Source organism: Rousettus aegyptiacus, unplaced genomic scaffold (assembly GCF_014176215.1).
Source record: "Rousettus aegyptiacus isolate mRouAeg1 unplaced genomic scaffold, mRouAeg1.p scaffold_m13_p_1, whole genome shotgun sequence".
NCBI classification, from domain to species: Eukaryota; Metazoa; Chordata; class Mammalia; order Chiroptera; family Pteropodidae; genus Rousettus; species Rousettus aegyptiacus.
Window position 1 is genome coordinate 101818672 of NW_023416284.1, and position 288358 is coordinate 102107029.

At 40.3% G+C, this 288358-nt stretch overlaps 3 protein-coding genes, 1 non-coding gene and 1 pseudogene across 9 annotated transcripts; 2 read left to right on the forward strand and 3 right to left on the reverse strand.

Annotated features, from left to right (window-relative positions):
- Positions 1-64660: 64660 nt before the first annotated feature.
- On the reverse strand, positions 64661-213833 carry CLIC5 (chloride intracellular channel 5). Of its 2 annotated transcripts, none has more exons than XM_016133054.2 (6): positions 213247-213833; positions 111305-111414; positions 107267-107392; positions 99809-99915; positions 75275-75459; positions 64661-69360 (listed from the first exon to the last, which is right to left on the reverse strand). In XM_016133054.2, the coding sequence occupies exons 1-6, from the start codon at positions 213766-213768 to the stop codon at positions 69193-69195; spliced, it is 1218 nt and encodes a 405-aa protein (XP_015988540.2). In that variant the 5' UTR covers positions 213769-213833; the 3' UTR covers positions 64661-69192. The 2 variants fall into 2 exon arrangements, with proteins under 2 accessions (XP_015988540.2, XP_015988542.1); XM_016133056.2 differs by lacking the exon at positions 213247-213833 and adding an exon at positions 158808-159219.
- Positions 162079-162181, forward strand: LOC118606448. The gene has a single exon (XR_004952401.1). It is a non-coding gene; the product is annotated as a U6 spliceosomal RNA (small nuclear RNA).
- Positions 207040-207155, reverse strand: LOC118605476 (annotated as a pseudogene).
- Positions 213834-247652: 33819 nt separating the features above from the next.
- Positions 247653-262591, forward strand: ENPP4 (ectonucleotide pyrophosphatase/phosphodiesterase 4). Of its 3 annotated transcripts, none has more exons than XM_016133059.2 (4): positions 247653-248087; positions 256016-256874; positions 257480-257650; positions 259679-262591. In XM_016133059.2, the coding sequence occupies exons 2-4, from the start codon at positions 256049-256051 to the stop codon at positions 260041-260043; spliced, it is 1362 nt and encodes a 453-aa protein (XP_015988545.2). In that variant the 5' UTR covers positions 247653-248087; positions 256016-256048; the 3' UTR covers positions 260044-262591. The 3 variants fall into 3 exon arrangements, with proteins under 3 accessions (XP_015988545.2, XP_015988543.2, XP_015988544.2); XM_016133057.2 differs by having other exon boundaries at positions 247653-247865; XM_016133058.2 differs by lacking the exon at positions 247653-248087 and having other exon boundaries at positions 252447-256874.
- Positions 262592-271541: 8950 nt separating this feature from the next.
- On the reverse strand, positions 271542-281387 carry ENPP5 (ectonucleotide pyrophosphatase/phosphodiesterase family member 5). Of its 3 annotated transcripts, XM_016133061.2 has the most exons (5): positions 281199-281387; positions 280789-280867; positions 278361-279224; positions 276191-276367; positions 271542-272930 (listed from the first exon to the last, which is right to left on the reverse strand). In XM_016133061.2, the coding sequence occupies exons 3-5, from the start codon at positions 279187-279189 to the stop codon at positions 272503-272505; spliced, it is 1434 nt and encodes a 477-aa protein (XP_015988547.1). In that variant the 5' UTR covers positions 279190-279224; positions 280789-280867; positions 281199-281387; the 3' UTR covers positions 271542-272502. The 3 variants fall into 3 exon arrangements, with proteins under 3 accessions (XP_015988547.1, XP_015988548.1, XP_015988549.1); XM_016133062.2 differs by lacking the exon at positions 280789-280867; XM_016133063.2 differs by lacking the exon at positions 280789-280867 and having other exon boundaries at positions 281339-281377.
- Positions 281388-288358: the final 6971 nt, after the last annotated feature.

A 288358-nucleotide genomic window follows, 5' to 3' on the forward strand; every position in this document is an offset into this window, starting at 1 on the left:
CACCTGGGATCCTACCACAGCCCCTTCCACAAACAATTCACACCTTAGTAGACATCTTTCCTGGACAGTCTCCTGCCTTTGTGATCTGTCACCAGAGGGGAGGGTCTAGAGGTGGAACATTCCAATTAAGGAGGTAAAGTCACAGGGAGAAAGGCTTTTTAATCCAGCTTTGTAGGGAACCCCACACTCTGTGTTAGGGCTAAGCCTATAGAGAGTAAAACAAAGAAATGACAATAAATAAATGAGTCTTAAAGGAGTGCCAAATACTATAACAGTCCTGAATAGTGGAACTTATTATCCTGAATAAGTTAGATTTAGAGAGCCTAAGCAACTTGTAGTGCATCATATGGTTGGTAAGTGGTAGTAATGAGCAACACTTTCCTCCTGTGCTTCACAATCTCTTTTTGGAAGGGAGATTGGACTTTCCGGCATCATTGAAGGCTTACAGATCACAATAGAGAATTGTGCTCAAAGAAGTTGGTGAGAGAACGCTGGTCCCAGTGGTGGAGCTCTGAGCCCTGCTCTCTCTTTCTGAACTGCCAGTGCTTTGAAAGGCACTTGAACTTGGCCCAGTGTCACTCCCCACCATATCTTATTTAATAAGTCCCTGCAGGACCAATAAGATTCAAGGGGAGAGGCAATGAATTCCACCTCTCAATGGGGAATATGACAATAAATGTGTGGTCATATTTAATCCACCACATCAGATCTCAGAACGACTTGGTCTCTGAGGGGTCTGGAGGGCTGAGTTTTTACTGTATTTCATTTTCACGTTGTACTTTGCGCTTTTTGAAACACCTTGGGAAATAATTCATTTGATTCTCTTTTCTGAACACAACAGCTAGAGATTCCTCACAAACTCAAGTTGGATTATATCACTCTTCTGCTGTAACCCTCTAAAGATTCACATTTCACTCAGAGTCAAAGTCCAAGGCCTTACAAGGTCCAACCCTGTCTATTCCTGCTTCCTTGAGACCTTCTCCCAGTTGCTCTGCTCTAGCCTCTCTGGACTCGCTGGTCTGCGAACATGCAGACTCACCATTGCTCAGAGCTTTTGCCCTTGCCCTTCCCACCAGCTGGAATGCTCTTTCCTCAAATGTTCTCTGGACTCCAGTCTTTACTTCTTTTGGATTTAAGTCCCAGCAGCACCCTCTTAGAGATATCCTCCTTGATCATCTCCTAGCACTCCCCATTTCTCTTTCCATTTTACTTTTACCAAAGCACTTAGTACCACTAGAAATTCTACATGATTGGCTTATTCTCCTATTTATCTGATTCTCCTAGGGAAGATCTAGGGGGAGAGAGATTTCTGCTTGTTCTGTTGAAGACTGACCTTTTCTCCATTCACCAATCCCCCACAAAGGAATACAATAATGTCTGACCCTTAGTGATGATCCATAAATATTTAGAATGACATTGTTAAATAAAAACATGAATACTCAAAGCAATACTATTTGTAAGTCAAGGTATGTATTGTGTTCTCAGCTTTATGGGTGAAGAAATCGGCTCAGGAGTTTCCATGACTGCTCAGAGGTCGTGCAGCTTATAGTGGTAAAGCCAGCTTTAGAACCCAGGCGCCATAACCCGAAGCTTTAGGTCTCTTGGGTGACAACTCGTGGAGTTTCCAGGGATGTGAATGGCTCTGATATGAGTTAGTTCAGGACAGGCCCAATACACAGACATGCAGGCTTTCACCGCAGTGAGAAGAGGGTACTACACTACTGTCATTTCCTGGGCAGAGAAATATGCATTTCTGCCCTCTGGGTTCAGAGCAGTAGTAATTATGAGAGTCTGGAGGGAAGTGAGAAAAAGCATCAGAGACATTTAACAACCTTCACTGACCTGCAAATTATTATTTACAGTAACACAGAGCATTTCCTCTGCGGAGGCAAAGACTAGAACATATCACACTTTCTTTTTCTTTTTCTTTTTTTTTTTTTTAAAGGCCTGAATCTTCATAGTGCTCTCCGGAAGCAGACAGAGAACAGAAAGAGTGATTGGTCAGGTTAGATGGATTCACCTTTAGGAGATGAAAGGAATGAACCCTCACCGTTCTTTATTAAATTCTTCCTAGAAACTCTATGAAGATGATATTAGAAAATCAGGGAATCACATTGTAAACTCTTGAGAGGCTGGGTGGGGTCTTAGTCTCATGCACCTCCTGCCAGTTCAGTATCCTGTTTTGCAAGGCAGATCTTGAGAAGTGTGTTTGAATTGACGGCCAGGCCTGGGAGGGGCTTTGATTCTCAACTCTTCCAACCTTGTCCCTAGGGCCTAGACCATCCAGATCTGAAATTGCCTGAGCTGTAACACCTGCACTGTCAAGGAGCTCATCACCCTTCAGAGCAGTTATTTTTTCTTATTATACTGCTTAGGTTGAGCTGCTGTCTGCCTCCTATAAGTCCCACCCTTCAACTCAAGTTCTGTGGTCTGGAGTGTCAGAGAATAAATCTACTATGTTAATATCAGATAAGTGGTCTTACACAACATACAAGTTCTCATTGTTTCACTGGCTCTAAAAGGCTGATCATGGCAACCATAAGTGTGTGTATACGCGTGTGTGTGTGTGTGTGTGTGTGTGTGCGCGCGCACGTGCGTGCGCATGTGTGTGTTACAGGGTTGGGACTGTGTTTCTAGTGTGATAGCGCGCAGTGTGCCATTGGAGTCAAGCTGCCTAGGCTCTTGGTTCTGTCACAGTTTCTTGTGTATTTTGGGTATGATATGACACTTAGGCTCTCTTGCCTCAGTTTCTTCATCTATGAAATGGAAATAGTAATAGTAACACCTTCATGGGGTTGTTGTGAGAATTAAATGAGCTGATACCTGTGAAACATTAACATGGTGCCTACCTGGCACATAGCTGGACCTCGATCCGGTGGCTCTTATATGCTATTTACCCAGCATCCTTCAGGAGGAAGCGTGGCTTCTCACTGGTTATAATAGGCAGAAACCTGGAGGGCTTGTGGATTGTCTTCAGTGTCTTTCCCTTCAATGCTTCTGCTTCCCTCTCTCTTTCTCCTTCATCTGTTCCCAGGTGCCTCCCCAGGGGTCTAGTCCCAAGAGATTGTACTTTCAACTGAACAGCCACTCCTTCAAGGTGGTTGTGGCCAGGGGAAACTTGCATTTTCTCAGGGGACCAGAGAAACCTCAAATTCTTCAAGGTCCAAAGGAGTGACTCTGAGAGTAACATCTCAGTGCGGTTAGTGAGAAAGAGGTATCTGTGGGGATAAGGGTAAAAGCGTTCCCAGTAACCTCCCCCACCACGTGTCCACAAACTCACCTACTTGGAGCACTGATTGGATTTGTACATGGAATTACATCTTCTTGCCACATGTTTTGAACTTGACATTCTTAATATCCCTAAGTGATAAGCCCTTTGGTATAGCCAAGCTCACACGTTAGAATGAATTGCTAGATTCATTTTGGTAGAATTAGCGATAAATCACATAAAATGATAAAAAGAAGAAAACATGATGGGCAAATGGTATTAATGTTCCAAATTTTGGATAAGTTAAAAAAGAAATGGAAAGGCATTTTTGTGCCAGGCTATGCCAGGTGATTACTATGTACCCTCACTACAGCCTATGGGGTGGTAGTCATATTCTGCCTATTTTTAAAAAATGAACAATCAGTTGCCCAGAGTTCCCTGCAATGAATCAAGGATTCCAGCCCTAGACAGTCTGCATCTGAAAGGAGAAGGCTTAGGGAAGCAGAGGAATTTGGAGATACTCGTTACTGGTTCTCTCTAGTTTCTAATCACGAGCATGTGATTAAAGGCTGACTTCTGTGTCTTCAAGTATAAAATGGGAATGAGAATATCTACCTTATATTTCTCCCAGAGTTTGTGAAGTTGTTTTATTATTTATTTAATTTATTATATTTATTATATATTTATTTATATGCCCATAAGCAAAAATATTCGTCCCTCCCTTGGTAAGTATTGAGGGCCATTGATGAGTCTCTGTCTGCAGTCCCGGGTCCATGTCCTGGATGTAACTCCTTAGCAATGTCAGTTTACAGTTCAGGTAATTCCCACCACAAACTGAGATAATTCCCTTTACATCTGTTTCTTGGATTTGTCCGATTTAAACTTCATCTATCCTTCCCCTGCTATGACAGGGATTTTAGCACCTTTATACTATCTCTCTCTTCAATAATAATATTATCTTCAATAATCTTGTGACTACTTTTGCAGTTTTAAATAATATATTTAAACTCTCTTTTAGTGACTCATCAAATTCTAAAGTAGAGGCACCATAGAGGTAAGAATGTCTGTCCCTTTGAGTCCTGGAGTTTCTAGGGCCCAGAACAGTGCTGACACAGGGCGCACACTTACATCTGACTCATTGCCGGGTGACTAGATGACTACAACGCACTTCCCCGCTCTCCACCTGCCCCACTTGCCTTCCCCGAGGTGTGGTAGTCACTTTGTTTTTCCAGGTTTATAAGATTCATATTCTATTCATACTCATATTCCAAGTCCTGCCTATAGTTTAATCTGAAAAACTGAAAAGTAATATGCAGAATGTAAAATATGGTGATTATGAAAATCTTACATGCTGCAGAACCAAGTATGAGCAAATCTGCATCACTTAACAGGGGACCAGTGGAGTGTGTTCCAGAGGCCGAGGCCAAAAAGATTCTTATTTTTTAACATGGGAAAATACCATTGCAATTAGTTGCTATCTGTGGAGGAGAGTTGGGCTTGTAAGATTCAGAAAGGCCTTTAAAGGTTCCAGAGCCAAGCCCTGTTCCTTGTAGCCTAGGCCCTGATTTGGGACACTTCTCCAGGGCTTCACCGGAAAGGGCGCCTCCCCCTCCAGGCCGGCTCTCTTCCTGTATGTGTTTTTGAGGTGTAGATTTTTTCATTCAGCTTTATCTATCAATATGATCCCATCTTCTTTGTGTTCTAGGTGTTCGTGAAATGTTCTGGATTGCTGCTGGGACCCTTTCATGTTTGCATTTATGTACTGTTATTTCTATGGGATTTGGGAGGGAAGAGAGATAAAGTGGGCTCAATATACCATTTTGAGATAAAGGATCTATTTTTAAAAATTTGAAATAAATATTTCTTTAATGGACAAATATAAAACCTTATATTTCAGATGAGGAGCATTGTTATTGGGGGGGGAGGGATGTTAGTAGGGTCAAAAAACCTGCGTTTACATCCTAGCAACAGAAGGAAATTTGAAACCTAGTTTCGTCTTTTGTATGTTCTGCAAAGTGGGTACAGTAATATCTGCCTGGTAGGTTGTGGCAAGGACTGAGCAAAGTAATATGTGGAAAGCACAGGGCACAGTGTGGGTCCTTGGGGACTGCTAATCCCCATCCCTTGAAGGCCAGGGAGTGGATCAGCACAGAAGATGAAAGCTCTTTATATCAGCTCTGCTTAATTTACTGCAGTCAGTTTCACATCTTTATTCTGTCTTTGTGTCTGTTTTGGTCTATTTATCTCCCTGTCTCTTCTCTTCTCCTATCCCAATCCCCAAAGCTAGTAAAATCTTGAAGCACACTTTGAAAGAAAATTACACGGTATCAGCCACAGGAATGTGCTACCCTTTCACGGTGGCCATCACAGCTCTCTCTCAGGACCCCAGATGGAGAATCCCAGCTGGGCCAAAGAGCCTGGCGGGGATTGTTTCCTGATGTTCTTTCTGTCCCCTCAGCCACTTCCCTTTAGACGAAATGATCCCAAAGCTATGGGACAAATTAAGCCCCGAGTCTAAGATTGACACCGTGGGATGCAGGGGCTGTGGGAGTATTGTGCAGAGCGCCTCGGCGCTAAGCTTCCGTAAGTGCAGGCTGGAAAGTTACTGTGTCAGGCCAGGCCCCCGTGGAACAATCAGGACTCAGCAGGGGAGGATTTTAAAAGCACTTTGTTTTTCCTACAGCACCACCTTCAGACACACTCGTTGGTATTTTTCTTCATCGTATTGGGGCCTGTGGCAGTTCACAGGCCGACCCTCTCTCCTGGAAATGTGGCAAGTCCTTAGCCCACCAAAATCCCTAGTCCTGTCTCCAGACATTTTTGCAGGAGTAAGGCAGATGTCTCCCCAAGCAGCCCAGACTCCCCGAGGTCAAGCCCTTTCTCCCACCGACGGATTGGAATCGCCATCCTTAGGGACCGTGTGACTTTGTGCAGGTGACCTAACCTCTCTGTACTTCATTTCCCCCAGCTCCAAAGTGGAGTTACCAATACCACCCACCTCAGAGGGTGGGTGTGGGAATTCAGTAAGTTTGTTTATAAACAAAAAGCCCTCAGGAGATTGGTTCTCACTTCGGTGCACTCAGAACCACTAGGAGGGCCTGTTTCCGTATCCGGGAGCCCCACCTGCCAGCCCTCTGCTGCTGAATTTATGGGTAAAATATGAGACAAGAGCTTAATAGCCAGATAAGGCCTGCCTTGCCTCACTCCCCAAGCACTTTGGGATCAGCAATGCACCAGATGCTATGGGAAGTAGTGACACAAATGATTGAGCCCCTGCCTTAGGTGATCTCAGTTAAGGAGCAATGTCCAGCACATACCAAACAATAAGAAAACATCATAGGCATTTAGAGCTGGACCTGGAGCAACTACAAACACTGTAGGAGGTGACCTGTGGGTCATGACGCTGGAGAGTGTGCATCACACTGCCCAGAGTCTGGAGCCTGCTCCCTGCTTGCCAGTAATATGGCCTTTCAGAAGATGCCATAGCTGGCTGAGCCTCAGCTAACTCATCCAGAATGGACAGGACAGCCTCCTCCCAGGGTCCTTGTGACAACAAGAAGCACTGTAGAGGGCAGAGGGGACTGTTCTATGAGGGGAGACCAATGGAACATGGTCCTCCAGACCTGTAGGGATGGAAGGGATGGAGGCAGACAAAGAAGGAGGGTATCTTGGATGTGGCTGAGGGCATAAGGCAAGGTGGGTAAGCAAGAAGGAGCATGGTCTGGGGAAGTGAGGAAACAGGAGGACTGAGGAGTAAGATTGGCTCATGGGGGAGGGGAGCTCAGGGTCTGTGCTTCCAACAAAAGGTATTCATCTTCCCACCACCCCTTTCTCATGTCCTTCTGACACTTGTGGCTGCATAAAAAACCAGAAGCAAAGAGCCCAGGTCATAGTTTCTTTATGTTTTCCATTAAAGAGACAAATCACTTTGGTAAAGAGAATCAACCTGAGCATAAAGAAACACTTCTTAATATTCTCAGATCATTTCTTAGTGTCTTAGATCATTTCGGGCATAAAAAAGAAAATATCTAACTTACTCTGACATCCAAAATATTAGAAAAATGGCCTCAAAAGAAACCGTTTTTCTATCTTATACAGTTCGAATGTTCCTTTATTCTCTAAAGCATAGATAGATGTTTTAGGAGTGGTCTTGTTCTGGTTGCCGATCTGGTGCCTTATATGTTCTTAGGATGAAGAATCAGAGGAACCAAAAGCTCTTTGCAGGATGCTAACTCTGTAAAGCTATTAGCATGCCCCGGCCATGGAGAAAGAAAGGAGAATAGAAAACCTGCAGAGAGAAGAAGGTACATCCTCACACGCCAACTGGGCAGCCTTCGGTACCTGAATGAAATTAACTTGGACATTTTCTGGTTATTGCTGGCATCCCATCCCCCACCTACACAATCTACTTTCCGCACTGCCATAAAAATGCATACTTGATTATTCTATCTGCTTTTTTCTTCTGGCTTATAAATTCCCCAAACTGCAAGATTAATATAGTTTGGCACAGGAGGTTTGGCAATTTAGCTCTGACTTAACTTTTTGACTTCATTTCCTTTCACTTCTTTCCTCTTCTCATAAAGAAATGTGGTGATTCGCAAAATTGGTGTCTTACCTGGAAAACTTCTATTCATCCTTTGGGACCCCTCCTCTCTACCTAGGCCTAATGAGGGGAGGGTACTTTTGCTGTAGCTCACAGTTCCCCAGCCTCCAGCAAGGAGGGAGAAACGTAATTCCGCAAAGCTTAGTTCAAAGCTTAGTTCTCTAGTTCTTGCCCTGCGATGATGGGAACCTCAGCCTGCCTTCAAACGCCCCATCCTCCAATTTTCCTGAGAGTCTCCAGAAGGTGTCATCTATGTGCAGCTCTCTCCTCCCTCATGGCACTTGTCAGTTCCCTTGACTGCTGTGGAAGAACAGGCTGCCAGGTCCCCACAGCTGCTGTCGGCATGCTCCGGTGTTACCGAGGTCACAGTGCTGTCTCCTGTTGCTGCCCACGGAAGGCTGTGCTTTCTTTTCTACAGTCGTGTGCATGCTGGTCTGGCTCACAGCTCTGTGTTTCAGTACAACTACCAAATGGGGACAATGGGAGAATAATAATAGGAATAAGCTATGAATAGCTCACACTCACCATGCCTTCCCTGTGCACCAGGAATAGTGCTAATCACTCTGTAGGATTCTGCATATTAATCCTCACACCCTGGAGGCAAGTATTCGTATTTGCATTTACAAGTGGGGACTGTAATACCAGGGCCTCAAAGAGATTAAGTAGCTTGTGTAAGTTCTCACAGCTGGTCAAGGGTGGCCCTGTGTCTAAACCCTGGTCAGTTTGGCTTCAGAGTCCAGAACCTTGAATTTTAGGTAGTGCTGCTTCCCCGCCTTGGTGTGCGCACTAGCTCCCACGAGATGGAGCAATTCCTTTCTCAGTATCGCCCGTTCCCTTGGCAGCTAAATTCTCTATTTGACCTCACAGCTGTGCCTGGCACACAGTAGAAACTCAATAAACATTTAATGAATGAAAGAATAAATGAATAAGTAGAATCTTATTCTAATCTGACCGGCTCATCCTTAACTGGATTTGAGGTGGGTCTCCATATGCCTCCTCAACCTTCAAAATCAGTTCAAGAACCTTGGTTAGATGAGGTTTTTATAAACCAGGCTGAGATGCTAATGTCCATGAAATGGAACTCGAATCTTCCCAGGCCTTGATGGCAACAGTGCAGTCCTCACCGACCTTTGCTCCCATCTGCTCACACAAGCCTCAGTCCTCTGCAGAGTCATTCTGGGAATCCTCGGAGGATGTGATACGTGTGTCAGCAGTGGTCACCATGTCACATCTTCTGCTGCCTTCCTCTCCCGCTCGAGGCCCATCCAGTGATATCTTCCCCCCTGCCACTGCTGCCCGTACCCCTGCGGGAATGCCATTGTCTGCATTCAGGTCCATCTCCTCTGCGAATGGTCAGCCTTCAAGGTGGCACATCATTCTGTGTTCTGTGTTCAGCTGTGGAAGGGTTGCTACCCTACTCTGTGTCATACACTTCAGTTGCTTGTGGCTTGACATGAGTGCCCTACCGTGTTCTTTAGAAATCTTCTCTAGCCTCACACTGCAGCTCCTATCTCCACAGTGCCCAGACACACATTTGGAACTGGCTGGGGTGTGGCGCATGTGTGTGTGTGTGTGTGTGTGTGTGTGTGTGTGTGCGCGCGCGTGCGCGTGTATATGCGTGAAAGAGAGTGAGAGAGAGAGAGAGAGAGACTCTGTGCTGTCCACCTCCCTCTCTCCTTGCTTCCCACACTACACACAGGCTGCTTTTTCCGCTCCTTCCCCCATTGTGCTAATCAACCCATGAATATAGATGTTTGCTGGTCTTGGTTCCTCACACTCCTCCCCACTCATCAGACAAATTCAGCCACATATGGATTCATTTTAAGGATTATCTGGGACATCCCCATATCCCCTGGCCACAGACCTCAGAAAATCAGCTCTTCAGCCCAGACGCCAGGTGAGCCGGCCGACTAGGGGGAGTGGATGTACTGAGCTTTATCAACAGGTCTGGCATTTCCAGATTTAAGGTCCGGATTTACTATGAAGCCGATGAGGCTTAAGTTGCAGGCCCTCCTGCCCCCGCTTCTACCCCACTTGTGTGGAAGAGGCCCTGGTGCTCATATGCTTTCATAAAATTTGCAAAAGTAAGCTATTTTAGTGCAGTCAGTTACAATACATGTCTTTTGTCCCCCACCTTTCCTCTGATACCTCTTTTCCTGTCAAGTGACATTGATGTGGCCAGGGGCATTTTAGGGATCTGGATAAAAGGCAATTGCATTGGGATACATAAGCTCAGGTTACTCGGGATGTATTAGTGTGGTTTGTCATCGTTTCCATGTATGGTTAGGTTATTGTAAACCCTCCTGGTATAGGAATGGCAGGCATATTTCAACTACCCACTGGGTGGACTTGCCCCACCTCATGGCAAAAGGGTACAGCATCAATATCATCTCTCATTTTGACTGTGTCTTAAGGTACCTGGCACTGATAGTATGAGAGTAATGGAGGAGAAGAAAGATATACACGTGTGGAGCCAGAAGCTATGCTGTGCAAGTTCTTCCCATCTTCAGGTATTTAAAATTGTAAGCAGAAGATGTAGGCAACTCATCAATGCCTAATTAGAACTATTACTCAAAATACCAAAAAAAAAAAAAACTGCAAAAAACAAATTTTTATCAACCCTGCCAGAAGAAAGACTGAACTGTATTTTTCCTCTCTACATAGAAAATAATGCTTAAAAATCTTTACTTAAAGAAACTATGAATCAAAAAGAATATGTGAACAAAAACATAGGAAAACCACATTTAGAAAGTTATTTGCTAAAAATACTAAAGGTATTTTTTTTTAATTTCGTGATGTTTGTAGTATTTGATAGCTCTTAAAAAACCATTTGTAATATCTTTTAACTTCTTGTTCTAAATACAAATTCACATTTGTAACATAATTTGCAATGAAATTCGTTATGTGTAACAACATAACTGTATTTTTTTTCTTAAAAGTTAATTGTTTTAGCCAGAGGTGCCATATAACCTGGGTCTGCCCTGGGCATGGAGTTAAGAGTATTTGGACCTTTTCCCACTTCTTATCTGTAATGTCTAAAGTACTGGGACGAAGCAGGGATGAGGCCATAGCCTGACTTTCCTTCCCCTCCTCCACTTCCTGTCTTATTCGGCCATGGCAGCTGTTAGAAGGCTCCCACTTCCAGTACCCCATGATCTCTGGGTACATTCTTAGGCTTTTTCTCTTCAGATCTTCTTGCTCTTCACTAACTTTCTTAGATGTGATGCCTCAGATCTTACAGCCCAGCCCAGCTCCAACCGATTCTCTGAAACCAATTTTCACTTGCCTTATACTGTGCAGTCTCCTCTCCTGTACCCAGGCTAACTCCTGCAGTCCCTATCTGCAGAGCAATGCTGGATCTTTCCCTCCTTTGCCTTCCGTTCTCTCTATAGAGGGTCTCAAGATATGCTCAGGATTGACAAGGCTCCATTATTAAGCAAACATCTTGTTCAACATCCTTATTTAACTCAATTCTGGAAAGAGAGGACAAGGTGATATTTGTATTTGAGGTCTAAACACACAGAAGGCATGAGGACATCTCTATGTCCTTCTCCCCCATCAATGTGACAGCTTTCTTGATCATTTGTTAACTTCACTATCACTAAGTGAAAAAGATTATCCCATTTGTAGTTAGAAGATATGGTTTATGTATTGGCTCTGCTACTAATGGATTAAACATCCTTAAGTAAGTCACTTCTCTCTTGGCCTTCATTTCCTTATTTATAAAATGAGATGGATGGGTTATATGATTACCACAATCCCCCAAGCTATAAATTATCATGCTCTATAAATCACTGTGTTTGCAAAATTCTAATTAAACATAGCTATGGTACTCATAATCTTTGCAGAACAAGAATTTTTCTTGCCTCAGCTCAGTTTTAAGGAGAAATCATAAGAAAACAGGTTTACTTTAGGAAAAAGAAAGAGGAAAAAGAGATCCAAGTTTTGTTACATACTTTCATATCAACTATAGCTATATCTATAATGTTCTATGATCATCATACATTTGATAATCTAAAAAAGGTTCAATTATATTTGTTAGACTTTGGTGATTAAAGTAGGAAATCAATTAAAGTATTTAAAAAATTAGCACCTAAAAAGTTAATTTTAGTTGTTGTTGTTATTTTTGTTGTTTAACTGAAGGGGGAAAAAAGGCACTTCTCAGGCTGTTCTGTCATTTCCACCATTGTAGTTAGTTCATGAACTGTTAGCTCCGAGTGTGCACAGATCTCCCTCACTCCTCTTTCTTCTTCCCTTCTCTGCCAGGGTTAGCAATAGCCCTACCTTTCACTTCCTAAAAATAAATGACTGAAGGAAGACAGAGAATTCAAAATATTAGAAGATATCAAAAACATTTGGAAGTGGCTGAGTATATGGGCTTTAGAAAGATATGATTATGGCTTCAAATACCAGCTCTACCATTTACAGGTTCCAGGAGCTTCAGGGGAAAAAATGAAAGCATAGGGGAAGCAGGCAGCTTGGAATTGCAGACAGACAGAAATGTGCAGGGGTCATCCGGTTCTGTTCAGGAAAGAGGGACATTTTGGCTGGGTGGAAAGTCCTTTAAGACCATCTTCCTGCCAGTGTTGAGTCAATGCTCTCTGGCTAGTTGTCTTCAGGTTCTTAAGATATTTTCCCAGGTGTTTGGGGAAAATAGGAAGGAAGAGAATATGCCAGCTTCAGAAGAAGGTCAGCCCCATTATTACTTAATAGACTAGTCTCTGGTTTATACATCAGGCCCATATGCGTTTGGTTATCAAATACCAACCTGTCATAAATTGATCTTTCATCTCTGGGTATGTGAAGGCTCAACCTAACTGCTGGACCTGACAGACTGAGGACAAGTGTGTGGACTGTGGAAACTTCGTCAAGCTACTGCTTCCCTGGGAGGTGGCCAGCCTGTCCTAATGACACTTCCCCTCTCACCAAGCTTCCCCTTGACTAGAGCAGGTCAGTTCATTTTGCAAATAAGAACATCACTGCACTTTGGAATATACTGCTTAGCCAGTACAAACAGTTTTGTTTTTTTTTTGTTTTGTTTTGTTTTTTTGTTGGTGTTGTTTTTTACCAAATTTGGTAGTCTGGTTTATTGCTCCCTCCTGTTTCTGGCAATTGCAACATATGATAGTGGTTTGTTGTGGAGCACTGGTTCTCCGGGGTTGATGATTTGTCGCTTGGGTCTATGTGGCAAAAGAGATGGATTCCAAGAAACACATGTTTAAGAAATTCAGGAAGGAGCAAGGAAGTGGATACGATCATTGGCTAATTGGTTTGTTAGGCCAAAAATGCCTTTTGGTGCTCACCGCAGCACCGTCGCCAGTTCTTAAGTAGCAGTGACCTCCCTTGAGGTCGTTGTGTGAATGACTATGACAAATGGCTGGTTTTGGAAAGTTAGAGATTTTTCTCTCTTTGCTTCCCCACCAACCCCCGCCTTTGGTTGTTTGGGATCTTATTGAAAATCAGAACCCAGAAAGAAAACGGTTGTCAAGATCAGTGGCGAACATTTCAAGAATCAGGTTACTGTGGCCTGCGGCTCTCGGCTCAACTTGAAGAAAATTCAGGTTGCTTTGGTGATCTCTCTCAGTATACTTTCCTTAAAATACCCACTTACCCTTGGTTCACTAATGAGCAGGAGGTGGATATGGGCAGAAGGGTCAGTCTAAATAATGTGGCAGGATACACATCCCCTACTTCTCCTCCCCCACACAATAAATGTGTTTATACAGAGCTAACACTGAGTCAGATGCCTTGGAACAAAAGCAGATCCTAGAGGCTAAGTACATGGTTTTGAGGGAAATTGAACAATTTTGTGGGCGGGCTCCCAGTGTACCTTACACAAGTGATTCTGTGGCTATTTGACATTGAGACGCTGGGTCAGCATAAGAGCATTTATGGAAGAGCAAGGTGGACCTGGAGGTCAGTGCCTTTAATAGAGTAAAAACCAAGGGAGTGAAATAGCTTGAAATGAGAGTCAAGAGCCATGTCTTGTAACCCTTGCTCCACTTCTTGTTAAACTGAGGAATCTCAGACAAATCGTTGTATCTCTCTGGGTCTTACTTGCCTCATAATCAGATGATTGGATCAATTCTTTGATGGCAGGCTTTCCTTTTGTATTTGCCCAAACTCGCCTCAAATATTCTTTCCACTACAAATGCTTTCATCATTACCCTGGGACAAGTCATATAAAGCAAATTTCACGCGGATAAAATACATCACATTTTCCAATGTGATATATTATATAGCAGCAATATTTTTAATTTTTATTAAGTCTTGGCACCAGTACACTCAAAAGGGGAAAAGCTAGAACTGTAGTGTTTAAAAAATAATTTAAAATCATAAATGGATCACAAAGAATGGCTAAAAACATATTGTGCAAAGAGGGCCTACTGTGTCAGCTTTGAAGGTTAACTTAAGATGGTTTGTGGTTAGTAACTTTTTTAATGCAAAAGATCTTTTTAAAGTGTATTTAAAACAATGTCTTTCTAAGAGTATTAGAAATCCCTTAAATGTCATGTACAATACTGATTTGGTTAGATTTTCCTATGTAAGCTCATGATGAATACATTATAAATTAGTGAGGTTTGAATTAATGAGACATTATCATATCTACTCTTGGAATGTGTTGAATCATTTGATACCTCTTGAATCACCCTAAACCAGAGAAATAAATCTGATATGATCTATGAAACTACATTTTCAGCAGGGATTCCTTATCTAACAAATGCTAGGACACACAGAGTTAAATTTAAACCAAAATGAGATTTCCTGAGGTCTTGAATGCTAATATGTACTGCATTAGCCTTGAGATGGGTAGGGTCCTTTATAACAAAATAGAAAACTTGCCAGATCCGGTATCTTAAAACAGTAATGTAGACTCCAGACTTCTGATTAAATTCTTTAGATATTAAAATTTGGTTTGACCTAGATTCAAAGTGACTAGATATTTTTTTTCCCTGTAAGTTTCAGGGAACTCCATACTGAAGCAATGGGACTGCATCTAAACCTCTCTTTTAAAGAGACTCATAAAAATGAGCTCAGCACTAAAAGTTTCCACCTGAAGAAATTATCAAAACAATTTGGATTTAAATGGTAACAACAGCACAAAAAATAAATAAATAAGAAAATTCCGTAATTACACCTCGACATGGAAATATGTTCTAAATAATTTAAAGAATTGTGGTCAAATGAAGAAAAGAAATGGCAAACCTTTTCCATTTTCACAAGAGGTGGTTTTCAGCTTCTTTCTCTGTACTCATCAGCATCATGAAATGTTAGTGCTGGAAGAGTCATCAGTGACCATCTAGTGCAGCCCTCCTTTGTAGAAAATGAGGCCTAGAGAGGCAATGGAGTTGGCCAGTGTTAGGGAGTTAATTAGTGGTGGAACGGAGACTAGAACTCAGCTCTTTCTGAACTACCATACCGTATAGCAGCGTGTCTAATAGGCACATACTAGATGTTTGTGGGATCAAATGAAATTATCTCTTGAGTTTTTACAGGGAACAAAATCAATAAAAAAATCATCCCTTCTTCCTCCTATGTGTCTTTTCTCCAGACACCTTTTCCTGATCTGATTTCCTGGATTCAAGAAAAGATTTATGAAGAAAGAAGTTGAGTTGGGACTACTAAGAGAAGAAGTTCTCTTCCACACTGAAGTTTGGGCTGGGGTAGGTGGAGGGGAAGATAAAGAGAAAATCCACTCAAATGAAATGATTATTAAACACTGATTTTCTGAAACAAGTTCTTGTTTTAATAGGATTGGTAGCTGAGCCTACGTTCTCCTATTTTTAAGGGATCTACAAAGTGATCCCTGTGTAGAACAGAGTATTATTGAATGAATGAAGAAACATGTGAAGGAAAGAGTGCTGTGTGTTTCATACACAGTATCTCGTTGAAACCTCCCCAGCTCTCTGAAAGTAGTAATCGTGGCTAGCTCACCATGTTAAAGAACTTCTTTGCATGCTTCATACTTCCCCCACCACTTCCTAATGAAAGAGTTCCAATCTTCCCATCAACTTCTTAGTTCGTTCATAATTTTTTTAAATGGAGAAAAAAAGAAAAAAGATAGATTTCTGATGCACAGCTGAAGCCACAGTCAAATAGGAAAAATCAAAATGGCTTTGGGTTGGCAGATGCCGAATATAGAACAAAGAAAGCTGCGTGCTCATCTCAAAGTAGAGGAGAGTGAAAGTAAATGACAGCTCAGATGCCTTGTGATTTGCAACTGCCTTACTTAATCCTGCTTCCAATTGAATAATAGGCTCTGGGTCAACAGAGACCTACATTCGAGAGGTCTTCACGGTATCTATACAACTAGGTTGGTATTGAGTTTCCGGGTTCCCTTTTCTGAAGAACCCAGCATAACTCCATTGGCATGGTCTCTTCCAATGGGAGAATAGCAACTTTGTTTATCTCTGTATGTCTAGCCTATGTCTCAGGGAATGACATCACCTCTCATTGAGTACTTCAGCTAATGGAAGCAATCAGGAAGAATGGTCAGCATTGCTCTTTTTTGAATTCCACTCCAGCTCCAAAACAAGCTTTCTATGAGGTAAATGATTCGCTTATTAGGTAAAGTAAACAGAGAAACAATGTCAAGTTAAAATGGAACAAGTTTAAATTCAGAGTGACACTAAGCAAATAGCTAGGCCAGACCTATCAGGTCCTCGTGGGACATGGGTATGCTTAGATGAGAATGATTCCAATTAACTTCAGTGAAGAAGGGCTTGCAGTGTGTCAAGTTAGCTCTGCTGAAGCCTAAACCTGGAGAGCAAAAAGGCTGAGATGGGGTGATGGGGAAGGCATCTGATTGCAGCATGACTTCATTTTATGAAACTCTGAAAAGCATAGACTCTGATGAACAGCTGAGACTGTCCAAGTGAATTCTGGTTTTCTAACCATGAAGAAACTGAGGCTCAGGAGATTTAGAGGCTTGGCAAAGGCCCTGGAATAATTAACATCTGAGTCAAGTCTTATACCCAGGTTTCCTTGTTATCATGTGTGTGCCGTGGTGGTGAAGGTTTCTTTCTTCAGGCATTCCAAGCAAAAATCATCCATAATTGCAGGAAACATGCCTGTCTTGTTCACCAAAGTGCTGAGCACATAGCAGATGCTCAAGAAATATTTGAAGAATGAAAGAAATCCACATCTGAATATCAGGTCCAAAGACAGAACCAAACAAGAATTCCAGATTTTACCCAGCTAGAGCCCTGGGCTGATTCCCAGAATGTAGGCAGAAATTCTTCTCTGGGCCTGGACTATGCAAACACCCTCTTCAATCTAGAACCAAACTGTTGTGTTGATCAAGAGGAAAGGTCAGCCACTTTTCTCTAGCTGATAGTATTATAAGGATTAAATGAGCCTACAGCAAGCACCCAGTACAAAGTTAGTGCTCAATAGTTGCTGGAGATGCTGCTGCTGATGACAATGATGATGATGAACTTTGGGGGTGGCATTAGTTAATACAATTATATAGGTTTCAAGTGTACGATTCAATAACACATCATCTGTATATTGCATTGTGTGTTCATCACCCAAACTCAAATCTCCTGTCACCATAGGGCTATTTCTTATCTATTTTTTTAAATTCTCTTTAGTGTTTTTCAATGGTAGGTGGTGGAACAAATGGTGAATTAAACAAGAAGCTCCAGCTTCGCACAGATTGAGAAGACTACCAGTATACTGTTTTAACCACAAGGGCTTCGGCCACAGTTCCCTCGCTTGATTCCAGGAGATGACTGTCACTTTGCTAGGGTCTATGTAAATTTGATGTTTTTTTTCCTGTATTTGATGCGCTAAGGAAGGTGGACAGGTCTATGTCTCCAGGTGTACCGGTGAGAAAAGGAAGGCCATGCAAGGTATTCAAAGCCCTGTGTCTGCTTAGCTTGGCACTCCTAGAGGCCCTGCCTCAGCCCCTGGAGTCTACTAAGTATTTTCCTCAGCTGAAGTCTCAGTTTACCTGCTTTAAAGGCTGAAAAGTCCATCTCAGCTCAGCCATGGGTGTCTATATATGTGTTCGTGTGAGGAAGATTACAAGCTGTGAGATTTTAACTGGAACCTGGCTATATGTCGAGGACTGGAGAATGGCATGAACATGAACATATAGTATTGGATTTGAACATGAAGGCAGGATTGTGCAACAGACATATTTAGGTTCAGGGAATAACCTGGTTTGACTGGAACTTCAAATGGAAGAAAAGTGGAAATTTGAAGTAAAAGAGTGGGGTCACGTTAGAGATGACTTAGGAGCCATTGGACTGAGATCCGAGGCTGCAAGTTTCAGGGAAAAAAGGCAGGGCATGATGCAGAAGGGATGGCAAACAGGTTTCAACTCTTGTTCCAGAACTTAACCTCTCCGTGTGATGGTTAATATACACAGTAAGGAAATGGTACTTTCTTTATAAAATCATCGTGAAAATTATATTACATAGTGTATATGCAAAATTACTCTTTGTGAAATGAATGGTAAATGGATTTGGCAAATTGTTGGTCCTGTTTTCAAAAGGGTAAGAAGATAGATTCTACTAACTGTGGAGCAATCAATGCGATGGTTTTTGGGTAAAATTCTAGATCAACTTATTAAGAACTTGGTTGGTGAGCATGAAATAAAGAAGCTGTAATCTGTAGGAGCAAGCACAGGTTCCCTGAGAACTCTTCATGTGAGCACAATATGATTTGCTTTGTAGTGAGGGTTGCCTGACTCTTCCAGAAAATGTGAGGGAAGTAGCGTGTCTGGATTTCAGTGAGGCACCTTGCAACATTCTTCTTCATAACAGGCTGATGAAGAAGATAGAAGAGTGCAAGCTGGGCAATGCATCTGAATGGTTTTAAAACATGACCCAAAGTGGGTGGAATGGATCAAAGTGATGTCAATCTGGAGATGATTTCTAAGTGGGGCACGACCAACCTAGTTCAACATTTTAAGAAGAGAACTTAGAAAAATGCTTATCAAATATTGAAGTGGTGAAGAACTTGGAAGGAAAATAAATGTTAAGGCATAGGACCAGAACTTTTAGAACTCTATTATTTAGAGATTGCTACAGTATTTAGGTTTTGACAATAAACACTGTTGATCTCATGATGAGTTTTCAGAACACTATTATCCATGAGCCCAAATCACAAACATACTCTCCTCTCTCTCTTGGCTTCCTAAACTTCTATGAATATTCTGTTCCCTTGGCACTGAACCAGCCCCATAGGAATGGAACAAGGACAGAGCCCTCCTTCTAAAAGACCAAACTGTAAAATTAGCAAAGGAATAAAAAACAGCTGGCGAAATATGATAGCTGTTATTCCGAGCCCATGAACCTGAAAAGATAGTTTATTTCACAAGACAAACAAAGTCTGCCTTCTGTTTGATCTGGGACATCATCCGCCGTCAGAAGCCGTCCGTTCGCATTTAGTTACTCTGGAGGTCTGGGACAAGCAGTACAGGCGCTGTAAACAAAGAACAGAAAGGATCGGTTTCCATCTTAAATTTGACAGTAAACAGTACTAATTTGACTCTGCAGCTGTGTATCGATACCCAGAAAAGAAAAGTTGCAATTCAATAGAGAGAACAGTAGCCAGTGTGTTGGGGCAGAATTGTTCATAAGATAGCAGGAGCCAGGCTGTCTTGAATCTCTTGAAGTTAAAAGAACACTATGTAAATTGCCACATGATGTGGTTTTCATCTGGCAGCAGGGGCAGCAATGGGAGCCTATAGTTTTCAGCCTTCATAGAGGGCTCTCTGTAGTGGCTTCATCTTGACTCGTCTTAGTAACTACCAATGGATTTCTTGCCAATCATTTAATATTTTACAGAAAACAGGTCTGGCCCAAGGCAAATTCTTTATTCATTCACTCACTCACTCATTTTACAAATGTGTGTTTAGTGATTCCTATACAGCAAATGCTGAGCTATATATTGGAGACAAAAAGATGAATATTATTATGTTCCCTTGACCTTTACTTTCTAACAAGAGATAAATTCGCAAATAAATAATGATGATACACTAAGGTAAGCACTATCATAGTAACATACCCTGGTAAATCAAAGAATCTGGATAGTTCCTGAATACATCATCCAGGAATTGGTTATATAGAACTAAGCTATAGTATTGGATTTGAAAGCTATTTCTTACATAACTTATTCATTCGCTCACTTATTATGTTTTGGGTTATTCTGACAGGACTAGTATGCCAGACACCTTGGCAAGTATGTTTCATGCATCATCTCAGTCAGTCCTCACAACTACGTTATAAGGTAGGCCCAACTGTTGTCCATTTAGCCAATAAAGAAGCTAGAGTATACAGGTTGAATTTCTTGCCTGTGGCCATGCAACTCCTAAGTGGAAAAGCCAGGGACAGAATCCCAGTTTGGCAGACTCCCAATTCCATGCTCTTTATAATAATGCTTCCATTTAAGATGCTAAGAGTTTGTGAATCCCAGTGCGGTGGCTCATCATGAACATTGATTATCAATGTCATGCATCTTCGAAAAAGTATAAGGTTTCCAATGAATGCACATTTATTCTAGTAATTTATCATAATGTACATCTCACAACTGTTCATATAATATTAAATGGCCACCTTTAGATGATGTTCATGGTCTTCTAAACAGAATATTGTGCTTTAATTTTTAAAAACATGTTTGTTGAGCACTTACTATGTGCCAGGAATAAATGTGGGCTTTATCATTACTCAGCATCACAAGTCTAATCAAGACATTGTCCCTATGACATTATCTTGATTCTTTTTTTTAAATTCCCTGCCAACCCAGCCACTTTCATCTCTGACCTACAGATGTTGTCATCTCCCCTTAAGAACTGGATCTCTGAAGGCCGGCCATGGGGCGAGGCATCTCCCTCCAGGCGCTCGGGGTGCACACTCATGGCCTGGCTCACCTAGGGCCTGGCGTGCCCAGGGAGCCTGGTGCACCCAGGGTATGGTCCGTGACTCAGCTGGGGCTCGAACCCAGGACCTTCTGTATGTAAAGCAGATGTGCAAACCACTACTCTACGGAACCACTCCATCTTGATTCTTTACCAAGAACAGTTGCCTGCCTTCCCATTACAACATTTAAAACAAACACAATCTCACAGCATTTTAAATAATTTTGAAGACATTTACCATTTGCTCTCAAACCAGAAAGAATAATAAGAGTGAACAGCTATTAGAAGAAAAATAATCCTGTCATATGTGCAGTTTAGTAAGAATGAAATTTTATTACTTATATTTTAATTTATCTTCCTCTCAGATGCAATTGAATCTCTATCATTAGGTCATATGTGGACTGGCCAAATAAAGCATTCTATTCGGAAAATGGAACACTTGGTGCAGCCAACATTTCTCCATTTCACTTATAAAAAATAGAAGCAATGGACTTGTGACTGCCAGATTATTTCACATAGTTGGTTTGCCTATGTTCCTGATATGCAATGATGTGAGCTTTGAAAATCTGGATGGCAAAGGAAAGGTCACATGGATTTGGTCAAGTGGAATAATTTGCTCCTTTATTGTATGTTATTTCTTTAGGATGCTTATCATTTGTTGAATAAAAAAAAATAGTGTAGGCAGAGTTTTGAACAACATTAAAGGGAAGTAAATGGTAAAGCTCAGTGAGGCTCAGTTTGGCACCAAGATTCTATTAAGCAGCACTGATTTATGCCTATCACCCATGTGCTACAATCCACCAGGGATTTTCTGGGTAATTGGTTATCAATCTCCCACCTACACAGAGAGTTGGAAGCATTCAATACAAATAATAGTTCCATACAGACATAAAACAGTACTTTACAGTGACATGTTACCTGGGATAGTTTAGGGTGCTCTCAGTGGCAAGTAGCACAGTACCCTGACTCCACTATTGTAAACGAATAATACATTTATTATTTCACATGGCAATTTCAGAGATAGGATATCTTAAGATTAGTTAATTAAGTGGCTGAATGACATTATTAAAGAGCCAGGTGCTTTCTATCCTTCTGTTCTGCCATCCTCAGAGAGTGGGCTCTATGCTCAAATGTGTCCTCTTACGGTAGGAAGACATTTGCAGCAGTAAGACCAGTATCATCCAGATATGCCCATGTCCAGAGGAAGAAGATACCATTTTTTTCCTTCTATCTCTTTTTAAAATCAAGGAAACCTTCCCCACAAGACTCCAGAGGACCTCAGCTTACATCTCAGTGGTCAGAATTGTGTTACATGCCCTGACTTACATCAGTCACTGGTAGGGGGAATGGGCCACATAGACTAAGCAGAGCATATCCGCAAAGTGCATGGCTGTGTGGAAGAGGTAGATATACCTGGAAAAAGTTGAGGTTCATTATCAAGAAGCTGGGAGTCAGAAAAACATGGCAGAGTGAGAGACGTTCCCAGATCTCCCCTCTTGAAACAACAATAGGCTGAACATCTAAAACTCAAAAACAAAACAAAACAAAACAAAAACACCCAAACTGCACACCAGCATGTCTGAGCGTGGGATCTGCACATAGGAGCTACTACAGGTCAGAACCATAGGTGTAGGGTGGTGGACTGGAAGAAATAAAAAAGCTGCCTCTCGCAGCCCCCGGATCACCCTGCAGGAGGTGGGAGAGAGGAGAAGGCGCGATGAGTTCCTTGAAAGGCTTGCCTGGGAGTACTGTGAACTCCATGCTGCCTGGGCAGGGCCCAGTCACCGGGGCAGAAAGCAGAGAAGTGGGACAGCAGAGAAGCAACAGTTGATTTTTACCAGCCGCTGTTGCAAAACCAGGATTAGCCACAGACTCCAACCTCCAACCCAGAAGCCCCTCCCTCCATACCCTCTGAGACTGAACACCACAGAGCCTCAGGGGAAACTGAGCACACGCTACCAAAACTGTCTCTAACACTAACAGAAACTGAGACTGAGCATAGCAAGTGTGATTAAATATCTATCAGAAAATAAAAAGGCATTTTTAAGGCTTTATATAAAGCAGAGATCCAAGAAGCTTAGCCGCCACCTACTGGAAACCAAAAGAAAAGCACTTTCTTTGCTGCAGGCTAAAACAGAATAGACTTCCATTAATGCCAAGGCAGAGAAATAGTCCATTAAACACCATGAACAACCAAGATGAAAAGGCATCTCAGAAAGAAAAAGAAAAATCTCCAGAAAATAAGCTTACAGACATAGAAATATGCGACTTAAATGACAGAGAATTCAGGGTGGTACTTTTGAAAAAACTCAGTGAGTTCTGAAATGAGTCATATCAACAATTTCAGGAATTAAAAAAACCCAATAAGATGAGCAGAGCAAGGATATTGAAACCCTCAAAAACAACTGAATAGACCTTCTGGAGATAAACAAACAAACAAACAAACAAACAAAAAACACTGCAAGAGTTGAAAAATGAAATAGCAAGCTTGGGAAATAGAGTCAACCGAATGGAGGAAAGGATCAGTGAATTCGAAGACAGAAATCTAGAAATAAATCAGAAGGAAGAACAGAGAAACTGAAGAATGAAAAATAGTGAAAGAGAAATACAAGGACTAGCTGATACCATCAGGAGAGGAAACGTAAGAATAATGGGCATTATTGAAGGTGAGAAAAAGGAACAGAGACTAGAAAACATTTTCAGACAAATAGTGGACGAGAATTTCCCAAATGTAAGGAATGAGCTGGAGCTTGGAATTCAAGAAATCAATAGAACACCCAATTCTCTCAACCCAAAAAGGCCTTCACCAAGACACATTGTATTAGTTATTAAAAATCAGCGACAAAGACAAAATTCTCAGGGCAGCCAAGGACAAGAAAACAGTAACTTATAAAGGAAAACCCATTAGATTATCATCAGACTTCTCAGTGCAGACTTTACAAGCCAGAAAGGAATGGAATCAAATATTTAAACTATTAGGTGAAAGGAATTACCAGCCAAGAATAATGTATCCAGCTAAGCTCTCCTTTAGATATGAAAGAGAAATTAAGACCTTTCCAAACATACAAAAATTGAAGGAATTCTCCACTATGAGGCCTGCATTACAGGACGTACTGAAAGGGGTCGACTCACCTAAAACGAAATGATCACCAAAAAAAAAAAAAATAATAACATAATTAGGAGTAAAGTGACTATTGGGCAAATAGAAGCAGAGGAGTGCAATCTTTACTGAGAACAGAGCATTATAAGCTTAAATAATAATAAGAGAATTGCTATAGCAAGATAGTAATGAACGTTCAACATACATAGGGACAAATTGAGATAACGATGCCTGAAAAGGGGAGGATTCAAAGATCTAAATTTGCAAAGGGGAATGGAGATAAGGCATGTGCAGAAGAAAATGGACAACTGTGTATGTGTATATATGTGTGTGTGTGTGTGTATACATACATACATACATATATACATACATACATACATGCATACATACATACATATATATAACTATCCTTTTCATATTCGTAATGGTAACCACACACCAAAGACTCAGAACTGAAGTATATAACATAAAACAAGAAGAACTAGAGGCAAATCCCACAAAAGCCAACCAAAATAAAGAAAACAGAAACACAAGGACAAGGAAGCAATGGAAACACCGAGCTACCAGGAAGCAAAAAATAAAATGTCTATTAGAAGACCTCAAACTTCAATAATCACTCTAAATGTAAATGAACTGAACTCGCCAATAAAAAGGCACAGAGTTGCAGAATGGATCAAAAAACAAAACCCAAGCATATGCTGCTTTCAGGAGACACATCTCAGCTCCAAAGACAAATATAGACTCAAAGTGAAAGGGTGGAAAAAGATATTTCAAGTAAATGGCTTTCAGAGAAAAGTAGGAGTAGTGGTACTAATATCAGACAAAATAGACTTCGAAATCAAAAAAGGTAAAGAAAGATACTGAGGGACACTTCATAATGATAAAGGGAATCATGCACCAAGAAGACATAACACTTACTAATACCTATGCTCCCAATCAAGGAGGCCCGAAATATGTAAAGCAATTACTAATAGAACTAAAGGGAGATACAGACCAAAACACTATTGTAGTAGGGAATCTAAATATCCCACTGTTGAATATGGACAGATCATCCAAATAGAAAATTAATAAGGAAATAACATCCTTAAATGACACATTAGACCAACTGGACATAATTGACATATACAGAGCCTTCCATCCCAAAACAGCTGCTTATAAATTCTTCTCTAGTGCACATGGAACATTCTCAAGATGTGACCACATACTGGAACACGGAGATAGCCTCAACAAATAAATATAAGAGGGTTGAAATCATACCAACCATATTCTCTGATTATAATGCTTTGAAACTAGAGATCGACTGCAAAAATAATCAGGAAGAACCACAAACATATGGAGGTTAAACATGCTACTGAAGAATAACTGGGTCACAGAAGAAATACGGAGAGATCAAGAGATATATAGAAATGAATGGTAATGATAGTACAACACATCAAAACTTTTGGGACACAGCAAAAGCAGTCATAAGAGGAAAATTCATATCATTATAGGTGTATCTCAAGAAACAAGAACAAGCCCAAATAAACAACTTAACACTTCATCTTAAAAAACTAGAAAAGGAAGAACAAATGATGCCTAAAGTCAGCAGAGAGAAAGAGAAAATAAAAATTAGAGCAGCAATAAATAAAATTGAAACAAAAAAAAAAAATGCAACAAAGAGCTGGTTCTTTGAGAAGGTTAATAAAATGGACAAATCCCTAACTAGACTCACTAAAGAAAAAGAGAAGGGACACAAATAAACAAAATCAGGTATTAAAGAAGGGAAACTATGACTGATATCCCAGAAATACAAAGGATCAGAGAAAAATACTATGAAAAAGTATATAACACCAAATTTAATAACCTAGAAGAAATGGACCAGTACTTAGAAAAATTCAATCTTCCTAGGCTGGATCAAGAAGATCTTGAAAATCTAAATAGACTGATCAGCAGGATGGAAATTAAAACAATCATCAAAAACCTAAAAATTAATTAAAGTCCAAGACCAAATGGCTTCACCAATGAATTCTACCAAACATTCAAAGAAGATGTAATACCTATTCTCCTCAAACTCTTCCAAAATATCAAAGAGGAGGGAATACTTCCCAACTCATTGTATGAGGCCAGTATTACTTTGATACCAAAACCTGGTAAAAATAGCACAGAAAATGAAAACTACAGACCAATATCTTCCATGAACACAGATACAAAAATCCTAAATAAGATACTAGTGAATTGAATACAATAACATATTAAAAAGATTATACACCGCGATCAAGTGTGCTTCAGCCTGGGGCACAGGGATAGTTCATCATATGCCAATTGATTAATGTGATTCACCACATAAACAAATTAAAAAATAAGGATCATATGATCATATCAATAGATGCAGAAAAAGCCTTTGACAAGATACAGCATCCATTTATGATCAAAACGCTTAACAAAATCAATATAGAAGGAAAGTACCTTAACATAATAGAGGCCATATATGACAAACCCTCAGTCAACATTATATTTAATGGCAAAAAACTAAGAACCTTCCCTCTAAGATCAGGAACAATGCAAGGCTGTTCACTACTACCACTGTTATTCAATATAATATTGGAGATTCTAGCAGTGTCATCAGATAAGAGAAAGATATAAAAGGCATCCAAAAAGGAAACTAAAAAGTCAAACTGTCACTATTTGCAGATAACATGATTCTCTATATAGAAAACCCTAAAGACTTCATAATAACACTACTAGAAATAATAAGCAAATACAGGAAAGTCTCTGGATACAAAATCAATGTTCAAAAATCAATAACATTCCTATACTCTAATGAAGCATCAGAGAAAGAAGAGTAAAAAATAATTCCTTTTGCAATTGCATCAAAAAGAATAAAATACCTAGTAATAAATTCAACAAAACATGCGAAGGACCTATATAATGAAAACTACAAGAACCTATTAAAAGAAATCAAAGAAGATACAAAGAAATAGAAAGATAGTCTGTGTTCTTGGATTAGAAGAATCAACATAGTTAAAACGACCATATTACCTAAAGCATTATACAGATTTAATGCAATCCCCATCAAAATCCCATCAGTATTTTTTAAAGAACTAGAACGAAAAATCATCAGATTTGTATGGAAGCACAAAAGACCTCAAATTTCCAAAGCCATTCTGAGAAAAAAGAATGAGACTGGAGGCATCATTCTACCCAACTTCAAATTATACTAAAAAGTGACAGTAATCAAAACGGCATGGTATTGGAGCAAAACAGACACATGGACCAGCAGAACAGAATTGAGGGTCCAGAAGTAAACCTATATTTATATGGGCAAATAACTTTAAATAAAAAATCCAAAAACATATAGTGGAGAAAAGAAAGCCTCTTTAATGAATGGTGCTGAGAAAATTGGAAGGCCACCTGCAAAAGAATGAACTAGACCGTTGTCTATCACCACACACCAAAATTAACTCAAAATGGATTTAGGACCTGAATATAAGACCTGAAGCAATACAATGCATAGAAGAAAACATAGGAACTAAACTCAAGGACCTTGGACTTAAAGAGGATTTTATGAATTTGACCTCAAAGGCAAGGGAAGTAAAAACAAACAAACAAAAATGAATGGGACTACATCAAACTAAAAAGCTTCTGCTCAGCAAAACAAATCATCAACAAGGTAAAGAGACAACCATCCAAATGGGAAAATATATTTGCAAGCAATGCCTCCCATAATGGCCTAATATACAAAATATAGAAAGAACTCATACAACTCAGTAGCAACAACAACAACAAAAAAAACAAATGATCTAATTAAAAAAAAAAAAGGGCCTGAACAGACGCTTCTCCCTAGAGGACATACAAATGGCTTACAAATATATGAAAAGATGCTCAACATCGCTAGCTATTAGGAAAATGCAAATCAAAACCACAATGAGATACTGTCTCATACCTGTTAGAATGGCTATAATCAACAGGACAAGTATTAACAAATGTTGGAGAAGATGTGGAGAAAAAGGAACCCTCATCCACTGCTGGTAGGACTGCAAATTGGTACAGCCACTATGGAAAACAATATGGAGGTTCCTCAAAAAACTAAGTGATCTACCATATGATCCAACAATCCCTTCACTGAGTATTTATCCTAAAGACTTGAAAACTCGTATCCATAAAGATATTTGCACACTGATGTTGATAGCATCATTATTCACAGTGGCCAGGACATGGAAGCATCTATCTATGATAGATGATTGGCTAAAAAAAGCTATGGTACATATATACAAAAGAATATTACTCAGCCAAAAGAAGAGATGAAATACTGCCATTTGCAACAACATGGATGGACCTTGAAATAATCATACCAAGCAAAATAAGCCAGACCGAAAAAGTTGAAAATCATGATATCACTTATATGTGGGATTTAAACCTAAAAGCACCAAATGAACAGGACAAACAAACAGAGACTCATGGGCATGGACTATAGACTAGTGGTTACCAGAGGGTAGGGAGTGGAGAAGGAGAGTGGAGGTAGATGGGGTAAAGGGAGTCAAATATAGGGAGGTAACGGGAGGGAGAAGTAGGTAAAGGGGATCAAATATATGGTAATTGAAGGAAACTGGTCTTTGGGTGGTAAACACACAATAGATTATACAGATGTGAAATTTAAATTTAAATCTGAGAATTATACAATTGTATCAACCAATGTTACTCCAATAAACTTAATTTAAAAAAAGAAGAAGTTGGGGTGAGGGGCTTATGAGATAAGCAACCAGTCGTGTCTAGTACATGGAAGTGGTCATGCCTGGCCTGTTAAACCTTCAGACAGTCTTGTGTAGACAGAAGGTCAAGCATTCCAGCCCCCAGCAAGCAGAAGAGAAAAATGAACACTGTAATTCTTTCTAAGGCCACCGGGAATTAAATGGCAAAGAGGACATTCCAACCAAAGTCTTCAAGTCCTGAGTCCATTGTTTTTCACATTACTTGTCTCCTTGGTCTTGACATGGTCAGTGACTTTTCATCCTTCTAATGGTTACTATTATCTTTTCTGGTGCCTGAACTCAGCTAAGATTTGTCTTCTCACAATGATGGATGTGCAGCCAACACTCAGAGAAACCTTATTATGCCAACCACTACGCTAAAAACTTTATACAATTAGACCCACAAAAACCCAAATCACGCAAGTATGAGGAGCTGGGGTTCAATTCTTGAGCAATCAATTCTAGAACCATGTTCTTAATCATTAAAATATTAGGGAGGGTGCCGTCTGTTGTTAAGGATGCAGTGAGCCTTTGTGATGAGAATTCAACAAGGCACACACCAAGGAGGGTTTTGAAATAGAAATTGATTTAGAAGAGTAGGTTATGTGTCTTTGGATACCACTGTCACCTGCCATGGTAGAAGACCCTGAGCATCTAATCCAGTTACTCCCAGTTATAAGCTATTAGAAAAAATATACCCAACTGAACCGCAGTTTTCTTATCCACAAAATGGGGATGAAAGTGATTCCTACTTCACAATTTGTGCTGTCGAGATTAAGGAAGAATCTATGCAGAAATACTCTGTAAATTGCAGACATTCTAGTAATTATCACCTACTTTCAGAGATCCTGTGTTCTTGCTATTGTCTGTAGGAGTTTCACTCTCTACCCACCTCCACCATGTCTCCCTCATCTCTCCTGCTGTTCCCCACATGCCTTACCTCTTGCTCTCAAAGTTGTTCAATGCTCCTCTCCATCTTGTGGTTTTTCTCTAAGTGGCAGAGAAGGGTAAGACTAAAAACGACATAACACTAAAAACACGATACTAAAAACAACAACAACAAAACTGAGACTATACATAAACCATAATGTAGGTAAACTTTGGTATAGGGTGCAGGCCTGGGGTGAGCTGAGAGTTTGCTCATTGGAGCTGACTTGCTGCAGCCAACATGGGCTAGAACAGAGAGAGCCAGCCTTCCTGGAATTGGACCTGCAGGATATTACAGTTGGAAGAGACCCTAGTGATCACCTAAATCCTCAAGTTCCAGATGTTAATGGACATGACTAAGAAAGAAGATCCGTGCTCAAATGTGTTTCCCAAACACACAGTTGAACACAGTTAAATAGGCTTCTGTATTCATGGTTGGATTATTGAGTACTTAAAAGGATTTCTAAGAAGGGCTTTCCCAGAATGATTTGGCTATAAAATAATTTTTTTTCATGAAGCATCTGATGAAATCAGTTTTCCATAGGACACTGATTAAATTCCATTATATTACTTTATATTTGGGGAAACTGAGGTTTACAGAAATTAACTGAGTTGTCCAAGTTTCGAGCTAGCTGGAGGAAGAGGGAGCCTACACGCTCCACGTACGTGCTTCTCAACCTTGAGATGCATCGGCATTCCCTGGAAGGCTTGTTGACACTGAGGTTTCTAGGTCCCTCCCTCTGAGTTTCTGACTTAGTAGGTCTAGGGAGAATTTTCACCCAAGAAGTTGCATTTCTAATGAGCTCCCAGGCAATGGCCATGCTTCTGGTGTGGGGCTCACACTTTGAGAACCACTGCCTTATACGACCTGACTCTCCTGATAGGTGTTATGTGTCAGGTGTCTGATCCAAACAAAGGTAAGACTTCCTGGACACTGAAGTAGCTCTAGCCTGAGATAGAGTAAGCACTTGCCCTCACGATGTGACTTAAGGAGCACTGAGAAACCAGCTTGGTTTTCCATGAAGGCTCTCACCCTTCTTTGAAATTCTTTCCACCCCATTTCTGCCTTATCTGGAACCCTACCAATGAGAGATTTATAGTAGTTGCGTGCGTGCGTGTGTGTGTGTGTGTGTGTGTGTGTATTGCCATAGTTGGTCTTTTACGATGTAAATGCTCCTGGAAGGGTTAAGAAAGATTGTTAGTTACTCATATGTAAGTAAGATTTAGTTAAATCAGATTCCTCTTTGTACTTAACTGAGAATACTCTCATGAGAGAAGGGGATTTTTGACAGGGTTGGGGAAATTGGAGGAGAAAGACCTATTTGGAAGGACAGAGGGGAATTTTGAAATGGGTTGCTGGGTGCCTGGTGAGTGAGGTGCCCAGGAAGTGGCATGCCTCCTTGGGCTGAGCTGCTCCTTTTTGCTGTGAGTAGCATCGTCCTAAATATCACTAGCTACTGAACTAGGGTAGGCTGAAGGATGGGGGGGGTAATGCTGATTTTGCTTTTGGATCACAAAGATTTGTCCTCATTCAAACACTGGAATCTAAGATGGTGGAACAGACACAAACGAATGACTTCCAAAGCTCTAGCTGACTGAGAAAGCTCCTTTGGGTGACAAAACACCAGAATCTGGTGAAGGAGTCTGAGTGTTGGGTGGTTTGTACATTATGTTTGTGGGAACATCAGCAGGCTTTGCTGAATTCTATTTCCTGGAGAGCCTTAGGTTTATTTCCTGATACTGTAACAAAGACCACTCGGTCTCTGTCTTCAGCTTGCTCACTCTGTCTCCGTCTAGATCTCTTTTGCTCTTTTTCCTCTTGTCAGCCTCTCCATTTCTCTCTGTTTCTAGTCTCAGTCTCTCTCACCATGAGATGTGAAGAAACTTCTCTGAAAGCAGATTTAAATGGCCAGTAACTGGACTACAACTTTACCCATTTCTAAGAGGTTCCATTTGCATAGATATGTGGGTGGGTAGGCTAATGCCTTCCACAGTCTCTACACCTCTTAACTAGTTAGGAAGGGTGAGGATGGGATGAAAGTAGAGGTGGAATAAGGGAAAGTAGAGACCCCCTCCAAAAGGCCCAATACCAGAGAAAATTGCAATTTCCTTTCACCTTATCCTCTGCTGCCCTAAGGAGCAGAGGGATGGGATGTCAGGCCCCTGGAAACACTCTAGGTCAGAGATTTGGGGCTGCCCCTAGTTTTCAGAGTACCTATATCACACTGTATCTAGGACAGTGATCTCGGGGGGGGGGGGGGCAATTAATACCCGCTACTCCAATCACCAAACCTTCTAGACCCTTTAAAGGAATCTTAAAGCCATCTTCACCCTGCATTTTTGTCTTTTGTTCCTGAGACACAGGGCCATGCACAGCAAGGACCAACAGCCATGGAGAAGTGTGGAAATCATTTACTACAAGTCTCCCAGAGGAATGCAGAATTTTGGATCAAAGTTAGAATGGACCCGTCAGATGGTATTTACCCTCCCCCTTCTGAGTTCTGATGACTGACATTGTTCTGTTTTTATTACTGGCCCTTGGAAGCAATTGTTTTAGAAAAATATTGTCTAGACCTGAAATTGAGTGAGTATGACATTAATTACAGAGGCTTTCCTCTGAGTGCCTTTGCCAGCTGTGTTCTCTGCGCGAGAGCCACTGGGGGCTCCCAGAGCGATGTGGATGGTGAAGTGAAGGAACCGCCAGAGCTGAAGCCCTGCTGGGCTGAATTCTGAAATATGCCTTTACCACAGCTTTCTTCATTTCACCCTCACGATAACCCTGTGAAACTGGCATCACTTCCCCTGTTGGACGGATAAAGAAACCGAGGCTCAGAAAAGTTAAATATTCTATTTAGGAACACACAGGGCCGAAAAGGTAAGATCTGGATTCAGATCCAGGTCAGTTGAGCTCTGAAATTTATGCTCTTTCCATCCCATTCAGACAACTGTAGCAAGGTAGCTTGGAATGAGACATGCTTCATTTAGTAATGGATTCACTTGAATAATCATTTATTTGTATAGATTTCTTTAAGGAAGTATTTTTCAACTGTGAATGCTACTTTATTACCAGCCACAACATCAACATAGTAGGTTATGATGCCCAGCATTAAAAAAGAAGAGAAAATTTATGTTTTAATAATATATGAGTATGTGCAAGTATGTAAGGAGGCTAGATTTTGTGTACCTAAAGCTTTCATGATTTGGATAAACTTATTTATGAAAAAAGGTAAGTAATTTTTTTAGAATGAAAATAAAATCACAAGAAATTACTATTTTTCAAAAGTTGACCACAATCATCACAAAATTCAGAAAACAACATGATATTTTTATTAATTAGCAATTTGGCACACTCTATAATATTAGTTTTCCCACATTTGATGGTTGCATGTTCCTTGATCATCTCTTTATATAATTATAAATGTTGTAATATTTCTGCAGAAAGAAATAGAAAGATAATTTGACCTTTTCTTTAGGGTGGTTGATAGAAAAATTAACATTAACAGTTGTTGTCAAATTTGGGGAAATCATTAAGTTTCTTTTATATGTAAACTGTAAGGCTGTGTAGAATTTTCCATGGGCTCGCTTCTGGCTTAACACACTTCAAAACTTTTTCTCCCTTACAACCACACACTTTCAATGGGTACCATAAGAAATGTTCACATAGTGCTCAGACAGTTATGCCTGCACCTTTGTGTCACAGTACAGGGAGCAGTAGAGTATTCCTGCAAATCATTCCTACCTTGGAAGGACCGGCAATAACTTAACCATAAAGAAAATTGGCTATAAGATAGCTTTCCTTTGTCTATCTCGATGCCTCGTTAAACCCAAACTATATGTATCCCCAACTCCTCAACTCAACTTCTGTTTAATCGGATCTACAAAATTCCCACATCCCTCTAGCACCACCCAACACATGAAGGTTGGTGGAGAGAAAATAGGAGAAGAAAGAGACAATGGTCTCTATAACTTATTTTTTTAAATGTTGCAAAAAAATATAACCATGTGAACACATCACTAGATTCCCTCCCAAGGCCTTGTGTGAGTGAATGATCCTGAAGCTCAACTTCACTAGCTTCATAAAAGTCCTTTTCTCACATATGCGTGTACATCTTATCACTACAGGAGATAAGATGGTATTACTGATAGCAATATGTTTTTCCCCTCTGGGTGTGCTGGTGTTACAGAAGGGTTTGGGAACCAGAGCTTTGCAGTTTAGAAAATATCCATCTTGGCGCTCCATAGCTGGTGCCTTTCTAGAAAGGGTTAGCATATTTTTTTCTGTAAAGAACCAGAAAGTAATTATTTTACCTTTTGTGAGTCAGCTACTCAATTTTGTCTTCGTAAGGCAAAAGTAGCTGTGGACAGTATGCAAACAAATGGCATGGCTATGTCTCAATATAACTTTATTTAGAAAAACAGGTGTAGTTTGCTGACCCCTTTTCTAGTATAGCTCCCTTGAGCTGGAAGTTCCCTGTATTGAGGAAAAAGTGTGGCTTCCATAGCTACTATGTGAGGCAGAGTCATTACTGGCTGTCACCATCTTTTGGCCACTTTTGGGCAGGAGGGATTTGAAGGAAGGAGAGATAGTTTTTATGATGGACAAGATTAAGAACTTTTTAGGTGCACAGATTTTATTTCCTGTTTCCTCCTCCTATTTTTAAGTCAAACATAGTCTGACATATAGAAGTAGACACTTGGCTCTCTTGGTCTAACTTGGATGTAACTGAAATACTTGATATGTCAAATTTGTTCTGGTTCTGTCTGTAAGTTTTTGAGAATGCCAACAAAACTTCTGGCTCTGACCCTTGTCATTTAGATCTACTCCCATTGGTCCATGTGTATTTCTACAGCATAAGTGTTAATATTACCAACACCTTAATTTTCCTGGGTTGAAATATTAGAATGAATAAGGTAAAGTTTCTGTATTTATCTTCTTGAAAGCAATCTTATAGGAAAAACACAAAATTATTCTTTTTTTTTTTTGCTGTAGAAACTGTAAACTATTTCACCAAATCACTATGATTATTGTATATTTCAGAGTTAAAATTAGGAATAAATTTTAGTATTACTTTCCCTCTCTTCTTTTCCCTCTCATTTTAACTGAGTTATAAGAAAGGACTTGATTAAATAAAGTGGAAAGCATCATGTTGTAATTTAAAGCATTTTTGAGTTCAGTTTTCCTCATATATACATTCTCTTTATTATATTATATTTCCACTCCCCCAATTAGATGTTAAACATCAGTAACAGATGCATATGTTACATCTAATGTACACTGATGGAATAATGTCCAATATTAGTCCAAGGAACTAGCTAATGTTCAACATAAATAGCATAAAAATATTTTATTTAACCCTTCAGTTTTGAGTAAGTCCATTTACCAGCACTTATATTTTAGTTATGGCAAAAAGAGCAGGTCTCGTCTAATGCTAAGTTAGTTCATTATAGAAAGTTGGTGATTATAATTTTTACAACTTCAAAGTATTTTGTTTTTGTTTTTTGTAATTGCTTCCTTAAAAATTGTTTGAGAAGATATCATATTTCTCCTTTGAGCTGTACAGGCTCTATTAGAAGGGATAGGTAGGTGCAATGTTGCACTTTTGATAAGCGGTAAAGTTGGGTGAGTCTGAACCTTGGTATCCTACCTAAAGAATTTCTCTCATTTTCAAGTGAGTTAGGATTCAGTGTTAGCTCTCTGATAGCATGGGGTAGTGAAGGGTAAGGACCAGAGCTTTTGAACTACGTTAGCATTCTGACCTTGCCACTCTGACAGTGTAAATTTGGGCAGTAATTTAATATCTAGAACCTCTGTTTTTCATGTGTGATTAAAAACAGTAATGCTCAATTTTTTTAGAGTTAAATGAGATTATTATATAAGATGATATCTAGTTAGATTAGGTATCTTTTCTCTACCTCATTTCTGTAAACGGTAGTTATTGGCCTTGGATACACATTTGAATCACCTGGGTAACTCTTGATGTCCTGAAAGATGCCAGATCAATCAAATCCAAAAAATAATTTAAAAGCTGACTGCTTTTCTCTGAGATCATTTAACTGTCCCTACACCCAAAGTGAGCACAGTGAGCCAGAAATCTTAGCTATCCACCCAACTATGTTTCATTTGTATGTGGAAATGTGGTGAGAGGGAAGGAGAGGTCTTGTAATAATAGATTATATTTTCACAGCTCTTTTATATTATATTTTATAGAGCTCTTTATATAAGTTACTGATTTTGTTCTCTTGGCAACTTTAAAAGTTTTTTTTCAACTTCAAAAAGATTACATCACTTGCAAGAGTTCAAACAGTTTTTAAATGGCAGAACCAAGACTCACTCCCAGGTCTTCAAACTCCAACTTATTCTGAGTTTCAAACTCTGTTTTAAACCATTGCAGAAGAGGCTTTGTTACCTGGTTTGTCGGGAGTTGCTTCTCTCTAAGCAGATTGGTGATTATAGGAAGAGAAGAGCTCCCCCATGTTTGACAGAAAGTTACTGCTCTCACACTACTAGTTCAGGAGTCAAGAGCTGTTTTCCTAGCTAGCTGGTAGATTCCATTACTCAGGGATGTCTCATATGCAGTCCGATACCAATATTAACTCAATGACAACATTTAACACCACTTTCAGAAAGGCAAAATATACATTCAGTAAAGGGACAGCTCTTTCATAAAATAAATCTAGCCCTATGAACAATATCATTCTCTCCCTGTCTTTCTTCCTTCCTTCCTTCCTTCCTTCCTTCCTTCCTTCCTTCCTTCCTTCCTTCCTTCCTTCCTTCCTTCCTTCCTTTTCTCCCACCCTCCTTCCCTTCCTCTCTCTCATTTACTCTTTCTCTTTTTCCTTCTCATCTCCGTGCAGTCCAGTCCATGAATAGGGCTTTAAGAGCCAGAACCGAAGCTCTCCATTCTCCCTGGGAACACATGCCTCTTCATTTTGGTAGAGGCCTCTAGGTAGGAATGAATTAAACTATTGTGTATTTCTTGGAGTCTCTGAAATCTGTGTGCTTCCAAAAAATGTGAAGGATTAAAAATACTAGTGCACCATGACACAAGAAAGCATGTGGTGCAGCAGAGCCAGGCTACCCAAGTATTGAAATGTGCCCACTGAAAACAAAAGAGAACCACCTCTCTTCTTCCTAAAGGAGGTTCAAACAGCTCAACTGCCATGGAAAACAGGAAGTTTGAGAACTGCCCATGCACTTGACAGCCCTGGAGAGCCCCTTGGGGAAGAGTCTGGGTGGGTCCCATCAGGGGAGGGTGGAACTGTGTTACTTGGAGAACAGTGCTCTGGGTTGGACATTTCCCTTTGCAATGGGGAGATTGGATTTCCTTCTGATCGTATTAAATGCTCACGCAATCGAAGTTCAGCATGAATCACTTCATTTCCTTTATGTTGCTGCACCCTCCTGCACACACCCTCTACATACATTAAAACCTCCCCCAAAAGTTCCCAGAAACTCCCCACCAAACACAGTTATTTGGTAGTCAAGACTATCTCTTGGATTGGTTCTGCTGTGCCTACAGGGGAGCAAGGAACAAAGAGAGGACACAGATTCATTCAGTCTTATGTGAAGACTGTTTACATTTGCAAACTCACTAAAGAGCTATCCTTGGACCAGTAGAGTTGGCATTACGTTCTTGGAAGCTTGTGCACAGTGCCCCTCTCCAGAATTTGCATTTTAATAAGATCCCAGATGATCCGTGTGTACCCTGGAGTTGGAGAAGTGCTAGTCTGTAGCACTCTGGGTCTTAAATGCCTCTGACACTGGCCTTTGCCCATAGCTGACATGTAGCTAATAGTTTTCAAAAAATTAAAATTATAATTCCCATATAACTGTAGAGTGAGAGCTAGCCAAAAAGGTATTGAACTCATTAACTGAGGAACTTAGAAGGTGCCAAAATTTGTTTGAAAGAGAATAAAAGAGATTTCAGTGTGTGCGTGTGTGTGTGTGTGTGTGTGTGTGTGTATTCAATGAAAGAAAGATTACTGAAGTAAGATAGAAAGTTTAAATACAAAATTAGTTAATGTCTTATAGGACAATAACACTGTAACTGTTGAAGTTATCTTTTTGATTAGACAGACATTGCTTGCATCTCTACCAGATAAAAATTATATGCAGTATGTCAATCTCCTATAAATTAACATCTAATTTTACAAACTCTGGGCTCTTAATAATAGATGATAAGTCAAAAAGGCTATATCCTCAGGACAAAATCAGATGTCCCTTGGGAAGGCTTATGATACGAAGCTCTGGAATGACTCTGAAAGGAAACTCAATAACCTTTTGTGTTATTTCCAAATTTTGGATAATCTTTCTTAACATAGAGTATGAGCAGAGGGGTGCTACCAGCTTCCCCCTGCCATACAGCATCTTCTCTTTTGACCTTCCTGGGACACAGATCCCATTCTATTAGACTTCCATTCCCCTCATTGGAGATACTTTGTGCTTAGAAAATAAGATTGAGGTGCTGCCTCAAGAAGGTAACCATAAAGAGGCCTGGGACTTACCTGGGACAAAAGTAGAGGGATGAGAGTCTTGTCTGTTTCTCTTTCTTTAGCATGTTGACATGGATTTCTTACACTTGTTGGCTGCCATCTTAGACCATGTTAGAGCTCCAAGATGTTACAGCCCATCCCTCAGGAGATAAAATGCAAGATGAGAAAATAACAATGAGAAGATGGAGTTGAGAAAAGAATAAGTGTTCAGATACCAGGTTAGAAGCAGAACTCACAGCGAGCAGTTCTTGTGAGAGGCTTCCACACGGGAAATGGGATCAGCAGGTAACTTGAGTCTGTGGCCTAAGGAGGGCAGACTGAAGGAAATCTGTGGGGATCAACAAGTGAGGAAAACACAGAATTCATTCTTATTCATTCAGTCCTAATTGACCATCTACTATGTTCTGGTCATCAAGCTGTCAAGATAAATAAATATCAGTCTCTGTCTCAGGGGTAGTTTAGTTAAGGTATTTTTAACCTGGGCTTCTAGAAGGGGTTTTCGGGGTACACCTCAAATTACAAGCATAATTTTGTATTTATGTTAATTTTTCTAAGGAGAGAGTCCATAATTTTTGCCAGAATCCCAAAGTATTTGTGTCTCCAAAGTTAGAATCTAAAGACTAAGTTGAAACTAAGTTTTCAGAAGAGAGCTCAAACTCACAAAATTTGTGTCATTAGCACCAGAGGCCAATGAAGTAGGTAAATTAGTCAATACAGAATATAAGTAATGTCTATGTAGACAGTCTTCTTATGGAAAGTCCAACAAACCTCCCAGTGTTGCACTGACCCACAGAACCGTGGTGACTTGCCTGAGCTGTCTTTATAGTTTACTGCTCTTATCTAAAAAGTTCTCCTCACTTCTCTCTGTTTTTCTGGAGCCACATCTATGGAATCTTCCTGGAATTCTCCAACTCTCAGAGGGCCCTTATTCCTTTGAACTCCTGTGGCCCTTGACCTATCTGGGCTTGTTAATGGTTAATGTTTTTCTTTTCTGTACATTTAAAACATTTTTAGAACAAGGAATGGAATGGAGAAGAATGTTACTCCTTTGTATCCCAACAGCCTTTGGCTCAGTGCCATGTAATATCGCCACTGAATGGTATTATGATTTTATTATTTTATTTTATGACTTTGGGCCCCCTATGTAGGAAAGGGATCCTCTTCCTGAAATCCTACTACAAACAGGAATGGAAAAATAGAGGAAGACACAGATACAAACCAAAGGGAATGGAATTGGTGACGACTAGAAATCTTTCATTATGATCATGGCCTCTATTTTACTCCATCTCTAGCTTGAAACATTTCCCTTGCAAATTGTTTGGCACGGAAACATTTTAATGCTGCTTGAGGGAGGTGGAAAAGAAGGTAAGTTAAAAAAGAACTGGAGTTTGAAGAGGCAGAAACTGTAGAAAGGAATACAAACTATAGATTCCAGAGAAAGACAAGAGGCTGTGCAAATAAAGAGAATTAGAAAGTTCTCCAGACAACGTGGGTTCATCATTGTGCATGCATTGCCCACAACTATGTTTGCACAAATATATCAGGGGTATCAAGAATGTTATAATGATACTTCATCACCCATGGTTCTTGTTTTAACCACTGTAATAAGCAAAACATACAGAGCACATCGCTGGCTTGAAACACTATAATTTTCTCTGAGGAGAAATATTGCAAAAAGAGAAAAAAGAGAGAGAGAGAGAAGAAAACATGATATTTTGTTCTGTTCCTAAAAAAAGCATTTTTCCCCTTTCTTTGCTACTCTTTCCTTTCATTAAACTGTCCTTAAGTGCTTTTAGAGAAAACTAAGTAGGCCACAATTCTGGGCTGCTGACTGAATAATTATAAGTCTGGGAGGCTGTTGGGATGGCCAGAGAGAGGCCTGGGTCTCTTTCCTGAAATCCAGAGACCCATGGGGATTGTGCCAGCTGTGGCTGGACTCCTCACGTTGAAATGATTTCTCATTTTAAAGGAAAATCAGGGACATTCTTATCCTTATTAGTCCTCTGAGAACTTGGGCCACTGCCAGATTTTATTGGAAAATTGCAACAAAAGAAATTAGAGATAGTGAGTTCTGCAAGGGTCTTATATTCAAAGAGTTACACGAGAGGCATATCGAAACCAGATTATTTCCAGATCAGCTCTGCTCTATGAAAACATACTCTTTGCTTTTAAAATATTCACATTTCCTTCGATCGAGATTCTTATTGTTAACTGTTGTTAGTTTCTGTATATACAAGAAGTTGTTATAAGATTCCATAGGGAAAGTTACAAAAGAGTGATGTCTGGGTACTCTGCCATCGAGGGGTATAATTCAACTGCACAAGCATCTTCTTGTCTCCTGAGACCCAGGAGATGGCAGGGCATATGGGGCAGAGGTTACAAGAGAAGAGACACGACAGGAATCAAGACATGCTATGCACTGAGGGTAAGACAGAGGTTTACATACTCGGGTAGAAAGTGGCCTGAGAAGGAATGTATATGATGCTCGAATCCTGCGGCGTCAGTGTCTGAGCGTCTCAGGGGTGGCCCAGCTTGGAGAAAGAACACAGGCTCGGAAACCAGACACACCTCGCATTATATCCTAGCTTTGCTCCTTGTTTGTTGTGACCTGGGCACATTCCTTACCCTTTCCTGGTTTCTGAGATGAATGGATTGTAGCAGAGGATCTCCAAGTTATTTCTTATTCTAAAATTCAGAGATTCCTCATTTTCTAGCAACTTTTCTGCAAATTGTGAAAGTTTGCTCCAGGTCATAACTATAGCTTCAAGGTAATAGGGGGGACTTGAAGTAGGTGTGTATCCTTTCTTCATTCTAGCCCTCTCCTTTCCCTCCCAGTACTCATGTGTCATAGCATGCCACCCTGACAATTCTTAATGTGGGGTCCTCTTGTTTCAGGAGAAAAACTATTGGCAAAGTAAATGTTAGAACTGTAAATTAAAACAATTCATAATATTATTTAAACTCAACGTAATAAACTGTGACATGTTATGTATGTCTTTGTCTTCTGATAGTGCAAAGATCAAAAGATATTAAAATCAGGAGAGAAACTAAAAAGTAAAGGAAAACCGTGGGCACCATCTTAGGAAAAGACCCACAACCAAATTAGATTATGTCCCTTCCCCTCCCCAGCCTCCACACATTTTTGATACTCAATGTCTCTGTAGATGGTAGTATTCATCCCAAGAGACATCTTGCTCTGCCACTAATAGAGAAACACCTTCTCACCTTATTTGGCCCTTGATTTTGCATTAGGATTAGAGTTTCAAGGTTTCTAAACTCTGCTGAAGTTTCAAATTCTTCCCTCTGGTGTTCTTTGGGTTAGATGTCCATTCTAGATGCAATCTCATGAAGCTCTGAATGCCAGAGGTACAGCTATCCATCTTTAATCATTTCAAACATGATGGCTGAATTTTGTAAGTCCTCTAACAGCAAGGAGAACAATCCTGAGCTTGAGAGGTGGTCTAGGTCAAAGACACTGGTTTGAGTATTCTTTATTTGCATAAGGAATTTCCATGAACTGCCGTGAATTTGAGGAGCCACTATAGGCCAAGTTAAAAAATGATCAGGTGTGGATACTTTGTAGTATTAAAGAAATTTAGGTGCTTAAAATAGAACAAGAATTAGGTAGCCTGAGGCAAGCATTCTCTTCTCTCTTCCTCCAGCTGTGATTTTTGGAGATGATAAAGCAGTTGGCTCTGCTGAGGTGCCTCAGTTGGAGGTCTGTCCTACCCACTTCCCTGACCCAGTGTGACTCTAATGTCCAATCAGTGGCCTGGAACTAGGAGGCAAGCACCATGCCTCATGGTTTGCTCATCTCTGTGTCCCAGTTTCTCCCACACCAATGAGAACTCGGAACATATTAAAATCCCAAAAGAGCAGTCCCTTCAGCACCATTATTAAATGCTTCTTCCAAATCTCTCTGCCCCTCTTCCTGCTCTTTCCAAGAAGTGCTTTTCACTCGAGACTTTATAAATGTCAGGCTGGCTTCTCTCACTGTTCTCTCATGAAGAGCTCCGTGAAAGGAGGATTGGGGCCATATTTTATGCTGCTTGGCAGGGTTCCCATATGAACTGTAGAATGATTCTCTCCATGTATTACAAGGTGGGTGGGGCGAGGAGTTCTCTTGCTTGTGGTCCCACTGCAAGTTGCACAGGAGCAAAGACAGAACCTGCAGGCTTTGTACAGAGAAAGCATTCAATAAATACTTTTTGGATGCATAAAATCAATTAATGACCCTCCTTTTATATTTCCTTTCACATTAATAATGTTTGTATGTAGGAGATGGTGTCTAAAGGAGTCCATATTTACCAAGCACCTTTCTTTTCTAACGTTTTGTTGGCCGAAACTTGAGTCCACCCCTGGCAGAATCATTGGTGATAAATGTCCCTTTGGTACCCGCCTATGGCCTTCCAGCACTTTCTGCCACAGACCCCTCCCCAGTCATGGAGAGGCAAGATAGCCCTCCAAAAGCTAGACATGCCTGCCATCCTGTTTGAGTTTGTGTTTCTATTTACATCTATTTTGTGACTGTCAGTCCCATCTTGCTGAAATATAATGTGTTGGGTTGCTCTTCCTGGGATAATATATTTGCATTTAATAGCAGCTTTTAGGAGATTCTGTGCTCTTGCTCCCAGAAGTGGCTTTGGAATGAGGATTTTGCCAATAAGAGTTTAACAGCAGATATAATAATTTATCTCTCTGGTTAGACTAAAGTTCATTGCTTTATACATCTAGTATAGTGTAGTGTAGTGTAGTATACCTCAAGTATACCTCTAGTCAGTCATCAATTATATTTGATGGACAAATATGAGGTTACTAGCTAATGTAATAAGCTAGTTTGAGAAATAATAGATATATATGGATTAATATAATCCTGCCCATGTAACATATTTGCATCTTCCACAGTTCTCTTCAATGGTTTCAAATATTTTGGTCGAGAGAAAATTTTCAATATGGAGATTCCCAAAGATCCCAGTTCCTGATTCTCACGGTCATGTGTAATTCCCCTCCCATTGAGCAACTTGCTTCTAGCCAACAGAATACTATAATGCTGATTAGGTTATATGTTCAGGTACACTTCTATGTCTAGGTTGTAAAAGATTGTGACTTCCTTCTGACTTTGATGAAATGAGCTGCCATGTCGAAGAGACCCGAATGGCCAGGAATTGAGAGCCGCCTTCAGCTAATAGCCAACAAGGAATGAGGGTCCTCAGTCTGACAACTTGTGAGGAACTGAATGCTGCCAACAATCATGTAAGCGTGGAAGTCGATTCTTCCCCAGTTGAAGCTGGAGGTTAGACCTCAGCCTCAAACGACACCATGATTACAGCCTTGGGAGAGATGCTGAAGCAGAGGACCCAGCTGGACTGTGCCCAGACTCCTGCCCCACCAGAGCTGTCAGATAATAAATGTGTGTCGTTTTAAGCTGCTAAATTGTGGTAAATTGTTATGCAGCAATAGAAAACTAATATAGGGATCTTTTATCCCATTCATCCTCCAAGCTGTTGGTCTTACCCAATGATATTTTAAATGGATTTGGCCCTAAAAAAAAAATACCCAAGATTGATAGCTGAGTGATAGGCCACGTCTTGGGGAATTGCTCCTTTTCCTCCAGTCTTCTTTCTCAGCATGACTCTTTCAAGAAAATTTGTAGCATTTGCCAAATTTCTCAGTCTCTAAAATTCTGTGATTCTGAGTAATTGAACTGGAGCCAAGAGATCCTTACCCTGTGCCTCCCTACGTCTACATGTCCTCATGGAGGTCCACCCAGGTTCTTAGAGACGTCCCTCTCCCTGCCCAAGGCCTTGTCTACGTGAGCCTCATGCCTGAAGGAAATTCCAAGCCCTCTGGCAGTAAGTATCAGTCTTTGGTTCATAAATAATCTGGGAAATCAAGTAACAGATTTGAGCCTTAGCCATAGAGAGCCTGACTCAGGGAATATGAAGCAGAGTCCAGGAATCATAATGTTTAACACATTCCCAGGGATTCTGATGGTGGTAGCAAAGTCCCAGGCTTTGAGAAATCCTAATCCAGAGTCTCAGAAACATATCACAGTTTCCCAAAGAGCACCCTTGGCATAAAAATGTCCATATTTCAATGACCTGCCAACAGTATGTAATAGCCTTTGTGACCCTGAAAATGTCAGTTTCAAACTCTCTAGACCTCAATTTTCATAACTGTCATATGAACTGACTTGATCTAGAATTCTCCTTTTGTTTTATCTTTTAGGATTTGAATCATGAAAAGAGTAGTTCAATGATAAAATGAGACTAAACAAATGTCACTTATTGTGTGGCAGATACTTATTCCAAAATCATTCTACATTAACCCCTCTAGCCTTTAGGAGAACCCCATGAGGCAGGTACCATTATTAATCTCATTTTACAGATGGGTAAACTGAGGCCCAGAAACACCATGACTTGCCCAAGTTCACACACCTAGCAAATATTGTAGCCGGGGATCAAATACATTCTGAGTGGCTCTAGAGTCCATGCTTTTAACCACCATGTTAGATTACTTCTCTTTCAAATTGTAAGTTTTCCCAAAATTATAAAAAGGCAGTATTGGTGTAGACTGAAGTTACTGGGGGTGCATGTGAACTGTGATATTGTCCTTTATTGTGGAATAGAATTGTCATTGGCAAAACGTATGAAATAAAGATATTGCAAATAGAGAGAAGACCAAGAGAGGACACACCAAGGCCTGAATGTGGCATATGGGTCAGGTAATGAAGACACTGGCTGGCCAGAGTGGGGTCCAACAGGAGAGCAATGAAGCGGGGCTTTGGAAAGGAGTGGGCCAGGAGATGGGGCCAGGAGAGGGGCTTCAATACTACGCAGAGGAATTGTTGACTACCCTATATAGCCTTTCCCTCTTTCCTCTTGCTAAGCAGAACTCCAATATTCTTCTTATAGTCCCAGGGGATAAATACGATTTATCTTCTAGTTCAATTATAGCTATTCTCTTTCCCATCACCAGTAATTCAATTCAGACAATAAGATATAAGTAAAACTCTGCTAGTGGCCTCTGGAAAAGATTTTTATGCATAATAATAAAAAAGGATATATAAGAAAGAAAATCTTTTGACTCCTCTCTGCCTTCTTCACTGGGATGCTGTCATGTGAAGACACGATGTTTAGGTCTTTGGCAGCCATCCTGCAGCCAGGAGGAGAAGACCAGAGAATCGTGGATATTTCGATCCAACTCCTTGGTGTTCTGACTGCACAGAGCTACCGAATCTAGAACTACTTTCTTCCTTCTTGTGTTTGTGTAAGATAACGTAATTATCACCTGGACCACTGATAGCTGGGCATCCTGCTGCATGAGGCCAAATGCATCCTAACTGAGAGAGCTTATACCAGGAGGCCGGGGCCTTTAGTGAAATAATACTAATATTCATTATTGACAGTATTGTGCTTCTGCATACGTTATTTCATTCAGTTAAAAATGAAAGAACACACCAGCTTTGGGATTAGAGAACCTGGGTTTAAGTTCCAGCCCTGATCAGAGGACCTGGGAGAAACCATCCTCCTGAGCCTGTTTCCTCACCTGTAAAGTGTGGGGATTAAATGAAATAATATTTTATAGCATCTAACTCAGTATCCAGCACTAACTACAGCTAGAAGATAGATAAATTGACAACGATAATAACAGCAAATATTACTGAGCTCTTAGTATATGCCCATGTCTGTGTCAATAAAGTTTAAGGATTTTATTTTATTTAATCACCTTGGAGATAGGTATCATTAAAAGCTCCATTTTCACTTATTCTTCTGAGCCACCAGAGTCTTCTGTGGAGTAGGCAGGGCAGGTGTGCCATCACTCTTCCCATTCTGGACTGAGGAGGTGGTGTGTTAAGTGGAAGTGGCTTGCCGAGGGTTACATGATAGCAGAACTGGGTGTGTAGCCCAGGTTTCCTCAGTCTAAACCCCAAGTCTGAGCCATGATGTGTCAGTGACCTGGCCCAGGATCTCAGTGTTTTGTGTCCAACGGTGACGATTTACCTTTTGCTAGCCTTTTCTGCATCTGTGATTATGGTTAACAATGTCCACACCACACACTATAAAGGAGAAGAAACTGTAATACCTTGTATGTCTCAGGAGAGGCCTGTGGCTTCCACCTGATGTGTCCAGAGCATCCACCCGAAGGCCTGGCTGGACCAGATTTAATGAGGTTCTTAGCTGGCTCCCCATGGTGATAACAAGGGGCCTTGTTAGGAGAAGTTTCCCATTCCTGAGGAGTTTTCTGCAGAGTGATGGACCAAATTGTTGGCAGTGGGAGGTCTGGAGAAAGATCTGGGGCTCTTCTTGTGTGGAAAAAATTCTCAGAGCAGGTACACAATCTTTTCCACTTTCCTGCAGGGACCACCCACATGCTGTGTGGACTGGTACGGGGAAGGGAAATGGCCATGTGTTTTTACTTAGGTGTGGGTCGCTCAACTGTGTAAGTGTCACTGCCTACATTGTTTCAGCCTCATATGGCCCCTGGATTCTGAACAGTGGCTCCGACTCCCTTGCTCTGTTTTTGATCACGCAAGTTAAAAAAGAATCATAGAAGTTAGAGAAGGACTGAGTCATTAGTGCACCTTCCTTACTGGCCAGAGGGTAGAGTGCCTCTTCCAAGTTCACACAGATGGTTCATGGCACAGCCAGGCCCGGATCCTGGAGCTGTGGCAAATCAGAGCAGAAAAAGCTAGTAGTGCTGAGGAGCACCCAGGCTTGGATTCTACTTTCTTTAAAAAACAAGTCAGAGTCGCCCACCATGTACAGGAATATAGTCAGTGTTGCTGTTTGTATTATCTTGCCTGGTCCTCATATCAGCCTACAAGGCACTTGCTGCTGTTACACCGATTACACAGATTGGCATGGCTATAGGCCACAGATATAGTATGGGTCAGTTTTTTCCACACTGCTCAAGGTTAGCCTCCAACTGAACAGATCCAAGGTGTCCCAGGCTGTCCTGGGGCTCACTTCTCTTGCAGTTGTGGGGCTGGCCGTGCTGGGAACACAGCTTTCCCAGTTTTATTTTTCAAAGACCTAAAGGAGCCTGGAACTACGTTGCAGGTGTTCCCATTATCACTCATTTTTGCTTGTGCCCTTCTCCACACACCCCATTCCATTATTTAGAGGCAATTTCATGCATATGTGAAGAGTGGGCTGCGTGCGGTGGTGTGATTTGAGGGCTGCTGGAAAAGCACATGCCTGAATTCCCTCCCTGGTGTCCTGGTGCTGATAGCTAAAATTTGAAGCCTGGCTCTTGATTCTAGTACCCTTTGAATGCAGACCTTCCTTGCAGAGACAGCGTACGCCATAATTCTTGACGGTTTAACTTCTCTAATTTGTATCTGGAGTTTTCCCAGCTCCCAGCCTGGAAGACTAACAACATGAGAACATTTGACTCTCAGGGGTGAGGAAGAAACTGAACTGGAAGGAAAGAGGGATAAACAGGGAAGCTGAAAGGCTGAACTTGGACTTCAACCACAGCCTCATCGGGCTACATCTGCTCCACCGGAATCAGAACTCAGAACTTCTCAGCATCCAGACTGGCCAGAGGCCAAGATAGGACTCTCAGCCATCAATACTCAGGGACAAGTGACACAACAGAACAAAGGGAACTGCCGTACAGTGGATGTTTGCAGAGGGCACTGGGGAGGGTGCCCGTGGGTGGCACCAGAGCCCAGTTCTGGTATTTCTATCCCTGCCTGATGAGGCCGAGGGAGCCCGGTCTTCCCAGGGCAGTTCCAGCACAGCTCATTTGTGCATGTTTTACAATGGTGTTGATAAAATCCCCATGGAGCCCTGGAGCATGTGTGAGGAGTTCCCACCAGAAATCTAAACAACGCCCTGGCGTTGCTGACAGCTTAATAATGTGACAAAGTTCAGCTCGTTCAATGACAGGGACAGGAATGCAGCTGGGCTGGTCTGACCTAGAGCCTTAAAAATACGCGCCCCCCACCCCCCACCAGCTCGAACCCAGCATTTGACAAATAACCTTTTCTTAGCCTCCTTGAAGGCACCAGACAGAACCAAGTGCCACGCAGGGGCCACATGCCACCGTTAAAATGTTAAATGGAGTGGCAAGGGCCACCAGAGTCATTTGGGGCTGACATTTATCTTTATTATTATTATTAATAATAATGCATATATTGCTTTTTGGTGCATTCCAGGCTTTTTTGCACTCCTAAATCATGAGGCTGTACATCAGCAGGCCCGATAAATCACCCAATGAACCCAAATTCAATGCAGCTGTCAGGCCAGATCCGAGAGAGGCAGAGTTAGCTTAATTGAGCTGCAGCAGGGAACCGACGGGCGTTGCCCAGAAAATCAGAATAATAGCAGTGTTGCTGGTGACATTTCAAGAGCTAGATGTGAACTGCTAGCTTCAGCTTTAATTTTACAAGAGGGAATGGGGGAGACGGGTGCAGGGAGAAATTCAGACTTCAATAAATATTTAAACTCTTAGTTTTTTTTTTTTTTTCCTGCCTCAAAGCCAGGACAGACAATGAGTTCCACATTTAGAAATTTCAGTAGAAGGAATTCCATTTTTTCTTCTTTCTCTAGCTTCTTCTTATTTCTTCTGCCTGCTCGCTCCTCCGCTTCATGCCCCTGCCCAACAGAAAGAACGCTGAGAGTAAAGGAACAACAGGGTTTGAGTTGGAGCCAATTTAATGGGCCAAGAGGTTACATATGGAGCCAACAAATCATGGGACCATGAAGGATATTACTGATTTAAAGTTATGTATGTTAAAGCCCAAATCTTAACAGCATTCATAAAGGTAAAGGTAACTAATGGAAAGGCTTAACCGACAGAAAATGGGCTTTTTCCCCGGCTGCACTCCCTCCCTCTTCAAAATTGCAGTGCATCTCAGTTGGAGAAGGCCTTCCAGCCACAGTCTCCCATTAGCTGATGAGATGGAAGGCCTCAGCCTCACTCGCCGAAGAAGGACAGGCTCGGCTGGATCCTGCATTTATAGAAGGCCTCAGACACCATCGCTTGGTTTATTTTTGTGTGCACAAGTGTGTGTGTGTATGTTTCTTCTTCAGATGTTTTAGGGTTACCAAAAAAACCATTCCCTTTCCCCCCTTAATTTTTAAAACTGTGTAATTTCAGGGAAATTCGATCCATGTGTTTTAGATTCATTTGCACTTAATCATGAAAATCTCTCTGGAAAGAGCTATTTTCTCTCCCAGAAGACTTTGGTGCCCTTTTTAATAAGCCCTGTAAGTGCCCTTCCACCTCAAGCCACCCTCTCCAAGTGCAGAAGGTTGTGTTTGGCCAAAGGAAAACCAACCTCACCACCAAGGCCATGGGTCTGGTTTGAAATGTCAAACTCATGAATTTGGACTGTGTTCTGGCAATGGGGAAATGACTTCCCCTGCCCCCAGTGTTTACATGGTGATAGAAAAAAAAAATCCTTCTTTAAAAGAAGAAAAGGAAAAGAAAAAGTGAAGATGCACAAATCAACTCTAGAGCATTACCCCATGACCTTTGACATGTGAGCATTAGCTTCCCGTTCACAGGTTCGGAATGCACAATCGCTACTTCTCTTTGAGGTTCTTTGAGAAAAGGCTTTTACCCAGAGGCTCTCAACTACCAAAACCAGTCCGGAACCCTCTTGGATCGCTTCCAAGGGCCATGGCACGACTAAGTCCAGGACACACATTTCCCCACCCTCCATCCACGACTCAACACTGCTCTGAAGCCACGATGGCATTTCTTCAATCCAAAACAAACATGTCATTACCAATCTCAGATTAATCGATGCCATTTGTGTGCCCTGCCCGTTGGGTTTCAGCTGGAGCCTGCCCGACAGCGATGGTCACCGCCCTCAAAAACCTCAAGGCACTCACGACTTTGGCCCTTGGCAGATGCTCTTAGCTGTTCTTTACCCCTGTGACTCCAAGCCTTCCCAGACCCTTTCACTCTGAGGCTTTGGGCAATTTTGCAATGAGTTCCCAGTGGAATGAGGTTGTCTGTGCAACTGAGTTTTGCTCTGAGTAAATGTCTTTGCTGTATTTCATTAATTTTAATATACACATTTGTTTTTGTTTTAACACCTCTGAAATTAGGTTATTCTTCACGATTGACGATGAGAAAGTATTGTGGTGAGTCAGGGAAAGCCTCTCCCTTTTTAGCGGTACGTAAAACACTGGCGCATATATTTTAGTCCCTAAAGATATTTTTGATCACTTTTCAAAACACTGTGATAAACTTTTACCTCTCTCGCTCATTCCTTCACCATTCGTTCTTCAGTAGGAACATATTGACCGCATGCCTGGCTCCGTGCACAATGAGGAGATTAGGAGAGTGTTGAAATGCTCCCCCCTTTCAGAAAGTTATAATTTAGTTCTAGACATAAGTGCATACATGACCAACCATACAAAGTGCTAAATTAGTGGTGTGACCAGAAAGTGGCAGAGAAGATTAAGATGGAGCCTCTGAAGAGGATGGAGAGACTTTGAGCCGGGAGGCAGGCGGCCTCACTGCCGGCTTGGCTCTGTAATCCACAACGGTGAAGTCTTACCTGAAAGATGAATGGGTCTAGTAGATCAGGGTGTCCCACGGTGTGTTTCATAGGGTTGAGTCCAAGGGAATGCTTTGAGAGAAGAGAGACCCACAGTGGGAGTGGGGGTGGCGTTGGGGCGTTGAGAAATGTTACTGCATTTCTTTCTCAGAGAGTCTCAACAAGTACTAGCATACTATAGGCTCTGAGAATTTCTACACTGAAGAACTTGTTAAATTTTGTTTAACTCAGTGTTAACAAAACAAAAATATATTTGTTCCTGGAATCCTTTATTTTACTTAATAGCTATTGCTGTAATAAACCTTAGCAAAACTCTTTCAACTCTAACATTCGAGGAATTCATGAAATGACATGGAGATAGAACATGTGGGAAGAAGGAAGTCTAAGATAATTGGTGTGAGCTGTAGTCAAAGCGTGATTGGCTCCTGGCAAGAAGGTGGGGTGTTGTTGCTGAAAGGAAAGCCTTTAACAATTGATCAAGAAATGTTTATTAAGTATCTATAGTATACTTAATAAATAGAGTTTAATACATATAATGTAACTTAATAATAATAGCATATATTATAATAAATACAGTGTACTGGGCTGGGTTCCAAACCTCAGAAATACCTAAAACACTGCTCCTGACCTCAAGTGACCCCTAATTATGAAGAAGACTGTATATTCACAAATAGTCACAGCAAAAAGTGTACCTGGCTTGTCACTCAGGTGGAAACAGGTGCTAAGCATGCCTAGAAGAAAGCAAAGAATGCTTCTCATGGACAGAATCATCAGAAATGGATCTAGAAGGAGGGTTATGAATATCTGGGTACCTGGCAAAGAAGCAGAAGAAGAGTGTTTTAGACAGGAAAGGAGCATCAATGAAGAGACAAGGACATGAGAATGTTTAAGTAGCTTATAGTGGCTGGAAAGCAAGATACATTGTGATGAAGGGAGAAAACTGAGCCCGACTACTTAGGCTGGGACCAGACTATGAAGGGTCTATCTCAGTGAGTAACAACAACAACAAAAAAAGAAGAGACACAATTATCTCCCATAATAAGGAGTCTGGATCCATAATGAGAGGGTCTAGGACTGGCTCAGTAGCTCAGCGATGCTTCCAGGGGCCTAGGCTCCTTCCATCCCTCTACGTGGCTATTCCTCAGCATGTCGGCTTTTTCATCCTCATGCTCATTGCTTCATGTCAACAGATGGCTGCCACAGAACCAGGCATATTTTTCATGGATGATATGTTGTATCCTTACATGTAGGCTTTTGGAAGTATCCTACAGGCAAGGAAAGTGAAGTTTTTTTTACAGCTTGAAGTGACATGGTCAGACCAGAGTTTTTATAAGATGACTGACCACAATGGAAAGATATGAATGTAAGAAGAGAGATTGGAGGCAGAAATTGAAGGTATCTAGGCAGAAAGTTACTGCATACTGATACCAGATCCCCAATAGGATTTGGGAGAAGGAGGTAGCAGAAAAGTGCTTTCCTTTTATCGTGGAAGACAATGCTAGGTGGCCCCAAATACTGATCTTTCTCATTGGCTAGAACTTGGTCACATGGCCATCCTAGCAATTGAGTCTCTGGTGAAGGAGAAAGCAATAGCTATGAGACCACTCAGGATTCGGTTACTGTAGCTGGGATGTGACCTTAATGATAAATTAATCTTTTATTTTATTGAGCCCTTCGATATGGCAGTTACTGGTTACGGCAGGAGACTGACTACCTTTTCTCATACATGTGGATCTCAATGCCCAATAACTAAGGAAAACTAATGGTCTCATGTATGAAGAATCCGACTTAAGTTTAAACTATGACAACCACAATTTTTGGGAGAGAAGGCATATGGGGGATCATACACCTTTCATTCTTTCATCTCTCTCCAGAGGTTAATAATAATTTGTAACTGCCCCGATGGCGATAAGCTGTCAAATATCCCATCCCTGCCTACCACTTAACTCAAGGATACTTTCCCCTAAATATTTTAGTCATGCTATGCCCATGATGTCAATGAAAGAGCATTTCTTCTCATCCATCCCACCCCCACAAACAAACAGTTCTGATTGTAAGAGTGGGAGTGAGAAAGTGTCGGTCATCCAAAGTGGAAGCATGTAGAGGGTGCTTCCCCTCCGTGGATACAAATCTAACAAGGAAAAGATGAAAAGATGGGGAACTGCAGCTCTGCACATCCTCTGAATTTAATTTCAAACAAAAGAAAGGTTGATAAAATAGAAGTCACAGAAACCCAAGGAGAATTCGTCCCTCTCATTCCAGAGCTCCTAAAAGCTAAGAGAACACTATACTTCTAAGGCTGTCTGCAGTAGACTTCAGGAAGATATAGGTAAGAGGTTCAGAGAAAAATAAAATATGATGCCATGTCAAGAAGCTTCAAATGTGGAAATGGCCCAAGAGGAATGAGAGACCCTCAGAATTCTGAAAACAGTAAAAATGTGAGCTTTGTGAGGAAGCATAAATCCCTATCTAAAGAAACCGATATGGCACAGAAATTCTTTCAGCAAATTTCCATGAGAGGAAAGTAGAACATAACTAAAGATGGATGCTAAAGAGTGGGACCAATTGGCTAGGATAGTATTTGACAGATTAAATGCCAAATGAATTGGACTTTTTAACATTCTAAGACTACATTAAGGGCTCTTTTGGGTCTCTTTAGAATAAGTTCTGAAACGGGTTGTTCTGTGCTCATCGTTGGTACCATGTGGCATGAGGAAGCAGAATCGTCAACACCCATCCAGGTGCAGCCCTCAGTCCTGACACTGCCCAGGCTTTTGCCTCAGCATCTGGGTCAGTAACAAAAGGTGAATCACAGAAAAGACACTTGCCTAACCTGCTACCAGTTGGGTGTACTCTGAGCAGCCCCACCCTGAACAAGTGTGTCCTGTCCTTGTCTGCTTAAGTCACACCTGCACAGACCCCTTTCATCAGCCCAGCTTCAAGTGGCAATTTAAACCTTTTAAGGCCACCTGTTGAGCACCCACTTGGTAGATTTCCTTTTATCACCGGCTCAAGGGGAGTAACTGGATAACATAATTATGGGGCAGGAGAATGGGGTGTTTTGATTTGTGTTCTTTGAGGATTAGCCAAGTGCCCCACTGCCAAATCCGTGATCACCTGAAAGGAAATCTGAAGGAAGAACCTGCCAAATAAGTCCTCCAGGTGCTCTTCAGGCAAACAGCTTTGAAAATGGGCCTTTTCTCCCCTTTTCTTGTCCCTGCAGAGCTCTAAGGCATTCGGGGTGGACAAAGCTGGTGAATGCCTCCTTGCATGATGAGGTGGAGGAAAGCAAAAGAAGACATGTTTTCCAAATGCCTGGAGCCAGGGCAAGACAGATGGGAAGCCCTTTGGATGTGAGATTACGTGCAAAGTGATGATATGGAGCCAGACCTCTGATCTCCTGAACATTCCTGGGACATCACCTGTGCCCCAGTCAGTGCAGTAGTTCTCGAATGCTTATAGGGGATGCTGGGGAACTGGCATGAGCAGGACACTTGGTCTCAGACTTTAGAGCATAGAATGCTGAAATCCCACCTTTGTTGCAAACGATGGCTTCTCTGAAGATGCTCACATGACCTTCCGTTTTGGCTGGGAATATGTGGAAACAGAAGAGGGAAGGGGCACACACAGGACGCATTCGGCAATAAACAAATATGTGATATATTAGTTTCTTAGGGCTTCCACAACAAAGTACCATAATCTGGGTGGCTTTAAACAACAGAAACATAAGCTCTCACATTTCTGGAGGCCAGAAGTTCAAAATCAAAGTGTTGGCAGAGCTACCCTTTTCCAAAGCCTCTAGGGCAACCCCTTGTCTCTTCTAGCTTCTGATTGCTCCAGGTGCCCCTTGGCTTGTGGTAGCATGACTCTGGTCCCTGCTTCTATCTTCACATGGTTGTATATTCTCTGTGTCTGTCTGTGTTCAAATTTCCATCTTCATGTAAGAATGCCAATCCTATTGGATTAAGGCCCACCCTAACCCAGGGTGGCTTCTTTTAACCTGATTACATCTGTGAAGACCTGCAGGGCTCCACCTACAGGTACCAGGGGTTAAGACGCCAATGTATCTTTTGGGGGGATGTAATTCGACCCGTTATGCATGGACAAGTGAAAAAGCAAAGTTACTATTCATATGATTTATCTCATTAATACCTGGAATGCTGTGGAGTCTTGGATCTATCATTTCAGCTTTGAGTTCACCCTCTGAAAAAGTCAATGGCTTTTTTATTTGCTGTTCTAATTCTAAAAAGATATAACCTGGTATAACATAATATAATGTAATATAGTGTATAATAAACTCACTTGCAATTAAACTATAATACAAAGATAGTAGACATCTGAGAGGCAGAGAAGCCACTGGGGCCCTAACTGTCACAGAGAGGACTCTCAGGAGAAAGAGAAGGGGCAAAAAGAATTGAGAAGGGCAAGAGAAATGATCGATGAAGCTTTCCAGGTTGAATTCCCCAATACCTCCTTCTGGTCATAACCTGAATTGTTGAAGAGGGAGCACAGTTAGAGAAAAATTAACAAGGCAGCACCGGAATACAGTGTGTGGTCCTAAACTTCCCGGAAGGTCCAAGCGGTGGGAGACTACCGTGTGCTCACAGAAGTAGCGGTTCGGAGAAGAGGACTGAAGTGAGAGCAGCTTCAGAGGGTTCACCCCTGAGGGACCCCGGGGGCTTAAAGCACAAATCAGTGTGTGATTCTATTTCACATGTGGACCTTTGAATGAGCTTTGCAAACTGAGGCTGTCCAAGGATTCTCCACGGCCATATGTCTCTTTGCTTGGTATTGAATCTATGTATAAGATGTGGTATTTTCTATTGATGACATACATTCTTTAATTTAATTCTGTAAGAAGGGGTTGTTAACTGGTATTTCCAATGTTCCCAGAATTTCAGGAAAAGGGGAAGATAGTAGTAATATTAAAAAAATTACTTTTTTATATTAATTTTTCCTGAGGAAAAATTACAAGCTAGGTAGAGAACTAAGGGGTGAATTTGAAAGAGAAACATTGTGGTCATTTATAACTTTGCTTTAAGAGCTTAAAGATGCCCTGAATGGCTTATTTAAAAAAATAACCTCTATGAGTTTATCTCAACCTGTCATGAACAGATTTTGACAAATATTACATAATTTTCAACTAAGTATGTAGCCCTGCAGCATATTCACATAATTCAAATAATAAAACATAAAAAAGTGTATAGAGGAAAATCTCCTTCCAACCTTGTTCCCTTCTATTTAGTTTCATCCTTCCCAGCAAGAAAAATTATTAACTTTTTATTTGTTCTTCCCAGGAATTATTAAAAATTTGCCAGCCAGCACAGATACATAATCCTGTTTTCCTTTAACTCTTTACTTAAATGGTAGCATGCTATATGCATTTTTCATATTTATTCATGAGTGTAAAATGAGGTATGTACACATTTATTCATTACAGCATTTTTTGCAGTAGTAAATATTTAGAAATAACTTTAGTGTCTATCAAAAGGAACTAATTACAATATGGAATATCTATACCATGGAGTATTATGCAGCTATAAACAATGGAGATGTGCCCTATATACTTATATGGAAAGATTTATAGAATACAGTAAGTAAAATATGTAAGATACAGAACAATGTATGTAGTATGTACTCTTGGGGTAAGAACATAGGGAATAAAAATACATGTTTGCAAAGAAATCCACTTCTATATGGTCATTTAATCTATAACAAAGGAGACAAGAATATACAACAAGGTAAAGACAGTCTATTCAATAAATGGTGTTAAGAAAACTGAACAGATACATGCAAAAAAAAATGAAACTGGATCACCTTCTTACACCACATATAAAAATAAACTCAAAGTGGATTAAAAACTTAAATGTAAGACCCAAAACCATAACACTCTTAGAAGAAAACATAGGTAGTAAACTTTCTTACATTGCTCTTAGTAATACTTTCCTGATATGTCTTCTTGGGCAAGGGAAACAAAAGTAAAAATGAACAAATGGAGCTACATCAAACTGAAAAGTTTTTGCACAGCAAAGGAAACCATCAGCAAAACAAAAAGACAACATGCCGAATGGGAGAAGATATTTGCTTATGGTACATCTGATAAGGGTTAATATTCAAAATTTATAAGGAACACATACAACTCAACACCCACCAAAAAGCACAATCTAATTAAAAAAATGAGCAGAAGACCTGAATAGGCAATTCTCCAAAGAGGACATACAGGTGGCCAAGAGACATATGAAAAGATGCTCGAAGTGTCACTAATCATCAGAGAACTGCAGATTAAAGCCACATGAGATATCATCTCACACCTGTCAGAATGGCTATCATCAATAAATCAACAAACAACAAGTGTTTGCAAAAAGGGAACCCTCATGCAAGGTTGTTGGGATTGCGAATTTGTATAGCCACTATTGAAAACGTTATGGAGTTTCCTCAAAAAATTAAAAATAGAACTACCTTATGACCCAGTAATTCCACTTCTGGGTATTTATCTGAAAAAAAAAATGGAAACACTAATTCGAAAAGATATATGTACCCCTTCATTCACTTCAGTGTTATTTATAATAGCCAAGATATGAATGCAACCTAAGTGCCTATAAATAGATGATTGAATAAAGAAGTAATATATCTATATCTATCTATCTATCTATCTATCTATCTATCTATCTATTCCAATATGTATATTGGAACATTACTCAGCCATAAAAAAAATGAAATCTTACCATTTTCAATGACATTGATAAAATAAGTCAGACAGAGAAAGACAAATACCATATGATTTCACTTTAAGTGGAATATAAGAACAAAATAAACTAACAAACAAAACAGAAACAGATTCATAGATACAGAGAACAAGTTGCTTATTGGCAGATGGGAGGGGGATTGAAGAGCTAAGTGAAGAGGGTGAAGGAATTAAGAAGTACAAATTGAGTTACAAAATAGTCATGGGATGCGAAGTACAGCATAGAGAATATAGTGAATAATATTGTAATGGCTATACATAGTGCTAGGTGGGTACTAGACTAATCGGGGATCACTTCAAAAATTATGTAAATGTCTAACCTCTATGCTATACAACTGAAACTAATAAAAATTAATATTGAATGTCAACTTTAACTGAAAAATAAAAATAAATAAATATATTGGAAGCAAATTTTATACATGCACACACATATGCATTTCTTGCAACTGAATAAAGAACAGTCTAGGATTCATAAGAAACTAACAAGATCTTTACTTACAGATGATGAAGTATACCAGTCAGGGATAGAGAGTGGAATGAGACTTTCCAGTGTTTATTTTGTTATAATTTTAATTGAAAACCATGCAAATGAATTTTATATTTAAAATCAAATGGAAATGAAAATTGATTAAATGCACATCTTTGGGAGCCGAGAATGACACTACCATGAACTTACACTACAAATATTTTCCTACACACATTCAAAAATACCTGCAAGGATGTTCACTGTAGTATTATTTCAATAGCAAAAGACTAGAAATGACCTAAAAATGTCTATTAAATGCAGACTGATTGAGTGAATTAAATTACATTCATATAGTAAAATATTATGTAGGTGTTACAAAGAATGTGAAACATATATTCATATGTGAAGCTCTCCAAGATATATTCAGTAAAAAATGCAAGATAAAAAACATTGCTCTCCCATTTGTGATAACATATAACAATACATGCATAATACCCACTTATATTTTTATTAAAAAAGAACGTATACGTGCACTGTGTGTTTAAGTGTACATGTGGAAAATTTCTGTAAGTAAATGCAAGAAATCGTTAACAGTGCTGGCCTTCGGGAAGTAGGTGATAGTATTTACACTAGGAAGGTCACTAGTTTTTATTGTAATATCTCTTGAACTGCATACATTTTTTCTTGTGTTCATTTTTTAATTTAAAAATATTTATAAATAAATTAACACATAATAGTACATCCAGATAATGAAAACTGTACCACTATAAAACAAACAACTTAAGAAGTTCTTTATGTCCTTACATAGAACACTCTCCAAGATACCTTGTTAAGCAATTTGTATTTTTAATTTTAGCTGTTTCAAGGTTTCCCATATAATGTGCTACCTGGATTACACATCCGCTGGATGATCGATGCATAACACTATTCATGATTTTGGGTTTGATCATATTACGGCGCCACCTTTAAGATTGAAGAAGACTATTTTTTTTTTTACTTCCATCTGTCTTCCTCACATTTAAGACTTGATATCAATCTTTTGGGTTGAAATCCTAGCTCCTGCTGGCTTGTGAACATGAGCAATTTGCTTAACTGCTGTGGGCCTCAGATTCCCATTGTGTAAATGAAAAATAGTGTACATTATGAGAATGTTGTAAGAATTTGAGATAATGACAAGTTGTACTTTTTAATCCCTTCACATTTAATATTGAATGTCAACTTTAACTGAAAAATAAAATTAAATGATAAAAAAAGAATTTGAGATAATGCGAATACATAGAATTTAGCACATGAGGACCCAAGAATGGACATTCAACATGGTGACTGTCATCATCACTAATATTCTTTGGCATATGACAATCAGAACTGGAGACAGGAGTGATCACACCTTGGTTTTGACCAGGAAAAACAAGGCTTTGCAAGTCATGCCATGGCCTTTCCGGAGGAAGCCCAGCATTTTGCTGATCTTTTTGGCCACAGTGGACTTGGGCCAGTATCTCAGAGAATCAATATTCTGTGGGTGCAACTGGGGCTGTATTCTTGCCTGTATGGAGCATTTTACAGCTCTCCCAGAGGAGCTTATGCCATTTTTTTGCTATAAATTTTTATCCAGTGATTTTTCTCTCAGGATGCCTCCCGTTGGCATCTGTTGCCCTCAGCCTATCAGGCCTATTTGTGCTTGAGTCCATATTTATGACAATGTTTCTCAAAAGAGGAAGCGAAGACGTCCATCTTAACTTTCTTCATTTTTACAGAGTTGAAAAGAAAAAGAATCGACTCTCCACATTCTGTTCATTTCATTATCCTGTGTAGTTCTGGGTCAAGTGGTCTCACTGATTATCTGCTTGGCTTTCTGCCTTGATGTATTTATAGGGTCTTTTATTATTGACTTTGGAGCTCCTTGCAAGGTACTCCAAAACAGCATTTTAAAATAGTCTCTCGTGGGCAATTTACATTTTAACTGCTCCTTTCATTATCCACCTCAACACCTTCATATCGGTCCCTTTTCTAGAGTTAAGTAACCACATGATCACTTTTGGGCTCCATGTCACTTTTGGGTGTTGAACTTGGCCCTGTTGTGGTCTTTACTATGTAGCGATTCAGTTAGACTCTCATGCTTTTTCATGTTCATCACCTTTCTCTTAGCTTTTGTTATCAGGTTACATAGCACTTTGATAAATTAAGGGCCAGATAGCTAGTACCATCTTGGTTTGATTTTTGAGACTCTCTCTAAGAATGACTGACCTGTTGATAAGAAATGGTATTCAAAGAGAAATGTGATGTATGAGAATGTGGAAGGAGCAAAAGGAAAGATTGAAGACCATCATTTCCCAAAAGTCCTTTGGTTCCAGGTGAATGTAAAGTCTTTTGCCCCCATTAATTAAAATAGGATTTAAGACTGAAGGTTTGCCTGTCTCCTGGGTCTTATTTTAGAGGCCACAGTACTTTGGAGATCATTACCCTAGAAATACAGTTATACTGTTTTAGGTTTTCTTGCTTCACTTTCTTACACATTTCCATAAATCTCAGTGCAAGGCCTGCCAACTTGCCATTTTTCTCTCCTTCACTTTACGTACAATCATCTTCCCTAAGGACAGGGCTGACCTTACTCTGAAGGCCAAATGTTCAATGAATTGTGAGAGTTTCTGGTGGAAATTTCTAGTATAAAATAGCTCTTCATAAGTCCAATACTAATGTTTCGAAAACTATACATCAGAAAGTACCCGTACCCCCCACCACATACGCACATACACACCTTCCCATGACATGTTCCCTTGAAACTCTGCTAGCAGGATACATACTGGGTTTGATCTAGGATGGCAATTGTTACATGGTCTAAGGTAAAGATTTTTGTCTTTTTAAATTTTCTCATGTTTTATTTAAAGAAGACATACTTCATTTTTTCTTCTTCTTAAAAATATACCAAGAAGTCCCAAAGGGGAACAGCAACTGCCACAAGAACCAGTTTACAGTCAACTCATTCCGTGATGTGGCAGCCTCATGTAGAAGCTGTATGTAGCAGCCAAATTGCAGAGGAGAAAGCTGGCACACTTTCCCTTAAGAGAGAGAAAGCGGAATTGTGTACTTAAAAGAGATACTCGACAAGTAAATAAACAGCCATCAGGGAAATTTCACCTATCAAATTAAAAATAACTGAAATATGACAAAATCCAATATTGGCAATAATGTAAAAAAAAAAAAAGCATACATAGTCTTCTGGTAAAAGAGTAAGTTGTAACAATTTGGAGGCAAATGTAGCAATATATATATCAGGACCCTTAAGAAACGCAATGAAGAATCTAGCTTATTGGAACTTTATTATAGACTTTAAGAGTGAAAAATTAGAAATACCCTAAAGACCAAATAATAGGGAACTGGTTAAATGGATTATGATACTAAGAATGATGTTATAAATGAAAAGGGGCAGGGAAAAATATTTATGATATATGAGCAAAAAAAAAAAAAACCACTAAAAAACCAGTATGTGGAATGTTAGCTTATAATTACAAAAAAAAAAAAAAAAAAATCACACACTAGAGAAATTTACTGATCAAGAAAAGCTAAGTTTATTAGATTTATTTTAATAAATAAGAACATCTTGATAGTCTTGGTCATATTTCAGAGGGGGTAATTAGAGGAGGGTATTTATAGGGTTTTAGGACCAGAGCTGAGTGATTATAAGGTGAGTCTTACCAGGTAGGGAACTGGGTGGGACGGGGCAGTTTAGGACATAGTAGCTTTAAATTGGTGGGCACAGTAAGGTAAGGTCTTAAAACAAATATTATTGAGCAAGCTGTTGATCTTGATAAGTAAGAAAGCATTTTCTGGAGTAAGTAGCAAGTTATTTTTGTCTGGTCCCTGTATTGTTTTGCATAGAAACAGGAAAATATGCTTTACTCATAATTACTGTCTTTATCATAAAGACAGTAGTGTACATTGGTTTTCATTCTCAATAATAGCTTTTTGTTAAACCGTATTTATATTTACGTTTATATCTCACTAGGAAAAAAGCATAGGAAGATAATTATTTACAAATTGATAGTGGTTATCTCTGGGTGTAAGGATTATAGGAGGTCTTTAGTTTATTCTTTTTTGTTCCTGTGTATTTTCTAAATTCTCTTTAATGAACATATATTCAGGAATAAAAACGATTAGCTTGTTTAACCCTTACTTAGACAGATAATTCTAGAAATACAGAGTCACCCTCATCTCAAAGCTTCTAATCCATTTCAAAATATAATACTCAATCTAGGCAGAATTTTGTGGCCAACTTGGGAAACTGGCTAAATCATTACCTAATTACAACCATGTGATCCACTAAGCACTCAGCAGCTTTTTATCTGTTCAGAGAGACAGATAAAAGCTGTATGGACTGTTTTAGAAGGTCCAGTCTTCAGAATTATATTGAAAACATATTTAGCTAACACAAATGCCCTTTTTTCTCCTTGACTCTCTGTTATCACTCCATTTTTAGCATTATGGTATAGAAAGTGTCAGGGACTTCAGGGAAATAAAAAAAGTAAGATCCAAGATGAAACCAGAAATCTAGAATACTGTCTCATGAATTCTCCATCCAACCACTAATAAATATTTTTGAGTATCTGATATTTGCTGAGTGCTAGACAAGGTAAGACAGCATAAAAATTGGATAATCGACATTCCATCCCTTAAAGGAGCTTAGATTTTAATTAGGGAGAGGGTAGTGAGGAGTGAGTAACACACAGGAATAATTCCAAATAGATACAAAAAGTGCATGCAACTGAGCACTGTTCCACAGGAGACTTAGGACTTGATTCTACACTAGTCTCTATTACGGTATTTGTGTTATGCATCTTCGTGTGGTGTAGACTCCAAGTCCTACATAAATTCAGAGATAGGAAGTTTTGGGGCATTGAGATATTCTAGTTAAAGAAGGATTAAACTCAAATTTTAAAAATTTCTGTACTTTTTATTGAAAATTTTCCCCAAATTTGAGTCTGCTTTATTCTCTACATAAATAATTGCAGTTTAATGAACCTAACCTCAGGGTGCCAGGGTCATTTTCATTTCATATAGACACAGATTTCATTAGCTATAGACTAGAAAGATAAGGGACTGACATGGGTGATAATCGACCCCAAGACATCCTGAAATTTACTTTAAAAGACAAAAAAAATATATGCAAATTCTTAATATCCATGTATTTTCTGTCTATCGCCTTCTTTCCATTTAAGAAGACCAGAGTGAGACCTTCCATTAGATTGAAATTCCTTTTGGCTGAAATGCCATTCTACTCAAAATAACCCTTTATTACCAATAAGTACTCTTCTTCAGGGATCTCATCATCTCATAGGCAAGGGACCTTAATATCCACTTTGGGAAAACAGAGGCCTAGAAAGGGGCCTTGCTCAAGGTTACATAGTAACTTAGTAATGAACCTACAATTAAAATTCCGATCTCTTTATTTCCAATCCTGAGCTTCCTACCTCTCCAGTCTCGTACCCTATGCCTTCTCCAAGGTAATTCTGGGGATTTCAGCTACTAGACATAAAAATAAAAGAGACATAGCTCACGATACTTTTGAGTATAATGAGATATTCTCATTTCCAACTTTATTTTTTGGATCCTTCTCTGGAACAGGACTCAGTTCTCTTCAACGCAAGGCATAATTATTGCCACTCATAGGCCCTTAGGTTTCATCATAGCACAGATGCAGAGAGGTGAAGTCCCCCATGCTCCGGGCCCAAGTCAGCTTGCAGAGCAGATCCTCTTTATTCAATCAGTGGAAACATGGACCTCCTGGGAGAGCAATTTGATGATCTAGTGGGCTATAAACAACAACAACGACAACAACAACAACAACAACAACAAACTTGGCTAATGTGCCATTCAGGATGCCTTTGGCCATTCATAATAATAAACAAACAGATGTACCCTTGAACCATCTGATATTAGAGAACTGGAAATATAGAGTTAGACCCAGTTTCAGAGTTTGCTCATTCAGTAGCTCAGTGGTCCCATCAATGATGCAGGTGCTCTCCATTCTTGCTGCACTTTGCAGTGTCTTGCTTTTGCTCTTGCTCATTATGGTCTCCAGAGGGTGGCATAGGTCCAGGTCTCATGCCTGCATCCAGAGGCAGCATCAGAGGCAGTGACTTGAGGAGTCACTTTCTTAAGAACAACGGGATCTTTCTCAGAAATTCCTGAAGAAATATCCCATCACAATGCTGGGTGGAACTTGGTCAAGAGCCCACTGTAAAACCAACCACAGCCAGGAGGACAGGCTCGGACCATTCATTATTCACCCTGGGGTTGGAACCACTCTCACCTGAGTCACACAAGAGTTAGGAGGGAGTGTTTGGTGGGAAGTGGGGAGGAGAGGGAGGTGGACTCCTGACTTAATCAGGGCTCTGCCAGAGGAAGACAGGGGTGATTGGATGGAGAGATGACCATCAATAGCATCTGCTGCGCCTGCTCCAAGGCTGTTTCCCACCAGGACTCATTCCCTAAGTCAGGTGTTTCATCCTTTCCAAGGTAATGAAAAGTGAGGTTCTGACAGAGCATGAAGGAAGGACATGGGGAACTGCCAAGACCTTCACACCTTTTGGCAATGTAAATGTTCACAGAGGTCCTTATCAGGTATCATGTACTACAACATAGATAGGAAAACAAAATGAGAAACATGAAGAAACATCAGTATATATATATTTTTTACCTAACCCACGTACTGTAATAAAATTTCAGTCTTGCTAAAATAAAAATCAGTTTTTGGATGACTGGGTCCCAAGCTTTTTGCTTTTCTTTCTCTTCTTCCACCTTATCTTTTTATTTGTTTTTAATTTTTAAGAACGAACATATTTTATTTTTTTAAAAATATATTTTATAATTGGAAGTGATGTTTTCTTTTATAATAGGAAATAAGTAGTCTTTATTTGGTGGGGGGAAAGAGAGATTTCATGTTGTCATTTAAAACAGTATAGGAAATTTCCACCTTAAAAAAGAAGTCTGATGATCACTTTTGTAATATTTGAAAATAAACCAGCTTTATTTGAATCAGTCAATACCAATAAAGACTGGGAAAAAATTTATAACACTCAGCGATATCTTCATTAAAAGGCATTTTACATTTATTAAGGCTTGGAAGCAAGTTATTTTATCACCACAGTTAAAGGTCTTGAGAAAATCAAGTCACCATCACTTGGAGTGTCTGTATAAAATGAAATGTTTGTTCTTTCATAAAGGCCAGGCATCTTTTGCTAAATTAGTAACTCCCTGCTTGTAAAATGGGACAACCGGGTGGTCAGGAAAGTAAGACAAATTCAAACATCAGCTGGATAGTTTGTATTTTAAATACATGTATAGTTAATATTGTGAAATCTGTAGCTATACATAAAATACCTTAGATAATTGGATCCTTAAAACTATGTTTTGCCATAAAACTGATTGCTTTTATAGAAACACAGATTAGCCCAAACCCAATAATGAGGCAATCATTTATTTTATGTTTGATTGGGGAGGGGAACACTGGATCAATTTCCTTAAGTGACATTAAATAAAATTACGCACACTTTAGATCATACCTAATTATGAAATAAAAGTATCCTGAAACTAAGCTGGGAGAAGAATATTGACAAAGGGAGAGAAACACGCATTCATGAGGAGGGCACGTGTTGATGTTTGGTTTGAATGCTAAGAAGCAATGAATAGGAGACATTAGGCCTGTGTGCAAAAGGGCCCAAAGCTAGTGATGTGATCTAGTCAGTTCTCCTGACATCAGAACCAGGATGCTTTATGTGCACCTTTCTTTCTCTAATGCTTAAGGTTCTTTTTAATGGCATATACAAAAATAAGGAAGTGATTTCTTGGTAATCATTGACTTAATTTTAACCATAAGTTAATGTTTCATCTTTCCAAGGAGAGGGATATCATCATTTGATTTACTCTGCTATTGAAATGGCTCCAGGCCAATAGGGATAGGGTGGAGACATACAAATATCTACTAGATACCTGCTGCCTCTAAACCAATTTAATTTTTGATGCAGACTCTCACTGGTTTTTTTATGAAAAAAATTCATGCCAGAAGACCTTCACCTTCCTGACTCTGCCTCCCTTTTAATTCTATTTGTTCAGACCTTGCTAATTCCTGGGACTCAGATCTTCAAGGTCTATTCTAGGTATTCTCCATTTTGTGACAATTCTGAGATGCTTCGTATTATCTGTCTGCAAAGTAGCCAGTGGGCACAGGTGCTATGAAGAGCTTCTGTTGCTTCATTTGACAAATACTAGAAAACGTGACCTTTCTCTAATAAAAAGTTCAAGATCCTCACTGGCCCCTCCAGCACAAGAGGTGAGCACTAAGGACTGTGCCATTTCCTTGGAAACTGAAACATATCTGAGATCTCGTGTACAAAGAAGCTGAGTGTGTTTTTCACTTTCTGGCTCATTAGTTTTTTGCCAGGTACCTATAACACTTGTTTAAAACTAGATTTTCATACTCATGCCTATGATTCTGAATTGTCAGGCATTGGACTCCCCTTGTCAGGAGATGAAGGCACGTCATAGAAGGAACTATGCTCTAGATCAGTCAAGATTTTACTTACCCAGCTCATCTTTTATAGTTATTAGTCTTATCCAACATCTCTCTGGGCCAACCTGAGAGGTAGACAGTACTGAGTAGATGGGTAAATTCAACAGCTGTTCTGAGTTTGATTCTTATTTCTGTCTCTGCCTCCCACTATGCTACCTAACAACCACCACAACAACAAAAAATAGTCAAAGGAGAAAAATAAATCTAAACTAAAATAGGATCTCAACTCAAATTAATCCCCTCTCTGAGCCACTGAAATGCTTTCTGAGGGATCAGTATTCATTCAAGACCAGTGACAACTGTTACCTCCCATCTTAAAACTCCAGAGCGTGGAGTCAAACCGCAAACCTTAAATATTCCCTGAGTTGGTTCTGGGGACACCTAAGAACCTTACCACACTGTTGCTGGGAGAGGATTTGCTGTGTGTATGACAAGGTTATGGCCACAGCCCCAGGAGATTGAAGGATCTGGAGAAAAAAAACTTTTTTTGAAAAAAAAAATAATCAGAAAAGAATATTATTATTATATAAAAATACTGTGATTAATCTGGTTATAAGACAATAAAGCTCTAAGTCAATAGCTGCATTATAATAATCTCCTATTGAAATAAAAAGATATTCCTGAATGAAGTATCCAGAAGCGCCTTCCATCTTTAACTCCTCTTCTTCTTAAATGGTTATAATTGGTCATATAACTGCCCCACCAGTGTTCATTAATATTATTATTTATGTAAAACTAAGTAAACCACAGAAGGAACACAGAGTAATAATATTGATTTGGTTTGGCTCGTTTGTTTTTAAAAGCTGCTTTTAAGGACTCGCGAGTTGTTGAATTCTGAGTATCAGATCAGGCAGGGTTGCTCCCACCTGCCAGCTGCTCAGGAGGAGCGAGTCCACCTGTGTGTCCTGTCTTTTCTGCTACACTGGCTGTGGTACGTGGATTTGTTTCAGGAACGTGCCATTGTGGGTTTCAGGAAAGTGAACTGCCTCTGAGGTCATCCTGCCTGTGCTGTGAAGGTTAGGGTCGGATTTCCCAGGGTAACAGGATTTCACACTAATTAGAAGGCCTTTGGGATCATTCAAGCTTTCATCTCCCAGGAGGCCAGTTTGAGGCTTTTCCTTACACTAAAAAGGACTATTTTCTCTCCAGGTCTCCTTTTTAAACACCTCCAGGGACAAAGTTTCCAGGGAGTCCTGGAAAGGCTCTTTTAGAGGTGGAAATAAATCAATTCATTCTGCCTTTTCAAAGCTCTCAGGCTTATAAAATGTCCTACAGAGAAATTTCCTCTCCTCAGTGGGATAAAAGAGACCCCCTACTTCCTCCCCTCTGCTCTGATCAATGGGTCACTTTTTTCTTCAGAGATCCCTGGAGGCAGATAGGTCAGGGATTGCTTGGGTTAGAATTTGTTAATGTTTCCATGGAAAGGACCCATGCTATCCTGCCCTCCCTGAGCAATGAGCCAAGTTCTGGGGATTTCCAGCACTTGGAACCTCGCTCTCCACCGGCAGGCCACATAGAAGGGAGGATTGTTGAAGGAGAGTATCTATGGCCAGTGGCTTTTCTCACAGGGCGTTCACTGGGAGAGGGAGCTGATGATGAGTTCATTTCTCTTAATTTCCTCTGCACAGGTCCTGATGCTCAAGCAGGGTAAGCTTTTGAGGAGGTGAAACTCAAAGAGAATGACTAAGGAGCACAAAATTAGCTAAAAAAAAAAAAAAAAGTTCCCTTTTTTTCATCTGGTAGTTGAGTCAGATGGTAAGAACATTAACGCAGATGGGCATATATTTTTCCTTTAGCTCAAACCCCATGGTTTCCCACTCAGAAAGCCTCCTGGACTTTCTTCCTAAGGTGTTCCACGATCATGCCACCTCCTACGTGTACCGCTCACCCATCAGAGGCTGCAGCTGAAATCAGCCTGGAGCGGCTGCCTGAGAACACCCAGCTAGCAGACCTGTATCCAGGAACAACTTGAAGAGACTGGAAAGTCATTTTTGGCCAATTTTGCTATAAGGTTGGTAGTCACATAACATCACCAGTTCAAGACTAGATCAGGAGAGAGAAGACCTGTCTAAAAAATTCCTAGGGAACATCCAGCATCATAAAGAATTGAAACCCAGGTATATAATATGCAAAAAAAAAAAACAACTACCCCTATGCAAGCAAACCCCGTGGCTGGTAGACCCCTGTGGGCCTTTTGGCATCTACACTGCTCCCTGATCCTCTCCTTCCTAGTTATCCCGGTTTGAAATTGCATGCCAATTTCCTTTCCCTGGCAAGGCCTGACAGCATAAGAATGGAGATCAGTGTCGGCCAGGTGCATGATAGCATCATAACATTCACAACACTGTAGCAAACTGAGAATGAGTCTGAAGTGGTTTTTCAATATGGCCTTCAGTGACATTGTGACAGGAGTGTCAGAAAGTAGTGCGTGACTCAAGGTGTGTCTGCCAGATGCCAAAATCCACAGCTTGCTCCGTCCTTCTCCATTCACTCTCTCTGTCTCCCCTAAGAAGAGTGTATCTCTTTCAAATAAGATCTAAGATGGCATTTGTCCTTGGTCTTAGAGTCAATGACAAAGAGGAGGGTGGAAAAGGACACAGTGTTGCATGTTCTAATGCATGTGAGGAGATATTTTGATATTGGCATAAGGGGCCAGTGACAATCCCATATACTTGGGTTCTCCAACACTGACCCCAAATACACTGAACCCAGACCAGGCCCAAAGGCAGAGAGCTTGACATTTCTAGCATTTCTGTTTGCAGATTCTTGTGTGATCAGACGAGATTGGCGCTGACCTTCACAAAAGAGAGCAGGCTGAAGTTCTGATAATACCAGCAAGATGAAGCCTGGTTAAAAAAAAAAAAAAAAAGACGATTCTCGAGACAATGCAGAAGAGGAGTCTGTGAAGCTGGAGTCCTTTGGGAGAAGCAAAGTTCTGCAGCAGGGATGGAGCAAGGTGGCCGTGCTCAGGACCGGCTGAGGCGCTTGGCGACATCTGCGTAGGCCAGCTCGATCTCCGAGTCAGCTGCACAGGTGTTGGTGAATTCGTCCCGGGCATAGGCGTTCTTGAGATACCGCCACAGGCCTGTCATCTCAGCTGGGAAATTGTAGTTGCGGTATTTCCTGGACACAATCTACAACAGAGATGGTAGGACAGAGATGGAGTGAAGGCATGAAACAAATCACTGAGAAGGTATGAGTGGCGTGACCGAGTGTGCACACACAGCAGGATAACCCTCCATGCTGCGCAACAGGTATGCAACGCAGGGGACAGTGCTGCCTTCTTTTTATTTTATTTCGTTTTGTATTATTTTATTTTATATTTCTTAAGTAAATAAAATTTGCCCTTTCGCTTAGTGATCCTGCTTCTAGGGATTTTTCCTCAGGACATAATCATGGATGTACATGAAGATTTAGCTATACATATGTGATCACAGGACTATCTAGAACAGCAAAAAATGGTACACGACACCAATGTCCAGCAACACACGAATGGATAAATACAATACATTATCCTACATAAGCGCAATAGTATCCTGGGGAGCCATTAAAAATGATACTGCAAAGGAAATTCCAGTGATCTGGAAAACTCTTCCAGGTAGATCATTGAGTTGCAAGTGTCGTATAACACAGTTGGAGAAATATGTATGATGACTAGAAGTATATATACCAATGTATTATCAGTGGTTACATCTAACCGAAAGAATTATAAACATTTTTTTCTATTTCTCCTCATCCATTTTCTTTTACCTCAGCATCCTGATTTATAGAAGGTAATACAAACATTAAAAAGTAAGCAAGATGTTGGAACGAATATGTAGGTACAGAGTATGATGAGGAGTGAACAAAGAACGATTTCTGTTCTCTCCATAGTTAGCTACACTTGAGGGCTGTGGACTTGGGTGTTCTGGGGGAAGTGATGTTTGCGTTGAGAGAAGGGGTAGCATACCAGTTAAAAGCATAGGCTCTGGATCCCTGCTGACTAGATCTGCAGTCCTGACTCTACTACTTAACAGCTGTGTGACCTTGGACTAGTTACTTAACTCCTCTGAGCCCCAATTTCTTTATCTCTAAAATATTAGGAGCTATCTTGGAGTAATAAATTAGTTAACACACATAAATGTTTAGAGGGGTGGCTGGCTCATATTCAGTGCTCAAGAAATATTCTCTATTATTATGATTCATTGAGATCTACCCTTTGCCCATTTGCATGCATTCTTTCATGGGTAGGGGCAAGCTGGTCTCTTTCATAAGGTCTCAGTAGCCTGGGAGGGATTCACCAGAGCAGACATGTGACCTGTGCAGTCACATGGGCCTCACACTCAAAAGTTAATGTTCTGCTGTCAATATCTGGAAATTCTGAATGCTTTTTTTTTTTTTTTTTTTTGTAACAGAAGCCCCTTTATTTTCACTGTGCACTGGGACCTGCACATTAGCTGGTCTTTCTTCCAGCCCACAGGTTGGGGATGGCCACGGGTAGCCTCTCTATTAAAGTGCTGACTCCTGACTCCTTCCCTCGCTTTCCCCTGGCCCTGGAATCCTTCCACTCAGAGAACCCCTAGATTAGTCACTTTGGGCTTTCATCCTCATTTCGGTGCAGTGGTGCGCAGGGTTCCCTGGAAAGTTTCCTGAGTGAAGGACAATGATGACCTATTCCATGAAGAGCTCAGGCTCATAGCTATGATCACATTTCCAAGAAGGATACATTTCCCCGCTCCATTCTCCTACATCACTTTGAACTCCTATTACAACACTAAGGCCTATTCGATTCTGAATCACGGTTACTGTTTTAGTGTCCTCTCTCTCGCTTCCCTAATCGCCAGCAGTATAAGAACAGGAACCACAGCTTCCTCATTTCTGTACCCTCGATAATCTCCATAATGCTCTCACTGAGAGGAACCACAATAGCAAACATTTACATTTACTTACTATGTGCTCTGCTCCAGGCCCTGCTTTAAGCACTTTGTGAACTCCTTAAATTTCTAACTCTATAAGGAAGAGTGTGTTGTAGTCCCATTTTGCCGATGAGTAAAGTAAGGTTACATAAGTAGGGATTCGATAAACAGTTTTATTTAATCCTTACCATTCTCAGTTATCCTAATAGCTGACAAAGTGCATTTAGCGTCAAATGTAATGAAATTACTTAATTTTAAGAACTGAATATTCTTAGTAATGAACAAACTGAAGCCACAAAAGATTTAGTGGCTTACACAACATTATCCAGGAAAATAATTAATTCAACTAATATTTTTTGAGTAATCACGAATATTTATTATAGTCTCTGCTTTTTAATCCCAGTTCTCTCCACTTTGCCGCTCAGTCCTATGTAAATGATCAAGAAATAGTGCTGCTCAGAATGTCTCCTGTGCCAGCTTTTCAGCTAATGATGCTTATCTTCAAACCTACCCTCGTATTTGCTTCTTTGTGACCCTTGGGTTCAGACTGCACAAATCACACCTCTGCTTGGCCAGCTACTCCCTGTCAGGCTCTACCACGAGGGGCCACTGTAGAGAGCCTGCAGACTGGAGGAGGTAGCAGGGTCGTGATGCTTCTTGTTGGCTTTCTGTCTCCATCAGAGTCTTTTTCACTCCAGTGTAAGCAGCTGAATCCCATTTGCCGTTTTGTCAAAACTTGCAGAACCGATGTCATCACACCAGTTCAGGAAGGCCAGGACGCAACAGTGACCTTGCTGCAGAGGTTGGGTCCCAATTCCATGGGACATCCTCTGAACTCAGACCCCAGCATCAGCTAAGTAAAGCCCCACCTCAGAGGTCCAAGGTTTAACTCATCTGAGTTCTGATGTTTTAATAACTCCAACTTCTCCCTTTTGCCAACCCCCCACCATACACATTGAGAGTAGTAGCTGCCTCTTGAAGGCGGAACCTCATGGCAAATTTTGTCTTCCTAGCTCCTCAGTACTTAGTACTTCTTTATATTAGGTTTGGTGTGGTCGCCAAAGAAGGCAGTCTCTCAACGTTCTGTCCAGTTGAGGTGCAGCTAACAGGCAAAGGTGACAGAATCAGAGTCTTTGAACTGAGCACTCTGCAAAAGCAAATGCTGAGGTCGGCACCCCCTGCCAGTTCTTGGTTTCCACCTGTTCACTGCAAGACGAGGGCCGCTTGAGTTTGCCCAAGAACCTTTAGAAGAGGCTGTCTTGGCTAAGAAGCAAATCCATGCAGGAGTTGTGGGTTACCAACTGAATAATAGAACAGCCTCCAGTCTCTCCATGCTGGAATTTATTTTTAAGTTTTTAAAGGCTATATATGAGCTTGAAAACAGCAGAAATACCATTTATAAATATGTATTTGTGTTTATATTTATATCTCCCTTCCTGTTTGCCACAGGGGCTAAACAGATCACCATGCCAGGCAAGATCCCAGTGGAGGCTATGCAAGGCCTGCCATGTCCTCCCTGGCTGGATTTGCATGCCTGCCTTAGTCTCAAAACTGTTTGTTTCCTCATATGTTGGCTAGATTTGGGGAGATGAGAACTAAAAGGGAGCCAGGCAATGAAAGTTCAAACCAGGTACTCAGCGAGCCAAACCAGGCACTCCTGGGCCAAAGCAACACAGCTTCCATGGATAAAGATGAAACTGAAAGAGAGCCAGGGGAAATGAAGTAGGAAGAGAGGAGGAGTGGGGAAGGGAGAGAGAGAGAGAGAGAGGGAGAGAGAGAGAGAGAGAGAGAGGGAGAGAGAGAGATTGAGAGAGAGAGAGAGAGAGAGGAGAGAGAGAGAGAGAGACTGAGAGAGAGAGACTGAGAGAGAGAGAGAGAGAGAGAGAAAGAGAGAGGAGGGAATGCACACAGGAATGAGAGGGTGAGGATTCACACAGGAAGCTCTGACGTTTGCAGGCACTTCCATGCTCATGTTCTGAATTTGTACTTTCATATGAAAACAGTTAGCTCCCACAGCCCAGATTAAGTTTTGGCATTGGAAACCAAACTGGAGGCCTGACTTGGCTCCTCCTTCACTCTTTCTGCACTGAAGAGGTTTGCCAGGTCTCTGGGACCTGATAAGCTGCATCAGCAGAAATCCAAGGAAACTGGAGGCAGGGCCCAGCCTTTGTCCCCTCACAGGCCATCCTCCCTTCGATCCCCAGCTTCTCGCAATGAACAACTCACTGAACTTCATCCCAGGACAGGGGCTAGGAGGAACTGGAGAAATTGTAGGATGAGGCATAGGGCCTGGGAGATTCATTTGTTTACCTTATTCAACTAGCGATTCTCAAGACATATTTGAGTAAGAGAGAAGAAATGAGGGAAGGAAGAGAAGGAAAAGAAACAATGAGGAATGTAATCCACATCTCTTCTTTTAGGCAGGAGAGAAATGAATTCCAAGGAGAATAAATGACCTGCGCCAGCTCACGCTGCTAGTTGGTAGCAGACATAGGACTAGAATTGGGTCTCCTGACTTCTAGAATGGTGGGCTTTCCATTACATCACTTTGACACGGTGTGATTGAACTGGAATCATGCTGTCCCTAATGGTGCCACTAGCGCCTCAGAAAAAGAGAATAAAGATGTTTCGGAAGTGGAGTGAGATATGCACTAATTAATAACTTCAACAAGATGTAGCTTAGATGCACCTACAGTTGACCATTGGCTTGGCCCCAAACCCAAAGTGTATCCATGTTAACAAGTTGTATTTGCCCAGCCCATCAGCACCGGCATACATGATTCCCTCCCAGTCTCCAGCTCAGATCGAGCCCACAGGAACACCAGTGCACACCCAGATGTGTGATTTCAACTCAAGCTTGTGTGTGCTGTGATTAGAAGGAAGGCGGCATGTCTAGCCTGGATTTCAGCAAAACAAACAGACAAACGAACAAGTAAACAAAAAACAACCACAAAAAGAAAACAATAGACAGATAACCAGCTGATAAATGATTGAATATGATTCTTCTCAGTGAAGGATAGAAAGAAACTGGATATCATAAAGACATAACCAGTTGATAAAATGACTAACCGATGACTATTAAAAGGCCACTGTATATTCACCATTATGCTTAGAGGAGGCCCTGTCGTCACAGAGCTTATTCTCTGACTGAGACAGTAAAACATAAAAACGTGTACAATTTGCAAACTGTCTCGCTCTACAATCCCTTTGTATTTTTCTCCAGGCTGATGTGGGTCGGGGGAAAGGATGTGAGAAGTGTTAGTTTAGACAACTTAGGGGGACACAACTGGTGTCTTCAAATGAAATGAAAGGGAGCAGCCCTGTCTGGCAATGTTCCAAAGAACATGCAGCAGCGAGGCAGTTTGGAAGGCTGTTTTAATAATCAGAGCTGTCAGTATGGTAGGGCTGGGGCGTGAGGAAGAAGGCTCTTCATCGTCAGAAACAGGCCGTCGCAGCTGCATAGAACCCTGTCGCAAACAGAAAGCGGCCCAGTTTGGGCTGGGAGGTTGTTTTGGATGACCCCTGACTTCCCTTTTTTCCAACTTGCAGATCTCAACATTCACACAAGAGAGGATCACACTGCCTGTCAAAGATGGTCAGAAAGTACAACGACAGTTAACAAAATGATGTCACTTCTTGCAGCCTCCTTCTCTTCAACTGATAGATGAGGAAGAAGATGCCTGCCTGCCTAGGGAGTTGCTCAAGAGAATGAGAAGGTGGGTCAGTGCACAAAGAAAACATGCATATGAGGTCACATTTTATAGAGATGTGGGGATATGGCCAGTGAAAACCTATGAAGAAGAAACGAGAAAGAGGCCTTTGGAGTAATAGGTCTATATATAACTACATATGATATGACAATAGCATCTACTATATAATGAGCACTTACAATATGCCAGGCACTTACATGCCACATTACTCTTCCAACAACATTAGAAAAAAGCAATACATGCCCATTTTACAGGTGAAAACTGAACCTCAGAGACACTAGAGCCAGTATGCAGTGGAGGCTGATTTCAGTTACCTATGCAGGTGACTTCAGAGCCCAGACTCTCAACCAGCCAGTGGCACTGCCCTCGACTTAATCCTATAGGTGACCCCTACCTAATATGGAGCTGGATCTGAGGAGCACTTGCAGGTAGAATTCTCTTACCTGGACCACATGGAGCTTGGGCAATAGATTGCAGTCGGCCAAGGTCAGCTCGTCCCCATCCAGGAACTTGCGTCGGGACCGCTTGTCATCATCCCCGTGAGTGTTGGCATCGATCTCCTCTGGCAGAGGGGTGTTCAGGTAGTCATCCAGCTCCTTCAGAGCCTTGGTCAGGCCTCTCTCAAGGGCTGGCAAGAAACAGCAAAAGAAACATCTTTAGTCAAGCCTGCCACTAGATACAGCCACAGTCTTCAGAGTAGAATAGCTTATACTGAACCCCTCCTCTCACTGCCAGCTCCCCACACACTACGGAGTACATGGCAGCCATGAACACAGTATAGTAGAAGAGTATGAAACGGCCTGAAAGATCAAGCCTTAACCCAACAATAGGCACTAGCTAATCTTTTTGGGGGGGCATAGGAGGCAGGAATATAGAGATGCAACCATGAGGATATATATCAAAACTTAGTGCTTATCTCCAGAAGATTCAATAACAATAGGTAACTTTCATTTTCCTTTTTTGTTTACATCTATTTTTCCAATAATCTACAGTTAACCCACATAATCATTTTGTATAAAGAAAAAGCTATTAAATAAGTAAATGACAATTATATAGCAGTCCTAGGGCAGAGATCTGTATCAGATTTAGCAGGATTAACTGTGGCTAACCCAACCAGAGAAGGGTGGGAATAGGCTTCCAGTAGGGCAAGACATAGGAAAGTGAGAGGCCCAGGAAAGTGTGCTGCCCCCAGAGAACCAGTGGGCATCGGGGAGGCCTACTTGAGTTTAATCTAGAGAAGGTTGTTCTAAAAATGGAAGGGCCAGGGCACCAGGGCACCAGGCAGTGGGCTCCACCAACAATTTGCAATCACAAGTTGCATGGAAACCTGTCATGGATACAGCTAAAAACAAAACAAACAAACAAACAAAAGAACATTCAGAGGAAGATAATGTGGCCGAATTCATTTAGACACAAGAGCAGATTGAAACAAACACTGAAAAGAAGGACTCGAGGATGTCGTTATCGCTGAGCCATTCCCCCAGCACTTCATAGACCAACCCCACCACAGAACACCGCCAGAGGAACTGTCCACCTGAGCTCGAGGATGGCGGGGGAGGAGATGGCTGGCTGCGTCGTTCATTAGCCACTGCACCTGTGTCATCAGTCCCATCCCTTGGCTTATAGTGTGGCACTGGGATCATAGGAATCATTAATATCAGCCTGGATATTAATTCCAGCAGGAAAAAAAAGAGAGAGAGAGATGCTGCCTCCGGAAGAAGAGCCCCGTGGACTGTGTGCTCTTGTTCAGATTTTCCCAAATGTGCTTTCTGTTAGCCACTCCTCACACAATCCACATTTGTCTTTTCATAGAAGGCCTTTTGTTTGAAACAATGAAATGACACCAGCCCAAGATAAATCAATTGAATGCTTACTGGAATGTTTGAAAACAGACTAGAGGTTGGACACAGTTTCTCAATACTTCCCTCTCCCTGGTGTGGCATTTGAACTTGTACTTCGTCATCTGCTTTGTGTTTCCAGTTTGAGAGAATAGAATGAGCAGGGTTGGGAAAAATGCTTGTACTGCTCCTAGTAATTGTCTAGACTGGGATGGGATTGCAAGCCTATTCAAGAGCAACGGCAGAGGGTGGGCATTTAACAATACTTATTATACACCCCTCCCCCCCACCACCACACCCAGGCACTTGTGATTTGTATTAGGTTTGTTTGCTTCTTCAAATCCGTCTGCCACTTCAGTTATGAAGATTATGCTGAAATCTTGATTATAATGGAGAAAGGAAAACTCGGAGCGCCTGTTGAAACTTGGCCAGCTGACACCAAGGAAAAGACATATGCTGGGAATGAGACATTGCAGATTCTGATTCCAAACAGCCCTTGGAGACATGAGCAGGCCACTAGTCGAGTCTGTGCCCAAGTCATCTGGTCTAGGAATTACCGTGACATTTGGTAAAACAGGTCTAGGACAGCAACTGGAGCTCCTTGGGAAGACAGTTCTGGATAAATTTAAAATCTCTCTCTAGTGATCTCTTGAGAGGGAAGGATAAAACCTGGCAATGGGCGTGGTTGTTGCCTTCCGTCACAACCGCGGCATACCACGTAATAGACCAAGCAGCCACGTTCTGAGAACGTCCTCCGTGTGTCGGTTTCGTCACTGGCATTTGTGTATTTGGATCATGAATGTGAAGGTGCAGCTGGCGATAATCATGGTAGAGAGAGGAGGAGATGGGGCAACAGAAATGGGACCCTATGGCCTGGAGCTAACTCTGTACTTAAATTTTGACCCTGCCCAGGCTGGGTCGAATGAGACGCTGCTGAAGCTTCCGCTTCAGGCTCGCTTATTGTGTGGGCCCCTTCCAAGGCCCTGAAGTTGACTTTTAAAATTCCTCATTAGTACTTACTGTATTGGCTTCAGACCCCGCAAATCCTGGAAACATTCCTCAACTTGGCACTTACTAAGTGTGACCTTGGGCGAGTGCCTGAACTCCACTGAGCTTTTGGTTTTCTCATCTCGACTGTGGAACTAAAAATCCCTAACCCTCATAAAGTCGTCATGAGAAATCACTCAGATTATGCAGGGAAAGTGCCTCATAGAGTGCCTGGCCCATAGGATGATACCAATTAATGACAACCGTTGCTATTGCATCACCATATGGGCCCGTCATCCTGCTCTTGATCCCTCATACTCTTGGTCAGTATATTCCTGAAAAACCTAAGGCATGGTGGCTAATGAGACGCTAAGAAACCTCAGAGGGAGAAATCAACAGCCCAGAGCTTTGCTTCTCTTACTGACTTAATGTACCACCACAGCCCTGTCCCTTCTGCTCCCTCGGATGCCTTCTTGGTGACGAGCCATGTTGAGAGGCATGGCCAGAGGGAAATCGACGCCGTGGGCCTGTGTGCTAACGTACTGCCGTATTATCGAATAACAACTGCCAGCACCAATATGTTCTCTGCCAGTTATTTTCCTTCCTACCTGCCAACTCATTCTTCTGACCCTGGCTCAGTCTGGCATCCATAGGATTTAATTATCCCTCTCAGCTGACGGCACCCAGGTTACGAAAATGAGAGTTTTTTGCTCTGGCGAGAGTGAAGGGGATATAAAAGAAACCTGAGTGACAAGAAGATGTTAAACCCTTCAGTTTTCAAATCTGAAACCCTCCTTCCAAAGACTGCCCCTGAGAAGCAGGACGGGTCACCCACAGACCGTAGCAAGCCTGAGGCCAGGGGACCCCGAGACCCAGGACCACTAACGTCCCAGTCCTCTAGCTGCTTTCTTCTCCTCTCCACCTCACCCTTCCCTTAAGATTTATTCTGTACCACACACAAACGCACTGGGTAAAATATGTGATGAGGAAACAAGGGGGAATAGTTCATAAATATTCTCAGCCATATGCAAACAATCTCAAATTTATTTTTCTCTTTTTTAAGGAGGAAAAAAAAAAGCCACCCATTCCATGATCACTTCCAGATTCATTGAGGTTGATATTACATAAGACCCAATATTGTTTTCTCGTCATAGAGAAATAATGACTTGGAAACGGCAATTTGAGCTAAGAAAATAATATACTCTTACCAGGGCATGGAGGCTGAATGGGGACCAGAGAGCCAAGACTCTAGCTCGGTCTCCAACAAGCTCTTGCAGGCACAGCTCAGCCCTCATTAGCTGGCATGCTTTGTGCACCAGGGGTATTGATCTGCAAACAGCCATGCAGACCCCGTGGGGCTCAAAGTTCACTTGGAGCTGAGCAGATGTCAAAGGTGGCCTTTGAAAGATGGGCACAGCTCTGTGGGCCCAGGTTGCTGTACTTTCAGTTTCTCGTGCGTGGTGTTTTCTCCGGCCTAAGAATATGTAGAAAGATAAAAACCAGGGGTCCACTTCTGACTGACGTCTGCAATAAGGGTCCGTTCAGCTCTCCATGGAGAAGGAGATGGTGGCTATAGGAGGCTGGTCCCAGGCCGAGCACCTACTGCCCAGCTGGGTTCCTCTCATTGGTCTACTCCTGTTCCCCAGCACCAGCAAGAAATACGCTTACTGAATTTCTGCATTGGACCAGGATGTTTATGCCACAATGAAGGTCTTGAGATGGGAATAAGTATTCATCCCCATTTAACAGATGAATTGAGTCTTGGACTTAGCTAAGGCACATACATATGTGCAAGCAAACTATTCAAACTACTCTTGGATGTGCAAAGAAAACACACCTACTTTTTCTTTTAACTACTTTGGTTTCCTTATGGGCTCCTAATACCCAGGCAATGGGAAAACAACTTTGATTTAGTCCATTCTGGATTATAACTTACTTTTATGTTATAATATAAATAGTCCCTCTAGATAATTCCAGTCACTTTTGCATTAAAAAAAAAAAATCATTGGTTTCTCAGAGAGCTTCCTTTCCCTCTGCTCTTCTTCCTGAGTAAACAGGGGTGGATGGGGGAAGAGGCTCTTGTCACTTCCTGGTACCTTGGAGACAGGAGTCTTGGGTTTATGGGGTAGACGTTTGGGGAAGCTAACACAAGTTCTGCATCTCTCCTCACTTACACTAAACCAAAATGAAGAAAAGGTCACTGTAAAATGACTGGAAAAGGATCTGTAGACTTCATGACTAGCCATGGGGATGTTGACCCTAGGGTGGTGGTCAGGGGCAGACTGCGGGTCTCCCTCCAATACTCCGAGTAGAGGATGCCTGAGTAAAGTGCCACCCACATAGGGCTTCCGAGACATGTCTCTAGTTCCCTGACCTCTGTGCCTCCCTCTTCTCCCCTGGGCAGGGAGGGGTGGGCTTTCCTTTACATTTTCCTATGTCAAGTAGTCCATCAACCACAGAGCAGCAAGTTTTCCTTCAAGCTGAGTCTTTTAGGCTTGGTTCTCAATGTGGTAAAGTTGAGAAATAAAGAAATTTAGAATATCTTTAGACAGTAGTTTGGCCTGCAAGGCTACTGTCTTGTTGAAAATGCTATTTTGAATATCAGAAAGCTAAATACTGAATTCCTTTTTCTTCCTTGGAATTCCTCTACAGAAATTCTCATCTCTCATGGGGCCTGTGGATGCCTAGAACATTAGAATCATGTACTCAGAAAGGCAAAGAGAAAATCATTTTCAAAATAGTAGCCTTATTACACGAGTTAGAAGAAAAACCAAGATTTAAAAACAGAGCTAATGGATTCCAAAACTTACACTTCCTACACTCTGCCAGGTGTTTCTGGGTGCCAAGAGCTGCCCCACGGCTCCGTGGGGTCCGCCCAGCCTGCCCTCTTCCTTCCCTGCTTCAGACCTTTCTCACACACCCTTATTCCCCTGACTACAGTGTGGGTACCAGAATATCCCTCTTCATACCTCAACGTCCAGCTCATTTGAGAACATATTTATGTTCTCCTATTAATGGCTTGATTTTAGCTGGACTTCTTGGTGCTCTGAGTGACCACGATTGGGTCTAGAAGGTGCCGTCTCTGAGGAGAGAGCCTACCAGGCCCCCTCACGTCATTTCTCAGCAACAAAGACCAACTCTGCCTGTACTCGGACCAGTGCAGTCACGTTGTCTGTGATAGCAAGACATCGGGGTGAAAAATGAGACATCCCTTTGGGTTTTACCTATGATGAACGAAATTGCTAGATATTGGGAAGAAGCTAGAGGACTGAATGAAGTCTTTACTTTTCATCTCCTTTCTGAGCATGTTGCCACCATAACCAAAGGATGCAAAAAAAAAAAAAAAGGTGGGTAGGGGGGAAGGGGGAGACCACAGCAAAGATTTCTCTGGCCATCATGTGTTCTTGGGAAGAAAATATAAAGCTGGCCACCCCCTGCCGACATCTAATCATTTTAAATATGAATGATACTGTCATGGAAACAAAAAAAAAAACTCAAATAATAAAAATTTACTATCACCTCTCCCTCACCCTTGGGGGGAAGAAGCCTTTCTTGAGAAACTGAGAGAGATCAAATTGCTCTACACCAGGTGACTGGGACCAAAGATGCAGGAGAGAGGAGGGAGCTGGAGCAGAGTTACGAGGGATGAGAGAAGAGGAGGCGCGGGCCAGGGGACAGAAACATAGATGCTGCTGTAAAGACTACAATTTTTAGGTGAGACAGACATTCCTATGAAATTTTTAGGACATTTGGCTTCATGATGGGTAGTGTAATTCCCTCCCCCCGGGATGTACCTTCACCTTTCTGGTTTGGCGGATTAAAGTCATGTAGCTTTTCTTCCTGGAAAGTCCTTAAAGAGAGGGTAAAGTGGCCCAGTTACAACCAGGTTACATGAGTGTGAATGACCACACAGAAGCAAAACTATCAAGCAGGTGGAGACTGGGGGCCACACCTTCTGATCCACAGTGACTCTTCTAGAGCACATAGTAGGTAAGGGGTGGCTGATCCTCACGGTCGTTTTGTCTCTTACAACAGAATCTGCTGGGTTCTTAGAACACACTGAGGCAGAAATAACAGCAGGGCTGTAGAAGATGGGAACTGGGCTTTCTTTCAGGTTCGGTGGGCTCTCCTTTGCTGCTCCCAGGCCCTCTCGCTATGTTAGCATGTTACTGGTATGTTACCTCCCCTGAGAGGTCTCATGATAATAGACAAGGCAGCAGAGTGGCACGGCTACTCTGATTTCCAAGAGAACTGGGTTTGAATCCTGATGCTGGTTGTGGTTGTTCACAAGTTGCTAATACAGTATCTTATATAGTCCAGTGCATAATGGAACTTAACAATAGACAGCTATTATTATGGCTGTAGAACTTAAGTTTATGAGAGAATGGGAGGAAAGAAGAGAGACCGAGTGAAAGACTGAGAGCAAGAGATCAACTCAAGTAGAAGTTGTCTGAAAAGAAGCTTGTCTGAGCATCCTAGAGCTTCTCAGTGCACGGAGAATCCTGGATTGCTCAGAGGATGAAGCTCGCTCCTGTCTTTCCCAACGCATTCAGAACCCCAAGTTGTCTAGTACCATCTCTTTGGGTTTGGAATTGTTCTCTCCAAGCTATGTGGGTGTGTCAGATTTTCTTGGTCTGAAAATTTGGAGAATTCATGTGGACCTTTGGCGTCAGACCAAGAACAGGGAACTTGTCCTCACAGCCAGAGAGAAGTATGTCACACTGGCTCTTACTGTGAAAGACCCAGGGACTCATATGTGGGAAGCAATTCCTAGGTCTTCGTTTCTAGGCACTGGTGAAAACAGGGAAGTTGGAAAGACAAATAGCAGTTTATGAGAAAGCAAAATGCAATTGTAACTCCAACAGGTTCCCTACTGTTCCCTTATGCTGTGTCAGCGAGGCTTGAGAAGAGTCTGCAGCTCACGCTGCCGTAGTTACTATTTTGTTTGTTCTAGAAAGGATTTTGGCGTTGAATGAGAGGGTGAATTAAATGACAAACTCCTATAGTTCTTTCCAGTAAAAGGCCAGTAAATGATTCTTTACTGCCAAGGCAGGATTCAAGTCTTAGACTATTATGGCCGATTGGAGTATGGGACACAGCTGGATGCCACCACCCTCCTCCACATTTGGTGGAGAGGATCAACTGAGCCAATGGAGCACTCTGATGTATTTCTAAGGAATCTGTCTCTTCTGGAGGAAGAGACAAATCCTCCTTACAGCTTCCTCCCCTAGCACTATAGGGAATCATTGTGAAGAATAATCTTTTTTGTATAGCTCCACAAATCAACCTGATATTTGCTCTATGTTCAGAAGTATTATTCCCAACAACAACAACAAAACATTTTTTTTTTTCAAGGCAAGTCTTTGGCTGTGTTTAAAACACCAGCAAGGTAAAGAATTTATGACCATTTCAGCATGTCTTTCATAAAAAAAAAAAAATCAGTTATAAAGGAAACTAGGGATACTGTAGACAATTCCAGATTTGAACAATTTTCTGAATCTCCGAAAAGCCACAATAAATTTGAAGACAAAGATTATCACTTAGGTCTTCACATCTAGGTTTCTTCCTGTGTGCACAGCCTGTACCATGTAAGCACCCCAAATATTTATTTATCAACAGGTGAAGAAAGAGAGGCAGAGAGAGATTGACCGAATGGAGCGAGCCAGAAGACGAAAATCAGAAATTCACCAGACACGGAGTGCTAGCTGGAGCTACCGGCAGAGAACGGATTCCCCATTAGAGTCCCAGTCGGGCTTTAGCCATGGGGTGGTGGCGACCCCTTCTGGCCTGTCCTTAAGTGAAGAAAACTTCTGCATCTTACACAGAGAACATGTATGTGTGTTTTCTATTAGGCTTTCCAGAAACTCATAAATGGTTGTAAAACCCATTGTGCTAATAGAAAGAACGACATAAATGCTGACTGAAGCTATTAATGCTGGTTGTAGTTTATGTAGCAGACTGAATCAGGCTGAAAATGGTGAGTTTTTTATGGTTACTTTATAACAGGTTATTTTTAAGTATCGGGTCATAGATCAGGGTTAGTGCTGATGCTCAAATGTTTGGAATGAGCTGGTCAAGGCAGATTCTAACTTTCTCAGGGGTCATCTGTCCCGGCATTTAGACCTAGAGATTTTCTTTCGCAACTCTCCCTTCATCCAAGCACTCAGGCCGAAATGATTGAGCCACATTTCGCCTCGCTTCATCCTCGAAAACCTTTACTAAAAGAGCCATTAACAAATTTCAGAACGGCTACGCTGCCACCACATCTCTAAGTTTAAATAATTACCAGGTTAGCCATTCTGTGACTATCCTACATTCTCTTCCGGCTGCCTGTTCTCGCATTGGTGAAGCAGGTACCTATGGTGGGCCCACTGTGGGCCAGGTTTGGCCTGCATGCTCCCCATGGATTGCTGAGGCAGGACTCCAATGTGAAGCTGGGTTGCTGGTGTATTTAGGGAAATACACACGGTGGTCGTTCGTTGGTTTGTGAACAGATTTGATCATAGTTTCCTAAATGACTTACTAAGTCTAGTTTAAAAACTCATCACCACAAACGTTTTAAATAATGGATTACATTAAATGTATAATGTGCACAGGTCAAGAGCACAGACCATGGGACCAGTAGCCTGGGTTGGGATCCTGGCTCTGCCACATACTCGCCTGGGCAGGCTGCTGCATCTCTTGTGCCTCAGTTTCCTCATCAGCAAAATAAAAATCATAACATGGCACGCCATGTAGGGTTACAGTTGATAATGCCCGCGGAGGGCTTAGAAAGGGGCCCGCATGCAAGGAGTCTTCTTATGTGCACTCTGTGACGACGCCGATGGATAAGAATCAAAGCATACGAAACAGCTAATAAGTTCTTAGAGCTGCAAGAAAATAGTTTCCTTGATAAATATTGCCCTTGACTTGTCCTCTGACCTAGGGAAGTCATCCCAGATGAATTATCCAGTCTTTTCTTATGTACTCAGCTGGTCCTCTTTTCTGACTCTACCGCTGTCAACACAGTCCCACCAGAATGAGCCTCCTAATAGTCATGCAGTGGGACGTTAGAGGGGAAGTTCGGCAGGGATTGGGATTGGCTAATACTTTTTTGTAGAATTTCCCAGATATGCCGTAATTATTACCACTGTTTCCCTTACTGAGAGCGGTTCCCTGGGTGCCCTCACTTTCCTCCACATAGATCGTGGTCTGGAGGGAGAAGCTATTCACTGGCCAGGTCAGTTGCCCAGCTTTTACTACATGAGTCTTGAATCATCCAAAGTTTGAAGTAAGCGTGTAGCAGATTAAGTGTACAAATTTATACTTCTGTTTCCTAAAATCTAGGTAAGGTAATGATCCCAATTTGGTCAATCCCAAAGGAGACTTTGAAATAGTGTGTCTTTTTCTGGAGGGCTAGATCAAGTATTTCCATCATAGTTTTTTGGGATTTTCTGTTTTTTTTTTTTTTTGGTTTGTTTTTAAACAAACAAACAAACAAACAAAAACGTCTTAAGTTAAAAGTGAATTATATGCAAAAATTCACTCTTACTTTCTTTGTTACTAACAGAATCCCCATTTTTCAGAGTACCCAGTCGATAATACTTAGCTTCCCAGATTCCCAGACTTTCAGCTAGAGGAGGCCAAGTGGCCAACTTTTGGCCAATGAGATATAAGTGGAAATTTATGAATAGACTTCTAGGAAAAAAAAGAGACAAGATGCAGCTAGCACTGCCTGGAACTCAGATGTAATGTCTGGAAGTAAAGCAGCCATCTTGTGACATGAAGATGAAAGTCACACACTAAAGATGGAGGATCAGGTGCTCTAAGGAGCAGGAACCCCTTTAAGTAACTAAAACTGCCTGAAACTCTACTCTCTGTACTTCTTGTTATGTGAGAAAAGCAAACTCCTATTAAGAAGCAAACATTTACAAAGAGTGCTTAGAGCAGGGCATGGCACATAGTAAAACGCTACATAGGTTTTTGCTAAGTAAAATAAATATTTGCTTTAGCCTCTGTAATCAGGTTTCTATTATATACAGCCAAACCCAACCTTTGCCAATACACACAGATATTGCCAATATTTTACCATTACGTTATTATTTTAGAACCTTATGCAATGCCTGGTGCTAAAAGAGGAGTCTGAGGAAAGGTGAGGGACCCTGAAATGTGACTCCGCGTGTCTCTACATGCTCATGCGACTGGTTTTGTCATGCCAGAGAACCTACAATGGCTCCCTTTCTTTGTGTTCTGATAGCGCTTGGTCTCTTGGGGATGAACGAGGGGATCCCATTTGTTCGGCCTGACGTGTTCTCCCTGCAAGGTCATTGGGGCCAAATGAGAAGCACAGACCACCACCAACCTGCACCTCCCTGCCAAGTGACACAGGTAGAACTGAGATGAGGGCCAGGCAAGGGCAAAGTGTTGAGTAAAACGTGTCTTTGTGGTTCTCCCAGTGGAAACAACACGTGGGTGACTGTCCATGCGCATGTCAATGGGCATGTGTCCATCAGAGTTAGTTTTGGGCGTGGAAGGCCTGCGAAATCACATGGTTTGACCTCTTTATCCAGAAATTCAGGATGGAGAGAGACCTGGACGTGGGCACTGAGGAGCATACTTCTTACTATGATCCAGATCACTAACTGCTTCTTTGACCGGAGGTTCCTAGGAAATTACTCTGACCTCTGGTTTCTGGCTGGAAGAACACTAGAATTTAGCCTCCGTGTTTACTCTTCTAATCATGGTTAAATTTCACCTTTGACACTGAATACAATGTTCCTTGAATGTAGTTATAAAGATAAGGGTGACAAGAAAAATACCACTTAAGCAAACACTACTACTACCCTAAATGAGGTTATTTATTATTATTGTTGTTTTCCCACCATGAAGTCGAGTTCGTATAACAGAAATTGTTAAAGCATTATATGTTCTCAGCTAAGAGATAGTTCTAGTCATAGAACATCATAAACTTTAAAGGAATATTGGTAAGTTTCAAAGATAATCAAGAGAATAGGAGTGCCTGAAGTGTGGCCACAGACTTAAAGGTGGGGCTGGACAGGCTGGAACAGGAAGTGGCTTGGAAGAAATGCCCCTGACACTGATGAGTGAGATCAGGCTCTTGAAATATGGTTCAGGTAAATGAGCAGACAGGTTAGGAGCATCTTGAAGTGTTTGGGATGTCGTTTGCTCATTCATTTAACAAATGTTTATTGAGCACCTGCTCTGGGCCGGATGCTGAGCTGGGCTCTCGGGATAATAATGATGAACGAGACACACACAGCGTATCCCCTCACGGTGACTGCTGGTGAGAACCCTCCTTCCCAAAGCATTCTCCTGGACCTACAGAATCACTTGGGAGCTCTCAGGCTCACCCCAGACCCACTACATCGATACCTGCATTTTAACAAGACCCCCAGGGGACTCAAATGTACATTCAAGTTGGAAAATGGTTTGGATAACAAGGCAAGCAAAATGAAGTGTTACTTGACACGTAAGTTCTAAACAGATGCATTTTCTCCAGCTAATGAGGCTCCTCAGGCTACGCTCCCGAGTGGGCTTGAGGTGGGTTGAGGTGCCTTCCTGAAGACAGCAGATTTTTAAAGAAGGCTAGGGGTTTTAAAGTCAAAGTTCTACATAGCACCTTTTTTTTTCTTCAATAAATTATCATTTCAAAGGGTTGATGAATTCAGAATATCAGATTGGATTTAACCCCTGGTTTCAATTGTTATGTTTTAGTATTATTTAATTTGTAGCAAAAGAGTTTAAAAGCTGAGAAGTGCCTGGGTCCATCACTGGCTCCATCATATCTTCTGAACGATTTCCCATGCCTCAGCTTTTCTTCTGTGAAATGGAGAGAACGATGCCCATCCTGCCTGGATACGATAGTGATGAATTTGACAGGGAGAGTTTATAACTGGGAGCATCTGAAGTATTTGTTGGGAATTTCGGCATACCACCTGGATTTTACATCTTGTCATTGTCAACCCCAGCTCTACCCCAAATGGGAAACCCATTCTACATGCTGATTTTCCCAGAGCCACTTTGTACTAAGAGTCAACAGAGAGGAAGAAGTTTTTCTCAAAGCCATGTTCTAATCACAGATGAGGAGTGTTAAGTGCAGTCCTCATATAAACCAACTATAGCGATGAAATGTAGACATGCCCACTCTTGTACATCATTGTGCTTAAAGATGAAGCCATGAGATCCATACTGTGTCCTGTCGCAAATATAGCTTTACATGAAAGCACATATTTTTTCTGATTAATTGATATATAACCCTGTTTATTTAAGGAGATGTGTAATGACCTCTGCAAGTACATAGAAATTGCAGAACACAGATAAGGTGTCTATAGATATATTACATATATGTTATAATATATGTTTTACATATGTGTACATATATGTTTTTATATGTGTATATATAATATATATGCTTACACATATGTTTTTATATATGTACATATATAATATATATGTTTTATATATAAATACATATATGTGTGTGTATATATATATAAAAGAGAGAGAGACAAGGGAACATATTTAGCTATTTAGCTCCCACGTGAAAACTGCACAAAGACAAGAGGTGTCGGCTGCACAGGATGAGGTAAAGGTAGCTAGAGGTGAAAGAGCATTTAGCTTGTGTTCAAATTAGTCATTTAAAGTTCCTTTATTCCCCAGGCCTTGCTATGAGTCCAGGCCAGGCCAGGAGAACGCGTTCTGGTCAGACGGCGGGAAATTCCACCACATGGAATGGTGTTGGTGGTCTCTGCTCTACGGCAGCCGGGGGGCCCACACAGCTAACACCCTCTACTTCCACTAATGAATGTGCCCACCCACGCAGGACCCTCCTTCCCTCCCCGTTCCTTTTCCTCCCCTCCCTCCACACGCTGCCCCCTTCAACAAGCCACGTGGCCACCAACCGACTTCCTTATGACTGCCCAAGGATTCATTTTGGGAGCAAAATTTGTTAAATTATAAATTGCCAGCATCTGCCTCAATAATGAACTAAATCAAAGACCCTCTGGAAGAATCCCCTGGGCAATTCTTGGGAGGCGCCAGAAGGAAATATTCACCCTTTCCCCTCCCTCTTGCGCTTAGCCTCAAGGACCCTCCATGTGTGAGGGTAGGCATCTATGCAGGATGCGCCAAACCTCAGAGGTGGGTCCCTGCAAGCTTAGGTTATTTGTTTTTCCTTGTAAGAACAGTTAATCAAAGCAAAACTTCAACCCAACAAACAAACAAACAAAATACCCCGAGTTGGCTATTTGCACACAGGGGTGGCCAAGGAAGGCAGCCTGAAGGGTTCCTTTGTGGCCAGAGGCGTTTTTGAAAGGAGACAGCAATGGCTGCTTTATGAGGAAGTGGCAAGACAGTCACCTCATTATCCTCACCACTGTGGTGGTCTGAGGACCACCCAGGAGCCTCCATCATGATAACGGCCGGGCTGAGGTCTTCTTCCAGCACACCAGTGGTCCTGAGTTGAGACACAGCTGTCGTCTTCCAAAAGAATGGGTCTGTGCTCCCAACAGGATAGACACAGAGTCCCACCGTCACCTCAGCGAGTTCTATTTCTGAGCAGAGTAACTATAACTCGCATTCCTACCACCTTTCACATATTGCCTTAGCTTTAACCTCAGAGCACGAGGGCTGAATGAGAGGTGGGGGTCATGCCCATCCCCTTGGAAAGGCCAGGTGTCCAGACTGGGGCCACCGTGTGACATGGGGGCTGAGGGCTGGGCAGGAGGAAGAGGAGAAGGAAATAAGCGCCTTGTGATTGAAGTGGCTTGAAATAATAAATACACACACTCTCTTTTAAACATAGCTCGCCACATCCTGGAGAATCTGGAAAAATGCTCCCCTTCGCCTCCCCAACACCCTCCTGCCGTCCTCACCCCCAACAGCAGTTGGCTTTCATGACGCTTTGAGGAAAAAGCACAGGGCCTTTGATAGTAAGGGCTTGTTAGTTCTGGGCTAACAGCCCTCCCAGGCCGCTTTGAATCCTTTCAAACACTTTTCTATTTTAGGTCAAGGAAGTTCATAAAAGTGAAGATTGAAGGTGGTGGAAGGGGGAGAGGAAAGAGAGGAAAAAGCAGCTGGGGACAGCTTGTCATCAGGCAGCCAGCGACCTCTGGAGGATGCTTCCGGCCTGGAGGATGGACCCTGCCTCGAGTGTGGAGGACAGATGTTGGAAGGTGGCTTTGAGCCCATGAAGGAGACCTGGCCTCTTCTGGAACCCCCAGACAAAGCGTAAGCATAACTGTGTCCCTGTAAGCAGAAGATGGTTGAAAATCCTCAGGTCTCCTTATGCTAAACAAGATTAGCATCTCTAGCGCTGATTCCCCCACCTGCCACAAGAGGGCAGCACATGCTGCTACATCGCACTAGAAACTGGACGGCCCTGTCCAAAGGGCTGGAATTTGAAATCAATAGCAGCAGCAGCAGCAGCAGCAATAGCTATATCGTATTTGTGCCTACTGTGTGCTAGGGGCTATTCTAGGTGCTTAAATGTATTAATTCGTTAATTAACATGACGATCCTATAAGAGCCCTATTCTAATCTCTGTATTAGAGGTGAGGAGATATAGAAATTAAGAGAGCTCGTTACGATAGCCTGGGACTACCTAAAACAGAGCTCAGCAAATTATAGTCCAAGGGTCAAATCAGCTCACTGCCTATTTTTGCACTGTCCTCAAGCTAACGATGGTTTTTACGGTTTTGAATGGTTGGGGAAAAGTCAAAAGAAGAATAATATTTCCTGATACCTGAAAATGATGTGATATTCCAAATTCAGTGTCCATAAATGAAGTGTCCTTGGGACACAACCACATTCACTTGTTTACGTATCGTCAGTGGCCTCTGTGTTGTTCCAGCAGCAGAGCTGAGCAGTTGTGACAACCTATATAGCCTGCAAATATTTACTATCTGACCCTTCACTGAAGAAGTTTGCCAACCCTTGACCAGGGACATAAGCGCTACCTGTTTCCAGGCAGAAGAGACGGAGGGCAGAACTGACACTTCACTGGACATGGAGTTAGAACAGCTGTCCCAGAGGGATCTGGAAGCAACGCTGACCTCGATTCATTTTCTTTCCAACAGGGTGGCTCAAGGTCAAGCAGAAGGGAGGGTTTGACAATTCACTGCATAGCCTCTAGGAAGTAATACAACGTTCAATTTAGAACATTCTATTACTTCCTAGAGGCTATGGAATCACCTACCACATTTCATCGAGACTAAGATGCACATTTTTTCGCATTTGACATCTTTGTAATCAGACTGTATCCTCCAATCAAAATATTAGAGTTTAAGTGAAAGAATTTTTGTTTACTTGAAGGTAGTTTTTGTTTCTTAGTGGCACTTAAAATAATAGTGTCTTACAATAGATGACACCTTAGATGAGGCAGTTCTTACTGCCAAAAGTCTAGGCTCTTTTTTATACCCTTCCATTGATGAGACGTTCACTTCTTTAGTTAGTGGCCCATTCTACAGATTTCATTTTAAACTTCTGTGAGCCTCAATTTCCTATACTTCAAATGGGAATGGTCTTGTTTAATATATTTAACTTAAAATGTCTTATAGATTTTATTATGAAAAGTGAGGGGTATACATGGAGAGGAAGGTGCTTTCACCACTGGGGCAGGGAGGAACAGAGCAGGCTGCAGTGGCGTCGGTCTGCTGGTGTGGGTCAGCCCCAGACTGGCTGCAAGGCGAAAGGACAGGAATCAGCTTGTGCGGACACAAACCACTGAAAACATGGCAGAGAAAGAAAGATTGCCAGTCTATAGACAGATTCGTTTTCAATCGGCATCAGCGAGGAGCATGGCACTCTACAGGGGGTATTTTTTAGAAAAAAAATAGGAGCAATTTTAAGATTCGGGCATGGATGGAGGAAGAAGACCAGGAAGGCGGAAAGAATGCAACGGTAGCTGGTTCACACCTGCTGCTTTACACGCCGGGCCTGAGAGAGAATGGAGGGAACAGAGAGAGGCAGGATGAGAGTCACCGCTATTGTAATAATAAACACGTCGTAATCCTCCAGTCACGCTTCCATCAGGCAGGGATGATCATCCCAATGATGAGATGAGCTTACTGAGGTTTCTAGACTATCCTGAGAGTCTTCTTCAGATTTATGGCAGTGACTATCAATAATCTCAGAAGAAACCTGAGGAGCACACCGCTTGCTTCCAGGTCCCAAGAAATGATGGTGCAGACATGAGCCTTGGGGAAGAGGAAACCTCGGCCTTCCTCTGGAACTATGGCTGCTCAGAGAACTTGGTGGCTAATGGCAGCTCATTTATTCCAGCAAAGGACCTGGGCCCAGAGGCGGAAGGAACTGTGATACATGCCCCGCCCTCCACAGTGGCGGCCAGGTTTGGACTGGGTCCTGGAGGGGAGGGGCAACAGAGAGGGCTAAGCCCCAACCAGGTGCTTTTCATTTGGGGACATGTGTCCTGGATTTTCTGGGACCATACCAATTTCTTATAATTTGATTATTTTCAATGAGGGCAATTTGTTAGACATCTGATTTTCAGCTTGGAATATGTGGCTACTGCATTTATAACTAATGGAGGGCAAAGCTGGAGAGACAACCCAATGTGAGTATGAGACTTGTCCTCTAATCACACAGGACCGCATCCGGCCTACCATAGGTAGCTAATTTAGGAAATGAGAAGTATTCGATTAGGACAAATATTTTAGGAGGAATATGTTAGGACATCACAGTGTCAGTGTCTTCTGTAAGTGGGAAGAGGTACATCTCTGCAAACATAGCATGGGGACCTGTCAGTCATGATAAAAAGAGGCGGGCCCAGGCTGGCTGCTCTGTCTTGGAAATGATGAAGAGGAACAGGAAAGTTGGGGACACAAGCCTGAGGCTGCAGGGAGGTCTCATGGGTTTTCAAGAGACGACAGGGAGAAAAAAGATGAAAATGGATTTTAGGTGTAGCGAGGGCACGAGTGAAGACCAGAAGGTGAGGAGGGGTGTCGGGTTAAGACGGTGCCTACAGGGGAAAGACGAGAGAAGTCCTATCAGCAGGAAGTCAGCAGGGCTGGAGACCGCGGCAAACAGGAAAAGAAGTCACAGAAGGGAAAGGTCTAAGAAAATGAAAATAACACCTCTTCTGTGCCTAAGACTGAAGCCCCCAAATCAGGAATATTTGTTATTCTTCTGGGAGATTGGTTTGTTTTTATCTTCTGGGAGAACCAAACTGCAGCTGACCAGGGGTCCCTTTCGGCTATGTCTGCTAGGTTTAGAGCCAAGTTCGTGGTCTGCCATTTGTGTCAAGCACTGAGGCCCCGGGAGCAGCTTTTACTGCTTGGGCTCTCCCTGAGCTGTTTTACGGTTCCCCCCTCGTTTTTCTTTCTCACCTCCTCCTCGCGAACGTTGCTTTGCTGTGCTTTATGTTTCCCTGTGAACCACTCACTATAAAGTCTTTCTGGAACAAGTGGGGTATATAAATTTTAAAATAGAAAGAAGGCTCGTAAGACAGAAGACTAGGAGACGAAAATGCGAGAGGAAGCTAGACTGGAAGGACGAAGAGACAGGGAAATCCGAGGAAATCTTAAAACACCCAAATCACCCAAATTGGGAAAAATGCCACTTAGCACTGAAGTGTGTGGCACCAGCAGCCTGAGATGTATGTGGGTTAGATGCGTTACAAAAGGAATATGCAAATGCGGTGAGAAAAAAGCGGCAAGTCTGATTAAGATGGTAAAGAGCGTGGGTTTGGGACTTTGTTGACCTCTTAGTAGGGGAAAGAGAGCCCCACGGAAGTGGGTGTGTGCATAAAAGGGATGGAAGGAAAATGTGGATGTGAAGGGAGGAGGAGCAATGTCGGATCCTTGTCTTCGTCTACATGCACGTACGTGCCCCCTTTCCCTCCCACCACAAAGATGGTGGGGAAAAGCCCAAATTGATACAGGGACACTGGGCAGGAATTTTAACTGTATCTGCAGGAAATGTCATAGGGCTGGAAGAAATTTAAAAGGGACTTTAAAAAGAGCGAATAAGAAAAGAGGACTAAAGATGCACGTTTGACCCATTTCTTAATTGTCTGGAATTAGCAGCACGTACAAAAAGTGAAATAAACCAGTAGAATTGATAGGATTGAAGTATAAGGAAAAGAGAGATTGTGAAAAAGAATGTAAAATATAGTACTTTATGCCCGGTGTAGGGTAAGTAAGTAACTAAAATGAACTTCTCAAAAGCCAAAGGGTTTGGCAGAGATTTTTCAGAGTCTGTTCAAATCCTAGTTTGAGGATAAGAAATACACAATGTAAGATTGCTATTCGGAGAGAGAAACCCAGATCTTCTTACAATATGACAGAGAGTGGGGGTGACATGTTTAAGTAGAATGTAAAAGAAACCCCTCACGGGAAGGGATAAACCCGAGGAGCCCAAATGATGGGCCATGGCAGAGCGACAAAGCGGGTGTGTGGGATGGAGCGAGCAGGCGCGGAGCTGCGGAGTCTGGGGGAGGCTGCCCCGTCTGTCTCGGGTTGCCGGGGTCTGTGTGCCACGGTGGCGTCTTCGAGGAATGTGAAAGGCGCGGTGCCAGGAGGCGAGCGAGGGTTGTTAGCAGCGATGGTGGCGGAGACAGCGGGGAGTTTAGCCGAGATGGAGGCCGCCAGTGCTGCTGAAGGCGAAGGCCAGACGCCGCCGCAGGGCTCTGCCGCGTGGCCGAGCAGCGCGGAGGGAGGCGGGAGGCAGGGTGAGGACGGAGCTGACTGCAGCTTATCCAGGCACGGTACCAGATGTGCCAAAGGTGGATGGACGAAGCTCGCACCCTCCCGCCATCCTTCTGCGTCAGAACGCTATGGTCCTTCGATATTGAACAAAGGACGTAACGTCTCCCCGCTAGCATGAGAAAGGGATGTGCCGGGCCAGAGCAGAGTGTCCTGCAGCCGAATCTAAATACAGCGCTGCTCTCCCCTGTCTCAAGGCCATGCCTTGTCAGGACCAGGGTCACACCCTCCAGGTGGGTTCCTGATCCCGTTCCCTGCACCTCCCCTTCCCAGGGAGAAGGGCCTGCGCTTCCCCGCTCAGCCCAGGCTCTCTCTTGTGGTCAGCGATGGGCTGAGGCAGGCAAGAAGAGTCAGAGGACACCAGAGGACGCAATAGGTAGTGTCTCCCATGGCCTTCTGTGCCGTGTTTTATACCACAGATCGCTTTTTAAAATCTTTTTTCTTTTCTTTTCTTTCTTTTTTTTTTTTTTAAAGCTTTCCTTCCTCATCATCAGGTCCCACCTCACTTCCCAGGCCCCCCTGCCTTCTGCCTTCCTCCTCACCGGCCAGGCCCTCTTGATCTTCCTCCTGACTCCTCCCCTCTGCCGTCCTGTAAGGTGGGTGATCCTTGCCGGTCGCCTCTGGTGCTAGCCTCTTCTCACCTCTACGTATATATATATACACGCACACACATATATATATAATCTCCTCAAAGTACACTTTTATCCCAGAACTTGCTGCTGAGGTATAAACTGTTTGACCCTAGACAACAGCTCAGAGCAACAGCTGAGATTCAGACACAGGAGCGGGAACTGTTCCAAGCATACTTATGAGGTATGTACAGTTATTAACCCATTTTATAAATAGGGAAACTGAGGCACCGAGACTTACTGTAACTTGGCCAATGTCAGAAGGCCAACAAGAGGCCAATCTGGTCAGAACCGAGGCAGTCGGCTTCGGTCTGCCCATTAAACCACCACGCAGTTGCCTGACTGAGCCACAGGATACTCAGCATGTCCAAAACAAATCCTGTTTTTCTGTCACACTGGGGGTGGTGTTGGGGGGCCCCAGGTGACATGCAAGTGAGCTCATGTAGCATACTACTAAATGTGTGGCCTCGAAACTTTGCCATGAGAAAATCCTGGCTATGTTTAAGTAAAGTGAGAAGCCAGTTTGAAAAGAGGGTGTGGAGGGCGTAGAGGTGAATCCAGTCACAGCAGACGGAGGGGATCCGGCTCGGGCAGTGACAGGAGGAGCCAGTGCAGAGACAGACAGTAGAACAGCCAGGACCTCAGGGTCAAGCACAGCAGTGCTGAGTCGTAACAGCCAGAACCAGGCCCTCGATCCAGGAAAAAGCAGCAAGAAAATGGGAAACAAAGTTGAACAAGTAGGAAAAAGACTAAACGGGTGGGATGTTTGGAAGTGCTGGTTGGGGAGAGGGGGATGTAAAAGCAGTTCCTGATGACAATACCTGTGTTCGTCTCATTTTAACAATAGTCGCAATAATCAAAATTAGCACTTAATGAACGCTTACTACGTGTCAGGCACGGTGCTAAAGGACTTAAAAGCATCGGCTTAGAAGATGAATGAATCTGCATTACAAACCTTGAATGAGCTATTAATTGACTTATGTAGCAGATGAAGAAATTGGAGGTCTTATTAAGTATATCTTACAGATGCTAAAGTAGAGGCTCAGAGAGAATAAGTCTCTTGGGCAAAGCCGTACAACTAGGAGTTGGCAGATCTGGAATTCAAGCCGAGCCAGTAACTGCCTGTGTACATGTTTCACTGTCCCCAGTTAGTTCATCATGGACAATGACTTCGTCTCATTTGTCTTGACATCTCTAGAACCTAGCACAGTCCTTGGCACACAAGAAATGCCCTAATTCAAACATCAGCTCAGATTTGTAGCCACTCTGTGTTTGTTGAGTGAGTGAAGGGATGACTGAATGGACACAGTAACGGACAACTTTCCTGTGTGATCGCAATAGACGGCCCCCCAGGATGGGGTCTGGTTCTGGTAGCTGGGGACTTTTGTGGAACAGCAGGGGATGGCGATTCGTGTGCCTACCACGGGAGTGGAGAGATGAGGCACCACGCGGAACCACATCTCAGTGCTGGGTTTTGTCGTGCTCTGACTTGGAGAGGGCAGGAAAAAATCACAGCCACAGCCAGCGTATGCATGGGGGCTGGGGACGTTAGGTGGAGAAGGAAGGAGGGCTCCACTCAAAAGAAAAAAAATTAAAAGCACAAAAGAGACAATCTGCAGAAAGGACATTGCAGAAATAGAAGCAGAGCTGAAGATTCAGAGGGACAAATAGGGGGAAAGTACTGGAAGGCATGCCAAAGGAAGTGGGGAGGGGGCGCGTAATGCCCATCCCTTTGCAGAGAACTGTGAGAGGCCTCCCTCCACTCCCAGTACAGAGCTAAAGCGGGACAGAGATGAGGTGCAGACAGTCTCTCTGGAAAGTGGGGAAGCGGCTGTGTGGGGTGGGGCCGTGGCCCTGCTCTCTGCAGGAGAACTTTTGAACCCAGTTGACTATAAATGGGGATTATGGGTTCAGGGGAAGGAAAAGCAAAGGGGAAGGGAGGGGAGTGGGCAAGCTATAGTTACAATGGTTACAATGAAGGAAGAATTTGGGGTGTCTTGTTAGAAGGCAGGACAGGAGAAACCCCAAGGACTATGATCTGGGGGGTTGGCTCTGGGAAAGCAGAAATGGGGGAGCTTCAAAATGTGCAAATGAGTTAGGGGGAGAAGGAGTCAAAAGGGTAAAACCCAGCACAGAGAAAAACAGGGTGAAACAGAAGAAGCAGAAACAATGAAAGTTGGAGAGTGCAGTTGAGTTTATGAGAAACTGATACGTGATGTTCAGTGGAAACTGTAGCTTTGGCTTTGGGGATAGAATGTAAGTATGGGTAATATGTAAATACAGTTTATAACTTGAAAAGTCTAGAAGGCTCAGATGAGATAAACTTTCTGAGGGGGCTCTGACAAGTATGAAGGAAGATATTTGTGGCTGAGAGGAAAAGACGCTGGATATGGAATCTGAAAACTAGGAGTGAGAGCCAGCTCTGCGGGAACTGGGGGGAGGTGAGGACAAGCCCTGGTCCTCTCATTTGCCTCTGAGTCCTGAGCCAGGATGGTGGCAATGACCGTCCTTCCAACTGCTGCCTGTGAGGGGCTGCATTTGTTTCCCAGGGCTGCCGCAGCAAAGTACCACGAACTAAAACCACAGAAATCTATTCTCTCATAGTTTTGGAAACCAGAAGTCCAAAGTCAAGGTGTGAGCAGGGCCACGCTCCCTCCGCAGGCTCTGGAGGGGAAGGCTTTCTTGCCTCTTTCAGCTGCTGCTAGCCCCAAGGGGTCCTTGACTGCAGCACCCCAGCCTCAGTTCTGTCTTCTCATGGCCTCCTCTCTTACGTCTCTGCGTCCTCGCCTTTTCTTATAAGGAACTAGTCATTGGATTTAGGGATCACACTAAATCCAGGGTGACCTCATTGCAAGACCCTTAACTAATTACATCTGTATAGACCCTATTTCTAATAAAGCCACATTCTGAGGTGCTGGGTGGGTGTGGATTTGTGGGGACACTACCAGAGTCCAAACGCAAGAAAGCAGGGGCACCGTACATTTAAAAAATATTTTCCTCGCCCTCCTTCTGGTCCCTAAAAGGCCACTCTCTCTCTCTCTCTTTTCTTTTTCTTTTTTTTCTTTTTGCCAAAAGAATAATTTATTCTGATATCATTATGTTATTTTTATAGGTAAAGAACCTGAGGCTTAGATCGGTTAATGACTTGCCAGAGTGTATACGGTAAGTTAATGGCAGAACTAAACCTAACACCCAAGCCTTTCATCCATTTGCTCATTCTTTCAACAAAGTTTTATTTTAGTTTTCAATGCATTGCCAGAACTCAAACTAGGAAAGGCCACTCCCCTTATAGTGCGTCCTCACACACCTTGAGTGGCTGCCATTGCCCCCGGGATAAAATCCAGCTTCCCAGGCTGGCACTGCAGGCTCTGGTCCCTTCCCCCAGGCTCTGTTGCTGGTTTTTCCCCACCCTCCCCACATCCGCATGGCGTTTCCAGCCAGCTGACTCCCCTTTAACCTTTATGACCCAGCTGAAACTCCTTCGAGCAGCTTTCTCAAAGGCAATGAAGGTAAATTCTTGCTGCTCTGCACACCTTCAGCACATGCTGTTTTACCCTTTCACATAGCAGTCAATCAGTCTTCAGACTGTCTTTGATTAACCATCATTCATCTCTTATTATTTGATTTTTTTGTGAATTTAAGCCTTTTCTTCTGCATCAGCCAGGCCTCGAAAAATGGGAGTGTCTTTCCAGTTCTTTTTCTAGAACCTAGTTCTGTGTCTGGCACAATCCATGTCCTCAGTAACTGCTACTAAATTAGTTACTTCCCATTGCACCAGCTCTGTGCCTCAAAGTTTCTTCTCTTTCATCTCATGCATGGCTACTTTTCCTGGCCACCTTGGTCTAAAGAGCTGCCTTTCTCCTCTGACCTGGAGCATCCAGCACATACCACCTTGTTCTGGTCCATTGTGTGTTTATCTGATTGTCCAAATTCATTCATTCATTCAATCGTTCATTCGTAAAGATTCATGAAGAGCTTACTTTGTTTGGCTCTGTGCTGGCCTCTAGGCTCCAGCCTGTAAGGCTGTCTCATTCAGAGGGTAAGCAGACTTTCTCATCATTCTTTCTTTTCTTCACTAGGGCCTAACAGTTCTCCAAGTATTCCTGAAGCCCCGCTGCTCAGTTTGACGGTTCTATTCAAATTGCTTTAGCTAATTCTTAAAGGACAATGCCAAATGAGAGGGTAAAGATGCTGTGAGCTTAAATGAGGTGCTCAAAGCCCTCTGAGAAGGCACCGCAAGAGAACCAAGTCCTGAGCTCTGTAGCCAAAGTCAGATGGAGAAAGAGCGGGGCTTTGAGAAATCGCTTCCCTAGCACCCTCTGCACTTGAAGCAGGGAGAACGCAGAGGGCCAGGCCCCTCATCAGCATTCACCACTGTGGTGACTGCACTGTCCCACCATGACTGCTGGATAACCCCGAGACGTCTTTGGGGGACCGAAAGGAAGCTGGGATGTGTTGTTCCAACCAGGACTTCCTGAGAAGACAGGCAGGGTCATGAATTTGGGACACGAGGACTGTAGTGCGTGGACGTGGAAGCCTTCTGTGCAGGGCATCATGCCGCGCGTGCGCTAAGGTGGGCTCAGAACACACACTGCATTGCATCCTTCCCTCCCACCGGCCTTTCCTCCTGCACTAGCCCAAAAGAGCAGGCTCTAGAACCCCCTCCCCTGTGTCAAGAGGGATGCGAGGTAGGCGAATAACAAGCAGCATTGCTCTCAGGTGCTTCTCTGACCCCAGTGTCCGAGATGCCCTCAGCTGGGGACAGGACTTCCAGGGGCTCTGGGTGGCAGGGAGTCACTCACCAGCATTGTTTTGCTGTTTCGTGTTTTTGATGTAGGCAGAGAACTTGGAGAAGATGTCGATGCCTGCTGTGTTGGATCCCCGGTGTTTCGCAGCCAGTTTGGGGTACCTGGGATGGAAGACATGGTGTAAGATCAGTGAGAACTTGGAGTTCCTTTAAGGAACATCTGTTCCCATCGAGACAAGCAACACTTCTATTTCTAGCTGGATCTACAAATCTTTTGGGGTTTTTACACTCATCCTATAGAGAAGGTGGCCTCTCAGCCCTAGTTCACCAATAGAGAAAAAGAGGCAGGTGAGGTAAGGGGGGCTGCCTCGGGGACACAGTCTGTGGGCAAGGAACCAGAATGCCATTCAGAGGGCCTAGGCTGTGTCCACTTTCTGAAACTACCAACGATGATGCTCCAAAGAAAAGGCCCTAATCGAAATCCTGAACAAGCTTGTTTCTGTATCAGGTGAGGTCTCTGACATTTCCCCAACCCACATTCAAATAACTATCCACTGCCAGGCCTGTGGTTATATTCTAGCCGCATGGAGCTATTCTTGGAGCAAGGAGATGCTAGGCACCTTGGCACTGAGGCCTCGAAATCATTTCTTGAAAGGGAGGATACTGTGGTCCTCTTCTGAAAGATCCTTTGCACACTCCTTATTTGTGTGCAGTAATAAGATACAGAAACCACCAGGCTTCATCAACAGGACAAGTATTTTCAACTGCTTTGTTTCCAGGCATAGATACAGATTTGCAATGATCCAGCCCCTCTCCCTTGCACATTCTTTCATTCTGAAACCAGAAGACTACAAGAGGCAAACTGGGGTTCGGACTGTTTACCACTGAAACAATAGAACTAGAGAACGAATGACGTAAACTTGCACCGTGGGTATCCATGGCTTTGACCCCACTTGCACCAGCAAAAGGAGCATTTCTAATTTTTTAAAAAGTATCATTTCACAAACATTTTATGTATATGGTCAGGCAGGGGTAGGAGGAGATGAAAGACAATTGCTTACTTATCATTATTATCAATTATGTGCACCGCACCTTTGTGATCTCTGGGTAAGTAGCTATCAACTTGTAAGCCGTTTGTTGCTTTAAAAGGCAAAAAAAAAAAAAAAAAAAAAAAATTCTTATTTAATGTTTTAAATAATTTGAACTAAAAGGCTTTAAAAATTATTTGTCATTTTTTAAATTTTTTTGCTTCTCAACTGGCCCATTATCTAGGACTGTCCACTCTCAGGTGACTTTAGGTGGCTGTTTAATTTCAGATGAGAACTCAGAAAATCACTGGGTCCAGCGCTCCGCCATCCAGCAGGTACAGAAGACATTATGGTCTTCATTTCATAGGGAAAGCAATTGGAGGCCAGAAAGGTTAAATGCCTATTTAAGGGCCCACGGGTAGCAAACAGCGGAGGGACCATGAGAACCCGGTTTCCCGTCAGCGTTCTCCCCACGCCATCACACCGCTTCTCTGATTTCAGCAAAGGCTAACTTGTATCCAATGCCTACTATGTTCCAGGCACTCTCCTAACCCCTTTACATGTATCCATCACGTACTCCTCACAATTCTATTGGTACTGGTATTAGCCTCGTTTCCCACATGAAAAGAAAAGGAGGCATAGAGAAGTTAAGCGATTTGTCTAAGGCCACGGGACTAGATAGCAGAGCCAGGCTTCCGACCCAGGCAGTTTCACTTTGGAAGCCCAGCTCTTAGGTTCCATGTCCTGTGGCCTCTCATCGATTCTGCTGTTTTACCCACAAAGCCCCAAAACCCTTGCTGGAGCTTGGCTGAGCACCATGGATGAACTCTCTCTATCCACCAGGAGGGGGCGCTCCGCAAAGGTTCATCACAAGTCTTCCTGCGTATACTGAGAATTACCAAATTCATCTGCTCTGACTGGAGCACTAAGCAAGGTTGCCTGCAAATGCTAGGTAATCTTCCAAGACCTGAGAATTTAGGATTATCCTTCTCTATTTTGGCCTTCTCATATGGAATCTGGCATGCTCTTAGAATTGATCGCCTTAATTATTATTAATTATTATTATTATTTGTAAAGGTAATAATGTAAAGAGAGAAGGGCTGGGAAAATGCATTTTTACTTTTTTTTCTTCTTTATACCATCATTAGACCAGACTTCCAATAATCTGACCATTTCTTCATGATCAGTGTGAGCCAAACATGATTGATGGTACCAGATCCAAGACGGATAACAAACGGCTGTGTGTTGATGGAGACCCTGGCAGTTCTATCCTGTTTTCTAAGCATTGACTCACTTTTTATTGTATGGCTTAATGTCCCATTTGCAGTTTATCCTTGTGAGAAGCACATCTTCAAATATTTATCTCACAGATTCTGGTAACTAGATTTGGGAAGGTTGCTGTACAGGATGTTAAGTGCACTTATTTTAGCTCCATGTTTATGCTATAGTTTCAATATGCAATAAGCAGGCTACAGAGTACATTCTCTTTCTCCGAAAGGCTAGCAGAGAGTGTTGCATTCCCAGAAACATCGTTGAAATGACATTGTGATGCAGTCTAGGAATATCTCTAAGTTGGATGTTAGCGATCTATGGCCCATGGGCCAAATACAGCCCAACATCTATTTATGTACCTCTCAGGAGCTAAGAATAGTTTTTAGACTTTTAAAAGATTGAAACAAAATTGAAAGAAGGATATTATCTTGTGATATGTGAAAGCAATATGAAATTCAAATTTCAATATTCATAAATAAAATTTTATTGGAACACAGCCATGCCCATTCTCTTACGAATCATCTATGGCTGATTTCGCTCTACATAAGTGGAGCTGGGACAGAGACTATATTGCCCACAAAGCCAAACATACTTATTATATGGCTCTTTACAGAAAAGTTTACCGATTTCAGCTCTAACTAATGAAAATTTCTCCCCACTCTGATTTTAAGATCTCTTATTTCAAATGCATTCATCTTAGACACGCACTTAAGCTTCATTCTGAGAAGTAAAACAGTTTGCCCCTCATCGAAAACAATATTTTTTTGTAAATAGTCACAATGTGTGTGTGTGTGTGTGTGTGTGTGTGTGTGTGTGTGTGATTGCAAAGGAAAGTGGTCTAACTGGCTCAGAGTCCCAACTGACTTCTCATTGACTAGTCACAGACCACCGTGTCACTGAACAAAAGGACTCCATGAAATTAAATCAACATGAGGTAAGGACCTACCGGAGGCCAGGCATGTCCCTGGAGTTGGGGATATATTGGAGAAAAAGAGAATCAGTCCTCCTGTCCTCATGGAGTGACCTTTGCTAATACCTGGCAGCTTGAGTGTTGACCCTCCTTTTTCTAATGAGCTGAATAGGGCAAGGACTGTCCCTTCTTATTCCTGCTTCCTCACTTCAAATTCTCACTTGAGAAGCAGGTTAATGCTTCTGTCTCTTCTGATCCTTGACTGCGTGCTTTCTTTGTCCCGCCTGCTACTTAAGCAAATGATCCTTGCAAGTGGACCAGGTCTGGCTTATTCATTAAAAGGAATTCATTGGGATCTGTGGTTGTAAGACCTAAGCTCACCAATTGTCATTATCATTGCATCTGCGGGACAGGCACAAAAGAGGCACTGATCTCTTTTCCTAACTTGTCAAGCTGCCATTTAAGGAGTTCTTACTCTATGTCAGGTACTAAACTAAGCAGTATTATCTTCTATGTAGCTCCTCAAGAGCAATATTATGGTCATCATTTTATAGATGTGGGAATTAAAGTTTAGAGAAGTTGTAAGTAATTTACTTGCAGCAGAGACCACTTATGCTCATCAAATATCCATGTGATTCTCTGCATGTCCCAACTTCTCCCTCAGTTAGGTTGGGGTCACGTGACTAGATTATGGCCAATATGATGGGAGTGGAAGTGATACAATCATTCATAGCCCTGGCCCTTAAAACCATTTTGCATGATCCTTCTTGCTCTCTCTTTGACGAAGGAGCCTTGGAGGAAATGTGTTCCAAGAGCTACAAGTTGGAAGAGGGTCACACTATCCACTCAGAAGTTGCATGAGTGAAAAATAAACACATTCGCTGTTAAACTTCTGAGATTTTGTGGCTATTTATTACTGCAGTATATATAGCACAACCTAGTGGCATAGATTAAACCTGTCACTCTTACTCCAAAGTCCATACTCTCAGCTACCACGCCATCCTGTCGTTAGTGCTGAGGCTGCTTCTCCACCTCTCAGAGGGTTAGAAGAATAGTCTTGGTTTTTACTGTCTTGAGATATCTGTAAACATTTTTTCAAATAATGAATTCAAAGTGTCTTCTGAATCTGGCAGTGTTCTGAACTCTGTTAATACTCAATACTTGCTTGACTGATTCAATAACATGCCATGTAACCAGACTTTACCGGTTTACCCACTCCTCACTGAATTTGTATCATAGCATCTATACACTAGGATTATTTTAAGTAACAACTAGCTTTGAAAAAGTCCTGTGAAAAACTCATGGGATTATAGAACTACTGCTGAAAAGCATCTTAGAGATGATAGTTTCGCCCCTACATTTTAGGTATGAGGAAATGAGGCGGAACTGAGTGGGAGAGAGGCTTGCCCAATGATATATGACAAACACTGTAGAAATGTGGCCAGTTAGGTCTTCTGACTTTCAGTTCTGAATCCTATTAACTCTGACCATTCCATGGAGATGCAAGGTAAAGGGCCAGCAAGTCTCAACACTAATACCAACACTTCCCTGTTGAGCATTAACTGGGTCCATCTAAGCAGAGGGGTAGATCGAAGTTAGTCTTATGTAGAAACTACTTGAGACTCCCTGGATTCCTCATTTTGACATCAACATTTTGTGGGACCAAATGTGATTTAAAAAAAAAAAAAAGATGTTGGAGTGTGCGTATGTGGTTTTTTCCTTTAAAAAATAAAGCCAAGGGGAAAAAGGCTCCCACAATTTCTTGGCTCTCTGGCAGCTTTTACAAACAGCAGTGTGATGAGAAACACATGGCTGACCAGAGCTCACTGAACAGTTATGGGGCTTTTTGCTGCCCCCTAGAGAACCAGAAGCTCGGGCTATACTCCTCCAGGGACCTCAGGGCTCAAGCCACCCAACCTCCCATCATGCATCAGATGGAAGCCAGCTCCTCAGATGGAAGCCAGCAGGAGCTGGCAGCTTGTTGCAGGCAGAACAGTGGGATTCCCTTTGTGGGACTGAGACGCTGGCTGGGTGACATTTACCAGGAGGTAATTATGGTACCTGCCCCAGTCTGACCCATGTGTGGGTATCTAAGGGACACTCCTGCATGCTCTGGAATTGTGGGTGGCCTCCTCACTTGGGCCTCAGCCTTGGCAGCCTCCCAAAGTTGTGCATTGCAACAGGTCCAAGGTTCTGCTACCTGGGTGTGGTGGACTGTTGGGTCACTGACATGGCAGGACTGCACTTAGTAAAACCTCATACACAAAACTTCAGTCCAGAAAAGGACCCAGACCAGAGGAAGCAGAGCTCAGGACAGGTAATGTGGGTAGATGAAGAGGAGAGAAGAAAGCATCTGCATCCAACACTGCTTAGCTTTATTTGGAAACTTCCCAGAATCTGATGAAATTATAATGAATATGATGATGACCCTCTTCTGGAAGAATGTACCTGCACCTGTGGGGCATACAATTCTGGGGGTCTCATGGACCCCCTTGGTCCTATTGCGGATGTAGACTGGAGACTTCTGAGTCAGAGAAACAGCCGGGAAAGGCACAGCTGGGTCGAAGGTGGAAGGAGCCTGGCTAAAGTGGTCATGAAGAATCTGAGAGCAAAAAGGGCTCTGGGGTGACCCTTTCACAGAGGAGGGAAATGATGCTGTGAGCAGAGAAGAAACTGGTTCAAGGGATCATAGCCCATCACTAGAAGTACTAAGAGTGGACCCCAGGCCACTGGGCTCAGCCTGGCCCCTGCATGTCCCTATCCACTGGCTAGCCAAAGGACCACAAGGGACATCGTGTTCCTCACTGCTTCAATTTTACATTATTTCTGAAAAACAAAAACAAAAACAAAACAAACAAACAAACAAAAATAGTGCCAACAATGAGGTCAAGTCCCAAGGGAGAAAGATAGAGCCTCCTGAGTCACCTCGGGCCATTCAGCAAAGTGGCTAGTGTCCAGTTCAGAGATGTGTATGGCTGAGCTGGGTGTTTATTTAATGTACATATTTGTAATCTACACTCAGCTGCTTCCATTGAGCTTGAGGCAGCTTCTTACAATTAGTGGAAAAATTAATTGTCCTCATGCGAGTGACAAAGATTATTTGTTCAAGTCCTATCAGAGCAGGACTAGAAGTTTTAACTTAACAATGATGTTCCACATGTGTAATCTTGGGTAAGTTACTCATTCTCTCCATGCCTCAATTTCTCCAACTATAGAATGAGTCTCTCCTATTTCCTGGGGTACACAAAGTGAACGTGATATAAAAGCATTGATAAATAAATAAAACTTTAAAGCAAACGCACAATGATAGTTTTCAGTAAAGTCCCACTTATCTTACCTGCGGAGTACATCCTGAATCCTTCCTACCCTTTCTCCCAATTTCACTGTCACGCCTTTGCTCAACACTCCCGTCTTGCCTGGACTGCCACCGACTGGCCCCTCCTAACTGAATTCTCCACCTCCAGCTCTCCCATCCACATCCTCCCCATCCTCCTCCTCCCTGCAAAGTAAGCCTGAACACTGACTCTCTAGCACCTTTGCTTAGAACTTTTCTGCAGCGACCGTATAGGATAAAGTCCATTCATGCCTTATTCTATATGTGATATTGTTTTTTTAAAAACTTTTGTAATTGTTTTAATCCACGATTATAATACAGTATAATGAACAAGTTTAGCTTCCAGTTGCTTTCAGAATTCATCTGCCTTCTCTTTATTCCTATTTTCCACCAGGAGCAGCATTTACTCAACAGAAACCGACAGCCCTCTGGTTTCTCCCTCCCCTGTGCTCATTTTCAGAAGAGGAGCTGTTTTCAATCAGATTCTTCATGCTTAATTATGAGCTCAGATTAGACGTGGTCAGATTTACGACTCTTATTCATACCTTGGTGTGGTTTTAAGTCATGGGGTTACCTCTCTCCTGGCTTATTTTCCTTTCATCAGCCTTACCACTCTTGTTCTAAAATGAGGAGCCTTTGCCCTCACTTGGGGGTCTTCCAGACCCTCCCTTGGGGGTCCTCCAGGCCAAATGAACTAGAGAGACAACTTCTTCCAGGGGGTGGAGGAGTGGTAACCTTCCCAAAGCTTCTAAAGTTGCTCTGTTTAGGAGGGAGCCATCTTCCCCACGTCACAAGGGACAGAAAGGCAGCCAGGGGCATCTGAGACTCTCTCTTTGGAAAGAGGAATCCTATGCTCATAATCAGTGAGGCTCCTTTGGAAATCTGCCACCTCAAACCTAACGCTGTGCCGTTTTGGTTCCAGCATGGACCCCTCCCTGTCGTTAGCTCCGGAAATAAGCAGCTCATTACTTTTCAGGGGTCAAAGTCTCCTCCAGGAACTCCTCGATCTTGTTGACATCTGTCTTCACATCCCCGTTGAAAGTCAGGAAGGGCGGATGGGTGCCAGGGGCTAGGTTGTGCAGGTCAGCTGGCTTTCTGTAGAGAGAGCAAGATTCAGGTGGTGGCTTACACCAGGACACTTCACATTTAGGGACACTTGGGACTTACTGTAAATTAGACACCCTGAGCTGTCCAATATGCCTGTCAGCAAAACCAGACTTATAGTGTGGGGCAGGGCGTAGGGTAGGGGGCGTTGGACAAGGTTCTGAAGGGATGTGGTATGACACAGGAAGTCTGTCTCATGGAAGTCAGCGAGAGAGCAGTAAGTCAAGAGTAGCAGCCTAGAACTATTTAAAAAAATGGAGAGTAATGACAGGTGACTATCTAAATTAGTGCCAAGTTTTCAATACCCAGGGCAGAGGTTGGGCTTTGCTTTGAAATGTTCCTTCACTAATTGGCTTAACAAAAATGCACTATACAGAATTCCAAATTTTAAATATTAATGGATTCAACCATCATGCTTTTATACTAAGGAATATCTTCTGCATCGTTAAGGGTATGTGCAACAGGAAGGAAAGGGACCTCGTATGTGACATGGGGCCCTGTTCATGCCCACTTGTGTGCCTCTGCGCTTCCACCAGTGGGTCAGAATGCAAGAGCAAGGATGGAGCAAAGTGAGAGGAAGAGGCGTTGGCAGACTGGGGGAGATGTGAAGGGAGAGGGTCAGGCTGAGAAAAGAGAAAGAGAAGGAATAAACGATGGAGACTTCTGCGAAACGAGCTGGAACACCAGATTCACCCCGAATGCTTTCTCTGAGAATACGGCACTTCTTGTGGGAGTCGGGAGTGGAAAACATTAGATGCAGGAATGGAAAAAAAAGTAAACAAAGTGAGAAGGGGAGTCTATAATGAAACAAATTCCTGCAGTAATCAGTTTGGGAGGGGAAGAGAAGAATTTCAATTACAGTGCTACTCCCATATCATTCCCCAAACATACATACTATCCAGCTACATTGTGTGGCACTTGGAACTCCTTAGACAATTGAGACTGAAAGTACTTTTAAAATCTAATTTACTTAGTCCCTTTGTTTACTTTGTGGGTGTCCCTCATTTTAGACAATGAAAGGACATTCTTTACCTTCTCCTGGGTTTTAGAGCTGACACAAGACAGCAGTGCTTGGGTTCTCAGCTGGGAGGAGAAATCTACACGGATTTTATCTTTCAGCAATTACCTCTCTGTGGCTTAACTATATAGAAATTATTATTTTTTTCTCGGACTTGAGAGAACAACGGCCTCTGGAGTCTGGCACCCTTGGGAAGTACTGCCCACAGCTGATGAAGCTCTGCTGGACGTGGTTGTGGGGTGCTGGTCAGTTGCAGCCTCCCCTCTTCATTATCCCTCTTCAGCATTTATAGTTGAAATTATACACTTAGTATTCAACTACGTGTTGCCAAGTCAAATTTCTGAATTATTTAACGTGTATCAGTCCTCTTTACCTGACTGACTGCCAGCTCCATGAGGGCAGGAATGCTGCTAAGAACAGCCAATATGTGTGGAGCTCTTGCTGTGAGGCAGGCCCAGCACTGCATGCAAATGCTTTACGTGCCCTGCCCACCAACTCCTCACAATGACCTTATACATTGAACAGACGAGACTGAGACTCAGAAAGGTGAAGTAACTGTTCAAGGCCATGCAGCCAATAAATGGTGGTGCCAGGATGAGAAATCAATTTTCTTAGAAATTGTTAAATTTCATTATAAAAAAATTCCTTAACTCTTTAATATATACACACATATATATATACACACACACATATATTCATTCTTTCTCTTTCTCTTCTTTTCTCTTTCTTTCTTTCTTTTTTTTTTTAATAGTAAGAAAGTTTCCTTATCTAGAAACTGAAGTTGTACTTGGCTGTCCTACCATGAAGGGTGTTGGCAGGATCAGATGTGATAACGCATATGAAGGAGCTGCATAAGCATCTGAGGAATGCTGGGGTGGCTCCCTCTACCCTTCTGAGCTCTGGGAAACTTGTGAGTTCACTTTCATTGATGATAATCCAAAGACCTGCTCTCTTTAGCTGCCACAGATAATAATTTCACAGCAGATGTGTTTTCATTTCATTGACAGATAATAGCTGGAGACCTGAATGAATCGGCTGCTGTGACGGATAGAAGGAAACTTAAAACATGATCCCAACCCCTCCATGAGGAACTTAAAGGTCTCATTCAGAAGACTTCATAACTGATGTGTTCTGAAGAGCATGGTATTCAAGCCAAACAACTGGGCTTTGAGAAGCAGCTCCTCCAATTCTAGATGGCATCTTGGGCAAGTCATTTAAATATGTCTGTCTTAGTTTCCTTAAATAAAATGAAGAAGTCCTATGTTCTGTGATTTTTTTTTTTTTTTATGAGAAAGCCCTCAGCAGTTACAAAGTGTCGGAATCATAGATACTCTAACTTGGTGAAATACTAAATGATGTTGCCAGGCAACAGGCACAATAGGTGCCGGGTGAGTCCGGAGGGGGTTTGGAGTGATGAATGGATCTGAGAGTGGAGGGGTGGGAGCGGGCAGCTTCCAGGGGAGGAGGCTGAAGCCGCACGGCACAATCTGTCCAATCGGGAAGGTGGGGACAGCCCCCGTGAAACCAAAGGCTGGAGGCTAAAGGAACGAGGGTGGCGGAAGGTAGGCCAACCTGACAGAGAGAGGCCAATTAGTCATGGAGAAGTGTTGGGAGAGAATGTTGGGAAGAACCAAGGAAAAGACGGACAAAGGAAGACTGTGGATAAAATTATTCCACAGGCAGCGGGAAGTATCAGGAAGTGTTCTGAGCAAGGGGAAGCCCATGATGAAAGGATCGTTTTAGGAAGAATAACCTCATGACAATATAAAGGATAAGAGAGAGAGAGAGGGAGGGAGGGAAAGAGAGAGAGAGAGAGAGAGAGAGAGAGAGAGACAGAGAGACAGAGAGAGAGCGCAAGCGCTAGAAGGACTGGGAGGGATAAAGACTGACCATTTGAAGAACAAAGAAACAATGAAGCTGGCAGGAGTGAGGACTGAACCAAGTGTGGGCTGTGAGATTGGACAAGAGAGCTTGGAGGTAAGAGAGAGCACAGCGGGAGAATGCCCTGCTCTGGTGACTGAATGACAACGTAGGTAGAAAGAGAAAGGAGCTGGAAACGTTTCAGTGCCTAGACATGGAAGAACAAAGGAACTCAGGAGGGGAGGCAGACTAAAAGGAAAAATAACAGATACAATTTTCGACATATATTTTTAAATGACAATAGAATATTCAAGTGGAAATATCTAGCAGATAGAAGGATTCTTGGTATAGGATAATTTACATAAAGATTAACCGGGAGAACATGCTAAGCTTACCAGATAAGAAGGTAAAAGCAGACAATGAACACTCAGGGAGTGAGCCCTGAGCTGTTCCGCATGTAAAGCACAGGCGGTAGAGAAGAAACAGAAGAAAAGACTGAAAAGAGTGTGGTTCCTGATAGTGAATGATGCCTGACATTTGTGATAGGCATTAAAACTGCACTTAAAAAAGAGAACACGACTAACTCCCCTGCCTGGAATCCAGAGCTTTCACACTAAAGAACTCTAAAGATGGGAATGGAACAGGGGAAATGGCCTGGATCCCACTCCCTGAAAACTCAGACTCTTGTCCTGAGGTCCTGCTGGAGCCCCTGAGGATGGCAGCACCAGAACTACTAAAAGGGCTAACTTCTGAATTTTAGATGTCCATGTGCATCTCTGTGCCAGACACTCTCGACCACATACCCAGTGTCCATTCCCTCCTCTTTTCCATGCTAATCGAAGCAGTGAAGCATTCGGCCCCAAATGAGATGCTGGCTTCTGAGGTCTCTCTTGTAAGTAGGTGTCTGGTCAACAAGGTGTGAGCAGGAGGCCCCTTGGAGCCCTGGGAAGGATCTCGCCCTCCCTCATGGAAGATTCTCTGTTCCTGCAACTAAACGTATTTCTCACTAATACAGCATCTTTTACCTTTTCAGATCCACAGTGGTGACATTGAACACGACTCCTTTCAGCCAGAGTATCATGAAGAGACGCTGAGAGAAGGGACAGTTGCCAATGCTTTCCCCATCAATTCCAGCCTAGAACGAAGAGAATCAGAGTCCTGAGTCAGTGTGTGCATGTCAGCAGGGAAGAATACATCCTTGTTGTCCTAACGTCTATGCAGGACGATGCCTGGCACAGGCATAGGTGCTGAACTTAACATGAGTTTCCAGCATGGCGATCATGTAGAGTCATAACTTCCTGAAACCATAGAACCCTAGCATCTCTGGGTAAAAAGCAGCCTTCAGTATCACACAGTGTAACACCAATGGTACTGGACCGCCAACTGCTATACCCCCAAGTAATCGTCTGGTCTATGCATGAATATCTCCACTAACTAGTAATTTATATCTCTCAAAGCAGTTCTAACAATTAGAAATGCTTTTCTTTGGTTATACATAACCGCAACATGTTCCTCTGTAGTTTACCCTCTTCTACCCTTTGGTCCTTACTCCATGAGTACAAATACTTCAGACTTTGATCCCATCTCCCTATATCTCACTGGTCAGCTGACTCAAGATTTTAATCAATACCCAACTTAATTCTGACTACTACTTGACCTTCGGTGTCAATAAACCATTCATTTCAAATTATCCTTTTACCGAATAAAGACATATCGCCTATCGATTATGTGCAAAACACTAGAGAAAACAGGAGATTCAAAAATGGATTTACTCAGGGAGCTGATGATCTTCTAGGTAGAGGGGGAATAGACAGGAACACATGAATAATGAAAACAGGGCTTGGGTAGCTTCGGCTCATTACATTTCTCCTTCTCAGTACCCTCCTCAAAATAACGTGTATTATGTTTTTATTTTTTTAATATCTGCAAGGCAAGTCTATCTTTACTTCTAAGTGGATTGCAGAGACTCAAATTTTATAAGAATTCATTTTCAGCAAACACACGAACAAACAGAAAGGTCGAGTAACTGATCTTTTATTTCCACTGAGTACTTTATTGTCCCTCAACAGGGTACTTACAAGGAGAAATCACCCACTTGCTCTAGTCTACTATTGGCTCCCCTGGAAACTTTGGCCTCATCTGGTGGCCCTGACACCCATCTCCACTGACAGGGAGGCTGGGGGAGGGGAGGCCCCCAGGCTTACTCGTAAAGCTAACCAGCATACTGGAATGGGGACTTGCTAAGTTTTTTTTCTTTTGTTTTCTTTCTTTCTTCTTTCTTTCTTTCTTTCTTTCTTTCTTTCTTTCTTTCTTTCTTCTTTCTTTCTTTCTTTCTTTCTTTCTTCTTTCTCTTTCTTTCTCTCTCTCTCTCTCTCTCTCTCTCTCTTTCTTTCTCTCTTTCTCCCTCTCTCTCCCTTCCTTCCCTTCCTTCCTTCCTTCCTTCCTTCCTTCCTTCCTTCCTTCCTTCCTTCCTTCCCTCCTTCCCTCCTTCCTTCCCTCCCTCCCTCCTTCTTTCTTTCTTTGTTGAAAGAAAAGAAAAAAATGCATCCTCAAAGCTCAACACATTACTTCCCCCTTGAGGTTTGTTTTGCTCTGGCCTCCGAATAGAGAGGAGTGATGCCTTCTTTCATACATGGGAGCCTAATTGGGTGCTTATTTCTGTCTTGCAAATCACTCCCAGCAGAGGCTCAGGTTTACAATGGAAAACTGGCGCCTGCAACGGTGTTGGGAGTAGGTAATTGCTATGAAATTACAGTTATTTTACCTCTCTCTTAACGACACCACGAGCCCCATCCCTATTCAGTTCTCACTTTTCCTCCGTGCTAGAAACAGACGTACCTCTGAGTAGTTGAGACACCATGGGCTCCATTATACAAAATCTGAAAGGCGGGAGGGCACGAAGTGGCCACCACTCCTGCCGACAGAGCTAAAGTTACCGATAAAGCTGCACTCAGACAGGCAGCTATTAATGTAATAATAACTAGGAGCTAACGTGAGTTTATGATGTGAGTTCTCTAGGAAGTGCTCTCTCAACAGGTACCTGGTTCTTGGTCCTTTAAGACATCATGACAAAGGAGCTTTTCCCCAGGGTTGGTTGTAATGTCAGTGACAAGAAGAGAATTAAAAAATAATAATAATAATAAAAGCCACATTCATATTCTAACATGTGTTTTACATCTGGTAGACGTGGTGGTGATGGTGGAGGGAGGTGATAAAAGAATTGAAGGAGGAGCTAGTAAAATATTGGAATTATTATTAGCTGGACAAAAAAAATCACATAATAATACTGTTAATAATACCAACTAATGTCTATATTGTTATTAACTCATTCCTATGAGCAGTGAAATATCATCACCTTATTACCGAAGTGAAAACCGAGGCACAGAGAGGGGAAATAACTGGACCAAAGGTCCCAGGATTGAACCCAGGTGATGTGGCTTTCGACCCAGAGCCTCTAACTGCCATGCCCAGAGTTTAACCTGAAGCCCAGACAGGAAACATGTCCACTCATGGTCACAAAACTGAGAGACGATGATGCTATAAATGTGTGAATACATCCTACTTTTAGTCCATGTGCATTCAGCCATGTCAGAGATGGAGAGGGTGGTGGCTTTCATAGTTCCCCATACTTCCTTTATTGTTGTAAATTATGATTCTAGGCCTAGTAAATAAAAATTGCCAAAGTAACAATAGAGATAATATGTGAGGATGCTATCATTTACCTTTACTGTCTTTGCATCCTTTCAGCTTCTTTTCTGTTCTGTTCTATTCTATTCTATTCTATTCTATTCTATTGTGAAAAGATCACTTAACATGACATCTACTCTCTGAACAAACATTTAGGTGTATAATACATTATTGTTGACTGTAGGTACAACGTGGTACAGCAGATCGCCAGAGCTTATTCATCTTGCCTAAATGAAACTGTATGTCCATTGCTTAGCAAACTCATGGGTTTAACAGAAAGAGTTTGTGGCAATCACTTGAAATATCAACCAAGAAGTATTAGGTGGGGCTCGATTTGACCTCCGGCCCTGAAAAGTGTGAGGGAAAATCCAGATGGACTTTGGCCCAAAGAGGCTCCGAGCAATGGGGGCTGAAGACAGGCACAAACGTGGTATACTAGGTTGAATTGTGTCCCCCTCAAATTCATGTCCACCTAGAACCTGTGAGAGTAACCTCACTTGGACATAAGGTCTTTGCAAATGAAATCAAGTTAACAGGAAGTCATATTGAGTTAGAGTGGGCCCTAAATATGACTGGTGTCCTTATAAGGTGCAAATTTGGACACAGACAACAAAGGGCATGTTCAAATGAAGACAGAGACAGAGATTGGAGTGATGTATCTACAGAGAAACACTAAGGATTGCCAGCAAATACCAGAACCTAGAGGACAAGAAAAGGATTTTTCCCCAGAGATTTTGGAGAGAGCATGGACCTGCTGAAATGTTGATTTCAAACTTCCAGACTCCAGAACTTTGAGAGAATAAATTTCTGTTGTTATAAGCCATCCAGTTTATGGTAATATGCTATGGCACTCCTAGGAAACTAAGCAAGCAGGAAAGGGCCAAAAGGAGAATGATGTACAGCTAATAACAAAGTCCTCAAGTTCACAATTCTGCTTTGCCATAGGCCTAATGGACTCACAAATGCCAGCCAACTACAACCTCAAAGTACTTCCTATTCCCTAGATACAGTAAATGTATTTATTATAAGTTACGCTGTTATACTCTATTATGTATTATATTATATTATATACTATAAGTCACAATAAAACAAACTATTGAATAGCATACAATATTACATGTGGTGATAATAAAAGCATGATGTAACTATATAGGTTGTATGATTATACATTATATATTATATGCTTGGTAAGTTATACTGTATTGTATGAGACATTGCCTTTCATGTGATTTCTCCATCTATACAGTGAACTTGTCTACCCTCAAAACACAGGCCATGTTTTATTGACTTTGCCTTCAGCAGCGACAACCACGAGTGCCTGAAACTTAGTTGATGCTCAATGTCTCGTAGAGCAGATGCATGTTGAGGGGAAAGGTGATATTACTCTCTTTTTATGGCTCGAGTATCTCAAAATTCTGTTGGCATTCTGAAGAGTGTCCTGAGGAAAAAGCAGATCATGGTTTTAGGTCTGTCTCTGCCTCTAATTTGTAGTATGACTTTCAGTAAGTCAGTCACCTCTCTCTTGACCTCAGTCATTGCGTTTAAAACTTCCTGCAATTTTGTGAATTCAAGTAGCTAATGGAGATTTATTTAGATAGCCTCAGAATCCTTGTATGACTTTAAAGATTGTCAAGGATCGCAAAGGGTTTTTTTTATGTGGGTTATAGTTATCAATATTTGCTATGTTATAAATTAAAGCTGCAAATATTTTAAATCTTTATTCATTTAAATATTATTATAATAATACACACATTACATGTTAACATAAATATTTTAATAATATAAAGGGACTGTATATTATTAAAAGAAATTTAGTAAGTAAATTGGTTGGAGAACATGAAGAAATTCTGGCCTTACATGGAGATACAGTTGGAAAAGGGAGGAGTAATTTAATATCCTTTCAGATAACTGTGGGTATTTTTCTTTAACACCATACCAAAACTCACAAGTGGTAGTATCTTAAAAGTCAACTGATAGGAGGAATTTGAAACTCTATCAATGACATTCTTATGCTCCATGAAAACCCATTCATCTAACTTGCACTTTGAATGGATCTTTTACCCCTGAATGATTTTGTGGCATCATAAATTCGTCATTTGGAAAATAATGTTTCACTGTGTTGTGGAGATCTAAATGCTAATACATTTCATTATGCAATATCAACGTATCTCATTCAGCAATAGCACCACTAAGCTCAGTAGAAAAGTGGAAGTAAAAAGAGAAGCTGTCATGCTCACGGTGGCAGATATGTGTTTTCCAATATTCTAATTTCTCTTGAAAGCTTGTATTTTATCACTAGCAATAAATCAGTTTTTATCCTTGAAATGACAAGTTTATTTCACTGATCTTGCAGGAAATATCCGTCAAATACCAAGTCTGAAAACCCATAGTTTGTCTGCTCGTTTCTCTTTCAAGTAAAACCTGTGATCTGTGGAAGAAGCATCTGGTTCAGCTCACAACTCAATCATACATATGCTTTTCCTCAGACAACTATTGTACTTTGATGCAGCCAAAGAGCTTTCTGTGTATTTCCCATTTCATCAGGCAGAATGATTAAAGGACACATACCCAAGGGTTGAGATTTAATTACATTCTATACTCTTCGCTGCTCCATCAAGGACATTCGCAAATGAGATCAGCTCTTCTTTTTCTGCATGTGCATGACTCCTAGTACCCTTTATAACACTCCATTGATTTGTGCGAAAACACCAGTAGCTTTACTCACAAAATGTCAACCCCAGAGAGAAATTATACTAGTTTGAAAATAGCCCTTGAGAGGGTCTTGGAGACCCCAGGAGTCCATGAAGAACATTTGGTAATTGTTGGTTGAAGACATTCCATGAAGAGACAAGCACATGGAGCTTCATCCCCAGACAATGAGGGGAAGCTGATAATTGTCCAAAAGTCATTTGAAGGCACCAAAGTCCAGAAGAGGGAAGAACTATTCAGGAAAAATTCCAGAAGGAATAGCAGGAAACAAAAGGATAACATTTAAGTTTGACAGAAATTGTGTCACTTATCATTTTTTTGTCTCTCAACTCCATATGCACCCTTCAATAAATGCTCTGTGAGAATAAGAGAGAATTTGTTTCAGCATTTCTAAGTGAGCGTGAAGGTGGATTCCCCAGGATAGAGCACTTGAGGGCTGCTACAGAAGGAACAGGTGCTCCTTCTGTTTCTGACATGGGCTAGGGGTCGGCAGTGTGTGAGGACATCCACAGTAGAGCCTGTCCAGCGACAGGCCCAGAAGGCAAGGCTCCTCCCACCTAGCACCCTGCAACCTTGGCCTGGCAAAACTTCTCCACAGCCCTCTTGACACAAAGCCCAAAGCCTGCATGCAGCCTGCCTATAGCCAGGGTGTACATGCAGATCTGCCATTTACTCCACGAGTGCCATGTAGCCTGTAAGGCTCCTGTTCCCGCTGATCCCTGGATCCCACTGCACGCCTACACCACCGCTGCTGATCACTTGCTCCCAGAAACCCTGGACCAGCTCTAGCCTTGCCAAACCAGTGCACTTCTATGTTTTCTGCTGGGCTGACTATACTTTCCCCAGTGAAATTTTACCTTCTTCCAAGTCTGTCCTTAGGTGGCTATTCTTCGGTTCTAGGATATATCCATACAGAATTTCCTTATATGTCTTGGTTACTCTTTTCTCACAGTTAACACTTCTTTGTGTTAAACTTCTCCTGCTTAAATTACTATGAAGTTTCTCTCTCTTGATTGGACCCAGACTATTTCAAAATGCAAGATTTTTAGGCTCTTTGTTTGATTCCTTTAAAAATCTGGCAAGTTTAAGTTCCGAATGAAGTACTACAAAAAATAAACCTCAATTTTCTCCAGAAAGTTAATTAAGTCACCATTACTGTCATATTTCAACTTTTTGCAACTTTCTTCCATGATTCCTGTCTACAGAGGCTCAAGTGATTAAACGATGTATTCAAGTTTACAGATAAAAATTCTATAACAGTGGGGCTGGAATCGACCTGATACAATCTAGCTTTTTATTTTTACCATAAGAACGTAGGCCCAGAAAGGTTAGACGATTTGCCCATGGTTGCACAGCTAGGTCTCATGGTGAAATCTGGATTATAATTCCTGACTCCTGATTCTTAGTTTTCTGCTATGCTAGGTTAATTGTTATCATACAGAAAAGGGTGTCAAAGTGACAAAGGCCACAGGAAGAGGACTTCCTTTGGTTATAAAATGGCTTATCTATATAGCACTAATCAACTCATAGTGTATAGAAGAGAAAGAATTTTTCTTTATAATGACAATATTTGGAGCTGCCAACTTTTTCTTATTAGTGTAACTCAAATAGTATTCTTTAATATGATTTTTTAAAATACCAAATGGTCCGTGCTTCCAATAATTTGATTGGAAAGCCTTCCGTTAGCAGTGATGCGACTTGGTGGTTGCAGTCTGCTTGAAGATAGGGAGTTCTATCCTTGAAGAACAACATTCTTTATCTCAGCAGCCAAAAAAGGCTTAATTAATTCACTGGGGTCACTCAGGATTTTTTGTTCCATAAACAGGTAACACATACACATTGGAGGCTTCAGAGATTCTCAGCATTTACGTAAAGTTGACTATAAAGGCTAAATCAGCTCCGTGCAGGCAGCTGCCTACGCAATGTAATATGAAGAATTCCAGGTGTACTCGTCAGGGTTTTCCAGAGAAACAGAATCAACAAGGAGTGTGTGTGTGTGTGTGTGTGTGTGTGTGTGTGTGTGTGTGTGTGTCTATTCCTTCCTTCCTTCCTTCCTTCCTTCCTTCCTTCCTTCCTTCCTTCCTTCCTTCCTTCCCCTCTCCTTTCCTCCCTCCCTCCCACTTTTCATCTATTTATCTAATCTTTCATCTATCATCTATCTATCATCTATCAAGTGATTTATTTTACGGGATTGGCTTACATGATTGCAGAGGCTTGGTGAGTCCAAAACCTGATGGGATGGATCGTCAGGTCAGACACTCAGAAAAATGTTGTAGTGTGAGTCCAAGGCAGTCTGTGGCAGAATTCCCTCTCCCTCAATTTGTTCTATCAAAGCCTTTAACTGAATGAATTGAACCTACACATATTATGGAAGGTAATATGCTTTCCTCAATATCCACTAATTTAAATGTTAATCTCATCCAAAAAACATCTGCATAGAAACATCTAGAATAATGTTTTACCAAATATCTGGACACTGAGGCCCAGCCAAATTGATACACAAAATTAAACATCACATCAGCTGAATTTAAAAATATGATCTAAGACAGGTAACCCATCAACCCAGTATCTGTCATCAACACCTTAGTTTGCTAGATGGTTTTATAAACACTTAAATATAGTTATGTAAATATCCCCTCCCAAAGGAATCATAGGCTCCATTCTCAGAAGGCTACTCAGTGTAAGTGTCTGACTAAGAAAGCAAGGTCTAGAGGTGGCTTTGACCCTGAGTAATGTCTGGTCCCTTGTTTGATAGTGGCTTTGGGCCTAAGGCCTTCTATAACTTTATATATTGTGAAACATTGCTATGCTTGAGGCCTCTTGGGAGTGTCCTTCAGACTACCTTGAGCTTTATGGCAATGTGCATTGAGTCTGTATTCACTCTCCCATTCTTCCCCATGCTCTCTGAGAAAGAGCTGCCCTTTCCATACCAACACCAATGCCCCTTCTCTATTCCCCTTCTTTTCACTTCTACATGGTTTTCTCCCCCCATTCTTTTATGCCTGAACTACCCAAATAAGTGAATTTGTCTCTTTTAAACCTCTTGCCAGTCCTGCCTCTACCTAACACCCTCTTCTAAAATGAATCTTTTCCAATCACTCTATAGGCCTAAGCCTTCCTTCCTTCCTTCCTTCCTTCCTTCCTTCCTTCCTTCCTTCCTTCCTTCCTTCCTTCCTTCCCTCTGTGACTTACTTGTAGTTAGAACTTTTGATTATCCCTTCTTCTTAAAATGCCTCACTTGTCACCTGGTGTCTCTTGTCCAGCAACACTGGCTTCAGGGACATGCAAGTTGTGCGGTCGCATGAGGCTCTGCTGTTGCTGTATCTCAGAATTCTTGATCATGTTTTGACAAAGGGTCCCTCATTTTCATTCTGCAGTGGGACCCACAAATTAGGCAGTTGATCCTGAATGTGAATGTGCTCTTTTGCTGACATACTCCTCTTCCTGACCTTTGTTCTCTTGGCCACCTGCTTTCCCCCTCCATGCTTGGTGGCCTTCAGAGAATTTATCTACTCCTGATAATATGATTATCCTCATCAAGTCAGCAATAACTATGGTGTTTAGACCTAGAAACATGCCATTTACACCCTGAGCTTATAAAAAACAAAAGGAAAGAAAGAAAAAGAAAGAAAGAAAGAAAGAAAGAAAGAAAGAAAGAAAGAAAGAAAGAAAGGAAGGAAGGAAGAAAAGGAGAGAAAAGGACAACAGAGAGTGAAAGAAGAAAAGGGAAAATACTGAAAATATTGAAATACTGCAGGGCTTGTTTGGTTCAAGTCATTCTTACCTGTTCCATCTTCTATCCTACCCCACTCCAATGTTATATGTTATTCTAAAATTTGCCTCATTTAAATTTTAATTAAATAGTTTCCAGTTATTAGGTTTTATTAGTAAATGTCAAAAAAAAACCTTATTATTATTTCTTAACACTAAGTGATCTGTCCTTCCAATAATCCACTTAGTAAGCCTTCCACTAGCATAAACATGATTTGATGATGATTTTATTTCTTTTATTTTGCTTTATTCATTTTAATAAAAACCTGGAAACCAGCAGATACCCAAGAAATATAAGTTTGATATCTTCCAAGTGATTCCATCATGCTTCAGGAGGCAGAATGGGTCCCACATCATAAACCTGCACCAAGTCTTGGGAGGCCTGAAGTCCAAACCCTCTGCCTGTACATTTGACTCTTTCTGTTGCACCAGCTCTAGGTTTAATACCTAACAACTAAATTCCATTGCATTAGAGGCAGGCTTGAGTCCTTGACTTCAAAGAGTTTGGTGGTACCGTGTAAAGGGCGTGAAGTAGAGCCATGCGGACGTAGGTTCAAATCTCAGCCCTGATATCAATAAGCTGTATGTGGCAGATTTTATTTTCTCAAAGTAGCTAAAACTCCATTTCCAGTACTATATGCTCTCCAAAAGTAGAGTCTATATTTCCCTTATTCTTAAAATTGCGTGGGCTTTTGTGCCTGCTTAGACAAACAGAAGAATGTAATACTGTGTGGCTTCTGAAACCAGGTTGTAAAAAGTGATACAGATTCTGCCTGGGTGTCTCTGTCTCTGTCTCTTTCCCTCCCTCGCCCTCCTTTTGGATGCTTATCCTTGGTCTCCAGCCACCATGTTGTGAGGATGCCCAGAGCACAGGAAGAGGAATTGTGCAGCTGATAGTCCCAGCTAAGTCTCAGCTGACCCATGGCATCAATCACAAGGACAAGCAAATGAGTAATTCTAGTGCCCCTAGCCTTTAAGCTGTCCCAAATGACACCTAGTGAAGTAAAATGAGTCATTCCCACCAAGCCTTGGTCAAACTTCAGGTTCGTGAGCAAATTAAATATTGTAATTGTTTAAAGCCACTAAGTTTTTTTTTTTTGGGGGGGGGGCAGTGGAGATGATTTGTTACCCAGCAGATAATCCACACACACACTTAACCTCAGGTTCCTTATCTGCAAATTGAGAATGGGAATATCTATTTTGCAGGGTTATTTTATAATTGGATGATAATATGTTTAAAATGTATGGTGTTTGCTTTATCAGTTTAGAGCTATTGTCGTTATGACCACAAATGCCAAACATTTAGGAAGAGCTACCTAAACATCCTTGTTCATGAAATCCTATGCCTCAGTAAAGAGTCAGTAGAGCTCTCTTCAAAGGCACAAAGATTTGACAATACCTTGGTATTCAAGGTTTTATGTATGGAGCAATATTTCACTAGAGAAAACAAACACAGGAAGAACTATAGCCACCTTCCATTGGCCAGAAAAATGTTCCTAAACTGGGGCAGTCATGTTGACCACAAAGGGAGGCAGGTATGTGCACGTCTGTTTTCTACACGGCCACTGAGTTTCTGGGCAGAGCAACATTCTCCAACCAAATATTGTTTTCAAGTGGTTCAGGAGCCAAAGATAAGAAAGGCTTGGGTTCAAGGAGGATTGATAGCTAAAGGTCAGGTTTTGTGACAGATTCCTGGTGATTTTTCTGTTAAAGCCCAATGGAAGTTTTTGTGTTCTCTCAATACCTGGGAACTTCTGCCAGAGATATTTACAGGATCCTCGTGCTATTGTTTAGGTCCGATTATGACTCTCAATGCTTGGAGCAGGAAAGCTGAAAGCTGGAATTCTTCCACCTCAGATATGCACCAAAGCACAGGAAACCAGAAGACGATACAAATCTATAGCCGCAAATAAACAGAACTTCCCATGTGAGTTTAATTTGAAGAAGATGTCTTCTTGCTTAAGCCTCCCAGGGAAATACCAGTCCTCATGGAGGAAACATGCCTTCCACTTAATTAGGCCACTGTCAAAAGTTTTGCTTTTCTCCCTCAACATATTTTTATTTGTTATTTAAGATGCTACAGAAGTCTGTTCCGGCTTTTGATCATGAATCCTTCTACCTTACATCCATGGAATGAGCCTGCAGTTCCCGTAATCTTCATACCAAACGAGGGTATCTTAACTTTGAACTCTGCTCCTCCCACAAAGGTTGGTGTTTGAGATCCTGCAATAGTGGAGATTCTTCAATTCTTACTCATCCTGCCCTTTGCTCTGGTCATCTGAATGTTGACTCTTGAATAGAGCATCTTACTATCATAAGCTGGTCTGGAACGACTTTAGAGAAATCACAAAATCTGTCATCTTGCCTCTCAGTTGGGCTCAGTAAGCTCTCATCTATCTAAACCTCCCAATTATGACAGATTAAAAGATTATGCCCTAAAATCAAACTGCAGTCATGAGATTTATTATATAATGTCACTTAAATCCAAGACTTTCTGGAAAATTTTTTGCAAAATTAGTACTTTGCAATATGTCAACCAAGTGTGTTTATAGAGCTCGAAAAGTCTCTTCTAACACTCATTTAAAAATGCCATGCTCAGGCCTCACTCTCAGATATTCTGATTTAATTTAGCTGGGGTAGCCTTCAGGCAAGTTTTTCTTTTCTTTTCTGTTACCTCAAAACTCTCAAGGGGATTTTAATGTCAAACCAGGCCTGCCCACCTCTGACCCGGTGGTGCTCACAGTCCAGTGGTACATCACAGGATGTACAATAATCAAATCACCCAAGGAGCGTGTTAAAAAAGAAAACTAACAAAAGTGCTCCCTGAGCCCACTCCAGACACACAGAGTCAGAGTCTCAGGGAGACGTCCGAAGTGCCCTCCTTGCTCTTTTTGTTCCTTATTTTCTTAGCTATACTAGCAACACCTTCGGACCATGGCCCCATCCTATCGCCCACTGCTTCTGCTGCTGTTCCTCTCCACAGTCGGTCCTGGCATAGAAGAAGTGCTCTGTTTTAAGTCATTCAGGGAATAGAGAGCAAGTTTCAGGTAAAGGCACGTGGAGAACCTCAAGTCAGCACAGCCACGGATGATACCGGAGCTTCACTTGCCAACCCGATCTCTTCATGGTCTCACCTCCGCAGAAAGTTCTTGAACTCTGCAGGTGGGTCCTCCTTGAGAGTGACTGAGAGCAGGGTGACCAGGTCCAGAAATCCCACCCACTCACCTCAAGCTCTCGTTGGGTCATACGTGCTCAGCCACATTTCCTCTCCCTGGGCCCTACCTTCTACCCAGCAATAGCTAGAAACTTCACTTCTTTTTTTAACGCGGGACCCCATTGAGTCCTATGTTTGGCTTTCATAGCTGAATGGAGCACTGGGAGGATTTACCTCCACCCTCAACCATATGCAGTCACTTGACCACTTGGGCAGGGTGGATCTTTGCAGTAGGACAAGCATCTTCATTGAGGGCCTGCTCAGTGCCAGGGCATGGGTGTGCAGTGATGAATGAGACTGGTCTGTCTTCTTGAGAAGCTGGCCCGCATGGAGGCAGCAAAAGGTAAAGAGATGGTTTGCAGGTCAAAAGTAAAGTGCAATAATGATAGAGCATGGGTGGGAGCATGAAGGAGCCCATCCAAGCATTGATTGGTCTAGAGGCTTGATTACACAGTGTGGGGTGTGTATAAGCAGTTGATCTTGTCTGTTGTGCTGTATCAGGGAAACTCACACAGGAATTCTCCAGTTCTCTTTCTTCCTCCAGTATGAAGATGCCAGCCCAATCCTCTAGGGACCCTTGTGTCCCTTTTGTCTGCTATTCCTATCATCACCGGTCTCTAATCCCGTGGCCAACGCTGGCCAACATGGCATTTTCCCCACTTCTATTTCTGAAAGCCAGGTCCGAAAGCATTCACATTTAAGTGTGAATTCTAGATGACTGTGTAACGTTGATTGTGGGCCAGATGTAAGCAGAGGTTATGAAGCTCCAGCGGTGGGGTTTCAGGCAGCTGCCAGAAGGTGAGTGAAGAACTGGGAAAGCAGGAGGAAAGGCAACGGTAGCTTGCTGTGGTCTTGAAGTCAGACAGTGGCCTTTACCTATTACATCTTATGTGAAGGTCAGTCAATTCTTACCACGGCTACTCACAAGGATGAGGCTTCTATAATGGGTTTACAGGCCACAGGGCAGCACTTCTTATCACAAGGTTGCTTTAATTTCCACTTAACATTCTCTATTTAAAATTACTTCTCTACTTAAAATTATTGGTTGGAAGCAAGACTTAAAAAACAAAAACAACATATTTCTTTTTAATTAATTAGTAGCTGGAAGATTATAGGAATGTTTAACTTTGCCTTTGATATGAGCACTGTGAATTTAGGATGCTTATGTTTCCCTACATGCATGCAGTAAGACCTTAGCCAAAATGTTTGGAGGAGCAGGATGTTTGGTTGAATTAAGTCCCCTGGGTAACCTTTTAAGCAAAAGAGGTCAGTGAAACAAAAAGCAAAGGCTTAGGAGTCCTGCATTCCAAAACTGGTTTTGGCACAAAGAACTACATGGTCTCAGGCAAGTGACTTCCCTCTTCTTGGGCCTTAGTTTTGTTATTTATTAAAGTGAGATGGTCCTACAATGTGACTGGGAGAGAGTGAATATCACTGCATCTTTTATTTGCAGCTGAGATTTCCAGTGGCTGAATAGAGACTGTGCGAGCTAGGCAGCCCTCAGCTCCCATCACAACATCTGGCTCATGGCACGGGCTCCATAAATGTTTGTGGAGAGGATGACAAAGCTTACAGAGTGGCACTCTACCCCCAAAGGCAGGCAGGTGGACCTGTGGGTCAGAGGCTAGCTGCAGGTTGAAGGGGCAATGAAGACATAAAGCAAGCGTCCCCTGTAACCACCTCTGCAGGCTCCTTCAGTACTTTCCTTTAACCCATTTCCATAGTATTCCCAGCACATTACTTGAAAAAGCAGTTGAAGAAGCATCTCTTTTGGAAAGCTGCCCCACTCAACCGCCATCCAGATCCCTCAAGCCTCACCCAACCCCCTCATTCTTCAATGTGGCCCGCTGAGGTACAACGAGTTTAGATGACTTGTCCAAGACACAGACAAGTGGTGGGTGTGGAGTTCGCAGTCAAATGAAGATGGTTGACACTTCAGTCAAAATCATCAGTGTAAGTTATTTAGATATAACCACAGAATCTTTGAGAACTGAATCCTTTTACAAGTCATCTTTATAGAAGTTCCTATTAAGCCTTGCTTACCTGTCATGTTACTTGCTAAAAGAGTAAAATGCTAAAGACATAGAAAGAAAATTCCTGATTATTGTAGGGCATAAATTCTAACCAAGGTTTATTCTGCTTTGATGTGGAGGATTCACTCAAAGTAAAGACAAGAAGCCAGGCTCACACTGAACCTCCTGAGCCCCCAGGGGAAAGATGGAAGAAAAGATGTATAGCTAAAGCCTTCCTCTCCACGCTCCTCCTTCTTCTCCCCATCTGGAGACTGGGAAGGTTAAGGGAAGCGACACAAATTAAGACAGGAGCACAGTACCTGGTGGACAGTAAGCACTCAACACATCAGCTGTCTTCATTGTCACTCTGCCCTCTGGGTCCAGCCTTCCTTTCCTTCTCACACCCTCAACCAGTATACTAAAGGTCACAGGCCTGGAGAAAGTCTCTGCCACCATGCAATAGGGAAATGTTCCACCAACCAAGTGCCTTCTGTCACGTGAGCCCACCCAACTAATTTCTTTCGAGCTCCTTTAGAACTTACTGTAGTCCTGGACAATTACATCTTCTGCTTTACAGGGGATTTTTAAAAAACAGCCTCACAGCTACAGACACAGAAATTGAGCCAGGTTTTGTGTCAAGGAGACCCGATTTCATTTTTTTTCTACCTTGAAAAAACTTAATCTGAGCTCGCTCCCCACTGAGTTATATGTTTAAGCTCAGACCAAGCTATAATTGAAAAGGAGTCTGTCTTTTGTAATCCCTTAGGCCTAAAGGGGAAATGGAAAGCTTATCCAAATGGCACAGTAAGGCAGGAAGTGTTCTATTTATTGTACTTCCATAAAAAAATAAACTTACACCAGTAATTATATCACACACACAATAGTCCCGGCCATCACCCAGGAAGCCACAACCTGAGATGGAGTCAGTGTTTCTCTGCAGAAGGGAAACACTTACCATATTTTCTTTTTCACAAGATCTAGAGTTACCAGAGACAGATTGCCCACCCTTCTCTCTGCCTGACCAGTGGGGGTCAGAAGATCTTCATTCTGGTCCCAGATGTTCTGCAAGGTGACTGCTGCAGTGTGACTTTCTGCATCCTTGCCTGTAAAATGAAGGGACGACTGCACAATGTCTAACTCTGAATTCTCTGCTTCTCTCCACGCTCACTTGTTCAGCATTATTAATTGGACACGAAGAAGTTAGAAATGATCCTTGTTTTTGAACAGCAATAAGGTAAATTCTCCACTTAATGCCTCAGAGAAAAACCGAAAGTGGTGATTATAAAGATATACTCCAAAATAAGGGAACTCCAAAACAAGCGAGGTGCAAGAATTGTTCTCTACTGGATCTTTTCTGTAAGTCTTGGAATTTGGTTAGATTCTTCTGAGATACGCAAATTTATAAGCATCGAAGTAGGTGTTGGTTTCTGCATCCTAGTCCTGGGGACCCCTAATACAGATAGGGTCTCTCAAATCAGCCATTTGGTATATCAAAGGATAGGACGATGTGTTTCTAACTCAGGAGATTGCTCCAACCCTAGCTTTGAGGTAGAAGTTTATGTCACTGTATATGGTTAGCGGAAGCACATCACTTGTATCTCTTTTTAGTTTGAAGGTACCAAATAAAAAATTGCGTTTGTTTGTTAAAATTTGTACTAGGATTGTGTCCTTCAAACCCCAAGCCCCAGTGAGCTGTTTCTACCATTTTCAGCCAAGACAAGCCAGTCACAATAGCTTCCCTTACTTGCAAGACCTGTCTAAGGAAGGAAGCCTGCTATTGTTGGGCTATGTTTAGAATAGATGATTCTAAGTAATGGCCTTCAAGCATTAATAGCAGACAGACTTCTAGATGCTATCTAAAGTTTAGGATCATCCCCTCCAAATGACCTTTTGATGGAGCCTCAGGAATGACAAAGCCGTTTCAATTGGTGCTTCATCTCCCAACTATTGGGAGCATATGTAGAAAATTCTGAAGTCTCAACCAGGATCAGTGAGAAAGAATGTCACTGTCATTTGGTGATATTTTATTTATCATGCTAACCTTAGATGGAATTCTGCAGACACTTCCACAGAGAGCAGAGGACTGATGAAGAGGTCAAAGAACTGGGGCAAAGCTAACATGAGAAGCATAATTTTACCCTATGTTCTCCCAATTTTCTCTTTTCACACCTTTATTTAATGGAATTTCTTTCTACTAAGTGATAAAAAAGACCCTGTTTTAGTTTTCTCTTCTCAGTCCTATAATATGGTTCAAGGCCAGATACTTCATTCTAGTTGTTCAAAATGTAGCCTGCGAGCATAGGCTACAGCCTCGGAGACATACCGCAGAGCTAAAGGAAAACAAAGTCTCAGAAACAAATTTATATCAGTAGAGTAGGTGATTATCGACTAGTTTTGAGCATGGCATTTCTTCTCCCAATCTTTTCACTCACAAGGGAAATAAAAAGATGACCGGAACTGGCCTCCAAGGTTTCTCCTTCATCTAACTAGGAATCATAACAGCTGCCACTTGCATCACAAGTTCTCTGTGAGGCTCAAATGAGAAAATGCACAGGCAAGTGCCCTGAAATAAGGGGGCACAATAACAACACTACCACCCCCACATCCAGTCCCTCTTTATGAGTGTATTGAAATTACAGCTAGAATACCGTGTCCTACAGCTTTACAGTCCTCTTAGTAAAATACTCATGAGCCCAACTCTCAACCCAGTCACATTAAGAGTTTTTTTATCTCTCCTCCAGAATTTCCAGCAATAGCCCTACAAAGAACAATTTTCTCGATAGAAGGAAATTCTAGGTTGTCTATAGCCTTGCTACTCAAAGTAGGTCAACAAGCCAACAAAGTCAGGATCTCTTTGGAGCTTGGTAGAAGTGCAGATCCTCACACTCTGCCCCAGACTTAACTGAATCACAAGCTGCATTTTAACAAAATCTCCAGGTAATTCATGCCTATTAGTGTTTGAGAAGGCTGGTCTTCAGAACCTTAAAAGACAAAGGTCCTGTATAGCAGCAATGCAGACCTTTATCATCTACATACTATATCAGTGATGTCCGGTTTTTCTTTTTCAGTTTAAAAAGTACATCTTTGCACAGCCAGATTTCACATTATTTCTATTTAGAGAAAAATCTCTACCCTTGAACATAGTAATCTGGCCCTGTTGCATTCTAAAAATGTCAGTGAATCTCAGCCAAATTTCCATACCTTGCGCAGAGGAGGAGCCAGCTTGCAAATAAGAATGGCAGCCTGGTACTGAAAGTGAACACTGCAGCTGAAACCGGAGCCGGGGTTAAATTATTTATTGAAATTCCACGATATGGCTTGTCCATTAGGAGCCAGCAGAGCCAAGAGTCATCGAACATAGCAATCCTGTGCAGGTCCTACCCTCTGTCCCCTGAAGCCACCTGACTCTTTGCTCATGGGACCAGTTGGATGTTGAACCCTTGCCTGAGAAGTTAAGTTGTGGAAACCTGATGTGCTGTGGTTAGTGAACAGGGCTCTCTGGAGGTGCCACACTGGAAGTTCCCAATGCCCATCACTGAGCAGTGTGGTGGCTTGGCAGGATACCTACCTGCAACCCCCAGTTCATAGAAAGCCTGCAGTGAAAGTTACAGTAAAACAAGAAAAAGAATATGTTGTAGCTAACTCTTTGGGGCAGGGGGGATGGGGGAACATTCTCTGCCTTAGGGTTTCTACCTGTATAAAGAAGAGAAAAAGTTTCTTTGCTGACCAACATGCCAATGTATACAGAATGAATTAAACTCTGCTGATAAACTGTTCTTTTATAATCACTAATATTTGGTCCTTAAAAGTAAAATACTATAAACAGCATGTCCATTAATAGCAGAATGGTTGATTACAGTAATGATATGACCATATTATGGAATAGTGTATAGCTATTAAAAAGAGGGGTTTGGATCTTATATTTTGTTCTGGAAAGAGTGTCATCGTAAGAAAGAAAGAAAGGTAAGTCACAAAGTAACATGAATAGTATAATACTTTTTTAAATTTAAAAACATTATAATTTTATCTTTCATTGGATTAAACCTAGCAATTCTCAGTTTTAATGCTCACTCCAGACTCTGTTGAAATGGGCAACAGACATTGTAATAGCTCAGACCTGAGTTTTCCTAAAATGACTAGGACAGATAATAGGCAGCTAGTCAGAAAAACAGTAACAATAACAAAGTGGTATTGTTGATTATCTCTAGGAGTGGGTCTTAGTGCATGCTGTGTGTATGCAAGGTGCATATTGTGTTGCCATATTAGTTTGACTTTTCACTGCTGCAAAGGCAGTGTCCGTCAAATAGATCTACCTGCATAGCAAGAGAGGAAATTACTTCCTTTAGAGTTCTGTCTTTTTCGAAGAAGCCATGTTCAAGCTATACGATGATTTATAATAAATACATAAATAAGTAATATATAAATATTTTTATGTATTTGTTTGTTTGTTTGTTTATATTACGGCAACATTGGCTAATGAAATCCAGTAAGCTTTAAGGGCACAATGCAACAGTAAGGCATATACACACACACACAAATATCATTGTGTTCTCTGCCCATAGCTAGATTTCTTTCTTTAAATATTTATTTTAAATAAATATTGGTGTCTACAGCCATGCCACCCTGAACAAGTCCAATCCCATCTGATCTCGGAAGGTGCTGTAGGTATAAAAAAAAATAAAAGACAAGGGACCATAAGCTGACAAGGTCCTTGCAATCTGTGAAGTCAACCAAGGGTTGCCTCGCCATAAATAAATAAGTAAGTAAGTAAGTAGGTAGGTAGGTAGGTAGATAGATAGATAGATAGATAGATAGATAGATAGATAGATAGATGATAGATAGATATTGGGTAATTGCTCCCATTCTATCCTTTAATAACAGGAATCATAGCAACTTCTCCATTCTTCATTTTCGGCCCTGTGGTCTTTCAAATTTGCATCCCTCTTCTCTATGACAGCACTTCAGGCTTCTTACAGTGAACTAGAAACCTCGTTTTTATCAAATGTGACAGGCATATTGTAATTATTATGACTGCATGTTGAATGAATCAAAATGGTTCTGTGACTCTTTAGGGAAGACTATGTTCTCATGGCCATCTCAGCAAACTTTCCCAGATCTGCAGTCCAAACGACTTTCCTCTGTCATTTGTAAAATTGTAAATAGTGGACGGATATGCTGGAACATCCTAAATTTCTTTGGTCCTTTCGGGCCCATGCTCAGAACCCTCCAATGATCTTTCACTGATAATAGGTTAAAATGCAACCCCCTTGGGCCGCCTGCCAGGGCTCCCACTCTCTCTTCCTGGGTTTTATCAATATTCCCCTTTCACCACCTCTCCCTTGGCCTCTCCACGCCTCCAAGCAAACGGCTTGCCCACCACCTCTGTCAGAGCTCCATTTGCTATATTTGTATTTTTATCTGTACTCCTTTTCTCTTCTGGATTGCGTTTCCCTTACATGTCTGTTCTCAAATACCAACTCCCCGGCAGGGCTTTTTCACCAACTCTCATTAGAATTATTTTGTGGGTAGTTAATTTCATTCATTCACTAGAGAAATATCAGGCATCAAGAATGTGCAAGGTACTGTTCTAGGTGCAAGGGAAGTCCAACGAATCTCCAGTCAACATCTTTCCGTGTGCCTCGCTATGGCACTGATGTTCTCTGGAAGATGCAGAGCATGAGAGGGCAAAATACAACATCAAAAGCCCCTGTGCTTTACAATCTTATTGGACTTTGCCACTTACTAGCTTTGTAATCTTGGGAAAGCTTCCTGGTCTTGGTTTGCTCAACTGTAAAGTGGGAATGCGCTGTGGTACTCCTAAAGATGTGGCAACGATTAAATGAAATAGTTCGTGTAAAGCATTTTTAGATAGTTTATGGTACAAAATAAGAGCTCAATAAATATTACCTATGTTATGATCCTGTATCTGGCCTGACGTGCCTGTCAGCATTGTCTGTCCTGGTGGTGCCTTCTTTTCTCTCCACGCTGTCTACGTGTAGGTACACAGTGTTGCCCTCCTCGTTACTGTGTGACAAAGAAGTCCTCTCTCTGACTGGGATTAGTTAATAAAGAGTGGTTCTTGAGAAGTTCTTAAATATTTTAAATATGCTAATGAAAGTCTACAGAAATTCTAGAAAGTATTCATTCAACAATATTTATTGAGAACTTCTAGAAGAGTGGTTCTCAAATGTTAACATGCCTCAGAACCATCTGAAAGGCCTGTTTAAACATAGTAGGTCTGGGGTGGAACCCAAGTTTTCAGGTTAAGCTTTTGGTATGGGAGCCACACTTTCAAAAGCTCTGCGCTGGGTGCCAGGGCTAGAAGATCACATGATAGGGCTATGGGTCAGGCTCCAAAAGAGCCAACAGCCAGGGTCTGAGGGAAACACATACCCGAGTGGTACAAACCCTCAACGAGGTTAGACAACCCATATCCTAGCCCTGGGTTTAGCCTTCGTCGGGATATGACCTCGAATGAGTCACTTACCTCCTTTGTGCCTTGGTGTTCTTAATCATAAAGGTAGTTGAGGAACATTCCCTTCATACTTCACAGTGCTGTGAGGACCCAGGACAAATGTAAAGTGTTATATGCACTCACTGGGGATTGAACTTAAGAGTCAGGGGAGAGCACATATCTTTTCCTTTGCCACTCCAAAGTGACTCCTTAAATGAAAGAGAGACCCTCTAAGCAAGTCACATTCTTTCCCAGTTCACTGAAGTATTACTTAGCATCTTAAAGACCCAGCCACTTGAATAGTAAAACCATTTTGAATTGTAAAACCGTTTTGAATCAAGAGCCTCTCTCTGAAAAGTGATGTTCAGGGAAGATTCATAAGGGCTATGTGCATTCCATTTACCGTTCTAGACTTCTGTCTTGTTTTGAATAACTTCAGGCCGCCAATAGTTAAATACTCCTACCGCATAAGATTAGCACATGTGAAAATCACCCTCACTAAATTACAGTTTAGTGTCCTGCCCTCAGTTTTAATCAACTTTCAATAGATGAAGTCATCATACAAGTTTTCTACTGCACTTGCTATTTTAAAAAAAGGTTAACATTGCTCCTTTTATTCCTGTGTTCCCCACATGCCCCATATAAAACACCTTGTGAGAAGTGGCCTCAGAATTCAGTGTCCCATGTAAAAGGAGACTTAATGTGAAGGGAAAATGCTAGTGATAAAGTGTGAACAAAACACACTGCAAAATGTATGGGCTAGCTATAAGACTCCAATATTAAAAAAAAAAGAAGAAGAAGAAAGAAAAGAAAAGGAAAAGAAAAGAAAAGGAAAAGAAAAGAAAAGGAAAAGAATAGAAAAGAAAAGAAAAGAAAAGAAAAGAAAAGAAAAGAAAGAAAAGAAAGAAAGTAAAGGAAATGCAAAAAAGAACCAACGATCTCAACAGCCACTCCCCCTCACAACCACTAAAAAAAATCACTGGACGATAAACTTTCCCTACACACGAACCACCCAATACACCCATCACGCAACCTCACAAATACACCTCCCCTCCCGACCCACCCACGCCCCAAAAACAGACCCACCCCCGACCCAAAAAACTGAACCAGAAGAAAACCAAATGCTATTATTATCTTCGGGAGGTAGATTATGGGAGATATTCTTTATACTTATCTGTTACAAATTTTCTACTGAGAGCACGAACTACTTTCATAAATGGAAAACAAATAACATTATTTTTTCAAAGTAATTCAGTGGTAGAGAATTTTATTTCCTCCAAGAAATTAGATGACTTCTTTCAGTCTCAGATTTTCTGTAACTATGATTGTGTTTTACTTTTGTTTCCCCCCACCTTTCAAGAAACTCAAGATCATATTTGAAGTACACTCTCAATAGCTATGTTGACCATTATCACAAGTTCTCAAAGTCCTTATTTCCAGTTTCTATTTTATTGCAATTTCTTATTATACGTGTTTCCTTCTTAGACAAGTAGATCTTCCTTGTCCTACATAATTTCTAAAATTCTTAGACACTATAAACTTTTCAGAAACTCAATGGGGGAAACAAGTAAGGTAAATTTTTAATTTAAAAAATTAAAAAATGTAACTTTTAAGCACTTGAAAAAAATATCATTTTGCAAAGGCTTATGATTTATAACAGAAAAAGCTTAATCAGTGGGCAAATCTGATTCAATGTTTGGCCAAAACCACAATGTGTATATCATTCCTTTTGCGTAAGCAATCGATACTCAGATGAGATACAATGAGGACTCCACTGATGTGGACCGTGGTGTCAGGAAAACTGTATTTCCTCATCACTGTTTAGCTCTGGTGGGCATCAGCTGAGGTGGCCAGGCTGAATGAAGACTCAGTATCTGATGGACTATAGAAAGTAGTCAAGGACAACTGAGGCTTTGATCTTAGGACACTGGAAGATGGCAAAGCTAATGTGAGAAATGGGAAATGTAAGGGAGACTGGCTTTCGGGGAAAGTTTTGATATGAGATGAGGTACAACCAGCAGTTTGGAACAGTGAAGGAGTGTAGGATCACAAACCTCACAGGGCTCTTGTTCTGGTCCCAGTCCCACTCTATCAGTTTGGGTGACTTGGGATAAGTCCCTCCCTGGGACTCGGTTTCCTTATGAGTTAACCTAATTCATCTCTAAGTCTTTTCCAGTTCTTTCATGAGTCTTTGAATGAATCTATGACTGTATATATGTATGTATGTACGTACATATGTATGTATGTATGTATGTACACACACACACACACACACACACACACACACACACACACACACACACTCCACAACTGAGGAATGATTTCACACAGGGAGATAGACTTGGGTCAACTCTGTCTCAGGTTGCATGGCTGAATAGATGAGTGGTTTTAATAAGGGACATTTAAGAAGTCAATGATTATCTTTTAGTACTGACTGACACTTTTATCTGTTGTCTGAGAGTTAGTCTAAATGACAAGTAATTAGAATCTGTAAGAACTGAAAAGAATAGCCATAAATCCAGAAATAGAATAAAACTCGGTAAAGGGGAGAAATGATTCAATCGTAAGGTGAATTACTGAGGCTGGTTGCCTAGTTTTATGGGCTGCACTGGGAAATGGAGGAAAAAGAAATATCAATAAAATAGAAGAGCTGAGCTTCCATGTGGCATATATTCACTGAGAGCCCATAATTCTCAATAAATATGTTAAGTCCTCACACCTCTATCCAGAGACTTTTTCACAGCCTGATCTCACCCAATCTGAAGTCCATGTAGCCACGCAAGAAGGGAGGAGTGTGGGGGGATCTGCTGAGTAGGGTTTTGTTAGTATTCTTACTAGGAAGCCATAAAAATCCATACCTTTTGGGAAGAGGTGTGTGCAGTCATGCACAGAGCCACATAAGTGCCATTGAAAGAGTAATGTCCTTATAATTCTGAGTGGGGGTAGGGGTTGAGTAAATGATATCAAGACAGAGTTCTTGCACATCACATGCCATCGTGGGTAGGATCCACCACAGCCTGCTGGAAGAGTGAGTGTGGCATTCCACGGAAACGCAGGGTTGTCAGATTCTGTAGTGTCATTAGACAAGGCCACCTAGAAGGTGAAGAACACTGACCGGAAGACGGAAAACCCAGGGTACAGTTGCATCTTGGCCCATAATTAGCTGTGTGACCTCAGGTAAACAAAAATCCTTCTATACATTACTTTAAATAAAAGGCCTTTATTGATTAAAAATAGAGGGCAGTGGTAGGCATGATGTAGGGTTCAGGGCCATGGTCCCCAGAGCTCTAGTGTTCTGTGTCAGTGCCTCAGGGCCACCTTGGGGTGGGGGCAGACAAAGCCAGAGTAGCCCTTCTTTTATCTCTTTTTATAAAGTGAGCTTCCATATATGATTTAGTTTGACCAAAAAAAGATTTCTTGCCGCCAGGAAGTACTTGAAAACTACTGGAACTGATGAAGCTGTGAGGCTTTTTCCGATTTTTAGAGCTGAGATTTCCTCTCTGCTCATTCATTGAATAGAGAACCCGGTAAGTATGCAGTCCCCACTAAAATCCACCAGTATGGCAGCCATTTGCTCAAGCACTCATTGGCATCACTTAATTGCTGAGATTACAAAGATACAGTCATTGTGACCTTACCCAACATGAGGCTTGTGCAGGGACAGACAACCTGGAGCCTATTGCTTGTGCACAATTCCAGAACAGCTTTAACCTGAGTCATTTTCCATGAACTACACATATGTATCAGTGGCAGTTGTGTCTCACTTGAAAGTCAGTGTGGCTCCTGCGTTGCCCATAAAACTGGAGACCTGATATTCTTCCAATGGTAGCCAGTGGAAGATGCTGAGAATAGCAACATGAGTGGTATTGTGGATTTAACCCAAGCATTTGACCCCATTAACTTAGCTGATATGTGGGGAGCTCTGCAAAAAGTTTGCTTCCTAGAGACTTCTCACTCCACAAAACCTTTCTTAGTACCTTTCTGCCAAAAGTCATGGCTCCTCCTTCCAACCTCAACATTTAGCACTATCTTCGGCTGCCCTTTGAAGTTAGATACCTGTTGTTGTGCATACCTAAGATTTATCTCTTCTGCTAAACTGGAGTCGCCACTGGAGAAGGAGACAAGTGCTCACATGTTTATTTTCTGCAGGGTCTTATACACAGATTAATCTAAGATAACGTTCATTGATTTACTGATGACGGTAAAAGATGACCTAAGAGGATGTGTGTGCGTGCGCGCACGCGTGTGTGTTTTCACAAAACTAAGATCTTAAAGAGGTATCTCAGTCTGCTGGGGCTGCCATACAACATATCATAGAATGGGTGGCTTAAACAACAATAATTTATTTCTCAGAGTTCTAGAGGCTAGAGGGTCCAAAATCAAGGTACCAGCTGATTTGGTTCCTGACAAGGACTTCCCTCCTGACTTGTAGACAACTTTATCCTCACTAGGTCCTCACATGATAGAGAAAGAAAAAGATCTCCATTTCTCCTTTTATAAGGCCACCAATACTATTGGATTGGGCCCTCATTTAATCTGAATTACCTCCTAACAGCCCTATCTCCAAATACAGTCACATTGGGAATTAGGAATCAATATATGGATTTTAGGGTGACACATTCAGTTCAGAGCATTACACCTCTGACCCCCTAAAATTTATGTCATTCTCACATGTAAAATCTATTCCACACCAACAGCTCCATGTCTTAACTTATTCCAGCATCAACTCTAAAGTCCAAGATCTCATCTAAATATCATCTAAATCATGTGAGACTCCAGGTACCATTTATCCTGAAACAAAATTGATCTCCAGCTGTGAATTCATGAAACCAGACAAGTTATGTGTTTCCAAAATATAATAGTGAGACAGGCATAGGATAGAACTCTTTCCAAAAGGGAGAAATAAGAAATAAGAAAGGGTGACAGGTCCCAAGCAAGTTCACAATCTAACAAGGCAAATTCCCTTATATGTTAAGGCTCAAGAATCATTTTCTTTAACTAAATATCCTGTCTTCCAAACTGACTAGGGCAGCAGTCCCACCCACATGGCTCTGTTGGAATGGGGGTCCCTCCCCCAAGGCTCTGGAAAGTTGTGCTCCCAAAGCTCTGGGGGGTGACCCGAACTGTACTGCTCTGGTTGAAGGCCATTTGGCTCACTGAAACAGAGGCAATGACCTCACTCTTTGAAACTGAGAAGGCAGCTCTGATGATCTCTGAATTGCCCTCAGGGTCATTCTCTTGTCTTGAAGAATAGTGCATGCTGGCTCCATGGTCTAGTCCTGTAGGATCTATGAAGTCCAACAGGCTTCCTTCATTTTGTCTCATTTTTTTCCTGTCCTTTTTAGTTCAAGCCAGCAGTATTTCTGTTGATATAATCCCATCACTATTTTTGGCTTCTGCTGAGATAGCTGATTAGGTCTATGAATTGCACCCATGATCTCTTTACGAAATGGTTGTTGAGGCACGTCCTCAGTGTTCTTCTTAGAGCAAACTTTCCCATTTTTTGCAATATGGGTCGACTGAGAATTTTCCAAATTGCAATTCTGGTTTCTTTGTGCCTAGCAATTCCTTCTTTAATTCATCTCTCTCCTCTCATATTTTATCATAAGCAGTAAGAAGGACTCGAGGTACACATTCAATACTTGGTCTAGAATTCTTCTCTACTTATGATTCAATTTCATCATTCGTAAGTTATTCCACAAAACACTAGCACAAAATTCAGGCATGTTGTTTGACATTTTGTAATAAGAATCATCTTTTCTCCAGTTTCCAATAAACCATTCCTCATTTCCTTCTGAGACCTCACCATAGTTGCCTTTAACATCCACATTTCTAGAATGTGCCTCAAAACTCTGCCTGCCTCTACCCATTACCCATCACTCATGACTTTCCCAAAGCCATTTTCACAATTTTAGGTATTCATAACAACAGCAGCACATACTCAATACCAAAATCTGTATTCATTAGGGTTCTCCAGAGAAACAAAACCCATAGAAAATTCTGGTTACCTAGAGAATACTTCTAATAGATGTATTATAAGGAATTGGCACATATGATTGTAGTAGCTAAGAATTCCCATGATACACAGTTGCCATTAAGCCAGAGATGCAGGAGAGTCCTGTCAGAGTCAGAAAGCCTGAGAACTAGAAGAGTCCACAGTGTAAGTCTCAGTCTGATAGCTGGCATGCTCCAAGAAGAGCTGTTGTTTCAGTTCAAGTCCAAAGACAGGGAAAGACCAACACCCCAGTTCAAGGCTGTCAGGCAGGAGGAGTTCCCTTTGTTCTAGTCAGGCCTTCAATTGATTGGATGAGGCCCACCCACATTAGGGAGGGCAATCTGCTTTACTTAGATGGTTATCTTATCCAGAAACACTCTCACATAATCAAACATCCAACATAATGTTGGACCAAATGCCTGGGCTCCCCATAGCTCAGTCAAGTAGACATTTAAAAAATTAACCATTACGAGGGGCCTCAGAAGTCATCTTGCACGGCCCCCTCTCCAAAGCATGAATCCTTGTGACTATTCATCAACGATAAACCCAAGGACATTCATATATTCTTATGTAGTATTCTTATTTTTATCAGGTTTCTACTAAATTGGCTTTGAAGGCAAAGTGTAGATTAAAATCAGAAAAAATGTGAGCTTGAGGTATCGGATTTTGAGAAGTAAGGTTGCCACTGACCTTTCCAATTCTTCCTCTCACACACTATAGTGCTCGCCCAGCACAGTGGTGCCCACCCATGGGTGAGCAGAGCCTTTCCAGGGCAAGAAAGATTCGGTCCCCGTCCACTTTCTGACCTCTGGTAGGTTCGCTGCAACTGCAGTCATTGGCAGTGGGACAATCACTTGGGAAGAAAGCTAAAGGTTGGTCTCAGTCTACAAGGCCCTCGTGGTGAGTACAGAGGGTCAGTACTGAAGCCGAGGCCCTTCTCTCCCCGCCTCCTCCCACCCCCAGCAAAGAACAGCATGAATCAACTGCCCACATGGAGGTGTTAAAGTGTGAGACTTGGTCTACTCTTCTAGGCTGCACTTGACATCCCCTTGAACCTTGTTTCACTTTCGTCAGAATGTTGAGGAGCGAGAACACAGCGTGATTAGCTCTGACTGGAAATTCTCCCTGTCCCCGCTGATGCTTTCCAGGTGTCATTTCACACGAACGTGTCCTCTTTCTCGACTGTCATCACTAAGACCTCAGAGTCCCCCTTCCAGCTTTTCCTACAAGTAGTCCCAGTATCCTGCTGAAGCCGTGTTGTTCTATAAGTATCCTAATTCCTGATACTACCTTTGAAAAGAAAAAAAAAAATCATCTTGACTGGCATAACTCAGCATTGCTTTGAAATTTCGGGAAAAGCATTAAGAAGAATCCTCAGGTTATGATATAGATCAACAGAAGCAGTTTTCTAGATTCACTACTTTTCTTTGCCCGATATTACTGTTTGACCAGTATCTTGGGTGCTGCCTTCACAATGACATCTCATTCACAATGTCAATAAACACAAAACCAGGTAGTACAGTTAAACTTGAATAAGGAAATAGGAAAGGCCCATCTCATTCTCTGCAGGGATTCTCTGCCTGGCTCTGTTTGTAAGTGAGGGATATTAAACTGCACAAAAAATTAGATTGAGCAAGCTAGGCATCCCATTAAAGGTACCAAGATTACGCAAGGGGCAGAGTGCAGGGCAAGTCACATCACCCTCCAGGATGGGAAACAATAGTCCTAGGCTTGAGGAGTTTCACCGATAGGATGTTGCTGGCTGAACTCTGGGGTCAACCCTGGGTGTTCCTGTGGGTCCGTGATGGGATTCACCTCACATCCGGTCACTCTCCGCCCGGATATCCATCCTTGCTCATGAGAGGGGAGCATAAAGGGAGCGCTTGGCAGTGAGTGCCTGGGCAGCGGACCCAGCTCTTCCTCCTATGGGCTGTGCCACCTTGGGCAAGACAGGGAGCCTCTCCCTGAAACTTTCTCTCATCTGTAAAGCAGGGGCACGAAAACAAAGTTGTTAGAACAATTCAATTATATAGTTACGCAAATAGTCTTTATAGACTGCAGTCTGTTTTACAAACGAAAGGAATTACTAAGATCTAGCCGAATAAGGTTGCTCTCTGCGCTCCCATGAAAACCTCACCCTCTTGTTTAACTGGAGGCAGCACCGGGTGCCTTGCTATTATTTTTTAAAGTGGTTTCCATTCATGTTTAAGTTACTAGTTTCCATTCCAGGAACAGGTCAGCGAGGTAAAGAAGCTGCTAAAAATACATCTGCCTAAAGCAAACAAAAAGAAACCTCCATCTTGTCTTTTATTTGTTTCCTTTTTGAGTTGGCCCATAAGTTCACGTTGGAACAAAGAGTGCTAGAAAGATCAGGAGTTTAACATCTGACTCTCAAAAGAGTGTAAGAAATGTAGTGTCACATACTCTCCCTGAGTCTATAGGTGAGTTTCCTTGTAGCAAAAATTTGGATAATAACATTCACACTGAAGGATGGTTATAAGGGAATATATGCAAAAACCCCTGTTACATGGTAAGAGTATCCTTCCTCCCTCAGAAAACATACTGCTGCCAAGTCCAAGGTCATAGACGTGCCCTTAATCTAAGCTTGGGCAAAAAATATAAATAAAGTTGGTGAGCATCCAGGAAGGACAAAGTAACGCTTTAGTTTCCAATACAATAGTGTCCTCTGAATGCTTAAGACTCTCAGTTTCTTTAAGTGGCACATAGAGTTTTGGTTGATTAGTTCGATTAGATAGACCAGGTTCTGCCCCTACCGGATGTGCGACTCTGTGAAAGGGACCAGATCTCTAAACCTCAGTTTCCTTTCCTGTGAGATGGGCCCATAACAATTTTTTCCTCATGCAGTTGTGACGGTATGAGATGATGGTATATATGAGGTGCTTGACTAATGTTAATATGTGTAGAGGAAAGTTAGCTAAACCTACCTGGAACAGATAGATGCTAAGGTGACCCCATCCCCCGTAGCCCCATCTTTTGGCATTTATGCTCCTGTATAATCCCCTCCCTTGAGTGTGGATGGAATCTATGACTTGTTTCTAGACAACAAAATATAGTAAAGGTGAAGGAATTTTGAAGATGTAATCAAGGCCCCAAATCAGTTCATTTTAAGTTCATCAAAAGGAGACTATTCCTGAGTGAGCCTGACTTAATCAAGAGAAAGCTTCTAAAAGAGAGACTCTTCTACTGGCCTTGAGGAAGCAAGCTGTTATGTATAAATTGCCCATGTAGAGAGCCTTGCAGCAGGGAATGTGAGAAGCCTGGGCGAGCTGAAGGACTTAGTCCTACACCTGCCAACAACGACTTGGAAAAGGGCTCTGAGCTCCAGGTAAGAAGCTGAGAAGAGGACCCAGCTAAGCCATTGTCAGACTTCTGACTCATAGAAACTCAGAGATAATAAATATATTGGTTTTAAATCACTAAAGTTGTGATAAATTGTTACACAGCAACAGGAAACTAAAACCCCCACCACTTCTGGAAATCGTTTCCTAAAGACAAGCTTGGATTAAAGAAAGACAGGGTTCCCTTTATCCTATCTTATAAACTGTTGAATGCAGGGATGAGGGAAAGAAAAGGAAACTTCCCTTGGTGCATCTTGGCCCTTTTTGGAGGCCATGGTGAAGCAGCTGGGAAGACTTCTTTCTTGTGTAGCACTCCAGACCCTCACCCGACCCTCGCCACCCCGGTTATGCCCAGGTCTCCATGAGGCAGAACAGTGGCCATCTAGCTCTGGTTTGCTGACCTACACTGTAAAGTTGGGCTAATCTCTTATTCTCAGCTGTGTGGGAGGAGTCTTAGCTTCCACATCTGAAAAATGGGTATTATTATGAGGTTTACTCACTCAGAAGGATGTTATGAGGATAACATAAAGTAATCACTGTGGAAATAGTCAGTTTTCTTTTCTTTTCCTTTTTTTTTTTTTTTGTTTTTAAATTAAAACTAAAAAGAATGGTGGTGACTCTTACATGAAGAAGGGGGAGGGATAATCTCTGGCCCCTTAAAGGGAAGGCTTCTAATGTAATCTGGAAACAGCCACTACTCACACACGGGGGAGAATCAGACTCAATAACTAGTAGGTCTCAGTAATTGAAGCTAAATACAGATAGGAGCTGTAACTCTTCTAGGGCGTTAAAAAAATTAGTCTTTAATTTCATGTTGTTGGTCTTACATATTCCACCATCTCCCAAAAAAGGTTTTAAGGGCACTCAAAATCAAAACAACCTAGGAGCATAACAAAAAATAATCACCAATGTTAATAACTTGACACCTAAAGTTGATAAAACTGCCTCTCAATGCCCGTACAACAAACTCCAAACTCTTCTACCTTATGTTCAAGAACTGTCATGATTTGGTCACAGAGCGGATATGCGGGCAGTACCAGATTTTAGGTATCGAAATATCTGCATGGATTGGTCAGTAGCTGTCCTAGAGCACCTGACCTCCTGGGCCATCCCCCTCAAAACCCTTCAGATTTCCCCAATGTCCAGCATTCATGGATTAATGGCAGCTGTGGCACGGGGCCTCCAGATCTCGTCCCAGCACTATAACTAGTGCCAAACATTAGATCATTTGATTATTATCTAGACAACCAATTTTTTCTAAGTGTAGCTATTACTTCTTCCAGCACATAACCAAAATGGGTTTCTTTCTGGACACCTTCACCCATACCCCATGCCTTGTATTTTTATGTTCTGTCTCAGTTTTCACTGTTGCTTCTGCCTGAAATGTCTTTTCTGCTCCTCACACTGTCACCATATTCCTACCAGCTCTGATATATCGAATGTTGGTGACTTTAACTCGTTAAGATTCAATTTCCCCATTCATAAAGTGGGGACTCTAGGAGGACTAAAAGACAGTGCAGATGATACTTGAGCACAGTTCTAGGTACAAAGTGATAAAGTGTCCTGCTGTTTTCAAAACATCTCCTCCAATACCAGGCACGAATGAAGCCTTCCTCCACCTCACCCCCAGGTTGAAGTTGCTGCTCCCCCTGTGAATCCCTGGCCTCTCTACTGGCCTTCCTCCTGTCCCAGCTCCTCTCTGTCCCTAGTAGGCATGTGTGGAAGTGGAGTCTCCCTCTCCAGTGATCAAGTAGAGTCTCCCTCTCCAGTCTGATTCATTTTTGGCATTTCTGAGCTCAGCCTGGCAAGAACCTGAGACACTAAAAGCACTCAGTGAACCTTTGTTGACATAAGACGAGACAAGTATTTACTGAAGGTATAAAAACCAGAAGCTTTATATAAGAAATGCCATAGAGCTTTGTAGACAATAGAGCAGCACAGGGCTATGCAGAAAGCCAAATAATAATAATAAATGACATCTATTGAACACATACTACTACCTGCCCGGCACTGTTTTAAGCACTTTGCACACATTAATTCATGTCTTTTTCCCAACAACCCTGTGACGGAGGTACTGAATTGTGGATTGTCCACGTGTACACCTCGCAGGGCGGAAGCTCGCTACTGGCAGGGACTGTGTTCTTCATCTCCTGTTCTGTGCCCTGCACGTGGGAACTGCTCACCAAATGTGGAGGGCTCACAGGCATGTTCAGTTTTCCCATTCTGCTTCTCACCCCCACCTTCGTGAGTCCTGTTCCCCTCATCCCCACCTCACATCTGATTTCAGGTTCTTCGCTCACACTGAAGTATAATAACCATTTAAGTCTCTAAAGGGTAGCTATGCCATTTGGAAAAACTTGTAGTTTTTCCTTGTGTGCTTGAAATCACGCCTATTTTAATCATATGTAAAGCAAGTATTGCAAATCCGTATTCTGTTAACTGAGACAGAGGGTATAAAAACCAATGAGATGCAGGAGAGTTCTTTAAAATGACCAAATCCTGAGCTGATTCCTAGGAAAGTAAAGGGGAGAGGACGAGCAGAAGAGTATTTCGGGCAAAGAAAATGGCTCATCCAGAGGCCTGAGGCTGTGATGCAAAAGTATGGCATTAAGGCAATCGTAAATACGGGCTTCCATTCCCACACCCAAGTTCCTGGGTGGAGCCTAAGAGCTTGTATTTTTTTGAAGCTTCCTGGAAGATTCCAATGTGCTGTCACTTGGGGACATAATTGATTAATCCAGTTTTCTGACTTGAAAGAACTGTCCCTTCACCCCCATTCACCACAAAGACTGCTTTGGGCCCTTATGTCACTCATTCAGGGAACTGATAGGTTAGGAACACTTACAAGCTATGTGACCCTGGACAAGCCATTTGTTGGTGCCTCAGTTTCCTCATCTATACAATGAGGATACTAACAATAGTATTTAATATGCCAAGTTGTGGGGATTAGATGATGAGTACATGTAAAGAGGTTAGAAAACATACAGTAAGCACATAATAAATGTTCGTTATTATTACTATTACCCTTTTCTCTTGAAGGAGGATCTCGGGAGCTATTGTGACTTGCTTTCACTCAGTGAGTGGGCTGCACTTACTGAAAGGGCTTCACTTTGGTGGCACTAAAGTTGGTGAGGAGGGAGGAGAAAAGAACTTAGTGCGATCTTGCTTTACCCCAGCTTCCCCCATGCTGGCCCAGTGAGTCAGATAATTTGTATTCAAAACAAGTCCTACATGTAATCCTGGATCTACATTTTGTCAATCTCTATTAAAATCACCCCCAAAAACTTACATAGGTTATGAAATAAATATTTCATGTTAAATATCTTAATAGGACATTCTAAGGACTCAAACTAGGTATTATAATTAATGTCATAGGAACTCCAAGACTTCAAAGGAGATTCTGTTGTACAAATTTTTTAAAGGAAATATTGATAAGAGCTCTTTTACAAACCACAGAACTCATTCTAGCTATTTTAAGTAGAAATGGAATTGGTCTAGAAAGTCATTTCCTGACTTCTGCCTTGAAGAAACTGGGCCCAAAAGAAGTGTGTTTGAATGGTGCTAGGCAGCAACAAAACTGGACAAAAGTCCACCATACCTGTCAATATTAAAATCAGTTGAAAATACTCTCCAAAATATAAACATATGAATAATAAGCAACATGCCCTTTATTATTACTTGTTGGCATAGGAAAGAACCAATTTCCTGTGAGATCATGGTATCTGAGACTACTGAAAAAGAACTTAAAAATGAGTGAACAATGTGCGCACGCACACACATACGTACTCAGAATGAAACTGACTAATGTGAAAGTTAACCATAATAAGTAAACAACAGCCAGAAAACATAAGTGGATTCCACGAATTTACACAATTTGAATTGAGGCCAGGATCCAGCAGGCCCAGGAATGTAGTTCCATCTAGTTCATAGTTGAAAAATTCCCCAGAGAGGCCAAGTGTCTTGTTCAGGGGCACAGAAGAGTCAAGGGCATAAACCAACCCAAGTGCTTGCCAGTAGGAATGTTTGCTTCCTAAGACAAAGTTCTCCTTTCTCAGGAAATGTGCCTTCTGAAACAGCTGTCTGTGGTCTCACAGATTGGCTTGCCTGTTTGAATTGCTCACCTCTCTCACTTGGTGTGCAAAATTGGTTTGAAAATGAGGTCATTGTTGTGTTTTCACTCAGTGACATCCCCTGTTGCATCTCTCCACTGCCGGATGGCCATGTCCCAGCACGCTAATGTCAGGGCATTGCCCGGAGAAGCAGCTTGTGTCAGCAGTGCATAACTTGGTGGGTGCCAAGCCAAGCAATAAACATTAAGGAGATTGTTTGACAGGATAACACCCCAAGTGCTGGAGGGTGAAAAGAGAGAAAGGGTAGAAGCTGGGAATGAGTTCTGTCCATGTGTGACTCTCCACACGACCGTGGACATCTTTGCATGGGTCTCACAACAAAGTCTAGAGCCTCAATCTGTGAATATTTCATCACACGCAGAATGGGAATGTTAATAATTTTGATTCACATAGGAACATTCTCCAAGAAATTCAGAATGCTTCGTCTTACAACTCAACCCTGGGGTAAACAGGACTCAATGCTTATTGGCATGGGCAGCGACAGGTAAGTATAGCCACTTCCACCGAAGAATGCCTTCCACGGTGAAGGCCAAGTCCACAGCTCTGGGCACCAAACCACATTCAGTTCAATTCCTTGTCAGTTGGGCACCTAGGTCAAGGGTCAGCCCACTGCCTATTTCTATACAAAGAGTTTAATTAGAATACAGGCATACCCATCGTTTACACACCGTCCGTGGTGGTTTCATACTGTAGTGTCAGAGTTGGGTAGCTGCGACAGAGGCTGTATAGACTGTTAGGTTGAAAATATTCACTATGTGACTCTTTACAGAAAAGTTTGCTGACTCCAGCCTAGATTACAGGAGGTCTGAGACCCTGGCCAAGTATATGGTAAACTGCCTGAGAAAGTCCCTTTGGAATCTCCCACAGGGCCCAACACAGGGCTCAGTATACGTCAGAATCAAAGCATCAACGACCTCAGACATTTCATCCAATCCTCTCATTTTAAAGACGAAGAAACTCAAATGACTAGTCTAAAATAATAGAATGACAGGAAGCAGAAGCAAGATGCAAGTTTCCTGAGGTCCACTGCATTGCTCTGTTAACACAACAAATAGTTGTTGGATATGGATTTATCTATACAGCAATTTGATAAGTTAGTGTATGCAAACACTATTTGAACATAGGCATTTCAATCTTGGATATCAAATCTCAGGAGAGAAGGATAGATAGGTTCTAATTTGTATGTAGAATATCTATTTATCTATGAATAACAAAATGATGGTGCACGTGCAGTCTTGTAAAGAACAGCTAGTCATGACGAGAGAATCCATCTGATCGGTGACTTTAAGGTCATCATTTACAGTTGATTATTTTCCTATCTGTTTGAAACCCACAGAAGGAAATCAACACCGGGCCTAGGGAGCAGAGGCATGGCAAGAGTGACCTTTATCTTCCATCCCTGGCCTCTTTTTTCAGCTCCTAGTAGACCATCCTTCCCTCACGTCAAACACTCCATCAACTAGGTACATCTGATAACCACTCCTTCCCCCTCCTCAACCTATGTCTGATTATACATTGGGAGGTACCCCTTCACTCCAGAGTGGTAAATAGCCAGGCGTTCCCACTGAGGGCCATTTATTCCCATTCTGGAATGAGAGATGCGTCACCTGTGATAGTGTGATTCTTGGCACACAGGTAGAAAAACGTTTTCTGAAGAGTGTTAGGTTTAGATAAGCTTCAAATAGCTTTTTAAGGTGATCTAAAGCAAGAGAGAGGCCGGCAGAGATAATTCGTGGTTTTTCTCCAGTGGTGCCTTTGTTCTTCTAGTCAAGAGATGCTCCTGGGGTCCTGATGGGGGTGGCGAACCTGAGATCCCTTCATCATCTGCTCTGTTCAGAATCTGCCCTGGCAATAGGTCTGTTATAGGGAGGGATAGGTGGCTTCCTCCTCCTTCTCTCCCTCAGCTTAGATAGAACTCTTTCTTCATGTCCTACCCCTGAATTGAACCCCAAGTCCTTCCCCACCTATGCTGCAAGGTAACACATATTTTGAAAAAGACCTCTAGGGAATGTGACTTAAAACAAAGGGGTCAATCAAAGGATGGAAATTGATGTTACTGTGGCAGAGAAGTAGGAAGTAAACTTGAGAACAGGCAAGTCTTCAGATGGCTCTAACTCCCCTATCTGGTAAACATAAAGATCAGCCTCGACCTTGTACTATTTATTGTGACCTATGGAGAATCAAGGAAAGACAAGCCTTGGACATCCTGCTCTAACTAGCCATTAGAAAAAAAAAAAAAATGTCTCTTGTTTTAGCACAGGCATTTTTTCTCCACACGGCTGGGAGGTCTGGGTGAAATGAGGCCGTAGAGAGCGTAGATCCTGATGCCCCAGGGTGGGGTTTGGATCCACTGAATTCCATGTCCTAATATGTCCTAGCTCCATGGCCTTGATCAGGGGATTTAGTATCTCTGAGCTTCAGTTTCTCACCTGTAACTTGGGTGTTACAACAGGACCTACACACAGAATTCAAGGAGTTAATGCAAGCAAGGTTCAGAACATCACATAGTCACAGCTATTATTCAGTTTCCAAACTCACTCTCTGACTTCAAAAAATATAGAGACTCATGGGACCAAAAAGAACTAAAGAACAAGGACCAATTCTTCTGCTTCATAAGTTAAGTCAGTTCGCTTCTGTCTCTTCTTACCCTTTATCCCCTGCCATCCCTCCAGCCTTTTTCCCAGCATTTTCCACTTCAAACACCTGTACTCTGGGGATAGGAATGAGCAGCTGTGCAAAAAAAAAAAAAAAAAAAAAAGAAAGAAAAAAAAAGTCCATGACTGTTTTTATAATTCCATGGAGTAAATTCCAAAGTTAAGGGCCAATATTTAAGAAGACTGCAATACTATGTCATTAGGGTGACCTGGGAGCAGCTGTCCCTTAAATTTTTCTCCCATGTTTGCATATCACAGCGCTTTAAATTTCCACCATTAGACTCACTTCTCTGGGTTCAGGATATTCATACGGGCCCGTGTTAGGTTATGGGAAGTGTTCCCATAATGGACTATGCCTCAGAATCATTGAGGCACTAATTAATTACAGGTGTCTGGGACCCCTGATTCATAAGTTTGTGCTGTAATTCGGAAATTGCCGCAGGTGGTTCATATAATCATGTGAGGCTGTGGAAGCTGGCTCTGGGAGCGATTGCTCAGGCCTGCAGTCAGCATCTTCAGGTTTCTCCCTCGACTGATACAGAGCAACATAGCATACAAGCCTGGACAAGTCATCTTGTCTGTGATGAGGATTAAATCTCTTTCTTCCTCAAAGGGACTGTGTAAAGATAAAATGAAGAAGAGTCTCAACAATTCCTCAAAAACTATATGAACCCATAAGAAACCATTTTAAGAGAGTATAGGAAATAAGATGGGGAGAGGGAACACAGGCCTGGTTGGGGCATATTCAATAAGAGGTCGAAGCAGTTGAGCTTAATCTAGCAGGATGCAATAAAGAGAGTATTCTAGGAAGATTAAGCTAATAGTATCGAGCATGGTGGACAGGAGGTGAGAGAGACTATAGAATGCTGTCTTAGGGGGTGAGGAGGCGAAGAAGTGGTAGAAAACAAAGAAACAAACCATTTCTATGATAGCAACAGCTTCGTTGTTTGCCAAACCTACTTCCCCCTTTGGTCTGGAAACATGGCTAGATGACACTTGAGTTCTAGACTACGGAAAGTGGGTGAAGGGATTTAACCGCTTCCAGGCAGAGATCATGCAAACCTCCCAGGTGATCCTTCATTCTGGGTCTCCCACCAGTGCTAGGAACGCAGGGTCCAGCAGAGGAATTGGCAGCCCTTAGGTGTGGCAGGTTTCAGAGTGGAGGGAGCCTTAAAGACTATTCATCAAACACAGTGTTGAGCTATTATGAGAACAAGTTCACGGGCTGTTGTTTCAGTGGTGGGGTGTATACAAACCAACACAATGCCTTACATTTGAGCAGTGAAAACTCTAGTTTACAAAAGGGGTTTGTGTTTCTTATCTTATTTGACACTTATAATAATCCTGCCAGACAGATCAGATCTCTATTATACTCATGAAGTACCCAAACGAGGAGAGGTCACATAACTTTCTCCACATGGCTCGCCTCTCCTGGAGTCCTGTGGTCAAGCCCTGCCCCAAACCTTTCATTCCTACAAGAAAAATCTGAGGCATTTTTGATAAACAACAGTAGACGTAAAGTTCCTTACCTTTCCAAGGCAACTTCTAAAGACACTGTGGATCCTAGATTTTAAAATATGACTATAAAATGTCACAGTACCCAAATGAGAAAATGAATAAAAAGCAGGTGAGACTGCTCCATCCCCCCGCCTACTGGGTTTACTGGGTGTTGGCCCAGTGATAGCATTAGGAAACAGAGGTGTCATCGAGGGGAGAGGAGTCTTGGGCTAAATCAAGAAACCTATACTTGTTGCCATGGCAACCTCCCAAATTGGATTTTTAAGAGACAGTAACTGGCACATGGTTTTCACTTCCCCTTTATTCCAGGCAATGGGTCCCCAGCTGGACTCCATTCATTACACATGCTCCTCTCTTTCACTTTTTGTGTTTTTCTTCTAGTCCGATACTTGTTTCTTTCCTCCTTACCACAGAATAATGATAAAAGTAGAACATATTATCTAACGTTCATAAAGGTTGATGTAGAGTAACCAGCATCAAACATCTACACCCCACAGCCTGTGGGTGACCCAAGACACACTTCAAAGACCTCCCAGTTCAGAATACATCTTCTTGAATGCAACAGCACCAAGCACACCATTTTAGATAATTAAGCACTTCCCTCTCTTTTAAAGTATAATTGTCCCACAAGCAGGAGGTAGCACATGCAATCTTATACATCATAAACAAAAGTCTGAAATCACTCAGTCTGTTGTCAGAGGTACCCATGATTCAACCCTACCTTTTATTGCTGTCCACCTTCCCAAAATCCCTTCATACTCTCTTTGCGGATGCTTAGTTCTTCAGCGACACATCCTGCTTGCTTATGCATGAGCCATTGTTTACATAGTTCCCTTCATCTAGGATGTTATGTTAATTTCCCACCTCTTTGATGGCTTCATCACCTTGACTAACTCCGCTTGTGCATCATTCCTCCCTATCAAATGGGCATTTTCTAAAACACAGTCCTTATTTCTTTACTCGTTCTCCATGCTCCCCCTCCTCCAGGGAACTTATTGCTTCGACTTATTTTGCTCTAAGCAGAAATTCAAACCCACATTCTTAGCTCTGACCTTCCTCTCATTCTTAGTTCTGAGTTTCCGGCACTCTAATGGAGATCTGCACTTTCCTGTCCTGCTATCACCTCAAACAGAAGACTTCTAAAATCATATTATCCTCATTAATGAAAATTCCCTTCCTCACAGCTCTATTTCTATCATAAAGCCAAGAGAGTTTCAGGGTTAAAAGGAACCTGAAAGCTCAAGCTCAATTAGTTTATCTGTACCTGAAAGCTCAAGCTCAATTAGTTTATCTGTACTCAGTCCATTTACATCTTTGACCACAACGTCAAACCCATCAATGGTATCACCATTCCAATATGGAAACCAGTCTCTCTAGAGGCAAATTTACCAGGAAATTTATTTGCACACATATCTTCGAAGGCCCATGCTCAATTTCGTATTCACATCAGTCTTCCTTTCAGCCCTAGTGTGGGCCTATTATCGCCTCTGGACAGAAAAACTGAAGAATCGTCCTTATCAGCCTCTGTCTCAAGGCTCTCCTTATTCTAACATGCTCACAGGGAAAACAGTCACGGGAGCAATGGCAAAAACAGCAGCAGCTCGCATTTCATCTCCTTTCTCTTCAAGACTTAAATCCACATAGCTCGTATCCCAAAATGTTAAGATTGTCAATTTTTCTGAAAAGAAGGGGTCAGACTAGATAATTTCAGAGAGGTTTTCCCAAATCAGAAATTCTATGATTTTATGATTGTTGATCCCATTTTACAGAAGAGGAAACTTGGCCTTAAAAAATGTCACACAGCCAATGTGTGGCAAAGCCAGACCTTGAGTTCATTAATTTTCCCACTGTACCGTGCAACACAGAATATGAAACTTTCTAAACAGGGAACAAATCAAGCTCCCACCCCATTAATTACAAAGGGCAAAAACCACTTACCCGTCCCAGTTTCTTTTTTTCTGTGTTATTTCCAACTGCACCCCTCCACATACCAATCTCTTCAACTAACCTCGTATACCCACTGGGTTCTGAACATCTTCACCTCCACGCTGTTGCGGGACCTGACATAGTTACCCACTCCTAGCCACTCTGTGCATCCTAATCATTTTTCAAAGCACAACTTGGGTCCCACCTCCCTCTAAACTAGGCCTGGAGACCTCGTTCAAGCCACACTGGTGTCTTTATATGCACCCTTCATTTCATGTCCTACCACTCATGTGACCCTGATGTTGTCTCACATTTTTGCTCACAGCTGCAAGCACATGGACTACTGGAACCCCATCTTCTTTGATATCCCCTCCCCCTTTCAGCTTTCACAGAGGCTGGCTCCGAGTATATGGCCCCACATGTGTGTTTGTTAGTTGGTTGACTGTTTATTTTCGATCCCTTAACTCCCTAAATTCTTTATCTTACTAATATTTCCTTCATGCCTAGCTTTTAAAATTATTTGTCACTCTTATATTATAAAACAGTTATAAACGAAGAGAAGCAAGGTCAAAAGAAAGGTCAAAAGCATTCCTTCCCACCCTTTTCTAGTTTATTGGTGGTCAGTCTAGGGTAATTCATGCTAACAAGCATATTTGCCTCAGCCTCCTCCACCCTATGAAATGCAAGCTTACAGTGGGGACTGGACTTCCTCTTGCTTTTTGGGTCCCCACTGAGTAGTTCTGCCCTATCTACCCATGGTCCAGGCCAATGGTTTTCAGTCTTTGAGGAATCCCAGAATCACCCGCCCAGGGGTAGTTTTTTAAGGATACAGATGCCTGAGCCTGACTCCGACCTCCTGAATCTGAATCTCTGGGGACGGGAGACCTGGGCAAGTCCATGTGAAGAAGCTTGGCAGTGACTTTTTCACACTCCAATGGCCGTTACACACCAATGGCCTGGCCATTGTTCACCATGTATGCTACAATAAATATAATTCAAAGACTTTACCCATGTTTGCAGAGCTAGAGGGTTTCTAGAGGTTAATGACTCCAGGTCTTTTTCTCAGAAAAGATTCATTTCAGTTCTGATAGAGTTTCATTGTCTTTAAGGAATTTCACGTTTCAGAACGAAGATACTCAACGGAATCTATGAGTTTCCAAAGTAGATTCTCACTCAGAAGACTGGCAAAGAAATACTCCCGGTCATTGGAGCTGACCCTTCAGAACACCAGTATGGGCAATTCTCAGACACCCCCGGGTGGGGGGAATCCTTTCACTACTGACTCACATCTTTAGGAAACCCATATTTAACTACTTTGTTTCTTCGCTATTTCTAGTCCTCCGGTCTTGATGACAAAGACAACTGAGGATATCTCCTGGGTAGTAGTTTTAAAAGATAGCAGATAGTGAGGCTCTGTTATATTTTTTGTATAGTCCAGATAGATAATGCATGTGAACATGTGTGTGTATATATTTTCTATGAGAGCAACTATGGCTATGCTGGGCTGGTGAGCTACTGGAGAGAGAGAGAGTGTGGGAAAATCTGCACAGAGAGCCCAGGGGCCCTTTTGAAACTAAGGGTCAAAGTTATAAGCACTTTTCAGGTAAACCTAGGGAGGCCATACCCAGAGCCCATTAACGAGACAGGCAATGAAGCCCACAAAATAATGTTCCCTTACAGGCAAAAGAGGAGAGGCCAGTGCAGCACCCCCGGTGGTCTGATGCATTCTGGCCCAGCCCCTAGAGCTACGTGGAAGCTCCCTCAGATATTAACTTCTCTTGAGCTTGAGAACCTAACAACTGGTCAGGGATCTGCACTTACCTTGTGGTCAGGCCAACCACATGGCTTTGAACAGGGGTTTCTGGGGTCCCCGGCTCTCTGAGTAGCAACCTCATTAGAGGCAATCAGTTCCAGCGAAGGTTTCACTATGCTCCAGCTTTTCAGTGGTCTGTGTCTTGGCTCCAACAATGAGGCAGGGGCAGACAGGACTGAGTCTCTGACTTCTTGGACACATCGAGGGAGAAAAACTCAAGGCTTCTCACCATTTGAGCTATACTTGGCCTACAGAAGAGGCTTTACTTACACGCCAGATTCACACACAACTCTTTCAATGCTCAGATTATCAGCACTGCACTGGTAAGAAAACGGTGGCTCAGAGAGGCCAAGCAGCCTGTCCCAGACCACAAAGCAGGTAACTCACAGCCTAGCACCCAAAGCTGCACTCTTCTACTGCACCTCATACAGTCACTAACATGGGCCCAGCACCTGGCAACTCAAAAAAAAACAAGAATGAAAAGCTTTTGACCTGAGTGTCTAAATCGATATACTCTTTGCCCTGGGTGGAGAAAGTCAACAAACACCCAGAGAAACAACACAAGTCAGCAGAGAAGCAGGAGCTGAGATCAGTGACAGCAGACTTCAATGTCCGCATCCCCAGTCCTCACTCCCACTACCTGCCGAACGGCACCTGAAATGTGCACCATGCGACCTCTGACAGTAGCACTCTCATGGATGTGTCACCAGGAAAAGACGCACTCACTGACATAACAGGAAGGATGAATTTGTATATTGGATTACTGACCACAGATCAAAATCTGAAGGTGGTGGGAAAGAAAAACAATTGCTTAATGTGATGAAGCAAATGTCAAAACCTAATGAGCTTCTGCTTATGCAAGCCGGCCCAGGTGACCAGTCAGCCAGTGGGCAGCAGGGATCTGAGATTTGATCCTGTCTGTTCTGGAAGTCAGATGACCACAGCACGGGTCACCATGACTTGACTTGACCCTGCACCACTGTTAGAGCATTTCAGATCATTCAGTAAGTGAAACAACTAGTCATTTCCACCAGACAATCAGCAGGACTCTGTTTAGTTTCCCCTATGCTGAACTGATGATTATTTGACTAGGCGGACCCCATGCATGATTATTCTAGAGTCCTGTGGATAGGGCATTATAGTCTGTCAGCAACCGTTAACCAACACCGATTGGGTGAAAGCTCTCTATCAACAACACTCCTGATCACAATGCCCCAAGGGCGTTAGAAGTTCTAGACATTAACCCGCCCTAGCTAGGTCACCTATTTCAGCTGTGGCAGAAGCTGCCTGTCATCAGACCAGCCTCTAATTATGACTCAGTGGCTCTCTACTAGAGCTGCACACTGGAGTCACTTGGAGTGGGGTAAAAATATTGTTTCTGAGTCCTACCCACAGAAAGTTTGATGTAATTGGCCTGGACACCAGCCTGGCATCGGGAGTTTTAAAATCTCCCCAAAAGATTTGACTATGTAGCCAAGGTAGAAAACCACTAGTTTCTGTTGAAACCCACACCTGTGGCCCCAAGAGACATTTGCAGCAAATTGGCTCACCATCATCACTTCACTTTGGTGGCTTTCTACATTGGGTCTAGGGGTGGTATAGGGGGCAGACGAGTCAATACAGGTGGGAGGGATGTCTTGATCTAACTGCTCAGCATATCCTGTGTTTGTCTTGCCAGATCACTTTCTGTTTTGCTTTTACTTCCTTGCTCTTTTTTTCTTTTGACTATCAATTCTCTAACCTGTTGTCCTCCCTTTATTATCAAAGTCTAAGCCACATATGATCTCATTTATTCTCAAAATAGCCCTACGAGTAAGGAAAGAGTCAGTTTTTTGTCCCCTAAGGTAAATCGGGGAACCGCAGATTAAGAAAAATTCTATCTGCCACAGAATTTGTATCATTATTTCACATCAAGGTGTTTATAGCAATTTTCCATTTACAAAGCACTTTCACCTATTTGCCTCTGTGGAACCCTCACAGCAAGACTGTGGTGACAGTATTTTCATCATTGGGGAGGCCACACATCCTAACTGGCCCTGAACAATTCAAGAGTACATCTGTTGTCCCAGCCTAATTATTGGTAGCATCCCCTTTCAATCTCAGAAGTGTCTTGGTTTGGACAAAAGTTATATGGTCACCTTATTTTATAACCACCATCTTGTTTTAAGAGGGGTCTATTGAGACTCATAGAAGTTAAGTAAGTTGTTCAAAATCACTCAACTAACTAGAGGGAGAGACAACACTTGAACTCAGGTTCTTTGTCTCCAAACCTCTGGCCCAACCACAGATATTAACCACAGATATTATGAAACATTAGAATCAGAGTGGATCTACTCAAATCTTTCTTCTTATAGATGAAGAAACTAAAAACATCAGGGAAGGAATCTCTTAAAAGTCACCATAAGACTGTTCCCTGGAAGAGAAAGACTTGGAGTGCAAAGCAGGGATGACCAGGCTTCTTGACAGCGGTCCACGACCACATTAGAATGGGTTAGTAAGTTATCGATACTTGTCATCTTGGGTAGCACTGGAGAGCCTAATTGGGCAAAAGAAGATACAAGCCCTGACGTATGGGTGTTTGAAACAGAGTAAGGAATTTAGAATCTAAACTGCTAGATTTGAGCACTGGATCTGAATGTTATTTACCATTGACATCTGGGCATTTCACATACCCTCTTCTGAGCACCTGTGTCATTCAACCATAAAACGGGACGAACCATCATTCTTATTTCCCTGGGTTGTTACAAGGAGAGCAAACTGCTGCCCACGGAGCGCTCTGACAGCAGTAAGTCTCACAAGGCTCTTGTGAGTCGCAATTATTTGTTTTCTTCATTTTTCACATGAGTGAACCAAGGCTCATGAATAAGGACACTGGAGATCCAATAAGATAAAAGTATTTGAATGTGCTTCATAAGTCCGAAAATGCTGCCTATTATTATTATTATTATTATCATTATTATGAGCAGTAGCAACAAATAATGATTATTAATTGATGTGGCACAAAATCATATGTCCTTGAAACTCCCCGGGTGACAGAGGTTTTGTATGGCACACCCGGTGGACAGTCCGGGTTGAAGGGTCATTTCATGGGAATGTTGAAGATGATCGATATCACAGCTCTTACTGGGTGGGGCCAGCCTGCCAGGGAGGCATCCTAGAAAGTGGGTTGGTGGGTACCTTGCCCTTCAGAAAGCACCTCAGGTACCCGACACCTTCAACAAGAAGGGCTTTTTTTCTATAGAAATCACAGGGCTAAGAGAAATGTCAAACTCGGAAATGCTTAATTTTGTATAACAGGATATTGCCTCCCGAAGATGAAACCATTCAAAGACTGGCCATTGTCTTATTTCACAATTATTTTCAGCCTTTACTTATCTCTGTAAGTGATAACTACTAACTAGAGGCTCAAAAAGGTGGGGTGGGGTGGGGGGCGGGGATCGAAAGAGCTTTCCTATCTGATTTTTTGTTCCCTGCATTGGTCTGGTGTTTGAGCTAACCATTAAGGCCTGCTTTCCTTTTCTTGGATTGCTTTCCTTTAGAGAAAAAACAAATGACAACACAGGCATTTTAGAATTCTTTGGGGGCACTGGGAGCTGTGCAATGAGCTTTTTATATAAATGGAGAAAACCTCCAAAGCTGCCAACATGAAATTCCAAAGGTGCAGGTAGAATTGGTCTCCATGCCTAGTAGTGGGGCAAAGGGCTCCTTTGGCTCTAAAGAGTCAATTTGTGTTTCAAATATCTTTCAGGAACTTGACACTATGAAACTACCTCCTCCCAGGGAATCTGAGAAAGTCCTAGAATAGCTTTCTTCAAGGAGAGCAGCAAGACTCATTACTTTGTTAAAGTCTTCTCTATTCACTCCCTGACTGCAGGCCTGGACCCTGAGGTTCAGGACCTCACTGTGCTGCCCACACTGCCGGGCCTCCAAAGGACATGACCCCTTTCATTACCTGGGTCACCCAGAAGGCTTGGAAATACTACCCAGATGGGGGTCCCAGAAACCAAATGAGGGTGACAGAAACCATATTTGAGGGGAAAGAAACAGGCTGAGGAAAGGAAATGTCATTAAATGACACTTTAATTCTACAGATAATTTTTTTTTTTAAAAGAATGTAAAACCTGGCCAAAGAAATTTAACAAACTTTTCTGGTAGGCTGGGCCAACTGGAACAGATCACTTCCCCTATTCCAGGGAATATATGTGCCTTTTAAATTCCATCAGGAGGCCCTTGGATAGGCACTAAGAACTCTTCTCTTCTCAGTGATCTGCATATTTCTAGGGACACTTTGCATTTTAAGGTTTTTTCCCCCCTTTGTGAAAGGTCTCAGCTCTCAGGCAGCCTGCCAGCGGCCCCTCCCCCAAGTCCTGGAGACTCTTTCTGCGCCGCCCTGGAGGCAGCTCGCTTGCCGCCTCAGGTTTCCAGGCTTCTGCCGTGTCGGCACAGAGGACTGATCAAATGTTTCTTATTACACCAGCCGACCGGGAAACACTGCCTCGGCCTCCATCCTTCCTCCTACAGGTTGCAAAGGAAGCCAGTGGCTTTGACGCTAGATTGTGTCTGTCCAGGGAGCAAGGCGACTTAATTTAATTTTTTTCACTCTATGCTTTCATCCCAGTCTGCCCAGGTTGACCGGGACGTTTTCCGAATTGCCAAACCCTTAGGCATTTCCTAATATTACCCTGCAGCATCATGATTACAACAATAACAACAATGTTGGCAAATGGAGTGTTTGTTTTCTGCTTTGCAGGTTAGAAAGCAAGAAAACATCTTTGTTTCCTTTTGCTTTTCTTTCAGTAGCTCTAAGAGAGAAAAGGGAGATTTTAAGACGTGATTTTTTCCTTTCTTAAGGCAATTCTATCAATAATGCGTCCTCTTACCCTCCTCCCCACCCCCGTTTTAGAGGAAAGGTTTACAGGTCCAGCCAGGTTCCTGCCTTCTCCCTACACCTGGAGATGCCCTTTAGGAAAAGCCAACATCGCGCGGGGCAGGGCTCTGGAACTGCAGCGGTGACTGCCTGTCCTGCGGCGGCTTTGACAAACCGCCGGCCAACTCTCCAAGAAGACAGCCACTTGCCAGATTGCACCTGACTCCATTTCGCCCGAGAGCCCTGAAGCCAGGCTCTGCCTTGCAGAAGGCCACCCAGGGGACGACAAGGACTGGGCTGCCCTCCCTGGGGATGGTCCAGCGTCCCAGCGCGGCCCGCGCCCAGGCACGTGAGCCAGCGCCGCCGGGAGCCTTGCTGGAGGAGAGGCAGGTGCGGCGGGAGCCGAGACACCGACCTACCTTCACGAAGAGTTCGATCTCAGGGTCCCTGTCGTTCCCGTTAGCTGTCGCTGCGTCCGTCATGCCGTCGGTGCCCGGAGTCACCGTCCCGGGCCGGGGAGGCGCCGCCTCTGCGGCGCTGGGGCCAGCGCTCTGCGTTCCTGCTCCTGACCAGGGGCCTCTGTTCAGAGCGGCGTCTTTTTTCTTTTCTTTTCCCCGCTCCCTAATCTATTGCTGAAGCCGGGGACAGCGATGTCCGAGAGATCGGTGTCCCGGGTGATCACAAGAAAAGGAGAGAAGCCAGGAAGGGACAGGGGGCAAAGGGGAAAGGTGTCGTCAGGGATGGTAGCAGGTCCTGGGAGCAACAAGTGCGGGGCCGCAGGGAGGTGTCACAGGATCCGCGCCTGTCAGCGATCCCGCTGTCGCCGTCGCAGCCAACTCGCCCAAAATAGCTGGCGGCCGCGGGGCGGGGTCAACCGGGCAGGGCGGGAGGGGCACCCGCGAGCCGGCGGGGCCGCAGCCCGGGCCCTGCCGCTGCCAAGCCACCCCACGGGGCGCGAGGCGCGCGGACCCAGCTGGTCCCACGCCGCCACCAAGGACCAGAGGCTGTCTTGGGAAAAGAAAGAGGAGAGGGAGAAGGAGCCTGAGAGAAGAGGAAGAGGAAGTGGAAGAGCGAGAGGTAGAGGTGGAGGTAGAGATGGAGGTAGAGGTAGAAGAAAAGAGGAGATGCCTTTAAATCTTAAGCTTCAATAATGAAGCCTTACCTACTCCAGGTTTACTACCAGCGTTAGCCAGTTGGAAAGCCCCTTACTGCCTAAGCAATGTTCCAAGTGGAGAAGAGCAGTGAAGGAGTGGGAGAGGGAAGGAAAGGACCCCCCAGAACAGGCCTTCGCCATCCTCTGGGACGGGACGGGGCGGGAGCCGGGGGGCCGACAAGACCCGCAGTGGTGGGTTCTAAGTTAGAGAGGTGAGCCAGCCAAGTCAGGTGCAGCTGGAGCCAAGAGTCCCTGTCTTTAACCTTCTTTCCGGGCTTGTTCTTTCTTTCCTTTCTTTTTCTTTTTGTATGCTTTCTCTTCTCTTCTTTTCTTTCTTTTCTGTTCTTGTTTTTTTGTTTGTTTTTTTCTTTGTTTTGATTTTTAATAAAGTATGATACACATATGGGAAAAAACACACATACCATAAGTGTACAGTTCAATGAATTTTCATGATCTTAACCTACCCATACAAAACCAACACCAGATAAAATAAAATAAAATAATAAATAAATAATAAATAAATAAATAAATAAATAAATAAATAAAATGTTAGCTATACCCCAGAAGCTCCTCCCGGTTGCTCCTCTCTACTTCTCCTCCCCTCCCCTCTGTTCCTGACCAGGGTAACCATTAGCCTGATTTGTAACAGCACAGATTACCTTTGCCGGGAACCTTGCATTACATTCGCGAGATTCATTCGTTCTGGTGTAGTTGTAACTCATCTATATTTATTGCCGCAATGTATTCTTGTCATTCTTCTGTTCATGGATATTTGACTACTATGGATGCTGCTGCCAGCGACATTTTATCAAACGTCTTTTGGTAAAAACATAGATGATTTTTCTGTTGAGCATATACTTATGAGTGAAATTGCTAAATTGAAGAGGGTAAGAATGTTCTTCTTGAGTAAATGCTGCTACATAGTTTTCCAAAGTGGTTGTACTAATTTATATTTCCACCCTTCATTACTTTTAAAAATAGGCAGTAGATCTTTTGCATCTGGAATCTGGCCACACTCTTTTTTCTTTGCCTTTTCTTTAGCTAATCCTGCTTATGCTGTCTTGCCTTACTTACAAATCTACGATTTATTTCACAACTTTATATAAAATAATAATTTAATAATAAAAATAAATAGTAGTATTTCTTATGTACCAAGCAAAAAATGCTAAGTACTCTACATATCATAATTTGTTTAATCTTGATAATTAGTGTTATTATTTCAATTTTACTAGTAGAGAAACTGAAGTGTAAAGTATTTGAGTAACTTCCCCTGTCATCCAGCTAGGAAATGGTGTGAAGTCGGAATTTGTACCCAGGAAGATTGAGCCTGTGCTCTTAACTGCTCTATTAACTGCCTCTCTCAAACTAGCGCACATGAGGTAAGTCACTTTGGGGAAGCAAAGACACTGCCCTCGTCTTAATGGAGATTAAAATTCATTTCAGGGTAATAGTCTCATGAAAAGAAAACTAAGGCTGCCACATGAATTAGGCAAACAGAAGGGCTACATAAGTCAGCATGTAGAGAGATTATCGACCACTATCGAAATGGGTAGAGGAAAAGTCCTCATAGAGCAGAAGGCACTTCAGCTAAACCTTCCTGAATTGTCAGGCATCTGATAGGCAGAGAAGATGGCAAGGTATCCTAGCCACCCTTAATGGTAGCTGTTTGCCCATAAACTCCAAGTGTAAATATCTCCTTCTCACTGAAGAAACAGTCACCAAACCCAATATGCAACCCTTACAGTACACTGTAGCTTAATCAAGGTGAGGTTTAATTTCTCTCCTCTTCCTTGGTGTCGGGCTTTCATCACCAAAGCCCTGAGCGAAACTGTCACCTTCATGGCTGTACATTCTGAGCCAGTGACTGCATCCTCTGGGAAGGACAAGGTTACAGAGGGAGACTGGTACCTTCATTGCATGCTGTGCAGACTTATCATTTCCATGCTCTGGAATGTGGACAATATTTGCAATAGTAGTGTGGCAGAAATAAATAAAATTATACTTATAAAATGTCTTTAAGGTTTGTTGTGGTTGTTATTGTTGTTGTTTTTAATGAAAGATGTCTTACACATAGGATCACTTTCTTGGCTATGATCTAAACAACATATGGCATGACCTCTATGCTCCTTAATCTCAAACCTAGCAGAGTTGGCTTGCATTTCATCTTCACCAAATATCTCCTGCTTGTTGGAAAATGGAACAGTTCCCTTTTAATTTGTAGATAATATCTCCCATTTGGGCATCCCTACAGATTACTGATAGTTTTGATGTTATAAACTTTCATGTTGCAAAAAAAAGTCAATTTTCATCATAAAATATTTCTAGTTTTTAATTCCACATTCTGCTTTAGTTCGAGATAAAAATATTTCATTTCCACCCTTAATATCAAAGCATACTAGATTATGATCAATCCTAGTTTTGTTCAGAGAAAAATATTTCCTTGATCATAGATGATATTTCCAATAATCATAGTTTCACAAACTTGATACAAGTTTTAAATAAATATTTACTGGAAAAGCACTTCAAAAATATATCCAGTGCTCACTTTGGCAGCATACGTACTAAAATTGGAACAATAGAAGATTAGCATGGCCTCAGTAAAAGGATGTCAGGCAAATCTACGTAACATCTATACTTTTGTATGATGTTGAAAGCGAAAATTATAACATACCTTATGGTGTTTCAATATAGTCAGATTCGTGTTTTGACATAATGGGTGAAGGTAAAGGGATTTATATAGTCATTTGGTTTCTATACTTCACTGAAAGTGATAAACTATGAACTCTAAGCATATTGAGAAAATTTAGGTGTGTATAATGTAACAACTCCTAAAGGAAGAACTATAAAAGTTATACAAACAGATGTAGCAAACAAACAAACAAACAAACAAACAAACAAAAAACAATAAATTAAATGTAATGGCAAGAAATATTCGAATAATCTAAAAGCCCTAAAAGACATGAAAAAGAGAGCAAACAAAAAACTCCTAATAAAATGACGTGCCTAAACCCAACCATATCAGTATTTACACTAAATATAAATGGTCTAAACACATCAATTAAAAACTGAGAATTGTTGGACTGTATGGAAAAAAAAACCCCAAAGCCAACCATATACTATCACAGAATCTCATTTCAAAAATAATGATGCAGATAAACTTAAAAGATTGGAAAAGAAATACCATGCCAACACTAATCAAAAAAATTAGTGGCTATATGAATATCAGATAAACAGACTTCAAAACAAGAAAGTTATCAGAGATAAAGAGGGATGTTACATAATGATAAGTCAACTCATCAAGAAGATACGACAACACTATATGTGTATGAACCTAATAACAGAGCTTTAAAATACATAAAACAAAAGCTGATTGTGAAAGGAAAAAGAGACAAATAGACAATTACAATTGGAAACAACAATATTTCTCTCTTAGCAATCAATAGCACAAGTAGACAAAAAAAAAAAAATCAGCAAGAATGTAGAAGACCTAAACAACTCTATCAACCAATTTGACCTAATGAACCCTTATAGAATATCCCACCCAGGTGACAACAGAACACACACTATTTTCAAGTACACTTGGAACATTCACCAAAATAGTTATATTCTGGGTCATAAAATAAACATTATATTTAAAAGAATGAAATCATATGAAGTATGCTCTCTAATCATAATAGAATCAATTTGACCAATTAAAAAAGAATTCTGGAAAACATCTAAATATTTGGGAATTAAGTAATACACTTTAAGAAATTTCTTGGCCAGAAAAGGAGTCTTTAGAAAATATTTTTAGAAAATTTAGTATATTAGAAAATATTTTTAACTAAATGAAATGAACATACAACATATCAAAATTTGTGACATGCAGCTAAAACAGTGCCTAGAAAGAAATTTATCCTTGAAACACAAAAATAAGAAAATGGCACAATTAAAAAAATTAGGCATAAGATCTGAACACTCCACCAAAGAAGATATACCCATGGCAAATAAACAAATTGAAAGATGATAAACATCATCATTCAATAAGGAAATACAAATTAAATGTAAGCTACCAGAAATACCTATTAGGATGGTCAAAATATACACACGTGACAATGTCATGTGGTAGCAAGAATAAAAAGAACAACTGGAGCTTCCATCATTTTTGGTAGGAATGCAAAATTATACAAATCTAGAAAACAGTTGAGTAACTTCATATAATGTCAAACATGACCCACTTCCTATCTTCTGGGGATTATCTTAGAAAAATGAAAATTTAGTTTTTTACAAAAATCTGTGCATAAAAATTGTTAGCGGCATAATTCATAATTGACCCAAATTGGAAAGAATGCAAAAGTCTCTCAATGGGTGAATGAATAAACTAACAGTGGTGCATCCATACAACAATATACAACGTAGCAATGAAATGAATAGGTGCAAAACATAGGTAAATCTCAAAGGCACTATACTAAGTGAAAGAAGTCAGTTCCAAAAGGTTATATACCATGTGATTCCATCTATGCGACATTACAGGAATGGAGAGAAAATCAGGGGCTTCCAGATGTCGGGTAAGAGAGGGTTTGACTACAAAGAGGAAGCACAATGCAGTTTTTTCAGATAACAAAACTAAACTATTCTGTATCCTGTTTGTAGTGATGGTTATAAACATTTTTTAAAATGTGTTAAAACATATAGAACTGTATACCAGAAGAGTAAATTTTTTTGTATGTAATGTTTTTTAATGATCAAGATGCTTAAATATTTCCGAAAATGTGAAGTCACTAGGTTTTATTTCCATATTCTCTTTCCATACATTCTTTCCTTCAAATCCTTAACATCGGATCTCATCTCATTGACTTCAGAAATATAAAACAGATCTCTATTTCATGAGGCCTCATGTTCCTAACCACAGAAAATCAATAAATTAGGACAAACCTTCATTGAAATAAAAAATAAAACAAAACAAAATAAATATATTAGGCTGAGAGAGAGCCTGTGTATGTGATAAAAAGACATTTGTTGTGAAATAATGATGATGCTTATAGAGAGATTTTCCAGAAATGTTTATCTTACCCAGTACCAGAGAATAACCACCTCATTAGTTACAAGCTCCAACTTCTATGTATTTAATGAAACTTAGTTAAACCCACCATTCTGCCCAGGGTAGCAGCTATTTCTATGGATATTAGGTTATTCCACCCTTACATTCTCTACGAGGGATCTCTTGGACAATCTCAAGGGCTTGAGGTTCAAGCTGAGAGGACCGGTAAATTTTACTGACAGCTGCAGAAGCACCGGTTACATTGTGTCTCTGTGGGAGGATGAAGTGGATGTGTAAAAAGGGAGGTGAGTCCTGGAGAGATCACGCCTGCCTGAGGTCACAAATTGGACTGTAAGGAGGATTGGGGTGGGTTGTTAGTTCCATCCATTCCCTTATAAACTAACATGCCCTTGGGTGTGCCCAATATTATCAGTGATCTTTGACCCCACAGGATTCCATCTACTTGTGCTTAGCAAAGGGAAAGTTCTGGGAGCAGGATGGACTGAAGCCAAGAGTCCTTGTCAACAAGTGTCACTCATCCCACTGATTTACTCACTGCTCATTTCTCCAACCAGTGTACTAAGAGTGCCTACTGTTTGCCGGGCACTGCTCAGTTCTTTCTAGAACCCTCTGAGAGCATGCAGTATACATATCATCCCCTGGTGATGAGCAGTCTTTGCTCTTGCATTATTCCTTAATGAGTTGGGTCATGTCTTTCCCACAATGATAAAAGCTCCGTGAGTACAAGAATCCACTTTTGCGTCTCTTTTGCATGGTCCACAGAACAAAAAAAAATAAACTTGTTAACTGATAATATTCCCAGAACAGTGTACCTGCTCAATAAATAATTGTTGATAAACTCAACTAATGAAAACTGGCACCTCTTTTGTTCACAGCCTCTTCTTACTCCACTACGGATCCTGCCCTTACATTACTCAAAGGCCGACATCAGTAAAATGGTCATTACAGTGAGGGACTTTTATAACGATTCTAGTTTTGAACTAAAACATAGGAAGGAATTACATAATAACAATGTTAACATTGTTATTATGAGAGCCCACCATGTGTCAGGAGCTATTAGCTCACTTCATCTTAATAAACCAATGAGGTAGGTGTCAATAGTCCCATTTCACAAATGAGGAAGCAAAGAGTTAAAGAGATTAAGTAACTTGTCCAAGGTCACATGGCTAATTATAAATAACACAGCTGGAGCTGACTGACCCTGGTCTTTCCATCGTAAAATCTCATCTTATTAACCACCATGTTTACTGTGTATGTGAAGTAGGATGTGGTTGGAGAGGTTGGGATGCTGATAAAAATTTAGAAATTGCTTATTGAATTGGTGGAACCAGTAAATGGACCGTCTTGGATAAGGAATGGCTGGATTTGGGGATTCTGGAACCTTTCTTTACACTACTTAACCTAAAAGACATTCAGAGATAAGCTGGAAAAAAAAGAAATAGGAACCGAGAGGTGGCACATGCATGTTCACACACACACACTATACCAAACCCTAGAGAAAGGGAAACCATGGGAGACAAAAGCCAGGAGAAGGAGAATCTGAGATCATATTCTGTTGCATCATTATGCATTTTTGGCAGGATTTACCACTCTGGTAATTGTCCTCACTCAATGTCAAAGTTCATATTTTAGTCACAGCAAGATCACATCGAAATACAACTATTACACAAATACATTTTTAAAAACTTGGACAAGGCCCCAAATAAATACCTGTAACAATTTTTTTTTAATTGTTGATCCATATTACTTTTATCCACATAACAATTTTCTTTTGGCCAACAGACCCATCTTGCCAATTGACCAGAGGTAGCCTTGAATAACTCAAAAAGAGCAAGGTGATAAAGAGAACCAGGGTTGGAGGAGAAACAAGGTGAGGCACATTCAAGAGAGGAAGTCAGCATTTATATGGGTGGGAGCAGAATGCAGAATGGGAAAAGTGGGCAGACGTCCATGATCAAAGAGATTAGCATTTTGAAAGGAAAAGTGAAGCATTGTTACAATGATTGACAACTACAATTCATTCACCCTTTTGTTAATGGATCCCCAATATTCCTTGGAAATCTATACTTCCATTCATAGCCCATTAGGGTAAAGTAGAGATTTGAGGGTGGGCAAGTGACTTGTATTTGTCAATGGGAGCACTAAATCCCTGACTAGTGATTGGTTCAAAATGAGCACATGATCAACATGGATCCAACGAGATTCAAATCTGGGACTTTTGTCAGATATGTATTTAAGAGACAATTTTTTCTTCTGCTGGACTTATGGAGAGAGACTAGGATATGATTCTGAAGATGCTTGGACTATCTTGCCACTACTAAGACAGACTTTGACTGAGAGAAAAGTCAACAGAAAAAACAAGGGCCAAGTTCTGATGTATTGTTTGAGTGATTGATTCTCTCGGTTTCCCTAGAATATCCTGTCTTGATGGTCAATAAAGTCCCTTTTTGGCTCAGGCTAACTAGAATTGGGTTTTCTGATGTTTGCAACTGTAAATTTACATCCACAACAGTTAGAACTTGTGTAGAATAAAGAGGGCTATGGGCAAGAGATGATCCATATGATAGAAAAAAAGATCTTAGGGCTATTATAAGGGAGACACAAGTCAGCAATACAATAATGCATTTTAAAAAAGGAGACTATACCCTGAGACTAATGAATAGTATTATTTTTAAAGTTCCAGACCCTCATAAAAACACTGTGTCATCTTTCAAGGCTTGTGAACTAAAATACCAAATGAAAGTTAAAATATGTTCAGAAAGTGAGAAAGTTGCAGAAAAAGGCCCTATGTGTAGAGTTAAGGTGATCAAAAGTAGCTACAGAATAAAATGATAAAATTATAAAACTATGTCTCCATGCATTAATTTTTTTTTTTTTTACCAACAGAGAAAATATCTTACAGTATTGTAAAAAGAGCACTGGGCTTTGATCCAGACGTTCCAAATTCATGACTTGGCTCCTGCCACTTTCTAGCTTTGTAATCTCTTCATCAACCTGTCTATACCACAATTTTTTTTATCTGTTAAATAGGGATAACAGTACCTTCCTTGAAGTTTATGTAAAGTTTAAATAATAGTATTTATGAACATTCATAATCTGGTATATTGAATGACTCATAAGCAAAGAATAAAAGAGCTATTTTTCCCCCATGTATATAAGGCAGCACTGCATTTCACAGGCAGATTCTCACTTAATCCCTCAATGCGACCCTACATACAAGGTAGCTACTATCATTACTCCGTTTTACAGATGAAACTGATACACACAGATGAGTCAGTAAGCATAACCAACCAGAAAGCTCTAGAGCTGAGACTTGAGTCCAGGTCTGTTTGACGTCCAAGTGTCTGATTTAGTGACCTCAATAAATGAGTACTAGTTAGAGTTATTTTATTATTAATAAATTATATAAATGAATAGAAAGGTTAAATGCATGCATGCATGCATGCATGCATACATACATACATACATACACACATAGTCTCAGTCTGGAAATGAAGGCTGAAGATCAGCTCCTGGAGCATTCAAAAAAGAAATGTTCCCAGGTAAAGAATGGAATACAGACCTTGTCATTACTCTGACCATGCTGGGTGGCCTTGATCCTTTATCTGTCTCCCTGTCATAGTTGCAGCTCTCTAAGCTACATAAAGCATTAATTCCTGAAAAGTATAGAATATTATTGAGAAAAATTACAAATTCCTTATTGGAAATGGACAGAGTTAATCTAACTGAATTGTTATTTTTTTAAAAAAATAATGTATGCTAAGGATGGGGCAGAAGCATGTCTGTTTCTCTCCTCAAATTCTGGGAACATATCTGTATTTGAGTTACATGTATATATGTGTATACACACATACATATTAGGATTTCAGAGAAACAGAATAAAACATTTTTATGCATTATTACCTGGTCATAGCTGGGAAGATACAGAGAAAATTTATTTCTGCAGCACAGTAGTAAGAGATTCTCTTTAATCTATATTCAGGGAGGAAGTTTTGATTCTATTTTTGTCATATATTTTCTCCAACTGTGCAATCTTTGATGATCCGCCAGGAAGATTAAACCTGTTCTCACAAAGCTTAGTGGGCAGACAATCAAGAGTCCCACCATGAATTGCTTCAATTTCGTTCTTCTAGGAAGAAGGCAGAAAACATTTCCAATATCTCATTTTAGCTAAATTCAGCAAACTTAGTTTGCTCTGCAGTTCTGTGCCAGGCACTGTGCTCAGCACTGGGGATGCATTTATGAATAAGATCCAGCCTCTGCCTGAAATAAGCTCGCAGTGCCTGAAATACGCGTGGGCTGCTCCCACTATTCACCCCATTTCTAGCTGAGTATACACCATGTACTTTTAGGAAAATAGGCTTGAAGTAAATCTGACAGTGTTGAGAAAAGGTATTCCTTGTCTAAGTTTTCATACCCAGAGAGTGAGATAGCACTTGGATCTACATTAGCTACCTCACAAATGAGTTCTCTTGCACTGAGATGGTAATAACCAGAGTTAGTTTATTATTTTCACTTTCACTTATCTAGTGACCAGATATTATATACCAAATACTCTTAGAGACACTGGGTATATCTTGAGGAGTATAAAAGTTGTGGCTAGCTCCTGCCTGGTGGATCCTACAATCCATTGTGGGAGATAAAACAAACAAGTAAATAAATATATAAATGTATAAATATATAATGTGATAAATTTTGGGGGGTGATCTGGGTTATAATGCTAAAGAATCACCATAGAGTGTGAAGAAATCTCCTTTGTAGGATATCCATGGGAAAGGCCTCTCTCAGGAGGTGACATTTAAGTCCAGAACTGAAAGATAATAAATTGCTTTGAAGACTAAGCAGTCTTTTAGGGAAGAGGGAAGGGAACAGCATGTGTGAGGGGCTTGAGATAGAACAAAGTGTTTTATACCCGAGGAGGTGAAGGCCTTGCTTGAATTTTCCTATGGTATCTCTATAAGGCCTACACTGTGGGGCCACGTTTTTATCTTTCTTATGTAATTACAGGTGACCCTTGAACAATGTGAAAGTTGGCAGTCCCATCCTCCAGCAGTTGAAAATTCATATATAACTTTTGACTCCCCCTAAACTTAACTATTAATAGCTTACTATTGACCAAAATCTTTACCAATAACATAAACAGTTGATTAATACATATTCATATGTTTTGTGTATACACATATGGTATACTGTATTCTTACAATAGAGTAAGCTAGAGAAACAAAAATATTATTAAGAAAATCATAAGGAAGAGAAAATACATTTATAGTACTATATGTATTTACTGAAAACAACCCACATATAAGTAGACTCGTGCAGTTCAAACCCATATTGTTTAAACTCATGATGTACAGTTATGAAATCTTTGTAATTTCAATACATCATTGGAGAAAATTGACCCAGAGGATTTCACTCAGTGAAAAAGTTCTAGCATGAAGGAATAATGAGTATCGCTGAATGTGAGTTCTTTGTAGTTAATGACTTTCTAAATTACTCTGTAACTATTCATAATTTCTTCAGTTAAATGCACTTTGAAAAGGTTTGCAATGAGCCCTGTAAAAAAGATAGACATTCATCGAAAACTCCTTTGGCATATACGTTTTCATCTCAAGGTCCCTCACAGTTGGTTTTGCTCATTGGCTGCATGTACACCAGGATAGGACATGTGGTGGATGGCAAACCCTCTCCAAAAGCCTGGTATTTTAGCTAAGTGTTTTTATGTTTAAAAAATTGCTTTGAAATTCATTTGATTGCATTAAAATTCATTCTTTTTACCTTGCTCTTTAGGCATCTTGTGAAACCGACCACTGTCACTTTTTCTTCTCTCATAAAATTAAGTCTCAAGATGAATAAAGCTGAATTTAGACGCAGTCATTTATCTCTCATTAACACAGCACAGGGCAATTGCATCAGTAGACGCAAGACTTAATACTCTTAATGAAGCCTCACATGGTTAAGGCCCAAAGGGTCAAACCACTGACTTAAGCTCTGCTTTACCGCACCCCCGCTCCCTGTGGGAAGTCATCAAATTAAAGGGCAGAGGGAAGCAAAACAGCCACGCCAAAGTGGTCTGGCTGAGTTCACCAGTCGACACCAACTCCTCTGCTCCTTCCTTTTGGTTATAGGGATGCTTCACGCTGCCCATGTGGATGCCGACTGGACAGTACCCTTTGCCCTTGTCCCAGGGTTCCACAAGTGGTCACATTTACATACCACCGAGTGACCATTTACTCTGCAATATAAAGAATAAGGGGGTCCTGTCTGAATAATAGAGAATTCCGACCCTTTATATGCACCTGTCACAAATGAAGACAAAATACTGGAAAAATAAAAAAGGAAGGAGCTTGCTCACCCTGGGTACATACATGACTATACTTCTCATTTACTGTTATTTAAAGATCTGTTCCCATTCCCCTCTCTTCCAGTAAGGCAGAGGGACCTGTAAGACACATACAATCCATTCTTTCACTCTCTCTCCCTATTTTTTTAACAGACTGTTTTTTAGCACAGTTTTAGGCTCACAGAAATACCGAGCAGAGAGTTTCAAATACCCCCTGCCCCAACTCATGCACAGCCTCCCCCACTATCAACATCCCACACCAGAGCAGTTCATTGGTTACAACTGATGAACCTACGAGGACACATCATTATCACCCAAAGTCCATAGTTTACATTAGGATTCACTCCTGGTGTTATACTTTCTATGGGCTTGGACAAATGTGTAATGACATGTATCCACCATTCCAGTATCATGCAGAGTAGTCTCACTGCCCTAAAAATCCTCTGTGCTCTGCCTATTTATCCCTCCCCTCCTCCACCCCCCAGCCTCTGGGAACCATTGATCTTTTTTAATCATTCTCTATAGTTATGCCTTTTCCAGAATGTCATATAGTTGGAATCATACAGTACATAGCTTTCTCAGACCAGCTTCTTTCACGGAGTAATACACATTTATGATTCCCTCACGTCTTTTCACAATGCCATTCATTCTCTTTTTATCCCTAGTGCCTCTCACAGAATAGACAGTGTTGTTGAGCTGTTGTTGAATAAATATGTTGAATAAATGAGAAAATGAATGAGTGTAGTTCACACACAGTTCATTTCACAACTGTTTATGCTGAGGTCTGTTAAGTAAGTGCAGGCTCTCTTCCAAGCGTCTTTAAACAATGATAATATTTGCTTGGGACTTCCAAAAATATTTCTTATTTTATTATACAGCAGTCATGAAATGTAAGAAAACAGATACTTCTCTTATTATCCCCATTTTAATAAGATCAGGAAACTTAGATTCAAAGTAAAATAATTCATCCAAATTCCCTGTGTTGGAAAGTAGCAGAGCCAGCAGCGGCCTCTGCAATTCTCTGATGTACTTTAGTGCCTTCTAAACCCTGGCTCTGGGTGATTTGAACTGACAGATATTAAACAAGGAAGTAATTCCTGCTGATACAGTGACAGGTGAGGGCTAAAAAGACCCTTCTCTCAATCTCGTGATTCGGGGGAGTGCATCTTCTCACAAAGAAGAGTGTCCTTGACCATGCAGCCTAAATCAGTAAACCCAAGTTTTTCTTTCACCACTAGCGAACTACTGCTGGGATGAGGAACTGATCTCTGGGGAGGAAACTTTAACAACAGATCAGTAGGTAGCTCATTCTCATTCAACAGTTAATAATGCACTGCTGGGCTTCCCCTGCTTCTGTTAGGAATCAAAAAGGCTTCAAGGATATAGGCCAAAATTCATTCTAGATCTGCAATTGTGATGGGCCCTCAAAGGAACAGTGAAGTTCCCCTGGGAGTTATGCCTAGTTATGAGTGAGTTATGGGTGAGGCTCATGAAGACTCCTGCCTTGAAATCCAGTGCCATTAGGAATTCATTCATTCGTCCGGAAATCTTAACTTTTAGCCTTTATCTCTTCCCTGAAAGCCTCATGTTGATGAATAACTATTTGTGAGTTTGTTCCTTGGGTGTCCTAGGTTCCTCAAAGTTAGCATTTCCAAAATATCACACTAATGATCTTCTCCCCCAAATCCTCTCCTGCATTTTCTTTCCCAGTCGATGACACCATTATCTATCCAGTCACCCAAACCAGAACCAAGCCTATACTTTTGTCTAATTCTTCAGTCATCCTAAATCCAGTCTTCGAGTCCTTACTCTCATACGTCTCCACTTTTCATCCCTGTTACTGCAGCTGCATTGCTTCGTGCCCGAGGAGTCATGGAACACTTCTAACTGCACTCTCTCTCAACCACCCACCTTGCCACTCAAATCCATCCTCCATCTGGTAGCCAGAGGGAGCCAACTATAATGCATTTCAGATCACATTAGCCCCTGCTAAGAATCTCTCAGCGATTTGGTGCGGACCATGCTCCCTAGTGTGATATGACGGGTTATGACCTATCTGTTTATCCAGCTCATCTGGCCTCAGTACCTAAAGATTACTGGGGTGATCACTTGAGCTCTAATCTAATATACTATTGTATGGCAATTATAATTGCAAAAAAAAAAAAACCCTTATACTGTACAATGTAAATATGAGCAAATAATTGTCTTTTATATTTCAATCAAGCTGGGGGGAAAAGCAAGAAATATCTAGGAACAAGTCTAATGAAAGGTATATAATACCACATACTACATTATTGAGAGAAATTAAAGAAGACCTAAATATAGGGAGGGAGGAATATACTATGTTCATGAACTGGAAGGCTGAAGAATAACAGCACTAATCAAAATAACCTAGAAACCAGAAACAACCCAAATGTTCTTCAATGATAGAATGCATAAGGTCATTGAGATATAATCACATCATTTGATATATTTGGCCATGACGGTGAATAAGCTACTGCTATATGCAACCATATGGATGAATTCCATATACACAATGTGAGTGAAAGAAGCTAAACACAGAAGAGTACATATCATATGATTTCATTTTTAAAAAGTTCAAAACAGGTAAAACTAATTTATGGTATTAGAAGTCAGGATGGTGGTTACTCTAGGTGGATGTAACAATGCAAAAGGGCTTTGAGAGGAGATTTCTGGTGCTGGTCGTCCTCTATCTCTTGACCTGGGTGGTAATTTCACAGTATGTTTGCTTTATAACAATCAAGCCACACATTTATGATTTGTTCACTTTTCTGAATGTATGTTTTAATTTAGTAAAAAGAATTAATAAAAAAGGAATCCTTCAGGAAGTGGAGAAAAAAAGATTCTGGGAAACCCCGATATGGTTTGATTGCCTACGTCTGCATCCTGCTGTTTCAAACCTCCGTGTCTTTGCTTCCATTACTTGAAACTCTTTCCTCACATTTCCTGACCCAACTATCTTTTTCTCATCTTTAAAACTCAGGCTTCTGCAGCACCCTGTGCAAACGTCTACTCATAATCTATTACATTGAAATTATATGTTTACGTGTCTGTTGCCCTCTAGAGCTAATATCTTCAAGAACAAGAGACATCTACTCATCTCTCCATTAATTACTTCTTGCATTATCATTTACACTTTACACATCTGCATCCTCAGCAAATCTTCAAGCTTGTAGAAAGCAGAGATGGTGTTTCGTATTTTTTTCCCTGTGCCTAGGACAGAGCCAGACATGTCTAGATTTATATATATGTCTACATTCACTCATCTGTTCAGCAAGTATTTAAGATCTTATTTTAGTCCTATTGCTGTGCTTTGTAGAACGGAAGATATGGCTCCAGTTCTCAAGGTCTTACACACTAAATAATATATACCATGCTTTTTAATAAGTTGCTGGTTCTGATTTCCGCTTAATTAAGTGGAAAATGGCTCCCTTGTGCCTCACTCTCCCCATGGGACCTGTTCTCTTTAGCATATGACTAGTTGCTGTTTACCAACAGATGCTGTAGTGAAAATACACACACACACACACACACACACAATATGTAAAAACACAAAGGTGAGTCTTCACTCCAGTTAAGATATATGAACAAGTAGGTCACAAGAACTAATAAACATATGAAAAGGCATGCTGCCTTAGCTAAACAACAAAAATTGCACTAATGAGAGATTTTATTTAATTGGTAATTTTTTTTTAAGACTCATGAAAAAAAGTGTAGGTAAATGTGTAATATAGGTAGTGAGTGTGAATTGGTACAACTTTTTTAATGGACCTGTTATCTATCAAATTTAAAGACATACCTGAGTCATATGAAGACTTACTAGGTTCACTGATAGGCAGCTCTTAAGTGAGCAAAGGATGTATGTTCAAAGATACATACAGTGTTTGAAATAAGAAAAAAATTAGAAATAAACTAAATATTCATCACTAGGTTGATGAAGTACATTTTAGTGCATCCATATAATGAAGGTTATCACTAAAAGGACATATGTGAAGTGGAAAAATGAAAAAAATGCCCTGGATGTATTGTTAAGTAAAAAAGAAAACAAATTGTGAAAGCATGCATACATTTATTTCACTTTTGTAAAATATATGTAATTTTATTATATATATAGTCTGAAAGGCTAGACACTAAACTATAAATAATGGTTATTTCAGAATAGTGGTATCAGGATGGAGAAATTTTATATTTCTACTTTTTATAATTTTACTTTGTACTTCATCTGAAATTTTGGTGTTTTACGAGAAGCAAGTGTTACTTTTCTAAGTAGGTTGTAGGGAAAGGCCTGAGCCTGTCACCTAGACTGTGCTCGCATGTCCTAGAGCTATCTCGGCTGCCCCCAAGGTGTGAAGTCAATCGCTTTGGTTTTCAGGAAGCCAGTTCTCTCTTCTACAGACTCGTGTCTGGATTCAGAACCTTCATCCCTTACCAACATTCTTGTACAAGCATATCTTACTTTCCTCTGGTTCATCCAATGAATACACATTCATTGCTCATGTCCTGGCATCTGCTTGCAGCAGAGAGAAACTGAGTGGATTTCTCAGGCTGCAAACATTTCTGTATTTTGAGAGGGACACACACACACACACACACACACACACACACGGCATCATAGGAGAAGGGAATTAATAACACAAAGGCCAACGTTCCAAGAAGGGTGTGGGGCCTGCAGAGTTTCCTGGGACAGTCTGTACCAGAATCACTTAGGGAGCTTCTTAAAAATAGCTTTCTCTGAGCTCTTCCCGTAAACACTAAATCTGAGGTGGGACCTGAAAATCTACAGATCTGACAAGCTCCTGTGATTCTCTTGGCCACTGAAGCGCCGTAGCCAGTGCAGCACAGAGAGAAAAGAGAGGAGAGTCTGGGGCCTGGACACTTTCTGCAGCTATCCACAGCCTTCCTACTTTTACTCTGCACACACGACCACCTGGTTGTCCCTGACAATATCAGTCCAGGAACCTTTTAAGTCTTGATTCTGAGAGCCTTACAAAGACCCCAAACAGAGAAATAGAGAAACGAGAAAAAATACCAAAGAGTGAGAGACTAGCATCACTTTGCAAAATTAAATTTCTATCCACAGGTGAATTTATCTGTAGATTCATCTATATCTAGGGAGAGTCTTTCCTCTATCTTCCTTCCTGTGCTGACTGTCCTATTTAATGAGAATAAAGTTTTAAAAAATAAACATTTGATCGTTAAATGACATCTAAAGGGCTAGTTTTCAGAATAAGTAGAGTAGATGGACATAAAATGCTATTTTAATACAAGGGATTATTAATCGTTAAAAGCAACAATGGGATCTTAGAGTAGGAAGACCTTAGAGATTCTAGGACTCCTACTCACCATTTGCTAGCATAACAGAAAACAAACAAACAAAAGGTGTAATTTCAGATGATGTCAAAAGTAACTTCTCCCTCTTTCAGGAGACTCCGGTTCTTAAAATACTGGAAGCTCAGTCTGGCCTTGGGGAGACACTTTCTTTATTCTTTAGGATCAATGGTTCTCAAATTTGGCTTCATTTGGAGACTATAAAATGATTATTCCTATAATCCGTCCCTGTAGATTCTGATATCGTTGGTCTGGGGTACAGCTTGGGTACCCAGATTTTTAAAGCCCCCTGGCTAATTCCAATGTGCAACCAAAGCTGAGGCCTGTTAGAGAGCCTCTTTAGTCCCACGAGTGGAAGGAAAAGCAGATCTAGAAAGTTTAAGTGACAGGTCTCAAGTTTCAAGGAATATCAATGGCAAAAAGAAGCCAGGAACTCAGATCTCCAGGTTTTTAATAGCCACTTCCTTTTCTTTATTTTTTATATTGTTCTGTGACCTTTTCCTCAAAGGACAGCAGGAATTTTCAATTCATTGACTAACATTAGAAGAAAGAAATAAGCTAATGGAGCAGAAGATATTTTTCTTCAAAAGGCATAGACCAAGTGACAAGTGTAGCCATTTGTTTCAGAATGTGTCGTGTAAACACACATACTATTTAATGACTACCTGGGAATTGGCTTATGCTCCCATTCCTTTTAAATGATGTAACTGCCTCCACATCTCTATCAATGCCTTCATCTCTACTACCCTCTGGGTTTGTTTACCTCTGGATTCAAATCTCTCAGAATGGTGTTTGCAAAACTGGTAGACTTACATCAAGCCTGTGAGCACTCTGCATCTACTCTACGCTTTTACTTTGGGCTGAAATCACTGGTCATTTTGCAAAATTTGTCAAGTCACTCTACTGGCTACTTGCTTGGCTGAAGTGCAAGCCAACCCAGTGACTGTGTCACAACCAGAGTAGATATTAAATGCCTCTTCCCCAGTCAAATGGCCTGGCCTATGTCCTCCCTGCATTCAAATACTCAAGTCCTACCTTGCCAGGAAAGCTTCTCTCCTTCAGCTGACAGTGATTTATTCTTTTTGAAACTCGGAGTCACATATTGTTTTATTTGGCACTTATCAGAAAAAGTATTTGTGTTCTATTATTAGTTTTCCTTTCACTCTATAAATCTTGTCTGTCAACTAGACTGCAATGTCTTTGAGATTAGGAAAGATGTCTTATACTTCCTTTTATTTCCCCACAGAGCCACGTGCAGTACTAAAATGCACTCAGGAAATTTTTGTTGAATAAATGAATGCATGTTCAATGAATTCAGTGGCATTGCAGAATATCAAGTATTTTATTAGCGGAATCCCATGGGTTTTGGTTTTGTAAACCTTATATGTTTTGCAGTATAGGAGTTGTGATAGTGTTGAAAAGAACACGGGAATTCTTGGGAATCCCTGGCCTCCAAATTCTTTGTCCATCTCCTTACTGAAAAATAAAATTAAAATTCAAGTCTCCATAGTATGCTCTACTAAAGCTAAAAAGCTCATTTTAAGATTCCTCCGGAACAAGTAGGAGAAAAATATCAAAACAATTTTGTTTCCATCTTAGTTTAATAACTCCTATTTAACCTCAGTTCTTAACATATTTGCAAGTATTACATTTTATCTTATTGGCTTCCCTCATGAACATCCAAAGACCTGCTCCATAAGAAGGTCATTGCTGTCTTTAGTGAATGACTGCTAATTATTTCCCCCTTTACTCTGCTAAGGAGTTATTTTACAGCAGACATTTGAACCTCAATTTGGTTCAAAAATACAATCTTTTGGTCACAGTTTATCCACTGAATGGCATGCTTGACTAGCTTGAAAGAATAAATTACTTCAGTTATGCTCTTGGACAGAAAGACCTGAGAGTGCAGGCACGTGGACTGCTCTCAGTAAAAAATTAAGGAAAGCACAAAGGAATGAAAAAATATGTAAGCGAATGGACCATCTAAAAAACTGCATCAATGTCAGAGGGCTCCCTTGGTTTGCTGAACATTCCTTGCCCATCTTGGGTGTGTACTAGTGATGTGGTAATTGCTGGGTGGCTGAAAGTACGGGGGGACATATGACTGGAGAGTCACAGGATTGGTAATTAGTAACAGACAGGGATTCACCAAAAGGAAGAATGCTGAGTGGGTGCAAAACATTAAACTTATATTGAGGAGATGAAGCCAGCGACAATGAGCCTCAATGTTAGAGACTGAGAGCTGAGCCTTCAGAAAGATCCCAATATTGGCCTCAGCAGGACTTATGATACTCATAAGGCTCACTTACTAATACCCATTTTTCATTTGGCAGAGCTCATTGGCAAGTGCCTTGGGTAGCCATTCTGTGATATCAGATCTACTGATTCTAAAGCCAAGGTGGAAGGCACCCAGGAGCTCATTTGGCCCAATGTCTTCATTTCCCCAATTTTCACTTTCATAGATGAAAAAAAAAATGAATCTCAGATGCTTTGTTCATACAGTTAGTGGATTGTATGGCTTAATAGTATGTGTTGAATAAACGAATGAATGTTGAATTTATCAATTTTTTGCTGTGACTGAAAATCTAGTCCCTAAACTTTCTGTCTTTCAGAGAGGTGCTGCCCACCCAAGTGTTTTCATCCCCTGGACCCATTAGTCACCCAGGGGCAGTGCTCCATCTGTGGTAGAGAGGGGGAGAGCAAAGACTATGTCGGGTTGACTTCTCAGAGGCCCTTCTCCAGTTAACACTCCAGTTATGACTGTTACTTTCTGCCAATGTCAGTTCATAGGAGCCCCAGAGTACAGAAAAGGAGAGAGCTCGGAGAAAAGGAAATGTAGTGACATCAAAATCTCACTTCACGTTACAGTTGAAAAAAAACCCCCAAAACTCAGCTCTAGTGCGCTCAGCCAAAATTAGTTTACATTCATGAATATCCGTGGGTCAGGAGCCTCTCTCCCTCTCCCTCTTACCAGTGGCCCTGTCTTTCTGAAACATTTTGCCTTAAAAAAAAAAAAAAGATGTCATGGTTTTTATTAATTTGGATGTTGTTTTTCAAGTGGCAGAGAAAATCAGAGAAAATTGTTACAGCATCTGAACTATATATCTTCCTAGATTTTTCTGTTATAGCAAAAGCTGATGAGTTGGAAAAAGATGAATTCATTAAAATTACTTGTATCTTGGTGCTTAGGTGATGAATAACCTTATAGTGTTATTAAATCTATGTATTCTGATGATAATATATTAAATGCTTAGATAACACTTCAGCTACAAATGAGAAAATTATTTTGAAAGAAAAAAAATCTTATAGGAAAAAAGAATACTGTGAATAAGTGAGAAATTAAATCTTATTCATGGGTAGAAAACCAAATAGTCTCAAGATAACAAAACTCTCTGTTTATGGGATAACAATTAAAGTCTCCATATATGTGTTATAAAATCTGAAACTTTGATTTTAAGATTCCTCCAGAAGAAGCAGCAGAAATAAATACAAAAAAAATTTCTTCAAAAGGATAGATAGAAAATTTACCTTCTAGATTTTAAAATAAGTGACAATTACCAAACTATATGATATTAAGTTAAAAGCAGGAAAAAAAATATGGAATAGAATAGATATTTCAAAAGTAGATTGACACTATTATTAGAACTTACTAAATGAAAAGATGGAATATATAAATGCAAGAAATAATCATTATTTAAAACATGGGGACGATCAAATTATACTACAGAGTCTTTGTTAAGAGTTACACCTCAGATCCTTTACTATTGGGGAAGGTCGTCAAGAAGACATTACCGCCAGTTGGACACACAAGCTGGACCCAGGCAATTGGTGGCTTCTTTTTGCCTCCCCTGTACTTTGCGGTGTGTGTTCTGCTTGCTTTCCCTCCTCCCAGAAGCTGCCCCTAGGATCCAGCTTTGAAATAAAAATGTAGTGTTGAGATTATCCGGACTGGGTACATGACTGACCCTAGTTAAGGGCTCTATATAAACTTTTAAGATTTGTTGAGTAGGTACAGAGATCTACTCAGCTTGTGACCATCCAAGACAAGCCTCATATGCCAATCCGAAGTGGTCTTTCTCTTTTCTTCGGTCTCTCTCTCCCTGCCCTTTGCTAATAGGATCTGGTTTCAGATTATATCTGGGTATCTCTCAGCCAGGGTTGTGACCCAACATATACTACAATAAATTTTGCTCAAAAAGAAATGATGAATTTAAGAAGAAAACTAGAGGGAAAAAAGCATCTTCTTTCTAAAAAAAAAGGAAGACATCTGATTCTCCAATATATAATTAGATACAAAATATATTAGAATACAAAAACAAAAAAAGGCTTAAAAGATAAACACAAGCAAGAAAATTATATGTTGTAAATGTTAAAAGAAAAGCTTTACTTTAAAAAATAGACAGATAATTTATATAATTATTTAAGATTAATATTCAGCTTTTGTTCAAAATGTGGCCACAGGAAATAAATGGAAGATTTACACACAAGGAAATGTAGACAATAAACCACCACTTGAAAAAATGCTCAGTCCCAACAGCAACTAAAGAAATGTAAATTAAGACTTGCGAAACACCACAGTACATCAATTAAAGTAACTACAGGCATTGGCAATTCAAAGAATGGGATTTGGAGTCAGAGAGGTATAGGCATGGATCCTGGTCTTGCCATTTTTTACGCTTTTTTCAAGAGTCCTGAGCTCTCTACATCAGTTTTCCAACCAGTAACATGAGGCTATTAAATATCTTGAAGGGTCATTGTGATTAGTGTAAGCAAACATAGATGTACAGTATTTGGCACATATTAAATGTTTCCATTAGTGGTAGGTGGTGGTAGTGGCGGTGGAATAGAGGGATGGTGCTACTGGTGATGGTGTTGTTGGTGGTAAAGGTGATGATGATGGTAATGATGATGGTGGTGGTGAAAATGACAGTGATGACAGTGTATGATGACAACGGTGGTGTTCGTGTTGTTAGTGGAGGTAATGGTGTCAGTGCTGCTGTTTTTGGAGGTGGCGATGTTGATGATGATAATGGTAATAGTGGTGGATGAAGATTGGTCATGGTAAAAGTGGTGACAATGGTAACAGATCATGATGTTGATGATGAAAACAACGGTGGCGGTGGTGGTGGGTTTGGTGATGGTGATGATAGTGAATGATGGTAATGGTGGTTTTGGTGATGAATTTGATTGTGATGATGGTCGTTGGTGTCATGGTGGTATTTGAGAAGGTGATGGTGATGGTAGTGGTGGCTGATAGTGGTTGTGGTATTATTGATGGTAATGGTAGTTGATGGTAGTAATGCTATTGTTTTTTGGTTGAGTTGGTGAAGGTGATGATGACAGTGTGGTTGTAATATTGGAAGCAGTGGTGATAATGTGGTAAAAATAAGTTAAAATGATAAATATCAGTCTTGGTGGATAAATCAAAAAATGGAATGTTAAAAATTCAATGTTATTAGCCTTCTGACTTATTTTTAAGTTTTTCTAGAAAGCAACCTAGCCATATGTAGTAAAAGATATAATACATTGTACACTTTGACATAGAAATTAAACTCTTGGGAATATAGATCAGAAAAAAATTCCCCAAATTAAAAATGGTTTGGAAATGGTATAGAAATGATATTTATAACTGAGGACAATCTAAATCCTCAACAATAGGGAAATGACTAAGGAAGTTATGCTACATCAAGATGATAAAATAATACCACACAGCTATTTAAAGTAAAACATGAGGAAATACGCATATGAAAAAAACTGTGTTAGAAAAGCACAAACTTAAGTGCTTAGTTAGTCAGTGTACATGTGAGTGCTTTTACCAAAGAACAAAAGAAAATATATATGTGCATAGAGTTTAATAAAGTTTTAATAGGAATTAAGCTTTTTCCTTTTATGTATACTCTTTCAGTGGACCCTTAATTTATGAAGGTTCATGACTGAACCTCAGGCTATCCCTCATTCCAAATAACTGACCCCTAACTGACCAATTCTGAGTTAGGCTCCTTCCTGTCCTTTCCCTGGAGTCCAGTTACCTCCTATCTTTTAGCCCCCTTCCCAACTCTCTGTTCCTCATTTTATCCTCACAATGGTTAGGAATAACTTTCAAAAACAAAATAATTTTTTGTTTCAAAACCAAAAAACAGAGGTCATAAAAAACCTAGTGGTATTGATCAAAGTATATACCTATTAATTTGAATATGAATTAGGTTTTTGGTTCTATATAAAAAGCCCAGAAGTATTGATAAGTTGCGAATTTGGAGGTAGTTACATGACTTCTCTGTGCCTCCATTTCTCCAATTGTGCAATGAGAATAACAATAGTAATGAATTGATTGAGGTGTTGTAAGGTTGAATGAGATGAGATGATGTCAAACATGGCGGAGTGCCTGGCACACAGTAAGTTCACATTTATTATTTGCGTTGAATATTATCCAGGCTATTACGATTATATCCATGCTTCCATAAAGTACCAAGGTCCCTGGATTGTAAACAAAAGCATGGATTATAGCCTCTTCATCTACACAATAGAAGGGTTAACCAAGTGATTTGTGACATTCTGTGACTCTTTTAACCAGGAGAGAATTCTCTTTTATTAATTTTTGCCTATGTCAGAAAGGAGAATCATAAACAGAAAATATAAGTTAAATGGACTTTCCAAAAAACACTTATTTTTAAAAACTTAAAATACCATATTGATAAAATACTAGTTTACCTTACCTAAATATTCTGAATATTGTCTTAACTACCTCAGTGGAGATATCAACAAGACTGTATTTCTTCATTAAATGCTAAATTTATCTTTGTGATAAACAATGGCTACTCTCTCCAAGTTGAACTTAATTTTTAAAAAATAATTTCCTACTCGACTTGGGTTTCTATAGCTCCAAGTTTTCTCTAGGATCTTTGTTTTTGATGTTTTATTTTTTTTTTTTTACTTTGGAGATTTTTAATTTTTCAAAAAAAAAATCATTTCTGTTCTCATCAAGACAGAAACAATGTGTAAGGCCCACTTAAGAAGCAGAACAAGTAACTATAGGCACAGAACCTCCCCCCCCCACCCCGCCCCGCCCCGGTGATTTTCATATTCTCATTCTCAACACTGGCCTGCCTCTGACGAACCCTAGAGGGCGCTGTTTCCCTGCCAGTTATCACTTCCGCTTTGCCTTCTCTATTGTTAAATGGGGAAGAAAAAAGAAAAGGAGTTAAGTCGATGCTTCATAAGCAAAACACAGACTGCCCGAACCGGAGAGAAATGAGAATATCGAATCTAAGCTGTGCCTGGCGAGGATGCAGAAGCCCAGAGAGTCGAGAGACTCCGCCAAGTTTACTGAATGTGACAGTGAGGCTGAAACTATTAATGGTGACGGTGGTGGTTCACATTTATAGAGCACCTCCTGTATGTGTGCTCAGTACTGTGCTAGGTGCTTTATACAGCGGTTTAATTACTCTTTGTAAGGCGTGTAGCATTTTTATCCCCACTTTATAGATGAGAAAGGTAATAATTAGGAGTGTTAAGTAGCTAGGCCAGAATCACACATGTGGAATTAGATGCAAAATCAGACTGATGTTTTTATTTGCTTTCCATGTTTTCAAATACCTGTGAAGTATTAAAAAAAAAAAAAAAGAGCTGGAATTAAGATAAAGACTTGAGGTGCTGGAGGTATAGCAGTTAAATTAATTTTCTATCTTTTGTGCTGCCAATTGAGTAAGACAAACTCCTAATGGAAGAGGTTCATGTTATGTTTAAAAACCAAGGCAGGGGGGAGGTTTTCAAGTCGGAGAGTCACTGTACACTTAGAAGATATTGAGGTGAGGATCCATGTCAAGGACAGCTCAGGAAACACAAGAAAAAGGAGTGAGCTGTGGAGAGAGGAAGAAAGAAATATTCCTTCACTTGTGTCTCATTTACTTTCTGAGGACAGTTCACTCATCTTGTTGTGTTTCTGTTTTACACGGTGTAAAATCAGGGGATAGGTAGCACGTGGAACCAAATTCAGGAAGACAGGCTGTCTGTATACAGCTTGCGTTGGGCATCATAATTTGGCACTGCATGCTTAAAGGGAGCCGAACCCTGTCCTTCAGTTCTTAGACCCACCATGTGCCAGCTCAGTCTGGTATGTGCAATATTCCATACGGGGTGCTGTGGGGTTGGCAAAGCTAAGAAAGATGCATTGCCTGCTCCTATATTCTTGTGTTCTAGCTGAAAGATAAGACATCCCTAATGAAAATGCTGGAGGCAAAATAGTGCTTAGTGTCTATATTGGGTGCTGTTCAATTCCAAAAGCAGGCATAAGCGTAGTCAATCGTCATTCTTGGCGTGGTAGTCAGGATTTCTTTCCTTGCAAAAAGCAAAATTCAGGGGATCTTTCCTTGTAAAACATTAGGGGCCTAAAGTTTTATGAGGAAAGCCTTTTGATTAATAGAAAAAGCAAATATCCTGGTAAAAATAACCACCTCAAATGATATTTATGCCTTGACATAATTGCACTTACCAAATTCTTTTCCAAAAGCAATGCTCAAAGAAAGTATGCAAAAGTGAATGGGGGAGGAGACAGGAAGTAGGTACAAGGAAACTGTGGCTTCTGAGAGACAGACTTTACCTACATCATCACTTTGCTTTAAGACTAGACCTGTTTAGAAATTTATCTAAACTGGGAAATTTCAAGCAGTGGTTCTAAGTTCTTTCGCTTTCAGTACTGTTGTGAATTTTCAGGGCACAGGTAAAATGTAAATGGAGACTTGGTGACCTTGTGCTTCACATCTGGAAAACAGACCTAACTCAGTGCTAAATTCTAGATTTCTTTGGATGAGCCTGGATAAAAATGGATTTGGCAGCTTGATTCTCTCATTAAATGGTTATCTAGTTCTCTCATATGGTTTTTTAGGGGGAGGCCACAGAGTTACTAAAGTATAAAAATGCATACCCAGAGAGTCCAAAGATTACAACGCAATTAATAAAATCTACAATCCAAAATTTATTCTACTGAAGCTGAAGAAAGTGAGAGATCATAAGCTTGAACTCAAAATGTATCATGAAAAATCATCTGACACTGAAAACCAAATCGAAAATTCTCGTAATCTGCTGTGTTTGAGGACTTTATTCTTGGGTACTCAGTTTCCCCAGAGCCCCGCTGACCACTAGCACACTTTCCATAAATGAGTAATTTTTCATTTTCTGACCTGGAGTAGTGAGTAGGCAGCAGCCCCCTCTCCACCCCAACTCTCCTCTGAGAGTAAAATGCCCTCTTGCATTTTTAATGCCACTCCTAAGACTCTGTGTCAAGTTTCCACAAAGTTTGCCAGAGGAATCAGCTGCCTCTTTTAATAAGCAGTTCCAAAAGGTCAGAAAATAAACAAATTTGACAATCTTTGAAAAATCAAAAGACAGAATGAAACATCTGATCCAACACACTGCACTTTATATTTTCAGAGAGGTTGGCTTCTATAATTTTACCACCTGCCCGGACACACTGAAATTTACTTTATTTAATACAATAACAATGAAGTTATTATTATTTTTCTTGCTTCCCTCTCTTCCTTCCGCTGGCAGATACAGGAAGCATGACTCACCCCGGACTGACTCAGAGCAAGTGTGACTTCGTGAAGCATTCACAGAGTGGGGTCTTGGGTGTCCCATTCTCCATGATGCTGGCCACCAAGAAATCATTGGCTTTCTGGTCAACAAGAAAGTCTACCTCTCAATTTGGGGATCTTTTGTGTAAATTTACTAAATGCTATTGAGTGTAACACTCCCTGTTTATCAAACGAGGCACCTGAATCAAAAGCACAAAGCCAGATAAAAAATGTATTTCATTATTATTGAAATTCAAGGTAATTTTATTTTCTCTTTTTTTTTAAAAAAAACTATCTTTTTTAAATTTAGTAAGTACTCTATGAATTGTAAATAGTCTAAAAACCATAGAAATAAAAAAGAAAAAATGACAAGTGCTTGTAAGATAATTATACAAATATACCCCTGGTGACAATTTGGTATATCTTTTTCGTATCTGTGTTCTACACGAGGTTTTTTTAAATATCTTACAAAATTATACTATATTATTGATTGCAAATTATTGAGGTACGTGATTGTCTACATTTTGTCCTTTTCTCTTATTAAATAGTATCCATAAAATTTCTACTATGCCCTAGTCATTGGAAGCCCTGCATAAGTGATACACAATGGATATAAATACTTGATGTTGTTACCTTTTAAATACAAGTAGTCACTTTGGGGTAGGTAGGTGGGAGTAGGGGGCAGGTAGGGGCATGGGACTGAGGAGAGCATGCCGGAATTATTCCTTAGTTTCCTGAAATATATTCATTGCTAGGACTTTGAGAAAATATCGGTTTTCATTGAGGGTAAAGAACAAAGTGGACTTGATTTCCAGAGATAAACTTTGCCTCACTTACCTCTCTGTGTACCAGTTCCCTTAACTCTAATGTGTTATTTTGCCTGTTGGGGCTTGAGTTTCCTTCACTGTGCAATAAAGATCATCTCTAAGTCTCCTTTCTTCTTCCATAGCCTCTAATACTTTCTTGTCTGCCTCTGCTTAGGACTTTCTTAGTCGAAGTAAAATTATCAGCAGGAAAAGCTCATAAATTCCACCTCAAGGGAAATGAAAGAACATGTTGAAGGAAGAACACGGTTTCCCCACACAACCTGTAACTGTTGACAAACAGTGCCCAGAGGATGGAATAAGGTCAAAGGTCTCTTAAAGGTCTCTTTAAGGTCTGGTCACCTGGTATTGCCTGTCCTGAGACTAAACGTTTTACTTAAGCCTGTTTGGCTATCAGTGCAGTCACGTGAGACCCCATCGCTCACCTGAAAACTGCGTTTTTTGCTTTCATTTAGAGGTATTCCCCACACTGGTTTTTGATAAAGGCCCTTTGAAACAGCGTGCATTTAGAGTAGTGTTACTGTCCTTCTATTAATAACAGTGATTTCCTTAAGTGGAAGTGGGTGGCAGTGAAATCTAACAGACGTCACAGATTCCGGTAGGGAGGCACCAGTTCTTACCGCATGCTGGGGGAGGAGGTATGGAGCCCAGGATGGCTCAGCCTTCATGTATATGATTATTGAAAGATCAGGACTGAGACAATCTGTTGATGCACCCAGTTGATATAGGAAGATGCTTGGAACCCTGTGACCTAACTCAAGCAGGATTTATTGTGACATTAATAAAACTCGAAAGATTTGGCCCCTTCGTTTGCATAGGTCCCTTCCAAAGCCCAGAAAGGGACCTGACTCAGGGTTCACATCATCATTTGTTTTTGTAAAATTTGCAAACATACGGTGTTAGAGCTGCAGTTGGTTAAAACCAGTGACTCCTTCCACTGCAGCTTCACGCCTGTTACACTTTCTCTAGTCTCAGGTGATGCTGAAGTAGCCATGGGCATTCTGAGGACTTCACCAAGCAGGAAGTTAAATCTGGGGCAATATTCAGTTTGGCTTTTGTGGGATAATATTTGTGTGCTTCTAAGTCATTTCTGGTACTAGTTAGGTTATGGTTTGTTGACCTCATGAAGGACTGGCTTCTAGTAGTACACTTGCCCCCCATTGTGTTGACTTATCCCAGGTCATGATGGAAAGGTACAAGATCAGAAGTCATATTGCAACATAAATGTGTCCTATGGTGCCAGGCACCAGTAGTATGTGAGTAATAGAAGAGAATCAAGGTTTGGAATATGCAGAGCCACAAGCTCGTCTGTGGTAAGGAAAAGTGCAAGCAGAGGATTGAGTTCTCACCAGCACCTAGTCAAAACAGAAGTTCTCTCTTATCAGGGATGTACTTAGTAATCCAGTTTGTACAATAATAAACACACCATATATGTTTAAAGGGAAAGTACCCAAAGTAGACATTTGTATTTGTAGCATATAAACAAGTAGTCATTCTACAAATAGTTGCATTTTTGCATTCTGCCCATCAGTGCTAAAAATCAATTTTTGATTACTTGTGCTAGTGGAGGAATTATATTTCTCTTCTCCCATGAAAAAGGGTATTACAAAATTGTTGTCAAATGAAGAGACAGAGTGTATGCCAGTGGCCCCCAACCTTTTAGGTACCAGGGACTGGTGCTCCTATGAGAATCTAATGCCCAATGATCTGAGGTGGAGCTGAGGTGGTGATGCTAGTGCTGGGGAGCGGCTGCAAATACCAATGAAGCTTTGCTTGCTCACTGGTCCAGCCCCGCCGCTCACCTCCTGCTGTGCAGCCCACTTCTTAACAGGCTTTGGACCAGTACTGGTCTGTGGCCCAGGGTTTGAAGACCCCTGGTGTATTCAGTCGTAAAATACAGGGTAAAAAAGTATCGTACCTGTGTTTTAGGCACAATTAATAAAATATTAAGTTACTTTTCTGGATTATTTTTATGTCTGTCATATTTTACAACTGTTTTCATGTTTAAAATTTGATTTCTTTTTTCACTGTAAATAAATATTCACTTTTGTATCTAATTTTATATTCATAATTTGCATTTGTTTGTTGAGGAGGACTGCTTGCTTGCACCAGCTTCAGGCCCCATGAACCCTGGATCTGCCTCTGTTCCTAACCTAATCCTTTGCATGAGACTATTTCAGGCTCTGTCTCTTCTCCATCCTTTTAATTTTAAATGCTCTCTCTGCCTGCTCGTTGACCCCCTATCCACTTTGTATCTCTCTTCCCAGCCACTTTGCCTCCTTATTCCCAACCTCTCCTGTGCTTCACCTGGCAGCCGTGGCCCCTCCCCACGCCCATGCCCAGCTCAGTTCTTCAAGTCCAGCTCCTGACACTCAAGCCCAGGTCGAGGCCCTGGACTTCCTCCTTGCCTGGGAGAGGAGTTCAGACGGGCAGAGGGGACAATTCAGAAGAGTTTAACCAATGAGAAGCTGATAATTTGATCAGCTGCCACTTGTCTCCAGGGAGAAGAAGGGGCAGAGAGCCTGAAAGAGAGCCTGAACTGTCTGCTCAGTCTGTTGTGCCATGGTGGCCCAGCCCTCAGAATTCGTGGTCCAGACCATGGTAACAGCATGGTCTCTTGGACATTTTTTGGTTGGCAACTGTTGCTAAAGTTCATACACATTTTTTTTCTAACTTACAGTATCATTTCTTTCCCCTAGAATCTGGATACAATTAACTGTAGCAAGACAGTGCTCAATATTATTTGAGCCTCATTTTTGATTCTTTAAATGACCTCAGTATTGTAAATGTGAGAACTCACGTTCCAATAATTGGAAAACTAGAATTTGACAGAACAAATTTATTTAAGAGTGATGTAACTACACAATTGCATACACAATTTTGTATGCAACACGTGGACTTTAATATTACAGAAGTTGGCACTTAATAACTAGCTTACACATAACAGTTACTCTGCTTATCTTCCCTAACCTACAGAATTGTTTCACCAACAGACTTCTTCCTTCCCCCGCTGTCGCCGTAGCTTTTTACTATATAAACAGATGATTCCTCCCCTTAAGACAAGGTGGAAAAACCCAAAGTTCCCACTCAGAGAGAAAAAAAAATAGTCCAGAACTATCAGATTCTAAAGTTTTAGGAAAACAAAGAAGGTTAATGTTGGAAAGTGCTTTTCCTAAATGCCTGCTTTATTAATAACCCAGCAACTCCTAGGTAAGGTAGATTTGCTAAAGATAAGAGGTTGATTACATTGATGCTGTTTTGCTCTGCAAATGAAGGCTGAGAAGGGCGGTTTAGGGGCTACTCTATAGGAAAACCACTGGAGAGTAACCCTAGACGATCTCATTCACTATCATCTTTGCCACCCTTTCATCCTCCTGGGAAGATAGATGGTTTTCATCCTTTAAATAATGATGTTTTTAACTTATGTCCGAGCATAGCATACCCCAGGGAGTTGTGATAGCTGCTGGAAAGTGTGATAAAGAAACAAACGTAAGAAACGCCCAAAAGTATTCCAATGGCTAGGTCTTACCCGTCTTCCAAAAGGACTTAATCCTTTCTTCTTTTCCTTCCTTTATTCTTTTCCTTCCTTCCTTCCTTCCTTCCTTCCTTCCTTCCTTCCTTCCTTCCTTCCTTTTTTTTTTCCTTCCCGCCCCTCTCTTCCCTTCTTTTCTTTTTCATTCCCAGTAAGAAAGTTAGGTAACAGAGGAGGAACAAGAACATCCAAGCACTGCACCGTTCAAGTTGTCTTGACTGATTTCTCTGCTCCTTTTACAAGCTCATGTGCCCTGTGAATCTCTAAGAGGAGGAAGTTGTAGGTAATGTTTCTCAAATTTCTTTAGCCACAACACCTATTTTCCGTGGAGTTTGTCAAGGCACCTGTATTCTGTGGGCTATATCTTCAGACATAATCGCCAGACTTAGGAGATTGTGCTGTGACTACTACCCATATGTATCCTCAACAGCAATCCACTTTTGAACCACACGAATGCCAGCAGGCTGTTTATTTAGTTGCTCATCTATCTCTCTTTCAGTTCCTTCCCTGTGGGTGCCTGGGACCACACCCCTATGCAGACCCAGCAAAGCTAATGTGCTCACTGAAGGTAACCATCCTTACATTATGGACAGGATACTGCAGGTGGCACACCCAGCCTCCACGCCATTGAATTCCCTGTGCTCTCATTCTGGCTCTTTGGTTAAATGGAATTTTCCAAACTGAGTTGAAAAGGGGAGGCTTTTTAAAAAGATTTTTTAAGAAATGGAAACTAAGACAATATGACATTTGTCCGAACACAAAATATGCTCGGCGTCCTCAGACGTTCAGCTATGTCACTTCATGACTCCTCTTGATCCAAGACAGTGCCCCCTAATTGCCAGGCTTGAGTCACCCCATCTTAGGGCGGAATTACGAACAGATGCCAAACTAATTTGCTGCTCTGTAAACTTCAGAATTTAAAATACTAAGAGATATATTGGCCTTCCCAACACTAATAGTGTTCCTGCACTTGACAAACTTTGTTGCTAAGGAAATGGGTGTTCTCTCTTCTACTTTTTTGCCACAAAAAACAACAAATAGATTTCAGGAACTTCTCTTGGAGTTCTTGAGATCAAGAGATTAACTTTGGCACTTGCAACAGATTTTTTAGCTTGTGTCTATGTACCATCTCAATGTCTTCTTAAGATAACCAAAAAGAAGCAATAAAAGTTACAGTCTCCCCAAATCATACATATTATTTTAAATATGTATACAAAAAGTATATATGTTTATATATGTATAGAAAATAAAAGTATGTGTGTGTATATTTATATATAATCTCATTAAGAAATCTTTGAGGTGAAGAGGTAGAATTTCTGAAAATGAAAAATACCAACCACAGAAAAATTTTCTCTCGGTCTCAGCCATCAATAATGGCTCTTTCTCTGAACTCCTGGAACACTTAACTGAACAACCCAGTCTGTAATCATCAACCCTCCTCTAGTGTTTGCAGTTACCCTTTCCTCTGAGCACTTGTGAGCTCCTTCCGGGCAGAAACCATGCTCCCACTTGTGCATCTCCCAGCCCCAAGGGCAGTGGCAAACCTGTACTAGTGGCTCGGTAAATGTTTGTTGGGTTGAGTGATGTCGAACCTGAAGACCTGCTTGCTAGCTGCGCCTCTACCATTATCTTCATATGATTGGGGGAGGGCAATTATTTAACCTCACTGGCCATAGTTTCTGCATGTCTAAAACGAACAAGTTGGATCACATGACATCCATGATTCTCTCCAGAGCGAAAGGTCTCTGAGTCTGTTTCTCTACCTCAAAGTCTTCACTTGCAACGTGAGGATAAACTTCTGATTACCTTTAAGTACAAGCCATATATTGGATTAGGTTTCTCTCCTTTTTTCTAAGTGGTGCGATCTGTAGCTCAGGCCATTTCTAAATGTAGGATGAGGAGGTAACCAGACATACAATATGTTTAGAGAATGCTCAAATGTCTTTCCTTTTCACAGCCTAACTCTTATAACAGGGTAACTGAATTTTGTAACAACAACAACAACAACAACAATCCCTTGTATTTGTTTAGCGTGTCACATTTTACAAAATACATTTTATCTTTTTATGCTCACCACTGCCTTACAAAGTAAGGAAAGTAGATAGCATTCTCATATCATGGATATGGAAAAACTGAGGCTTAAAGAAGTTAATTTGCCCAGTGGCACCCATATTTATGCCAGTGTGAATTCAGCCTGGGTGACCTTTCCACTGCACTCACCCTCTGAGCTTAGGCATCATGACCATGAAGTAAATCTGTTACTTGGGTGGGATGCAGGTGGCATTTAGGGCTCATCCACTCAGCCTCTTTTTGCACCTGCATTCAGCAAACATTGTTAATGTCTAGTGTGTTCTAGTCTCGGGCGTAGTATGATACCAGTAAATTAATCCAGTATTTTCCACAGTGTATTTCATAAAACACCCTCATGATGTAAGACTTCCCTGAAAAAAAAAGAAAATTTGTGGTGAAATAATTGGGAAATGCTCCATCCACACCCTCTCTTAGAGATTTGTAGTACATATTTGCAATAAAAGTACTGAGAAGTCCTGTATAAAGAGCTCTGTTTAAACACTTTTAAATTCAGCAGTAAACTCTATTTAGAACACATGATGCATAAAATATTATTGACAGGTTCCTACCCACAGACCCTCCTGAGATCCTGCTGAAATAACATGAAATAACAGTACAAAAGTATGAAAAGGAATAATTTCTCTCTCTCTCTCTCTCTCTCTCTCTCTCTCTCTCTCTCTGTCTCACACACACACACACACACACACACACACACAGAGAGAGAGAGAGAGAGAGAGAGAGAGAGAGAGAGAGAGAGAGAGAGAGAGAAAAAACTATAGCCCAGAATAAATCCCAAGGGACTGCAGAGGAGGCCGCATTCCATGCCAGGACCCCAGAGAAGCTGTGAGCTTGGAACTGGTCCATCCCATAGTGGGCAGAAGGTGCCATGTGGGGTTCAAGTGGAGCAACTCACTGAAAGTCTATCTTAAAACAACTGTGATGGGTGGGAGCCGACTTCCACCCTGTAGATGGAAGAAGCATTAATCTACAAGCCCGAAATGGAAAACCATCTGCTGGGCTGGGCGGAGGCCATGCTTCCAGTGCGGCTGTGGTACAGCCCATGGAAGGCCTTCCTCCTCCTGCATGTGGAGACCCACTCCCTTCTTACTCAGCCTGAAGTGAGGATGGTCGATTTGGCCCCTTCATAGGGTAGCGTTCCCTCCCCACACTCCCCACTCCCCGGCCCTTTGAAAAAGGAACAATTAAAGAATAAGATGAATATAAAAAATGAAAATTTAATGGAAGAGCTGGAAAATACAAAAAAATCTTTCAGAATATAGAGAAAAAAGAGAAAGAGACAAGCGATGTGAGAGGAATAACAATAAGCAGATACCAAACTCAGAAGGGATAACATCCAATTAATACAAGTCACAGAGAAAATAGAGGACAGGGCCACACCTGACACATGATACATCCTCTCAATACAACCATTCGGGTGCCAGACCCCAAAAAGGCCATGTCTGTGCCCCTGGAGCTGGCCAGCATTCTAGTAGGGCAGCAGCTAAAGTGCAATGCCAGAGGTTTAAAGAAAACAGGAGGATCAAGAAACAGAGCAATAGAGAGGTGCTATTGTGGATGCTAAGGAGATGATACTTGAGCAGAGACAATGAATGAAGTGAGGAATTGAGCCATGTTCAATCAATATTCGCTGAATGAATGAAAGGACGGATGAAAGCCTGTAGATGGAAGAATGATAATGGTGCTGAGTAAAGCACACCACACTCTTCTCATCTGTAAACTGAGAAGTTCTATTAGATAATCTCCGAGGCCAGTCGCAATTAGAAAGGGGCCTTCAGTTCCACTCAGTAAATCCACTTTAATTGTTGCGGTCAAGTTAGTGATTTTAGGGATCACTTCTTGTCTGACAATGTGTTAAGAAACACCAAGCAACATTTTATCACAGTCTCAGCTAAATATTTTCTCCAGGGCCTGGGAGCTAGGGTTTTATACTGTGGCTATTTTTAATTGTCTGCAGTGACTGCTGGGACCTATTGCCTCAGGAGGCTGAGGAGAACTTTGCCCCAGGGTGGGGCATTCCATTCTGTAATCTTGCCCTGAAGAGCTCTCTAATTGAGATTTGACAACCTACAACCTCTGAGAACTAGATACCTCCTTCATGAAATGCAAGATCAGGTCCCTGTGCTGTGCACACAGCAGTCAGCAAGAAATTGTCCAGTTATTTTGATCACTGCATCGATAGCTCCCATTCAAAACCTTCTGCTGAGATGAAGAGGACTATTTTGCTCTGGGATTGATCAATGCTTGGAAAGTCTTGGTCAGAGGCAGGTCAGGGGACAATGCCCCTCATCCCTATTTTCACGAGGGCGGCTCAGAGTCTGTGCCCCAAACTGCATGTTCCGTCCTTACAAGTCAAACAGGGACTGACTGGCATTCAGGAAAGCAACTTGAACAGTCCAGTTGGGAGATTCTGAGCTAGGTATTTAATCTGCCACTTCTCTGCTCCAAGAAAATAAAGACCAGACTGGCTATAAAACCCACCACTGCAAAAATAATTTTCCCAAAGCACGGTTTTAACCTTGCGACTTCCCAGTTTAACCCCCACGCCCCAGACATTCCCTGCTACAGATGCAATATATACTCCTATGGCCTTTTGCCACCCAAGCCAAACTCCGGGTATAATTTTGTTTCTCCCATGCCTTCATATCAGCTCCCTTTATGCTCCCTCCAAACTGTAGTATTGAGTGTTCCCTATAAAGGTATTTTCCCACCTCCATGCCCATCATAAACTGAATGTTTGTATCTTCCCCAAATTAATACGTTGAAATCCTAATTCCCAGTGTGGCTGTATTTAGAGATTGTACCTCTAAGGAAGTAATTAAGGCTAAATGAGGTCTCAGGAGTGGGACCCTGTTCCCATAAGATTAGTATCCTAATGAAAGAGACACCAGAGAGCTCGCCCTCTCTCCTCCCTCTGAGGGCACAGTGAGCAAGCCGCCATCCACAAGCTAAGAGCTGTCACCAGACCTACCCAGACCTAGTATTTGGGTACCCTGACCTTAGATCTCTAGCTTCCAGAACTGTGAGGACATAAATGTCTACGTTAAGCCTCCCTCTGTCTGTCGCATTTTGTTATGCAGCCCGAGCTGACTGATGCAGAGCCCTTGCATGTGCTGTCCCTCTTCACAGAGTGTCCCTTTGGCCATTTTCATTCCTGAATCCTTCAAAGAAATGCTTTCTTTTCTGCGAAGTTTTCTCTAATCTTCTTAGCTAGTAATATTTTCCTCTTCTATTCCCAAAGAACATTGTCAGTACCTTCCTTTTGAAAATTTTCTCTTTTTGACTTAATTATTGTTACTTGTGAATATGAAATCTTTCCTACTGAGATAAAGGCCCTTGAAGGTAGGAACCATGTCTCGTTCATCTTCGTGTTGCCCATGACTCTCTTTAACATATTAAACATGCCAATTGTCCTTTACTGAGTGCCCCCTCTGTGCTAGGCACATGTGAAATGTTTTCTATGCTTAGCTGGAATCCTCACAATAACTTTAAAAGGAAAGATAATGTTATCCTCATTTAAAAATGGTGGAACTTACTGTATGATTCCACTCAAGCGTGGTACCCAGAACAGTCAAATTCAGAGACAGAAAGTAGAACAGTGATTACTGTAGAGTTTCAATTTTTTAAGATTTTAAGAGTCCAGGGGGCATGTGATGGTAATGTAGCACAATACAAATGTACTCAATGCCACTGAATGGTATTAACTTAAAACTGGTTAAGATGTCAAATTTTATGTTATGTGTATTTTACCATAATTTTTAAAAATGGTGAAACTGAGGCAACAGAGAGGTAAAGTAACTTGCCCTAGGTCATCTAGCTAGAAAGGGACAGTGCTTGGATTTGAGCCCTCTTTCTCTGTTCTTCTAGTTTTGCTTCATTCTGATGGTTTTTCTTTTCCCATGTATCAGAGAGAAGCCCCTTTTCCTTGGGAAAGGTGGATCTAGCCCCCATCCTACAGTGTGATTGACTCGTGAGCGTAAAAAGTATGAAAGCGCCACTGCGGCCTCATCATGGAGTCAGCTGACCTCGCCCCAGGACTCTCTCTACACTTGAAAAATAAAATCCTGCTTTTAAAACTATTGTCAGAGTTTCTGTAATGAGCAGCCAAAAGCTCTTCTAACTCTCTCCAGGGAGTTAAAATTCATAGGAAATCTTATGAATACTATGAGGTTGTAATAAGGAATGAAAAGGAGTCCCCCCAAAAGTGAGGCTTGGCCGTTCTCTTCTTCCCTCATCTCAAGCTGTAAAACCACTGATTGAGACTTTGGGCAAAGCAGAGTCACCTCATCATCACGTCCTGGTCAACGCGCTCTGCAGCATCACTCCAGGGCGCAGCCCAGTCACATTTGGGAATGGGAACTCTTCTTGCCAATCATAATTCAGGTTGAGTTTAATGTTCCTTGCCAGAGGTACTGTGTCCTGAGACTACAATGACTGTGCCATGTTTCGCAAGGTTCCTTTACATTTCTTAGTGTGTCTTTTTCTTAGGAGAACCAAAGAAATGATAGACTGGTCACATTAACTCTATGACATCAGGGACTGTGCCTGACTTGTTTGCCTCTGGATCTCAGACATCTGGCACTAGCCTAGGCACAGAGAGAACACTCACCAAACGTCGGTTGAAGTGAATGAAATTAAGTCATGTCACCCTATAGAAGCTGGTAGGAGTTAAGCATTGCTAGCCCATTTTACAAAAGAAAGTCAGTTTAGTTCAAGAGTCGTGAACCACCTAGGACATGTCATGTACTCTTCAAGTGCTGGCTTGTAGTCAAGGCCTATCTTTGCCCTCGAAGAGTTTGAAGTCCAGTAAGAAAGAACGCTGACACAGCAGAGAGGTCTTCCTAAGCCAAATAGTCTTTCTTGTATAGTTCAAGTGTGGCCCTGGGAAACACATTAAGACTGAGCCTCAAATTTGGTTATTAAGTGAATCCTGTCCAGAGCTCTGATGACATGAGCATTTTGATTAAAAACAAAACAAAACAAAACAAAACTGAGGCATTCACTAGAACAATGCTTTGGGGTGGTTTGTCTTAAATATTTATCTATCATTAAAATTAAAAATCAAGAAAAACAAGCTAAGTAAAGCATGAAAAGATCAAGTAAATACAAAGTATTGTAGCTGCTATTAAAAGGAGAGATATTCAATGTAAATATATGTAAAAATAAATAATTCCTGAAAAAAAAAAAAGATTGGAGTGGAGAGAGGGGTGCTAATAGTTGTATGATATTTATTTAATATCTATGACTTATATATATATTAACTTGTTTTCTCTTCACAATAATACAGTGCGACGTTAAATAAATTCCCCAAGACTGCAGAGCTAACAAGTGACAGGACCAAGACTGAATCACATGTGTAGCTCCAGGGTTCTAGCTCTAAACCACTGTGCCAAACTACCTCCCAAAGCGGCATAAAATTGAGATGGACAATATAATGGCTGAAGCCTGGATTCTCTTCCTGATGCTACTGGCCGGCCTGGCGCCTACATTTCCTTCAGCGTTGAAGGCCTGCCCCTTCCATGAAGCCTTCCCTGATCAATCTAGTCCCCTCCATCTCTGAATGCCTTCTGCGCTTAGTCAGTACAGTGAATCACATCTTCTAGAACCTGATCCTAATATGACTCTTATATTAATTTCTCAATGCCTCCTGAGCTTGTTCTTTAGAGTCTCACAGAAGGGGCCCCCACTTTAGACTGTTCTTCTATCTCTCACAACATGTGCACATGGAGTGCAGAGTGCAGGCTCAATAAAGATTCATCTATCTGTTGATTTGAAACGGATTAAAACGATACATGAGAATGAACAGGCAATCGACCTGAGCTCATGGTTGAACCTATAAAATTTTTATTATACAATAAGAACTTGCCACACTCACGAAGTTGTTTAACCTTCACCCTGAAATTAATTTTCTCAGTAACCAACCTCCTCCTGACTCCTCCACCCCCAGATAACACTTCCTGCTTTAACTTGGCAAGTTGTCTTGACTGAGGAGAAGGACCCTGATCTCTGGGTATGGGTTCCAGGCATAATGTTATATTTGGCCCTCATAGCTGGAGGGACACTATCTTCAGTCCTCAAAGTTCCTACAGTGTTGATGGCTAACGCTTGTCACAGAGACACTCTCAGTCAGCCTGGGCTTAACTGATGGAGAGTGACCTCTTCACTGAGATTTCAAGGGCTGATTGTTGCTAGAAGAGTTTGCATAGACAGTTACCATTTTATTTATTTTTATTTTTATCTTCCATGAAGCAACTTTTAATGTATCAACACTTAAAAATACACCGTGATTTAATGAATGAAACATCAGTACAGCGACACAGAATTGAGATCTAGAGAATTATACTCTTATGAGTTGTCTTTCCTGTGCTCTGGTTTACAAGGGTATTGGCCTAGAGACCAGCTTAGAATCATTTATTCATACCTGGAAGATACAGGCCAGGAAATTCTAAGATTTCACAGGCTTTTTCTCTTCCTAAATAAAATTCTAAGAGCTCTCTGAAGGCCTTAAAAACAATTGACCGTCCAAATATGTATGCTGGGCACCCTTCCCTCTTTGTGGGTCAAGGAAGAAGGGAGTTTGTGACTTTCCCTGAAAACAAAACAAAACAAAATCTCTCACAACTTTCCTAGGAGACTCTGAAATGTATTAGAAATTTCAAAACTGGAACAATGCCATCAAAACTTAAACTTCTTAATGCTTGAAGCTACCCCAAAATAATAAAATTGGGAACTCCAAAAAAAAAAAAAAAAAAAAAAACCAGAAACAGTTACCATTTTAAACTAACTGGCTCATATGAACTTGGAGCACAGATACTGTTTATAGATATGAATACTTTTCACTGGTAATTTTTTTAATTTCGTGGGCATAACACTCTTCTGTCTCACTAAACCCAATCACCCAACCTCTTATTTTTAGACAAGGAAATAAAGGCCCAGAGAGGAGCTTGTGACCACACAATTGGTTGCTCATCATGCCAGATCTGATCCCATGTCACCCTACAATAGCACTGTCCTATGGGACGTTCTGTGATGATAGAAGTACTTCATATCTGGACTTTCTAGCACAGTAGCCATTAGCCACATGTGGCTGTTGAACGCATCAAATGTGGCTAGCATGACTGAAGAACTGACTTTTCAATGTTTGTTTTTTATTTAAGCAAAATAGCCACTCGTGGTTAATGGCTATCATTTTGAATAGCACAATTCTAGAAGAACCAAGCCAGTTTACAGAGGGTTGCTATTATGAACAGAAAAAGACTCTCCACCAAATTCTTTTATTTCTTGACACTACGGAAGAACTGGAGAAAAATATTTCTGTAGAGGGAAAGAACAACATCAGTTGCAGTCCAATTAGCAAAAGGCACTCATGTCCATTATTCATTACCACCTCACATATTTACTGTTCACTTGTTATCGTTGGAACCTTAGAACATCAGTGGTTGTATAAATACGGACTTCTCTTACTTATTAAGGCTGTTCCATGTTACAGTTGTGCACCAGGCTCTGGCAATAAAGCAAGGCTGACAGCTTTTGACAGGGCTGGCACTCTACTGGACCCACAGGCTCATGAAGGGATGTGGAAATCTCTGCTTATAAAGCATAAAAATGGGGCATGGCGTGAGCCCAGGTTTCTAATTCTTATCCTTCCACAATTGCACGAAACATTGGTTTCAGGGCAAAATCCATGCTCCACTCACATAAAAAGTCATCTCATATTTTTAAAAGAGTGTTATCTAGGAGCAGAGCTGTCAGCCAGCACATTTTCCTATGTACACAACACGATTCAGACACGAATTCATTTCAGACACTTTGGGGCTGATGAAGTACCAATCCAAGTGGAAACTGCAGCCAAGAAATCAAGAAAAGGAAGGCTGAGATTTGGAAGGGCAGCAATGGAAGAATGAGGAAAGACCATCAAGAGCAAAGATTTGTCATTAGAGATCAAAACCCAGATCACACACCCTCGTACTCCCAATTACTGTGTACAGACATGAACATTGGACAGAAAAAAGGCTTATAGGAAAAAAATGGATTAATTTGGAATACGGTGTTGGAGGAGAGCACTACAAACACCCTAGGTCGCCAGAAAAATGACAAATAGGTGTTAGAGCAAACTAAACCTGAAACATAGCCAGAGGCAAAAATGACAAAACTGAAGCTGTTCTACTTAAGGCACATCACGAGAAAGCTAGGTTCTTTGGAAAAGTCAATAATGCTGGAAAAAATAAAAGGCAACTGGAAAAAAGGAAGACCGAATATGAGATGGACTGACTCCATGAAAGAAGCCATAAGCATGAGTCTACAGGAGCTGTTGCGGACTGGACATGGTGGACATCGCTCCTTCACAGGGTCATCAGGAGTTGGACTCAGCAACTCATAACAACGATATCAGAACGTGACTGAAAATAGAATTCTCTTTTCGCAGTACCAAAGTCTACTTTTCCTAGGGTTCCCCAAGGGAACTCATAGAATCCCCAGAGGCTTGAATAGTGAGAGGTTAAAAAATGAGAAGATGGAATTCCATTTTGATCTTGTGTGGGTGAACGATTAGCTAGGACGTCTGTTTTCCTGTCTCATCATTGCTGAGAACTTAAGGTGCATTATAAAGACTTTGCAAAAGACAACATACTTTTAAAAGAGAATGGAAAGAAAGGTCAGCAAGCAACCTTTGAGAGAGAGAGAGAGAGAACCAATTCATATTCTGCACCCTATGGAAAATTAATTCAAAATGGATCATAGAACTCAATATAAAACCTAAAGCTGTAAAACTTCTAGAAAAAAATACAGGAGAAAATCTTTGTGACTTTGGGTTAGATAAACATTTCTTGGAACACAAAAAGCACAAACCAAAGAAAAAAAATTGATAAATGGACTTCATCACAATCAAAAATTTCTGTCTTCCAAAGACACATGAAAATGAAAAATCAAGCTACAACTAAACTATTTGCAAAATACTTATCTGATAAAGAAATTGTATCTTGAATACATAAACTCTTAAAATTCAGTAAGACTTAATGCTAAAATAATAATAAGTAAATTATTTTAAACAGATACTTCATCAAAGACTTGATGATAGGTAGTAAGCACATGAAAAGATACTTAACATCATTAGTCATTAGAAAAATGTAAATTAAAGCTGTAATGAAATACTATTGTACATTTTCCAGTATGCTTGAAACTTAAAAGATAGACAATATCAAGTGCTGGAAAGGAAGCAACTAGAAGCTTCATACAAATTCTGAAAATAATGTGAAAGTTTCTTTTTTATATAAGTTAAATATTCACTGACCATATGACTCAATAATTTCACTCCTAAGTATTTGCCCAGGAGAAATGAAAATAAAATCAACACAAAAGCTTATATATGAATGTCTATAGCCACTTCTATTACTAATAGCTTTAAACTGGGAAATAACCCAAGTGTCCATCAAATGTTGAATGCATGAACAAATTGTGATATAATCATACAATGGAATACTGCCCAGTAATCAAAATAAACCAACTGATAATATATTTTAAATATTATGCTAAAGTGAAAGAAACCACACGTAAAAGATTACACGGCTTAATTTCATTTATCTGATACTTTAAAAAGGCAAAACTATAGTGATAGAGAGATCTGTGGTTTGTAGGAGTCAAGGAAATGGACACATGGTAACGGATCAAAAGATAATTTTTGAGGTGATGGAAATCTTTTAATCTATGAGCGTAATGCTTGTTAAACAACTGTGTACAGTTGTTCAAAATTCATTGAAGTGTACACTTAAAATTACTGAATTCTAATGTATGTAAATTAGGTTGCAATAAAATTGAACTCTTCCAAAAGCAGGGTACATAATAGGATATATGGTATAAGACCATCTGTATTAAATAAAAGGGAAGAAAAAGAGATAATTTCAAATATATGAACGTATGTATATTTGCTCGAATGTGCATTAAATGTCAGGAAGCGCATATATACAAATTGTAGAATAAACTGCCTCAGAAAAAGGAAATGAGGTATCTCAGGGAAGAAAAATCAGTTGGGTTCCAAAACCTGTTTTTCTTCAATATGATTTGAATCAAAATCCTGTTTCTATGTGAAAATATCTCTATCTTTGTTTCTCTCCATTTCCTCTTTCCTGTTTTAAAAATCACGGGCTGCCTAAGTGTATGTTCAATACATACTTCAGAAAGCATGAAAATAATATAAATTTAAGATGTGAGAGAAAGTGTGTGGGGGGGGTGGTATCCCTGTGAGAGGAAGACTATTTTACTGTTGGAGAGAAAGAAGCTTCCATACAGAGCAGATTAGAACCAGTGGGAGCTCTCAGGCTCAACTCATTCAGTCTAGTTTGTTTGTTTGTTTGTTTTACAGGTGAGAAATTTAATGCCAGGGGAGTACAAATAACTTCTCTTAAGTTGCATGGCTAGTTAGTGTCAGAATGGGGTGGGGGGTGGGGGGAGCATGCAGGGACCGGGGTTGGGGGGGGGTGGGCATAGCTCTTAAGTTCTGCTAAAGAGATAATATCGATAATGCAGGTGACTTAACACAGAGCATGATCCACAGTAAACATTCAGTAACTATGAATTTCCCCTTCTCTTTTCTCCCCTATGTCAGTTGGCTTCTCACCAGAATGCAACAACTATCAATCCCCAACTAGAAGAAAAACATCAAAGGCAATAATACGGGGACAAAATACAGGGACATTCAGCTTTACCTGAATGCCGACCAAATTTCCTAGAACACACTAATGAGATTTCTCTTCAAAAAATATAACTTAAGTACTCTTCCCATGACCAGGTCAGTTTAATTCAATTTAACAAATATTTGTGAGCCTCAATTATGAGCCGGTTTCTGTGGTATGGTGGGTGTCTTGTTGAAGAATGGGGTGGTGTCACACCCTTACCCAGATGATTGTAATAGTAGATGACAAGCCCTAAGATGGAGGGAAGCACTAAGGGAGAATCACTCAAAATGACCTGGAGATTCAGGGGTGGCCTGAAGGAATATGAATTCAGAAGAAAAAGGCGAAGGTGGTCTGACGATGGAGGGAGCCAATGCTATAGGCACAGCAACTGCTATCGGCAAAGCCAAAGGAGGCAGAACAGCATCCGTGTGTGGGGAGCTCAGCATTCCTGTGGCATAATGAATGAGGCAGGGAGTGGTGGGAAATAAAACCAGAGAAGCCCTCAGGTGGTTAGGGGCAGGACATAAGGCCTTGCATGTGGTGCTCCAGTGTGAACTTGGTTGTGTAGGCGATGAGCAAGGCTTAATGCAGGGGAATTGAGTATCTATCTGATTTGCAATTTTGCTTCCAGGAATTGTCTTTACTCCAGTAGGTAAGTGAAAACTCTCTCACAGTTTAGTTCACTTTGACTAGCATTTACATATCACCCTGTGACGAGCCCCATGCCCCATGGGACACTGTGCTGCAGGAACTGTGAAGGAGCTGACATTCTGGTGAGTTATGCTATAAAAAATGGGAGTCCAGAAAAGGATCTGTCATGTCACTCACTGCTCTAACACCCGTTGCCCTTCCCCGGTGTTGTAACTGGCAGCCCTACTCCAGTTAGTTGATGTCCCCTCCCCCAGCACTGACGCGACTCATTTTCTCCTGGTCATTGTGTTTCATTTGCCTTCTACGTCTATTGACAGAATGGTATTTGGTCAATTAAACTGATGCAGAAACAGAAAGACAGGCTCAGGAACAAGGATACATTAACTTGGCTATGGTGACATTCTTAGGACAGGCCACTCTTTGCACTGTAACACCTGTCACAGGTGAGTCTCCAAGTCCATTGACTGGAACATCTTAACAAATTGAATTAAGATCTCAGAGTAGTGGCTTTCTTCCTAGGTTCAGGATGATGCCAGGAACATGCCAGGCATTCTCATAAATGTCAGAGAATTGATGAAATGCAGGTGTCAAGAGTCCACCGAATTCTCACAGAATCCCCTGCATTTGGGGTTCTCATGCTTCAGCTCAACTCAATCCCACTTTCAGAGGCTATAGGGAATCGAAGGGTTCCTCTCCCCCACCAATATATGTCCAACCAGTACCTGTAACTGTGACCTTATTTGGAAAAAGGGTTTTTGGAGGTGTAATTAAATTAAGACTCTCGTGATGCAATCGCCTTGGAGTAGAACAGGCTCTCAATACATTCACAAGTCTTAATAAGAAAAGAGAAGGGAAAACAGATACAGAGACACAGGAGAGAATGCCAAGTGATACTGGAGGCAGATATTGGAGTGATGCAGATTCAAGCCAAGGAATGCCAGGAGACATTAGGAGCTGGAAAAGGCAAGGGAGCCTTTTCCCCTAGAGCTGTCAGAGAGAGTATGGTTCTGCCAATATCTTGACTTCAGACTTCTGGTGTCTAGAACTGTGAGAGAATAAATTCCATTAGTTTAGCCCTCCCATTTTATAGTAATTTGTTACAGCAGCTGTATGAAACCCATATAAGGGACTTGGAGTACCACTCTCATTACTGCTATAGGCCATAGAGACAAGCTTTCCTCCCGCCTCAATGCACAGAGGACCCTGGGGTAACTTATTTCCTCCTTCCTTCATTCAATCATCATTTAAATAGCCATGGACTAGGTATATGAAAATGGATAAAGGCAGGCACTCCTTCGAGAGTAGTTCACAGCTAGAGAGAGAGAGAGAGAAAGACATAAAGAGGTAATTATAACGTAAGTTGTGGGCTGAATTGTGACTCCCTAGTATTCACACATGGGATCCTAATTCCTAGTACTTCAGAATGTGACTGTATTTAGAGGCAGGGTCTTTAAAGAGGTAATTCAGTTAAAATGAGCCTTAATCCAACATAACAGGTGTCCTCATAAGAAGGGGAGATTAGAACATAGTCGCACACAGACGAACAACCATGCGAAGACACTGGAGAAGATGGCCGTCTATAAATGGACTTCAGAAGAAACCAACTCTGCCAATGGCTTGATCTTGGACTTCTAGCCTCCAAAATTGTAAGGGGAAAAATTTTATTGCTTAAGCCATGCAGCCTGTGGCTCTTTGATATGGCAGCCGTAGCAAACTGATACACCGAAATAAGAACAATGAATGGGCACAGAGGACACCCAGTTCAGGCCAGGCTGAAGAGAGGAGAGAGCAGGAAAGGCTTGCTAAGAGGTGATATCTAGGCTGGGTCTGCAAAGACAGGAGGTTATTCCAGGAGGGGAGAGCACTGAAAGAGGACAGCCTGAGCAAAGGTCCAGAGTATGAAATTGCATGAAGTCTGTAGGGAAATACGAGTTGACATTTTCCAAGGCAAAGGGTGAGTGGGGACTGGCAGATGACAAAGTTTTGGCTAAAAGCCTGATTAAGGCTTTTTTATGCATTCTCTCCTTCCTGGCCTTTTTCCTGGGGGCAATGGGGAGCCACTGCATAGCTAGCTAGAAGCAGGGAGATGACATGGTCCGATGGGCTCTTTATCTGGACTATTCTGGTGATTCTGTGGGAACTTTCAGGGAGGTAGATGAATCTAGAGACAGAGTGGCTAGTAGAATAACTGTGGCTAAGATGATAGTAGCCAGTGGTGGCCAAGATGGAGAGAAGAGAACATTTTCAGAAGTGAAATTAACTGGACTGTTGGGGAGCAAAGAAACAGAAATCTAAGCTACTCAAAAGTTTTAGTTTGTGCAATTAGTAATACTGCCCACCAAGGTAGTGGGAGTAGTTGTGATTAAATTGACATTAGATTTGCAGTCCTTCAGGGTAAAAATGTTCAAAATTTCCCTTGGAAAAAAGGTGGATCATAATTCAAGGTATGTATTTCAGAATATCACGGCACCTTCATTTTCAGAGCTGACATAATTCCCACATGACAGTCAGGTAATACATCTTTATTATTTTTTTGTAAGGGTTCCCTTTCATGGTTTCTCTAGATGCTAAGGGGTTATAGCAAGTGGCTAACTCCACAGGAAATAAAAGGTGTGGTTTGGGCCACTCTTAGAACATTCTTCTTCTTCCATGAGATGGACATGGACAGACAAGGCATGTGTACCCAGGTAGGGAAAGTGGGATGCATTACAGAGGTAATAATATTGAGGGTTCAGAGACCCTCATGAGATCATCTCCCACAAAAAAAAAATTGCATAGAGTTTTAGAATATTCCCAAATCTCCTGAAGCATATTTATCTAGCACCCCAGGCTCAGAATGTTAATATAAAACCTAAAAAGTGTCCTAGATTGAGAGGTCGAAGTCCTGGCTCGCTACTCATTTGAAGGTGATTTTAGATATGTTTCTTAATTCCTCTGTTTTCTATTTTCTTGTCATAGTGCTAGGATTCTGTGACCTCTTTGATTGCTAGCACTGATTCACAAAGCGAACTAGTTCAGATGGGCACCTAAAAAATAAGTTTGAATAAAATTAGGACTTGGTTGTGTTCCCAGCATCCTAATCAAGAAGAAATTATGACAAGAATAAACATCTTTGTTCAAACCTGCTCGTGGGCCCATTTTTATATGCTTCACTGGTTCCACAAAAGGGATAGGTGGGCACATGCAAAAGGTTCAGACTTTTATCTTCTCATGAATGTTTCCAAGGACATACTTTAATGTGTCCTTTCCATTGACATTAGATCAGGCTGTTTCTAGGAATCATACAATAGGAAGACCCTTTTTGGGCTCCAGCTATTTCCAGACATCTAAATCTGCAACTTTTGAGTAATCCAGCCAGGCTAAGCTGGACCACACAAACAACTTCTTTCTTTCTTTTCTTCTTTCATCTTTCTTCTTATTATTATTATTATTTATGACTACAGCACCTGGTCTTCCTAGGTGGTCTCCCATCTAAGTACTAACCAGGCCCTACCCTGCTTAGTTTCTGAGATCAGACATTGGGCTTGTTCAGGGTGGCATGGCTATAAAACCATGGACCACGGCTCTAATGGGGCATGAATCCAGGACCTTCTGCATGTAAAGCAGACGTGCTAATCGTTACACTATGGAACTACATCCACAAACTCGTGTTTTATTAGAAACTATACTGAAACAACCTCAATTAAAACTTTGTGCTGAATCAATATATCCCCCAAATATAAAGTAACTGGATACACATATAGATATTATATAAATCAGCTTCATACTGGTTAACATTTTTCCAGAAATTTGTCTATATGAAGCCAAAGATCTAAATATTTTGACATATCTAGATAGTAAGTTGAATGAATGAATAACCGAAGAAATACATAGTCTTATTATACACAATGTACTTAATTCTAAACCCCTGGACTAATCTTAGAAATGAAGTTTGGTAGATTTCTATTTGGTCCAGCTCTACAAGGTAGATAGAAATGCTTTTTAATTTGCTCATCCCTCATCCTAAACATTGCTTTGCTCTTCCAAAACATTCTATTACTTTGTTGCCTTTGGGATAAAATCCAAGTCCTCATTTGCCATGCAAGACTGCCCTCGTAGTTTTCCAACCTCGTCATCTGTCCTGCATGTGTGCAGACCTCTTCACTCCAGCCAGATAGGTCTAGTCCTACCCAGGTGCATGTTTGCTGTGCCTCTGCCTAGGCTGAGCCCACTGCCTGGAATATGCTTACTGGCTCCTCAATTAAGCCACATCTCAACATCCAAACCCAGCTTTGCTTCCTTTGTTTTCTCGGTTGGATTTTGTAGCTTCTCATCTGCAACGATGAGTCTTTGTTTGACTCCAAGGAAAACTGACTAAATGTATTGCTTATGAAAACTCCCAGGAAAGACCGAGGAGTTCAGGGGTCCTGTTCTCACCAGATCTTAATCAGAATGAAAGCCCTGGGCACACAGATGGTGACACAAAAAGGAAGAAATAAGTTTCTTTTTAAATTAAACATCCCTGTCAATATAAAACTTAAATCTTTACTCACAATATGTTTATTCATTTATTTATATACTTTATTAACATAACTACTGAAAGAGTACATAGTACACATCATGAACTATATAAAATATTAACATTTAAGAGGACTAGATAAAATTAAATAGAAATATTGCTTAATTTTTTAATTCTAATTATAATATTCTGATATGTCATACATTACACTGAATACTCTGTTTTGGATAACATGATCCTTGGAACAATATCAGGTTCTTTTGCAATAGCAATAACAATTATTGACGAGTTTGTGACACTTTCCACTATGTTTAACTAAATTATAGGGAGTCACTCCTTTAGAACAAAGATTCCAGGCTATGAGGCTAAAAAACATTAACTAGGGCTGTTATGTTGTTGGACTTTGGGGGGTCACCATTTACATTTTCTATGAATCATTCCCCCTAAATCTGATCAATGCATAACCTTTGCAGCCCTACACGAGGTCCCGTGAGTGCCTAATCAGAGACAGGTTCTGCAGATGCTTTCCAAGCCTTCACGTGAGCCGAGGAAAGAAAGGAGTGTTGGACTCATGTTGGCCTTTCCAACTACACCCAAATCTAGGATCATAATCATTATCAAGCGGTATCCTAGAGTAGATAACAGGTGGTGCCATATATGTGTACACTGATAAAGTGCTGGACCATATACTCTGGGAGACTATAGGAAACTAAAGGCCGTAAGAGCTGGAAGGGACTGAATTTCAGAGATGAGGAAACTCAGATCCAGGAACATTTCACACCAAATTATTGACAGTGGTGTGTTAGAATTTCCTCAGTGCTCTTTCTGCAATATTATTCTGCTCATATTAGGACCAGTAATGGAACTAATTGTATCAGTAATGGAACTAACTGTAATAAAATATTATTTATTAAATGTCTATTAACATTTATCAAAAATTCTTAAAATAAAAATTTTATTTCATGAATGGTTCAAATTTATCATAATAATAATTTAGGCTCCTGTATATTGAGCATTTACTATACATCAGATATATATTAAGCAGTTTACATGGATTATCTTATATCATCTTCATCACAACCCTAAGAGAAACATATCGTTATAACATTCATTTTACCAGTGAAGAAACTGAGGCTGACAGAATCTGAACAATTTAATAGACATTTGCCTACTAAGCCAGGTCTCAAACCCATGCAACCTGACTTCAAAACCGGCTCTGCAATGTACACCTCCCTCCTTAGTCAATGATATCAATTATGTGCAGAACAAAATGTTTTCCATTTGTACCATTTTTCTTTCTAGTAACCATTGTCAATTTTTTTTCCTTTGCACTAAACAAAATACTAGGCTGCTTCTCTCTCTCTCTCTCTCTCTCTCTCTCTCTCTCTCTCTCTCTCTCTCTCATATATACACATAAAAACACAATAGGAATATGTCTACAGGTCTCTCAACTTCAACAGAAAGCAGCAAGACATGTCTCATAATCCTATGTGGAAAATTCTGAACCAACAACTCTTCCTGATTGCCTTATGACATAAATGGCATCTTTTGCTAGAGATGTTTTTCACTGGATCTCAGCCAATGACCAAGAAACTATTATTTCTTTCCTCTTATCTTCAAGAATTGTGTTTCTCTGTCTTTCCCGTGGGAGAATTGGACCTAAAATGTGTGGTGCTAATCTCTTACCCAGGGCCTGGCATGTAGTAAGTATGTCATAAATGTTGGATGGATGCAGAGGAGGAAGGAAGAAAGGAAGGAAGGAAGGAAGGAAGGAAGGAAGGAAGGAAGGAAGGAAGGAAGGAAGGAAGGAAGGAAGCAAATGTATAAATGACTATATTAGCAGATTTTCTCAGTCATATATTCCCAGATAGGGGGTCTGTAGCTGAAAAGGAAGTAACATCGTCATTCATTCAGTAGATCCCTAGAGTCAGTCCTGACTCTATTTTCATTATATTTCTCATCAACCCCTCAGTAAAACCTCTGGGCTCTCTCTTCAGAATAATCCCTATCCTACTTCACACTACTTCTACTGCTGTCACTACAGGCCAATCCATCATCATCTCTTGCCTAGTTTTCAATGGCCTCCAAATTGTTCTCCCTGCCTCTACCTTCTCTCTGTTATCAAAAAGACAGTCAGAATGTTCCTTCCAAAATCCTCTGATGAATTTTCACACCACTGAGTAAAAGTGAAAGTTCTTCCAATGGCTCATGAGACCTGACATGATCTATGGCCACCTCCACCTCTCTGGCTTCACCTTCTACCACTTTACCTCTCCTCCTTACCCCACTCCAGCCATGCCGCCCCCTCGTTTCCCTGCTCACCATTGCTCTGTCAAATTGTGGGAGGCTGAATAAGGGCTCCCAAACTTGCCGTGTTCTAATTCCTGGAACCCATAATTTTTTTTTCTTGGTGACAGAAGGGACTTTGCAGATGCAATTATATTAAGACTCTTAAAATGGAAAGATTACCCTGAATTACCTGGTGGACCCAAAGTAATCACAAGGCTCTCTTTAAGAGGGACACAGGAAGAGGTAGATCAGAAGAAGGCAAGGCAAAGATGGAAGCAAGGGGATAAAAAGTGACGTGATGTGTGAGCAATGAGCAAGGAATGAGGTCAGCCTCTAGAAGCTAAAGGAGGGAAGGGTAAAGATTCTCCCTGGAGCCTCCAAAAGGAACACGGCCCAGCCAACACCTTGATTTTAGGTCATATAATTCATGTCAGATTTCTGACCTCCAGAACTGTGAGAAATTGATTTGTGTTGTTTCGAGGCACTGTCTGTAGTAATATGTTATAGCAGCAATAGGAAATTATTCTGTTTTATGATTCTTCATGGTACATTAGCATTGGGGTTATTTTATATTTACTTATTTATTTGTCTATCAGTTGTCTCTCCCACTACGATGCAAAGTACACAGGAGCCAGGATTTTGGTTTCTTCGTGGTTGTAAACCTAGGGCCTGGCACAATAACTCCCTGATCAGTGAGGGAATTAATGATATTTTTTAAGTAAGTAATTGGCCAACAGCCTGAAATAACTGACCTTCGATAAAATGTTGTTTGAACACAGAGTTACAAGCCTGCATGACATTTTCACTGACTTGTCTAGAACAGGTGGAAATATGTACAAACGAGCTTGGGCTGCATCTACAACAGCCCAGGAGAAGAAACCCCAGGACTGCAGAACAACAAGCCTTGCTAGGAAGATGGTGAGCATACTTAAACCCTGTCAAATTTGAGGGGGTTCCAGCACCCCCTCCGGGTTGTCGGGAAGAGGAAGGAGACTGAGCAGGTTACACTCATACCCTCCACTCCCACACAAGCCGAACAGCCCCTGTTTTTACCTGTTTTTGTATATTACGTTTTGTATATTACATTTCCATTTAACATTGAGTAAGTAGGATGGGGTGGAGGGGTGAGAAGCAAGGATGCTAACTGTCCGTCTCGTTACTGAGTTCTGCTAAATATCCTTAAAAATGAGCTCACGCGCAAGAGGTCAATAGTACATGCTAACATTATGGTTAACATAATTATACTAAAAAGAATGTCAACTTAAAAATTTAATTAAATCTGGCATTTGCTTTACAGTATTACAGATCATAAATAATTTAGGAATCACACATCACTATCCCATAGTTTTTCTTATTGCTGGAACTAGCTAGAGATGCTAATACTTCTATTTTCTCCTGCTTATTTTTGGTCCAACACCAGTGGTAGGCTAATTTTTGGTGAAATCAACACTTTCCCAGATTTACAAATAATTGTCTTGGTACCAGTGATGAGGATGATGACCATTCACCCTGCCTGCCGTGTAAAGTTGGAGGATGCTTCTGCCCTGAGAAAAAATACAGCTAGTCCTCACTTTTTAAAAAATGTGGGGTTTTTTTTTGGAAACCAGCACAATGGCAATGTGGCTATGGAGGCTGGGACGCTGCTAGAATGTATCTGCTCCAACATCACCTGCTTCGTGGACCCTCTGCATACTCCCTCCTGGAACCCCCACAGCACTCCACGCATTCCTACAGTCACCAACAGTTGCACGTTAAACATGTGCAAGTCTCTCTCCTGCTCCACATTGTTGATTTCTTCGGTGCAAGAGCCCTGTCTTACACACCCCTCCTCTACCCCGACCCTGATTATACAAGGCGAGCTTTAATATGATACTAGGCAAGCTTTGTCAGGTACCTAAGTGTGAGTCAAATACTCTGATAGATGATTTTTAAAAAGGCCTTGTGGTAGGATAAAGGATACATGATTTACACACAAAGCAACTAGGGGAAAGTACAAAGTAGAAAATAATAGTGCATTAAACTAGCAAATAACGTATATTTCATTAGAGGAGTTATTGGAAACCAGGAGCGGGAGAAATGAGTGTGGGCTGAAGTTTTGTAAGCTCATAAAGTAATCATTTTTATTAGCAAATAATGGCAGTATTACTAATATGTTGTTTTCGTATTTTAAAAAAATGTAAATATGAATATTGTGGGATCCTAAGTTTGGCAGGGGAAATATTCTGCCATCTTGATGTTTTAATAATAGTCATAGCCGTAATCTTTATTACAATATTAATCTAATACAAAGATCACTAGAATTCTTGACTTAAATATCATAAGCATTAAACATTAACACTGGCGATTAGTGTCTTGCCCAAGGAGCAAGCTCAGTGACAGAGGTAACGTTTATTGACCACATATCTGAAATACCTGTGACCCTAGAAATGTCACAAAGGAAACTCCAGCACCTGACTGCAGATTTGACTTTCTCTCACAAACCTTGGTTTTGTTTTTTTAAATCAGGCCAATGAAGGAAATTTAACCAGATAGGAAAATGTACTTAATGTCTGTCACAAGATAAGGGTCTGAGCAACAATTCCTGCTCATTTGTAAGTGAACTCAAAAAATGCTTTGCCCATGGTATATAGAAGTTAATAATTAGATATGCTTTACATGCCTTTCCAGTTCTTGCAGTTTTGAGCTGTCCTGGGTGAACTCTGGAATAACTGATTTAATCAGCACTACTCTTGACAAAAACGCTGAGATCTGAGGACCCTGACACCATGCATCTTCCCCTGGTCACTCAGAGCAAAATAAGACATCAATTATACTGTCTGCACATGCAGGTGTGCCTATCAGAGGCAGCCCTTACCTTCACAAAGAGGATAATCTCAGGGTATATGGAAAATGATTCATTTTCTTCCAAACCATCAGCAGCAGAACAGCGGGTGGGGGGACTTTCACTGCTCTCCTGGACGGTGAAGCTTGAAGGAGAAGGCAGGTCTTCTTTCATCATACTTCCATTCTCCTGTGGCTCTGCTGGGCTAGGCTCCTGGTCTTGAGTTGGTAAGTGTAATTTTTTCATCGAGATGTCCTTCTCCTTCTGAGGCCCACCTGGTGGAAGATCCCGGGCCTCAGGACATACTTCATCAGGCAGGAGGTAGCTTTCTGCTTTTGGTTGGGAAGAGACCCAACTGTTCTCTTCACCCCCAGTAGCATAAGAGTTATAGTAATGGGATTCTAGCTTAGTGGCATATAAATTATTTTCTGACCTCGAATCTTCAAGAATGTCATCATTATGGGCCCTTTCATTTTCTGCTGGCTGGTCTGGAACCTCAAACATCCCCACTTCTTGGGCTGTGTCATAGATGGTGTTATAGTCTCTGTCATTCATGTTTATTGATCTGATAGATCCTTTTGCAAGCAGACCTGAGTGGATCTGAAGTGCGTAAAGAGACAGGTAAAGAGACAGACGATGCTGCACTTCCTTGCAGAGGAGTCAGTGGGCTTTTGAAACACAGAAACTAGCAACAGTTGTGAATGACAGCTCTCTAACAATCATTAACCGGAGCCTTTAATCAGCAAACCACAAGTCCTTTGGGCGCAAGATAAAGCTTACATACTCAGTAACTCTTTCTCCCCTAAAGACATTTTTAACTGACTCTGTGGTTTTCCTCATCACCAGTAACTAAGTTTCTTTGAATTGACTGCAGGTTGAATTTAATTTCCTCCCAGTCCACAGTGAAATTTCTGAATATTTACCCATCTGTCACTAAATGGAGCTCAATCTTTCAACTGACCTCACGTGTTGACAACATTCAAGAAGTCCCTGCAATTCAGTGAGAACAATTCTTCACAATGGTAATATCTATTTATAACTGAATCATTACACAAAATAATTATTTGAATATTGATATCCTATGATAAATGAGTTATATGTACTTCAGTTAGGAAATGAATTCTATTTATATTTCTTATCTGGAAACACCACTAGGTGATTAAATGACAGAAGGAAAAAAAGATAATGCCCTGGTCTATAAGCACATCAGTACAGACCACCAAAAATAAGGGACTTAAAGGTTTATGGCTTTGAGGTTATTTTCCCCTCTTAAATCTGGGTAATTATCACAGGGAAAAAACATTCACTATGAATCTATTATGCACAGGATTTCGAATTGAGCCCTAAACATATTAGTTAGAAGATAGATTCTCTGTTCTCAAGTGAATTTTAAGTATAGTTGGAGGGCCAGGAAGAGAAATTAAAACCCTTATGGACACAGAATAAACTATGCAAGTTTTGCTGAGTGCAATTGGCCCAGGTCTGGAATAAGATGCAAAGAACTGTATGTACAAATTTGCTAGTAGAGGTCATCTACAGATGCCATGAATATAAAGGCTCTTCATTTTTTAACTGTTCTGCTAATTCCTACTTCTCATAGCACATCACAAATATCTTTCTCTTAGAAGTGACAACCCAATGGATTGTAAAGAAACTTTAATGTTTAAACATCATGTGAAAATTGAGAAGCAATGATACTCTGGTTGACAGGTTTCAAAGGATTTGATGAACATCTTATTGACAAAACTCTATTGTATCTTTAGCTCTAATATTGTATCCAGGAATCTTCTGTAATGAACTAGAACAATATTTCTAGAATTCTAGCTTTTGAGACAACTTAAAAAATAGATAAGGAGGAAAAGGCCAGAGACAGGCTTTAAAGACTGTTGACACTAGCCCTGTATCTTATTGAAAAATGAAAGTCGATGGGTCCAAATACCTGATCAATTACAATAGGCTCCATAATCAGGCATTTATAACTGAATGAAGCCCCAGCTCAATCCCTTTTCCTAATTTTAGCGCTGGAGAAAACCTAAGAGATCACTCAGCCTAGCACTTTATTTAACAGATGAGAAAAGCCTGAAACCCAGAAAGGAGAAGTCAGTGGTCCAAGTCCACACAGTTAATGATGAGCTGATTTCAGTTGCAGCTTCTTAACCTCCAGCTTGGTGATCCTCCTGCCACAAGTCGGCGTTCTCCAAACTTTCTTTCATGATCACAGCCTTCCCCTCAGGCCCTGAAAGATCATTTTTAGATACTTTCCCCACGAAATTGAGATGATGCAGATATACTTCATATCTGTTTACGTACTGAGTATATCTATATCTATCTATATACATATATACACAGAGAGAGAGAGAGAGAGAGAGAGAGAGAGAGAGAGACATTGAGGGAGAGACAGAGAGATCTGTGCTTTTTATATAAAAAGAGTAAGTTTTTTGTCCCTCGGGAACCATTTTTCACCCCTTCAAGGGTGCTATTGCCCTTTTTGAGAAAGTGTGCTTTAATTGCTAAAACACTTTTTGCGTGTAACTCACAATCTGGCACTGGATTATATACCATTCTGTATTATTACCAAATAATAATATTCCACAACCTGTGCACACGTACACAGCCTGCTGCCAGGGCCTTGCTGTGAATGACCCAGCGAGACAGAGGAGGCTGGATAAGCTTAGGGACCAAGAATACACTTTATAAATTTGTTCCCCTTTGTGTCCCTTCTCAGGACACACCTATCATGATTTAGTTACAGGTTGTAACATGAAACCAGTCATCCTGTTACAATGTTAAGTCAGGTCATATCACTCTGCCTAACGCCCTGAAATGACTCCTCATTTTTCTCAGTAAAAGCCAAAGTACTTACAATGAACCACAAGGCCCCACAAAATCTACACCAGCTCCCCTATGCCTGTTCTTCTCCCCCTTGCTTACCCTGCTTCAGACCATCTGGCCTCCTTGGTATGCCTGGAACACTCCAGAATGCTCCCATATTAGGATGTTTATACTGGTTGTCTCCTCTGCCTGGAATACATTTCCCCTGGATATCTGCATAGTCAATTCCCCAAACCCTTCTAAGGTTTGCTTATATCTCCTCTTTCCATTGAGCCCATTCTGGCTATTCTGTTAAAAATGACAACCCATCCCAACTCCGATCTGTTACCTCCTCCCCATTACTAAAAACGCTTACCTGAATTTTTGTTGCTTTTTCCATATACCTATCACATTCTAATAAGATATATACATTAATTTTTTATTATGTCAAGTTTATTTTCTGTCTTCTCTCACTATAATGTAAACCTTGAATGGGCACAGATCTCTGTCTGTTTTTCCATTATTATCTGAAGCACCTCTAAAGGTGCCTGACCCTTATTAGAGACTCAGTACATATTTGTTGAATACATTTCTGTGATTATATGATATCTTTACCCTTCACTGGACATGTAAGTTTTTTACCCATTACTATATACCTAAAGTCTAGCAGATATCTGACATATAATAGTTGCTTTTGAAATATTCGTTTTATAAACAGCTGAAATGAAAGAGATGCATCTAGAATTCATGTGCTCTTATTTCTGGTCCAGTTTCTTTCTGTATTATGTGTACATGTTATTTCCTTACTATACTATAAACTCCTACAGGAAGAGAATTGATAAGTGGATCTTCCACAGCACGTTGTATAAAGCAAGTTGGCTTGTTTACTTACAAAAGAATAAGTCTGTCAACCAATTAATCAATCAAAAATATTTTGAGACCTCCAAATGTCTGTTTCTTATAACCTAGGAAAGGAAATAAGACACTTATTCACTGGCTTGAGAAGTTCTAAAACTAAGCTTGTATACTTTATGAGATACAGCTCTGCTTAGGTCTTGTCCATGTTTGGAAGGCTTCAGTGGGTCCCAAGCATATGCAGGAAAATGTTTCTGCCAAGACCTTTCACAACTGGAACCAAGCCTATCTCTACAACCAGCTTCTCCCCTCAGCGCTCCCCCCCGATGTCCTACTCTGCAACCAGAAAAGATGCTCTTTCCTGAATGCCCTATGCCATCTCCTGCCCCTATGCTTTTGCATGTATATTGCCCCACTGGACAATATTCTACTCACTCTACTATATGCAGGATATAAATCTGCATAAGAGGTGATCTTATGTGTGCTTACAACTGAGGGAACTTACAGACTAGTAATTCAACAGAAAAGATCCAACTGGGACTTAGAGCAAGCCTGCTCATTGTCTGGGATAACTTTGGGTCCAATGTCTGGTCTTCTGCTTTGCAGAAGATTCAATTTTGTAAGTTTGAGTTTTGCAAACATTGGAGACCTAGATCACTCTTAACAAAATTTTAAAAACATCAGTTTAGCAACTGAAATGCAAATTTATGAACTCACCCCCCAATATTGGCTTGGGTTAATAAGCATAAGTTTTTCACAGCAGTAAAGTCTTCATAGGGAACCAGTTAAGATAATATCCTCATGTTATGTTTATGTGATGTTTGTAGGAGCTGAAACAATACACCCCTTTTTAAAACCCAGTATCAGTGATTTATGTCCCTTTTTGGAGTTTTTTAAGTTAAATATATTGGGGTGACATTGGTTAATAAAATCATTCCACGTGTACACTTCTATAATACATCACTTGTATATTGCATTGTGTGTTCATCACCCAAAGTCAAATGTCCTTCAGCCACCATATATCTGACCCCCTTTACCTTCATCTACTTGCCCCACTCCCCTCTTTCACTCTGGTAACCACTAAACTGTTGTTTGTGTCTATGGGTTTTTGTTTGTCTTGTTCATTTGTTGTTTTCAGTTTTACATCCCGCATATGAGTGAAATCATGGTTCTCAACTTTTTCTGACTTATTTCATTTAGCATGATAATCTCAAGATCCATTCTTGTTGCAAATGGCAGTCTTTTGTCTTTTCTATAGCTGAGTAATGTTCCCATCGTATATATGTACCGCATCTTCTTTATCCAATCATCTATCGACGACCACTTCAGTTGTTTACATTGTGAGTAATGCTGCAATAAACATCAGGATGCATATATCTTTACGGATAAACGATTTAAAAAATTTTTGTTAGATACCCAGAAGAGGGATTGCTGAGTCATATGGTAAGTCTATTCTTAATTTTTTGAGAACCTCCATACTGTTTTCCATAGAGACTGTACTAATTTGCAGTCCCACAAACAGTGTATGAGGGTCCCTTTTCCACACAACCTCTCCAACATTTGTTATTACTTGTCTTGTTGATCATAGCTATTCTAACAGATATTAGGTGTTATTTCATTATGGTTTTGATTTACATTTCCCTATTAGCTGATGAAGTTGAGCATCCCTTCATATATTTGTTATGTGCCTTTCCTTTTAATCTCAAACAATCTCATTAGAGATTTATCACTTTTTCTTATTATTTTAGAGAAACTTTGTCTTTATTAATAATCTCTATGCATTTCCTTGCAATTTCATTAATTTCTGCTATTATATTCATTATTTCCTTTCTTCTCTTCTCTTCGGTTTGACTTTGCTGCTTTTTTATCCCAATATAATTGTGAAGGATACTTAGATCATTGGTATTCTGCTTTTCTTCTTTTCTAATATATGCATTTAAGACTTAATTGTCCTCTAAGGAGCTTTATCTGCATCCCGCAAGTTTTAATATGCTTTATTTTAATTATCATTCAGTTCAAAATGTTTTGCATTTTCTGTTTAGATTTTTTCCTTTTGTCTATGAGTTATTTAGAAATGTGTGGATTAATTTTGAAAGAATTAAAGATTTTCTAATTATGTTTTTGTTATTAATTTTTAGCTGATTTTACTGTAGTCAGAGAATATAGTCTTTATGATTTTAATCTATTGAAATTTGTTTTAAGACTTGCTTTATGACCCAGTATGTGGCCAGCTTTGGGAAAATTCCATGTGCACCTGAAAACAACATGTGTTCTTCTATTGTTAGTTATAGTGCTCTGTAGATAATTAGTTTGTGTTTGTTAATTTTTACTATTTCCATCTGCTTATTCTATTAGTTACTGAAAGAGGAAAGTTAAAATCTTCCTTATGATTGTATAATTCTTATTTCAATTCTCTCAATTTTTGTTTTATGTATTTTTAAGGCTATATTATTAGGTGCACACAGATTCAGAATTGCTATATCACAGATGGCCTTTTTTAAAAAGAAAATTTCATTCTTTATCTTTAGTAATATTTTTTGTCTTTTTCTGACATCAGCTTTCACTTAGTGTTCATGTATATGTTTTCTTAAGATTTTACTTTCAACTTTTCTGTGTTCTTATACATAATCATTAGATAGTTATATTTTTAACCTTCTGACAATCTTTAAATTTGACTATTTATTCCATTAACATGTAATATAATTGAGATGTATTTAGGTTATACTATCTTACAATTTGTATTTTTTAAAATGAGCAAAATCTTAAATAGATATTTCACAGGAAAATGAAATATGAGTGGCCAATAAGTTTATTAAAAAGGGCTCAGCATTATAGCTGTGAGGGAAATGCAGTTAAATGAGATCACTTAACACCATGAGAACAGCTAAAATTAAAAGGACAAACAATATCAAGTGTTGGTAGAGCAACCGGAATTCTCACACATTGACAATGAAGGTGTAAAATGGTACAACCACTTTGTAAAAATTGTTTGGTAGTTTATTATAAAATTAAACATACACTTACCTTATGACTCAGCAATTCCATCAAATTTCAGAAATTTATGCAAGAAAAAAAAGTAAATATAGAAAAGTTGGACGTGTTTCCATAGTGTAGCGGTTAGCACATCTGCTTTGCACACAGAAGGTTCTGGGTTCACAAACCAATAGAGCCACAGTCTATAGTCTACGGCCATACCACCCCAAATAAGCCTGATGTCTAATCTTGGAAGCTAAGCAGGATTGGGCCTGGTTAGTACTTGGATGGGGGACCACCTATGAAGATCAGATGCTGTAAGCATAAATAATAATAGATATAAATAAATAAATGACATAAAAGTCAGTTATCATAACTGGCTTGCATGAGAAGAATGCTTACTGAAACTGGATTTATAATCTAAAAAACTGGGAACTTCTAGCAATAAGGTAATGGATAGTATTCATCTACAGTCATGTGATGTGTAATAGTATTTTGTTCAATAATAGATTGCATATACAATGGTTGTCCCATGAGATTATAATGGAGTTGAAAAATTCCTATCTTCTAGTGACTTCTAGTATCTTCGCAGCCTTTATAACATTGTGGCACAATGCATTACTCACATATTTGTGGCGATGCTTGTGTTAATAAACCTATTGCACTGCCAGTCAGGTATAGCACATATAATTAATTATGTACAGTAAATAATACTTGATAGTGATAATAAATGACTATGTTACTGGTTTACATATTTACTATACTATACCTTTTATGGTTATTTCTACTTATTAAAAAGTTTGCTGTCAAACAATACTACTCCAGCAGCAGCCTCGTACATCTTGTGTTTACCAAGTCTCTTGATTACATCATTTTCTCTTGTGCTTGATTTAATCTTGTGTTTTAGAAAGGTAGTGTAGCCTAAGAGTACAGTGTATGGGGATGTTCTAGGCCTTCACATTCACTCACCACTCACTGACTGGCTCATCCAGAGCAATTTCCAATCCTGCCAACTCCATCCATGGTAAGTGTCCTATACAGATGTACCATCTTTTACCTTTTATACTGTACTTTTTTTTTGTACTTACCATTGTATTACAATTGCCTGCAGCATTAACTACAATAGTATGCCATATAGGTTTGTACCCTTGGAGCAGCAGATGTAGCCTCCGTGTGTAGTAGGCTATGCCGTCTAGGTTTGTGTACGTGCACTCTATGATGTTTGCACAATGACAAAATCGCCTAGCAATGCATTTCTCAGAATGTATCCCTGTCATTAAGTGGTGCATGTGTGAATATTACTCAGCAATAACAAGAATGAATTACTGATACAGACAACAAAATGAATCTCATAGATAGCATGTTGAGTGAAAGTTGCCAGACATATATACTAAATTATTTCTAATTATGTCAGTTAAAAAATTTACCAAGGGTTACATGGTTTCTAATCACTCTTTTAATGGATACTTCATGTAAAGATTTTAAGGATCCCGTCTATAGCCCATGGGCAAGGAAACTGCCATGTTAATAGTTGTCTTAGACTCCCTCCTCTGGGAGGAAAATTTCTTGGGTTACCATCATTAAGTTACAAGAGTTAAATTTACCCCACTACTTCCTAAACTACAGCTATCAGGCTGAACAAGCCAAGCAGAAAAATTTGCATTAAGGGCATGGTGCCAGAAACATCCTGGCCACCAATGCTGGCAGATTACCATCAATAAAGTCACTGAGAAATTTTCAGGGTATCTCGCATCACTTTATATCAGCTGGGGGCTCCCCAGTCCTTATACACTTGAGGAAAGATGCCTTACACTCACCCATTTCACAGTTTTCTTCCTCACCTTTTTCTCTGAATCTGGGTCCATGCATGTATCATTCAAATGCAAAATGCTATCCTTTCATGTTTCTTAAAAAAAAAAAAAAAAAAAAAAAACATCTACTCACAGCCCCAAATTTTATACTTTTAATGGAGACTTTGGAGTCTCAGGGAGCAATCACATCAGACAGTGCCAGTTCACTGCCCCCGCCCCAACACTCACTCACCTCCTCTCTCCCTTTCTTTCTGCTTGCCTCCACATTCAGAGGAACCATCAGTTCTTCCAATTTCTCCCATAGATTGTTTTTCAGGCAAGCTCCATTCACACTCGGTTTGGAGAAGGGAGTCTTCTTACTTTCCTTCCCAAACAGGCTTTTCCAAGAATTTCTTCAGAACGTACCCAGTATCCCCTCCGAAGAGAATTCTAATGGATATAGTATCTATCTTGTTGCCTTTATGTTCAGATTTGGTATCTCCCTGATGAGCTTTTGGGGGCACTAAAGACCCAGTGGCCGTGAATTTCCAAACAGAAGCAGTCTCTCCGGATTGCTTGATTTTTAAAGCATGGGAACGGCTTAGGTTGAAGAAGATGAGCACAACCAGAGCACCTCAGACCAGGGAATAAGCTATGAGCATTGCTCCACGTGGATCTCTCTCCTCAAGGTTGTTCTTATCGGTGGTTTGCAGATTATGGGGTGGGGGAGGGGGAATGAAGATATGTCAAAGTGGCTGTTTGAAAAGAGCTTGGAATCTGCTCAACATTTCAAGGTGAAGAAGATGAAGAAAGTCATATGCCTAAATTTCCTACAGAGTTCAAATATTTGACTTTCATTAGGTGTACTCACTAGAGCCCATTCCAGCCAATCTGAAAATCCTGGAACCGTAGACTCCTGGGACAGGAGAGATAGTGAGGCCTTACCTTATAACAGGTCCTGGACTAATTGACTCGGTCCTGCCATGTTTGGTAAACCTGTGACGTAAAACATAACCCTCTAGCCTGAGGTAGCCACATGGGCTTCAGGAAAATCAGCATGAATGGTTGGCCTCAGAAGAGGAAGAAAACAGGTAGAGGGAGGAAAAAAACTAGTGAGTTATTTCAAGAAGGGCAAGTTTATCTCCAGTGCCAGTACCTCCGCCTGCTTTTCTGGCCTCTTCTCTCCACCTCGCCCTCCCCTCATCACTACTTTTCCCCTCTCAGGATCTTCTTGCTCTAAACAAGCTAATGACTTACTCATTCGGTAATATTTTCATTTCAAAAAAAAAAAAATGCAAAGGCAAACCCAAAGGAATGAACAGCTAATGATAAAAACTCATTTTCCACTTTTCAGGGAAGATCTTTCTTCCTGCCTTCTCAGCTAATTCTCAGCTGTCCCACATATAAAGTGAGAATAATGGTATGTGAGGGGCAGGGAAAGTGAGTATCTTAGGTCGTTGATGAGACCTGAACAAATGGAGTGGAGAAGGGATGTTAAGTTGGGGAGTACAATGCAGAGTTGAGAATTCACAATGACTGAGAGTAAATCATGTTGAATGGAGTAGTAGATCAAAGGAAAAATAGAGAGATGGAAGTACTGGTCTAGCCTGTCGATGGCCTGGAATGCCAGGATTTGAAATCTGACTTTTATACTCATAGGTCCTCATAGGATATTGAGGATGAGCACACACATAGCACAGACGTTCAGTTCCACAGCCATTTAAACTCCAGCTGCATTCAGTACAGAAAAAGGTTCTCAGAGAAAACCATTTCCGATAGCTGGTACTTCTTATTGAAGCAGTTGGTCAACTAGCACATGAAAATGTGACATCGACATGTCCATATAGGCATAGAGAGGGAACTGAGTATAAGCCACCTAATTCCTGATGGGTTAGCTGAGTCGTTTCAGTCAACGTGAATGTGTCCCTCTCCAACTTACCTCTCCTGGCACTCTCTCCTCCTGGAGCTCCGTCAAACACCATTCTCACACAGTCATTGCATAGCCTTTGTTTTTGTAACCTTCATCTACTTGTTCCAATTTTCTGAATTTCATTCCTTGCAATTCTGACCCAGCCATTATCCCCACCGTATGTATCTCTTCATTAATGCTTACTCGATATCATCTCAAAATTTTACCACACTTTCCTACTTTTCAAATTGTAAATAGTCATCTTTATCTTGACTCATCATTACATTGGTGGTTCACCTCAGTGCTGTCTGTTTTAGATGACACAATTTAGGAGAGGTCCTGGATCCTGGAGGACCCTGAGTAAAAGTCATTAATGATGTTTTACTACTTAGAGGAGATGAATAAAGATGAGAGGAAAAGGGGGGATATTAAATATTTGGGGGATGACAGATGGAATTCTTTTCACTGAAACAATCTAACGTGAATGGGAAGGGAAAACAAAGTCACTTAAATAAATTTAATTTTAAAAATTCGAGCATCAAAAAACACCTTTAAAAAAAAAAAACAGAAAATGAACAAACAAAAAACCCCAGAAATTTATTCTCTCACAGTTTTGGAGATGACAAGTCCCAATACAAGTCCACCTTTGCCTTTTCCAGCTTTCAGTGGTCCCGGGCATGCCTTGGCCTGTGGCTGCATCTTTCCGGTCTCTGCTTTTGTCTTCACACAGCTGTATGTCCAGTAACACTTGCCACTGGATTTTTAAACCAGGATGAACTACATGCTCTCAAGCCCTTAGTCAAGATAACCCTTGCTCTATCCTCTGCCTGTCCCTGCTACTCTGCCCTGGCACTGATGACCCAGGCTGGGACGACACACCCAACCCCAGGGCCCAGCTCTCAAGGATGGCCTCCAGCTGTCACTTGCACTTTCTCTTTATTCAGAGTGGCCTAGCTTCCTCCCTCTGCTGTCTCCGACGTGACCAAAGCTTCCCTGTCTGACCCCCTTAGTAGCTTTCTGTTACTTCTGTAGAAACTCCAGTATAGAAAAAAGCAACCAGACAGCGATGAACTTGCAGATGCAAGACTGAGGTGCCCCACAGCTGACTTCAAAGAGGAGAAAGGAGAGGTAAGGAGGACCTCCTCTTAGCCAGGTACAGGATGGAGGCACACTGCATGAGTGCTGGAGGAACCTGCAGAAATATTAAGTTTACTTAGTAACTTACTGGAGTATTACCGGACTGAGTATTTTTCTTCTCCGTCATTCTGCCTAAAGGGAATGTGTTCTCTTTCTGCCTTGAATAACTTGACTCCATTGTGCTCTCTCCTCCTGTTTCCTTCCTCCAGTATACTTCTCCATCTTCGAAGATTTTATTTTGTGATTTAAGGGACTTAAGGGTTTTACTGCTTGGGGATTTTTTTTTTCTCCTCCAAAGACATCTGGAAAGTTTGGTTTTGTATTTTAAAACCAAAAGCCATCTATCTCAGTAATCTTCTGAGTAATCACTCTGTATAATATATACTTCTCTATATAGCAAATATAATGCAAACTTTTACCATGAACCATCCATGAAAAGATAGAGAAAGGACTGTAGGCTTTGACAACGCAACTTGACTCCAATCGTTCCACTGGGTTGGGGATGTGCCACGTAAGCTGCCCTTTCATATGACAGTTTTACATTTTCTGGACATTATTGCCAAAGGCTACTTGAGTTACTCCACAAGAAACACACTCTTACCTTGAAATGTGTACACAGCTGTCCTTTTGAGCTTCTTGGGTTCTTGCTGTGGCATTAAAGCTGTATTTTTACATTAAGAGGATTTCTTTCTGATTATAAATGTAGTTTGTGCTCATTATGGAAAAAGATAATAAAAATCATCTGTAATTCTACTACCCAAGATGATTATGTTAAAGTTCCCTTGCTCCTTTTCTATCCACATGCATATATTTTTAATTGAAATCATGTTGATCTTTGTATTCTGCTTTTTAAAATTTTGACATTATAGGGTATATATACATGAAATGTAAGCAACTTTGTATAAGACCAGCCAAGTACTTTTCCAATAGGAAACTCAAATATTAGCTGATGTAATTTGTTGATTTAAAAGAGTCAAAGATTCTTTTTTATTGTAGAGCCAAATGACATTTTTAAGGCAAAGGATTTTGTTTAAATAAGTGATTGGCCTAACCAACTGGACAATAAAATGGGAAACTCATTTTGTTTTGGCAATATTTGTACTTCCCAGGTTGTGACAGTGACAGTTCAGGGAATAATACTCACAGCAGGGACGAGCACATTAAATGTCGTGCAAGGGATCTTGAAATGGCTGATGATTTGTCTAGAAATTTCCCCTTTTGTTGATGGCGTACTCAACTTATCTACAAATATTTAAATTCTGTTTTGGTTTTGGAAAGCATTTGGGTGCAGAGTGGGCAGATGTGGGAACAGGAGAGGAGAGAATATGGAATTGTGGAATGAAAAAAACAACTTGAGGTTTATGGAGATGTTTCTTGTTTATCGAAAAATCGTGAAGATGAAGGGAGAATGAAAGGCATATTGTTTCAGCAATGCGCAACACAGGGTAGGGGAAACTGTGCCAAACAGACCTGGGTTCAAATGCCGACTCTGCTACTTACCTTTTCTGAACCTTGGTTTCCTTATTTGTAAAATCGAAAATAACACCTTCCTCAAAGCATTGATGGAAAGTTTACATGAAAAAAAAATATATATGTGTGTGAAACCTCGGAGCCTGGCGGATTACATAGGTGTGTTCAGTGTTTGTTTCCAGCTCTTTTCCCACAACTAAGCCCCATTGGTCAGAGAGCTCAGAATGAAGAGATTATGGAGGGGGAAAAATATATATATACCTAAGTAGTATAGTAATTATGACATGTTAGTATGTTAATGGAATTTAGTTAATGGAACTACTATGCATTGCATTTATTATTATGCATTTTGGGAGTTATTTTATTTCAATAACTCTGATACCTACTCTAAATCATGATAATTACATTTTGCATTTTGCAGTTATTACAACATTCAAAAGACATTAATGGACAATATTTTGCATGATTTGCTCAAGAACAAAGTAAGGCAGGTATTACCTGGTAAGGGTTTATAACACTAAGATTAGAGGCCAGGCCCCCTAACAGTTGACAGTGAACTTCTTCCTCAGCTAAAGGGTGCCGTGACCATTAAAAGAAAAAGTTTAGAAGTTATGTTCTGCAAAAGTAGGTCTGTAGAGTCAGAGGAAATATGAGATACCTATTATTGAACCAGAGTGATATATAATGCAATAAAAATTAACATGATTTGACAAAAGTAAACACATGAATATGCAAGAAAGGATAATTTCAGAAATCATCCAGAAGATTTGAAAACTCTTAGTGTTTTTCCATTGATATTCCACCAGGGGGCACTGTTATCCGCTCTTAACGAGGACCGCGCGCCGCCTCTGGAGCTGTTTCCCTCTTCTAGGCTAAAAAGATAGATGACAGTTGCAGTTCACAAGATACCGGTCTGAAGGCTTTTTCCCATTTCCTAATTATTTTGCTTTGAGGATAAGGTGCCTTAAATTCAAAACATGTTTAAAATATTTTATCTATATATGTTAACATTAATGCTGAATTCCCTACTTTAAAAAAATTCCTTACATTTCAATAAATGAGTTTTAATATTTGAATTAAAGAGGGCAAGGAGGTTGCAAAAAACATTTGATCTTCACAACAGCCTTTTAGGGCATTCGTTTTTCTTATACCTGAGGAAACCGTTTCAGAGAGTAACATCTCCGAGGTCAGGCAGACAGTGAGCAAATAAGCCAGACCTGAATCCAAGTCTATTTGCATCCCAAGCCCCAGTTCTTTTCACTGCTCTCTAAGTTATACTAACTCACTTTTCTAGGGGAAATTAAGTTGAAATGAGGCCTTGTTAGACTTATTAGACAAACGAAAACAAATGGGATAGCATTTTTTAAGAATGCCAATTACGAAAACATTCGCAGCCCTTTTAAAGGTTTTCCCTCTTTAAATATTTTTTTTTTCCTAAAGTCCACCTACAAACAACTTTTAAATGTGTTTTATTCCTGCACTGGTTCATCTTATTACCTAAGTAATTTAGTACCCATAAAATTTTACCCCAAGTCTTAGCTCCTAAGATTCATAATGTTCAAACCAAATAGAAAATATATAAAGGCATCTACCTAAATTCTGGATTGTCCGCGCCAAAATCAGAATGATTCCATTTTGTGTATGTGTATACAGAGTTGTATATATACACACATAGAATTCTATTTGTCCTCAATTTCCATACCAATAGTTTGTGGTACTTTTGGTGTTCTGTGTCTTGATGCACTATTGCTCAAGAAAATCTGTTGTCACTGCTGATAATCATGGCACATAGGGTCCTATGTCCTGAAGGCTCAGCCTAAGACCTAAGAACTATCCCTGAATGAATGAAGGTATATGTATATTTATATCCATGTATATGCAATCTTGTATGTGTGCATTATACAAGATTAGGGATCTTGAGATCACTGCGGTTATATCTTTTTCTCTATTTGGACTGTCACTCTAGTCAAAAAAAAAAAAAAAAAAAAGCTGCTCTCTTTCATTCTCTCTCTCTTTCTCCTACCACCGCTTCTCAACCTGACTCCTGCTTTTTACCAAGTTAAGCACCCTATACTGCAGCTAAGAATACATAAATCTTCCTCCTTTCTTCCTGTTGTTCTTGACCCATATAAGTGAAGCTCTCTTGGATCTCTCTAGTCTTTGATTTCATGTCTATTAGTAAAAGCATCATATTCTATTCTAATAGCCTTACCTTTCTTCCATTATTATTGCCCTACTGTTCAGGGTAGAACATTTTCAAATGACCAACTTCTGCTTCTAGGAGATATTCTGTGCAAAGATATGCTAATGTTAAGGGTGTAGTTCTAGGAGATAGTCTGTGCAAAGATATGCTAATGTTAAAGGTGTCCTTATCCTGTGTTAAGATATGTTAATGACCAGCCTCTGCTTCTGTAAACCTGCTTGCTTGCTAGAGGGGGTTTTGGGGCTTTTTAAGCTATTCCTTCTAGAGGCTCGGGGCTGAATCTCTAGTGGGGAGAATCAGCTGTCGGCCGGCTAATAAAGGCTCATAATTAATCTCAATTGGCTCCGTGGGTCTTAAATTTGATCGCACCACAACACTACCACCTTTTCTATCCTGTCTGAATTACTGAGGACGGTAACCATATCTTATCTATCTTTATATTCTCTTAACACAGTGCTTCTTAAACTTGAATGTGCATAAGAATCATCTGGGGGATTTTGTTGCATTTCTAAAAAACTCCCACAGAATACTAACACAATCTGCTCATGGGCCATACATCGAGTAGCAAAGCACAAATATACCTTGCACAATATTTTGCACATGGCAGGTGTTAACTCGCATATACTAGAAAATTAAAAGTTAAAAAGCAAAAGCAAAATGCAAATACAATGAGATATCGTCTCAAAACCACCAATAGGGCAACACTAAATGTTGTTAAGATAGTCTGAGTGCCTGGGTTTTCATAAAGTGTTGATGGGAATGTAAAATAATATACCTACTTTGGGAAAAGATCTGGTTGTCTTTTTGTTTGTTTTACACAAATAACATATGCTTATCCTATGATCTAGCAGTTCCTCTCACAGATATTTACCAAAGAGAAATGAAAAAAACATATTCACAAAAAAAAAACCTGTACAAGAATGTTCAAAACAGTTTTATTCATAATAGCCAAAAATTAAAACTACCCCAGCTGTCCATCAACTGGTAAATGAATAAGTAAATGTGGTATATCCATACAGTGCAATGCTGGCTGCTATTTCCATACCATAGAATAGTGGCCCCGGTCCAGTCAACTAAAACTTGCCTGAGGCTGCAGAACCTGCTGCCAAGGTGGTTCACTCACATGGCTATTGGCAGGCCTCAGTTCCTTGCTCCATAATCCTTTCCATAGAGCTGTTTGCATAACAGGGCCATGGGCTTCTTCATGTGAGTGATCCAAGACAGAGACCCTCTGTGGCCTGCCTGAAGGGTTTCTTGGTCAATGTTGGGACAAAGGCTCCTAATAAAAAGATATGAACTACTGATGCACACAACACAGGTGAACCTCAAACGCACTGTGTTGAGTGAAAAGACCAGACACGAAAGAGTACTTACTACATGATTTTATTCCTTTCATATGAAGTTATAGAAGGCAAAACAAATCTATACTTTCTTTAAAAAAAAAAAAGTCAGAACAGTGGTTGCCTGGGGACAGGGATAGGCAGGAAGGATTATAAGGGAACTTTCCGGGGGATGGAATGTTGTATATTTTGATGAAACTTTGAGTTATACAGATTTGCCACAGATTTGTATACAACAGATGTTGTATACATTTGTGAAAACTCAGAAAATAGCACACTTAAGATTTGCACATTTGTCTTTGTAAATTTTATTTAAAAAGAAAAAGAACTCTAAACAAATTCTGAAGTATCATTAATAATATGCTGCTGAAATATTTCAAGATGAAGTGCACTGATGTCTGCAATTGTCACTGTAATGCATCAAAAATTAAGGTGTACTGATGGCAGGATTGATGGCTAGATATGTAGATAAAACAAATATAGAAAAATGTTTATTGTAAAATCTAGATGGCAAACATATGAGTGTTCTTTAACTTTTATAAAATCTTAAAATTTTTCATAATAAAACGTTTTAAAGAAAAAACACCAGCAACGGGTTCTGCCTACCTCTGTAACCCTAACCTTAGCTCGGGGCTGATTTCTCCAATGTTTATTTGGATGGGCTAGGGCAGCACTCTGCCACTCGCCCCTTGTGCAAGTAAAAACCAAGTGTGCTCAGACAAACTGAAGGCAGTGCAACAAAGACCTGGAAATACTGGTCTTTGTGGGACCTTCAGCTACAAAGGATCTCTAAGCCTCCTAAAGAACACAGATCGACATGGATCGAGGCTGCCAATGGCAACTAGAGTTTCTAGGAGAACAGGATGAAATGATCTGTGACCTGAATTTCGTCATTCCAGGCTATACCTGATTCACAAGTACTCTAATGAAACATCGTGATGGCTAAAATTCAGATGTTGACATAGTTTCCTTAGAAATGTCTGTAATTCTATCTATAAATCTAACTCTCTAGTACATTTTGCTATCATCATTCAATCCATACTTTTTTTTTTTTTTTTGCTGAGTTAATCTGAAATGATAACATTTTTAGTTAATTGATTTTAGGTGAAAACCAGTGATGAGTCAGTCATTTCACTAATTGGTACTGGACCATGTGATGGGGTGTAGGCACACCTCCTTACTTGGCAGAATGCTGGCAGGGGGAGTGTTAAAGCGATGGAATTTTTTCATTAAATTTATTTAAACTGGAGAAAAAAACAAAAACAATTCATTTGTTTTTCCCACTCCCCTCCCCCAAGTGTTGAATCCATTAATTTGTTCTCTCTGTATCTATGAACTTATTTGGGGACGGTTTCGTCATTCGTTTGTTTGTTTTTTATATTCTCTATACAAATATCATGCGACATGTGTTTTTCTCTGTCTGATTTATTTCACCTAGCGTAAAGCCTTGAGGGTCCATCCATGTTGTCAAAATGGCATGTTTTCATCCCTTTTTATCGCGAAATCATATTCCTGTGTGTGTGTGTGTGTGTGTGTGTGTGTGTGTGTGTGTATTTTTTATCCATTCATCCACTGATGGACATTTTGCTCCTATATCTTGGCTATTGTAAATAATGCTGCAATGACCATGGGGGTGCATATATCTTTTTGATTTAGTGTTTCAGATTTCTTTAGATAAATACCCAGAAGTGGAATTGCTGGATCATATGATAGTTCAATTTTTAATTTTTTGAGAAACCTCCATTCTGTTTTTCCATAGTGGCTGCACCAATTTACAGAGCCAGTGACAATGTACAGAGTTCTTTTTCTCCATATCCTTGTCAACACTTGTTATTTCTTGTTATTTAGGTAATAGCCATTCTAACAGGTATGAGGTCATACCTCATTGTGATTTTGATTCGTAATTCCCTGATGATTAATGATGTTGAGCATCTTTTCATACAGCTATTTGTCATCTACATGTCCTCTTTAAAATATATATATTCAGATCTTCTGCCCATTTTTAAAATCAGATCGTTTGTTGGGTTTTTTGATTGGTGGTTGCTTGTTTTTTTTGCTGTTGAGTTATATAAGTTCTTTTTATATTAAGGATATTAGACCCTTATCAGGTATATGACTTGCGATTATTCTTTTCCATTTGGCAGGTTGACATTTCATTTTGTTGATGGTTTCCTTTGTTATGTAAAAATATTTTAGTTTGATATAATCCTGCTTGTTTATTCTTGCTCTTGTTGATTTTGTTTTTGGTTTCAGATTCAAAAATCATTACCAAGACCTATGTCCAGTAGTTTATAGGCTATGTTTTATCTAGAAGTTTTAGGACTTTAGGTGTTATGTTCAAGTCTTTAATCCATTTTGAGTTAATTTTTTTGTATGGTGTGAGATACTGGTTTACTGTTATTCCTTTGCCTGTGGCTGTCAGATTTTCCCAACACCATTTATTGATGAGGCCTGGGCATATGTACTTTTTATTTGCTCTTTTGGTAATTTTAAATCTAGTGAGTTATCACATACTAGACCTCAAATTTTTAAAGTTAAAAAAATCTTCAAACAGGACTGCAAAATATACTTATTTTTACTTCAAACAATGTTGTTTAGAGTAAAAATTCTTATGATTTGAGGGTATCTTTTTCTTCCAGCTGTTAGAGATATGTATCAAAGTGAAGCAAGATGGGGTGAATCCCCCGGAGTAGGGACTCGTGTCCTACATCGGGAGAGAGAGCGAGGCTCCTTGGCTGCATGCAGGAAAGAATGGAAGCGCACACCAGAGTTAGAGGCAAAAGAAAAGTTTATTAGAGAAGGAATAACACTCCACAGACAGAGTGTGGTCTCCTCTCAAAGACAGAATGAAAAAGACAGACCCCAAGTGTTTGAGGAATTCAGTTTACATGCGATTTTTTATGAATTCTGGTTTACAAACTTTGTTTCCCTATTTTCCTTCGATGGCATGGATATGAGGCCGGAGAGGCATGCTAGCAATCTCAGCCTTTGTTCCACAGGTTCCCCCATGGTCTGACTGTAGGGGATGAATGGTAGGGTTTATTTTAAGTAGGGTATGACTTAAAGACTCTGTTTTTCTTTCATGGTGTGGGTAGATAGTTTGTTCAGGAATCGTCCTCTGTTCCGTACATTTCCTGTGGTCTTGCATCAGCAAGTTGCAATCCCGAATACAGCTTGGTTTAATATCTTGTTCTCATGCCTCTTCCCTATATCAGAAGTGTGATAGGTCGACAAGTTCACATTAAAATAGAACAAACTTCGGTTTTATATTCCCAGAAAAAATAAGATCTTATTGGCAGAAATTATTTTAATCCTATTGAAGCTGATATCTATGAGAATGATGCTAGTTTCTCAAATCCCGATGTGTATATATCCTGACAGCATTGCTGTATTACCTTATAAAAAGTCTAAGCGTATATTTAGGGCAGGTGCCAAAATGTTTGTTTAGAAAATATATTATACTTGATATTTATTACTGGCCTGACTTTGTAGCCATTTTTCTATCCCTTGCTCTAATTAGAGAAACGTTGAACTTATATAAATTCAGTGAAGTTTCTAATCCATCTATTATGTACCCGCTGTGTGCCCCCCTCACCACCACTACCACTGCCGCCGCCCTGGCAAGCAGCAGGGCAGCCAGTGGTGCTGGTTCCCCAACACCTGGTTTTCGGGTTCTGGAAAATTCTCAGGGCCAGCTCTGTGTTGGCACCAGGCTCTGGTCAGCAAACAAAGAACAATCAGCACATTGTTCTCAATCCAGTTCACAGTGCTAAAATAAACCCTCTGGGCCAGGTACAAGCTCCATCCTCAGGTACTTTGACTTTCTAATGGAATGGTGCTGACACCTAGCTGGGGATAGGAATGGGAAGGGAGAACAGGAAGCAACAGTTATACCCCAGCTAGTCTGGTAGCCCCTTTAATGGTGGTAATGCTTGCAAAGGCAAAGGACATGACTCCTCCCCACCTTCCATAGATAGAATAAGTGTAAGGAATGCCAATAAAATTCCTTTTTTTTTTTTTTCCCACCATAACAACTCTTTCGATACTACTTTTGAAATAATCAAATCAAAACACTAAACTCCAGGAAGAAGATAGTTTATCACACTGGACTCTAAATCTGCAAACACTCCTCAGAGAAGGAGTCTTGCCCAAATGTCAAAGCTCTCCTTGGCCTTCAGGATGTTTGACCTGCTGAAGAAAAATGACCAGATCAAGTTTTCAGGGACACTGTGGAATAATCCTTTCAACTGCAGGGAGGCCCCTAGGTTATGAATAAGAGGGAGCCTGAGGGAAGGCAACTTCCCTCAAAAACAGCACTTTCCGTGTAGGAGAAAATGAGGATTTTATACAAAGACCACATATGTCTAAAACTCAGGAAAACTATGGGGCTAGTTCTACAGTAAAACCAGTATAAAAAATTGCAGATGGATGCTGTTGCCCACGTGTGTGATTATGGCTGACTGTGCGGATATATTGGACTTGGAGCTGACACTCTCTGTGCCCTATCTCTGCAACAAGAGGGAAAGGAAATTTTTTAAAATGTACGTTTCATCACTAACATTAATGGCAGAATAGTGATCATTTTGATAGTATTTTGTCCATGGAGCCTTCTGGAAGGAAAGAGGGAGAGACTTATACCTCAATAGTCTCCAATGCTTTCCTGTGGTTATTTAAAATTCGCAAGACCATTAGAAACAGGGCCGAGATCTCTCTTCTGCCACACTGACAAAATGCCACTAGTTTTCCTTTCTTGGAAAAGATGGTGTTCAGATTCCGTTTTTTATTCTCCGCAGATGCCAGGCAGAAGTAGGTCACTTTGATGTGTATCAGTTCATTAACTCATTCTAATTTGGCTCTGGTCATTTTGTCTGCTGTTGACTTCACGTTGTTTCAGTCTCCAATCACTAGGTCACAGCTACAAAGCATGGAAATATCAAGTAGCCAGGAAAAAGCAACACCAAAGAAACAAAACAAAACAATACCTAAGTCCTGTGAGTTTGCTGGGACCGATATCATTGCTCATACTCTCATTTTAAAGATAAGAAAACTGAGGCGTGGTAAGGTTCTGGGGTTTGCCCTGTGTCACACAGCTCCCTGATTTTGCCATAGGCTGGCCCATAATGCCATCTGCATTGGCACAGGCTGCAGGAGCTGCTCTACCCACACTATCGCTTTATAGCCACCCTCTCATCTGACCTGCCCCTCCCTGGTCTTCTGGCTCCACACTACTAAGAACACAGCGGCTGTGGTTTATTGGGGTCCAAGCAGGCTGGTGCCACTCATGAACTCCAATTCATTCTAATTTTAAAAATCATTCTATATACTTTTATTTTAAATTATATAAGAAATACAGGAAAACACACAATATTAGAAATTCAAAAGATATGAGAGAATATAAAATAAAAAGTGAAAATTCTTCTCAACCACCTTCCTGTGCTAGTTTCCCTCTTGCCTAAAGACAGGCACTCAGTCCCACTTACTTCTCCCGAGGTAATCTTAACCACCAAGATCATTGGTACATATTGTTAGGCAAAACGATTGTCAGAATGGTTGCTATGGACCAGTGATTGCTACATGCCTGTTGTTCTTCTAGTTATTTTTAGCTTAATGTTCCATAAATATTAGGGCCTAGGCTAGGATAGTTCATAAGGTTGACAGTTCAAAGTAGGGGAGTAGCAATGTGGAGTAAAGAGCCATGGCAGTAAAAATAGCCTTGAGGGCACAGCTATGAATAGCCCTTACTCAAGCACATCGTGACTTGCCTAGTCTTCCACCTCTTATTCCTCCTTTTACCCTAGATGAGCCCTTGGATACCTCTTTCCTCATTCTCTAGGACCAAAGCTGGCCTTAAGAAGAAGGGTTTGAATAAGCTCTTTCCCAGCACTATATAACTCAGCATCAAGTCAACCTTGCTTTTAGTCTCAGTTCAACCTTGTTGCTGGTTTTATAGGTGTGTCTCCAGGGCCCTGTCCTTATTTTACACCCTAGATCTGATCAGTGGGTCCATGATATGTCACGTTCTTGAAAATATGGCCATCATATCAGATCCTCTTAATTTGGTGGCTTATCCTCTGCCCTTTAATCCCGGCCCAAGAGAAGAGCCTGATAGTCTATGGTGGATGCCCCCCACCCCCACTCGTACAGGGCTCTGTGTTCCAGAATAAACTCCCTCCAGGCATCCACAACTTGGCTCATCTCTTTAGAGCCTCACTCCCCATTGTGAATGGGTCCAGTTAACTAGTTATGCCCTAAGATGTGGCAGGTCATTCAAGCAGATAAAAAACAGAAGGCAAAGATAAATGCCATCAGGTACCTTGGCCACATTAATTGATATCAGAGGCAGGAGTGGCAGAGAAGCATGGTCCAGAACACTTGTTTGAGAGCTGGAGAAGGCTCTTAGGTCACTGGTAACCTCTCAGCTATTTCTGTGTACATGCTCTACAGCCATAGGGCACCAGCCACGAAGATAGTGCCAACTGACAAACGGTGTTGCTGGTGGTATTTTTCTTCTCCATCCACCTGATTCCTATGGTCCATTGCAGGAAAAGTGGGGTGCGCTATGCCAGGACCAGTGTGGACTACCAGCTGGGGAGCAACTTCAGAGTGCTTCCTTTCTGAATTTCGCCTTAAGATGAAGACTACACCCTGATAGCAAACAAAGCAAGGAAACCTGCACTATACTTTTGTGGGATTCCTGAACACTGATAAGAGTCCCCTAAACATCTGCTCTCTGGACTGCAATGTTAGATGTATCAGCACAATTGCCTAAGAGTACTGGACTATTGCTTAAAGACAGAAGTAGTTTGACAACGTGAAGAGAGGAAGAAAGAGATCAAGATTTGCAATGGGAATCCAGGTGGAGGTTCCAAGTCTGATAGTAATGAGCTGTGATCTTGAGCTTGTCCCTCGCTGGGCTTCAGCCTCCTTACCTGGATAGCAAGTGGTGTGGGCTCATGCACCTTCCAGGGTACTTTCCAGCTTTCACATTGGATAACTTTGTTTTCTTCTGTTACCAAAACGGGAGAAACCACTTAGTTTTGTTCTGGCCCAAGCCACCCCTCAATGTTGTTAAGACCAGGAGACAGTTTATTTATAAGTTTAATCAAGATAATGCACCTGACCACCATCATTCAGGCATTCACTTGATGATATTCTCCTAGTTGGGTTGGCAGATAACTAGATTACAAGGTTTTTTTCCAATGCACTCTTGACTCTTCTTGCTGGGTTATCACAGAGTTTTGCACACAGTAGGCCCTAACTAATGTACTGAATGAAAAGAGTTGGATCGAGACATCCTACCTTTCCCACCTAATCTGCCATGTAAGAGAAGCCCTGTGGAAGCTTTGGAGGTTTGAATTGCATCTTGGAGAAGAAAAAAATCCCTGTGCTCAACTAATTGCCCCAGGGTCCAAGTGCATTCTGTGCCAACCTGCTAAGTAAACAGATCTAGAACCAAGCATCTGCTAAGATAGAAGAAACTTGGGCTACAAGACTGCTCCACTGATTATAAAGTTTCTAAAGTGCCCAAAAAGCATTAATAAACGGGTCTCAGAAAGCCGCTCAAAGGTGCACAATACAATCCGACAGCTTTATAATGTCCTCAGGCAAGGAATTTCACAATTACTATTTAGAACTAAGCAGATAAATGCTTTTTACATGTAAAAGGCAGGATCGAATTCAATAAAAAGGCCCCTTTTGTCTTTAACTTTCTTTAGTCATTCATAAACTTAAATGCCCTTAGAAATAATCATTTTATACATTATATACCATTCTTAGGGAAGATATACTTTAGGTTTATTCCAAGAGTATTCTTGAACACATTGAGAAATCAAAAAGATAAAAATGTGTATGTAGGGGGTGAGGGTGACAAGTGAGATAATAGAAGGATAAATTCACAGTCTAGGTCATTTTAATGTTTTCTGCTTCCTTATTTGCAAAACGACTCCAACTATCTCCAAATTATAGGTTGAAAAGATAGGGCTGATAAAATACACATCACAGAGCTCAAGCTGTAGTTAAACTCTTAAATTAATTTTTAAAGCATGATTCAAGTACACAAAGGATGAGTACTGTTTTAAAATGTATTTCCATGTAACTTCACCTTACTCCAGAAATAGCTTAAGGTGGCATAATATAAACTAAAATTAAAAAATAGAGAAAAGGAACTCCAACAAAAGATGCCACATAGAGAATCAGTATAAATATTCTTCATCTCTCCCTCATAGAGAGGTGCTTATTTAAATATAGCATGAAATATCCAGGCGAGCTAAAAAATTTATCTCATCTTTGACTCGCCCTATATTTTCTCAAAGTAATTCTCTCATTAGAGCATGTCCCATGTGAATATCATACAGCTTTTTGAGGTTGGCAAATAGAAATTTTTCCATTTCACTAAGAACTTAAAGAGATTAACTAATTTGCCTGAGGTCACATAACTAGTTTGGGCAGAATTCATTATTAAGATCTTTAAACAAAAGAATGGGCTTCTCAAGAATCATATATAATCTCTCCTATGGGCCTTTGAGAAATGAGATAACCGTCTACTTAGGGTGCCTTAAATGTAGTTCTTCCTGAAATGAACATTAATTAGCATACATTTTATCCCCATAATTCTAAGTTTTCACAAAATCGCAGTCTTCAAAACGTTTGAAATTATGAACAATTGTATAAACTATACTAACCAAGACAATTTCTATCTAAGCATAGATTTAAAGGGCAGGGAGAGTGGGATATGCAAAGCTGTGTGGAAGGTGATTTGAGCAGTGGGAATGGGGCAAAAGTTCCGTGGCAGGAATGAGCTTCATGTCTTTGAGAAGTAGAGGCCACTGTTAAGAACAACATGTGCAAGGCAATGAGTTGGAGAGAACTGAGGTCCAAAACTCAGGGGTCAGGTGATCCAGTCATCTTCAGTAACAGTAGGGAGCCTGGATTAATTCTGACTATGATGAGGGACTATTTGTGAAGTCTGAGCAGGTGAGCCACAGGAAGCGATTTTCTAACTAAAAAGCTCTGTCTGGCTGCTGAGTGAACGCTAGACAGTAGGGGCAGAAAGGGAAGTAAGGAGCTCAGGAGGTAGATATAGTAGGGTCCAGGGAAGAAGAGGTGGCCTGAGGTAATGCTGGGGGAGATAAGAAGTAAACTGGGGGCCAGCTTTGCAAGTAGGTGATGTTGGAATCAGGTTGTGTGTTACCAAGCCAGGGGTTCCTGGCATAAAGTTTGTTCACACAGGCAGGTAGGTGATGTTAGCAAGTAGTCATGTGACATTGTCCAGTAAGTGTGAGACACTGACGAGCAGGTGGAGCACATTTTTAAGCAGGTAAATCATACTGCCATGTCGACCAGCCACCTCTCTGAGTAGGTTGTGTTATGGACTGAATTGTAACCCTTGCAAACTCATATGTTCAAATCCTAACCCCCAGTACCTCAGACTATAACAATAAGTATTTGGAGACAGGGTTTAAAGAGGTAATTAAGGTAAAATGAGGCCTTATGGGTAAGCCCTAATCCATCATGGCTGCTGTTCTTACAAGAAGAGGAGATTAGGATACACACACACAGAGAGAAGACTATACACAGACACAGAGAAAAGATGGCCATCTATATGTCAAAGAGAGAGGCTCTCAGAAGAAACTAGACAAGCTAACATATCGATCTTGGACTTATAGCCTTCAGAACTGTGAGAAAGTAAATTTCTGTTGTTTAAGCCACGCAGTGTATGGTATTTTATTATGGCAGCCCTAACAAACTAATATAGTTAGAAAACATCCTTGACTGTCTGGGAGGTCCTGCATGGTCTTAGTGCTACATATAAGTAGCTGAGAGGGGCTGTTGGAAGACATGCGAGAGTAATATGAAGTTCATGAGTTGCTGGGGAGGATTCTGCAAATAATAATTGGATGACCTTGGCAAAAATCCAAGATGATAGCAAAATAGTTAGTTTATTGGCATAAGAATTTCTGAATACTGTAGATGAGTTACATGGAGAAGAAAATGAAAGGATATGGAATTTTGATGAGCATCTTGATGACTACTGAATCCTGAGAGGCTGAACCATAGCAGGTGGCCCTTGAGAACATGTGGGCCTGTGGTTGAGAAGCTCGTGAGGGTCATTGGAAAGCATGATTCTGGGTGTCACGTGAGGAGGTGGGCCAAAGTGTACTGGGTGCGTCAGTAATGATACCATTATCATCTACAGCAGCAATGATGAGAAGTCAGGACTCCACTGGCTTCTGGAAAAGGGGCTAGAAATCCGGCTCCTTTTTCATCTAGGCAGTATGTTGAGGCCAAGTGCAGAGCCTGACTTTCTCTTCCTACCAAATATTTTGCTTTACCAAATTTCTTGCCACTTAATCTGTTTTTGGGATTGCAGAATCAGTTAGGACACAGCCTAGGCCTTGGCAGGCAGTATGAATGAGTCGCTTCAAACTCTGTGCTCTCATTTAGACCTATTATTTTGTAATGATCGTTTTTATTTTTTAACTAAATTTTACTATAAAAAGTTACATCTGTAAAAAATTTCCGTTTTGTTTCTATAATTGTAACTTCAGGAAACACTAACACAATAAAACTACTGCTAATCAATTTTGCACTCCTTCTAGAAAAATGACTTCTAGAAAAGAGAAGCAGCCCTCTGTTTATTAGTGAAAAATAGCCCATGGAACAAGTATATCTTTTATTTGTAATGGATGTCAGAGTGTATCACAATACCCAGTGTTCCTGTACCTGGAGCAAAGATATGTGACTGTGTTTAACAAAATCAGTTACATAACTGACCCAGACAGCTTAGGTTAAATAAGGCAGATTGAATTTATGACAAGTCAGAAATAGGAAAGGGTCCAGTCAGTTTTGCTAATGGAAAAGAAGAGGAAACAGGTATCTTTAGAAATTAAAATTAGCATAAAACAATCCAAAGCAGTTCAAAGCAAATAAGAAGTTATATGGAAATCTTGGGTATAATTATAAAAAAAATCATGCTTTTTAAAAATTCTTCTCTATAATATATTTATATTGTTTTGTTAGCATGTGCGCATTTAAGAGTGCTGCTTGCTGACCACATGAGTCTGAGCTTTAGAGTATAGCCATCACCAAGATCAAGAGTCTACAAGCAGCTGCAGAGACACTTGGGGGTTGGCTGCAGTCTGTTGTTTATTAGTTTGTGCCTTCATAAGTTAATTCCAGGGTCAAACCTCAAGGCTGGCCTGTGCATTGCTGAATTGGGGCATCTTAGATCCCCAGGCTGTCTGTCAGAGCTAGAAGGCATGGCCAAGGCCTTTGTCCTCCAATCCCTAGCATCTGCCAGACCTGAGTTTGAATACTCACTCTGCCACTCGGTAGCTGAGCAATCAAGAGCCAGTGTCTCAACCTTCTTGAGCCTCCATTTCCTCGTCTGAAAAATGGGCCCTCTTATGGAACCAGCCTCTTAAGGTTATTGTCAAAGAAATTAGATAAAGCAAGGAAAGTGCTCAGCACAGGGTCTGGCACATGGTAAGTGTTGGTGATTGTTATCACTCTGAAATGTTCTTCAACCTGAACAGTGACCAGGGGAAGGCTGAGTTCTGGGGAATTTATGTAATATCCAATTTAGTAAAAGAAATATTCTGGCATTTGGGGGCATGTGGTTATGCATATTCTGTTTGTTCATTCGCTAGGTGCATGATGGTTTAAAGAGTAGACTAAGCTGACTGCCATGTAATGAGATATGTAGTGGAGACAGCACCTGGATGGGCATAAGGAAAGAAGGGCCATTTTTATCCACTACTACTGATACTACCCAAGAAACTGGGTCCAATCATGGAGTCCTATCTGGTCTCCATCTTACAGATAATGTGGTTGTGAACAGATGACAAAAATGGTTCATAAAGATCTTTTGGCATCAAGCTTCTGTTATCCTCCAAATATTTACTGTTTAAACCACAAATGAAAACCTGTTTCCGATGGGCTTAAATAATAAGGATATTTAGACTCTTGTTAAACAGGAAGTCCAGAGGTAGGACAGGCTTCAGGACTAGTTGAATTAGTATTTCAACAATGTCACCGTGTACTGGGTTCTTTCTAACTTTTTGCCTGACTGTTAATAGAGATGGTTTCTGATTCCTTTGTGTTAGAGATTGAAATGAACTAGGAGCAATAATCTAAACACACCATTTACAAATGAATGTTGTATCCCAAATTACATTGTCTTGCCAAAATTGGAAAACAAAACAAAACAGGACAAAATTAAGTACAACTGGGGTCTTTTCCTTTGTGGCCAATGTGAGGTTTGGAAGCACCATTTTAGAGGCAGTTTCTTTCCCTCCATCCCCAGATTCAAGATTTACCATTTATTCGTTAACGTAAAATACTTAGAAATTTTTATCTTGTTTTCAAAATCCAATAAATAGCTCTTTATGCAATTATTTCTCTTTTAAACTCCTAATTATTATAGATAACTCATTGCTGACAGGAATGAGTCAGAAGTTAGAAGTTATAGGAAAAAAGTTTCAGAGCAAAAGTCACACCCTGTCCAATTCCTGTTCCCTGCTCAGAAAAACAATAACTGTCCACTGCTCGTCTGAGAAAACAAAACTGAAACTAGTGAATCGAATTTCAAATTATTGGTTGGGTATTTTAGGTTTCACTTTTTAATATATATTAGATGTTAATGTACAGAAAACATAATACATGTTTTATCTTAAAATAAGGGGGAAAGGATCTTAGGAATCATAGTACTTCAGTGATTTTGAAAGTTCATTTAACAAAAACTCTTCACCCATGCCACTTACAACAAGGTGACATTTAAATGATCTCAATTAAATAAGACTGTAAAATATTTTTAGATGCTCCTGTTTAAAGCGACTCTGTATTATCCATCACAAACTATTTAGTGCTGGATATTCTTCACTCTAAAGGAAGTTTTTCAAATACGAATAAAGTCGTACAAGAAAAAGCATAAATCCTTTTGAGCTTTCCTATGTGGAAGGCAATGTGTTCATTTTTTCAAAAGATATAAAAATAAATAAGATTCAGTCTCTGCCCTCAAGGGACAAAAAGCAAATCTAGAAAGCAAATGAAGAGGGCATCACTCTGTTGCTTTTGCCTGCACAGAATTCATTTCCCCTTCTTCTGGTGGTTCTCCTAGGAAACCATCACACTTTTACTCTTAGGCATAGAAGTTATATGGGGCCAAACTCAACTCCCCAGGCTCCAACATGGACTCCTAAGGTAACCAACTAACTTAGCTTGCGCTGAACTGAGTGGTTTCCTGGAACATGGGAATTTTAGTGCTGAAACCAGAAAAGTCCCAGGTGAATTGGAATGAGCCAGTTACAATTACTCTGACCCAAATCTGGCCTATCAGAGCCAATTCCACTCTCTCAACCACAGGAATTGGTTCTATGATGGAGACATGCTCCAGGCCAGAGCAAAAAGACTCAATCCTGAAACTTTTCTTGAAACAGTTAAGAAAGATTCAGTCTTTGAGTAGCAACAGCAGCTAAATATGTAGAATACAAGCCTGTAGCTGCTGGTGATCATTACTGTCACTATAAATGGGAAGTCTACTTAGGAATGAAGCCAACACAGAGAAAGCAGAGCTGAGAGATGGAAGCCGACACCTGATGACATTGAGCACGTAGATTCAGGTTTACCTGAAGTTTTGTTCCTGGACTTTTCCATTCACACGATTCAAAAAATTCTCCTTTTGCTTAAACTAGTTTGAATTGGGTTTCTATCACTTATATCTAAAAAGGGGATAAGAAAAGCAAATATTTGCTTACATTATACTATCAAGTAAGGTAAATGCCATAAGAGAAACCCAAAAGAGAGAGAGGTTAAATTATGTAAAGGTTAAATTCAGCTGCCAGAGTCAGGAAATAGATTTAGGATGAGTTGGTTTTTTAATTGGTTCTTGCAGGTTAGACGGTATAGTAGTTTCCAATGGCTGCTGTAACAAATTACCACTAATTTAGTGACTTAACACAAAATTTTTATGTTATAGTTCTGGAGGTCAGAAGTCTAGAATGAGCTAGCAGAAGTGATCCTTCTGGAGAGTCTTGGAGAAAATGCATTTCCTTGCCTTTTCTACCTTCTAGAGGCCATGTACATTCCTTGACTAGTGGTCACATTCTGGATCTTCTAAGCCAGCAGTGTAGAACCTTCTATTCTCTGACTCTTCCCTCTTTTTTCCTTATAAGGAACCTCGTGATTACATTGGGCTCACCCAAATAATCCAGGATAGTATCTCCCTATGTCAAGATTCTCACCATCATCACACCTGCACAGTTCCTTTTACTATGCATGGTAACATAGTCCTATGTTCTGGAGATTAGGATAAAGACATCTTTGGGAGGCCGTTAATGTTTGACTGAGGGACTAACATCAGCATAGGCACCAGGATGAGAAAAGTGTGTTAGTCCTTAAAAATAATCCTATTTTTTTAGAAAACAATGATATGTATTTGAGGAGTCATTATGATTGAGACTGGATAGGTTAATTAAAACCATATTGTTTTGTAGAAAGGGAAGTAGTTAAACTTAATTTAGTAGGTAATGAGGTACCATTCACTGTGCTATTTGCATTGTGGAAATAGAAATGAGTATAATATTGTCCTTTTTGTTAAAGAGTTTCCGATCTAGCAGGAGAGAAAGACCTCTGTATGTAGAATGACCACATTTTCCCAGGATAGCCCTAGTTTTTGCCTATTGTCACACATAAATATGCATAGTGCCCCCCCACACACCTTGCATTCGAAAAAATATCCTGATTTGGATGACAAAGTATATGGTCACCCCACTTAAGAGCCATCATCCTCAATATTTATTTATTGAATATTACAAGGCAGGAGCTCTGTGTTAGGCCCTGGAGAAAAGCAAGAGGCAGAGACAAATTTTCTGTGTTCAAGGTCTTTAATATCTAGTTTTAAGGTCTGAAGATGTTTATAAAGTGAATAAGATAGTACAAAAATTAATTGGTTAACAAGACAGCAGCAGAAATGCTAAGCAAGAGAAATGGAAAATAAGTTCTTCAGATTCTAAGGGCTATAAGAGAAATTTCTGCAGTCTGGCTGAGCAGGGCAGGCTGCCCCAAGTGGGATAGACTTGTTGACTGCTGGAACTTCAAGTATGGTCTGGCTCGTGGAGAGGAAGAGACAAGGGGGTATGCCTAGATCACTTGTTAGGTGTCAGTAGAGATGAGAAAAAAATGTCATTGTGTTTCATTTCAGTATTTTATTGACTCTAAGACACTATCTAGGTTAAGAAGCTCTATTATGTACCGCTATGAAAAATTATAGCCAATCATCTGTAAGATACATTTTGATTTCAGAGATGATAAATGTGAAAAAAAAAGTGTATATTTTAAAACCAGCAAAGTAAGATAAAATCTCTTCTTAATTGTAAAGACTCTTGCTAAAGTGGCTCATCTCTGCACTTAAATGAGTTTAATTACTTTACATTTATTTTTTTATTATTTGGCATTTTAAATCATCTACTCATTCTATAGCTTTTCTTCCAAGGATATTCGTCTCTCTCTTAAACTATGGAACTACAAAAAAAATATGTAGAATTTAATAAACATTCTTCCTACCAGTGTGACTTTCAGGATTTCTCTTTGCCCATAAATCTTCCTAGGATTCTACTTGAAATCCCCAGAATTAGTATTATCCCTTTAGGATATTTAAGAAGGCAAACATTTCAATTGGATATAGTAATTTATCAGTTAACTAACACATTTGCATACATCAGTTCCTTCTCTAAATTGCAAATCCTCAGAACCACTTATGGCTTTTGTTAAAAATGTTCCAAGTTCCTCCTCCAAAGATTTGGATCTAATAAATCGTGTGGTATCTGAGAACACGACACCATGGGGACACTTGGATATAGGAAGAAGTTATTGCGTGAAACATGGGAGCCCTCTGCACTAAATAGAATGGAAGGTCAGATTGGCAATGGGCAATTCGAGGTCACTAAATGCTTAAGGCAGGTAAGAGGGTCTGGGATAATAACTGAGCTTTAAATTTGTTGGGTGCTTTAAACCTACAGAGTGTTTTTACATTAGGGTCTTATTTGGCTTTCACAAATGGCCTGTAAATAAGTGTGCCCTTTATGTCTGTGTTATTCTTAAATCACAGAGCTTAAGGTGCTCACCTAAGGTTCCTTGGGAATGTCAGAGCTGTGCCCTGCCACATGGGCAGTGGCAGTGGCAGTAGATAAAGGGAGCCCTTTTTCCTAATGCTGATGCAGCTATACTGTCTCCATAATACATCTCATCTACATGGCAGTCAGCTTAGTCTACTCTTTAAACCATCATGCACCTAGCGAATAAACAAACAGAATATGCATAACCACATGCCCCCAAATGCCAGAATATTTCTTTTACTAAATTGGATATTACATAAATTCCCCAGAGCTCAGCCTTCCCCTGGTCACTGTTCAGGTTGAAGAACATTTCAGAGTGATAACAATCACCAACACTTACCATGTGCCAGACCCTGTGCTGAGCACTTTCCTTGCTTTATCTAATTTCTTTGACAATAACCTTAAGAGGCTGGTTCCATAAGAGGGCCCATTTTTCAGACGAGGAAATGGAGGCTCAAGAAGGTTGAGACACTGGCTCTTGATTGCTCAGCTACCGAGTGGCAGAGTGAGTATTCAAACTCAGGTCTGGCAGATGCTAGGGATTGGAGGACAAAGGCCTTGGCCATGCCTTCTAGCTCTAACAGACAGCCTGGGGATCTAAGATGCCCCAATTCAGCAATGCACAGGCCAGCCTTGAGGTTTGACCCTGGAATTAACTTATGAAGGCACAAACTAATAAACAACAGACTGCAGCCAACCCCCAAGTGTCTCTGCAGCTGCTTGTAGACTCTTGATCTTGGTGATGGCTATACTCTAAAGCTCAGACTCATGGAGCAAATTTCAGACCTTGATTTCTAAGGTCCACCATTGCAGATTAATAATCCAGATAGTGGGTTTACATTACTAAATCCTTAACACTTGAGAATACTACATATGGCTAATATCTTTAATTCATTTAATTGTACATTTTTAAGCACCTGCTGGAGCTACAGTAATGAACAGGGAAGAAAATATCCTCTGGGAGTATGCATTTTAACAGTGGGGATAATGAATCCAGAGCACCTTAAAACTTTCCATTAAATTCAATAAGCATTTAGAAAGTAATTTTTCTACACCAGGCTCTGTGCTTGGCACTGCACAAAGAGAAAAAAAAGATACTATCAGCTCTTTGCCAAATGTACTTGGGTAACCCAAGTATTAACAAAGAAATCTACTTCTGTTGGGTAATGTCACTTGCTACCAGTGAGCTTAAAGTGATATTCGACCAACTAAGATTCCAATTAAAGAGAGGAGCTCAATCCCACATGCCTCTACCAAAAGAAGTGCCCATTTCTCTTTACCCATTACTAGTTTCCCAACTGCAAGGTCTGTTTCTTGTAACCTTACCGGTAAACTGCCTACTAGTCAACTTCGCGCGTGAAGGTGCTCACTTCTACGGTAAGACAGTTAGACACTGCTGCAGTAGAACCACACCGTATTTATCCCAGCTCACAGGAACTGGTTGAAGCTGCTCTAGATTTGTGCTAAGCCCTGGAGCAGCCATAGTCGTTTTTCCCGAGGACACAAGCCGCAGGGTGCATAACTAGGGGCAAAATGGGAGTGGCTATAGGCGTGGACTTGGCAGGAGTCAGGGCCTTTCGGGAACTCACTTCGTTTTAGGTCCCCAGAAGGGCACTCAGTCCTCTGATGATACGAAAGGGTCATGCTTAGAGAGCGGAACGAACTTCTCCTACGTCCAGTTCTATGCCTCCAAAGCAGCCGTCTCCAGGTGGTCCCTGAATCTAACCAATCGGAAAGGGAGTTACATTTAACTCGGCTCCGGCATCCAATCGTAGGACATGTCTCAAAGTCCACCGCCCTCTGGGTCGCCGCCGGCTTGAAGCCAGTTCCGCTGTCGCTCGCCGTGCAGCTCCGCACACTCCTGATCAACCCCAGCAGCGCACATCGCTAGGAGGCTGGGTCTGTTAACCGCGGCCGGGACGCTCGCTACTGCGCAGGCGCCTCGGGAGGATCTGCGCCTCGCTCCTGTCCCTTCACGTCTCCCTGGTCCCTAGTATCCACCAGCGCCGCGTTCCGCTCGCTGGATAGAAGCGCCGTCGGCGTCGGCAGTGGGTGAGTGTGAGCCTCGCGCGCACGGCGTTCTGTAGGGAAATGCCACCCCCACCTGAGTCCATCAGGGGCTTTGAAAGTAGAGGTGGTGAGAAACACTGTTCTCCTCCACACATCCTGGGGCGCTGGCAGGGACGTCTGCGGAGGGAGCCAGAGCGGCCGGGAGACAGCTGGCCGAGGGGAAGGAGGAGGGCGGCGTGGGAAACGGAAAGACAGTATTAGCAGGTGGGTTTGGGTTCGGGAAGGCCGTGGTGTGAAGGATGAAGAGGGAAGTTGGCTGAACAGCAGTAGGTGCGGAGGGGGGGAGGGGGAGGGGAGATGGGCGAGAGTGACATGAGGGGAGACAGGCCAGAAAAGCTGGCTTTCGATTTTAAAGAAACGCTGTCGAAGGCATCTGACATGCATCTGTCTGAATATTAGATTAGAGTTTATGGTAATTATATAATCCAGTTAAAAAAAGGAATTTTTGAGTAACTAAAGGATATAGATCACATATAAGTACTTTTTATGGGTTTGGACGCTGTGTTAAGCACTTTAAAAACACCACTTTTTTTTCTGAGTATAACAACCCTGTGAGATAATAGCATTCCATTATACAGATGAAGAAAGGCTCAGAGAAATGATGTAACCAGGATTGGACGGCTAGTTACAGGCAGATTCACAATTATGTCAGGTTTGACTCCAGAAGAGTTTTGCTAAACCACCAGAATATTTGGTGGACTTAATTAAGCCCGAAAACTTGCCAAGTGCTATAGGAAGTCACCTGCTTGTTTTAACATTATGATTTTCTTTTCTTTCTGTCTTTTTCCCAAAGGTTGTTCCAGGCAATTTAAGGAAATTAACTTAATATAAATAAAGTGTATCTCCTCCTTGCTTTTAAATAGCTACAAAATGTTTGGGAGAAATTTTGATGAAAACACGAGGAGTCTGTGGGGATGTTATTTTACTGTGAGAGTAACATGACTAGCTGTTTTCAAGATGCTTGCTAGACAATTTTATGTGCTTTGGAAAGTTGGAGGATAATTCAGAATCTTAGACTATGAAAGTCTCAAAGAGTAGTTATATTTTTTCTTAGAACATTAAGAAAATAACTAATAATATAAAGGAAACCACCTAAGTTATCTATGTGCGTAGACAATAATATTTTAAAGCCGTATTAAGAGTTCCATGATAAATAGTATTTGTGAAGCGCTTAGAATAAAGCTTTTGTATTATGGAGCAGATGGCATTTTAATGGTGACTCATATCTTTCACCATATTCCTATACCTGTTAACATTTTCCCAACTTCACAAGAGAATGCCAGTTAGAATTGCCTGACATGCATTCCATCTAGGTAAGAAAGTTATCCCAGACCAGGTAGTGTTTTGTCTGCTGAATTGAAGAAGACTACCTACTACTTCCGGTTGGGATACTTAGATGTTAAGATACTTAGATGGAAGCCAGATAAGTCTGCTTCCCCTACTCATTCAAAATTTTTTTGGTTTGAAAAATTACAGAACGTCTCCAAATTGTTTTGTAATATAACAATTAGTGATTTTCATTCCTTGAAAACTACTTGAGACCTTCTCACTGGTGTTCTGTTTATAGTTTAACACTCTTAGAATGAAACAGAATGAGGCAGACACAGAGATACAAGCACTGCTTAATGAAAGATGTTCTGGCAGGAAAAGTTCTGTTAATAGTTTGTTGACTTGCTGTTACTAGACATAAACTTGTTGAAGGCAAAATTAGTAAGATCACAGTAAAGCTACTAATTGCTTTCTGAGCTTGGGCAAGCACTCAACTAAAGCTTCATCATATGTAAAAAGAAGGGATTAGATTAAATTATTTCTAGTTATTTTGTAATTCCACAATAATATCATTCTGCCTGTCATAGTACAGACTTTTTTGTAGCATATTAACTTTGTAACTAGAATAGGTAAAGGGAAACTAAATTTGTGGGTCTTTATAACACTTTATGCATCCCCATTTTACACACAAAGGGACCGAATCTGGGAGAAGTTACATCTGCCTAAAATCGCCTATCTAAGTGTGAGTTCAAATTCTAGGATCCTTGTGATTTCAGAGCCTACAATCTTTCCACTTTGCTTCTCATCTGGGGCACTTGGATCCTAGCAGTGTGTTGAGGGATTACTGACCCCAGAGTAAACACATATGTACCTTTGATGCAGGACAGGGCATATTCCCCCGAGCTGCAGAAGCCATGCGTGGATAGACTTCATAGCTGAGTGCAAGAAAGAATTCAAACGCACGCTAGAGTTAAGAGTCAAAAAAGAAAGTTTATTAGAGAAAGGGTAATGCTACGTAAACAGAGAAAGCAAAGACAAAAAGCCAAGGCAAGAAAAAAAGCCCCAACTGTCAAGGAATCCCAGTTTACATATCATTTTTAGTTTTGGTGAATTAGTTTAAAAATTGCCTGTTTTCCTTTGATGATATGGGCATACAGTGAGAAAGGATAAGCAGTGTAGCCTGAAAAGGCCTGCTGGCAAGCTGGCAATTTCCAGCAGTTAGCCATAGGGAATGCATGATTTTATTTCGTGTAGGGCGTCACTTTAAGACTGGTGTTTTCCTGTTTTCCTTTCTTGGTGTGAGGAAATGGTTCATTAGCGATCTCAGCAGAAATCTTTCTTTGTTCTACAGATTTCCTTATGATCTGTCTGTGGAGCTGATCAGCATCTGAATATAGCTTGATTTAACATTTAAAATGTTTTCTTGCCTCCTCCCTACATTACCTTCATCCTTTTCACTCAAGATTTGGGAAAGAAAGATTTTGATATGTATATATTTGGGAGAGAGGGGGGTAGACACAGCCTTTTGGCTTTTGTTTTGCATGTGGGAAGCAGTGTAAAATATTTTCATATTAAAACACCCAAGTCTATATTATGAAGTATAAATTTTACATCATTTTTGAGGTAAAATGAGACTTCAGAGATGTTTCCTGTTTTGCGGCAGGGCATTTCAGATGCTTTTAAGATTACAATGTAATTTCTCTCTACTATATATATATATATATATATATATATATATATATATAATTGCAATACAATTCACATGCTATCCAATTAACTCATTTAAAGTGTAAAATATTACAGAGTTGTGTAACATCAATATAAACAATCCGAAAACATTTTTATCACCCCAGAAAGAAACCTGATAACCATTGGCATTTACTCCTCATTTCTCCCTATACCTTTTGCTCCAGGCAGCTTCTAATGTACTTTCCATTTTTATAGATTTGCCTATTCTAAGATGTTATCTAAACAGAATAATACAACAATAAGTGAGCTTTTGTGACTGCCTTTCACTTAGCATAATGTTTCAAGGTTTATTCAAGCATATATTAATACTTCATTCCTTTTTTATTACCAAATAATATTCCATTGCATGATATATAACATTTTACTTATTTATCCCTTGATGGACACTAGAATTGTTTCTGTTTATTGGCTCTTAGTAATAATGCTGCTGTGATATTTATGTAAAAGTTTGAGTATGGACATATGTTTAATTTCTCTTGGCCATATACTTCATTGTAGAATTGCTGATTCATGTGGTAACTGTTTATTTTGAAGAACTGCCAAAATGTAAAGTGTTTTCTAAGTGGTTACACCATTTTACATTCTTACTAACAGTGTATAAAAATTCAAATTTCTTCATATTCTTGCCTACACTTGTTATTATTTGTCTTTTTGATTACTATATCCATCCTAGCAGGTATAAAGGGGTATCTCATTGTGGTTTTGATTTGCATTTTCCTGATGACTAATGACATTGAACATCTTTTCATGGGCTTATTTGATATAAATATATATACATACATACACATATACATACACACACATACACACATACGTTACACACACACATGTATATCTTTGGAGAAGTGTGTTTTTCTGGTTCTTTGGACATTTTTAAATTGGATTATTTGACTTTTCATTATTGAGTTTTACAGTTTTTTTTATATATATTCTAGATGCAAATCTATGATTTGTAAACATTTTCTCTCATTCATTAGATTGTCTTTTCTCTTTCATCATGATATCCTTTGAAACACAAAACTATTTAATTTCATTGAAGTCAAATCTGTCTATCTATCTCTTGTACTTTTGGTGCTGTATCTTAAACGTCTTAAAGGTTTACTCTTGTATTTTCTTCTGAGAGAGAGAGAGAGAGAAAATAATTTTAGCTCTTAATTTTGGTTGTTAACCAAGTGTACATGAATCAGGAGGCTTTGGCTAGAAATAAGTGATAAAGATTTATTCAACGGTCTTACATAACTAGGCCAATACCCAGAGTTTTCCAAAAAAGAACTTTTTCTTTGTCTTTCAGAGTGTAATCAGAAGGCTATGGGAGAGTTGATGTAATTGATGCTGGACTGGCAAGTTCAAAAGTTTACATTTCCAGGCTAGTTAAAACAAGAATAGAATCATTTCCTCATACCTAAACCTACTAGATTTTAGTAATTTAGCAGAATGACTATAGTGACTCTGTGTTATTTTTTTCATCCCATTCCTCATGATCTGTGATCCATTTTGAGTTAAATTTTGTGTGTGCTATGAGATGAGGGGTCTAAATTACTTTTTTTTTTTTTTTTTTTTTGGTATGTGGCTATCTAGTTGTTTAGCAGCACTATTAGTTGAATTGTCTTGGTACTCCTCTGCTCTTAGAGGTAACTCAACTGGAAAAGTTTTAGACATACTAAGATATTTCATTTGTAGGAATTCCTTGAAGGGCTTGATTTTATAAACAATACTTCATGGCGTATGGATCTCAAGCACAGCATTACAAAGAAGTTTTGATGTTGTTAAACCACATTTATTCAAGTTTGTCTTTCCTCTTCCAAGGTGACCGGCTGATTTATTAATTTGATTCTTTGTGCCCCTATTTTGAGTACTATGTATTTGAAAAGTATAAAATTCTTATCCTCTGATAGATGGCACATACATGAATTTTTGTGTTATGAACTTATTTATCTTAGATATTTATGGAATGATTTTTTTAATGACCTAAAAAAGTAGGCAAGACTTCATGTGTAGGAAGTAACGTTAGGGTGTTTTAGGAATACAGACTGTTACTGAGGAGCTGTTATAGGTCAACTGTAGGTTATCGTCTTTTATGTGTCTTTATAGTAATACATTTCAGACAGATTGTGACAGTGAACTGTGGTAAATGGAAATTAAATTTGGCAATTATTTCTGTAACTTTCATGGCATTCGTATGTGGGTTGGGCTTGGACATGGAGGAGCTTGAATGCTGAGGTATTTGGACTTTTTGTATAGGTAGGGGGAGTCTGAACATTTTTTTTAGGGGAGTGTCATGAACAGACCTCTGCCCAGGAAGATTAAGTTGGAGCAGATGTTGAGTGATAAAAAGGAAGGTGATAAAGGTAGGAAGATTAGTTAAGAGACATTAAGTACTCCACACAGGAGGCATTGAGTACTTTAAGTATGACAGCAGTGGAGATGAAAAAGAATCGATAGCTCTTTAGTGTTAAAAATACTTGTTAAAAATGTGAGTTCCTGGCTGTACTCTAGACTGACTAAACCACAATTTCCTAGAACTAGACAGCTACACTTTTAGCAAGCTTCCCTCAGTGATTCTTATGTCTGCTATGCTGTAGTAGAAAGTAGAATTGACTAGGCTAGCAACTCAGGACATCTCTGTGTGACTGAGTACAGTGAAGCTGTTTTAAAGGATTAGGGAACTAAGGAAAGGGGGAAGATTTGGAGGTGCAGAGGATGCATTCCGTTCGACATGTATCAGATTGACTTACTGGCCGAATAGTTTGTGCAGTAGGATTGGTTGAGAATATGGAATAGTTAGTCAGGACAAGAGCTGGGGCAGTAAATAAAGAACTTTAAAAAAAATGTATTTATGAATATCTTTAAGATACTGTGCCCCTTATTTTCAGTTTTAGTCTACTCTGTTATTGGAAACAAATATTTCAGTCTGGGGAAGTAGCTACACTCAGAAAGAAAATCGGGGATTTCTCAATCCAGGCTTTCATGGAGACTCGTATGCCCTCTACAGCTCTAAAATCGCTGGAACCTAGGGAGAGCAGCCTGCATGATACTATTGTCTGACTGAACCCAGTTGTGACTGTCCAAGGTGGGAGATGAGTTGTGCATAAATCCTAGGTCAAGGAGCACCATTACTGAATGAAAAGATTACTAATGTCTAGATTCTTGATAGATAAAAATTCTGAGATGTGACTGAGGCTTTGTGTGAAGTATGTCTCATACAAATTAGAGTTGTTACTCTTCTTTGGAGAGGTAGTTTTTGTTATTCTATACTGGTTTTGTTTTTTTGGATGGCACTAGCAACAGATAATTTATGCACCACACTCAGAAGGAAGCCCATGTCAGGTTACAATGCTATAGATTTTCCAGACCCAGAGATCCTCACAAACAAGATTCTGTGCCTTTGCTCTTCCAAATTTTCAGTCTCTGGTTTTCAGAGGGTCATAGCTTCCATCAGTAAGTATTTGAATGACTACACATATACAGATCATCTAGGTAGAATGTTTGAAAGAAAAGTCTCCGCCTTCAGGTAATTGCAGTCTAATTGGAGAAAGAACCCAATAAATGACTTGTGAACTTAGTCACCACATTATTTAACTCGCAGCTGCTTATGCCTCTGAGCTGTAAGTGCATATTCCCACGGCCATACCTTGAGTCTTCTTACTCTGAAATAATGAATTCATTTGCCTCACTCTGACCGCAAACCTGTGTTCCTGCAACTTTTTGCTGAAAGTTACTTTTAAAACACCAGTTCTTTAACTTAATCAAAACCTCTAATCTAAAAACCTTTCTACTTCTTGCATCTATATTCAATTCAGTTTAAATGCTGCAGCTCAGATGTCAGCCTGATAGTGTCTTCAGCTTCTTTCATCATATTTCAGTTTCTGGCAGAATCTCAAGCCCCCGTAGGATCAGCTGCCTATTTCATACATGTCTGTGCCAGGGCTACTGAATCGCTGGAGAAAACCAATCGACAATGTCACTTCAAAAATTCATGGCACCCGCTGTCAACAATCCTGCTGTTTCCTTGTACTTTCTCCCATTCTCCACATTGGCCATTTCTCTGTGTTCCTCAAACCTCTGTCTGACCCTTTTACTACCCTTCTCCCTCTCGATAATTGACCTTACCTCTTGCAACTCAGAGAATGCAGTTCCCTTCACTTCCAGCCCTCAAATGTTAGCTCATTCCTTTGCTCCTTCTCTCTTGTTGTGATGGAAGAGATATCCTGCCCATTTACAGTGAAGCTTTCTTCCAAAATCATGTATCCTATTTCCTTAGGGACCAAAGAAGATAGAGACTGAAGGCAGGGAGATATATTGGGGGAAAGCTATTTTTGTAACTTGTGGATTGTTAAAAAAAAAAAAAAAGAGGGAGACCTTGGAGCCTGGGATATTAGATAGAATAGTTACATCTTGGACAGTAAAAGGGATGTTTAAGAAGGATGTGGTGATGAAATGCATTTCAACAGCTATTGGATTTCTTCAGAAATTTCTGTGGCATCCCAGTCTCCGTAGGTTTTGTCCGTCAGCCTCGTATGAATGTTGAAATAGGTACAAATTGAGGTGGGACCTTTATCTGAAATAATATTTATTTCTTACTCCCCTTTGTATGCCAGTATTTTTCAACAAGAGCTGGTGATGGGCCAATATGTTAGAATTTACATCATCTATTTCTGTGGTAGCAGTCATTAAACTAGAAAAATAATCTCCCTCTCTGGAGCCTCTAAAAGCTTGGAATTATTTCTATTTTGTACAGTCAGATAATTTTTGTTTTTTTATTTGTTCTTATTAAGCTTTTAGAATGATTTTTGCTGCTGCAGATGAGCAAGCAGCCAAACACTAGTATTTATGTGACGTTTAAGAATGGCCCATATCCCATTCAGAAAATGAAGGATGGGGTAGGATATATATATATGGAATTGGACAAGTAAAGGCAGTTTTTAGTTTTTCAACCTTAGATTTATTCCGTTGTTTTTCAGTAAATGACATTATTTAATTTTTAAGTCGATATAAGTAAAGCTGGCATATAAAAAATTTATAAATGTTGATTCTCTTCTCCTGATGGATGAACTTTGAAACCTAATCCAAATCAAATAGCATTACTGCTTATGAATTGTATTTTTATATTTTAGGATTCCTGATTGCTCTCTTTCAACACATTCATTATGAAGTTATTAGTAATACTTTTATTTTCTGGACTTATAACTGCTTGTAGAGGTAACTCTTCCTATAGTTTGCCACCGAAGTTACTACTGGTGTCCTTTGATGGCTTCAGAGCTGACTATCTACAGAACTATGAATTTCCTCATCTCCAGAATTTTATCAAAGAAGGTGTCTTGGTAGAACATGTTAAAAATGTCTTCATCACGAAAACATTTCCAAATCACTACAGTATTGTGACAGGCTTGTATGAAGAAAACCATGGCATTGTGGCTAATTCCATGTATGATGTAATCACACAGAAACATTTTTCTGACTTTAATGACAAGGATCCTTTTTGGTGGAATGAGGCAGTCCCTATTTGGGTGACCAACCAGCTTCAGGAAAACAGATCAAGTGCTGCTGCTATGTGGCCTGGTACTGATGTACTCATTCATAATACCACACCTTCTTATTTTATGAATTATAGCTCCTCAGTGTCATTTGAGGAGAGACTTAATAATATTACCATGTGGCTGAGCAATTCGAACCCACCAGTCACCTTTGCAACACTCTATTGGGAAGAACCAGATGCAAGTGGACATAAATATGGACCCGAAGATAAAGAAAACATGCTCAGAGTGTTGAAAGAAATAGATGACCATATTGGTGACCTAGTCCACAAACTCAAGATGTTAGGATTGTGGGAAAACCTTAATGTGATTATTACAAGTGATCACGGGATGGCCCAGTGCTCTAAGGACAGACTGATAAATTTGGATCTCTGCATTGACCATTCAGACTACACTCTTATAGATTTGACCCCAGTTGCTGCGATTCTTCCCAAAATAAGTAAGTAAACTTTTAGCTAAAGGGTATTTGAATGGGGCAGTTGATTGAGAAGGGAGAGTTTTGTAGTTCAGGACCATATATTCTTATGCTTACATAGAGTGGTATTATATGTTTTTCCTCCCTAATTTACATGTTTTTAAGCAGTTTAAGGTTTAGGTTCAAAGTAATTATTTCTTTGCTTTTTGATACATTTTGTAATTATTCACACTAATGGAAAAAGGAAATTTTTATCCTTGAAAAACATCTTGGATTTTTGTGAGATACATATGCCTTTTGTCTACTGATCTTAGAATTAATATGTGATAGTTTATATTCATTTAAGAAACTAGATGTGAAAATTGTCCCCTTTGTATAAAAAGTCCATCAGAAATAATAACAAAATGAAAAACGAGATGCGAATGCTTTGAAAAACTGTGCGCTGTGTGTGTGTGCATGCATATAAATATCCCAACACTTACATGATTATTGCTCTTTTTTTTAACAAAAGTGATTTAATACATGCTATTGTCCGGTATTTTTTCCAGTTATTCTATCTAGTTAGCAGTATTTTTTTCCTTATCAGTCAACTATGACTTTTTCTCTTTACTATTTCCTTTTGCTTCTAGATAAAACAGAGGTTTATAACAAACTAAAAAACTGTAGCTCTCACATGAATGTTTATCTCAAAGAGGACATCCCTGCCAGATTTCATTACCAGCACAATGATCGAATTCAGCCTCTTATTTTGGTTGCTGATGAAGGCTGGACAATTGTGCTAAATAAATCATCACCAAAGTGTAAGTATTAATTTAGGATATTTCTGTTGCGTCCTAGGGATATGTCATACATTGTGACATTGTTCTGTTAACAGGGTACTTTGATGTAGAGATGTTGACACAGTATAATTAGTTCAGTTTTCAGCTAGATAATTGTTAGGTCTTCATTCGATTCTCAGGTTTTCATTTGATAGCAATTTACAGTAACTACAATTTTACCCTAAGATTAGAAGGTTGGGTGACCTCAAAAGTGAAATATAATATTATTAGCAGAACTGCAGTTCTCAGTGACTTTCAGGCTTGGTAGAAAATGAAAGAGAAGTAAGGAAACAAATAAAAGAGAAATAAAGAAACAAAATAAAAGGGGAGAGAGATTAACTAGTTCAAATTTCTGTGTGTGTGTGTGTGTGTGTGTGTGTGTGTGTGTGTGTGTGTGTGTGTGTGTGTTAAAAAAAAAAATGACCAGGTAACTCTAAGCCTTTCCCCAGTGATATAATCTTTACCTGAATGTTACAGCTATTTAGAACATTGGGCAAGAACCAGAAAGTGAACAAAAATCTACTGAGTAAACAAAATGGATGTATAAAAATCTTTCCTACAACTGAAGAAATGTATAAGGGAGAGTTATTGGGTCTTCACTGATACAAATTTATTTATCCATATATTACATTCAGTTTGAATACTTTTTTTAAAATCTGATTTTGCAGCCTTTAACAGGGGTCAGAAAACTTACTGTAAAAGGCCAGATAATAAATATTTTAGATTTTGTGGGCCAGCTGGTCTGTGTCTCAACCATTCAATTCTGCCTTTGGAGTAGAAAAGCAGTCAGTAACAATATGTGTAAATAAATTTACAGGGTGTGTTCCAATGAAACTTTGTTTATAAAAGCAGGCAAAGGGCTGATTTTGGCTAGGGGCTGTAGTCTGCAGATCCCTAATCTATGGCAATTCAGAAGCATAAAACAAGAATAAGACTAAGGATCAATGGAATTATGTATTGTTTATATTTGTTATATATACCCATTGTTGAAAGCTTGGAAAATACAGAAAAGTGTAGAAAAGAGAACAAAAATTGTATAATGCCACAATATAGAAGTACAGATAAATGTTAGTCGTGGCAGTTTTTCCTCTTCTAACCTTTTTTTCTGTTACATATACTTGCGTATTTTTACATTATTGAAATCATAGTATTGATGTGTAATTATATTCTGCTTTTATTACATTGGTCATATACATTAATTTTATTATGAAATGTTTTAAACACACAACTACAGAATAATGTAACAAATACTGATATAATCATCCCTTAGTCTCTGCACTTCATATGAAAGTGGGAGTTTATTAAATGCAAGTGGTGAACATAAAAAGGCAGTACACGTTAAATGAAGCTAAAATTTGAGAATTTGGTATTGGAGTTCTATCAGGGACCATCACATTTTTGAGTTAGATTTTTATTCACATTACAAATTTGAGTCACCTGATTAGACTTTGTATTCGATACAAGAATCCCATCTGTAACTTTCTCGGTTACCAGGCCAGATGTTGAGGTGTTCATTAACTGTCAAACCAGTTATCTAATTATATACTCTTTTTTCTTATCACAGGAACATTGACATAGGTAGGTCTGCAGATTTATTTCTTGCCATTTACAGGTTTTAATCACTTTGACTCTCCCTAGTTATTCAGGACTCTCAACAGGACCACTCTTTCTATCACTGGTGCTATTTGCAGTAGGCTTTTGCAAACAGTGCTGGAGAAAAACAAGTGAAGTAGGTGAGACTAGGACTGAATGATAAGTATATCAGATTGAGAAATAGCTTTAAAACCTGAGGTCATGACTGATTAGAAAAGGGGGTATATGTATGAAACAGGGAACGTGGCTGAGTTAAAGAAAATAGAAAAATTTCTTTCTGACCCCTGTCTAGTTCAACTTATCAGAATTCTAATGAGTAGGAATTATACTGGCAAGACTCTAGTATATTTACACGTGAAGCAAGTTATTTTGTAATAGATTGATCTTATATGCTAATATTATTTTGTTCTTTTTCAGTAGGTGACCATGGTTATGATAATTCTTTGCCCAGTATGCATCCGTTTCTGGCTGCCCACGGTCCTGCATTTCACAAAGGCTACAAACACAGCACAATTAACAATGTGGATATTTATCCAATGATGTGCCACATCTTGGGATTAAAACCCCAGCCCAATAATGGAACCTTTGGTCATACCAAGTGTTTATTAGTTGACCAGTGGTGCATTAAACTCCCAGAAGCCATTGGAATTGTTATTGGTGTGCTCTTGGTGTTAACCACTCTAACGTTACTCATGATAATCATGCAGAATAAACTATCTGTACCTCAGCCATTTTCCCGACTTCAGCTGCAAGAAGATGACGATGATCCTTTAATTGAATAACATGTGCTGGGATTTATACAAAGTGTCTTTGCTTAGTCACAAAACCAAGGAAATACCCAAGGTGTTGTAAGTATGAAAAAGTATACTTTGAAAGACAAAGACTTTACACAAAGCATGCTAAAATTATTGGTTTTTTTTTTTCTTGTGTTTTATTTTGGTGCTTTAGCTAATACAAAACAAAACAAAACCAAAAACATGAAACAAACCCTGACCATGGTAACAATTGCTAGTAAATCATTAGATAATACCAACTATTCTCTAACTAGAAACATTTGTTTAAGAAAAATAGTACCTCTGCCTTTTTTTCCTTTTGCAATGAAGATTTAACACATCTTTAGATGAAAATATACCAAACTTAAGTAGGCATGGTTTTCTAATCAGTTTTTATATTTATAAATGAAACAATGGAATCTTTATGCAATTAGTGGATTTTGTGTATCAGGGAGGAAATGTTTCCTATATTTTTATATTTACCTTTAATAAAGGTTATATCCCAAGTAGGCCTTTGAGTTAGGATATTTTCTGTGATGGTTAATAAAAACAATTAACCAGGCAGAAAAGATCTAGCATATAAAGATACTATTTTAAGAGACACTGTTATAAAAGACAAGCTAACAAAGACAATGTGGTACAAAGCCTCTGTCTTCTCCATTGTCTTTGTTAAGACTCTTAAGCTGTTAAAGTCTCAAAACTTTTATTTTTTGAAGATTATTGCCAATAAGAAATTAAGAAAATAGAGAAATGTACATTTTTCTATTTGTGCTGAATGCCTTTGTGTAAATTATTTAATTGTGTATGGACACAAATGTGTGTATGTATATGCGTGTGCAGACTATATGACTTAGAGAAGGAGGTCAGAGATGGACTGAACTGTAGGCAGGCTTTCACATTCCCATAGAACACAGCTTTCAGGAAAGGTTATATTTGGAGTTCATATTTTTTATCTTCTAACTCATAAGTTGAAATCATAATTTTTTAAATTCTTTAATATTTGGTACCATTTTTAACTTTCTCATGTTGTTTATTGTAACCAAAGGTATCTGAGTGCTGCAGAAAAATTTATGACCCAATACAAATCTGGTTTTGATCGGGTCAGAAAGAGGAAGTGAGATTTTTATATTCACCTTTGGGACACTTAAACCTTAAATTTAAAACAGAATTTAGTATCTTTTGATCCTTTCCATTATTCCTATGTTACGTGGTAGGATAAAGTCTCAGCTGGCCTAACATTCCTTAGCCTGAGTACCAGGTCGTACCTTTTAATAATCAAAATTAACACGAGGAAACTTGAGTCGTGGCAGACTAGATTGTATCTGTTAGAGGAAAAATTGGGTTCACGAACTGTTCATTAGGACACGAGGCAAGCAGTTGATATTGATATGGTGGTCTTTAAAGTTTTGATGGTATAAAATAGGTAACTGTTTTGCAGATGCAAAACTAATCTACAGTAAATACACAGCCAGTTAAATGTTGACTTTCTGTAATAGTTAAGAACAATAGTGCTAATCATTAGGTGTGTAATTTACCCTATTTGGGCATTGCTGGTTTCCTGATCCTGGTATCTAGTGCCTATTGTATTTGTGGTTCTTGAGAAGTCTTTCTACATCCTGCATAAATAGTTCATGCTGTTATTGGGCCTAAGTTGACCAATAATAAGAGCAGCATAATAAGTAAATGAAATAAAACCAATAGGACTAATTTTGCTTTTTGACAAATTTTATTTCCGATGTTTTCCTCACATAAAACTTATCCTAAAGGTTAATAGTTGATCTGGATGAAATAATATAAATAATAGAAAAATTTCTTTCTACTTCAGTTTCCGTTTAAAAAACAAAGAACATTCACGTTTAAAGCAGTGAACATTTTTGAAATAGGATATTTTATACTAGTTTAGAGTTTTAGTGACTGTAACCTGCAAGTGGATGTTATTTAGGATGGGTTAGGAAGGATGCCTTGTGTCTTTACCTTTGAAAAAAAGACAGTTACCTATTAGTCATGTCTTTCATTCTCAAAATGTCAACTTTAATTAAAATTGTAAATTTTTATGTATATTTTCATGGGATAAGAACAGTATTTAGTCAAGACGTTTATATATTATTATACTGAACTTTGTGTAATTTATTTGTATCTTTAAAACATTATCACAGTTAAAGCCGATGACTCCTCTAGTACACTGAGAAAATCTTTTAGTTAAGCTATCCTTTTACATTAAAGTTTTGGTGTACTTTATTACATAATTGACTAATATGCTGCTGTGTTTTTGGCTCCAGGAAACATTTAACCATTTATGACAATAGCACTCAAAGGTAATAGGAAAACTTTTTATTAAGCACTTTTTATTAATTCAGTGAGTGAATTCAAAATAACTACATTTACTTATTACATAGGGATAGTTCTGCTGCTGTCATTAATGTACAAGTTCTTGTAAACAGCAATAGAATAAACATTATTTCAGTTGCTGTGTATTATAGGCTTTGTGTTATTGTTCCAATAAGCTTGGTATAAGAATTTAAAGATAAATTATTGGAATATTAAAGAATTAAAAATGCCTTTGCATTGTTCTTGGGTATCTCTCTTGCCCATAACTAGTAAGCTTTAAGGATGATTGCATTTACTTCTTCTTATTTGGAGAGTTTTACTTTATTGTGAATACATAAAGCTATAAGTGAAGGACAAAGATGAAATAGAAAGTATATATTTATTGTCAATTCTTAAAATAGTGTGTAAATAAAATTGATATTTGTGTGCTTTAAAAAAATTTGTGCCTTAAGTTAAAATAAAATATATTTTGATTGTATTGTTCGAATTCGTGACTTTGTTTATGATTAAAAAACTTATATGAATAAAATCTACCAAAACATTTTTACTGTATTATTAAATATAGAATGCAACATTATTGATAATTTTTTTAATTTTTCACTTTCTTGCACAATATACATACTGTGACAGATTTTGAGATAATTTAGTAATACTGCAAAAATCCACATAAGCATTCATACAGATTTTTTTAAACCAGGATTACATTTATAACATCTTACTGAATTTTTTAAACAGTGTATTATAAATACACAGTCCAGCATGATGACATCATTGGAAAGAAAGCCAATATAAATTTTGTAGTGCTTCTAGAACTATAATTTATTGGATTAGAGCAGAAAGGAAGAAATTTGTAAAAGCTAATTAGAAAACACCAAGGGTAAGGGAGGATTATAGTATTTAAACTCTTGTTTTGCACTTTGCCGTAACTGTTTACTGTCTAAATAAGTGTAGATTCGACAAAGTTTCCTCTAGTAGAGCAGTGATTCATTCATTTCCTACTTTCACGTTCAGTGAACACTGACTGCTAGGAACTGTGGGAACACGAAAGAATAAAAGGCACTTTCTTTACTCTGGAAAAGAATTCAGTAGCATTTCAAAAGTGACAAAACTTTATACCAACAAATTGCTTATGTCTACTCGTGGTTTTGCTGCATAGATCTTTGGCTCCAGAACCATTTTCCAGGCCTTGTACTTCAAGTTTGGATGCCAGATTCACCTCTTTTCACCCCTTTTACCTACCCCCCAGCCTTCTTGGTGCCCATGCTTGGATATCATTGTATTCACACACACACACACACACAAATTGCTTCAGAGAACATGTGAGAATCCAAATGAGCATGCTGGGTCCTAGAGTCCTGTAACATACTGATCATAAAGTGTGTGTGTGTGTGTGTGTGTGTGTGTGTGTGTGTGTATATATACTCGCATGTATGTGTGTATATATATACACATACATACAGATATATATGTATATATACATACACATATGTATCCTAATGTGTATGTGTGTATAGGTGGTGGTTAGTGTTGAAACTGCTAGGTTCTGTGACTCATGTCTCGTGGCCAAAGTAACCTGGCTAAGGGCAAGCCAAATGATGTGCAGACCATCTACCTTTTCACATATCGTATATCTCCTTGACTTCTCAAATCTAATTTCAGCCGTCAGTAAACTGAATCTAGTGAGCTCATCTGCTGACAGCTCTGTAATGATGGTTAACAGACACATGTCTCTGGTCAGACCTCCCTCCTATGTTAAAGATCTGAATTGCCAGTGACCCAATCAGCATTCTTTTCATATGTGCCATGCTTAATTTAACTTTCATAGAGGCGATAGAAAGGAACAATAGAAATTAACCCCAAAATAATTCTAGACAACCCCAAATTACAAATACACATTTTTCTAAAAGAATTTTCCTAGAGGTCAGACCTAGACCCAGTAATATTGATTTACATGTTTGAGTTGTCTACTGAGGAGAGTGAATACGTTTTTCACACAAAATTTCTGTGAAGGCTTTTATTTTTTTTACTGTAAAATGATACAGGAATTATTTTGCCAATAAAATGGTAGATGTATAATTCAAACCTTTTTTTTTTTTCTAGAAAGCTGGAAAAAATATAAAAGATCTGTGCTATGGCATTGAGGAATTACCAAGAAAGTGAAGAATCGAGAGAGTGAGATTTAGAAGAAGGAATAAATCTGTAAAAGCCCCAAATGGAATCCAAATTCTGGAAGAGGCATTTGAGAGGCTGAAAAGCTTAACCTAATCAAAGGCTGAGGGGGTGGGGGGAGAGGACAGGGGGGAACAGAAGGAGAGAAAACAGGATGTAATGAAGACAAAAAAGCAGAACATTTAAAAATCATAAGAGCTTTATACTATTTGGCACAAGTGGTTTTGAAAACAGATGAAATGGATAATTCCATAGGAAAAATATTGAACAAACTTGATTCCAGTAGAGAAGGAAAACTAAAACCAATTTCTGTATTAAAGATTGGGGAAGTTATAAACCGTTGTGCAATGAGTATCAGGCCCAAAAAGACAATCTTTTTTAGTGCCTCTATTGGGTTTGATTATTAATGTCACAGTTGTCTCATAAAACCAGTGTGTTAGAAAAAGAAATACATGAGTTTTTGAGGTGATTATAACATTGACATAAAACCCGTTAAAAACAGCACTAAAGAAAGTACAGATAAAAGGATTGATACAAGAAGAGGACATAACCCTAGTAAACATATGCATCAACATAGGAAGACCTACGTATATGAAGCAACTATTGACCAACATAAAGGGAGATATTGACAGTAATGCACTCATAGTAGGAAACTTTAACACCCCATTGACACCAATGGACAGATCTTTCAGACAGAAAATCAATAAGGAAACAGCAGCCTTAAATAACACTAGACTAGATGGGACCAATCTCAAAAAAGAAAGGAAGGAAGGAAGGAAGGAAGGAAGGAAGGAAGGAAGGAAGGAAGGAAGGAAGGAAGGAAGGAAGGAAGGAAGGAAGGAAGGAAGAAGAAAGAAAATCAACTATGTCAGTAGCTAAATGGAAATAGACTGAACATTCCAATTAAATGGCAGAGATTGTCAGATAGGATAGAAGACTAAGGTCCAACTATATGTTGTCTCCCAGGGATATATTTTAAATATAAAGGTGAATTGAAAACAAAATTATATACCATGTAAACTGTCAGCTGGACTACCTATATTAATATCAGATAAAGTAGTCAAGACAAAATTTCCAGAGATAAAGAGACATTTAACAACGATGAAAAGACCAATATTATCAGGAAGAAAACAATTAGAAATCTTCACACCTAAAAAAGAACATAAAAGTTCGTGAATCAGAAAGAGAGAGAACTAAAGAGAGAATTCATAAACATAATTGAAAAATTTAGCACTCCTTTCTTAAGTAATTGATATAACAACCAGACCAAGAAAAAAATCAGGATATAGAAGATGTTAGTGATTGTATCAACCGGATTGACATAAATGACATTTAGAGAAGATTATAGCCCCACATTGTAGAAGACATGTTCTTTTCAAGTGCACATGGAATTAACACCAAGGTAGATCATACTGAGAACCACGAAATAGGTCTCAGTAATCTCAAAAAATTACAATCTTACAAAGTATATTTCTGACTGTAATGGAATTAAATTAGATTCAATAATAAGATTTAGAAAAATCTTAAATATTTAGAAGTTAAACAATACACTTCTAAATAGAAATCACAAAGCAAATGAGAAAATAATATTGAACTGATATTGATAATGAATTTATAACATACCGAAGTCTGTACTACACAGCTAAGGCAGTACTTAGACGGAAATTTATATCCTTGAAACCTGTCTTTGAGAGGAAGAAAGGTTCAAAATGATTTAAGCTGCTTCTTTAGGAAGCTAGTAAAAGATGGAGAAAATAATCCAAAGTGGGTGGAAGGAAGGAAATAATAAAGATAAAATTAGAATCAATGAAATAAAAAAGACAAATAGAGAAAATTAATAAAACCATTTTTTAATATGAGTAAAATTGATAAGTTCCTTAAAAAGACTAAGAAAAAAAGAGCTAGCACAAATTAGCAATATCAGTAATAAAAAGGGCTATCACTACAGATCCTGTATAATCAGAAAAATATTACGGGAATAGTATACCAATAAATTTGACAATTTAGGTAAAATGGCAAATTCCCTGAAAAATATAACATTGAAATTGATACAAAATCAAATGGAAAATTTTAATAGTCATATCTATCACAAAAATGAATGTTATCAAAAACATCCCCACAAAGAAAATTCCAAGTCCTGGTGTTTTCACTGAGTAGTTCTATAACACATTTAAGGAAGAAATGAATGTATACAAACTGGAAACCGGAAAAAGAAACACATCCTAACTGGTTTTCTGAGGCCAGTATAACACTGGTACCAAAATCTGACGACGATATTAAAAGAAAATCATAGGCCAATATCCCTATGAACAAAAATTCCTTAACAGAATATTATCTAATTGAATTCAGCAGTATTTCAAAAGTATAATACATATGAGCAAGTGGAATTTATCCCAGGAGTACAACATTAGTTTAATATTTGAAAATCAACCAGCGTTATCTATCATATTAGTAAGGGAAAAAAAGAAATAGAAAAATATGATTATGTTAATGTGGAAAAAAGCATTTGCCAAAATTCACCTATTATTCAAAACAAAACAAGTCGCTGAAATTGGAATAGAAGAAAACTTCAAGCTGATAACTATACACACATACACACACATACATACACACACACATATACATAGATATATGCATGCCACAAATTCCATCTAATATACTGAGTTATAACAATCTCAAAATATCCTAAACCTACACCCAATAGACTGGTGAAATATTAAATGTGTTTTCTCCTATAATCAGGAAGAAGGCAAGAATGACCCCTCTAATCACTTCTATTTAACATTGCACTAAAAGTCCCAGCTAGTGCAATAAGACAAGAAAAAGCATATAAGAATTCAAAAATAATAAAACTGTCAGATCCACAGATGACATAATTTATCCACAGACAATCCAAAAGAATCAGATAAACTAGAAGTGAGCTTAACAAAATTGCTGGATATAAGCTCAATATGTAAAAATCAAGTGTATTTCTATATATCAGCAGAAAACCAAAAATTATAACACAGAAAATTATAACATTGAGAGAAATTAAGACCAAAATAATGAAGGCTATTGTATGTCTGTAAGTTGGAAGATTCAATATTGTAAAGATGGAAATTCTCCTCAAATTGATCATGCATCTAAGCAATTCCAGCAGGGTTTTATTTTTCATGGAATTATAGAAGCTGACTCCAAATTTTGTAGAAATGTAAGGGGTCAAGACAATTGAGTAAAAATAAAATGATAGGACTTACTCTATCAGATGTCAAGATCCATAATAAAGTTATAATAATTAAGACAGTATGGTGGTGACACAAAGATAGACAAATAGATGAACAGGTTGGATGACCTTTGTTAAAATGATGAATCCATACATACATGGGTGTGTTAGACATGTCTTATATACCACCTCAAATCCATTCAACCCACTCCTTACTCCAATTTATCCTGGTTTAAACCAGCTTCCCACAGATGCAACCTAACAATGATTACTCTCTTTCTGGCCCAGACACTATGGCATTGGGTGCCTGATACCACACTTGGCATTTGTGCATGTACTATTAGCAGTACTTAGAGTTAATATCCATGTGGGTTTGGAAGTGGATACATGCTTTGCTTCCTTCTTCCATTGCTCAGGCAGTCAGTTCTGAGATACATTTCATAAGGTTCCTCTGAAGGCCCCGAGGGATTGAGCACCAGTCACTCATAAACAATTCTCTAACTTATACTTTCTTTGCATCTCTCTTTTATACTCTGTCCCTCATGCTTGCTTCTTGGGATCACTTCACAAATAAATTGCCTGCATAACAAGCCTTTGTCTCAGACTCCGATTCGGGGAAAACCCAGGTTAAGCAGTAGATCCATATAATATATCTGACAAAAAATGTATACACATATACATCAAAAGACATGTAAAACAATGCTCATCGCAGCATTACTTCAAACTGGAAATGATCCAAATATCCAAAAACAATACATAAATTGTGGCCTATTCATATAATTTCATGAAGCACTGAAAATAAAACACTGCTACACACAAAACATGGATGAATCTCTCATAATCTTGAGAGAGAAAAAGCCAAACAAAAATACATATTGTATGATTCCATTAAGGTAAAATTTAAAAATAGAGGAAACTTCTATTGTGTTCCTAGTCAGGACAGTGTTACCTGTAGGCAGGAGGGAGGAGGTAGTGGCTGGGAAGAGTCTTAAAGGGGTCTTTCTGTGCTGGTCATGTTCTATCTTCTATTTCTTTTCTAAAGTTACATGGATTTGCTCACTTTTAGTAATCAGCCACATTTACTATTTGTACACTTTCTGAATGTTTTCCTTCAATAAAAAAGTTAAAATAACAATACACATTACAAACAAACAGAACCAAAAAGAACTTTAAAAAATAAAAACTTTAAATATGTAAAAAAAATTAAAGGGCTAACTAAGCCTTGGAGATGGAGTATCTCGAGTGGTGTAACAAAAAGAGCTAGAAGATACTGAGACGAACAATCAACCAATTCAGAAGTTTCAACATCTAACTAATAGGCACGCCAAAAAGGGTAAACAGAAAAAGGATTTAAGGAAAATATAAACTTAAATAAACTTTGAGAACTTGTTAGACTAAAAAAGATATGAGCATTTAAAATGAAAGAGAACTGTGAGTGACAAATGGGGTATCCTTCTTAGTGTAAAATTTCAGGGAACTGAGGATTTAAAGACAAATGATATTGGGGTGGGGGGTGGAGGAGGAGGAGGAAAAGGAGCTGGGAGAGAGAGAAATTGACAAAAGAATTCTCAGTAGCAACCCTGACAATCTTTTTGAATAACAATGGGATATTATGTCAATGCATTTTCTTGTACAGTTTCTCATTTTTTTCCAGGAGCTTTTATTGTTTTTGTTTTGCATTACCTGCCCACTATGGACTGAATTGTGTCTCCTCAGAGGTCATTATGTTGATGTCCTAGATCAAGATACCTGGGTCCTGACACCAGCTGGCACTATTATGTCATGCAAGTCACTTCACAGCTTTTAAGAGCCCTTGTTTAATCAGGGGATTGAATGGTCCCTGGCTCTATGCCTCTTGAGTTTGTCACCCTTAATGAATAGCTGAAAAAAATCAGACCTAGAAGAGCTAGGATCATTGGATTTTCTAGAAATGATAGGTTCTTTTAAGAAACTGACACTAATAATAAGATCCTAGTTTTACCTTAAGAGGTCAGAAAGCATTTTGAAAAGCAATCCTCCCCCCCTTCTTTAATTCCCCCGCCCCCACTTCCACCCCTGCTCCATGGATGTTGCAGTTTCCCTTTTAGAACTGGATCGCCAAAGGTGAGGTGTCCCCTCCCTCCTCACATGCTGTGTGCACTCCAGGCTTGCACCACCACCCCCCGCCGGGGGGCCTGGCACCCCCGGGGTATGGTCTGTGCTTTCACCTGGGGTGCAAACCCAGGACCTTCTGCGTGCAAAACAGATGTGCTAACCACTACACTATGAACTACCCCTTGAAAAGCAATTTTAGATTTATTTATTCCTTCATTTTCAGCAGTTTTAAAGTTAAATGGTAGATGGTAAAGGGAGAAATTGCAAAACATACTGAATAAGAAAAAAATTTAATTAATTATACAAAATAACTGATGGAAGATGAGCAAAAAGGGTGGGCTGGGGAGAACTCCATTCCTCTGACCTTTTTAAAATTATTTTCAATTAATAAGATTTGCTAGCCTAAATTTTACATCTATGTGCTAATTTTTGTTCACTATATACAAAGTATGACCATGAAGACATGCATGCAGGTAAAACCAAAACCACAAAAAAGCTATCAAAGGATGATGTGATTAGATTTTCATAGCAAAGTTTAAAATTTTATTTTCCTTCAGGTAAACTCTCCTGCTGATATTTTTACAGGAAAATAAGTTTCTGTAAATAGAAGATACCATTCAATAATAAAATCTTACTATCAGAATTTTAATGATTTTAACCAGTTACAGGATTTACTTTGGTCTAAAGTAATAGCACCTTCTAAAATGAATTTAATGAAATAATTAATTTAAATGTACAGATAGCACTTGATTAATAATGCTTTTAAGTAGACAAATTTTGTCTTTCAGTTGTTATATTGGCATCTCAATCACACAGGTAAGTTCATAGCTACAACGCAAGCCAATGTGACTGGTCATATTCTAGAATGTCTAATCCAGAGTTTAGATTTCTTGAGGAATTTGCTACCTACCATCTAACTTCTCAGCTTTTCAACCCATAGTTTATTTTCAGTGATTCCATTCTATCCTACTAAGAGGTTATATAATAAAATGAGAATGAGGTGCTAACATTTTTTACTAGTATCATTTTAAAAATAATTCAGCCACCTCATTTTAGGAAGCACTTACATTCAATTGTATTTTTAACCATGCCACTTTTATTCTTTAAATCTGAGTTAGCCTGTCTTTCTGAAATACCTTTCCCACTTTTCCAATTAGTCAGTTGATATATAAATATACATGAAATCACAGTACTGTGGCCGTGTGTTTATAAACTGGCTTTATTTTCCTCAAAGAAAACTATTCTTTCTGAGGCTTCTTTCTTCTAAGAAACTGTAAGTAACACCTTCCTCTCTCCAACCCAACTACTTAAAAGGTCCAAAGCACAGCTCTAGGTGGTTGGAATGAGAGGAGCTGAAATGACCAGGCAGGTGAAAAACTACTGAGGAGAAAAAGATTATTTGTGAACTTGGATTCATCTTTAATTTCACTGAGCACCTGGGAGCAGGTGTTCCAGTATTTCATTAAACAAAGCTACAATCTCAGCTCTTTTTATTTCAACACCTGTTACTTCTAGGAGTTATTTTGCTAGTTTTTGCTATTATGCACCCTTCAAATTTTCCCCCCAAGCTCCACATAGCTCTTTTCAAGGATTGAGTGGCCTACACTTTACCTAATTGAGTTTATGCTCTTGTAAGTCTGGATCTTCAAATATTTGTATCTAAAAGATGCTTGTGCTCTGTTACTATGAGTTACCAGAAAGAAAACAAACATTGTTTTTACCTAATTTAACTTTTAATGTGATTAACAGTGATTTAGTTTTCAAAGAAGCAAATAATTATAGAATAAGAGAAAACATTGCTGAGATCATGTCTTATCTCTAATATCCAGGCCACTGTTGGACTACAGAGGGAAATGTATATTTATAGTGTTATAAAACTTAGAGTAAAATGACCAATCAGGAAATACAGCCGTGTGATTTTATAACAGAAACAATATATTTAAAATGAATGTGTCAGTAATTGAATCTTTTCGGGAAAATAAAATGAAAACCCACGTCCTTTGGAAAGAAATATGACAAGGAATGTCCATAGATTCATCCTGCTGTTCGGAATGCGTCTCTCCAAAATGTAATGTACAAAAATTGTCACACTTAATTTTCAACAGTTTTCCCTTTTTCTTGCTCTCCCACTTTAAAGAGATAGATTTCTATATTAATCAGGAGTTATTAGAATTTCATTCAGTTTGAATGACAAATAACAAGCATTCTGTGACATGGGTGAAAATAGTTGTCTTTTTCAATCAAGTTATAGGATAGTCATCAATAAAGTGCATTTCACATAAAAGTACCCATTAGGAGAGTAATTTAAAGTACAATATATACTTTAAATAGTGCAAAGTTACTAAATATATACATTATATATGCCAAGTCCAAATAAAGCAGGATCTTATCTACCCCTAGACCAGACAGAAAAATGGAAACATAATTCCACATTTTTAATTATTTGCAGACATGTGTATTTTGGTCCATTTGTCTGTATTCCTGTGTGTGTGTGTGTGTGTGTGTGTGTGTGTGTGTGTGTGTGTGTGTGTTTGGGGGGAGAGGGAGGGGCAGGCTGTGTCTGTATATATGTATGCAACTGCTTAATGCTCTGTGCAAATGTCTGAAAGTGGTTTCCTAGAAATTGAAACCTTTAAGCACTGCCACAATTAGGCAATCTCCACTTCGGAGTAGCATTAGGCTTGTAATAATGGTTGAGCTATTTCAGCCTGCATATCTGGTAAGGCAGGTATTTGACTGCAAATTAAATGTTTAATGAAAACTATAAAAAATACAATAACTATAATGCTACCGAGAGAGATCCCTATGAAATAAGCATATGACTCCTCTTGCTCATATTTTCTTGGTTTGACACTACCATGGAGGAGTGTAGTACTCTGCGTGTAAGGAACTGGTCTTGGAGCTGCTGAACTGAGAAGATCCCGGACATTCTTCAGTGATCCGTTATGTGGCATGGAAGTGATATTGAGGAGGTGGCAGAGCAGTGGATACAGATCTGTGGAGTTCATGGCTTCTTTTGTAAAATTCTTTTTGAAGGCAGGACCGTGGGCTAAAAATATTGGATGCATTTCTGCTAATGCATTGTCATAACCGTGGTTGCCTACTGTAAAGATAAAACGCATGAATAAGTTAGCCAGCCAGAAGGCATTAAGATGAAATAATTGTTGTACTGTCAAAATCTGAACAAGTCAACACAAATTCTACCCAATTCGACTTTTAAAATAAAATAATCATTTAAAGACGATCTTTGCTGTTGTCAACATAACAATTCATTTCAGGAAGTGAAAATTCAAATGATCACAGATCTTTTTCAAAGGCCAAGCAGCAGAGGAAGAAAGGTAAAGAGCAAAGCTGAGCCAAATCAGGGAAAAATAAAACTGATTTTTTTTTGGTAGCGGGTAAACTAATAGTAAATAGGTAACTACTATGTTCCAATTATTGTTCTAAAGATTATCGCTCTTTAGTCATGGACAATAAATTCATAATTACTAACAAAAAAAGAAAAACAAATAATGAAAAACAAAAGGCATCACAAAAACCAAACCTCTAGTGATAGCTACAACTCACTACTGAAAAATAAGGGTCAAGACTTGTGGGTAAAATCCTGACTTTGGTGGTTCAGATCAGGATCTAACTTAGCATCGCGTGCTTTAGTATAGATACAAATAAATAGAAACTTGAGGAGTCTTCTGACTTATCAAGTGATACAAAATTGAAGGATGAAAACTTGTGAATAATAAAAGCTACATTTTAAAGGCATGTGTGTCTAATATAGTATCAGGGTGCAAAGGTGAAGGAGATACTGCTGCTAAAATGGTAACCTAAGAAAACTGACAGCCTTTATTAAAAGGTGGTGAGGACAATGACTTGCAAATCAGTCTCTAGTACCTATACTACTACAGAGAAATATGCAATGGGAACACAACATTAAAAAAAATCATAAATCAATTTTTCTGAAAGTCATAAACTGACCCGTAGTCATCTCCTCAAAGTAATTCCAAATATGCCTGGCCAAATCTATCTAAAGAAGTCTTTCTAAATGCCATGATTCTTTCAAGTTTATTCAAGGAAAAATACTGCTGGATTTATGAACTCATAATTATCTGACAGGGTACTGTGCTATTCTATTTAGTTAACTGCTAACATTATATAATTTGTAATTGATTGGGTGATTGCTATGTTCATTTCTATAAGTTGGTATCTAGACCCTTAGTAATGAAGGCAAAGATAATTCTCTCATATCACACTTTTTACTAGAAAATTAGATTTGAAATGAAGTCATTATGATTTATGAAACGTTTCCCATGTTTTGAAGTGGTAGCCCCTACCATAAATACTTGATCCGAAAGGCAATATTTAATAATGAATGCCTAAAGGCAGTGGTTCTCAAACTTCAATGTGTCTGAGACTGCTGGGGCAAGGGAGACATGTAAAAATAGATCGCTGGGCCCCACTCTTAGTTTTTTATTCAGGTTTGGGTTGGACAAAATAATTTACATTCCTAGTTCTCAAGTGATTAGGATGTTGCTGGCCCAGGGAACACACTTAGAGAACTGCTGCCTTTGGACATTAGAGCTTAATCTCTTGCAGAACTCAGGCTGAGGAGGGCTGCAGTGGTCAGTATGTTGTTGAATAAATGAACATAATGTAAATAGGAGCATTAGGTTTCCTGTCAAAAATAGGTGTCACCGATTCATTGTATATTTGTAGTTCACCAAATCAAATTTCAAAAGAGCCCCTTACATTCATTTTAACTGTGAAGTTTTGAGTAGCCCGTCTAGCATAGGAGCTTCCTGCATGATACATGAAAAAGTGGCAATTGTTCTCGTGGCCAAGGAAATCATTTTTAAAGTTCTTCTTAAAACAGTTCCCCTGGTGTGATTAAATATTGGTTTAAAGATCATTATCTGTATTTAAAACAAGTTTAAGAACCAGAAACCACGTACCTACACGAATTATATGACATAATCTATCACTATGACTTATATACATATTACAAGCACCACTGTCAGGCAACCACTTTTCTTTTCCCCAATTAACATGATAGGAACCAAGTTCTACTTAAAGGGACATTTTTGTACATCTTCATATATATCAAGGACCAATGCTCAAAAAAAAGCATTTGGGGTGGGGGCGTGCATTGGTCTTTGATATATACACAATGTGATTCCTTCAACATTCAAGTAACAGAGTAGAAACAAGTCCCAGTGAACTGATCAGTAGTGCATACTATTACTTAAATCAATCAGGGAACTCATGCCAGGTGGTCTAATAGAAGGAATTTAATGTGGGGACCAGTTGTAAAAGGTTTGAAGAGACGAGAAGCAAACATGCGATGAACTTATTCAGTGATTAGAAATAGTGAGAGCCTTGTATGGCCCCCAGGGATGGAAGGACAGAGGAAGAGGTGGTGGTACCAGAGCCCAAAAGACAGGGCCACTTAGAAGGAGCTGAGGCTATAGAGAAAGACTCTGTCCACATGGAACTGAGATCACAGAAGAAATGAGGCCATCATTAGAGACGTAGCCTGAGGACAAATACCCCGGTTTCTCCCTTCCTCTTGGCTTTCAAATTCCTGCCAGGGTCTTCTTCCATAAGACAAACCTGACCAAAAACCAGTTTGCAAAGGAGCCTGGGGAATTTAGTCTGTAGGGTTTGTCACTGGTGACACAAAACAGAGCAGAGAAAGGGCAGGGAGCTTGAGAGCAAATGTGTAAATGACAATACAATAAGTAAAGTACTGGGGATGATTTTCCCAAAGCTATTTATAAAAAGAGAAAATTATTCATTTTTTGCCTTATTTTGTGTGTTTGAATTTTAAAAGGAAGTTCCATTATATTCTAAATTTAATCAGTGGCAATATCTCCAAAATTATATTACGAGGTATTAGGAAAGCATATCTTGATATATTATTTTCCATGACATTCACTTCTTTTTAGAAATGTTTCCAAGGATCAAAGCTGGCCTATATTTGGTAAAGCCAGAAAGGGGGGTGGGGATGAACAAAGTAGAAAGCTGGCAATTGCAAATAAAAATAGAGATTAAATTCTTATGGAATCATAATATAAAATAGATGCAGAAAATAATTCAATTTATAAATTTCAGTTATGTTTTTCTCAGGAACATAATAGTTATTATTAGCCATATAGGTCACTGTGCATATTTTTGGTTTAATGGCTTCAAGAAAAGTAAATATTTCACTTTTAGGAGTTTATCTCTTTTTAAAGTTCCAAGAATCTTAAATTTGCTATTAATGTATGATACTAGTTATTCAATGGGAAAATAAATGGCCAGCTGTATTATCCATAGCACACTTTAGCAAACAAAGATGCAGAATGAAAAGTAATACTGTGATATACTCACACAGAAAGTCATCTGACTTATTCTGCAAAATATACCACCCTTCATCAGCCACTGCTATGATTGGTTGAATTCTATTATTATATTTGTAGTGCCATCTTTCTGGAATCTCTTCTTTTTTGTAAACAGTAAGATTAGGATGAGCATGAGCTAGTGCTTCATAGACTTCATCAAATTTACCTAAAAGAGAAGGGAGAACATGAGGCACTCAGAATAAGACACTTGCAGCTACAATCAAAGAAACAATCATGCCAATAGAGGTCAATCAATGCTGCCATTCCACTGAAGTAAAAAGCCAGCAAGCTACACATAATGAAATATAGCCAGACACTTTGGAACTCCCATCTTGAGGAAAGAATCTTGAAAGGAGAAACAAATAATTCATCTTCTCTTGTAAGTTCACCATATAGAATTAAAAGAACATTTTCTAGAACCAGAAATTTCTAATTTGAGATCTTAATAACACACACACACACACACACGTGTACTAATTAGTCATGTACATACTTAGGTGCTAAGTAAAATGTCTAGGGCACTGCAATACCCAAACTAAGAGTTACATTCAGGCAGTTAGGAGCGCAAAGTAGGGAATCTCTAGGAAAGAAAATATGAAAACTGGAGAGTGAGGGTTGGGAAAGGACTAGAGGTGGAAAGCAGACTGTATAACAGAAAAGCTTTTTAAAACCCTGGAGGGGTTGTAAAAGTACTCTCTGTAACTTCACATGCAGTAAACCTGGGTACCATATTCACTGCTTTTCTTGTTTTTCAAATCCATTTGGTGGGGGTTCCTCCCTGCCTCCCACATAAGGCAACGCCATACCAATTTTATAAGGAAAATGGAAGAGTTAGTGTGATTTTTTTAAAAAACAAAAAGCTTGCTATTTTATACTGAATTTGTTGAAAAGTTTATGTATAGGTGGACATGCATATTTTAATATTCAGTTTCCTATGACCCTCTTAATTCCCCTGGGAGGGATATAACTGTCATTTGTGAAGTATTCAGCTTTTCAAAATCTGTTCTCTCATTTGACACCTAGCCAACCCTAGCACGTGATAAAATAAAAGTCAGAAGGGCAGGCCTGAGTCTTGCTCTGCATGTACATTGAGATCTGGGGATGTAACATGTAGGTGACAGGTATGAGGCTTAGAGGAGAGGTTTATAAAAAGTTCAAGGTATTATTACTTCCCCTACTTATACATAAGAAAAAGAAATTTCACGTTGACCAAAGCTTTTTCCTTCCCACACTCCATTGCTTTCTAATGGAGGAGGGCCTAACTAAGGGTCTATAGAAAGATTTAGGGCCTGAAATAACTGTAATTGCATGCAAATTTTGTATGTATCTACCCATCTCAAGTTTTCTGAGAAGGGAGGCTGTCATTTTCATTATATTTGATGATTCCAAATGGTTAAATATATAGAGAGCATCAATTGCAATATTCTAGCAAAGAGTGAAAAATTAGACTCCAAGTGATACCATCAGGTTGGTTAGAGCAAATAATGTCCTGTTAGCATACTTTCCAGGGAAAATATGGGACATCCTGTATGCTTAGCTGGTTCCTTCAGATAAGCACCTGTAGATACCCCCAAAAGAAGCAAGAAAAGAACTAGCTCAAACTGCTTAGGGTAGCTATTATGAATTTAAGGTGACCAAGAGCACATTGTAATAGTAAAATCCCCACATTTGAGAGGAGTTTGGATACTATGTTCTGAACATGTGACCCATGAAGAGGCATGACTTGCTTGCTTCTGCACTTGTGCCAACTCGACACCGCCCCCTTACATGTTATGATGAAAATTTCCATCATGAATATATATTAATTGACAGGATAAAAGCACAGGGGCTCTCCACTTCCAGGAACCACAGCTTTGGAAATTATTCCCTATAGGCTTTTTATTTGCTGCAAATAAATTTTGCTTTGTGTGGCAACCCACTCTTGGTGTAATATCTGGTTCCTTGCTCACCAAGAAGAGAACTCAAGTTCAGTTCAGTAACAAAAGAAAGAAAGAAAAAAAAAGTGAGATTTTTGTCTTTTCAGAGTCTGGATATTAAATTCCATACTGTTACCATGACATGAGGGAGCGTACTTTAAAGGCACAGAAACAAAAATTCCCCACTCAATGGCACTGGGCATGCACAGACCTAGTCTCAGACCACCACTCTGTCAGACTTACCTTCTTTTGGCAAGATGGCTGCTACTGGAGATTGGTCAATCAGGATATAGTGGTCTTTATCCAGATACTGGTCAAGTTCTATTACCCTTTCCTCAGAACACTGGGTCATTCCGTGGTCACTTGTGATAACTAGGTTCAGAGTGTCCCATAACTTGGCGTTTTTCAGCATTTGTATAAGATATCCTAACTTGTTGTCAATATCTGAAATGACAGGTCCCATGAGTGGACTGTCAGGTCCCAAATGGTGGCCCATGTCATCGGGATCTTCCCAATAGAGAAGACCAAGATTTATGGGCTCTTTTGATGTAAACCATTCAATAATTTTGGCAACTCTATCTTCAAATGAAACTGACTCGTTGTAAACCATGTAGTGAGTAGGAAAGCTCTCATGTATTTTTACATCTGTTCCAGGCCACATGGCTGCCCCACTAGTATGTCCTGCCCTCTGATTTGTGACCCATATTGGAGTTGCTTCTTCCCAAAACTCAGAATCATAAATATTCATGTTATCCAAGGAGAAAGATTTGTTCAGAATAGGATCAAACATGTCATTTGCAACAATCCCATGATTCTCTGCAAAGAGGCCAGTTACCAAAGTATAATGGTTAGGGTAGGTCTTCGTAATGAAAATATTAGTAACTTGCTTCACATGAACACCATATTTCATAATATAATGAAAATGGGGTGTCGGAACTCTATATAAGTAATCCCAACGGAATCCATCAAACGAAACTAGCAGAACCTTTTGCTGGTCTGGTGAAAGAGAAAACGTAATTGAAAGTGTTAATGCAGCAAGTATGAAGGCCTCCAAGAGGAGTTTTGAAGTCATATTCAAAATACTTGATCAGTTCAATGTAAGAAGATCTGTATAAAAAAAATATATAAATTAATAACAATAATTTTGTTTTGTATACTTTACCCAAAACTGAGAGCGATGATACTTAGTAATCCCAGTTATATCATAAATTACAGCCCAGAAGGATTATGTTGTAGAACTCCATCTTAAACGACAGACCTGGGGCTACCTGCATAATAAAACTAACAAGTTTTGTTGCATTAAAAACTTTCTAAGAATTTATCAAAAATGAAAACATTCCTCAAAGGAATTATTTAAATAAGCTTCCAAATATCATTTAAAAATATGATATAATTTACATACAACTTTTTAGAAACATTTTCAGATTGACTCAGACTTCTGTAGCCAAATACCGTGAACATATACATATATTTATAAAAATTTATGGGGTGACATTGGTTAATAAAATCATGTAGGTTTCAAGTGAAAAATACCTGTGAACATAGGTATCATTGAGGTTAGATCAACTGTAGTACCATTAGCAAATCCAATAATGCTTTTAAATATATATGTCCATATATATATTTAATACATATGTGTGTGTGTGTGTGTATACACCTTGGCTTTTTCAAAGCCAAGGCTTATGTTTGGTTTATCATGGTTAGAGATGTTACTGGAGAGGAAAAAATAAATGAACTTAGTTTCTTGAAGTGACATCAAATTTGTGACATTCAAATGTATTTGTGAAGTGTAATCTACTTTCATTTAATAATCAAGTCACAGCCTTCTCTAAACAGTTAGATTCTGAACTAAATATAAACAGAAATGCAATTTTGAAATTTGATGTTGACCTTCCTAATGTCAAAATTTGTTACATTTAATCTTGCCAGTGATACGTGTAGAAAAGGCACTTCTCAGGTTAAATAATCTCTTTGGACAAAGGTTATTGGTTTTTAAAAAAATTTCCATATATTTCTAAAAAAGTTTTTATTCTATTCAAGAAAGCTAATAAGAGGCAATATGGAGAAACAATACATAAGTAAATTTTGTCAATTCTTATAGGACTTGCAAATCAAGCATCTATTGTTCTCTCCTTTTCCTATTCAATAATTCTGTATTGTTTATTTTTAAATCATGATTTCACCAGACCTAGAACACCACTTAAACTGAAATTGTCTTAGGTACTAGTCTCCGGACAACTATTCAAAATCAAATTTAAAAAATTCTCAAATGGCAATAATGTTTCCAATTCGAAGGAACATTAACAATCAGTTCCAGTAGGGAAATACAAATATATTTACTAACATATTGGATGAAGATGGTGATTCCTCCCTCATTCCCCCTCTCCTTCACCTTCCTAAGACAAGACTAATATGAATCAAAGACTAGAAAAAGAATCAACTATTTGAAACACCTAATTTTCCTCTAAGTAAATCCTTCAGCAGCTATGGTAAGCAAAACAAAGAAAAATAAAAGCTAAGTGTTGTCTAAAGCTTAGGAATGTTTGGTAAGCAGAACCAACATTATCACATCCATGACATAAAACAATAAACAAAGGTGGGGGTGGGATGAAAGAAATCTCAGATTTCTTTCTTTTTTCATACAAAAAAAATACTGCGGCGGAATCCCTACCTCTGGGTCCAGAATTCACTGGGCTGTTTTCCAATTCCTCCTCCACTGCAATCCTTCCCCCACAGACAGCTTTGTAATTCTGTAGGAAAGGGGCGCCAAGAACGCGAAGAAGAGGGAAAGTGGAGGAGGAGTATGTGTGTGTAGAACGAATAGACGTCAAAAAGGGGGTGATGCTTTGCCCCATTTTCTCCACAGGCATTCCATCCTAGCCACTGGGAAGGGTCGCAGCATAGAGTACGCCCACCAAGGCCGACAGATGTCCCAATGTTTTGTGTGTGTGTGTGTGTGTGTGTGTGTGTGTGTGTGTGTGCGCGCGCGCGTGTGCAGTGTAACTGGGGGAGAGTTTTGGGAACCCACAGGAGTCGTGTGGGTCCCCTGGAGGCAATCTGCCCACTCCCCTGGAGTCTTACCTTCGTAGCGACCGGGTCAGTCCGCATTGGATTGGGGCAATGAGAGAGAAGATCTGGAAGAGGCTGCCTCCGGCAGACCCGGGGCAATAGCCAGGAGGTGTCGGGAGCGAAGGGCACCCCTCGAACCCGCAGTCGCTCACCTGCACGCAACCTCGGCGCAGAGCACCTGACCAGCACCGCTTCCCTGCTGCAGGCCCCGCCTCTTGGACCTCATTGGCTACAGTAAAGATTGTTATCTCTGGCGGGCTCCTGGGAGTCGCTGCACCGCCTGTCAATCAGCGGGAGCAGGGTGGGCGCTGCCAGAGTTTAGAGGATGGAGGGGGTCAATGTCCGCCAGAGCAAAGGGCTTGCATGGGCCCAGCTCGGAAGCCCGAGGGGCTAGGAGGCGAAGACACCTAGCTGAGGTCTTCTCTCTGCCTAGTCACCAAGCCTTTCCGCAGTGTGCCTTTTGTACACGGGCAGTAGTGCTGTAGTCATCGATGCAAAGAGGCTGTAACGCGCGCTCCCAGGTGTTTGTGTGCTCACTATTTTTCTTAAAAAGTACTTTTATTCTTTTATCTGTTCTCAAATGTTTTTATGTGTTTTTTTCTTATCACAAACTAGTGACACCATACCCTGGGTTTTATCGTAAGGAACACTACAGGATGTCTTTGGGACGAAATTTTCTTTAATTCTTTTTCTTTATTAGTTGGTGTTAGTACTTATTTTACCTCACAAAAAATTTAATTTAAAAGGATTTGATACAGTGAGCTCTCCAGTCCCAATGTTTGTTTCCAGGTTTTTGCAAAGTAAGGTCTCAGGGGCCTGCAATAGTGTGGCACCTGAGAATGAACAAATTCAAGTCAGGTTCAGTATTAGGTTAACTTGCATAGGGAGAAAGGTAGAACAGCTACTCTGTTAGTTGCATCTAGGTTCCAGACTTGGTTTCTCGCTTCAATTTTCAAATATGCAGTAAAGCTATGAACTTCAGTTCTGATTTCTCTTTTGCCCTGGCCTTGTTTCTTTTGTTGCCTTACTTTTTGAGTTTTTTTTGAGGTTTTTGTTTTTTTCTTTTTTTTGTAATCGATGATATTTTTAGGCTGGTAAAAGTGTGGTGGGCATGTGTATATTTTGCCAATTTGATGCCAACTATAATTACCATAAATTATAGCAGTGACTTTGAGCTTGTCTTAAAGGTTTTACCCATCTACACAATTCCTAGGCCTAATTTGGACCACTCTGCAGTGAACAATAGTGGCTGCTTAGCTGTCACAACTTAAGTTTCAACATCTGATTAGCTCATAAAACAGCAAAACCAGTGGCTTTGGCTCTGTCTGGAGTTCATGTTCCTGTCTGGTATACTGGAGCTGTAAAATGCATAGACTTTCCTGTTGATCTTTAAATTAAACAAGACAAGCATTTGGTCAGAGGTTTTTCTGTTTCTCTCAATTTCTTATAGAGGGGACAATCCCTATTCAATGGCTCCCTTCTGATTGTGTCATACTGTCCCAAAGAGAATCTGGGCACTCTTCAGTTTATGGTTTCCACACGTGGGATGGAGATTAAAAGGGAGGCTGGTTTCTGTATTTAGCCAGACCCAGTGACAGTGAAATTGTACAGGTCGTTCCAAGTCTCCAAAGCCCTGTCCTTTGAAATTGCCCAAACTTGGAACGGGTGGTCCCACATTATCAAACCTTATCCCCTCTAAAATAGGCCAACCCTACATTTGCCCAAAAGACTCAAAGAACAGCTTATGCTGATTAGAGAGTGGAGGAAGGAAAAATGGCCTTTTATACAGGTCATTGAACATTGCTGGACTCTGTTCAGATGACGCACTGCCTTGCTCTGCAAACTTTTTGTGGAAGGCACAATTGTATTCTCCAGCTACCCCTGTAAAATAGGCATGGTACAGCTGTTAACCACAGTACTCAGAAAATGACTCATGAGGGGCTCAAGGAGTGCCAGATGCACTTCCCAGAGCTCCGTATAATGATATCTAGTGTTCAATTGGTAGGCTGGTTATGTAACTCATGTTGCTAATGGGGGAAAAAAAATGAGGCTTAAATAGTATAGATAGAAGAATGATTATGAAAACATGAAATCCTGTTTGCATGTCTGTACCAGCCCTCCTGCCCGGCCTATTACCTGAATTTCTGTCCAATTGCAATAACTACTCAGCAAATTATGTTAGCATAAGCCACAAACTGATATTGACTGTAGCTTTTCCTTTATTTTATATTATTGAACTAATATAATCATCACTGAGCTAATAATTTTTTTCCTGAATAATGGAGTGACAGAAGAATCAACTTTTGTCACAGGTTTTGGGGTAAGGATGGGGATCCCTCTGTGTGCCTAAGGAAGTCTAATAGGGGTCTTAGAATAGGAGTTTTTTCTTCCTCAGGAGCCGGAAGAAGTTTGTGCTGAAACTGAAATATGATCTGTTCCTTATGAAATAGCCCAAGATTGGCTCTGCCACAGAAGTTTTGTTTTCGAAACTGGTCTATACCACATGATAGGAAAAATGAACTAATAATTTTACAATTTTAAAAATCTGTAAGTTCACAATAATATATTATACCACAAATGACTGAACTAAAAGAAAGTATCTCTCAATACTTTATAGGACATTCTGAAAAATGTGCATCTCACATATTCATCAGCCATGCATTAGGAACCATTGGGACGAATTCTGGACTGAACCTTAATTCTTGACAAATAGTAGGTCTTCACTAATTTGGACTCAATAGTAGAAGTTCAGCCCAATGAATAAAAAGATGAATTATAGATTATTCAAAGACTTAGTCCAGGTATTTTTATGTCTATCAGTAATTTAGCTGCTAATAACATATGTATACTAATTAGAACTATATCTTCACGCAAACAATTATGGTTTTATCCACGAAAGCCTTATGTTAGTCAAATGTACCCTTATAAACTTCTTTGTATTATTGTGTTTTGCAAATTATATTTATAGCATATTATTTTCCTAGGGCTACTGTAACAAACTACCACAAAATGGTTGGCGTACAACAACAGAAATGTATTCTCTCAGTTTTAGAGGCTGGAAGTCTGAAATCAAGGTGTCAGCAGGGCCACACTCCCTCCAGAGGCTTTAAGGAAGAATCCTTCCTGTCTCTTCTAGCTTCTGGTAGTTTCTAGTGTTCCTTAGTTTATTGCAGCATAGCGCTTATTGTTCCCTCCAGTGTTACATGATGTCCTCCTCTCTGTCTCTGTGTCTTCTTCACATAGGCTTCCATCGGTCATGGAATTAAGGCCCACTTTAGCCCAGTAAGACCACTTCTAAACTTGACTACTTATATCTGCAGAGGTTCTATTTTCAAATAAGGTCACATTCTGAGGTTCCAGGTAAATGTGAATTTTAGAGGGACATTATTCAACTCAGTGCATGTAGCCAGCAGAATGTTTAATTTTATAGCCTAGACCAGATAAAAAAAATCCTTAATTATTATCAAAATGGCTCAAATCAAGAAAAAAGACACTATCTATGACAAGAATGTAGAGCAACTGCCACTACCATGCGTTGCTGGTAGAAATGGAATAGCCACTTTGGAAAATGGTTTGGAAATTTCTTGAAAATTTAAATATGTACTTATCATACAATCCAGGAATTTCACTCCTACGTATTTAGCCAGGAGAAATGAGAAAGATATTCTTTCAAAAACTTATAAGGCAAATTTTAGTAGCAGTTTTATTCATAATTGTTAAAAGCTAGAAATAACCTGAAATGTCTTGCAACTGTGAATAGATAAATTGTGAATAGATAAACTCAGTCAGTCTAGGATGTGCTAATACAGGCCAAAGACAGAGTTGTCTTTTGGTATCTGGCTTGAAACCTATTTCGAAAGACTATTCTCAGAAGAAAGCCAGTACAAAACTGTACATGTATTTGTGGTGTATGGGGCGAAAACATTAGAGGCCAAAATTGCATTCTCAGTTCTTTGTAAAGAACATATCTCTTAGAAACTTCAAAGAAGTAAGTTTAACCTCATCATTTATTTTGAAAAATGTTGGCTTATCATGGGTATTGTAATTCTGCAAACTTACCCTGAGTGTGGGCTGACCTAAATATGTGTGTGTGTGTGTACACGCGCGCGTGCACGCGTGTGTATAATGCCCTACTCTAAGATCAAAAAGACATATTTCTACTTTAGATATTTACATTTAAAATGTAAATGTAAACAACCTTTGCAGCTATTACATAGCTTGAGACTGCACTGAGTTCTTTGGTAAGTATTACACTTTATGAACAGGCAAAACAGGTAGAAATTGCTTTATGCTTTTATGGCTTTCTTGGCATGGAGGGTAGGGAAAACAGTAGGAGGATATTCCTCACCCCATTCCTGGATGGCTGTAATTTCAAAATTGGAAATTCATTTCTTTGTCTTAAAGCCTTTTTTCCCAGGAGAGATGCCAGATCCACCTCTATTAGCCTTTTTCTCGTGTGTGTGTGTGTGTGTGTGTGTGTGTGTGTGTGTGAGAGAGAGAGAGAGAGAGAGAGAGAGAGAGAGAGAGAGAGAGAGACTGACTAAGTCTATCTGATTCACTCAGAGTAGTGTAATTTGTTGGGGAGAAAGACCCTGAGAGGAATGGGTCAGTTGATTGAGCATTTTCTTTTGAGAGGTGACTAAATATATTGGGTACCCTGGAGTAAAGTGAAAACAGAAAAAGAAAATAAAAGGAGGAAACCCAAAGCTGACATCTCATAATTTGCTTAAACTTTGCTCTTTAACAGTCATTGAACAGCAGGTCACTGAAGGGAACTATAAAGTCATAGGTGACAAAGAAGATACTTGCCTTCAGAGGCACTCTAAGCATTTCCTTTATTTTTTAGAATAGCATTTGATCTAAAAAATTCATATGAAATGTTAAAATTCATCAAAAATTCAACATTTTATGAAATTTTCTGATATAAAATCCTTAAGACCTTTGTATTCTTTAAGTCACTTTCATCTTTTTTCATCCACACCTGTTGTAACCTATTTTCTGATTTCACAAAGCACTCCATTTCCCCCACACCTTGCTATGAGCCACCTGCTGGCCTTGTTCCTTCTCTGCTCTGTAATGAGGACCCTATTTCATAGGAGAGTCGATCCAGGTGAATGGATTTTTATTGATTCATTCATCAATGCTTGCTTAGAACCAGAGACGTATGCATGTCTGGGCTTATTGGCCAGAGTTAACTGTTTTATTTATGGTAGTGGGGCAGAATAAACCTACTGACCCATTTGTACAGATATTTAACCTGTTATTTTCTAAATAACAGCTTTATAGTGATATAATTTATAATTATAGCTTGAAATTCACTCATTTAAAGTACATACAGTATAAAGTATACCGTTTAAGGCCTCATTGGCCTGCTTTAGCCAAGTAATGTAACTAAGAATGACCATTCTATGGAAGTCAACCAAATGTTCATTCACAGGATAAAAATAAAGTAATAAGACTATTTTACATTTGTATAGTGTTTGATAGTTCTTGAATTACATTTTGAAGACCTTCACCAAAATTACTGTTTCTCATGGTCACTCATTATGTTCACTGTGAATGAGTAATTTAACCAAAGGTATGTTCTAAAATTTTTAATTAAGAGCAAAATATAGTTATTTTTGCAAGAGAGAAACAAATAGAAGTGATACAGAAATACATAAGACTGAGAAATTAGCTCTGATTGAAGAAGGCATTGGGATTTCATGGCAGTAGTAGGCATGGACAGTAGATCATAGAAAGGCTGGTATTCAAGCAAGGTCTTGAAAGATGGGCAAGATTTCAACAGAGAAGATAGATCTGACCAAGATGACTGTAAGCAAAAACAGGGGGTGAGAAAGTTCAAAGTATAGTTAAGAGAAGTGAATAGAGACCTTGTATGAAAGGGCATTGAAAGCTGTGCTCAGAATTAAGTCGTCTGTGTGGGCAGTAGGGGACAGTTGAAAGTTTTTGGGGAAGAGCATGTTGTGACTAGAGCAGTGGAGATAATTTTGAATCACCAGTAGTTTCAGGTGGCATAGAGGTCCATCATGTTAACATTTATGTCAATGTTTAATTGACTTTTAAATTAACATTACTTCTTTAAATAACTCATTTGGGAGGATTTCCCAGTTCTCACACCATCGCCAGGCTAACCCATTCCTTTGACACTTCTGAAAAATATACTTTGACTTTTTGTTTGGTGCACATTGAGAATTGGTATGCTTTTCTTGTTGTTGTTGTTTTTTCTTAGTAACTCACATCTCTTGGCCTATTTCTAGTACACTGTGTGGTATATGTTGTCGTGTCCTATGTTTTCAGTGCCACCTAGTTTTGGAATATGAACCGGTCATCAAATCACAGCCTTGAGAATCATAAGAAAGAATCATGTGAGTATCAATGCATATATACTTTCTTATCATTTATGGAGGCCACCTCATCATATGTTAAAAGTTTGTTTGCACATTTTTATAATAGAAAAGGTTATGGCATGCAAGGCATGGGGAGAAGTAGGAAGGGCACTTTAGAACTTTCCAGAATGGGTACAAATATAGCATCAGTGAAGAAAACAACAAACTCCACTAGGCAGCCATATGTAGGAGTAGAAGGAGCATAGAAAAGATGTGTACAGAGGAATGACTATAAAGCTAGAGTAAGGGTCAGCTGCATAGGAGGGAAAGTGGGCATGAAATAGAGTAAATAACAATATTAGTATAATTATACTAACAATGCTTATTATTTAGTGGCAATTGGATACCAGACACTGTGCCAAGCAAAACCACTGCCTGGTGAAATACAAATGGGTCTTTTCCTGCACTAGATCAGGAAAGGGGATCTCAGGAAGACTGAATAGTTCATTTAAGTTCAAACAACTACTAAGTCACAAAACTGGGCTATTCATTCAGCTCAGAAAGACCCTGAAGGGTAGACATAAGAGAGACATTCTAGGGACAGACTTGATTTTCAGACTGACCAAGACCTTAATGCTGCGTGAACGAAGCTGACAAGGGGTCTATGGATATAATGTCAGAGTTAGGTATTCTGGACATCACCCTTGGCCTGGAGGGCCTCAACGGTGTGAGTCTGAGGGGTGGTGAGCATGGTGGTGGAGTGCCGGGGCCCAATCCTGCATCTTTGAAAGGAGGATTTGTTATTTTGCCAGCCAGTCGAATAACTCAGTTGCCTCATCAGGT

Excerpts from the sequence above, each read along its gene's own strand:
- CLIC5 (XM_016133054.2), bottom strand. The coding sequence starts at position 213,768 with ATGAATGACAGAGACTATAACACCATCTATGACACAGCCCAAGAAGTG. Across the intron at positions 99,916-107,266 it reads GAGACTTTGACCCCTGAAAA|GTACCCCAAACTGGCTGCGA; the intron begins GTAATGAGCTGC and ends CTTCCATCCCAG. Across the intron at positions 75,460-99,808 it reads GAAACAGCAAAACAATGCTG|CCCTTGAGAGAGGCCTGACC; the intron begins GTGAGTGACTCC and ends GTTTCTTGCCAG.
- ENPP4 (XM_016133059.2), top strand. The coding sequence starts at position 256,049 with ATGAAGTTATTAGTAATACTTTTATTTTCTGGACTTATAACTGCTTGT. Across the intron at positions 256,875-257,479 it reads TGCGATTCTTCCCAAAATAA|ATAAAACAGAGGTTTATAAC; the intron begins GTAAGTAAACTT and ends TTTTGCTTCTAG. Across the intron at positions 257,651-259,678 it reads AAATAAATCATCACCAAAGT|TAGGTGACCATGGTTATGAT; the intron begins GTAAGTATTAAT and ends GTTCTTTTTCAG.
- ENPP5 (XM_016133062.2), bottom strand. The coding sequence starts at position 279,189 with ATGACTTCAAAACTCCTCTTGGAGGCCTTCATACTTGCTGCATTAACA. Across the intron at positions 276,368-278,360 it reads AGCCATCTTGCCAAAAGAAG|GTAAATTTGATGAAGTCTAT; the intron begins GTAAGTCTGACA and ends CTTCTCTTTTAG. Across the intron at positions 272,931-276,190 it reads TAAGTCAGATGACTTTCTGT|TAGGCAACCACGGTTATGAC; the intron begins GTGAGTATATCA and ends TTATCTTTACAG.